Here is a 279,015-nt window from a genome sequence, read left to right as displayed (position 1 = left end):
CGGGGCGCCTGGACGAGGCAGAGGGGCGAATCCTATCCACGGAAAACTTATTGACAGACGCCATGGAAACAATAGCATATGCTAAAAAAAAAATAGAGCAGCTGGAAGAGAAAACAGAGGACCTGGAAAACAGGGGGCGAAGGAATAATTGTGTTCTATTAAATCTGGGCGAAAAAGAAGAGGGAAACATGCCACTGATCCGCTACCTGCAAGACAAACTTCCCGAGTGGCTCCACCTGTCCACCGACAGGCCCATAGAACTCGAGAGAGCTCACCGAGCACTGAGGCCCCCACCAGCAGCCAGACAACCACCGCACCCAATCACCATACGTTTCCTGAGATTCACCGACAAGGAACGAGTCCTACAGGCGGCGAAAACCAACACCATTACAGTGGGAAACGCCAAACTCACCTTACTCCAGGACCTGTCAGCTGGAATACGCCGAAAGCGCCGAGAGTTTGACGAGGTGAAGAAATGCTCCATTGACCGAGGCATCTTTAGGGGATTCAAATACCCAAACGAGCTCAGGATTCTTCACCAAGGAGCCCTGCGACACTTCAAAACTCCCATAGAGGCAAAACGTTTTTTGAAAGACAACCCCGGTCAATGAGAAATGGACCATTGACTAAATGCGATTACTGTTATTACTAAAGGAGGTAAGACAACATATAGCCGATATCCAAAGACCCACCCGCCCTGCTAAATGTCATTATAGCCGTCTAATCTATATTTATGTTCCTTTAGCTGAGAGGGATAGGCCCCATATTATAACCTAGGCCTACTATATGTAGGCTGGGCTATTGATTTTATTTTCTCCCTTTTTTAATGTGGTCTGGACGGGGGCTACGTTGTCATTTACTCAATGCGGGGCGGAGAGGATGAGACATTTCTTTGGTGGGGAGGGGGAGACGTTGTGCGTTGCTAACTGTTCCCGTTTTTTTGTTTTTGTTGGAACACAGAATTGTGACTGAGCGGGGAGGTAATAGATCCAACGGGATATGTCGAGTTGTTTGGGAACTCGGCTGGGGTGTTCAGAGATTGTTATTTTATGTAAACCATTTATTTTCCTTTTATGTGAACGCAGCTGTAACTACTATCCACCTTTACCCAGAGATGACTTGCACTAAAGTTCGATTACTGTTCGATGACGATGACTAGTACCTTAAATCTATTGACATGGAACTGCCATGGTCTAGGCCATGCAATAAAAAGGAAAAAGATACTATGTGCTCTAAAAAAGGAAAAAGCAGACATCGCGCTATTGCAAGAGACACACCTCTGTGATGCTGAACATGCCAAACTCCGCAGAGCTTGGGTGGGACAGGTGTATTTCTCATCTTTCAAATCCAACAGTAGAGGTACAGCAATACTTATCCATAAGAATGTTCCATTCATAATTGACAAAAACATATCTGATCCGGAGGGGAGATTTATTTTGATAACTGGGTCACTGTATGGGCAACCAATTACTATCTTAAACATATACGCCCCTAACACAGATACTCCTGCTTTTATGTCGAAAATTATAACCCTATTCAATGAGCATTGTGTTTCCTTTGGAGTGTTGGCCGGAGATTTTAATTGTACCCTGAACCCAACCCTAGACAAATCATCTCAAGTCCCCACCACAAATCCTAGATCTGCAAAGATGTTGAACTCTCTTACTAAAGAGATGGGACTGATAGATATCTGGAGAGAGACTAATAGCTCATCTATGGACTATACATACTACTCTAATGTCCATAACACCTACTCCCGTATAGATTACATTTTTATCCCAAAGAGTTTCATAAATTCAGCCACGTGTACAATCGGACCCATAGCGCTTTCGGATCACGCCTTTGTCCACCTCCGCTTTGACCTCTGCAAAAACATCCCGAGGTCAAAGAGCTGGAAATTCAACACCTCCATGCTATCAAACGAAGCATTCTATACATTGGTAACTACATGGATAGACAACTACACACAAGACAACAAAGATTCTCCTGTTTCTCCGGCCACAATGTGGGACGCTGCTAAAGCCACACTAAGAGGTCATCTAATTGCATATGCTTCCTCTAAGAAAAAAGCAATGGAAGCACACAGGCTAGATCTGGAGAGGGAGCTGGAACGCTGTGAAAAAGTACATAAACAATCCCCAGACAGCACCTCCTGGAGTCAACTTAAAGCAGCCAAAGCCAAACTGAATTTGGACTATACTCGGGAGATAAAAAAAAAAGTTTTCTTTACTAAACAGAAATACCATGAGTATAGCAATAGGCCTAGTAGATTGCTTGCTTATCAATTTAAAAAAGAGCAGTCAGAGCGTACAATTATGGCTATCCGAACAGCAGAGGATGAGGTCACATATGACCCAAAAAAGATCAATTTAACTTTTCATGATTTTTACTGCAAACTATATACCTCTGAGAGAAAACACACGGAGGCAGAACTCCACTCCTTCCTAGAGGGAATCTCGCTACCTAAACTATCAGAGACCGACCAAGAAGATCTCAACTCCCCCTTCACTCCTGAGGAGATCCTGGAGGCAATTACCTCCATGCCACCTAACAAGTCCCCAGGCCCAGATGGATTCCCCAGAGAGTTCTACAAACCTTTTTGGCCCCAGCTTAGCCCTATTTTCATGCCAATGCTGGAGGATTTTTGCAAAAACGGAGTTCTCCCAGACTCAATGCACACAGCTCGCATTACAGTGTTGCTCAAAAAAGACAAGGACCCCCTATCCTGCTCCTCCTTCCGGCCCATAAGCTTGTTGGATTTCGACTACAAAATAATTACCAAATTGCTCGCCAAAAGACTAAACACTCTTCTTCCCAAAATAATAAAAGCGGACCAAACTGGATTTATTAGAGACAGATACTCTTCTGATAACATTCGCCGTCTTTTTGATATTATTGATCAAGTAAACGCACAGAAGACCCCTGTCCTGCTGGCTTCACTGGATGCTGAGAAGGCGTTCGACAGGATGGAGTGGAGCTTTCTGTTCTCAGTCTTAGAAAAGTTCAATATGGGCCCAAACTTTATTAAATGGATCAAATCACTATACTCTCATCCAAATGCCATGGTGACTACTAACGGACTGAACTCTGACAGATTCCCTTTGGGACGGGGCACAAGACAAGGGTGCTCGCTGTCCCCCCTGCTCTACTTGTTGGGGGCGGAGCCTCTGGCAGAGTTGATAAGGAGCAATCCAAGTATTATGGGTGTTCCTGCAGGCGGCCTGCAGCACAAGATTTCGCTTTACGCGGATGATGTCTTGCTCTACATATCCAACCCTGAGAAATCCCTTCCTCCCATTTTAGACACAATTGCTCAGTATGGCACGTTTTCAGGTTATAAGATTAATTTTAACAAATCCACTGTCTGCCCTCTCAATATTACACTCACCAGTTCTATGAAGACACTATGCCCATTCCAATGGAAGACACAGGGGTTTCAATACCTTGGGATATTCATAACACCAGATCTGAATAGGCTTTTCAAGGAGAATTATCTTCCACTCCTGGATCGAATCAAGAACAACCTCCAAACCTGGATCTCCCTCCCAATTAGCTTAGTAGGAAGAATTAATGTAATCCGTATGAACATCCTCCCTAGACTGAACTATTTATTTCAGATGCTCCCATGCTATCTCCCAGCTTCCTTTTTCAAAACAATTAACCAAAGCATCACCAAATTTATATGGGGCAATAAAAAACCTAGGATCAAACTCTCCACTCTATCGAAACCTGAATCTAAGGGTGGTCTTGCCCTTCCCTCCCTTCAATTGTACTACTGGTCTGCCCAAATCCGCAACATGCTAACATGGATCACAAACAGACAAGAGTCAACGTGGATCCAGATAGAAGCCCAATCCTGTGGTTCATTGCCACTAAGCTCAACTATATTCATTAATAACTTTAGTGAAGTGGGCAACATAGCCAAAACATTTGTGATTTACAGCACCCTACTAGCGTGGAGGGACTGTAAGAAATACCTGGGAATCTCCTCCCAAATATGTTCTCACTCGCCTATAGTAGGCAACCCAGACTTGCCAAAAGCCCTGAGGGATGCCAACTTTAATCTTTGGCATACTCTAGGAATCAGGACCTTTTCAGACCTATTTCATCAGAAGACCACTACACTGAAATCCTTTCAAGAGCTCTGCAGTGAATTCAATGTGCCAAGATCTCATTTTTTAAAATATCTTCAAATTAGACATGTCATCTCCTCATTTACTTCCAAGAGGAGGTTTAGAACTCAGTTGAATGAAGTTGAAACCCTTCTTGTCACAGCACAATCCATTAAAGGCAAAATATCCTATATCTATAGACTCCTTTCTGAGAAAGGAGGATCCTCCTTTACTCCTTTGAAAATAATATGGGAAAAGGACCTTGGTCTGACTATCAGTGATGAGTTATGGGCGGAGGTTTGCGACAGGGTATACTGCTCCTCTACTAATGTAAAAATGAAAGAATCTAATTACAAATTTTTGTACAAATTTTATTACACTCCCTTGAGACTCCATAAAGTGAAAACAGACATTTCTCCTAACTGTAAAAGATGTACCTCTGAAAGTGGAACCTATATACATGTATTTTGGAGCTGTAGAGAGATTGCCAGATTTTGGCAATCTATACATACTGCTGCACAGAAAATACTAGATGTACAGTTTGATATGACCCCGTGTCTCTATCTTCTTAATAATGCCCAGCAGGACTTTGTTCTTGATCCTGACAGAGAAAATTTGCTCATGACCATTACATACTTTGCTAAGAAATGTATTCTTCTATTGTGGGCCTCTAATACTTCTCCTACATTTAAAATGTGGATTGACCAGATTGTTGACTTTCTCCCTCTTGAAAAGCTCACGTATGACCTCCACAAGAGACAGCCCAAGTTTGATAGACTCTGGTCTCCACTACTCAACTATATTTCAAATTGGACAGAGTGAATGGGGGGATCAGGGAGATGAGCAGATGCGTGTTGTGTAAGGTGCTGTAAAATCTAAAAAACTAATTATTGGCTCGTCATCTCAGCTAAGGCTGGAAATAGCTAATAAGAACCTTGATAGTGCTGCTGCAAGTTCTATATTTTAAATTTTGTTATAATTATTATTTGTGTGTATGTGTATGTATGTGTATATATATATGTATGTATGTATGTATGTATGTACGTGTATATATATATATATATATATATATATATATATATATATATATATATATATATATATATATATATATAAAACAATTTTTTATTATTATTATAAAAAAAAAATTTTAAAGTCTGTCACATCTGTGAATGTGGAATGTGTTTGGTTGGTTGATTGAAAACGTAATAAAACTTTAAATTGAAAAAAAAAAGAACAAGAATAGACTGACGAGTTTCAGAAGAAAGGTCTTTGTTTCTGGCCATTTTGAGCCTGTAATCGAACCCACAAATGCTGATGCTCCAGATACTTAACTAGTCTAAAGAAGGACAGTTTTATTGCTTCTTTAATTAGGACAAAAAATTTCAGCTGTGCTAACATAAATGCAAAAGGGTTTTTCTAATGATCAATTAGCCTTTTAAAATTATAAACTTGGATTAGCTAACACAACGTGCCATTGGAACACAGGAGTGATGGATGCTGATAATGGGCCTCTGTACGCCTATGTAGATATTCCATTTTAAAAAATCAGCCGTTTCCAGCTACAACAGTCATTTACAACATTAACAATGCCTACACTGTTATTCTGATCAATTTGATGTTATTTTAATGGACAAAAAATTTGCTTTTTTTTAAACAAGGACATTTCTAAGTGACCCCAAACTTTTGAACGGTCGATGGCGAGTGGGTAATCTGCCTTTACCGTCGATACTATTAGCCAATGTACAATCACTGGAAAATAAAATAGACGAACTACGAGCATGTATATCCTACCAACGGGACGTTAAAAACTGTAATGTCTTATGTTTCACCGAGTCAGTGGCTGAATGACGACATGAATAATATACAGCTGGCGGGTTTCATACTTTTTTGTCATGATAGAACAGGGGTGACGGTCTATGTATATTTGTAAACAACAGCTGGTGCACGTAATCTAAGGAAGTCTTGAGGTTTTTCTCTCCCGAGGTAGAGTATCTCATGATAAGCGTAATACCAAACTATTTACCAAGAGAGTTTTCATCTATATTCTTCATAGCTGTCTATTTACCACCACAAACAGATGTTGGCACTAAGACCACACTCAATGAGCTGTTTACGGCCATAAGCAAACAAGAAGACGCTCATCCAGAGGCGGCGCTCTTAGTGGCCGGGGACTTCAATGCATGGAAACTTAAATCTGTTTTATCTCATTTCTACCAGCATGTTAAATGTGCAACCAGAGGGAAAAAAACTCTAGACCACCTTTACTCCACACACAGAGACGCGTACAAAGCTATTCCTCGCACTCCATTTGGCAAATCTGACCATAATTCTATCCTGCTGATTCCTGCTTACAAGCAAAAACTAAAGCGGGCCGCACAAGTGACTCGGTCAATAAAAAAGTGGTCAGATGAAGCAGATGCTATGCTTAAGGACTGTTTTGCTAGCACAGACTGGAATTTGTTCCGGGATTCTTCTGATGGCATTGAGTAGTACATCACATCAGTCACTGTCTTCATCAGTAAATGCATCTGTGACGTCATCCCCACAGTAACTGTATGTACATACCCCAACCAGAAGCCATGGATTACAGGCAACATCCGCACTGAGCCAAAGGGTAGAGCTGCCGCTTTCAAGTAACAGGACTCTAACCTGGAAGCTTCTTAGAAATCCCGCTTTTCCCTCAGACGAACCATCAAACAGGCAAAGTGTCAATACAGGTCTAAGATTGAATCGTACTACACTGTCTCCGATGCTCGTCGGATGTGGCAGGGCTTGCAAACTATTACAGACTACACAAAGGGAAGCACAGCCATGAGCTGCCCAGTGACATGAGCGTACCAGACGAGCTAAATTACTTCTAAGCTCGCTTCGAGGCAAGTAACACTGAAACATGAATGAGAGAATCAGCTGTTCCAGACAACTGTGTGATCACGCTTTCCATGGCCGATGTGAGTAAGACCTTTAAACAGGTCAACATTCACAAGGCCGCAGGGCCAGACAGATTACCAGGACGTGTACTCCGAGAATGCGCTGACCAACTGGCAAGTGTCTTCACTGACATTTTCAAACTGTCCCTGAATGAGTCTGTAATACCAACATGTTTCAAGCATACATAGTCTCTATGCCCAAGAACATTAAGGTAACCTGCCTAAATGACTACCGACCCGTAGCACGTCTGTAGCCACGAAGTGCTTCGAAAGTCTGGTCATGGCTCACATCAACACCAGTATCCCAGAAACCCTTGACTCGCTCCAATTTGCATACCGTCCCAACAGATCCACAGATGATGCAATCTCTATTGCACTCCACACTGCCCTTTCCAACCTGGACAAAAGGAACACCTATGTGAGAATGCAATTCATTGACTACAGCTCAGCATTCAACACCATAGTTCCCTCAAAGCCCATCACTAAGCTAAGGACCCTGGGACTAAACACCTCCCTCTGCAACTGGATCCTGGACTTCCTGATGGGCTGCCCCCATGTGGTTAGGGTAGGTAACAACACATCTGCCACGCTGATCCTCAGCATGGGGGCCCCTCAGGGGTGCGTGCTCAGTCCCATGCTGTACTCCCTGTTCACTCATGACTGCATGGCCAGGCATGACTCCAACACCATCATTAAGTTTGCCGATGACAACAGTGGTAGGCCTGATCACCGCCAACAATGAGGCAGCCTATAGGGAGGAGGTCAGAGACCTGGCAGTGTGGTGCCAGTACAACAACCTCTCCCTCAACGTGATCAAGACAAAGGACATGATGACTACATGAATAGGAGGACAGAGCACGCCCGCTTTCTCATCGACGGGGCTGTAGTGGAGCAGGTTGAGAGCTTCAAGTGTCCACATCACCAACAAACTATCATGCTCCAAACACACCAAGACAGTTGTGAAGAGGGCACGACAAAGCCTATTCCCCCCAGGAGACTGAAAAGATTTGGCATGGGTCCTCAGATTCTCAAAAAGTTATACAGCTGCAACATCGAGAGCATCCTGACTGGTTGCATCACTGCCTGGTATGGCAACTGCTCGGCCTCCAACCGCAGGGCACAACAGAAGGTAATGCGTACGGCCCAGTACATCACTGTGGCCAAGCTTCCTGCCATCCAGGACGTCTATACCAGGCAGTGTCAGAGGAAGGCCCTAAAAATTGTCAAAAACTCTAGCCACCCTAGTCATAGACTGTTCTCTCTGCTATCGCACGGCAAGCGGTACCGGAGCGCCAAGTCTAGGTCCAAAAGACCTCTTAACAGCTTCTACTCCCAAGCCATAAGACTCCTGAACAGCTAATCAAATGGCTCCCCGGACTATTTGCATTGCCCCCACTCTTTTATGCTGCTGCTATTCTCTGTTTATTATCTATGCATAGTCCGTTTAACTCTACCTACATGTACATATTACCTCAATTACCTTGACTAACCGGTGCCCCCACACATTGACTCTGTACCTGTACCCCCTGTATATAGCCTCGCTATTGTTATTTTACTGCTGCTCTTTAGTTATATGTTACTGTTATTTTTTATTTATCTATTTTTTCCTCAACACTTATTTTTTCTTAAAACTGCATTGTTTAAATTGTAAATCAAGTTTATAAATTGCCTGGCTGGGCTGATGAGACCGTGGATTGCACAGTCAGATGGAACAGAGTAAATAGGTATTTTAACATAATAGATTTAGGTCGGTGGTAACTTGTGGAATAGACACAGGCTGGAATGCGGTTTTAACCAATCAGCATTCAGGATTAGACCCACCCACGATATAATTAGCTCAACAGATATTTGGGGCTTTTAACAATCGTGGTTGCCATGGAAGTACAGCATCACTGAAATGCAATGCCAGCAAACTGAGCAAGAGGGAGAGAAAGATGATAGAAAGAGAGAATACAGAATTTCCTCAAAACGTAGGATTTGTGGACCCGAGGGAGAGTGAAGTAAAGCTATAGAAATAATTACCTAAGGCCCCACACACAACACCCTGACACCCACCCACGCATTGATGCACAATGACAGAGCACAGTTTGTGTATGTGTGTGTGTGAGAAAGAGAGAGAGAGAGAGTTATATAACATCCATTGATTTAGTGTTCTGTGGATAGATAGGACCGCGGGAGGGGCTAGAGTGGAAGTTGAAATCCATTCAGTTCCTGCTGTCAGAATGAATTTGTTGCAGTTCCACCAGAACTTGTTCATACTATGCAGCATATAGTACACTCTTTGGTGTTCTATATAGAGCCTTTTGGTTCATTGGACAATAATTAAATAACCCTTTGCTAAAAAAGGTTCTATATACAGTGCGTACCCAGTGAAGGCATAGAACCTTGAGGGTTCTATCCCTACCCCAGAGTGTAATGTAGATTTTAACAATAGCTAATAAAAACAAACCCAGTCACATCAAACTCTGAAATTACAGTTAACTCCGAGGTCGGAGTGGCAAACAGCAAGCTTCATACAAACTTGTGCTGTTGCAAGCTAAATGCTAGCTAGAAGCAAGAGGAAATAATGTGTTTATTAAAATCATACACTTTTAGATAAAAACTTTTTGTATATATAAAACCTTTTGAGCCATTCAAAATTGAACTGCCATTCTGATTAAAAAAACAACTGCCATTCCAGTATGACGATGCAGGATGGTGGTTGAACTTGCAAATAGCGTACCAATAAGCACATACTTTTGCTTACCTTCAATTTATTAAGGTAAGCAAAGTTGATTATTTAATTCAAATATATGAAGCCAAAGTCTGATAAACTATAGCTAGGCTAGATAGATAAGATTTTATTAGAATTTGAGCACCGTTTGTGAGCTAGCGAGCCCACTTAATGAGACACTTTACAAGCTAGCTAGCTAACTCTTACAAATAAATTTTATTTTTTATTATGAAATATGCCAAATAGAGCTAAAGACCCACCGTGACATTGGCAATTAGCTAATTATTACTTTTATTTCAGTATTTCAGTATGGAGTCAGATTTATATAAATTTGCAAACATTTCTAAAAACCAGTTTTTGCTTTGTCATTATGGGGTATTGTGTGTAGATTGATGAAGAAAAAATTAATTTAATCGATTTTAAAATAAGGCTGTAACGTAACAAAATGTGGAAAAAGTCAAGCGTTCTGAATACTTTCCAAATGTGATGTGTCCGCACGGCATTTTGTCTTCATTTTGGCAGATTAACTCATGCTTACTTCTGGAGATGTTCTTCTTCTTCTCAGGAACAAGCCAGGCAACAACCCATACTCTACTGTTCCACAAAGTCAGACAGAATTGGTACAAAGATTGACGTGGGCCATCAAATCATAATGTATTTGTCACATGAGCTGAATACAACAGGTGTAGACTTCATAAATGGCCCCATACAGGGTTCTATATGGAACCAATTTTGGTTCAGTGAAGAATAAACCTTGGAGTTCTGATAGTCCAAGTCGGTATTAGATAGAACGCTGCGGGCCAGCCTGCATGTGGGAAAAACAACCTGTGGTTACCTAGGTTACCCCATAGTCAATTACAAAACTACATTTAAGAAAAGCACAAAATGTCTAAAGATTACTTCTCAACATTGCCTGCTTCCGAGCGTTCTCACTACCTAGAAAAACTTAATATTATTGTAGGGCTTCCCTCATGCCCCTTTTCATGACGGTGCTAGTAGCCACATGAGCGAGTGAGTGCTCGTACCGACCGGAACATTAAGCCAGCCAAGACACACACAAACAAACAGACTATACAGTTACAAGTAGTGAGCGAAGTTACGACTTTACTAAACAAGTTATATGTCATACCTGTGATGAAATATTTTCCATACAGTAGCTACTTGGACACCAGGTCCCCTCATTTCCCACTCTTCCACACCGAATAGCCTGCCACAGGGCTCTACTCACGGGCTCTTTTTTCCTACGTGGGAGCATTGAGAACCATAGGGTTTTGGACTTGGTTTCATGTACATTGAACAACACAGTAGCTTTTCAGGCATTGTTTTGTTATTTCTGTATAACTAAAAATCGACAACGAAGTTGGCTCTTTTACAATGGGTTCAATGGGAAAGAATGTTTATTTTCCCAAATTTGTGGTCATGGTCAAGGGTAATTCCTTCTTATGACGTGAATATTGACTGAGTTTTGAAGAACTCTATAAAAAGGGTTCTATATATAACTTTTTGTGGTTCCATACATGAAGCAAGCGATATAGAACTCTTTTTGAATCTATAAGTAATGTTTTTTTTCTAAGAGTCTGTACAATACAACACACATACACACACAATCACAAACATACACACACATACACACCCACACATTTTTTCTATCAAAATGACAGACACACTAGGTCTGTTAGAAGCACACGCAATACACACCACACACTTAAGCAAATGCATTCTCCGGCACACACAATAAATATGTTTTGCCATAGTCTGATTGGTGTGAGCACAAAGTGCGTTGATTCATAGGCCAGGCCCGTCTCTATCTCACTCTAACACATTTCCCTTGTGAAATCAGCCCACTGCCAAGCCCACAGGCAAACAGGACCTCTCTCTCTCTCTCTCTTTCTCTCTCTCTCTGTGAGTGTGCATGTGTGTGAGAGAGAAAGGATAGAGAGAAGGAGAGATAGCGATAGAGAGAGAGAGTGTGTGTGAGAGTGACTGAGTGATTGAGCAAGAGAGAGGGAGTGCAAAGGTAGAGAAATGAGAAACTGTGAATTAGTGAGTGGTGTTAGAATAGGTGGTGTGTGTGTGTGTGTGTGTGTGTGTGTGTGTGTGTGTGTGTGTGTGTGTGTGTGTGTGTGTGTGTGTGTGTGTGTGTGTGTGTGTGTGTGTGTGTGTCCGCGTGTGTGCAGGTGTGAGAAAGACTGGGAGATGGCAAGTGGGTGCTTCTGTGTAGGGGGAGATTATGCAAGAAGATAGTGTGAGAAAACTGTGTGTATTGATGCAAGAAATTAGTACAGAGAGCAGTACAGTGTATGAGTATTCTACATCACACACAATCCTCTCGTAGTCTGCAGAGCCCTTCTCTTTGTGCCCAATTAGTTTCCCCTCTCTCTCATACCAGCAAAATGAGAGCAAGAATACAGTTCATTTATTCACAATTCATCTGTCCGTTGCCATGGCAATCCACGGGCTGCCAAAAGATCTACGGGAACTCCTTCCCATTCACGCGATGTGATTGAGATGCTTAATATCAAACATGTTTACAGTCATACGAAAACAAAAGAGAACATTGGGTTACGGATGTAACCTTGGTTCTCTGAGTAGAGTAACGGGTCGCCAAGCTTTCATCTCGTTCCTCCACCTCCTTGGAGTTTGAGTGAAGTAATGGATCGTATGTCATGCCACACCACCTTTAATAGTGACAGGTCACGTGGGTACACTAAGGGTGTGGCACCACCACAGGATGCCACAGAATATTATTACCCAACAGTGTAACACCGAATTTCAACTGTGGTATAGAACCGTATACACAAGCAAGCTGAAAGCTAGAATTTACAACATGAGGCTTCAATTAGGTGCAACAGCACCAAGCATCTCACTGATGGTTGATAAGTACAGTGCCTTGCACAAGTATTCATCCCACTTGGTGTTTTTCCTATTTTGTTGCATTACAACCTGTAATTTAAATGGACTTTTATTTGGATTTCATGTTAACTAGTTAAAAGAAAATCAAAAGAATTCTAAACGGAAAAGTGGTGCATGCATATGTATTCACCCCCTTTGCTATGAAGCCCCTAAATAAGATCTGGTGCAACCAATTACCTTCAGTCACATAATTAGTTAAATAAAGTCCATCTGTGTGCAATCTAAGTGTCACATGTTCTGTCACATGATCTCAGTATATATACACCCATTCCGAAAGGTCCCAAAGTCTGCAACACGAATAAGCAAGGGGCACCACCAAGCAAGCGGCACCATGAAGACCAAGGAGCTCTCCAAACAGGTTAGGAACAAAGGTGTGGAGAAGTACAGATCAGGGTTGGGTTATAAAAAAATATCAGAAACTTCGAACATCCCACGGAGCACCATTAAATCCAATATTAAAAAATAGAAATAATATGGCACCACAACAAACCTGCCAAGAGAGGGCCGCCCACCAAAACTCACAGACCAGGCAAGGAGGGAATTAATCAGAGAGGCAACAAAGAGACCAAAGATAACCCTGAAGGAGCTGCAAAGCTCCACAGCGGAGATTGGAGTATCTGTCCATAGGACCACTTTAAGCCGTACACTCCACAGAGCTGGGCTTTACGGAAGAGTGGCCAGATAAAAAGCCGTTACTTAAAGAAAAAAATAAGCAAACACGTTTGGTGTTCGCCGAAAGACATGTGGGAGACTCCCCAAACATATGAAAGAAGGTACTCTGGTCAGATGAGACTGAAATTGAGAGTTTTGGCCATCAAGGAAAATACTATGTCTGGCGCAAACCCAACACCTCTCATCACCCGAGAACACCATCTCCACAGTGAAGCATGGTGGTGGCAGCATCATGTTGTGGGGATGTTTTTCATCGGCAGGGACTGGGACACTGGTCAGAATTGAAGGAATGATGGATGGCGCTAAATACAGGGAAATTCTTGAGGAAAACCTGTTTCAGTCTTCCAGAGATTTGAGACTGGGACGGAGATTCACCTTCCAGCAGGACAATGAACCTAAGCATACTGCTAAAGCAACACTCGAGTGGTTTAAGGGGAAACATTTAAATGTCTTGGAATGGCCTAGTCAAAGACCAGACCTCAATCCAATTGAGAATCTGTGGTATGACTTAAAGATTGCTGTAAATTAAAATGTGTTCTCAGTCAACTTACCTGGTAAAATAAGGGTTAAAAATAAATAAAAATAATGCCTAAACTTAAACTGAAAGCTAACTGTTGTAGATCCCCACAGTGGACGCGTCACAACACCCATAAAACCCAGCGGTCAAATACAGAAATGGTTCCATTCGTTTTTTCACCATTAATTTTAGCAATAGGGGATTATAGAACCACTTCAAAACAAGGTCTGTGTTTCATCTAGGCTTTCCCTGGCGTGACGTTTTGATAAGTGTAAATCTCTCTTGGACAAGGTGACATATCAATATATTCGGCTCTATTTACTCTCAGATTCGAAAATGCTAATTACCATCAAAGTAGACATCAAGACTACAAATCCCTTCAAGCTCCTTCACATCATCTCTAGCTGACACATTTGCTGTCTGTTAGCTAGCTACTAACTACCTTAATCCAAAATGAAAGATATATTGAACATTTTAATTTACTGTTCCATATTTAACTATTTCTTAACTTATTTATGCATTTGGTCTTGTGTCCAATATTATCCTAGTAGCAGTCAGATACACTGGGGTACAAAACATTAAGAACACCTGCTCTTTCCATGACATAGACTGACCAGGTGAATCCAGGTGAAAGCTATAATCTCTTATTGATGTAACTTGTTAAATCCACTTCAATCAGTGTAGATGAAGGGGAGGAGACAGGTTAAATAAGGATTTTTAAGCCTTGAGACAATTGAGACATTCAGCGGGTGAATGGGCAAGACAAAAGATTTAAGTGCCTTTGAACAGGGTATAGTAGTAGGTGCCAGGTGCACCTGTTTGTGTCAAGAACTGCAACGCTGCTGTTTTTTGTACGCTCAACAGTTCCCGCGTGTATCAAGAATGGTCCACCACCCAAAGGACATCCAGCCAACTTGACACAACTTTGGGAAGCATTGGAGTCAACAAGGCCAGCATATTTATTTGCCAAGAATGCACCTAGTCACCCATCAATCACGTCAAACACCTGAACTCTAACAATGACATTGTTTAAAGAAATCTAAATAGTAAACGATGCATATGCCTTTCATACATAAAACATCTGACTTGAAGTAAAGATTAAAATATGTATTAAACAGTGCCAAACCTGGAACATCGAAGAGCACTATATGAACTATTATTACTATCTGAAAGTTCACAGATTAGGGATTAGACCAGCAAAAAAAAGAAAAAATGTAAAACAGCATGTTGTGATTTTTGGTGGGTGAGTTACAACTGGATGTGTAAGGTAGGTTTAATATAAAATACTAGGTCAACTCCAGCAGAAAGAGAAACAGACTTAAAACTTCTTATGGCTTGGGGGCAGTATTTCGACATCTAGATGAGAAGCGTGCCCAAAGTAAACTGCCTGTTACTCAGGCCCAGAAGCTAAGATATGCATATAATTGGTAGATTTGGATGGAAAACACTCTAAAGTTTCCAAAACTGTTAAAAATAATGTCTGTGAGTATAACAGAACTGATATGGTAGGCGAAAACCTGAAGACAATCCATCCAGGAAGTGGGATTTTTTTTAATGTGGCAGTTTTCAATTGAATGGCTATTGAGTATCTAATGGGTTAGGACCCATACTGCAGTTCCTATGGCTTCCACTAGATGTCAACAGTCTTTAGACATTGTTTCAGGCTTGGTTTCTGAAAAATTAAGAAGAATGAGACCTTTCTGTCAGTGGACTGAGGAAGCATGCAGTGCTGGTTTGCGTGCAATGACCGTGTGCGTGCCCTTCGTTGTTTTTCCTTTCTAATGAATATGGTATTGTCCGGTTGAAATATTATCGATTTTTTTAGACAATTGACAACCTGAGGATTAATTATAAACATCGTTTGACATGTTTCGACAAACTTTACCGGTACTATTAGGATGTATTCGTCTGCATGTTTTGACCGCCTTTGAGCCAGTGGATTACTGATCTAAAGAGGGACTTTATCGAACAAAACAAACATTTATTGTGTAGCTGGGACTCTTGTGACTGCAATCAGATGAAGATCTTCAAAGGTAAGTGATTCATTTTATCGCTATTTCTGACTTTTGGGACTCCTCCACTTGGTTGGAAAATGTTTGTATGCTTTTGTAAGCGGGGCGCTGTCCTCAGATAATCGCATGGTATGCTTTTGCCATAAAGCCTTTTTGAAATCTGACAAAGCGGCTGGATTAACAAGAAGTTCATCTTTAAGCCGATGTATAACACTTGTATTTTTATGAATGTTTATTATGACTATTTCTGTATTTTGAATTTGGCGCTCTGCAATTTCACCGGATGTTGTCGAGGTGGGTCGCTAGCGGAACGACTGCGCCAGAGAGGTTAACAGATTCAAAACAAGGAAACCATGCCTAAACACAGCTATATAACACCCTTCTTGTCAATGGTCCATGTTGCTGCTGTCAATTGTGAGCAGCACATTTACTACTGCATTCAGTATGGACCCCAGGTGAAAAAGGGTATCAAAAACAGCACACCACAACACTTTTAAACATGTTACTGAGTCTAGATGTTATCAAATCAGGAGAAGAACTAGTGAAGAAAGCAGCATAGGCAAAATGGATGAAGGTACGGTTTATTTATTTTATTTCACCTTTATTTAACCAGGTAGGCTAGTTGAGAACAAGTTCTCATTTACAACTGCGACCTGGCCAAGATAAAGCAAAGCAGTGCGACGCAAACAACAACACAGAGTTACACATGGAATAAACAAACATACAGTCAATAATACAATAGAAAAGTCTATATACAGTGTGTGTAAATTCAGTAAGAGTAGGGAGGTAAGGCAATAAATAGGCCATAGTGGCGAAGTAATTACAATATAGCAATTAAACACTGGAGCGATAGATGTGCAGAAGATGAGTGTGCAAGTAGAGATACTGGGGTGCAAAGGAGCAAAATAAATAACATAAATAACAGTATGGGGATGAGGTAGTTGGATGGGCTATTTACAGATGTGCTACGTACAGGTGCAGTGATCTGTAAGCTGCTCTGACAGCTGGTGCTTAAAGTTAGTGAGGGAGACATGAGTCTCCAGCTTCAGTGATTTTTGCAGTTCATTCCAGTCATTGGCAGCAGAGAACTGGAAGGAAAGGCGGCCAAAGGAGGAATTGGCTTTGGGGGTGACCAGTGAAATATACCTAATGGAGCGCGTGCTACGGGTGGGTGCTGCTATGGTGACCAGTGAGCTGAGATAAGGCGGGGCTTTACCTAGCAAAGACTTATAGATGACCTGGAGCCAGTGGGTTTGGCGACGAATATGAAGCGAGGGCCAGCCAACGAGAGCATACAGGTCGCAGTGGTGGGTAGTATATGGAGCTTTGGTGACCAAATGGATGGCACTGTGATAGACTGCATCCAATTTGCTGAGTAGAGTGTTGGAGGATATTTTGTAAATGACATCGCCGAAGTCAAGGATCGGTAGGATAGTCAGTTATACGAGGGTATGTTTGGCAGCATGAGTGAAGGAAGCTTTGTTGCGAAATAGGAAGCCGATTCTAGATTTAATTTTGGATTGGAGATGCTTAATGTGAGTCTGGAGGGAGAGTTTACAGTCTAACCAGACACCTAGGTATTTGGAGTTGTCCACATATTCTAAGTCAGAACCATCCAGAGTAGTGATGCTGGATGGGCGGACAGGTGTGGGCAGCAATTGGTTGGAGAGCATGCATTTAGTTGCATTTAAGAGCAGTTGGAGGCCACGGAAGGAGAGCTGTATAGTATTGAAGCTCGTCTGGAGGTTTGTTAACACAGTGTCCAAAGAAGGGCCAGAAGTATACAGAATCGTGTCGTCTGCGTAGAGGTGGATCAGAGAATCACCAGCAGCAAGAGAGACATCATTCATGTATACAGAGAAAGAGTCGGCCTGAGAATTGAACCCTGTGGCACCCCCATAGAGACTGCCAGAGGTCCGGACAACAGGCCCTCCGATTTGACACACTGAACTCTGTCTGAGAAGTAGTTGGTGAACCAGGCGAGGCAGTCATTTGAGAAACTAAGGCTGTTGAGTCTGCCGATAAGAATGTGGTGATTGACAAAGTTGAAAGCCTTGACCAGGTCAATGAATACAGCTGCACAGTATTGTCTCTTATCGATGGCGGTTATGATATCGTTTAGGACCTTGAGCGTGGCTGAGGTGCACCCATGATCAGCTCGGAAACCAGATTGCATAGCGGAGAAGGTACGGTGGGATTCGAAATGGTCAGTGATCTGTTTGTTAACTTGGCTTTCGAAGACCTTAGAAAGGCAGGGTAGGGTAGATATAGGTCTGTAGCAGTTTGGGTCTAGAGTGTCTCCCCCTTTGAAGAGAGGGATGACCGCGGCAGCTTTCCAATCTTTGGGGACCTCAGAAGATACGAAAGAGAGGTTGAACAGGCTAGTAATGCGGTTGCAACAATTTCGGGTTGTAATTTTAGAAAGAGAGGGTCCAGATTGTCTAGCCCGGCTGATTTGTAGGGGCCCAGATTTTGCAGCTCTTTCAGAACATCAGAGTATCTGGATTTGGGTGAAGGAGAAATGGGGAGGCTTGGGCAAGTTGCTGTGGGGGGTACAGGGCTGTTGACCGGGGTAGGAGTAGCCAGGTGGAAAGCATGGCCAGCCGTAGAAAAATGTTTATTGAAATTCTCGATTATCGTAGATTTATCGGTGGTGACAGTGTTTCCTAGCCTCAGTGCAGTGGGCAGCTGGGAGGAGGTGCTCTTATTCTCCATGGACTTTACAGTGTCCCAAACTTTTTGGAATTTGTGCTACAGGATGCAAATTTCTGTTTGAAAAAGCTAATCTTTGCTTTCCTAACTGACTGTATGTATTGGTTCCTAATTTCCCTGAAAAGTTGCATATTGCGGGGGCTATTCGAAGCTAATGCAGTACGCGATTGCTAATACAGTCAAGTCTGGAGTGAACCAAGGGCTATATCTGTTCTTAGTTCTCCATTTTGTGAATGGGGCATGCTTATTTAAGATGGTGAGGAAAGCACTTTTAAAGAATAACCAGGCATCCTCTACTGACAGAATGAGGTCAATATCCTTCCAGGATACCCGGGCCAGGTCGATTAGAAAGGCCTGCCCGCTGAAGTGTTTCAAGGCACGTTTGACAGCGGTCCCTTTACGGACACAGGCAATGAGGCAGTGATTGCTGAGATCCTGGTTGAAGACAGCAGAGGTGTATTTAGAGGGCAAGTTGGTCAGGATGATATCTATGAGGGTGGTCAACCATGTGCAGGCTTTTGTTCCAGCCCTGCTCTAACCCACTGTAAGGAGTGACGCTGGAGAGGAGAAGCAGGTACGGGGAGTCAAACATTTTAATAGGGAACAAGACAGGAACAGCGTCAGAACACGTACATATGACAATCATTACCGAAGCAGGGAACAGAGCTTGGGAACAGACAGATATAGGGAAGGTAATGACACAAGTAATTGAGTCCACGTCAGTCCAATGATCGCTGACGCGCGTGACGGGGGTAGGCAGGTGTGCGTACTGATGGTAGCTTTGAGTGCGTAATGCTGGTGATCCTGGCACCCTCGAGCGCCAGGTGGAGGAAGAGCAGGTGCGGGCGTGACACCCACCTGATTTTACTAATCAGCTACTGATCAGGACTTTGATTAGCTTAATCAGGCGTGTTAGAGCAGGGATGAAACAAATAACTGCTCAGCCAGTAGCTCTTCAGCAGGATTTTTACCACCCCTGATTTATAGCTTGTGTCTATGCATTTTTTGTGTGTAGGCCTGATTGCATGCTGACTTTGAGGGCCAGTTTCCTAGCCACAGATTAAGCCTTGGCTGCAAAGCTATTTCAATGGAGATTTCCCCATTGAGCATACTTCGTAGACTAGGAATAGGAATCTAGACTAGGAATAGGAATCTGTGAAAAAATTGCATGTGAGTGTGATTGTAAGTGGGACTATGTCCATCTCTGAGTCAGTATGTAGCTCATAGCTAGCTACGTACCGGCCACAGACTTGTGTGGCTTGTGTTGATGTTAACGAAGGTGCCCGTTCCATTGGTGATCTTCATGTGCAGGACTCGCCAAACATGGCTTCCTGCTGGTCTGCCATCTACAGTGAGAGGGAACAGATCTAGGATCAGTTTACTCTGCCTAAATCCTAACCTGAGCCATCAGGGGATAAATCACAACACTGATCTTAGATCAGTGTCTGGGGGGGTAACTTCATCCACATTTAATTATAAATGCTATAACTCAATCAAAATGTAGGTCTTTATCCCAAATAAATGGCATGGAATTGACGCAATCCAATAGTATAACTAACTTTGATTTTGGGGTGAACTGTCACTTTATGGGTTCTATCAACCCGTGATCAATGCAGAAAATATAAGTGTCCATTGAAACACATACTTTGCTTAACAACAACAGCTAAGATAATATCACAGTGTGTCTATATCAGTTAAATATTTACCTTGAGTCCATAAACCAATGTCCAAATGCCCACGTTGTAACAAACATATCAATTGCTAGTATACTGCTTCAAAATATCACCTCCTATCCACATTCATCCTTAGAATCAGTCAGTTATTGCATGTTTATATTACCTGTGTGTATATATATAGTGGTCTCTCTAGCTCCCTACTCTATTACGATCCTATGTTATTTATTCTGACGAAATGTTCACATGCTATATGAAAAAGCAATCATTTATTCTATTTTTCTGTCCGCTTTTGTATATAATCTAGATCATGCATTCGATTGTACAAGGTACTGATTTATAGATTTTCTGATGTGTTTTCTTGCTTGACAAATCCAATTATTCTTGAAACAGAAGCCAGGTGTGTGTGCTGACCATTTACACTGAGGATGGCCTGAGATCTTTTATTCATGCACTATGATTTTTTTGGGGCCCCATGATGTCCAAATAAGCATCTTTATTTTGCATTCAAGCCTCAGTTATAGATGTATTATTTTTCCCCCTCCACCTTCTCCTGTATATATAAACACGCAATAAATGGCTTATGCTTAGAATTAAGCCGTTTTACACACAAAGGTGATATACACACAAAGATATACACACAAAATAACATGAAGATCCACTGACCTAGCATGGCTGATTACACAGACAAAACAAAGCTACCTTAATCCCATAAAGATAACAGACTCATTTCAAGATGTGGAGATGATGATGTATTGATGAGATACTCACAACAGACATAATTGGGATCAATTCTCCAAAGATAGAGGGATCTGTCAAGCCAAAGTGGTGACTGGTGAAGCAGAAGGGTGAAGAGGAGATCATGTATGAATAAATAGGTGTTATATGACACTATAATAATAAACATTGAATATGGCTTTATCGCTGTAACTAGATACAAGGGAGAGGAGGGGAGAACAAATAGACCATATGTGATAGAAACATCTGATATGACTTGCAGAGAAGATACTTTACTGAACTCAGCATAGCTAAGTTACAGCAGGACGAAACTCTGCTTCTACCTCTGTAATACGAATATAAGATAAGATAAAATAGCATTTATTGTATTTTTTTTTTTTTACATACATTAACATTGCATGTTAGAAACTCCATACAGGATATAAAAACACCCGATAATACACAACAAAAAAACGTAGGGAAATGGGGAATGTACATGGGACTATACAAATTATTTCAAATCATTATAGCAGTAACGTATCTTCCAATCTGTACATTATACAGGCCTTCTTTTTGGATTCTAACTGCCATTTTGTGGCTTTTTCTACACTGATTTCTCACTTATGACTGACTGCATTCTTGACAGGGGCATCATGTGAGTCATGTGACTAGTATCATGTGACTCACCATTGTTCAGTACTTTGGGGAGGATGGAGAAAGGCAGAAAGCAGAGGAATCCACTCCAGCACACACACAGTAAGTAAACAAACATTCATTGCTTCTTCTATTAGAAAAAATGGGAATTGTAATTTCAGTTTACTTCCTTGATTGACCTAATTGAAATGCAATGACCCCCAACCCTGATACACAGTAACTCAACTGGCATTAGAGTAGTCCATGGCATGGACTAATTCTGGAATTGTATAGAGAAGAGGTACAAATGTATTCGACAGGGACTCCAATGGTAGAGCATAGCTTGCTACGCCAGGATAGTGAGTTTGATTCCCGGGACCACCCATACTTAATGTATGCATGCATGACTTTAAGTTGCTTTGGATAAAAACACCTGCTAAATTGCATATATTATATTATACAGTATATTACTATATATTTCAACATACATCGCACCAGATGTTAACTAAAAAGGTCGTTTTCATCTGCAACACTGTCCAATAACGTTCTCTTTCATCATTTGCTCATATTCCCTCTTTACTGTTTTGCAGCGTGCCTGGGGAGTTTCAGAAGAAACAGTGATGAATCAATAGGATTGACAAAACTGTGTGTGTAGTAGACTAAGATTAAGCTGAACCTTGTGAAAATGAATAATTAACATGGTGACACACGCCGACATGTTGACAATCTGAACACATAACCGCACTATTGTTTTAAAGATACGGATTTGGAGTTGAGTGCTTGACAATAGCGAAATTGCTGGGATCTGGCTTCTGTTTGGTTAAGATTTAGATTTAAAAATAAATAAAAGACAGAAAATATGTGAATTTCCCTGGAGTGTGTGCCGCCGTCCTTATCATAAATACACACACAATTCATACGTTGCGAGATATACAGTGCCTTGCATAAGTATTTAGAGCCCTTGCATTTCTTCACATTTTATTGTGTTACAAAGTGGGATTAAAATGGATTTAATTTCAATCTTAATTCAAATAGTCTTGCCACCTGGAAACACTTATTTCTGGACATGAAGTGCAGCACCATCACGCAGTGAAACGCCTGCCATAAAAAAGTACAAACAACAACAAATACAAATCAATGTTTTAACGTAATGTTATTTGCTTTGGTAGTTACAGGAGTTTTTGGGGCTTAGCACATTTCGTTTGGGATAGCAAAATCAAATAAAGTCTATTTATTGTTATCATTACTAATAATCAAAGTCCAAAGATAGAGGCCACTCAACTGTATTATCAGAATTAGAGCTAGGGTCTGCTAAACTACTGTATGACCTCTAGTGACCTTTGAATGACCCCAGACCGACCCATCATGGTGCAATTGTTCCAGGACCTCACCAGCTCCGCTGCGCTCAGCTCCTGCCAGCTGATGAAGTTGTGAAAGGGAACCCCCGTTTTTGTGTGTGTGTGTAAGAGAGGTGTAGAAAAAGAAAGAGAGAGGTGTGGGGTGGGATATCGACACAGGTACACACATACTGTACTGTTATTCAGTCCTGGTGATCAACAAGGGCCTGTGTAAGTGCAGGCTTTCCCCCCCCAGCCAAGCAGTAGCACACATGATTCTACTACTCAACTAACCGTAGTCTGGGTATTGCCTGTGCTGGAACAAAAGACTGCAATCATAAACCGGCCTTCGCAGGGTGAGACTGCCCACCCCTGCTGTACAGGTCATGAAAAGTGTACATCTACTGTACTCCCTACATTGTACATTGTTCTCAGCCTACCTGTCCCATGTGGTGAAGGTGCCTCTCTAGGTGGAGATGCACAGGGCCTCCATCTGACACATATGTAAACCTGAATCAACAACAACCAGGGAGAGACAGAGAGAGAACATACACATTATTTACATCAGTAAGTGTGCATTTGTGTGTTTATGGCAGAAGTGACACAGAGAAATAGGGATTCCCAGCACAAAATCAACCCCTGGCCCACCAACCTCAACAAAAAACCTGTACACCCTGCAGCTCTCCAGGGCCCGAATTGGCTACCCTGCCCTAGCCCAACCTCCACAGCAACACACACACATAAACACCCCAAGGGTTTGGAAGCCACAGTCAGCTACATTGCGGTGCCCCTGGAGCAGTTTTAGGGGCCAAGGTCAAGGGTAAACATGAGTACAACAAGGATACAACGTCTAGAATCCCACCAGATTTGTTTCTGTCAGAAATGATGAACTGGTTGCTTTTATATCCAATGCAGTGATCCTGCCTATAGGCATACCTATCTGGTTCCTTGTCAACACTGAAAACAGTATAGAACCTAGGGTTGTTTTAGGACCAGGGCCATAAATAGGATTAGGAAAATCGTCCCATCAGCAGTGCTTGACTTCACACCGGAACTGAGTTGCGAAACCCCACATTTTCTACTGCTTGAGTTCCTAAATATAAAATGGTACCGGCACCCAATATGAGAACTGGCACCTATTTCAGTCCACTGCCCATCAGCAGTGTGTGAGAGACTGAAACACTAACTGACATTTGTATGTCTAATGGTCAGTATTGAAGAGAAAAGATGAGGCCTAGTTCTCTTTACGGGCCCTTTATCACAGTTGCACAACTCCAATCCATGTTTCTTCCTCACTCTTATACCGGACTTACACTGTAAAGCCTACCCAAACCAAACTGTCCTGGCTCAGATGTTTTATTTTTTACGTTGTTGTTTCTAGTACGGTTCCAGCAACTATGGTGGATCTGTAACCTGGCCAGCCCAGTAGAGCTCGACTTGTCTCCGTTTGGCCCAGTAGTGTAAAAAGGGTGTAGTTGATCATTTAATGTCAAGATCTCAAACACCTCTATAACTCAGTCTCTGATTCGCCTATTAGCCAAGAACAAAAAACAGAGACAGTGCAGCCCTAGAGGACTGGAACTATATCAATCAGTGCATTCAGAAAGTATCCAGACCCCTTGACTTTTTCCACATTTTGTTACATAACAGCCTTATTCTAAAATGTATTAAATTGGATTAATACACACAATACCCCCATTTTTTGGTTGTCCTTCTGGAACATTTCCCCATCCCCACAGAGGAACTCTGGAGCTCTGTCAGAGTGACTATCGGGTTCTTGGTCACCTCTCTGACCAAGGCCCTTCTCCCTCGATTGCTCAGTTTGGCCGGGCGGCCAGCTCTAGGAAGAGTCTTGGTGGTTCCAAACTTCTTCAATTTAAGAATGATGGAGGCCACTGTGTTCTTGGGGACCTTCAATGCTGCAGACATTTTTTGGGGAGCCGAGCTCATTAGTACACCCTTGTGGTTGAATATATATCTATTATATATCTTATGATACAACAATTAATAATGTTGAACAAATACCATCAAGGGATATGTAACAATTTACAATAACGAACATAATGAAATATCTGTGAAAACCAATCCAGCAATATTTTAGATTTAAATACATTAAAAATATATATTGTTGGTACATGTGTGTCAACTTACTTTCTGATTTTTTTGTACACTCACATTGCAATCATAGACTGAAATACTGAATTCTGGTGTGTGGAATAGAGAGGAGGTGGGTGCTGTGTGGGTGGAAGCCTGTCACTTGTTTTCAACATGTAGTCAGTCTTGGAAGGTGGACTCGAAGAGGGAAACTGCAAAGTCCAGGCGCTGCTGCCCTCTTTGTTCTGAGTGTTTGCAGTGCTACTGTTTTTAGCTCATCTGTGCAGCTCACATTATGTGCCCAGTATGATAGTTTTCTTGCTCCTTCTTAGCAGATAATGACAACATGACAATAACAGTAGCTGATGTAATGAAAAGTTGGAGGGTGGTTGGTAATGGAGGCCATCAGGTGGATCCACGTCTGGGTGTTGGGCAGAACCCCTAGATCCTGGAGAACAGGTAATGGAGGACATCAGGTGGATCCACGTCTGGGTGTTAGGCAGAACCCCTAGATCCTGGAGAACAGGAGCAGAGTAAAGGGAACCGGGTAGGAGACAGACGTAAACAAGAAAACACACAGGTTAAAGGATTATCAGGTATGTAAAAATACAGTTATTGAATGATTTAATTTAAATGTTTGATTAGACATGCAATAATGTTAATGGAAGACAGAAAAGAAAGGATACCTGTCTCATGTTTTATGTCAGTGGGGTTGGTAAGGGATGGTCCTTGGAAAAGAGAGAGATGAGTTGTGAGAGAAAATCCAGGGTGGTGTCATGACGACTGGAGTCCTACACCTTAACAGTACCTACCGGGACGTGACGGTTACGTAACGCGACCCAGTGGTTAGCCTTGAGATTGACTATTTGGAGGCAACCACTGGGCTGCTGACAGCATGGTGATGCCGCCCACCATGAGGCAGCAAATACAAATAGTAGTCATCTGAGATTTTATATTCACCTTAACGGATGGTGACCCCAGCGAGGAGCGAAAGAGCATCAAGCTTTCCCAGGTATCGCCTTCCTTTCATCCTTCTTACAAGCCAAGTAATTCGCCCGGATGTCAAAGGACTTGGTCCCCTTGATTCTCCTCCGGTGGCTCTCCTTTTTCTCAAGCTCCTTGTCCATGTTCAGTCTCACCTTGATTGATAAAATAAATAAATGCAATTATATTTTATATTATTACAAATACATCTCTTATATATCTCTTGGAAGGCCAGAAAATAAATAAACAGCAGACAATCATTTTGACCTGGTCAAAAACCTCCACATCCTTCTCAGTCCATGCCTGAAGGTGGTCCTCGAAGGCGTTCTTATCTGGTTTGACAACTTCCACCACATCAGGTGGAGTATCAGTGATCTCAAAGTACGTTATACAAAAATAGCAACAGAAAAACACTAAGTCAATCACACATTTTTTTATACTACAGTATAGGCAATCATTTTATGTATAATTGCATTGTTTACCTCAGTAAACAGCTGCGGCTCCCGTCCGTACAGCAGGCGATAGAGTGAGTACTCTGGAGGCCTGGACGATGCTGTTGTGTGCAAAGAGAATGATCTTCAGGTTGTCCTCCCACCATTCCTGGAACCCGTCAAGGGACCTGCCCATAGCAGTCTTGAGGGTGTGGTTGGTCCTTTCATCCAAACCTGGAGGGGGTAGGAGAGGGATATCTATTGACAATGGAAGATATTGACATGTCTGATTATGTTCCAAGAAAAAAAAAAAAAAAGAAAAAAAAAAAAAACTCAAACAAACTATTGGTGGCAGAATATAACCTATTACATCCGTACCTTGTTCCAGAGTTCACAACCTCGGTCACTCAAGATGACCTCAGGAGAACCATGGGTGTTGAAGATGTCCATCATCGCCTTGGAGGTGGCCTCGCCAGTCTGGTCCTTGATGGGTATCATACAAAAGAAAATACATTTTTGGTTCCAAGCACCCTTTTCATATGGGTTACAGAAGGGAATTTAGAGTTAAGCCCGTTATCTTCCTTTACAGACCTTAATGGGTATTGCCTCCACCCACTTGGTAAAATAATCGGCCGCCATCAGGCTAGACAGGTATTCACCTTCAAGCACAATGTGACAAATTGAAACATTGTTTTCTCTCTGATATGACATTCATTGAAATCCTAATAATTTCAGATATAATCGAATGTGATCGATAAACAAACTGTTATTTCACTTGCCCAGCCGTCCATATCCTTGACAATCCCATGCCAAAAGAAGTGTATGTTGATTTTGGCAATCAGAAGTGTATGTTGATTTTGGCAAGCATGCGCTTCACTCCGAAATGGCCAACATGCATCTCGGCATGGTCAGCATGGTCTCCTTCTCCTCAGTGAAAATCACCCTCCTGTGTGGCTGACAATCCTTCCCCCGTAGGTACATGTGATTGCCTGACAACTTTGAAGACAAGAGTTGTTGAAATACTCAAGTCTAAGTCATTTTGCACGACTGACTTTCTATGTTTCTCTCCCTCCCTCTCTCTTTGTCTGTGTGTCTGTCTAGCAAAGGTACCTAGTTAATAAGGGCAGTGGAGGCGCTACCAGGAGACAGGCCAGTACATCAGGAGACGTGGAGGAGGCCGTAGGAGGGCAACAACCCAGCAGCAGGACCGCTACCTCCGCCTTTGTGCAAGGAGGAGCACTGCCAGAGCCCTGCAAAATGACCTCCAGCAGGCCACAAATGTGCATGTGTCTGCTCAAACGGTCAGAAACAGACTCCATGAGGGTGGTATGAGGGCCCGACGTCCACAGGTGGGGGTTGTGCTTACAGCCCAACACCGTGCAGGACGATTGGCATTTGCCAGAGAACACCAAGATTGGCAAATTCGCCACTGGCGCCCTGTGCTCTTCACAGATGAAAGCAGGTTCACACTGAGCACACGAGCACATGTGACAGACGTGACAGAGTCTGGAGACGCCGTGGAGAACGTTCTGCTGCCTGCAACATCCTCCAGCATGACCGGTTTGGCGGTGGGTCAGTCATGGTGTGGGGTGGCATTTCTTTGGGGGGCCACACAGCCCTCCATGTGCTCGCCAGAGGTAGCCTGACTGCCATTAGGTACCGAGATGAGATCCTCAGACCCCTTGTGAGACCATATGCTGGTGCGGTTGGCCCTGGGTTCCTCCTAATGCAAGACAATGCTAGACCTCATGTGGCTGGAGTGTGTCAGCAGTTCCTGCAAGAGGAAGGCATTGATGCTATGGACTGGCCCGCCCGTTCCCCAGACCTGAATCCAATTGAGCACATCTGGGACATCATGTCTCGCTCCATCCACCAACGCCACGTTGCACCACAGACTGTCCAGGAGTTGGCGGATGCTTTAGTCCAGGTCTGGGAGGAGATCCCTCAGGAGACCATCCACCACCTCATCAGGAGCATGCCCAGGCGTTGTAGGGAGGTCATACAGGCACGTGGAGTCCACACACACTACTGAGCCTCATTTTGACTTGTTTTAAGGACATTACATCAAAGTTGGATCAGCCTGTAGTGTGGTTTTCCACTTTAATTTTGAGTGTGACTCCAAATCCAGACCTCCATGGGTTGATAAATTTGATTTCCATTGATCATTTTTGTGTGATTTTGTTGTCAGCACATTCAACTATGTAAAGAAAAAAGTATTTAATAAAAATATTTAATTCATTCAGATCTAGGATGTGTTATTTTAGTGTTCCCTTTATTTATTTGAGCAGTGTAGTTGATTAGATTAGAATCTCGTTGTGTTTTCCTTTCTTTGACTTTTCCCTGCGCCATATGTGTACCGATTCGGCTAAATGTAATGCTATTAATAAGCTTGAAATGTTTTCCTATTATTTTGCATTGGTTAACCATTGTGATGAATGATATTTAGTATCTTCTGCTTTTCATGAATAAACAGGCATCGGTATAAACAGCAACAAAAAGTATTGATGCTCCGCATAGACCCTTTGATTTTTCATTTGTTTTCTATGAATGACGACTGTAGTGTAAGAATGAGAGAAGGTGACTGGCTGGCATGCAAAGCCCAGTATGATGACTGAATCACAATATATTACATTGTCTGGATGGCAGACCATCTGTGGGCTATCACAAGGTTCAAACATACCGTATCTGTGGCAATCTCTAAGAAGAGATGTTCTCATGGAAGTCCTTAAGTCACTGACGCCAGGGGAGGTGTGAAGACAGATGAAGACAGATGTGAACAAAATGAATGTTACTGTGTGAATTAAATAGTCATATTAGAATTTTTCAAGAGTTCACAAAGAGCTATGAGTTTGTATATATTTTATTGTGCTGTAAATGCTATGGATTTATTGTTACACAATGTTATTTTGTTTATCAGGCAGCCGATAGTTCAAAGAGGGAGCGACACAAGGATCATTTACAGTTGAAGTCAGAAGCTTACATACACTTAGGTTGGAGACATTAAAACGTGTTTTTCAACCACTCCACAAACCACTGTCAAACTATAGTTTTGGCAAGTCGGTTAGGACATCTACTTTGTGCATGACACAAGAAATTTTCCCAACATATGTTTACAGACAGATTATTTCACTTATAACTCACTATCACAATTCCAGTGGGTCAGAAGTTTACATACACTAAATTGACTGTGCCGTTAAAAAAACTAGGAAAATTCCAGAAAATGATGTCATGGCTTTAGAAGCTTCTGATAGGCTAATTGACATCATTTGAGTCAATTGGAGGTGTACCTGTGGATGTATTTCAAGGCCTACCTTCAAACTCAGTGCCTCTTTGCTTGACATCATGGGAAAATCAAAAGAAATCAGCCAAGACCTCAGAAAATTTTTTGGCTTCAGGACAACAAAGTCAAGGTGTCAAGGTATTGGAGTGGCCATCATAAAGCCCTGACCTCAATCCTATAGAACATTTGTGGGCAGAACTGATAGTCTGTGGGAGCAAGGAGGCCTACAAACCTGACTCAGTTACACCAGCTTTGTCAGTATAAATGGGCCAAAATTCACCCAACTTATTGTGGGAAGGTTGTGGAAGGCTACCCGAAACGTTTGACCCAAGTTAAACAATGTAAAGGCAATGCTACCAAATACTAATTGAGTGTATGTAAACTTCTGACCCACTGGGAATGTGATGAAAGAAATAATAGCTGAAATAAATCAATCATTCTCTCTACTATTATTCTGTGATTGGTGGTCCCGTGTGGCTCAGTTGGTAGAGCATGGCGCTTGCAACGCCAGGGTTGTGGGTTCAATTCCCACGGGGGGACCAGGATGAATATGTATGAACTTTCCAATTTGTAAGTCGCTCTGGATAAGAGCGTCTGCTAAATGACTTAAATGTAAATTGGAGAAAACTGTGGCTGTGATTGGAGAAAACTGAGGATGGATCAACAACATTGTAATGACGACATAATGACTTAAACGACAGAGTCAAAAGAAAAATACAAATATACAGAATAAAGTATGACTGAAAAGAAAAAAAACAGCAAAGGAACACACTTTTTGGCCTAAATGCAAAGCCTTATGTTCGGGGCAAATCCAACACATCACTGAGTTAACTGCCTTCTTATTTTCCAGCATGGTGGTGGCTGCATCATGGTATGGGTATGCTTGACGTTGGCAAATCTCTTTTTCAGGATAAAAAGAAATGGGATGGTGCTAAGCACAGGTAAAATCCTAGAGGAAAACCTGCTTCAGTCTGCTTTACAGCAGTCACTGGGAGAAGAATTCACCGTTAAGCAGGAAAATAACCTACAACACAAATCTACACTGGAGTTGCCTACCAAGAAGACAGGGAATGTTCCTGAGTGGCCAAGTTACAGTTTTGAATTAAATCTGATTGAAAATCTATGGCAAGACTAACATTTTTGTCTAGCCATGAGTCCCAACATCTTGACAGAGCTTTAAGAATTATAAAAATAATAATTGGCTAATATTGCACAATCCAGATGTGTAAAGCTTAGAGACTTACCCAAGAAGGCTCACAGCTGTAGTCACTGCCAAATGTGTTTCTAACATACACCGAGTGTACAAATTATTAAGGACACCTTCCTAATATTGAGTTGTCCCACACCCCGACGAATTGAACAATGTAAATTCGTTGGGGCATGGACTCTACAAGGTGTCGAAAGCGTTCCACAGGGATGCTGGCCAATGTTGACTCAAATGCTTCCAACAGTTGTGTCAAGTTAGCTGGATGTCCTTTGGGTGGTGGACCATTCTTGGTACACACGGGAAACTGTTGAGTGTGAAAACCCAGCAGTGGTGCAGTTCTTGACACAAACCAGTGTGCCTGGCACCTACTACCATACCCCGTTCAACGGAAATGTAATATTTTGTCTTGCCCATTCACCCTCTGAATAGCACACATGCTTAAAAAAACTTTAACCGGTCTCCTCCACTTCATCTACACTGACTGACGTGGATTTAACAACTGACATCAATAAGGGATCACATCTTTCACCTGGATTCACCTGGTCAGTCTGTCATGGAAAGAGCTGGTGTCCTTAATTTATTGTATACTCAATGTATATATTGACTGAATACTTTTCCAAGGACTATATTTTTGTTAATTAATTTCTATCAATCTTAAAAAATATATATTCTTCCACTTGACATTTTAGTATTTAGTGTAGATTGTTGACAAAAAATTACAATTAAAAACCTTTTAATCCCACATTATTACATCCTAAAGGTATGGCTTTAAACCTCCATTGTATCACAATCTTCATGCTTCCAACTCAACATTAGCAGACATTTCAAAGGAGTTCAATATTCTTGCCTAAAGCATTCTGTAAAAACTGTTCATTCTCACCAAAGATGGAGATACTACATTGTTGAAGCGATTGAGTCGATTGTCTACAGATGCATTTGACCGTTTTCCTTATAGGCCTACACGTCAGCAAATTAGTATGACGGTCCTTGCTTACACTGTGAGGTTCTGAGCCACTGTGCTTAAAACCATACAAAGTGAGGAAATGTAAAAAAACTGATTCACAGATCTACTCAAGTAATGCTAGAGAGACAGCTGTGTTCAGATGTGAATAGAGAGTACACAGCAGAAGTGGGGAATGAACCAGGATATGAGGAGTTGTAGGGTCTCTTAGGTTTAACTGTTACTTTGACAATTGTTTAGACTTAGAAACCAGATAATTGTAAGGTATTTCATAGTAAATGGATGAACTAATCAGATCCAAAAACGGAGGACCCAATGGCCCGTCACAGCTTAATTTGCCAACGTTGAGTATGAAGTGAATAAAAGCATAATTTCAAAGCACAGCAGCACTCCCATCTATATATACACACAGCATTGACATATTTGATAACATAAATACATCGAGTAAGTGATCAGACTGACCAAAGTGCTAAGACACATTTGAATTGTGGCTCAAGTCCAAAAGAGTCCCTACTCCGAGTACACGTACATTCCCAAAAGGCCACCTTTGAAACGGCAACTAGCACACAAGGCTCAAACCTGGGAATATTGGTAAAACTGGGAAAAGTTGTTAGACTATTTAGGGGGAATCAGATTCCTTATTACAAATACATGATTGACAGTCTCAGGTAGAGACAACTGTATTTTACTGGTAAGATTATTTTGTAGTGATTCTGAGGAACCAGGGCATGGACTCACTGGACTTGGGACTTACTAGCCCAAAAACATTCAATGTGCGTGCGCACACACACACACACGACAGGCTACATTGAAAAAGAGGTCATATGGCAATGGGATACATACAAACTACTAACAAAATGTGTGAATCTGGCAATTTTTAGGCTTTACAGCACAGGGGGCCGAGTGTCTGCGGGTTTTCGCTCCTCCCTTGTACTTGATTGATGAATTAACATCACTAATTAGTTAGGAACTCCCCACACCTGGTTGTCTAGGGCTTTATTGAAAGGAAAAACCAAAAACCTGCAGACACTAGGCCCTCCGTGGAATGAGTTTGACACCCCTGCTTTACAGTGTTTGTTTACATTTAGTTTGTGTACAAACATTGGCGTAATACAAGCGTATATTTTGGGTTCTGATGGGGTATGACAGTTGAACTAAACTCATGAGGCATTTATAAGTTCTATTCTTCAAGAATCAAATGGGTACATATCATTAATTTATAAATTCAAAAATGGATGCAGCAACTGCTGATTGCCCCTACCAATTTGAAGGGAAATCCCACAATCCTCCTTGTTATCGACAATAAGGATCCTAACAACTATCCAGACATTAACAGGAAGATAAGACTGTGCGTAGTTTGCGTACATATTTTACATAAAAAAAATTATCCTATCTTGAAACCTTAAATTTCATATATTTACATTCCAACACCTTCCAAAAAGCCAATCCCAACAGTTCCTATGCTTCCCTACCCTAATCCACAGCCATATTTTGTCTCCTCTCCCCACCCCATCCCCCCAATAAACAGAGTGACGCCTCCACCCTTGGAGGTCTCATCTGATCTCTAGGGCCTTGCCCTCCAGGACCATCTTGATCTCTTTGGCATCCAGCGTCTCGTATTGCAGCAGGGCGGTTGCCAGGTTCTTGTGCTCCTTGGCGTGAGACTTGAGGAGCGCCCTGGCGCGCTCGTACGAATCCTGAGGACCACACAAACCACCAGAAAAGTCAGGAAATTATTTTTACACAGCCAGTGGCATTGTCTCACGTCAGCTGTCTGCACTGCCTGTCTGATAGTTCGCAAACACTCATGGGACAGCAAAAAATAAATTTGACCACAATATGCTGCCCTAACATTCGAAAATGTTACCAAGGTGACATCGTCCACTGAACCCCCTTTCATCCTCAAAGGAGTCAGAGTTAAAAAACTATAAACCTGTATCTAATATTTAAGCGATAAGGCAAAAAGGAAATTTTGTGTCCAAAAAATGATGCAGAAAAATTAATCCATGCATTTGTTACTTCTAGGTTAGACTACTGCAATGCTCTACTTTCCGGCTACCCGGATAAAGCACTAAATAAACTTCAGTTAGTGCTAAATACGACTGCTAGAATCCTGACTAGAACCAAGAAATTTGATCATATTACTCCAGTGCTAGCTTCCCTACACTGGCTTCCTGTTAAGGCAAGGGCTGATTTCAAGGTTTTACTGTTAACCTATAAAGCGTTACATGGGCTTGCTCCTACCTATCTTTCCGAGTTGGTCCTGCCGTACATACCTATACGTACACTACGGTCACAAGACGCAGGCCTCCTAATTGTCCCTAGAATTTCTAAGCAAACAGCGGGAGGCAGGGCTTTCTCCTATAGATCTCCATTTTTATGGAACAGTCTGCCTACCCATGTGAGAGACGCAGACTCGGTCTCAACCTTTAAGTCTTTACTGAAGACTTATCTCTTCAGTAGGTTATATGATTGAGTGTAGTCTGGCCCAGGAGTGTGAAGGTGAACGGAAAGGCTCTGGAGCAACGAACCGCCCTTGCTGTCTCTGCCTGGCCGGTTCCCCTCTCTCCACTGGAATTCTCTGCCTCTAACCCTATTACAGGGTCTGAGTCACTGGCTTACTGGTGCTCTTTCATGCCGTCCCTAGGAGGGGTGCGTCACTTGAGTGGGTTGAGTTACTGACGTGATCTTCCTGTCTGGGTTGGCGCCCCCCCTTGGTTTGTGCTGTGGTGGAGATCTTTGTGGGCTATACTCGGCCTTGTCTCAGGATTGTAAGTTGGTGGTTGAAGATATCCCTCTAGTGGTGCGGGGGCTGTGCTTTGGCAAAGTGGGTGGGGTTATATCCTTCCTGTTTGGCCCTGTCCGGGGCTATCTTCGGATGGGGCCACAGTGTCTCCTGACCGCTCCTGTCTCAGCCTCCAGTATTTATGCTGCAGTAGTTTATGTGTCGGGGGGCTAGGGTCAGTTGGTTATACCTGGAGTACTTCTCCTGTCTTATCCAGTGTCCTGTGTGAATTTAAGTATGCTCTCTCTAATTCTCTCGTTCTCTCTTTCTTTCTCTCTCTCTGAGAACCTGAGCCCTAGGACCATACGTCAGGACTACCGGGCATGATGACTCCTTGCTGTCCCCAGTCCGCCTGGCCTTGCTGCTATTCCAGTTTCAACTGTTCTGCCTGCGGTTACGGAACCCCTACCTGTCCCAGACCTGCTGTTTTCAACTCTTAAAGATCGGCTATGAAAAGCCAACTGACATTTATTCCTGATTATTATTTGACCATGCTTGTCATTTATGAACATTTTGAAAATCTTGGCTCTCTCTAATTTTCTCCTTCTCTCTTTCTTTCTCTCGGAGGACCTGAGCCCTAGGACCATACGTCAGGACTACCGGGCATGATGACTCCTTGCTGTCCCCAGTCCACCTGGCCTTGCTGCTATTCCAGTTTCAACTGTTCTGCCTGCGGTTATGGAACCGCCACCTGTCCCAGACCTGTTGTTTTTCAACTCTTAATGATCGGCTATGAAAAGCCAACTGAAAATTATTCATGATTATTATTTGACCATGCTTGTCACTTATGAACATCTTGGCATAGTTCTGTTATAATCTCCACCCGGCACAGCCAGAAGAGGACTGGCCACCCCTCATAGCCTGGTTCCTCTCTAGGTTTCTTCCTAGGTTTTGGCCTTTCTAGGGAGTTTTTCCTAGCCACCGTGCTTCTACACCTGCATTGCTAGCTGTTTGGGGTTTTAGGCTGGGTTTCTGTACAGCACTTCGAGATATTAGCTGATGTACGAAGGGCTATATAAAATAAACTTGATTGATTGATTGAAAAGAGGCCGTGCTATGTGATTAATAGTCACAGGTAAATGGCGTTGTTCAGCCCGACACGAAACGAAGTGCCAGTCAACCCATTTACTTGCGACTGTATTCATCACATAGCGCGATCTTGCATGCCTTGTTGGTTTTATAAAACAGTTAACATATTAAACTAACAATGAATTACATATTTTAATTAATTTTTATAAGAAAAATTCATACAATTCCATTCTTCCACCAATTTCATTCTACCACCAGTCTGGTCAAAAATCGGTTGGTTCTTTTGGGCATGTTGCCACAGATGCGACCAGTCGTTAATTCTGTTGTTATGCAAAAGGTTCAACAATTTAAAGGCAATGCTACCAAATACTAATTGAGTGTATGTAAACTTCTGACCCACTGGGAATGTGATGAAAGAAATAAAAGCTTAAATAAAATCACTCTACTATTACTCTGATATTTCACATTCTTAAAATAAAGTGGTGATCCTAACTGACCTAAGACAGGATTAAATGTCAGGAATTGTGAAAAACTGAGTTTAAATGTATTTGGCTAAGGTGTATGTAAACTTCCGACTTCAAATGTATGTTAGGTTAGCTGTGATTAGTGCGCCTAGTTCTTCAGCACAGCTGACTGCTCTAGCTGCAACGTTATTGCGCTGGCCAAATGTTACAAAGTACTAGCGAGGCACAGTGCCAGCTGTCAGAGTCCGATACATGCTGATTTATGAGAAAAGACCCATAACTTGATCAACAACCTGTCAAACTGGCTACCGTAAAGGCCATTCAAACAAGCTAGCACTAGGAGGCTAGCTGGAGCACGTTTGCTCATCTGATCGAGCATGGTTTGCTGTAATAGCCAGTGCGTCATAGCCACGGAGAGCAGAATGATTTTCAGAACTAGGAACTAGTGTTAAGCGGATAAGCAACATCTACATTTTTAGAGATGAGTTCCAGTATAGATGGCTCATGGCAACTGCGTGTCCTGTTAGAATGATGCCATCTGACAGAAGATAGGGTTGAATGAATTTCTGTAAAGGGCTTCAAATCAAATCAAATGTTATTTGTCACATGCGCCGAATACAACAAGTGTAGACCTTACCGTGAAATGCTTACTTACAAGCCCTTTACACACAATGCAGTTAAGAAAAATAAGAGTTAAGAACATTTTTGCTAAATAAACTACAGTAAAAAAAAGTTACACAATAAAATTACAATAACGAGGCTATATACAGGGGGTACCAGTACCGAGTCAATGTGCGGGGGTACAGGTTAGTCGAGGTAATTGAGGTATGTACATGTAGGTAGGGGTAAAGTGACTATGCATAGGTAATAAACAGTGAGTAGCAGCATCGTAAAAAGAGAGCGGGGGGGGGGGGTCAATGAAAATAGTCAGGGTAGCCATTTGATTAACTGTTCAGCAGTCTTATGGCTTGGAAGCTGTTAAGGAGCCTTTTGGACCTAGACTTGACGCTCCAGTAGCACTTGCTGTGGGGTAGCAGAGAAAACAGTTTATGACTACGGTGGCTGGAGTCTTTGACAATATTTAGGGCCTTCCTCTGACACCGCCTGGTATAGGGGTCCTGGACAGTAGGAAGCTTGGCCCCAGTGATGTACTGGGCCGTACGCACTACCCTCTGTAGCGCCTTGCGGTCAGATGCCGAGCAGTTGCCATACCAGGCGGTGATGCAACCACAAGCCAAAGAGCACCAAGTCAGGGCCTTAGAAGGACGATGTATGTGGAAACTTACCTTTAAAAGTATCCTGACTTCATGTTCGATGGCAGCCTGTGTCTCCGGGCTCTGTTTGGTTTGGTCAGCATAGGTCATGACACCCAGCTACAACACAGGTGAGAGTGTGAGTGAGTGAGTGAGTGAGAAAGATATACTGTCACAATATATACAGTGCATTCGGAAAGTATTCAGACCCCTTGACTTTTTCCACATTTTGTTACGTTACAGCCTTATTCTAAAATTAATCAAATAGTTCCCCCCCCCCCCATCAACCTACACACAATACCCCATAACGACAAAGCAAGAACAGGTTTTTAGAAATGTTTGCAAAAAATATATATATATATAAAAAACGCAAATATCACATTTACATAAGTATTCAGACCCTTTACTCAGTACTTTGTTGAAGCACCTTTTGCAGCGATTACAGCCTCAAGTCTTCTTGGGTATGATGCAGCAAGCTTGGCACATCTGTATTGTCTTGTCTGTGTGCTCTCCCCCGATTGCTCGGTTTGGCCAGGAGGCCAGCTCTAGGAAGCGTCTTGGTGGTTCCAAACGTATTCCATTTAAGAATGATGGAGGCCACTGTGTTCTTGGGGACCTTCAATGCTGCAGACATGTTTTATGTACCCTTCCCCAGATCTGTGCCTCGACACAATTCTGTCTCGGAGCTCTACGGATAATTCCTTCAACCTCATGGCTTGGTTTTTGTTCTGACATGAACTGTCAACTAGGGGACCTTATACAGACTGGTGTGTGCCTTTCCAAATCATGTCAAATCAATAGAATTTACCACAGGTGGACTCCAATGAAGTTGTACAAACATCTCAAGGATGATCATTGGAAACGGGATGCACCTGATCTCAATTTTGAGTCTCATAGCAAATGGTCTGAATACTTATGGAAATAAGGTATTTCGTTTTTTAAATTTTTTTATATACATTTGCAAACATTTCTAAAAACCTGTTTTCACTTTGTCATTATGGGGTATTGTGTGTAGATTGATAAAGAAATATTTTGGTAATCCATTTTAGAATAAGGCTGTAATGTAACAAAATGTGTAAAAGGGGAAGGGGTCTGAATACTTTCCGAATGCACTGTATGTAGTGCTGCAACATAGGGTGGTTACCATTTATGCCAATGAAGCTCATTGAATTGAGAAACAGAGATAGATCTTTGTGAAGGTTCCACACTAGGTAGTAGGTCTTGATGGGCCTTTGCTCATGCAGTATAAGACATTAATTAATTTCCTCTTTCCCGAACAAACATAACTTACCCTCTCACACATTCCAAATCTGGTCACCATCATTCTTGCAATTTTGGTGGCAGCATCAAAGTCACTTGATGCCCCTAAAAAAACAAGATGAACATGTATTTCATATATTTTGTTGAGTCTTGGAAGACTATTAACAGGCTAAAAGATACCAATGGCTCAGTGAGTCAGAGCATGGTGCTGGCAACAGTAAGGACCTGGGTTCGATTCCTGCATGGGTCACATATACTGAAGATATGCGTCACTGTCAATGTTCCACAATTCTGTAAGTCACTTTGGATAAAAGTGTCAGCTATATGACCATATCATCAATCACTAAAACGTGAATATTATTTATTTTACATTTGGATGCCAGGATTACCCCAACACGGGATGCACCATCCCGTTTTCTGGAAAATTCTTATTGTTCTACAGTACTGTGCTAGGTGTAACTCTGTACTCTAATTGCCCTCCTACGCCAACTCTACATCCCCCTGCATACCAGTGGTGATGAACTCATTGCCAAATATGATCTCCTCTGCCACACGGCCTCCCATGCTGACGTCCATCTGGGCCAGCAGCTGAGCTCGCGTCTCGCTCCAGCGGTCATCCTCCGGGAGCATAGACACCTAGGATGGACAGTGGGGGAAGAGGAGTGAGGCCTGGCAACAAACGGAACCAACCACTTCACATTTGACGATTCTAAAAACATAAAAAAACAATCATTTCATTTGCAAGACAAAACCCAGGGGGAATTAAGCATTATGCATTATTATACTGGCATGCTCAGCAGAACAGATTCCTGAAAAAAAGGTGGTTTTATTTTGTGTCATAGCCTTCATATAAGAAACCAGTATAACATTATTTTTTTTAAATATATTCTAATTAGTCTAACCATGTTGTGTTCCCTACCCATCTAGTTTCCTATATATTTAAAATTCCCTATTTCCAGTCCTACTTACATGACCCAGGGAAGAACCTCTGGGCATGATGGTGGCCTTATTGATGGGCATGGCGTCCTTGGTGTAGTACGCCACGATAGCGTGGCCAGACTCATGGTACGCTGTGATCTCCTTGTTCTTCTTGTCTATTTCCACACTCCTCCTCTCTGGGCCTGTGGGAAGGAAGAGATGGATAGAGATAATCACTTGATTTCCTGCTCGAAGCCATTCGGTCCCTGAATGCCAAATAAACCCATAGGTAGGTCCGAGAGGATTGTATAGGTGTATGTAGTCCCATCTCGTTCACTCAACTATTGGAAGTCTGGGCACAATTCAGGTTTGGATTTATATTTTGAATGGGAGTGGTCAGAGTCGCTGGCATTCAGCGCTCACATTTGATTGGCTCTAAGTAGAAATGCTGTTTCCAATTAGGAGCGGCATTTCCTTCTGTTTACTTTTAGTTTTTTTTTCTTCTTTTGTCTGTGTTTCGCTTTTAATAGCCTATGCGGAATTCATTTTGTATCTTACAGGGTTGTTTCGACATAGAAAAGTATTGGACGGTGTTTTTTCGGGCGCCTATGTCCAAACAGTAAAAAAATATATAATAATAGTAATAATAAATGGGATGAAAAAACGTTTTCAGTGTAAACTTAGGACGACTAAAAGAGATATAAAGTATGTAGATCATGGACACATATACAGTGCATTCGGAAAATATTCAGACCCCTTGACTTCTTCCACATTTTGTTACGTTGCAGCCTTATTCTAAAATACTAAGTACTTTGTTGAAGCACCTTTGGCAGCGGTAACAGCCGAGTCTTCTTGGGTATAACGCTACAAGCTCGGCACACCTGTACTTGGGGAGTTTCTACCATTCTTCTGGTTTGTCAGGTTGGATGGGGAGCGTCGCTGCACACCTATTTTCAGGTCTCTCCAGAGATGTTCAATCAGGTTCAAGTCCGGGCCCTGGCTGGGCCACTCAAGGACATTCAGAGACTTGTCCCGAAGCCACTCCTGCGTCATCTTGGCTGTGTACTTAGGGTCGTTGTCCTGTTGGAAGGTGAACCTTTGCCCCAGCCTGAGGTCCTGAGCGCTCTGATGCAGGTTTTCATCAAGGATCTCTCTGTACTTTGCTCCGTTCATCTTTCCCTTGATCCTGACTAGTCTCCCAGTCCCTGCCGCTGAAAAACATCCCCACAGCATGATGCTGCCACCACCACGCTTTACCGTAGGGATGGTGCAGGGTTTCCTCCAGACGTGACGCTTCAGGCCAAAGAGTTCAATCTTGGTTTCATCAGACCAGAGAAACTTGTCAAAATGTGGAAAAAGTAAAAGGGTCTGAATACTTTCCAAATGCACTGTATATATTTCTAAATAAGATAATCTTTGAGAACTAACAATCACCAAAATAAAAGCTAGTCAGTCAGTAGCTACGTTTCCATCCAACTGGCGACAGATTTTCATGCGAGATTCTCAAATCTGCAAATGCGCATTTTCCCACCTGTGATGTGTTTCCACCAAACAGACTTTTAGCTTAAGTTTTCATGCATCGAATAAAAATCTAATGTTCAATGTGTTTCCATCACATTTTCAATTCTACCGATAGTTTTGTCACAGAAACTGTTGCGTTGAATAACAAAATGTGCCTATTCTGGTCTTGGCATGTGTGCTTTAACCAACAGCTCACAGATACAGTGCAGGTAGGCTAGTCTACATGATGAGATTATTATGGATAAGAGTGAGAATATTTTTATTTGTCAAATGGCAGTCAAGCATCGATCATCATGTAACTAGAATCAGACCCTCGATATTTATTGGAAAGGAGCATCAAGATCCCAGTGCACTTCCACCACCCTGTAAAGTTCATCATAAATTATTTAATCTGTAGCCTAATAAATTGCATGGTTTCCCGAGTCGGAGGACCACACAGCATATCGTCGCATGACTCCAAGTTTACGTCGATATGATGATTATTATATCAATATTTGCGCATAAAGGCATTTCCATCGCCATTTCTCGCATATTTTACAGACACAAAAAGATCCCACCATGTCGAACGAACGAATGATCTGTTCCATTTGTAAAATTGTACCGAAACTTCTTGTTTCCATCACAGTGGTTGTGAGTTTTGTGATACAGTATGACTTTACATAAAAACTGTGGATGGAAACATGGTTGGTCAAAGAGAATCAAAAGTTCAAAAAATGATGCATTCAGGAGTATTTTTGTCATGGCATGGGGCCCCCATTGATTTTGTTATGTTTGAGTCACGACAAAATGTTTAAGCCATGACAAAATGTGTAGAATTGCAGGAAATTAGCATTAAAACTGCACATTTTCGCTCAGCCCCATGACTCCGTTTTCTCTCAGACCCAAATTAGATTTAAAACTGCACATTTTCTCTCAGCCCCATGGCAAGATGTGTACAACTGCAAGGGGTAGGTACATAAAGGAAGGGTAAAGTGACTAGGCACCAGAATAGATAACAAGAGCAAGAATAAATTACAGAGGAGCAGCAGCATATGATGAGCGTGAAAGTGTGTGTGTGTGTCTATATGTGTCGATATGCATGTGGTTTGTGTTAGCACCTGAAACCCTACCTCTTCAAAGAGTATCTTAAATAATCCTCATCCTCACCTCAACCCACCCCCCCCAAAATAAAGTGCCTGAATTTAAAATGGATTAAATATAGATTTTTGGTCCCTGGCCTAAACAAAATATCCTAGAATGTCAAAGTAGAATTATGTTTCTTGAAATGTTTACAAATTCATTACAAGTTTTTTCCAACAATTGTTTACAGACAGAATATTTCACTTAATCACAATTCCAGTGGGTCAGAAGTTTACATACACTAAGTTGACTGTGCCTTTAAACATTTTGGAAAATTCCAGAAAATGATGTCATAGCTTCAGAAGCTTCTGATAGGCTAATTGACATCATTTGAGTCAATTGGAAGTGTACCTGTGGATGTATTTCAAGGCCTACCTTCAAACTCAGTGCCTCTTTGCTTGACGTTATGGGAAAATCAAAAGAAATCAGCAAAGACCTCCCAAATTCTTTTGGACCTCCACAAGTCTGGTTCATCCTTGGGAGCAATTTCCAAATGCCTGAAGGTACCACGTTCATCTGTACAAACAATAGTACGCAAGTATAAACACCATGGGACCACGCAGCCGTCATACCGTTTAGGAAGGAGACGCGTTCTGTTTCTTAGAGAGGAACGTACTTTGGTGCGAAAAGTGCAAATCAATCCCAGAACAGCAGCAAAGGACCTTGTGAAGATGCTGGAGGAAACCGGTACAAAAGTATCTATATCCACAGTAAAACAAGTCCTATATCGACATAACCTGAAAGGCCGCTCAGAAAGGAAGAAGCCACTGCTCCAAAACCGCCATAAAAAAAAGCCAGACTACGGTTTGCAACTGCACATAGGGACAAAGATCGTACTTTTTGGAGAAATGTCCTCTGGTCTGATGAAACAAAAATGTAACTGTTTGGCCATAATGACCATCGTTATGTTTGGAGGAAAAGGGGGGAGGCTTGGAAGCTGAAGAACACCATCCCAACCGTGAAGCACAGGGGTGGAAGCATCATGTTGTGGGGGTGTTTTGCTGCAGCAGGGATTGGTGCACTTCACAAAATAGATGGCATTATGAGGCAGGAAAATTATGTGGATATATTGAAGCAACATCTCAAGACATCAGTCAGGAAGTTAAAGCTTGGTCGCAAATGGGTCTTCCTAATGGACAATGACCCCAAGCATACTTCCAAAGATGTGGCAAAATGGCTTAAGGACAACAAAGTCAAGGTATTGGAGTGGCCATCACAAAGCCCTGACCTCAATCCTATAGAAAATTTGTGGACAGAACTGAAAAAGTGTCTGCGTTGCCAAGGGCTAAAATAGAAGTCAGTTCTATTTCTGACGCAGATCGCGCTGCAAGTCCTGCATTTCCCATCTCCTCATTAGTTTATAGAAGCAGGTACCTACGTGCCATCTCCTCATTGGTTATACCCACGTGGGTGACTGAAAGACGAACGAGGTCGGTGGCGGTAATGCACCTAATTTATGAAATTTGGCAATCGCAATATAAAGTCAAGAGAAGAAAAAGCCTAGAAGGAGGAGAGATGACTAGAAACGATTCGGTTGACCGTTTTATGTGTGGATTAATTGTCGGAGTAGAGGACCTTGTGCATTTCAGGTAAAATAACAACTCAATGTTTATATCCCAGGACAAATTAGCTAGCAACAGCAAGCTAGCTAAAGAGGACAAATTAGCTAGCAAGTGCAAGCTAGCTAAATTGCCATAAAGGTTTAATGCTTTTCGACCTGTCCCCAAAGCAATGTAATTGGTTCAGAGTTTGTTTTGATATTTTAACCTGCGTGTCGTGATGGCGTTTGGTGTGGGGGGACAAAATACATTTATGCACGATGGCGCATGCGTGCAGCCGGTTTGGGTTCCGTGTAAGGTGTAGGCAATATGGTGCCAATTCCACTTGGCCTATCAAAGAGTAAGACAGGCTACCACCATATTGATTACACTTATCTAATCCTCTCAGATCTAAACAAGTGCAAAGGGGTAAGGGCAGATTTGTGATTAAGGGGGTATATTTCTATTTTCTCCCTATTCCTACAGCAGTGCTCACCCATGAGGATCTTGTCCTTGGCGAACTCCAGCTCTTTGAGGGTCACCATGTTTTTGCCATCCACCGCCGCCTTCAGAGCTGCCTGGTTCACCAGGTTCTCCAGGTCGGCCCCGGAGAAGCCCACTGTGCCCCTGGCGATGATCCCAGCCTCGATGTCTGCATGAGGAAGCCATGTCGTTAGCAGGAACAGTGACAGCTAAGCTAGGTCAACTATAGTGTGACTTACTAGCATGTTACCACTGCAGATTCTCATATAGCAATCTATTAGCATGTAGCCATAGTCTATTTAGCATGTTGCCAGTGCAGATTCTTATATAACCATTGTCTTTTAGTTGGTAGCCTTTATCATGTAGCCATAGTCTATTTGCATGTATCCATTAGCATGTCACCGTAGTCTATTTAAAAATATAGCCATTAGCAAGTAGCCATAGTCTATTTTTTATTTAACCTTTATTTAACCTTTATTTAACTAGGCAAGCCAGTTAAGAACAAATTCTTATTTACAATGACGGCCTACCCCGGCCAAACCCTAACGACGCTGGGCCAATTGTGAGCCGCTCTATGGGACTCCCAATCACGGCCGGCTGTGATTCAGCCTGGAATCAAACCAGGGTCTGTAGTGACGCCTCTAGCACTGAGATGCAGTGCCTTAGACCGCTGCGCCACTCGGGAGCCCATAACAACAATATAATCTATTAGCAAGTTACCACTACAGATTCTCATATAGCCATAGTCTATTTGCATTTACAGTATCTATTAGCATTTAGCCAAGCAGATTAACTTGTGTGAAGCAGGTGCTCATTAGCAATAGACTCAAGCTGTGGCCAACACAGATCACACATATATATATTTGCACCCAAGTGGCGCAGCGGTCTATGGCACTGCATCTCAGTGCAAGAGGCGTTACTACAGTCCCTGGTTTGATTCCAGGCTGTATCACAGCTGGTCGTGATTGGGAGTCCAATAGGGCGGCGCACAATTGGCCCAGCACCGTCCGGGTTTGGCCGGTGTAGGCCGTCATTGTAAATAAGAATTTGTTCTTAACTGATTTGCCTAGTTAAATAAAGGTTAAATAAAACAATTAAAAATGAAAATGGATGTTGCTCATGTACCAGGGTCTACTTTGATCTTCCTTAAATACCAGTTGAGGATTTCTGTGCGTCCTTTCACGTCTGGTTTGGAGACAGTGACCTGCATGTCAAAACGTCCCGGCCTAATCAGAGCGCTAGGGAGGGAAGAGGGCGACAGTTAGGAGGGAGAGCTTCACTTAGTCTAGGTTTGTTTTAACATGGCAAGCCATTCTGTACTTATGTAAACTAATACAACACAGGCACTGTGATTGTGTAACATTATGAGATGAACAAAGCTTAACATACTTATCCAAAGCCTCAGGGAAGTTTGTCGCCCCGATGATGATGACCCCTTCATTTGGTTTGAACCTGTGGGCGACAAACTTGACAAGGTTAAGGGAAGTCAGGTTTCTCACAGAAAGTAACAGCGGTGCTACACCACGGTAGTGTTCAGTATGGCACAACAGTGCAATACATTTTGCAACGAAGAATCTGTGTTCTTATTGGACAAATTCAGGTAGAAGATCTATATTTCACTCCGTTTTAAAGATATATAATGTATATACACACACACACACACACTACCATTCAAAAGTTTGGGGTCACTTATAAATTTCCTTGTTTTTGAAAGAAAAGCAATTTTTTTGTCCATTAAAATAACATCAAATTGATCAGAAATACAGTGTAGACATTGACTATTGTAGCTGGAAATGGCTGATTTTTTATGGAATTTGTGGGTACTATTTAATGAAGCTGCCAGTTGAGGACTTGTGAGGAGTCTGTTTCTCCAACTAGACTTTCTAATGTACTTGTCCTCTTGCTCAGTTGTGCACCGGGGCCTCCCACTCCTCTTTCTATTCTGGTTAGAGCCAGTTTGCGCTGTTCTGTAGAGGGAGTAGTACACAGCGTTGTACGAGATCTTCAGTTTCTTCGCAATTTCTCGCATGGAATAGCCTTCATTTCGCAAAACAAGAATAGACTTACAGAAGAGTTACAGAAGAAAGTTATTTGTTTCTGGCCATTTTTAGCCTGTAATCGAACCCACAAATAGTGATGCTCCAAATACTCAACTAGTCTAACGAAGGCTAGTGTTATTGCTTCTTTAAAATCAGGACAACAGTTTTCAGCTGTGCCAACATAATTGCAAAAGGGTTTTAATGATCAATTAGCCTTTTAAAATGATAAACACAACGTGCCATTGGAACACAGAACTGATGGTTGCTGATAATGGGCCTCTTCACGCCTAAGTAGATATTCCATAAAAATACATTTTTAAGAAATCAGCCGTTTCCAGCTACAATAGTCATTTACAACATTAGCAATGTCTACACTGTATTTCTGATCAATTTGATGTTATTTTAATGTACAATTTTTTTTGCTTTTCTTTCAAAAACAAAGACATTTCTAAGTGACCCCAGACTTTGAATGGTAGTGTATACTGTCATTGAACACAACCCAGAAGAACACATTGAAAACATACCCGTCCATCTCAGCCAGTAGCTGGTTGATGGTCTGTCTGGAGTAAGGGTGCATGGGAGACTCGATTCTCTTCCCTCCGACACTGTCCAACTCGTCAATGAAGATCACGCATGGGGCGTTGGCTTTAGCTTCCCCTGCAGACAAGTAATGTATAGAGAGATTGGGTTGTCTAGGGCAGAGTCTCAAACGTATGGTTGATCAATTATGACACAATATCATCTAGCTTGTAAACACTGTCGCAATCAGGTTTGGGTAAAAACATGTTTTTTTAACTGGGAAAAGTACATTATTAGGTTCGTGGTTGGAAGCCAGGAATAGGGTGAGACTTGAAGATGAGATGGGACTCACTGAAGAGGTTCCTAATGCGACTGGCTCCAACCCCCACAAACATCTCATCAAATTCCGAACCGGTGGCGTAATAGAAGGGGACGTCGGCCTCTCCAGCTACGGCTCTGGCCAACAGAGTCTTCCCAGTGCCAGGGGGGCCAACCAGCAAGACCCCTACAGAGAGAGAGAGTGCACAAGCTATAAACAACTGTAAATTATTAATATTGTATTACTGTATAAAAGACTGAAATCCAATGTGGAAGTAAACAATAAGATATGTAACTAGCTGTGAGAAAGTGACTAGCCATCAGAATAAATAAGAGTAGAATAAATATCAGAGTAGCAGCAGCATATGATGAGAGTGTGTGTGTGTATGTATGTACAGTACCAGTCAAAAGTTTGGACACAACTACTCATTCAAGGGTTGTTCTTTATTTTTTACTATTTTCTACATTGTAGAACAATAGTGAAGACATCAGAACTATGAATTAACACACAGAAGGAAATAAAACGAATATTCAAAACTCCTTGCACACAGAACACCCAGCTGGTGATGGTGATATAACTGAGTAGAACAATCCTTCTACACCAGATGGACAACATTACCTACATCCTTCATTCCTGTACATTTCAAAGCAATAAAATGCCAACAAATCTTTATGCAACACTTTTGAAACATCATGTAGTAACATGTAGTAACCAAAATATATTTTAGATTCTTCAAAGTAGCCACCCTTTGCCTTGATGACAGCTTTGCACACTCTTGGCATTCTCTCAACCAGCTTCACCAGGAATGCTTTTCCAACAATCTTGAAGGAGTTCCCACATATGTTCAGCACTTGTTGGCTGCTTTTCCTTCACTCTGCAGTCCAACTCATCCCACACCATCTCAATTGGGTTGAGGACGGGTGATTGGAGGTCAGGTCATCTGATGCAGCACTCCATCACTCTCCTTCTTGGTCAAATAGCCCTTACACAGCCTGGAGGTGTGGTGGGTCATTGTCCTGTTGAAAAACAAATGATAGTCCCACTAAGCACAATCCAGATGGGATGGTGTATCGCTGGAGAATGTTGTGGTAGCCATGCTGGTTAAGTGTGACTTGAATTCTAAATAAATCATTGAGTGTCACCAGCAAAGCACCCACACACCATCACACCTCCTCCTCCATGCTTCACGGTGGGAACCACATATGCAGAGATCATCCGTTCACATACTCTGCATCTCACAAAGACACAGTGGTTGGAACCAAAAATCTCAAATTTGGACCTAAAGGACAGATTTCCACCATCTAACATCCATTGCTCATGTTTCTTGTCCAAGCAAGTCTCTTCTTCTTATTGGTGTCCTTTAGTAGTGGTTTCTTTGCAGCAATTCAACCATGAAGGCCTGATTCAAGCAGTCTCCTCTGAACAGTTGATGAGATGTGTCTGTTACTTGAACTCTGTGAAGCATTTATTTGGGCTGGTAACTCTAATGAACCTATTCTCTGCAGCGGAGGTAACTCTGGGTCTTCCTTTCCTGTGGCGGTCCTCATGAGAGCCAGTTTCATCATAGCGCTTTATGGTTTTTGTGACTGCACTTAAAGAAACTTTCAAAGTTCTTGTCTTAAACTAATGATGGACTGTCGTTTCTCTTTGCTTATTTGAGCTGTTCTTGCCATAATATGGACTTTTACCAAATAGGGCTATCTTCTGTATACCGCACCTACCTTGTCACAACTCAAATGATTGGCTCAAACACATCAAGGAAGGAAATTCCATGAATTAACTTTTAAAAAGGCACACCTTTTAATTGAAATTCATTCCAGGTGACTACCTGGTGAAGCTGGTTGAGAATGCAAAGAGTGTGCAAAGCTGTCATCAAGGCAACGGGTGGCTACTTTGAAGAATCTCAAATATATTTTGATTTGTTTAACACTGTTGTGGTTACTACATAATTCCATGTGTTATTTCATAGTTTTGATGGTCTAAAATCTGTGCTCATTCTCATACTAGATCACTTTCTCAGCCTAGACAAGTTGACGCCTCATCCCTAGCAAGAAATGTATGTGCTTCTGTCTAACTATTAATAATAGTTAAAATAGTTGTTTTTAATCTAATATCTTGAAACATGTACACATTTAAGAGGGGTTTAAAATGTGTAATGATAAACAAGAGAAGTGCATTGCGTTCTGTTGGCTACTCTTTAATGTCAGCATGGATGAGAGAAATGATAAGTTGTCTTTTTGGTTTTCCAGAGTCCTTTTCACCTGTCCCCTATCACTGTGGTGTTTGCTACTGGCTGGCCTTTGTTCGCTCATTGGCTGGTTCAGATTTACCTACAATGAAAGAGGTGAGTGTCCTATACTGTAGTATGTCATCCGTGCCCTGTGAATCAGTCATATATAAAAATATAGAAAATCTAACTCTGTATATACCTCAGCACTTTCAATGCTTTCAATGGGGATTCTCCATTAAACATGCTTTTTAGTCAAGGTTACTACATGATTCCATATGTGTTATTTCATAGTTTTGATGTCTTCACTATTATTCTACAATGTAGAAAAGAGTACAAAAATAAAGAAAAACCCTTGAATGAGTAGGCGTGTCAAAGCTTTTGACTGGTACTGTATGTGTCGTATGCGTGTGGTTTATGTGTAAGCTCTTCATTTTCATCTTCCATCAGAGGAAGATTGTGTGCCTGGCTAGCTGCCTAAACAACTTCTTGAATTCAGCATTGTTCAGTCAGTCTAAACCTGGGTCTTGTTCATTAGGACACAGAAAAATTATTTTTCAAAATGTTTTGCAACGGAAAACAAATGTGAGCGTTTCTTATTGGACAAATCCAGGTAGTCCTTTCTGTAAACGTTTTTCTTGTTTGGTGCCTAAAGAACACAATCCTGACCAACTAAAGACCATAACATGTATGCAAGGATGACTGACTAAGTTGCTTTGGATAAAAGAGTCTGCTAAATGGAATATATTATTATTATAAAACAGCTCAGTGGTCTGCTGCACCTTTCGGCAGTCTCCCTCCGAGGACGGTGAACTTCTCTGGGCTCCGGAGGAACTCCACCACCTCCTGCAGCTCGTTCTTGGCCTCCTCCACCCCCTTGACGTGCTCAAATGTCACGTTCTTCATCTGGACAGGGTCCACCGAGTCCAGGCCTGATGTGGTTCGGAATCGCACTGTCCAGAATGGTTAGATTAAGGTTCGAAATCACACTGCTCGGATGCAAACACATTCTCAGCTATGGTTCGTTTTTTTTCTTTTCTGTCAACAAATCACTGTTTTTTAAAAGCATTCGGTAAAGTAAATCGATGGAAACAATTAGTATCAATATCACAACATCAAGTTCTCGATTACTCATCATCAGAGTTTACACACAAAAAGAATGCTCAGCATTCTGGGAGGCTGTTCAATTGCCATTTAAATACATTATATAGGCTACCCATTTATTTATGAAGAATGGATCTTTAAACAGACAATATACAGCTTCATAAATCATCATGTCACTCTCATGGACTGCATATGAAGTTGACAGTGGTTACACTTCTCCAGGCCCATCCCTCTGCAGTGAGGAGTGCAATTGGGCTGAAACGCAAACTCCAGATTGTGGCTTTAAAGTAAAATTCCACCCCAACACTTTTGGTATTTGTTTCATTAGTCCATTGTTGGCCCAAAATGTTTTGCTTATCAGCAATCAAGTTTCAAGATATGTAACTTTCAAAATAAATCATCCCTGTATGGGGTTATTTCTGTATACCAAAAGTTTTTGGGTGGAGTTTTCCTTTAAAAATTACACACCAAGCTGCATGCCAGAGTGAGGGTCTTCGAGCTTGATTAGAGAGATGCATATGGATAAAATGAAAAAGGAGCCTTTACCCGATAGGAAGGGGGTCTTGGAGAGGCCGTAGAGTCCCACCAGCAGCAGGACCAGCAGTATAAACCTCGTCCTCCTCAGAGAATCTGCAGAGAAGGGGAGAGAATGTGTGTTTCAATCCGCTTTCAAGAAAAATGTAAGTCGGACAACACTCATCTCTTGCTGCAGTGAGCATTTAATTATCAATGCAGGCCTTCGAGGCCTGCGGGCTGAAACGTTGGTAATTTAATGCTCACTGCAAGGAGAGTAGACTTTAATTTTCTGAATCCGCTAACAGCCAACATCATGGGAGGCAATGCAGACCTAGTTCATATTTAGAAGGAAAGAAACCAGAGACAATGTTGTGAAACAAAGGAGATACTACCTGAGCTTGTCCACTAAGAACGGCGTTTTGGTGTTCCATCTCAAAATGTTTAGCCATGTTGCGTCTCACTGTGCATGGCCTTGGTCTTATTGTGTAGTGTGGTGTTCTGTAGTGTTGTGTGTGTGTGTGTGTGTGTGTGTGTGTGTGTGTACACTTGCCTTGTTTGCGCTGTGTCAGCGCTTGGGATTTTAGGAAGCCCTCGGCAAACCCGGTCTTAAAAGAATCTTGCTGCCCATCTGGAATGTTCTTGCTCTTCAGGAGCTTGTCCAAGGTTTCCACCTCCATCCCCTTATCACGTGTCAGGAGGCCCTCCATGAGACAACAGAGTCATAGATATTTACAATGCATCCAGGCTGCGAAACTGGAAGGTACCATCATTCCTTGTCTAATGAGGAAATGCTTGTTTTTGTTTTCTGTTGTAAAACATTTTAACACATTTTGGTATGGTGTGACATAATGAACATGACCCAAGTACTCTTTCCATAGACTGTCAGAGTACAGACAAACCGGGGTCTCACCTTCATAAAAGATGGGGTAAAGCCATCTGGTTCCATGGGACGCTCAAAGCCTGCCTGCAGTCGCTTGTTTTTCCTTAGAGTTTTAAAGCCTCGGCTTTGGACCCACACTGGAAACAAGGGCACACATATGTTTAACATATAGAAAATCAAACTACACATTTATAAGATGTTTGGTAAATTTAAATGCACTTCAGGCGTTCACTCATATGGGAGAGTGATTGTCAAAACAATATAACAGACAAACACCCTGCCCTCCAACATTTCATTGCATGAACTCTTCCTCTAAAATATTCCAATAGCAAGGAGTAGAATAGGCTCGCTCCCATGCAAGTTTCTATCTGTTCTCACAAGCTTGCCACTGTTGACATTGAATTGCATTTACAGGAGTACTAAGCTGTGACTTTTGCTCAGTATTTATTAGTCAGTTAATTGCAATACAATAGAATAGACTATTGAGGTGACAGACTTTTTGCACTGTTTAGCTATAGCTGTGTTCATCAATCTAGAAAGCAGGGAATATTTTGAATAATGTTGTAGTGTTCCCCCCCTGAAAGCTATGAACTTTGGCTTTCACCCGGAATTGTTTATTTATGTCTGAGGAAGAAAAAAAAACTTTTCAAACCATATGATCTAGTACATAATAAAAGTATAATCAATCAAATACAAATATGACAACCTGGTCTCAGAGCGTTTTGAATGGTATGTATTAATTTGTGGATGTCCATCACCCATTATGTATTTTTTATTTTACCTTTATTTAATTAGGCAAGTCAGTTAAGAACAAATTCTTATTTTCAATGACGGCCTAGGAACAGTGGGTTAACTGCCTTGTTCAGGGGCAGAATGACATATTTTTACCTTGTCAGCTCGGAGATTTGATCTGGCAACCTTTCGGTTACTAGTCCAACGCTCTGACAACTAGGCTACCTGCCCCCCCAATAAAGAATTCATAAGATATGACATGGTATGACATGTTACGAATTACAATTCGTATTACACAGTATGTTACGAATTTGCAAAACGTACAATATGTTACAAATTTGAAAAATGTACAATATGTTACAAATTTGCAAAACATATGGTATCTTATGAATTCTAGCTAGCTGGCTAATGTTAGCTAGTCTAGGGGTTAGGGTTAAGGTTAAGTTTAGGAGTTAGGTTAAAGGGGTTACAGTTAGGGGAAGGGTTAGCTAGAAGGGTTAAGGTTAGGGTTAGCTAACATGCTAAGTAGTTTCAAAGTAGCTAAGTAGTTGCAAAAAAGTAGTAAGTAGTTGAAAAGTATCTAATTAGCCAAAATGCTAAAGTTGTCCGTGATGAGATTCAAACTATCATGACATAAGTAAGATATCATGACATAAGTGATAGTCAAAATGTGTGAAATTTGTGAAAGTCTAAATCAACATTTTGGCCATTTAGACAGCGTGTGTCCACCTTATCGACAAGGGGAGATATGCTCTGAAAATTGTACTTTTTTCTTGGTTCTACTGATGTGCTTGTCTGTCTCCGACGTAAAAAAAAAAAATATTCCACACAAAATTACTTATTTACTTTTCAGTTTAAGGGAGTGTGTAGGTCGCATTCTTTATCATACAGCTATGAATGTTATATATTTAGAACCGCCTGCTGATAGGAATCAGGAGAGTTTGAACCGGAAGAGCAGCTTTTCTAAGGACCGCCCCCTTGACGTGATGTGGCAAAGAGGAGACAAAACGTGATGTAATGACGCAGTTGACCAGTGGATGAAGCCAGAGACATGTTTATTAAACAGAAGCCTAGAATGGCTAGTCTTTTTTGTTCTGACTTACAAAATGTTGGGAAATTAATAAAATATGTAATTTAAGCATATTATCAGTAAGCAAGTAACTGCATCGGGCACTTTAAGCTTAAATAGATTATAGAATAGAATGCATTTCTGTTACCTGGCCAGTAGTGGAGCTCTGTGAAAACAGTTTGAAGAGGGGAGGGGATCTGTCTGCAGAAAACAGGGGAGTCAATGCCAATTTTGCCACCAAAGAACCCTAGAAAGACAGTATAAGGAGAGTTGGATGTGCATATTCAACCCAAATGGTCTTCTTCAGTTCAGAACAATCCTCCTCTTAGGATTTAGTTACATTTATAACCACATATTCGTGATTCTTTGTCTTAAAATAAACGTGTTCTCACATAAACGATACACAATTAATTCCATAAAATACATAAAATCGGTGCTATGCAAAACCATGCATTTTTGGTATTTTGTATTTTATTAGGATCCCCAATTATGGGGGGCCCAAACAGTAAACAAAACACACAACAACAAAAAAACAATATACAAAACACTACATAATACAATACGAAATACATTAGAATTTATATATACACACATACACTGAACAAAAATATAAACTCAGCATGCAACAATGTCAAAGATTTTACTGAGTTTCAGTTCATATGAGAAAATCAATACATTTAAATAAATTCATTAGGCCCTAATCTATGCATTTCACATGACTGGGAATACAGATATGCAGCTGTTGGTCACAGATACCTAAAAAAACGTAGGGGTGTGGATCCGAAAACTAGTCAGTATCTGGTGTGGCCACTATTTGCCTAATACAGTGTGACATCTCCTAAGCATAGAGTTGATCTGGCTGTTGATTGTGGCCTGTAGAATGTTGTCCCACTCCTCTTCAATGGCTGTGTGAATTTGCTGGATATTGGTGTGAACTGGAACACACTGTCTTACACATCAATCCAGAGCATCCCAAACTTGCTCAATGGATAACATGTCTGGTCACTATGTAGGCCATGGAAGAACTGGGACATTTTTGCTTGATTACCAACAACGACGAGATGGCCTACAGGGAGGAGGTGAGGGCCCTCAAAGTGTGGTGTCAGGAAAATAACCTCACACTCAACTTCAACAAAACAAAGGAGATGATCGTGTATTTCAGGAAACAGCAGAGGGAGCAACCCCTTATCCACTTCGACGGAAGAGTAGTGGAGAAAGTGGAAAGTTTTAAGTTCCTCGGCATACACATCACGGACAAACTGGAATGGTCCACCCACACAGACAGTGTGGTGAAGAAGGTGCAACAGCGCCTCTTCAACCTCAGGAGGCTGAAAGAATTTGGCTTGTCACCGAAAACACTCAAACTTTTAAAGATGCACAATCGAGAGCATCCTGTCGGGCTGTATCCCCGCCTGGTACGGAAACTGCTCTGCCCAAAACCGTAAGGCTCTCCAGAGGTTAGTGAGGTCTGCACAACGCATCACCCTGGGCAAACTACCTGCCCTCCAGGACACCTACACCACACGATGTCACAGGAAGGCCAAAAAGATCATCAAGGACAACAACCACCCGAGCCACTGCCTGTTCACCCCACTATCATCCAGAAGGCGAGGTCAGTACAGGTGCATCAAAGCTGGGACCGAGAGACTGAAAAACAGCTTCTATCTCAAGGCCATCAGACTGTTAAACAGCCATCACTAACAATGAGTGGCTGCTGCCAACATACTGACTCAAATCTCTAGCCACTAACAATAACAAATTGGATGTAATAAATGTATCACTAGTCACTTAAACAATGCCACTTTATATAATGCCTACATTACTCATCTCATATGTATATACTATACTCTATACCATCTACTGCATCTTGCCTATGCCGCACGGCCATCACTCATCCATATATTTATATGTACAGTTGAAGTCGGAAGTTTACATACACCTTAGCCAAATACATTTAAACTCAGTTTTTCACAATTCCTGACATTTAATCCAAGTAAAAATTCCCTGTCTTAGGTCAGTTAGGATCACCACTTTATTTTAAGAATGTGAAATATCAGAGTAATAGTAGAGTGATTTTATTTCAGCTTTTATTTATTTCATCACATTCCCAGTGGGTCAGAAGTTTACATACACTCAATTAGTATTTGGTAGCATTGCCTTTAAATTGTTTAACTTGGGTCAAATATTTTGGGTATCCTTCCACAAGCTTCCCACAATAAGTTGGGTGAATTTTGGCCCATTCCTCCTGACAGAGCTGGTGTAACTGAGTCAGGTTTGTCGGCCTCCTTGCTCGCACACACTTTTTCAGTTCTGCCCACAAATTATCTATAGGATTGAGGTCAGGGCTTTGTGATGGCCACTCCAACACCTTGACTTTGTTGTCCTTAAGCAATTTTGCTACAACTTTGGAAGTAGGCTTGCGGTCATTGTCCATTTGGAAGACCCATTTGCGACCAAGCTTTAATTTCCTGACTGATGTCTTGAGATGTTGCTTCAATATATCCACATAATTTTCCTGCCTCATGATGCCATCTATTATGTGAAGTGCACTAGTCCCTCCTGCAGCAAAGCATCCCCACAACATGATGCTGCCACCCCCGTGCTTCACGGTTGCGATGGTGTTCTTCGGCTTGCAAGCTTCCCCCATTTTTTCTCCAAACCTAACGATGGTTATTCGTTACAAACAGTTCTATTTTTGTGTCATCAGACCAGAGGACATTTCTCAGAAAAGTACGATCTTTGTCCCCATGTGCAGCTGCAAACCGTAGTCTGGCTTTTTTATGGCGGTTTTGTAGCAGTGGTTTCTTCCTTGCTGAGCGGCCTTTCAGGTTATGTCAATATAGGACTCGTTTTACTGTGGATATAGATACTTTTGTACCTGTTTCCTCCAGCATCTTCACAAGGTCCTTTGCTGTTGTTCTGGGATTGATTTGCACTTTTCGCACCACTTTTCGCTATTTGATACTATATATCAAATAGCCTATCAGAAGCTTCTAAAGCCATGACATAATTTTATCGAATTTTCCAAGGTGTTTAAAGGCACAGTCAACTTAGTGTATGTAAACTTCTGACCCACTGGAATTGTGATACAGTGAATTACAAGTGAAATAATCTGTCTGCAAACAATTGTTGGAAACATTACTTGTGTCATGCACAAAGTAGATGCCTAACCGACTTGCCAAAACTATAGTTTGTTAACAAGAAATTTGTGGAATGGTTGAAAAACTAGTTTCAATGACTCCAACCTAACTGTATGTAAACTTCTGACATCAACTGTACATATTCTTATTCATTCCTTTACACTTGTGTGTATAAGGTAGTTGTTAGATTACTTGTTAGATATTACTGCACGGTCAGAACTAGAAGCACAAGAATTTCGCTACACTCGCATTAACATCTGCTAACCATATGTATGTGACCAATACAATTTGATTTGATTTGAATGATGGCGGATGAATGGCACGACAATGAGCCTCAGGATCTTGTCATGGTATCGCTGTGCATTCAAATTGCCATAGATAAAATGCAATTGTGTTCGTTGTCCGTAGCTTATGCCTGCCCATACAATAACCCCACCGCCACCATGGGTTCACAACGTTGACATCAGCAAAACACTCGCCCGCGCAACGCCATCTGGCCGTTAATGTTGAAACAGGGATTCATTTATGAAGAGCACACTTCTCCAGCGTGCCAGTGAGCATGCAGATGAGCTTCCCTGAAACAGTTTCTGACAGTTTGGGCAGAAATTCTTCGGTTGTGCAAACCCACAGTTTCATCAGCTGTCCGTGTGTCCGTTCTCAGACGATTCCGCAGGTGAAAAAGCTGGATGTGGAGGTCCTGGACTGGCGTGGATACACATTGTCTGCGGTTGTGAAGCCGGGTGGACGTACTGGAGGCGGCTTATGGTATGGAAATTAACATTCAATTATCTGGCAACAGCTCTGGTCAGCATGCCAATTGCACGCAACCCTCAAAACTTGCGACATCTGTGGCATTGTGTTTTGCGACAAAACTGTACATTTTAGAGTGGCCTTTTATTGTCCCCAGCACAAGGTGCACATGTGTAATGATCATGCTGTTTAATCAGCTTCTTGATATGCCAAATGTGTCAGGTGGATTGATTATCTTGGCTAAGGAGAAATGCTCACTAACAGGGATGTAAACAAATGTGACCGACCGGCTCGATTCGGTCTTATGTAGCAACATTTTTTTTTTTTTTTTACACTGGATAAAAGTATAGACTTTGAGCTAGAAAATGGTATATCATATACACTACAGTTGAGGAACTTGTAACCTTACTTGAAAAAATGGCCATTGAATGTTTTGGTAAACCTACTGGAAAGCTCTTCTTTGTCTCCACCCGTTCAGCATCATTCACACCCTCTTAAGCCTTAGCCCCACCCATCTCTTTAAGGACTCACATGTGAGGCCATGTACTAAACAACCAAAGATTTCAAGACTAAAGGCTGGTTTATACTATGTCTAATCGACAGTTGTCGCAGTGACATCCTAAACATTCTATTGTCATCCGACATCAAACTTGTCGTTGTCGTTATGAAAAAGTATAAACACAAAAACTACAGGCTGCATGACATCAGCTTTCTGGTGGTCCAAAATAGCATACACCAATAAACCCACCCGTTTAAAAATGAAAAGCAACTTTATAAACAATGTTTTGGTTCGCTTTTAGCTTATTAGCTAGCTAATGTTAAGTTAGCTAGTTAGCCAGTTCAAATAATGACCATATACTTTAACTGACAATGTCAGGGGCACAACTTTCACTGGGGGGACATGTCCCCCCCACATTCTGAAATTGCATTTTTGTTCCCACCAGTTTTATAATTGGAATGTGATACAAAACGAGGCAATGGTGTGCTTTAGGACCATGCAAACACCTCCGAGCGGCTGGGTAGGCTGTTTGGAGTGTTTATCCGACAGAATAAAACATTTCAATAGTTATAATAATTATGTCCCCCCACTTCTAAAACCAAAGTTGCGCCCCTGCCTACACATACTGACCAGCTCATGTTACAGACAGAAAGAAGCATGCTACATGGCAGACCAATCCAAACTCATCTCTCGGCATGTCCAGCCCAGCCATTACCTCAGCCAATCATGGCTAGTGGGAAGGTTCCTGTCTTATTCCGTGGCTTAACCAACTAGGCTCGTAATTTAACTATTTTATTTGTATTTACAGATGGCATACAAGTTTGTTATTAAGGCACATGAAAGTTTACATGTTCCAGAAGGCATCTGCCAAAAATCCCCGCAATAATAATAATAAAAAAAGTTTACGTTCAAATGGCTGTCCTGTGAGGTAGTGACGCGCGACATACGCCTAGTTTCCTGAAACTAGTCACAAATTTGTGCACAAAATTTGAGAGAAATAAGCGTTTTGTGCATATGAATAAATTCTGGGATCTTATTTCAATTTATGAAACAATTTATGAAACATACACATTTGCGTTTATATTTTTGTTCAGTATAAAAATGTGCCCCTTCACAGTCCCCATCATGCCGTAAGGTGTTCTTTTATCCATTTCTTTATCTGTTTTTTTTTGCTAGCTTGAGTTACCTGGGGTGGCAGAGAGTTCCATGTAGTCATGGGCATGGCTCTATTTAATACTGTGCGTTTCCCAGCCTCTGTTCTGGACCTGGGGACTGTGAAGAGACCTCTTTTTGCATGTCTTGTGCGGAACTGATGAGTGTCCGAACTGTGTGCCAACTGCTTGAACAGGCAGTTTGCTACCTTTAACCCATCAACACCACGCACAAAGACCAATAGTGTCAGGATAGTGAGCCAGGAGAGATTGACATGCATATCACTAACATTCAACCTCTGTGTACATCTAAGTGCAATACGTGCTGCTCTGTTCTGGACCAACTGCAATTTTCCTGTTCTTCTTTGCCGCACATGACCACACAACTGGGCAGTAGTCCAGGTGCAACAAAACTATGGCCTGTAGGACTTGCTTGGTTGATTTAAGTGACAAGAAAGCAGAGCAATGCATTATCATGGAGAGACCTATTCCCATTTTAGCACAACCATTGAGTCTATATGTTTTGACCATGACAGCTTGCTATCTAGGGTTACACCCAGCAGTTTAGTCTCCTCAACTAACTCAATCACCACATTATTCAGTAATAGATCAAGATGAGGTTTAGGGTTGAATGAGTTTTTGTCCCAAAAATTACATTTTTAGTTTTTGACATTATTTAGTGCCAGCCTATTGCTAGTTACCCATTCTAAAATTGACTGGATCTCTATGTTAAGGGTGTCAGTTATTTATTTTACTGTCGTAGCTGACGTGTATACAGTTGAGTCGTCAGCATACATAGACACACAGGCTTTATTCAAGGTCAGTGGATGGTCATTAGTAAAAACAGAAAACAATAATGGCTCAAGCCGGCTGCCCTGCGGTACACCACACTCAACTGAATTTGCATGAGAGAGGCCTCCATGAAAGAAAACCCTCTGTGTCCTATTAGATAAAACTCTCAATCCATGATAAGGCAGAGGGTGTAAATCCATAACGTAAATCCAGAACCCCTATGTTTTTTCTGCAATAAGTTATGATCAATTATATCAAAAGCTGCATTAAAATCTAACAGTACAGCTCCCACAACCTTCTTCTTATCAATTTCTTTCAGCCAATCATCAGTCATTTGTGTCAGTGATGAGCATGTGGAGTGCCCTTCCCTATAAGCATTCTGAAAGTCAGTTAATTTGTTTTCTGTAAAATAACATTGTATTTGGTCAAACTTTTTCCAAAAGTTGTCTAAGCATCGGTAACAGGCTGATTGATCAGCTGTTTGAACCATTAAAAAGGGTGCTTTGCTATTTTTGGGCAGCGGAATGACCTTTAGGCCTGAGAGCACACACTGTCTTCTAGGCTTAAATTGAAGATGTGACAACCAGGAGTCGCAATGTATTCCGCTACCAACTTCAGCAATTTACCATCCAGATTGTCGGTACCAGGTAGATTGTTCTTATTTATAGATAGCAACAACTTTTTTACCTCTTCCACACCAATTTTGCCTCATCACAAGATGTATTCTATGCTCCAATCACAAGCAGGCAATGACACACACACCCTTTGATATGGGCCCCAACAAGGCTATTTAAATTCAGCTAAATCGGGTTATAGTAGATTTACTACTAGATTTACTACTAGATTTACTGTTTGCAAAATTATTCATCCCCCTTGGCGTTTTTCCTATTTTGTTGCATTACAACCTGTAATTTAAATTGATTTTTATGTGGATTTCATGTATTGGACATACACAAAATAGTCCAAATTGGTGAAGTGAAATGAAAAAAATAACTTGTTTAAAAAAATGTAAAAAACAGAAAAGTGGTGCATGCATATGCATTCACCCCCTTTGCTATGAAGCCCCTAAATAAGATCTGGTGCAACCAATTACCTTCAGAAGTCACATAATTAGTTAAATAAAGTCCATCTGTGTGCAATCTAAGTGTCACATGATCTGTAACATGATCTCAGTATATATACACACACCTGTTCTGAAAGGCCCCAGAGTCTGCAACACCACTAATCAAGGGGCACCACCAAGCAAGCGGCACCATGAAGACCAAGGAGCTATCCAAACAGGTCAGGGACAAAGTTGTGGAAAAGTACAGATCAGGGTTGGGTTATAAAAAAATATCTGAAACTTTGAACATCCCACGGAGCACCATTAAATCCATTATAAAAAAAATGGAAAGAATATGGCACCACAACAAACCTGCCAAGAAAGGGCCGGGCAAGGAAGGCATTAATCAGAGAGGCAACAAAGAGACCAAAGATAACCCTGAAGGGGCTGCAAAGCTCCACAGGGAGATTGGAGTATCTGTTTATAGGACCACTTTAAGCTGTATACTCCACAGAGCTGGGCTTTACGGAAGAGTTGCCAGAAAAACAGCCATTGCTTAAAGAAAAAAAATAAGCAAACACGTTTGGTGTTCGCCAAAAGGCATTTGGGAGACTCCCGAAACATATGGAAGAAGGTACTCTGGTCAGATGAGACTAAAGTTGAGCTTTTTGGCCATCAAGGAAAACGCTATGTCTGGCGCAAACCCAACACCTCTCATCAACCTGAAAACACCATCCCCACAGTGAAGCATGGCGCTGGCAGCAACATGCTGTGAGGATGTTTTTCCATCGGCAGGGACTGGGAAACTGGTCAGAATTGAAGGAACGATGGATGGCGCTAAATACAGGGAAATTCTTGAGGGAAACCTGTTTCAGTATTCCAGAGATTTGAGACTGGGACGGAGGTTCACCTTCCAGCAGGACAATGACCCTAACCATGCTGCTAAAGAAACACTTGAGTGGTTTAAGGGGAAACATTTAAATGTCTTCGAATGACCTAGTCAAAGCCCAGACCTTAATCCAACTGTGAATCTGTGGTATGACTTAAAGATTGCTGTACACCAGCGGAACCCATCCAACTTGAAGGAACTGGAGCAGTTTGCCTTGAAGAATGGGCAAAAATCCCAATGGCTAGATGTGCCAAGCTTATAGAGACATACCCCAAGAGACTTGCAGCTGTAATTGCTGCAAAAGGTTGCTCTACAAAGTATTGACTTTGGGGGTGAATAGTTATGCACGCTCAAGTTCTGTTTTTTTGTATTTTTTCTTGTTTGTTTCACAATAAAATATATTTTGCATCTTCAAAGTGGTAGGCACAAATCAAATGATACAAACCCCCAAAATAACATTTTAATTCCAGGTTGCAAGGCAACAAAATAGGAAAAATGCCAAGGGTGGTGAATACTTTCGCAAGCCACTGTATTACAGGGTAATTAGGGATGTAATGATTCACCGATACGCATCGGTCCCCAATTCGAATGTTTAAGATACAAAGTCCATCGGTCCGCGGACCCCAAACCGATCCAAATGTAGCATGCATCGGACATAAAATCGATTCAAATTGGAGGTTAACTCAAATGTTTTTCTCATATTACATTCCCGTTTGTGGCCCGCCTGTTAGCTTGCACGATTCTTGCTATTCTCCTGCGATCTCTCATCAACAAGTTTTTTTTCGCCCACTAGACTGCTGCTGACTGGATGTTTTTTGTTTGTCGCTCCATTCTCGGTAAAACCTACACACTGTCATGCGTGAAAATCCCAGGCCGGCCATTTCTGTGATACTGGAACCGGCGTGCCTGGCACCGACGATCCTACCACGCTCAGTCTCTTGGGTCACTCAATTTGCCCATTCTAACGTTCGCAATCAAACAGTAACTCAATGCCTCTATGCATGTCTGCCTGCTTTATATAGCAAGCCACAGCCACGTGACTCATTATCTGTACGAGCTAACCACTTTCGTGAACGGAGTGTTGTATCTAATAAACTGGCCTCTGAGTGTATATTCATGTCATAGCTAATTTGTCAACGATAAATATTGATACATTACTAGCTGAAACACTTAAATCCCCAAAAATAAGTTAATTAGTGGGTGATGGGGATTTCAGAACCAAACAGGCTACATTGTCCCCCATAATCTGATAGTGTTAGTGGGGTGGTAGATGCCTAATCTCCCTTATGGCTCAGCTCAGGTGCCTACATATTACATACACCGTAGACATACAGTACATAATTTACACACACACACACACACACAGGTCCAGCTCAGAGGCCCAGCTCATGAGGTCAATCAGCTGCAGATTTTAAATTAGAATGGGAAATGAATGTGTTTATGCAACAAATGTTAGTGCATCCTATCAAACTGAAAATGCATCGATTCGTTCTCTAAAACATATCATTCCTGTATCGTATTGGAGCCCATGCATCTAGATACCTATTGAATCGTCTTGAAAGGAAAATATGCACATCCCTACGGGTAACATTAAGATCAGCATTCGTCTAAGATTATCTTAGTGCTAAACATGACCTTTATGTTTTTGTAATAATCACCAACCAGCAGTAGAGTTCCAATAATCTTCCTTATCAATAGGCATGTCCTTAGCCTCACCATGCTTGTTGTGAAAGAATGACTGTGAGGACAAGTGGGACGTCCTCCAGGCCTTTTGGCTGGGGCTGGATGAGGACGACACACCCTGTTGACTCAGACGTGGTAACACACCGCTCACTAGCTCGTCCAGCTGCCGCACGCCCAGGTCAGACAGGCCCAGGTCCCTCAGGCTCCACGTGGGCTACACATACGAGCACAAACAGGGATGGACACACACAGACACTTTAAATGCTTTATTTGAATCCACAAATCATATTACACATCAAAACGATTCAAACATTTCAAAGGTTACAGATAAATGGACACTTGTGGATACAGAAAGCACCTTCACCATATAAACTAAGCTGCCCATGACCGCTGACACAGAGCAGTTTTTGCAAGCTGCTTTGCCTTGGTTCTTGGCAGGCCTATAATCTGTAGGTCACGTGTGTGTTTACCTCGTTACTATGCAAGTCCTGTTCTGAGGCATGCTGTTTGTGCGGAGGTTTAGCAGTGGCACTGCTGCTGCTTCCCACTGAGCTCTTCAGGGAGTGGAGGGCGTTGATCAGGTGACTCAGGGGGACCGTGACCTGCCAGGAAACACAAAACAGGATGACATCAGTTCAAAGACACTAATTCCCGTTTAGTATAAAACTACAAAATGGGCAAGACCAATTTAAACCTTTGTCCACACAACACGAACACTGTCATGAACAAAGTGAGGCTGTTCCAAAAGTATTGTATCTTACTACATAAAAAGGAAAGGAAGTAAAGAAAAAAGGAAGGATGGAAGTAAAAAAGGATGGAGAAGGAAGGATATATAGCTTACATATAGGTTGAATAAGCAGAAAGCATATATGAGTGAAGATACATTCAGGGTGTTTTTTTATTATTATGGAGTAAAATTGGCCAGTATATGCTATACTATAGTAAATACTATGAGCAGAACAAATTATGCCAACCGCCATCATAGCCCACAGAAGAAAAATAAGAACAAAGTAGAATTTTGCAAAAGCAGAACCCTTAAGTCAAATGAACCTTGGTTGACCGGAAGCGGTTGCACATTTAAATACAGCTGCAAAGATTTGATTAACTTACTGGCAGCAACATTAAGACTTTAGGTTTTGCCTTCAAAATAAAAGTCTGCGTTAAAACGCTATGTGTATGATACGAAATAGATTATGTTTGCCGCTTTGCATGGTGCATAATGTTCAAATTGTTACAAAATGATAACTACTAAAGAGACTGACTACTTTATAGAAGATAAATAATATTATAAAAAGGTGGAGCACAATGAGAAATGGCTGTTTTTAATATGTCATTGTATGTTATGTATATGACTGGTGCTATGCTTAAATGTGTGTCTTGGTTCTTACAGATCCTATTACGGCTTTAATTCATTTCCAGTTTGTTTGAGTTGTATTCCTGGATGATAATATGGCCTAGTCACTAGTGTCTTAAAGCCTCATGCGTTTTATCCTAGCTCTTTGAAACCATAACTCTATGTGCTGTGCCCAGCAGTTGTCTTACCATCTTTTGCTAATAAATACAAATAACTTGGTCATTCAGAGTTTGTGACTATTTACCCATGCAACAGGACATATGCAGTTCACTGTCTAAGGAATACATATTGGTTATATGTATATACAAAAGGTTTACTACACCTCTCAGCAAAAGTGAGAGGTGTTGCTGGATTTTTACTCCCTCGCCTCCATAGTCCCCAATGCAATACACTGTATTGGACTCTACTACCGGTCTCAACTAAAGTGGGGTGAGTTTGAACAAAAAGCGAAGTAAGTCATAGGAAGTGTCGCTGGTCTTTTACTGTGATCAAACAGCTTAAAATGGGCTGACAGGTCCCTATGCGGTTCAAATATAGCAGTGTGTCATAGGACGAATATATTGTCATACCATAATACTTTAGTATTTAAAAGACATATCTTAGAATCTTCCATCTGTTGGACACTTTGGAAAAAATACAACACACAATATGTTTATTCAAAAAGTCAAGAGAGATGCAAGTAAAGTTGGTCCAAGAAAGCAAACTTTCTTGATAACAAATATCACAATGAAATTCATTATTCAATCAAATTGATCATCAACAGTTACACAGAAGTTTCAAATTAGGTTTCAAGTTTTATTGTCACATGCACAAGTACAGTGGGTGGACTAAAAGGCCAGCAACACAGTATTATTCAATACACTATGAAATTGCACCTTATATACATTCTATAGATCCTACTGAGTATTCCCTACAACACTTTTACTGCTGCACATAGAATAACATTTGCTCTATTCGCCAATATGTATTTCATACAGTGATTTCCATTGGGGGTATTTATTTGACCTTGGAACATGTTTTAAACCCCACATTTATGCAATATGAATCATTGTTAATGTTTAGACAATTATTATTCATATATCATGAACAAATACAGTTGTAATACAGGTTATTGACACTAGTGTACTATTACGCGGGGGACCTTTATTTAGAAAAATTTCGAAATTCTGTGACCGGAAAGTACTTTTTTCATTATTTTGTATTATTGTTGCTGACGAGACGCTGATAAAGATTTGTTACTTATTATTCTCAGACGGGGAAGCTACAAACAACGACATAGAAACCATCGCGTGGTGAAAATAAGGTTTTCCCCCAAGGTAATGCATGAATACCGTGTATTTTTATTCAACTAGACGTCAACTAGTAATAAGGCTAACATGTGTCTCTAGCTAGTTAGCTAGCTAGCTAGAATAATTGATTACCCAACCCAGTTTGCGTCATTGCCGTGTATGCTTTTCTTTGTTTAGCCTAAAATTGTCGGCACTGTTGTGGCTAGTTAGTAACGTTATGAACGAACTTGCTGGGTAATGTGGGTTAAAATGTAGTTATTAGACTAACGTCTTGGTAGCTAGCTAATATCAGTACCGCTAGATAGCTAACTGAAGAGAAACGTGCGTTATAAGAACCTGTCTTCTGCCATAATCCTTTTCTCATCATGCTGTTGTTGCTTGTGGAAAAATTGTCATTGTGTGGGGTGGGATTACACAAAGTGGACAAATACCAACACGTGTGCCATGCAAACGCATTTGAAGCCATTTAAAAACGGTTAAATTGTCATAACTAAGATCAAAATTGTTTATTAGCGTCACTGCAGTCCTAGCCCATTACATGTAACTGGTGTCTTTTACATTGATCTCGACACATTTATTTTCGTTGGGTGGTTGCAGTAAGTAGGCTTTTCTTTTCGCTAAGGGTTTTTATTGAAGCCAATTTGGCCCATGTCTCATCAGGGTAACGTGGTTCTGGTCTGGAAACGTTATAATACAATAACAAATTGCCATTGCATGCCACTAAATTCAGCATAATTTGAAATGCCTGACTAGCTCCCCTCGATAAAAAGGAGTAATTCTGTCTGGCGGTGGAACACAAAATGGGCCTAAACAAAATTACACATTTAGGCTAACATTTTCCTGCTCACATGATCGATTCTTGACCATTTTGTTTCTCTTAATTATACAACGGTTGAATTTAGGTTTTCAAAGCAATGGAGGGAGCCATGAAGAATATTTGTTTTAAGTAACCATGTGAATGTATTTTACGCCCCTGAAGATCACAGGTCCATCTGAAAAGAGCCAGGTTGAGAGAATGGAAGGAAAGGCGATTAAAATGGAGGTGGAAGGAAAGGTGATTAAAATGGAGGTGGAAGAAGTGCAGGTGGATGCGGCTGGCAGCGAAGAGAAGTCAGATGAAGCTTTGTCTAATGGTAGCCACACAACCCCTAAGAGAAGCAGGGGTAGGCCCCGCAAAAACCGACTCGTCTCTGAATCAGATCAAGCCTTATCCAACGGTAGCTCCACAACACCTGAGATGGAACAGGGTAGGCCCAAAAGATTAGTCACTGAGAAGGGAAGAGGTAGGCCCAGTGGAGCCTTGTCTAATAGTAGCACCACAACACCTAAAAAAAGTCAGCAAAAAGGATCAATCTCCAAGTTAGGTGCTAGCCGCATAACACCTGAGAGGGGAAGGGCCAAAGGATCAGTGTTCACAAAACCCAAGATGCTGAAGGTTATAGGCAAGCCGTCGCAAGGCCAACCCCGTAAAGTGGTTGACTCCATTCCTAAGAAGTGTGGCCGGCCCATTAAAGTAAAAAGGGGTAGGCCAAAGAAGATCCTAACACCCGAGGAGGAAGAGGAGAGAAAGAAACTGGAAAGTCAACCAAGAGTGTTGAAGCCACTTGGAAGGCCACGCATCTATCCCCGCAATGACCCACCAGTCAGTGAGCCTAGAAGAAGAGGCCGCCCATGCAAGACTAAGAACAAAAGGGGTGATCACTTGCGGAAACCCCCCAATCCCAACCCCCCCAATCCCAACCCCCCCAATCCCAAACCCCCCATCTATGATGGTGCCCCACGGAAAAGAGGCCGCCCCCCTGGTGCAGCAAACAAAAAGAAGATCGAGGCAGAGCAAGAGGCCAACAGTGAACCTCCAGTCAAACGGTCCTGCAACTTCAACGAAAAAAGCGAGAAAGGATTTCCTCCAGTCGAAGAGGACAGTGATATGGAAACGGGGGACTGGGGAAAGTGAAACCAGAAAGGGGAATGGAGGAAAGTGAAAGCGGATGAATATACAGAAGATACCAAGAAGCGAGTTACCTCCAGTGACCGCAGTAGCTTTCTCGGGGCCATAAGCGGGATGTCTGGCGACAGCCCGACCAGAGCAAGTACTCCCCACTTCATAGCTGCCCTGTTTTTTGGGGGGGGTTCCAGTATAATTGCTGATATGAGACCATCTGATAATGCAGTTTTATATGGGGTGATCTCAGTTATGAAAATAGATAATGCACTCTTTCACTTGTCTGATTGCATTCTTCACCTTTATGGGGTTAAAATGGTTAGCCTTATTGTTGACCTGGACCATGCAACTTCCAATTCTTTCTCTGCATTGTTGGGAAGGGCCCATAAGTAAGCCTTTCACTGTTAGTCTACGCCTGTTGTTTACGAAGCGTGTGACAAATGCATTTGATTTGAACCCAACATCTCTCAAATTTCTACATTAAAATGTACAGTTTCACTACTTGAGGGTTTTGTTCACCAATAGAATCCTTGTAGTTTGCTTATCAACGTTACTCCTCAGATCTTTATGATTTAGACTTATGTTGTTTTTTTGTTGACTGTCAGTCCTGATCACTAGGCCTACTTTGACATAACCAGTGGAGTAACATTTCAAACAGGACAGCTTGTGAGATTTTTTAGATTTGTCAATGTTTTCAATAATTCTTTTTGGTGACATTTTAATGTGTTCATTGTCATAAAATCTGGTTGTTTACAAACATTTTATAGTTGTGGAATGCTTGGTTTCACAGACCCTGGACTAATGTTATACATGTTTGTAGGCTACATGTATTGTGCTATATCATGAAGTCTTGACCATTGAAATTCCAGGATACATAAAGGAATGCATTTATACACCTGTCAATTTAAACTCTGCCACTGACCGACTGCATTATACAGTGGCAAGAAAGTATGTGAACCCTTTGGAATTACCTGGATTTCTGCATAAATTGGTCATAATGTGATCTGATCTTCATCCAAGTCATAATAGACTGCTTAAAACGAATAGAAAACAATATTTTTCATGTCTTTATTTTCACACACCATGTAAACATTCAGTGCAGGGTGGAAAAAGTATATGAACCCTTGGATTTAATAACTGGTTGACTCTCCTTTGGCAGCAATAACCTCGACCAAACGTTTTCTGTAGTTGCGGATCAGACCTGCACAACGGTCAGGAGGAATTTTGGACCATTCTTTACAAAACTGTTTCAGTTCAGCAATATTCTTGGGTGTGAACCGCTCGAGGTCATGGCACAGCATCTCAAATAGGGTTGAGGTCAGGATGTATTTTCTGTTTAAACAATTCTGTTGATTTACTTGTTTTGGGTCGTTGTCCTGTTGCATTACCAAACTTCTGTTGAGCTTCAATTGGCGGACAGACAGCCTTACATTCTCCGTCAAAATGTCTTAAACTTGGGAATACATTTTCCTGTCAATGATAGCAAGCTGTCCAGGCCCTGAGGCAGCAAAGCAGCTCCAACCCATACTTTACAGTTGGGATGAGGTTTGATGGTGTGCTGTGCCTTTTTTTCTCCACAGTGTTATGTTCCTTCCAAACAACTCAACTTTAGTTTAATCTGTTCACTGAATATTTAGCCGGTAGCCCTGTGGAACATCCAAGTGCTCTTTTGCTAACTTCAGACCTGTTGCAATGTTTTTTTTGGACAGCAGTGGCTTCTTCCACGGTATCCACCCATGAACACCATTTTAGTTTAGTGTTTCACAGATTGTAGACTCGGCAGAGTTGTTAGCATGTTCCAGCGATTTCTGTAAGTATTTAGCTGACACTAGGATTCTTCTTAACCTCTGAGTATTCTGCACTGTGCTCTCGCAGTCATCTTTGCAGGACTGCCACTCCTAGGGAGAGTAGTAACAGTGCTGAACTTCATTTATAGACAATTTGTCTTACCTTGGACTGATGAACATCAAGGCTTTTAGAGATACTTTTGTAACCCATTACAGCTTTATGCAAGTCAACAATTCTTCATCTTAAATCTTTTGAGAGCTCTTTTGTTCAAGCCATGGTTCACATCAGTCAATTCTTCTTGTGAATAGCAAAACTCCAATTGTGAGTTTCTTTTTTTTTTTTTTTTTTTTTAATAGGGCAGGGCAGCGCTAACCATCTCCAATCTCGTCTCATTAATTGGCCTCCAGTTTAGCTGACGCCTGACTCCAATTAGCTTTTGAAGTCTTTAGCCTAGTGGTTCACATACTTTTTCCAACCTACACTGAATATTTAAATGCATTTTTCTTGTCTATATTAAATACAATATTTTGTGTGTTAGTTTAAGCACACAGTGTTAGTCTTGAAGAAATTAAGAATAGATCAAATTTTATGACCAATTTATGCAGAAATCCAGGTAATTCCAAATGGTTCACATACTTTCTTACCACTGTATAGCCTAGAGGATATCTATTGAGATATTGTATCTTTCCCATATTGTACATCAATCCACTGTACATTTTACATTTTTATTCATCCATTTTACTATGTTTTTGCTTATAGCTGTATTCATTTACTTTAGTTCGCTCCTCAATTCATGCACCTTGGTTGGAGCGAGAGAGTTCCCTTCATATTGCAATAATGCTGTACCAAAAGTGACATTTGGGTAGTGCGATCTGCCATGTTCTGAATCAGGCTAATTCTTGGCACGAGTTTTAATCAAGTGGGCCTAATTTTAGTAGAACAATGCATTTGTTTTTAATTTGGTCTTTTCTCATACAGCTTTGTAGCTTGGGACCATCTTTCAAATCCTAAATGACACATGTCAGCAGTTCTGGTAGGTCCGTGATTGTCTAGGTTGAGGGGAATTTCTGATTAATCCAGAACAGGTCTGTGAAACCACTGAAGGTAACATGAATTTGAGTTGTGTTTTCAGAGTGTGTAAATTGTAAGTTTACTGCAATAAAATGTCAAACTTCATTACAAGTGGTTTTTAAAATGTCAATAAAGCTTAATTTCTTATTTAGTATCTCTGGCTTTCGAGTGTATTGAATTACATGTTAAATTGTGAGCCAAGTCAGCGTCCATGGAGCTGTTTAATTTGACCTTTTAACTAGGCAAGTCAGTTAAGAACAAATTCTTATTTACAATGACGGCCTACCCCGGCCAAACCGGGGACAATTATGCGCAGCCCTATGTAGGGGTAAATGCATTGCTCAAGGGCACACCGGCAGGAGACGTACCTGTGATTTCATGCTGTTCACAGCGTGGTAGCCACGGGACCAAAACAGTGGAAAAGTTGAGCCTCCCACTTTAACGCTCTTAGTTGTGGAAATTAACCCACTTTCTGCATCTACGTCATATTGCTGAGTCTACCCGGTTAGTCTCAAATTACCACTGTTAACAATACCTTTTAGATGGTCATTAAAAGACTTCCCAAACAGGTCTGTTGTAGACCCACTTACTCTGCTAACCTTGTCAAAATAAGTCCCCCACAAGTTATTCCTTTTGTCCACATATGGTGCGTGACGTGCTAGACTTTGTGTAAGCAGAGGAAGTGGGTCTAAAAAAAGACCCTGGTTTGGAAACACATATGTTCCTTCAGATACGATCTCAAATTCACCATTTTTAAATGACCCACCGGCACAGTAAGTTTCATAAAATTTTTATTTCACTTCTGGCTTCCCACAGGCTTTTTGTGCAACCCAATACAATAGGCCAAAGACCAACAGTCCCTGTGTACCAGTTCGTATATAAAACATTCTCCATTCATACTGCACAGGTGACGATTTCCTTCTTAACCCGATTTAATGTCGAGAAAGTGAAAATTAAAACACGGGGGGGGGGGGGGGTTATGCATACATTCTTTATGAAACCACCATGCTAGAGAGTGGCTAATACCTAGGAATGCTAGTCCCAGATGTAGCACAATCACTTTCAGCCGTCTGTTTACCCGTCAATGTCGAGTGCAACATTAGGATTAGCCACTAGCGTGATGGTGAAAAAAAAATGGGTTTCATAAAGAAAGTATGCGTTTTTCGCCCCGCCTTCTCACCATTAAATCAAGCTGAGGAAATTGATGCCTTTGGAGCCTTTATGTACGAACGGGTCCACGGGGGATAAAAGTATTGCTGGCTGCCAGGGTTTCCGTTATAACAATGTGCTGGACATTTGACCAGCTGCATTTTAAATTTACCGGACCCATATGCATTGGGTGTGTAACCTGATTAGGACATTGTTGGGTTCTGAGAATATGAAATGTTACTTATTCATGTCACGGATGGAGTGATAAGGTTGAGGGTCTACAACAGAAGTTAAGGGTTATAGGAGGAAGGTATATAGTGGGTGCAACTAAGCTTGGAATGTGTTGAGTGCAGGGAAGTGATTACATGTGGCAGGCATTGATAAGGAGAGAGGGTAATGTATAACATTTACATTATCTCAGGATATGTTATTGTTAGTCATCAGGGATCCTCTGGGAGGAGAAGAGACACCGTCTGGTATCAATAACCATGAAAGCCTTGAGTTGGGGAGGAGTGAGCACTTTGGGGTAGAGGTCAGGTCAGATGAAGTGAGGAACCGATATCACTAAGGTTCTGTCTAGCAACAGGGATGCTTTGGCTGTTCAGATGTGGAGGAAGAGACTCAGCGTAGGAGACAGGGTTATATATCAGTGCTTGTGTGAAATCGTTGTCTAAATTACAGCTGTAACGACCCTTTGGGAAGAATTAAACTAGTGTCCGCGAGTTATTTACTCTGAAAAATAAGAACATAACGTCCACCCACGGTGCTCATAATGACAAATCACATTTAGTTTATGGTAATTAATCTTAACCGAACATGCAAGTCTAGGATGCTTTAATGCGTGTCCTTACTGTGCACTGTGAAGATGTTAGAATGAGGCCTTGTCTAGACTTGACAGTTCATGCAGCTTTAATATTCTAATCATGGAATTCCGAAGGCGTCATGCATCTACACCTACATTTAAATGTGTCTACCCTGTAAACACTGTCCGGATTGGCTTTTCCTGTGCTATATTCAAATGCCAGTATGCATTCTACAGTGGAATAGATAACATATTATAAACATAACTGATGGCAGTAGCTTACTGCTTTAATGCTAGCTAGATACAGTAATGTCAAAAGGGCTTGCAAAAGTTTAGCATAACTAGCCCCCCCCCCCCCCAAAGAAACCTAATATTAGCTAGCTGGTCCAGCAAACATTCCTCACATGCTAGGAATGCATTTCCTCCAATGTTATAATGAAAAGGAGTTTTGCACACTGTGTGCACTTTTGGTAGCCTGATTACTTCCAGTGAGGAGAGATCGGCACATATTGCATCCCTGACCACCTCCTGAAGTGGTCAGCCAGATCTGAACACAATCAGACCATATAGCGACTTTTGTGCATCTAGACCAGTCTTTTCAATGCAATCTTCGATTCTGATAGCAGAAGTCGCATGTAAGTATCAAGTGTAGACAACCTAACTGTCCAAATTTACTTTTCCTAAGCCAACAAGACGAGTAACGAACAGCAAAATCACTAGCCTATGCATAGGTGGCGGTGCATGTGTTAAGTTTGGGGAAGCAAATTTTCACCATAAAAATTCACTTTTATAATGAAGCATTTAATGCATCATTGCATTTGCAGACTTATGCAAAATAGCTTACTATTTTAATGTGATGAGTAGATTGGACCGTCATAATTTAGGCAATGCTTAAATTGTAAATCAGGTGATGCTGAAACAAAAAGTAGGCCTAGAGGCACTTAGAGAAGTTGCACACATGGGTGTTTATTTTATTATTGGGTCCGGGAAGAATTTGGCCTTTTAGAATTTTATGAAATGTGTTCATAGTCATTATGACTGGAGACTAATACCTCACAAATGACACTGAAACTGAGAATCTGAAATCAATACAAACGACCATCACCAGCCTAGGTGTGTGGAGACACACAATATGAGGAAGAAATTGTGCTAGAAAAGCTTTCACTCACCCAATGATGCGCAGCTTGTTTTACTTGTATTAATTATTTATTTTTCACCCAACAGGTTTATTTGGATGTTGATCTAATATTTCGGTAGCCTACAGTCAGATTTGAGTATTCTCTTAAGGAGCCATTTGCTTTCCAACCTGTGTTTTCCCGCAATTGTATTTGAAATATTGCGAAAAGCTTGTTCTGGCTGCATGCTGCTCACTGACAGATTTGCAGAGCTTTCCCGGGCTATATGCCTTGTGAATTGGGATACATAAACACAATCCACAGTGAGGCTATTTTTTTGTACTTTACCCCCTTTTCAGGATATCCAATTAGTAGTTACAATCTTATCCCATCGCTGCAACTCCCCTACAGACTTGGGAGAGGGGAAGGTCGAGAGCCATGCGTCCTCCGAAATATGACCCTACCAGCTGCACTGCTTAACCCGAAATTCAGCCGCACCAGGAACAAGGAAATCCCGGCAGTGCTGGGCCAATTGTGCACTTCGTTTCATGGGTCTCCCGGTCACGGCCAGGTGTGACACAACCTGGGATTGAACCTTGGTCTGTAGTGAAGCCTCAAGCACTGCACCACTCGGGAGGCCTACTGGCTATTTTTTTTAAAGAAGCCATTGGTCCTCTGTGGCTAAATTATAGGCATACTCCTGGTGGAGTATTCTGAATTATTTCATTTATTTCTGAACAGGAGTAGTAATTCTATAACTTTGGAAAATGTATTTAAATTAAATCAGGGGTGCTGCAGCTCCTCCAGCGTCCTTCCCGCGGCTATGATTATACAAGGAAATAAATGATGTACAACGCTGGAGAGATGAGTTGCAGGCTCAACTCTAGCAGAGAGATCATAGAACATAAATGTCATACTAGTTCTGCGCGCTTCTCTCTCTCACCACAGCAACGCGTTGGTCTCAAACAAGCTATATGTTGCGTAAACCATAAACCCGGGCCGGTCCAAAACGAATTGTTAGAATATCAGGCGCGTGCTGAAAATCTAGGTTCACATTACATTTTTTCAGAGGGCAGGAAAATGTATGAGAAGGCAACTCGAATGAGCTCTGATTGTTTTAAATGTAAAAATTCTAATAAAAGCAATGACTTTTCTTCTCTCATGTAGAGGTACCAGATCCGGCCAAATAGTTTCCGGAACGAAACAGTCCTGTTCCGGCTGGATCTGCCTCAAATTAACCACTGCATTTAGCCAGGCTAATAACATAACTCATTCACTGTTTACAAAAAAAGACCTATCAATGAATGACTGAGCGCGTATAGCCCTGGGCTATAACATATACGTTTATTCTTTCTTTGCACAGGAAAAACACATTACAAGCAATTCTACTACACTTTATATGACTGGTAGACATTAGCAGAATCTTTTTTTTAATATGACAATTTACAGGGTAGCCTAATCTACAGACACACAGATCATATAATAGGCCTACGAGAAATGGAGGAAAATATTGTCCAAAAACAAACTTAAGTGGCACTGACCTAACAATGATAGAGTGAACATGCGCAGTGCACACTCACGGGGCTATGGCAGATGCTCTTCGCTGGTGCCAATAAGATAGGCCTACTGTTCGCTCAATTAAGTTGAGAATTTTGATAGCTAAAAAACAGATTCATATTTTCAAATGGTCTTCACTTTACAGCAATATCCTTGTTTGGAAAGCAACTGGCTTTCCCACAATTTTTTTTTTTTTTTATTTATTTTTTTTATAAATATTGCGATATGCCTGGCTGGCTGGGCCTCTACTTTTCACGGAGTCGCAACTCAACAATTATCTATTTGGTATTTGCTGCGCGCGCTGCATTTCCTTCAGGACTGTAGGCAATGTGATTTAAAACAATCCACAACTTACTTTTGTTTAAGGCTAGGGGAAGCTAATGATCCCCTGTGCCCAAATCATGCTTTAGTAGCCTATTGTATTTATTTATGTATAGACAGGAGTACTGTAGGCTAAATCAGTTTGGCAATTTACTTAGGGAAAGCTTCCCCTAGCCTTATGGACGCGGCGCCTATGTCAATCAGTCAGCTTGTCGAGAAAGAAATAGCCCAGACAGACTCTGGGACAGCTGTGAGAGGATAGATCCCAAATTCATACAACCAGTAGGCCAAGGTACATAATTTTTAAGCAAAGAATCTGACGTAACAGCTCAGAACGTTTAAGCTTAAAATGTTGATCAACTATTTCTTAACATTATTAGCGCAGCAACGCACACAAGGCAGTATGGTACATGCAAGTGTGCATTTGGCTACAGGACAATGAACGTTGAAAACCAATAGAACATGAGCGAAATAGCCTAGTGGTTTCAATGGCATATGGGAATCTTTATAAAATAATTGCCTTCCCGGATATGGTCGGATTTTGCCTAAGCTACTTTGAAGCAAGGTAAAACATGCCTCATATGTAGTAAAACGTTCAGGTTTCAAACAATTAAGTAGCTATATGTTTTCAAAATGCACACTGCCTCCAGCTCATTGCAAAGTGGTGCATCGTGCTGATGAAGCCTGCCTTCCGTTGCCTATGCATTTGAATAGAGAATAGGATGTGCCCTTCAATTACCAGTTAATAAAAATAGCTATTTTTAAATCATGGCCAAAACTGTTTTTAAAACACAATTGCATTTACACTTTACAAAAATGAATGCAACAATTTCAAAGATTTTACTAAGTTAAAGTTTATAAGGAAATCAGTTAATTGAAATAAATTCATTAGGCCCTAATCTATGGATTTCACATGACTGGGTATACAGATATGCAGCTGTTGGTCACAGAAAATAAATGCATGGGTGTGGATAAGAAAACCAGTCAGTATCTGGTGTGACCATTTGCCTCGCATAGAGTTGATCAGGCTGTCGATTGTGGAATGTTGTCCCACTCTTCAATTGCTGTGCGAAGTTGCTGGATATTGGCGGGAACTGGAACACGCTGTCGTACATGTCGATCCAGAGCACCCCACACTTGCTTAATGGGTGACATGTCTGGTGAGTATGCAGGTCATGGAAGAACTGGGACATTTTCAGCTTCCTGGAATTGTGTAAAATTCCTTGCGACATGGGGCCATGCATTATGCTGAAACATGAGGTGATGGCAGCAGATGAATGGCACGACAATGGGCCTCAGGATCTCATAACGGTATCTCTGTGCCTTCAAATTCCCATTGATAAAATGCAAGTGTGTTCATTGTCTGTAGTTTATGCCATAACCCCACCATGGGGCATCATGGTGACATCAGCAAACCTCTGCCCACACGACGCCATACACGCTGTCTGCCATCTGCCCGGTACAGTTGAAACACGGATTCATCCATGAAGAGCACACTCCTCTAGCGTGCCAGTGGCCATCGAAGGTGAGCATTTGCCCACTAAAGTCAGTTATAACGCCAAACTGCAGTCAGGTCAAGACCCTGGTGAGGATGACGAGCATGTATTTGTGCTTCCCTGAGACGGCTTTTGACAGTTTGTGCAGACATTCTTCGGTTGCGCAAACGCACAGTTACATCAGCTGTCCAGGTGGCTGGTCTAAGACGATCCAACAGGTGAAGAAGCCGGATTTGGAGGTCCTGGGCTGACGTTGTTACACGTGGTCTGAGGTTGTGAGGTCGGGTGGATGTACTGCCAAATTCTCTAAAACAACATTGGAGGTGGCTTCTGGTAGAGAAATTAACATTCAGTTCTCTAGTTACAGCTCTGGTGGACATTTCTGCTGTCAGCATGCCAATTGCACACTCCCTCAAAACTTTACAGAGATCTGTGGCATTGTTTCTACAATGAATTTCTCCCATTCTTTTCTGCAGATCCTCAAGCTGTCAGGTTGGATGGGGAGCATTGCTTCACAGCTATTTTCAGGTCTCTCCAGAGATGTTAGATTGGGTTCAAGTCTGAGCTCTGGCTGGGCCACTCAAGGACATTCAGAGACTTGTCCCGAAGCCACTACTGCGTTGTCTTGGCTGTGTGCTTAGGGTCATTGTCCTGTTGGAAGGTGAACAATACCCCAGCCCGATGTCCTGAGCGCTATGGAGCAGGTTTTCATCAAGGATCTCTTTGTACTTTGCTCCATTCATCTTTCCCTCGATCCTGACTAGTCTCCCAGTCCGTCACTGAAAAACAGCCCCACAGCATGACGCTGTCACCACCATGCTTCACCGTAGAGATGGTGCCATGTTAACTCCAGATGTGATGCTTGGCATTCAGGCCAAAGAGTTCATTCTTGGTTTGATCAGACAAGAGCATTTTGTTTCTCATGGTCAGTCCTTTAGGTGCTTTTTTGGCAAAACCAAGCGGGCTGTCATGTGCCTTTTACTGAGGAGTGGCTTCCGTCTGGCCACTACCATAAAGGCCTGATTGGTGGAGTGCTGCAAAGATGATTGTCCTACTAGAAGGTTCTCCCATCTCCACAGAGGACTCTGGAGCTCTGTCAGTGACCATCGGGTTCTTGGGTCATCTCCCTGACCAAGGCCCTTCTTCCCCGATTGCCCAGTTTGGCTGGGGGGCCCAGCTCTAGGAAAAGTCTGTGGTTCAAAACTTCTTCCATTTAAGAATGATGGAGGCCACTGTTCAATGCTGCTCTACAGATAATTCCTTCGACCTCATGGCTTGGTTTTTGCTCTGACATGCACGGTCAACTGGGAGACCTTATACAGACAGGAGTGTGCCTTTCCAAATCATGTCCAATCAATTGAATTTACCACAGTTCGACTCAAGTTGTAGAAACATCTCAAGGATGATCAATGGCAAGAGCTCAATTTCAAGTCTCATAGCAAAGGCTCTGAATAATTATATATATATATATATATATATATATTTTTTTTTTTTAATAAAATTTACAAAGCTTTCTAAACCTGTTTTTGCTTTGTCATTATGGGGTATTGATGAGGATTCTTTTTTTTAAATCCATTTTAGTATAAGGCTGTAATGTAACAAAATGTGGAAAAAGTAATGGGGTCTGAATACTTTCCAAATGCACTGTAACTGAGGGATGTCTCCTTTCATATCTGGAAAAGGACAAATTAGTAAAGGAGAAACTGATGCTGCAGCATTGCTCATCTTCTTAGATGAATCCAGTCAACATGGGTGTCTTGATAGAGATCAGCTGGTGAACCTACAGTAAAACAAATAAAAAGCACACCTGATGTTAGACTATCACTTCTTTTTGAGAATGTTTTCAGAATTACACATATTAATTTTCAACGTCTGCTACCTCAGTTTGTATGATGGCAATTTGCATATACTCCAGAATGTTATGAAGAGTGATCATATGATTAATTATCCTTCTTTGCCATGCAAATTAACTGAATTCCCCAAAAACATTTCTACTGCATTCCAGCCCTGCCATAAAAGGACCAGCTGACATGTCAGTGATTCTCTCGTTAACACAGGTGTGAGTGTTGACGAGGACAAGGCTGGAGATCACTCTGTCATGCTGATTGAGTATGAATAACAGACTGGAAGCTTCAAAAGGAAGGTTGTGCTTGGAATCATCATCTTCCTCTGTCAACCATGGTTACCTGGAAGGAAACACGTGCCGTCATTGCGAACTTCAAGGGGAGCGGTTCAATTGTTGTGAAGAAGGCATCAGGGCGCCCAAGAAAGTCCAGCAAGCGCCAGGACCGTCTCCTAAAGTTGATTCAGCTGCGGGATCAGGGCACCACCAGTACAGAGCTTGCTCAAGAATGGCAGCAGGCAGGTGAGTGCATCTGCACGCACAGTGAGGCGAAGACTTTTGGAGGATGGCCTGGTGTCAAGAAGGGCAGCAAAGAAGACCCTTCTCTCCAGGAAAAACATCAGGGACAGACAGACACTCTGCAAAAGGTACAGGGATTGGACTGCTGAGGACTGGGGTAAAGTAATTCTCTGATGAATCCCCTTTCTGATTGTTTAGGGCATCTGGAAAAAAGCGTGTCCGGAGAAGACAAGGTGAGCGCTACCATCAGTCCTGTGTCATGCCAACAGTAAAGCATCCTGAGACCATTCATGTGTGGGGTTGCTTCTCAGCCAAGGGAGTGGGCTCACTCACAATTTTGCCTTAGAACACAGACATGAATAAAGAATGGTACCAACACATCCTCCCGAGAGCAACTTCTCCCAACCATCCAGGAACAGTTTGGTGACGAACAATGCATTTTCCAGCATGATGGAGCACCTTGCCATAAGGCAAAAGTGATAACTAAGTGGCTTGGGGAACAAAACATCGCTATTTTGGGTCCATGGCCAAGAAACTCCCCAGACCTTAATCCCATTGAGAACTTGTGGTCAATCCTCAAGAGGCGGGTGGACAAACAAAACCCCACAAATTCGGACAAACTCCAAGCATTGATTATGCAAGAATGGGCTGCCATCAGTCAGGATTTGGCCCAGAAGTTAATTGACAGCATGCAGAGGTCTTGAAAAAGAAGGGTCAACACTGCAAATATTGACTCTTTGCATCAACTTCATGTCATTGTCAATAAAAGCCTTTGACACTTATGAAATGCTTGTAATTATACTTCAGTATTCCATAGTAACATCTGACAAAAATATCTAAAGACACTGAAGCAGCAAACTTTGTGGCAATTCATATTTGTGTCACTCAACTTTTGGCCACGACTGTATATGGTAGTCATATTGTACAATTTGTGTCTCAACTTTTTCATGGTCATGGCTAGAAGGGATCCAGCTTTTGTAAAATGAATGTCAAATTTAACTTTTCATAGTAGGTTAGGAGAATTAACATTACAGGTTAGGAGAATTATGTTAAGGTTAGGAAAAGGGTAAGCTAAAATGCCATAAAAATATATATGTTTTGAAGTTAATTTGCTGGATCCCTTCTAGCCATGACCCATTTTCAAAGGCCTAGATTACATGGTTGCATTCAAGACAAGGTCGTTTTTATTTATCCGTTGACAGCCTATGCTACCGTCGTATTAAAAAAAGATTCTGCTAATGTTTCCCGTCAAAGTGTAGTGGAATTGCATGAAATGTTTTTCAAAAGACATTTTTCCCGTGCAATGGAAAGAAACTCCTGATATAGCCTATAGGCATACGCGCTCATTAATAGCCTAAATAATGACTATCCAATCTACTCATCACATTAGGAATAGTAGGCTTACATTAGACTGCAAATGCAATGATAAATGCATGCAATCAATCCTTTGTCACAAAGGTGAATTTTTATGGGGGGGGTCCCAAAAACTTAACTCACGCGCTGCCTATGTAAGAGACAGACTACAAGCTATCTAGCTAGCTAACTGACTTAGTCTTGTTGTGAAAACCTTGTTAGCAGCGGAACTCAAAATCGGACTTACCAGTTGGTTCAGGTCTTGACGGGCAAAAAGGTTTCTTCGCTTTTCAAACAATTCTTGAGTCTTATCTCGTTGTCTTTTCCCGTTGTCTTTTCTGCCTTGTTAGAGCAACCAAATACAGCACATAAATTGACTGTGGTGATTTATCAACTAGTTTTAGGAACCGTTATCACGCAGCATGGGGTAGCCTCTCAGCTGTGGTCGAAATAATTGATTATGTGGTGGTCTTACAACATGGCCGCAAGGAGGCGTCATATGTCAACTTCTGACTTTGTGGCTGTAGAATCTAGTGGAAACCGTTTATCGTCTGCACAAGGGCTTAGAAACCACCTCCTTTGCCAAATCCTGATTCGTCCAAATAATGGAAGAAAACCACAAACTACTACTGCTCATAATTACACAATTATACGTCGTGAGCGTTGACAGATTCTCGCCGTTTCATCTGTCCTGAGAGATTAATAGCAGCACCAAAATAAGACCCTCGTGATGCTATTCTGCAGACCACTGACCTCAATGTAACAAGCTATCCACCTGGTATTACGATAATAGCATAAACTTGCTACATTTTCAAGAGTTGCTTCTGTTTCTGGTCAGCAGAAGTATGCAACTCTTGGCTTGTATAGCCAACTTTGACTTCTAGCTGTGCTAGCTAGATTGTTGCTATTACCCAGGAAGAGGCAGTGCCTGGCTGGCTGAGTTTCTAGCATTTCTGCTTTGCTGCAGCGGCAGACACATTAGCATAGGCTAGCTAACGTTTGCCGGTGAAAGTATATTTTAAAACCCTGGTGAAATTGACAACATATCCCTTACAAACTGCTCAATAACTATCTCATGTGAAGGACTGACAGATTTGACAGAGATAAGGTTAGCTTTGCACAACTATGGCTAGCTAACTGGTAAACATTCAACACTCAATGTCAATGGCTAACGTTAGCTAGTTACTCTATCACATTAACGCTAGCTACTTTCTTACCTGTGGTTGGACTGTTGTTGACAAGGAAAACATTGCCAATGTCGCTCTTAGACAGACCAACAAATATGTTTCAACGTTCCTTTCCGAATTGTCCTTGTTTCTCTGTCTGTGTTCCTTTAGCTAATGTTACTGAAAATCCTGTTCAATGTGCGAACCACCCATTTAGCTTGTGAAGTTCGCAAGAGGAAAGCTGCTCATTTTAAAGGTCAACCGGATATTTTTATTTTTGACAACCGGAGTAAGTTCGCTGGCTAAAGGCTTAAATAAACAACCCTTAAGGGATAGTTCACCCAAATTACAAAATTACATTTTGCATTGTTTTCCTTACCCTGTAAAGCAGCTTATCATAAAGTGTGGGTCATGACCAATGACGTATACCAGACTGTAAAAAATATAAACCCTGGATTGCTGATGCTATGTATTGGCATTTGAGAGGCAGTCCTCCATACGAATGAATGAGATTCTAAAGTATTTCAATTAAATAACATTATATAGTATCTCCTCCGTGTCAAGAAAAGCAGATGAGCTAATTATAATACACAAAGTAAGCAAAACAATCAAGTCATTCCAACATTGCCTAAAATGATGAATAAGATACTGATGAGATAGACCTATATAAGCAATAGCCTATAAAAATGTAGATGTACAAACTATGGCATGAGGGAATGATGAGCGGATAAGAGGCAATCCGTAATTTCTATTAAGACATTAATGAGCAAGCAAAGATGGATGTAGTCCATATAACTATTTGTTCAGCACTTTTGAAATGTACAGCAACAGAATTCAGAATATGGGTCGTTCTTACAGTATTCTCCATGTACACCAAGTCAGAACCGTAGGATAAATAAAGGGGGCATATAAGCAGACAAAGAAAGCTCTTGCAATTTTCAAATATTCAATGACATTACTCTAAAACAGGCTATAGGCTACATGTGCACCACAAAGTCAGAACAGTAGAGTAAGTTCTGAGGGGGAAAGGGACCAAATTATTAGGGTAAGGCACATGGGCTACTAACATCTTACTTCACAACATACACTTAGTATGACTTTCTTAGCTACAGCATACAGTACCAGTCAACAGTTTGGACACTGCTACTGTACTCATTCAAGGGTTTTTCTTTATTTTTACTATTTTCTACATTGTAGAATAATAGTGAAGACATCAAAACTATGAAATCATGTAGTAACCAAAAAAGTGTTAAACAAATCAAAATATATTTTATATTACAGATTCTTCAAAGTAGCCACCCTTTGCCTTGATGACAGCTTTCCACGCTCTTGGCATTCTCTCAATCAGCTTCACCTGAAATGCTTTTCCAACAGTCTTGAAGGAGTTCCAGCATATGCTGAGCACTTGTTGACTGCTTTTCCTTCACTCTGTGGTCCAACTCATCCCAAACCATCTCAATTGGGTAGAGGTAGGGTGATTGTGGGGGCCAGGTCATCTGATGCAGCACTCCATCACTCTCCTTCTAAGCGCAAACCAGATGGGATGGCGTATCGCTTGCTGAATGCTGCGGTAGCCATGCTGGTTAAGTGTGCCTTGAATTCTAAATAAATCACTGACAGTGTCACGAGCAAAGCACCCCCACACCATCACACCTCCTCCTCCATGCTTCACGGTGGGAACCACACACGCAGAGATCATCCATCCACCTACTCTGCGACTCACAAAGTCATGGCGGTTGGAACCAAAAATCTCAAATTTGGACTCATCAGACCAAAGGACAGATTTCCACCGGTCTATACAATCTCCTCTGAACAGTTGATGTTGAAATGTGTCTGTTACTTGAACTCAGTGAAGCATTTATTTGGGCTGCAATTTCTGAGGCTGGTAACTCCAATGAACGTATCCTCTGCAGCAGAGGTAACTCTGGGTCTTCCTTTCCTGTGGTGGTTGATGGTTTATACGACTACATTTGAAGAAACTTTTAAAGTTCTTGAAATTTTCCAGATGGACTGTTGTTTCTTTTTGCTTATTTGAACTGTTCTTGCCATAATGTGGACTTGGTCTTTTACCAAATAGGGCTATCTTCTGTATACCACCCCTACCTTGTCACAACACAACTGGTTAGTTAATTAACAAGGCACACCTGTTCATTGAAATGCATACCAGGTGACAACCTCATGAAGTTGGTTGAGACAATGCCAAGAGTGTGCAAAGCTGTCATCAAGGCAAAGGGTGCCTACTTTGAAGAATCTAAAACATAAAATATATTTTGATTTGTAAAAAAAAAAAAATTGGTTACTACATGATTCCATGTGTCATTTCATAGTTTTGATGTCTTCACTATTATGCTACAATGTAGAATATAGTAAAAATAAAGAACCCTTGAATGAGTAGGTGTGTCCAAACTTTTGATGGTACTGTATTTACATATGACTGATTCACTGGGGGCTCCCGAGTGGCGCAGCGGTCTAAGGCACTGCATCTCAGTGCTTGAGGCGTGGCTACGGACACCCTGGTTCGATTCCAAGCTGTATCACAACTGGCTGTGATTGGGAGTCCCATAGGGCGGTGCACAATTGGCCCAGGTTTGGCCGGTGTAGGCCATCATTGTAAATAAGAATTTGTTTTTAATTGACTTGCCTAGTTAAATAAAGGTTAAATAAAAATAAAACAAATTCACAGGGCACAGATGACATACAGTATAGGACACTCACCTCCTCTTTTGTTGTAGGTAAATCTGAACGAGCCAATGAGCGAACTAAGGCCAGCCAGTAGGGAACACCACAGTGATAGGGACTCTGGAAAACTAAAAAGACAACTCATCCGTGCTGACATTAAAGAGTAGCCAAAAGAACGCAATGCACTTCTCTTGTTTATCATTACACATTTTAAACCCCTCCTGTTAAATGTGTACGTGTTTTAAGATATTAGATTTAAAAATATATATTTGAACTATTATTAATAGTAAGACACAAGCACATATATTTCTTGCTAGGGATGAGGCGTCCTCTTGTCTAGCCTGAGAAGACGATCTAATCGTAAAATGAACACAAAATGTAGACCATGGTGGTCTCACTTGGTCTTATTGGGGGCATGACACTAGCCATGATAAAAAGGTTGCAGGTTGGCATTTATTGGAATGACACATGTACTGGAGGCAACTCTGCAGGATAGTCTAGCTGGCACAGCCACAAAGTCATAAAATCTGATTTTAAACCTGACCCTAACCTTAACCACACTGCTAACCTTATGCCTAACCCTAACCTTGAATTAAGACCAAAAAACACATTTTTGTTTTCATTAATTTTTTACAATATATTGCCAATTTTGCTTTTGCAGCAGGCCCATCTAGTGGAAATCGCTCAGATCTGTCTTCAGGACAAGAATCATCCCAATAAACGCCTGACCCTGAATCTACTCTAAAACTTTTCTAATCTATTTTTATCTCACTGAAAGACAAACACGCCCCCTTTGAACGCCTTAGAGCAGGCATAGTCGTGGTAATATCTTACTTGTACAGACTACCAAATACAGCACAATCCCAAATAGTTTCCGAGGCTTCAAATTCCACAAACCGAAATGGCACTATTTCGCTCGACCAATAGGTGGCAGTATAAGATAGATGTTGACCTGCTGCATCTACATGTGCAGTTGCGTAAACCGTTACTCCACTCTCAACCACTCTCAACGAGGCTAGCTATGGAGGCGGGATGCACGGGCTGAGAGAAGGAACAGTTTAGCCCAGAATTTACGGCATGCGTTTTGGGCCGCACCAAAGTCAGTATTTATCACCATCTTTGGCCGAATCGAACTAACTTGCAATTAACATTTTAAAAATCATTGGCTCTCCATATAACTTTTAGATCTTATTATGATGAGAAATCAGGTCTGCGCCAAAGCTAGAAAATCTGACTTGTAGCTGATTGGCAGCTTTTCAGGCAATTGAGTAATAGATGCAATTCCTATATTAAGAAAGATAAATCAAGCTACTTTCTAAAGCACAGTTCAGACACATAAGATGAGACGTGACGTCTTAAGGCGTTTTAGAACAAAGTTGGTTTGATCTGAATGGTCTAGTCTTAGAAGGTCTCATGTTGTCGCTCTGATTTTTAGCACAAATTTCTTTACATCGCTGTTAGTGAGCATTTCTCCTTTGCCAAGATATTCCATCCGCCTGGCAGGTGTGGCATATAAAGAAGCTGATTAAACAGTATGATCATTACAGAGGTGCACCTTGTGCTGGGGACAATAAAAGGCCACTCCAAAATGTGCAGTTTTGTCACCCAACACAATGTCAGATGTGTCAAGTTGAGGGAGCGTGCCATTGGAATGCTGACTGCAGGAAGTCCACCAGAGCTGTTGACAGAGAATTGAGTATTCATTTCTCTACCATAAGCCACCACTAATGTTGTTTTAGAGAATTTGGCAGTATGTCCAACCAACCTCACACAGCAGACCACGTGTATGGCATCATGTGGGCGAGCGGTTTGCTGATGTCAACATTGTGAACAGAGTGTCCCGGGGTGGCGGTGGGGTTATTGTATGGGTAGGCATAAGCTACGGACAACGAACACGATATCATTTTATCGATGGCAATTTGAATGTACAGAGATACTGTGGCGAGATCCTGAGGCCCATTTTCGTGCCATTCATCCGCTGACGTCACCTCATGTTTCAGCATGATAATGCACGGCCCCATGTTGCAAGGATCTGTACACAATTCCTGTAAGCTGAAAATGTCCCATTATCAGTCATGGGGTAGCTTCCCAGTCATGGGGTAGCTTCCCATTTCTGTAGTTTCCCATGCTTCGCAGTATGTTGGAAACACCCGCTTTAGCTACAGAAAGTCAACATACGAGAATACCCCTAGAGTCTGCGAGAGCGGGGGCGGAAGATGACTCATCGGCTGACAACATGGTAACGACTGGACCGGAAACGACTACGAGTAATGAGAGCACAGCACAAGAGAATACCACAGCAACTGTCACAAGTTCCGCTGCAACAGCGGGCCACAAACAGATGCAGGTATGTGTCTGTGGTTGGAGGAAAGTTACATCACACCATGGGTTGAGGATCCACCAGAGGAAGAAGGGGTGTTTGGGTAAAGAGAGACAGAGGCCTCGCATTGATCACTTTCTGCGAAAGCGATCAAATCAGTCGAATGAAGCACAGCAACTGGACGCAAACCATAGTTTGCAGTGCATCAGTACCACTGTCATGGAGGACGTAACCTCAAGCACCGAAGTAACAACTGAGGTGGAACCAACAACAGGAGTGGAACTCACCCAGCCTCCCAGACCTGCAGTCGAGAGGAGACTACCAGGGCACAGAGCGTATGTGAAGTGGCCTGGCGCCAGTGACAAGAAGTTGTGGGAAGCAGTGAATACTGACCTTACCTTGACCCTCGAGAAACTTCGAGGCACAGTGGAGAAGAAGTTGGAGAGGATGGGGGACATCATCTATGAGTACGGGGCAGAAAGCTTTGGAGTGCAAGAGGCAAAAGGCGGGAGAAAGGTTCCAACCCCACCAGTTTCCAGGAGGCAACAAGAAATCAAGCGCCTCGTTCAAGAAAGGAGACAGCTTAAGAAACAGTGGAAGAAGGCCTCGGAAGTGGAAAAGGAGGGCATAGAGGCACTTCAGGCTGACATTAAAACCCGGTTGGCATCCCTCCGTAGAGCAGAGAACCTACGGAAACGCAGAAGGAAGAAAGAACAAACTAGAACTCGATTCTATAAAGATCCCTTCAAGTTCCTTAAAAGTCTCTTCACGAAGGAAAAAAGTGGAGCTCTAAAAACAACAAAGAAAGACCTAGAGGAGAACCTGATAACAACAAACTTTGACTCAAAGCGACATGAACATCTGGCCATCCCATCTGATATCCCACCCATTGAACCCCCGGAACATCATATTGAGACCAGCCCTCCGACATGGAAAGAGGTGGAAAACACAGTTCGACGGGCAAGAACAGCATCAGCCTCTGGGCCAAATGGAGTCCCGTACAAAGTGTATAAGAACGCACCAGACGTCCTGAGGTTCCTCTGGAGGCTTATGAGAACAGCTTGGCAAAAGAAGATAATACCCAAAGTGTGGCGTAGGGCAGGCGGGGTCCTGATCCCTAAGGAGAAGGATGCAGTGAACATCAGCCAATTCCGCCCAATCTCCTTACTGAATGTCGAGGGTAAAATCTTCTTTAGGGTCATTGCCCAGAGGATGGCCGAGTACCTGCAAAGGAATGCGTACGTTGATACATCTGTACAGAAGGCAGGAATATCAGGGTTCTCTGGCTGCTTGGAACATTCCAGCATGATCTGGCACCAGATCCAAATGGCCAAGGTGGAGAAAAGGGACCTCCATGTAGTCTTCCTCGACCTCGCCAATGCATTTGGCTCTGTGCCCCATGAACTCCTGTGGTCTGCCTTCAGATTTTTCCACATACCGGACACCATCACAACCCTGGTGAAGTCGTACTTCCAGGATCTGCAGTTCTACTTCACCACCTCAGAGTTCACCACCTCATGGCAGTGCCTGAATGTAGGTATAATGGCGGGATGTACCATTTCTCCGTTGGCATTCATAATGGCAATGGAGGTTATCATCAGATCCTCAAAATGGGTTGCTGGTGGACAGCGAGTCGACTCTGGTTTCCGCCTCCCTCCACTCAGAGCCTACATGGACGACATTACAACATTGACCACCACTGTCCCATGCACCAGGAGACTGCTCAGAAAACTCGAGGAGAACATCAGCTGGGCCTGTATGAAGATTAAACCATCCAAGTCACGCAGCGATTGTCTCGATTGTGAAGGGAGTACTCTCTGACCTGAAATTCTTCATCGGAGATGACCAAATCCCAACAGTGTCTGAGCAGCCGGTAAAAAGCCTTGGAAGGCGGTATGATGCAAGCCTGAAGGACAAAGACCAGGTGCAACAGCTGCGCAAAGACATCAGTAGTAGCCTACAGTCCATCGACAACACCCAGCTACCTGGAAAGTTAAAGGCCTGGTGTCTGCAGTTTGGTCTCCTACCCCGGGTGTTGTGGCCCCTAGCAGTGTATGAGGTTCCAATCTCAACAGTGGAGAAGATGGAAAGAGGAGTCACAGGCTACTTAAAGAAGTGGCTCGGAGTTCCACGATGCCTTGCCACCATAGGCCTCTATGGAGATGGTGTCCTCAAGCTGCCCCTCACCAGTCTAACAGAGGAATTCAAGTGTGCAAAAACCAGGCTCCAGATGACACTGAATGAATCTCGAGACCCAGTGGTGATCAACAACGCGCCGACCTTGGCAACTGGGCGCAAATGGAGGCCAGGAAAAGCAGTCCAGGAGGCAACAGCAGCCCTCAGACATGCTGACATTGTGGGTCATGTTTAGCAAGGGAGAGGAGGCCTTGGGCTAACTAGCCGTGCTGCTTGGAGTAAGGCCACTGCACCAGAGCGGCGGAAGATGGTAGTGCAGGACGTACGCCATCAGGTGGAGGCTGCAATGTGGGCCAAGGCAGTCTCTCTTGCCAAACAGGGACAGTGGACTCAATGGGACAGTGTGGAGAAGAGGAAGATCAGCTGGAAGGATCTGTGGGCTATGGAAGCGAGGCGGTTGAGCTTTTCCATCAGAGCAACATTTGACGTCCTTCCAACACCAGTTAATCTTCACCAATGGTATGGGGAAGATCCGGACTGTGCCCTCTGTTCCATGCCAGCCAACCTCAGGCACATTCTCACAGGGTGTAAAACAAGCCTCACCCAAGGACGCTACACTTGGCGTCACAACCAAGTCCTTAAAAACCTTGCGTCCGCCCTGGAGGACAAGCGAGCTGCCACCAACTCCCTACCACCCCCAGCAGCATCACACCCCTTACGGACGACCTTTGTCCGTGAAGGGGCTAAACCACCGAAGAGCGGCTCTACACCATTAGAGCGAGACCAGCTGCGCTTGGCCCGCGACTGGAAAATGCTAGCTGACATTGGCCGGCAACTTGTGTTTCCTCCGGAGATCGCAACCACCACCCTAAGACCTGACATGGTGCTCTGGTCCCGTTCGCTCAAGAAGGTCTTCATCATTGAGCTCACAGTACCCTGGGAGGACTTAGTAGATGAGGCTTATGAGCGAAAACATCTGCGCTATGCCTATCTAGCTGCCAAAGCACGGCATCATGGCTGGAACACAGAAGTCCGACCAGTGGAGGTGGGCTGCAGAGATTTTGTGGCAACATCTACAACCAGACTGCTTAGAGACCTGGGAATTATTAAGGGCCAGAGCCAGCGTTCGGCAATCAAAGCTGTATCAGAGGCGTCAGAAGGCAGCAGTCAATGGCTCTGGATGAAGAGGAAAGACCCCAGCTGGGCCCCGAAGTGAGAGGGCCAGGTATGCGGTCAACAATGCTTGACTCAGGGAGGAGGACGCCCCTGCCATGCATAGTCCCATGGGATGTTGGCTATCAACAACAAGGCAACTCCTATGACTAAGTGGGAATGGGACGCAAGCGTAGGATTGATCACCCTGCCGCTGGCCGCCTTTGGGGAGGGTGTATAGTGTGAAAGGCCGAAACACCCTAGGAACCAAAGGTACACTACTGACGATGCGCTCCCCAAATTTCACCAGGCTCACTGTTCATGAACTCTTGGAAGTGCTTGCACAAAGGATAGTAACATCTCATCCTGTGTTCTTGGAATCCACCAACTTCGCACAGCCATTGAAGAGGAGTGGGAAAACATTCCACAATCAAAAGCCTGATCAACTCTATGCGAAGGAGGCATGTCGCTCTGCATGAGGCAAATGGTGGTCACACCAGATACTGACTGGTTTCTGATGCACGCCCCTACTTTTTTTTTTAAAGGTATCTGTGACCAACAGATGCATATCTGTATTCCCACTCATGTGAAATCCATAGGGCCTAATACATTTATTTCAATTTAGGCTGGGTTTCGGTACAACACTTTGTGACATCGGCTAATGTAAAAAGGGCTTTATAAATACATTTGATTGATTGATTGATCAGGGTGACAGTCACAGTAAGCATATGCATACAATGCATTAAGCAACAGTACATTCATCTTCAATATTTTTTATCAAAAAATTAACGAACAATCAACAGTTTTATAACAACAACAAAAAACTCATCCTCTGGCTTTAAAACAGAATTCCAAACTCTCGCGGTACAGTAGCTCAACGTCTGGTAGTTGCATGAAAGAAACAGAAGAAAAAAAACGCAGCTGAATGTAAACAGTCTAACCTATAGCAGAGCGCTTTCGACACACCTACAGCTTTCCTTTCGACACACTCACTAGCCCATACTCCGGTCGCCATATTGCGATGCAGCTATCCCCTTATTGTGCAATAACGCAATTCGCCCTTGCACTCCTAAACGATGCAATTTTTTGAAACTTTGAAAAAGGGTAACATCTACAAAACGCAGTCCACTCTGTTTGTTACAGATTCTAGGTTTGGAAACAGAAAACTGTATGGAGATCAAATGCTTCATAGATAAGAAAATGTCGGCCAAAATCTCACTCCATCTTCTCCACTGCAGTCCACTGGGCTTCCTCTCATCACCATATTTGGTAGTGAGTGGAAACGCCAACCGGATGCTTCACATTTATACATCTGTTGAAATATCTGTCTCATTGTCAATTTGTGCAGACAGCTTGGAATCTAGACCATAAGCAACACGCATGGATATGCATTGCCAAACAATGCTACTGCCACCTTCTGGTTTGGAGTGTTTTAACAAGGCTGAGTGGCTGACGACTTCCAAGGTCTTTGTGGTGTGAACACAAAAGAGAAAAAACTTTTCAGAGGTGCTAAGTGCTGTCGGCAGGCAAACGTTTGACAATCTTAACGGTGTGTCTGAGCTTTAAATGACTAAATACAACAGAGTGAGCAGTCTAACGGTGCTCATTCAGACATAGGCTAAACAAGCTAACATTACTGCTAAATAGGCTACTCAGTTGTAGCACGTAGCCCACAATTCATTTCCTGATTTAATGTATAGGCTAGTATAGTTATTAATGGGTAATTAGCCTACAATCTGCGGGTAAACTCCGCATCACTTGCACTGCGGCATCAAACCGGGTCGGAGCTCGTCTTCGTTGGTGTGCTCCATGACTTTGTCACAACCAGGAGGACAGGCGCAGATTTAACATTCAGTCACCTCTGTGACAACAAAGTTACATGACAGCAATAATGCCAATTTTTAAATGGTATTAAATCAACAGGCTTTCATAATGTGTCATTGAAATCAATAGGCCTATTCAATACCCTCGCATTTCAACTAGGTATTAAATGGGTAGGCTACATGCTTTATCTAATAGGATTGTTAGATATTGTTTCCGCTTTAGGCTATTCAGTTGTTGCAAACATTCTCAACATTAAATGTTAATATATGAGTGAATGTAAAAACAGAACCAAGTCGATAGAAGGTGAATTGACCCTATGCATGTTTGGATGGATTAAGCCCTCTGCTGTCTGCATATAGCCCTATGCCGACAGTCCGATACCGACCTCTCAAATTCGGTCAAACAAAACATATAATCCCAAAAGCTGCTAGGGAGTTGTAGGCCTAGTGTCTTTTCTACAAGGCTCATAATGCTCTTCATGGGGGATTTCATATGTGAGATGTAGTGCTGAGAGAAAGAGGAGAAAGGGATAACTGGGCCCAAAATCTGTATTCTCCAGCAGATGGCGTTTTGTCTTTTTTTTTAGCTCACAAAGCGATGGGTTTTGTATGGAGGTCAATGAGAGAGTCTATTTGGTCAACAAAATATTGAATGTCTTATTTGATCGTATAGAAGTGTCGTAATGCTTAGGTTGTTACGACTGTACTTATATAGGACACGTGACGTACCGGCAACTTTGAGAAAAAACACTTAATATCTGAGTTGGGCCTGTTGTTCACACGCGTATCTGCCCTCTCATTGGCTAGAATGGTCCCACCTGCTCTTGCCTCCTTCCGACTGCCCTCCATTTTTAAAGAAACGTATATTCATTGTTAGAGCTGCCACTTGAGTATCTCTGTTCAATATAACGGATAATCTGTGGCTGACTGGAACAACTCACTTTTGCTTACCTTAAAAAAAAACATATATTTTTGAATCACACGCACAAGGACAAAATGTTACAATGTAGAATATAGAATGCAACAAAAGCTGCGTGCCATCGATGGAACACTGGATAGGCTACTTTGTATCACTAGACCGGATTGTACATCACCCTTCATCACTTTTGGGTTTAGGTTCATGAGCGAATATCGCACTGAAATTCAATTGGTCAACAACTAATCGATGCAGTATTTGAACCAATCACATTTAACAACGAGCCCCAGAGCGCGTATAATTTTGGGGACAGTTATAAAATCGAGGCCAGAAATCTCACAATACCAGGCGGAGAGCCCCTATCTCACCACACGGAAAGCCACAACGCTTTGCCTCATTGAAAAGAAAGAAAGAAAGAAAGAAAGGAAATGCAGAGGGATGTAAGATGGCAGAGCTACAAATGTTGCTAGAGGAAGAAATTCCAGCCGGTAAACGAGCGCTCGTGGAAAGCTACCAAAATCTGTCGAGGGTTGCAGAATACTGTGAAAACAATTATGTACAGGTAAGGAAACTACATCGCTGATAAAATGTTGAATTATATGCGGAATTCGTCGGATTAGTAATGTTATAGAACTGTGAAACCGGGGACAGGAAATGTGGCTCTGAGACCAATGACCGCTAAACATGGATATTTAACTCTTATTTAAACAGGCTTTGGCAATGCAAAAAAAAAAAAGCCTACCTCATCATTATATGCTGAAACTGTGGTTACAGCCGCGGACTCTATTCTCCTATAACAGCCGTGTTCGGATGGTTGCCTACTCTTATGACCATTCTAAACCAGCTATTTGATAAGCATTTACAAAGCTGCTGAAGACTATTCAAAGGGTGTGTCGTTCTCTTTGATAGGTAGGCTAGAACTGTAGCCTAGGCGATGCTATTACAATTGTAACCAGGGCAAACATTTTTTTTTATCGCTTTCCAAACCTAGGATATCGAATAGGTCAAATGGTTTGAATCGTTTCTTCATTATAGGCTCCTTATAGGCTTACTGTCTATTGGCATCGTTGGTCACCGAATGGTGTTACTAGGGCAATAATGGTCGCTCTACTGCAGTTTCCATCAATGTACTATATGCCTTTGAGAGCAGCACGGTAGATCCAGCAAAGCAGTTCCCATCATTCTGTATCATGCATGTAATAAATGCGTGACTGGTCTTTCTGTTTTTTTTTTTTTACCGACAGTGTGCCTAGCTTAACATTAGTTAGAAATTGGTAGGTATAGCGGTATAGCAGTGTATTGCCCCTGGATAGGTTTCTGTGAAAGCGACGTGTGTGTGGATAAACTACCATTTATCAAATGTATTGCCCGACTTGGTTGAGGCTGCCTGAATTGTTATTACCCGAAAGAGGGGACTGGATTGTCGTAGGCTACCTGTCATTCCAGATTGATATATAAAGCGTAGTCCTGTGCATTTGTTTCATCCTCCGTCTTTCACATAATTCGAATAGTTGAATTGCGCCCCAGTAGTGGTCTAATGAAACGGTGGGAGCTGTTGTCACTGTACAAATATGATAAAAATATGAAATATTTGATGTATTTCCTATTCGACAAAACTGTATGAATAAGGCTTGACATGACTTGTAAATATAGTATAATCAAATTATAAAACGACTAACTATACGATTTCATCTTCCTTATAAATGTAAAATACCAATTTGTATGTTTAGTGTTAGAGAAAATGTGCATGTTTTCTAAAGGTCTCTATTGATCAAAACGTCTGTCCCATCGACGTGAACGTCTCACAGCTCTAGCTTGGCTTTCTGAATTCGTTAGGAAATCGCCTTTCATATCATATTAACCGTGTCTGTCTAGGACACAGGAAGTGTTTTTTGTTTAAAATCTATGAATTATTTTAGATTAGTGGCTATAAATCGACCTCTGTATGGGGTACCGTGATGAAACCACGCTCTCCTGCTGCACTATGATGTAAAGATTACAGGCATGTGTGATGTCAGTGGCTGTGATGTAGGGTTCAGCCAGGAGTGGATCGACAGTCGGAAAAGCAAATTAAATCCTGGAAGGGACATACCAGCTTCAAGTGGTTTCAGATTTCACATCCTACATTACACTGGCTCAGGAAATGTATTGTTTCCGCCTGACCTAGGGGTATAGCTCAAGGCAAGCTATTTTTATCGACTGTGTCCAAAGATCGATTTATAAGCGAAAATGTCAGTCGGAACAGGTACCAGAACCATGCAGGTCTTTACATCTAAGAGGATTTACTACTAGCCAGGCAACGGCTCCACATCTCTATCCCTCCAATCATCTCTAACTCCTCTTCCTCCCTGCCTTTTGCTGCTGAGCCCTGATTCTCCACATCACTTCCTTCTCTTCCATTGACTTACATTAACAGAGGGAGAGGAGAGGAGCAACAAATAGGATACAATTGTGGTCAGGAACATAATCTTTCTCTCTCCCTCTCGCACTGTCTCTCTTTCTTCCTCTCTCTTTTTCTCAACCATACACATATACTCTTCCTAATAAAGGGTTTCCATAATAAATTGTGTGATAGAGTTACACACACTCTCTCTCTCCTCCAATCAACTTTCTTGCCTAACAGACTAACTACAGAGTTAGCCAATGCTAGCTGATTAGTTACGAGGCAGGGACAGTTTTCAAATGAAATGCATCGGTAGAAACAGGACAAAACACGCAACTTGCTAGCTGGCTATGTAAACAAATATCGAACTCATCATATGAGCTCCAATGCACAGGCATCTACTACCCTAACAGGACAGCTAAGCTGTCTAATAATAGGAATACTAGGCAATGTACACTGCTTTCGGAAAGTATTCAGACCCCTTGACATTTTACACATTTTGTTACGTTACAGCCTTATTCTAAAATTGATCAAATTGTTTCCCCCCCTCATTAATATACACACAATATCCCATACTTAACTAGTTGTCTGTATGGCTAGCTATTTAACTGGTTGTCTGTATGGCTAGCTATTTAACTGGTTGTCTGTATGGCTAGCTGGTGAAAGTGACAGTTGAGGTTGATGCTTCAGCGCAGCCCAAATTTACCGCTACACACAACTTTTCTTCCCTGACAGACTAACTAGTTAGCTAGCTAGTTATAGCAAGCCATTTCCATATGAATTACATTGGTACAAACAAGACAAAACAACCAACTAGTTATCTGACTATATACAGCTAAACACTGCAACTATTTCCAAGAGACAGAGAGCAATTATTCGAGCTCCACCGCTGATGTGCTTGCCTGTACCAACCAAGTTATCATGACATGACAGGATTTACTAATCTGAGAGCTATTCCCCAACTTTCACAGCATCAAACATAGACAACACCAAACATATATCTGCTGTTTACTTATGTCACTCACCTCGACATCATCACTTTTCAAAGTGCAAAGACGTGTCCGAATCCATATCACCGACCGATATAGATACAGCCTCTTTCACAGTGAAAAGTTGTGTCCGCTTCGGCGGCGTCATTTTGAGTAATGAAGTCAAAAAAACGTTGAAATGTCAAATGACAGCATACCCAACAGCCACGAGAGTACGACAACAAGTTGTTAGCAAGTTCATTTTGCGATATTGACACAGATATTATTTTTAGAAAAACATGGCCGTTCGCGGCCGCTATAGTAATTTAAAGAAAGGCCGTAGACGGCCACTATGGGTCCTAAAGAGTTTTAATTAAAGTATAATTTTGTTAAAAGTTCTAATGTTACTGTCCCCACCACAACAAAAAAATACTTAACGGTATATTTCACTGCTATTCTATTTCACTATATATGTCCGTTAATATGTTATTAACATATCATATGTGTCATAAAAATTTTGAATTTTCTCACTACACGTAAATATGAGTGCCCCAGTAGAAATGGGTCTGCTACATTTCCTGGTTGTAAGCAAAGCACATTATCCAAAATTCATAGCGATTTCAGGACATAGTACTGCCCGGTGGAGGTGTATCCAGTTATGGGAGAAATATCAAAGTGTTTGTAGCCAGCACTTTCAGACAGAGGATTTTGAAAAGGAACTGAATTCTCAACTGATGGGGTTGCCATGTCGTCGAACATTGAAAGGTGATGCTGTTCCATCGATTTTCCCTTTCACTTCAAAGAGGAAGGCATCCGATCAGCCAACATCAGAGCAGCAGAAAAGAAGTCAAGCTGAGGTAACGTAGCTAACGTTACCTAGCTAACTAGCTAGAAAACTACATTTATTTTCAGTGCCTTCAGAAAGTATTCACACCCCTTGGTTTTGTTGTGTTACAGCCTAAATTTAAAATGGAATAAATGTAGATATGTTTTCACTGGCCTACACACAGTACTCTAAAATGTCAAAGTGGATTTATGTTTTTTTTTTATATCATTTTTACAAAATAATAAGAAATTAAAAGCTGAAATCTCGTAAGTTAATAAGTATTCAACCGCTTTGTTATGGCAAGCAAGTTCAGGAGTACAAACAAATCACATAAGTTGCATGGACTCTGTGTGCAATAATAGGGTTTAACATGATTTTTGAATGACTACCTGTAAGGTCTCTCATGCTGATTAGTGAAATTCCAACACAGATTCAACCACAAAGACCACAGAGGTTTTCCAATGCCTCTCAAAGTAGGGCAACTATTGGTAGATGGATACAAATAAAAAAGAAGACATTGAATAGGAAGGAAACTGCTCAAAGATTTCACCATGAGGCCAATGGTGTCACGTCTGCTCCCGCTCCACCTCCCTGGTGCTCGAGGACGCCAGGCTGCCCATCATTACGCACACCTGTCACCATCATTACGTGCATCAGCGCAATATTGGACTCCCCTGGACTCCTTCACTTTGTTGATTACTCCTTCTATATCCGTCTGTTCCTCAGTTTGTTCCCCGTGTCGGCATATTGTCGTTATGTTTCCCCTGTTCAGACGCTGTCCTTGTTTGTTTCTTGTCAGTTATTTATTAAATGTTCACTCCCTGTACTTGCTTCTCGTCTCCCAGCATCTGTCCTAACAGAATGCTGTCACCACAATTTGAAGCATCATGGAGTTTTTTGTTTTGTTGATGACTTCGGGTGCCACTGCCGAAGGAATCAGGGGTGCCTCAGCTGGCTCGTCGGGCTTCCACGCCTTAGCTGGTTCGAAAGGTTTCCTTGTCTCGGTTGGCTCAGCAGGCTCCCACCCCACGTCATGCCTCAGCCAACACATCAGGCTTCGGCTCGTTGGGCTCCCATGCCTCAACCGCCTCGTCCGACTCCCATGTCTCGGCCGGCCCATCAGACTCGCCCGGGTGGGACGCCGGTTGGCGCCCCTGGGGGGGGGGGGTACTGTCACTCTGCTCTCACCCGCGCCAGGCTGCCCATCATTACGCACACTTGTCACCATATCAGTGCAATATTGACTCATTGACTCTCCTTGCCTTTGTTGATTGCCCCTTCTATATCTGTCTGTTCCTCAGTTTGTTCCCCGTGTCGGCATATTGTCGTTATGTTTCCCCTGTTCAGAAGCTGTCCTTGTTTGTTTCTTGTCAGTTATTTATTAAATGTTCACTCCCTGTACTTGCTTCTCGTCTCCCAGCATCTGTCCTTACAAATGGTGAGTTTAAAACGGTTACAGAGTTTAATGGCTGTGATAGGAGAAAACTGAGGTTGGATCAACAACATTGTAGTTACTCCACAGTACTAACCTAAATGACAGAGTGAAAAGAAGGAATCCTGTACAGAATACAAACATTCTAAAACATCCATCCTGTTTGCAACAAGGCACAAAAGTAATACTGCAAGAAATGTGGCAAAGCAATTAACTTTTTGTCCTGAATACAAAGTGTTATGTTTGGAGCAAATCCAATACAACACATTACTGAGTACCACATTTCAAGCATAGTGGTGGCTGCATCATGTTATGGGTAAAGAATAATATACATATTTTGCACAATCCAGGTGTGGAAAACTGTTCAAGAATTTACCCAGAAAGACTCACAGCTGTAATTGCTGCCAAAGGTGATTCTAACATGTATTTACTCAGGGGGTGTGAATACTTATGTAATCAAAATATACAACCTTTTTTTTTTGATTATATATTTTTTACACAGTAGAATTTTTCTTCCACTTTGACATCGCAGAGTATTTTGTGTAGATTGTTGACAAAAAAATTACAATTAAATCCATTTTAATTCCAATTTGTAACACAACAATATGAATACTTTCTGAAGGCACTGTATCTAAACCACAATCTAGCTCGCTAGCTTTCATAATACGCTGGCTAGACACCGTTAGTTGGCTATCTAACTACCGCAGAGGCTAATGTGACTTTGTTCTATTTAGAGTCCGATCCCATCAACATCTGCATAGGCATCAAGCTCAGCACCAGGAAATAATGTAAGTCACCTTGAAAAATCTTACTCAAATCTACTAAATATTTCAATGACTCTATGCATTAGCAAATATATTGGAGCTAGGGATTAGCATGGTCTGTATCTTGTTGTCATAGTTGGTGTGTTTACAAGTAGGTTACAACTTCTACTGTAGTTTTCTCTGTATTATGGAGGCTTAGTTGATTACTCATGCAAGGCTTGAAGTCTAAATTGGAGGAAATTAGGCATTAGTAAGGAGGGGATGGTGTGGGTGACTGACTGGGTTGGGTACTGTATGTGAAGGTTAGTATGCATGATCTATTGACATGAGGGGGGTGGCTGAGTGGATATAGTACCTTGTTTGAGCATGTGTTGATGGGGGGGGGGGGAGTAGTACAATGTTGGCTTATCACTCACTACTGTGTGTCCTACAGACTAATCCTGTTAATAACGAGGACTTTGACACTAGCTTTAGTAGTACAGCGCCTGTAGACCCATTGGATGAAAGCTTTCAGCCTGGAATAAGCTTAAGCTCAACATCATCTGACTTAGAAACAATCGAGCACAGCCAAAGGTATTTATGAAAGTACACTACCCTCTTGAGAAAACAAAATACACTAAACTGTCTACAAGACAAGTGCTCCTCAAACTTTTCACACCCTTGTAGTCAATTCTCTGGCATGGGGGAGAGGGGCTGTTAGTATACTTTTCTAGCCTATTTACTCGCTTGTTGGAAGTGCTTGTCTACTTAACAGCACAACTAGAGGTTGAAGCAGTGGGTGGTGAAGAAAGTGTATGAGAGGCTTGTCCACCTGGCTGTGGAGTGCAGAAAGGGCCAGAAAGTTGTCTACAAGGATTCACAGCTCCCCAAACCCAAAATCCCTGCCAACATCGCCACCTCGCCAAAGCCTGCTAAACCAGCTGCCATTAACCAACACAAGAAGAGGTTCACCAGCTGAAGAACATTCTGAAACCTGCCTGGAACATTCAACCAACACAACATCCATATTCAGTTTGACTGATATAGTAGTATAATATAAAATGCCTATTATGCTCAGCTGCACTGTGGTATAGATGTTGCTAGCCGTTGTACATATAGTGTTTTTATATGATCTTTTTTTTTACAAGTGACTAAATGATTCCAGCTGCATCAGAAAGCAATAAAGTGTTGACCTCAACTCCTGACTCAATTCATTGTGATATTCGTGAAATGTATTTGGATAAACTTGCTTCAGTCTTACTGCTAAAACAAATTACGTAGGGAGTTGGTATATCATTTAAGCTGAAATTTGTTGGCAAGTGAACATGCTTCAATATAACAGTAGATTAGTCTGTCAAAATAGCAAATAAGGAGAAATCAGGAGCAGCCATTGAAGCTAATTATTTAGCAATCTTGGATAGACAGCCCTTACGAAATAAGATTGCAGTCAGAGTGCAGTATAACTGCAGTACACAACAGTATAATTGCAGTTAGAGTGCAGTATAACTGCAGTATGCTGCAATTACTGCATCCAAAATAACACCGTTTTTTTTACTGCAGTAATTTAACACGGTAACTGCAGTTAGAGTGCAGAATAATCCAAAATACCACAATCGACTGCAGTTACTGCAGTTTCAAAGCTGCAATCTTTTTTTGAAAGGGAGTGCATAGTAACATAGCTTCTGTGAACCTGTAAACTAGTACCACCCCGTTTTGAAAAGCATGCCTTTGAGGGTGGGAACAAGGAAGTAGGTCTCCCGTTAGGCTGTAGTCTTCACAAAGCCAGGGATAATGAGTCAACCTAGATATCCTGCAATGTCCTGGCAGATGGGAACATTGTTGAGACAAGTCCAATGGTTCTATTGAACAAGGACAACCATATCTATTCGCTGCTAGTGTGATCGTGCAATCTGCAAAACACAAAGCCCACAATAATTGTTACAAAACATGATTCCATTCATTTTTAGATCAGACAGCAGGCTCAATCAACCAATGACATCATTTGTCATTCCTACCATCTGGTGCCTTTTTTGGTCCTCAGGAAATATCACCTCATATTTAGTGAAAATTTGGATTGCAAAAGACTTTATATATAAAGTTGACCATAAACACACAAATCAAATCAAATTTTATTGGTCGCATACACATATTTAGCAGATGTTATTGCAGGTGGAGCAAAATGCTTGCGTTCCTTGCCCCAACAGTGCAGTAATATCTAACAATTCAGAACAATACACACAGATCTAAAAGTAAAATAATTATATAAATATTAGGACGTATTTTGAGATACGTCCTAATATTTATATAATTATTTTACTTTTAGATCTGTGTGTATTGTTCTGAATTGTATTTTATGCTTTTTGTTTTTAGTGGTTGCAGATGTTTTTGCCATGTCACCGGGTGCTATTCATCAACTTCTATGAGAAATATAAGCCATTAAATAACAAAATATAAAACATCTTTCTTCATTATTTTATAATCCTACTTAAAATCTTTAATCAAAAATCTTTTTTTTAATGATGATTGTATTTATTGTTATTGTATTTAATATTTTCTGTGTCCTTGATTTCACTTTCTACCCTGTTTGTTTGTAGTACCCTTTTTAAACACAGCCCCTTCCCTCAATGACATCACATTCAGGAAGTGTCAATTTTTTGGGTGGGAAAACAACAGCGCAAAGCGACATAAATATAAACACTCAGTTTTACCCAGATGTATCTCTCCAGAGATCACCAAAGAAAATTCCTGATTGGATATTTTTTTCTCCTCAGTTTTCTCAGACATTGATATTAAAAAAAATTAAAAAATACAACAATTATTAGAAGGCTTTGTTGGTTCCCCACTGATATACAGTCAATTCCAAAATGACTGGCACCATTGACAAAGATGATTTTTTTAAAAACGGTATAAAGTTAATACAAATACAGAGCGACAGGAAACTGCCAAAATAATGGAAACACCAACATAAAGTAGGGCGTTGGTCCACCACGAGCCAGAACAGTGGCTGAAACTATATTGGAGGGATGCAACTTCATTCTTCCACAATAAATTATATCATTTGGTGTCTTGTTGATGGTGGTGGAAAAGGCTGTCTCAAGCACCACTCCAGAATATCCCATTATTGTTCAATTGGGTTGAGACCTGGTGACTGACATGTTGACCACACACATTCATGTTATTCAATCATTGCATCCACACTGCCTGCGTGCTTCAATGAGCGTAAAACTTGGTTCTATTTGTGATGCTTGACACGCTGCAAGTCCCGCCTCTCCCATCTCCTCATTGGTTTTTAGGAGCATATACCCACGTGGGTGATTGATGAACTGAGGTTCACACTCCAGTCCAGTTGGTGGTGGTAATGCGCCTTAAAGTTGGTTTCCAACCGCCATATAACGTCCAAAGAAGAAGAAGCCTGAGGAGAGATTACTAGAATCAAACTCTGTTTAACTTTTATCTGTGTATTAATTGTCGGAGTAGAGGACCTTGTTCATTTCGGGTAAAATAACACCCCAATGTTTATATCCCAGGACAAATTAGCTAGCAACAGCAAGCTACTGTAGCTAGCTAAATTGCCATGAATGTTTAATGCTTTTCGACCTGTCCCCAAATTAATTCAGTTGGTTCAGTTTGTTATGATATTTCAACCGACGTGTCCTGATCACATCTGGTGGGGATGGACAAAATCAACATGCGAGCGATGGTGCACGTGGACGCACCCAGACGCATGTGCATGCGCCCGGTGTAGTCAGCATGTGAGACGGCCATGGCACATCGTTTTCATGCTTATCAAACTATTCAGTGATTACTCGTACCCTGTGGGGTCGTAGCCATGGTAGGCAAAATAATGGCCTGCCCAGCTAATACTTGACCTAAGCATGATGGGATGTTAATTGCTTAATTAAGTCAGGAACCACACCTGCCGTGTGGAGCACCTGCTTTCAATATACTTTGTATCCCTAATTTACTCAAGTGTTTCCATTATATTGGCAGTTACCTGTATATTGTATGCTCTAACGTTATTTTATACTAATACAATTGCTCACAATTGCAATTGCTCAGAGAAAGATTCTTGTTTAACAAGAAAAAGTCAATCTCAAAAAGATAGGGGGCAACATTTGTTTATCAATGGGTTTCAAGTCCAGAGACTGAGATGGACATTGCAAAATGTTGATTTTGTGGTCAATTAACCATTTCTTTGTGGATTTTTGATGTGTGCTTGGGGTTATTGAAGATCCACTTGAATCCAAGTTTCAGCCTCCTGGCAGAGGCAGCCAGGTTTTGATCTAAAATGTCCTGGTACTGGGTAAAGTTCATGATGCCGTTGACCTTAACAAGGGCCCCAGGACCAGTGGAAGTGTATCATATTAATGAACAAACAAACAACAAAAAAGTGTGGGCCAGATTATGCACTCAGGAGTGCCATTTTTGTTGAGGCTATGACACCGACGCTAACGGAATAGCAATTTGGAGATCTAATGGTCACCCATTGTGGGCACCAGTTATGCCATATTGTAGAATCCAGATAAATCCAACTGTGCCGTTGGATAGCTCGTCATCAGTGACATCATTGAGGAGCACTACAGGTCATGTTGCCTGCTATAACACTTTTATAACCATATCATAAAAGAACACAGTGTCCATTGATAAATGCCATAATCCGTAATGACAGGCAAACTAGCATAATAGCTTTCCCTATAGACTTCCAGTTGTTGCGCTAATGCTAGTTGGCAACTTCCTTCAAACTGCACGCAGAGACAAAGAAAATCCTTGGCAAAATCACAAACTATCCCATTAAGGAAGGAAACACACAAGCAACAGTATTTGTCACAGCTGAGCCCCCACTTTAAATCCCCCTTTCTCATGATATCCTACTGACTGGATGTTTCTCTCATGAGTCGTGAGTGTTTGGACTTGATGTTTTAAGGCCCTACAAGTCTTTTTCAAGTAGTAGCAGCAGGCCTGTCTGACAAGTATCGTTAGATGATGGGGTACTAGTTCAAACGTACCAGGTCTGTATAATGTGGGTCTCCCATCATAAGGTAGGCTACCAAATACCAAGAAAAAAGACTGGTTAGTCTTGGTAAAGGAGTTAAAAATGAAGAGATATTGTCACGATCGTCATAATAAGCGGACCAAGGCGCAGCGGGATATGAAGACATCTTCTTTTATTAAAGATGACGAAACACGAAACGAACACTTTTACAAAAAAAACAACACAACAAACGACCGTGAAGCTACAAACGTAAGTGCATACACAAGCTACAAACGTTCAACATAGACAATTACCCACAAACACCTAAAGCCTATGGCTGCCTTAAATATGGCTCCCAATCAGAGACAACAATAAACAGCTGTCTCTGATTGAGAACCAAATCAGGCAACCATAGACTTTCCTAAACACTGAACACAACCCCATACATACTAAAAAACCCTTAAACAATACACACACCCTAAACTAGACAAAACACACAAACATCCCCCATGTCACACCCTGACCTAACTAAACTAAATAAAGAAAATCAATATAACAGAGGCCAGGGTGTGACAGTACCCCCCCCCCCAAAGGTGCGGACTCCGGCCGCAAAACCTGACACAGAAGGGGAGGGTCCGGGTGGGCCTTCCTATGGTGGCGGCTCGGGTGCGGGACGTGGACCCCCCTCCACCATAGTCACTAACCGCTTTGGTGGCGCCTTTGGAACGGCGAGTCCCGGACTGAATACCATCCCAGAGGGCGCCACTGGACGGAGGGGCAGCTCCGGACTGAGGGGCAGCTCCGGACTGAGGGGCAGCTCCGGACTGAGGGGCAGCTCCGGACTGACTGACGGCTCTGGCGGATCCTGACTGACTGACGGCTCTGGCGGATCCTGGCTGACTGACGGCTCTGGCGGATCCTGGCTGACTGACGGCTCTGGCGGATCCTGGCTGACTGACGGCTCTGGCGGATCCTGGCTGACTGACGGCTCTGGCGGATCCTGGCTGACTGACGGCTCTGGCGGATCCTGGCTGACTGACGGCTCTGGCGGATCCTGGCTGACTGGCTGGTCATGGCTGGCTGACGGCTCTGGCTGGTCATGGCTGGCTGACGGCTCTGGCTGGTCATGGCTGGCTGACGGCTCTGGCTGGTCATGGCTGGCTGACGGCTCTGATGGCGCTGGGCAGACGGACGGTTCAGGCGCCGCTGGGCAGACGGGCAGTTCAGGCGCCGCTGGGCAGACGGGCAGTTCAGGCGCCGCTGGGCAGACGGCAGACTCTGGCCGGCTGAGACGCACTGTAGGCCTGGTGCGTGGTGCCGGAACTGGAGGTACCAGGCTAAGGACACGCACCTTCAGGCTAGTGCGGGGAGCAGGAACAGGGCACACTGAGTTCTCGAGGCGCACTATAGGACTGGTGCGTGGTACCGGGACTGGTGGTACCGGGCTGAGGGCACGCACCTCAGGGCGAGTGCGGGGAGAAGGATCAGTGCGTACAGGGCTCTGGAGACGCACATGAGGCTTGGTGCGTGGTGCCGGAACTGGTGGTACCGGGCTGGGGACACGCACCTGAAGGCTAGTGCGGGGAGAAGGAACAGGGCATACTGGACCCTGGAGACGCACATTAGGCCTAGTGCGTGGTGCCGGCACTGGTGGTACCGGGCTGGGGACACGCATCTCAGGGCTAGTGCGGGGAGCAGCAACAGGACACACAGGACTCTGGAGGCGCACAGGAGGCTTGGTGCGTGGTGTAGGCACTGGTGGTAATGGGCTGGAGACACGCACCTCAAGGCTAGTGCGGGGAGCAGGAACAGTGCGTACAGGGCTCTGGAGACGCACATTAGACCTAGTGCGTGGTGCCGGAACTGGTGGTACCGGGCTGGGGACACGCATCTCAGGATGAGTGCAAGAAGCAGGAACAGGACACACCGGGTTGTGAAGGTGTACTGGAGACCTGGTGTGTATAGCCGGCATCAAATCTTCCGGAACTTTAACACAAGTTTCAGGCTGAGTACGAGGAACTGACACAGGTGGCATCGGACAGCTAACACGCTCCTCAGGGAGAATGCCATGCATACTCTGCCAAATCAACAGCTCTCTCTCTTCACTCTCCTCCAATTTCGTCAACAACTCCTCGAATGTCTCATAATCTCCCCTTCGTTCACTCTCCTCCAATCTGTCCAATAACTCCTCGACATTCTCAGACTCACCCCTCAACTTCGCCGACTGCTCCAAGTGCCCCCCCCAAGAATGTTTTTGGGCTGTCTCTCGGGCTTCCTACCGTGTCGCCTCCATCTCTGCCTTGGGGCGGTGATATTCCCCTGGCTGTGCCCAGGGTCCTCTTCCGTCTAGGATTTCCTCCCATGTCCAGAAATCCTGCGATCGCTGCTGTTGCTTTTTATTCCGCCGCTTGGTCCTTTGTTGGTGGGTAATTCTGTCACGATCGTCATAATAAGCGGACCAAGGCGCAGCGGGATATGAAGACATCTTCTTTTATTAAAGATGACGAAACACGAAACGAACACTTTTACAAAAAAAAAACAACAACAAACGACCGTGAAGCTACAAACGTAAGTGCATACACAAGCTACAAACGTTCAACATAGACAATTACCCACAAACACCTAAAGCCTATGGCTGCCTTAAATATGGCTCCCAATCAGAGACAACAATAAACAGCTGTCTCTGATTGAGAACCAAATCAGGCAACCATAGACTTTCCTAAACACCTACACTGAACACAACCCCATACATACTAAAAACCCCTTAAACAATACACACACCCTAAACTAGACAAAACACACAAACATCCCCCATGTCACACCCTGACCTAACTAAACTAAATAAAGAAAATCAATATAACAGAGGCCAGGGTGTGACAGATATAGGGGTTGGAGATTAGAAGAGTTGTACCAGGTTAGTATCATGTGTGTCTTCCATCAAAAGGTACCACCTACCATTAGTGATGGGGGGGGAAAAATCACTAGTTACATATCTCAATATTATTGTGGACGATATTATACTGATTCCTTAACTCCAAGTATCAATTTGTATATATATATTTTTTGTGTTTTTGCCTGCTAGCGTTAGTTTCTGAACAGGTCGCCTGCTAACACATGAAATTAGTGGAACATTTGATAAGAAATGAACACCACAGAACAGTGAGTATTGTACATACCAATTGGGTGATTAAACTGTCAATCAACTATGCATAGAATCCCTGATACAACTATTAGTTGTTTACACAGGATATGAAGAGGAGAGGAAAGGGGGTCAAAGAGATGTTGAGTGAGATGTTTTTTTTCCTGTCAATTTCCCCTGTGCTATGGATTCAGACCAATAAGTGTTGTGTTTCAATCGACTATGTCCCCCGGAGGAGATTTTTATATTAGAATTACTATTAACTTCAGTAGGGACTCTAGGGAGTGTTTTGTTGTGGTTTTACCTTCTTGAATACAATTACATACCATGAGGTTGTGTCCCTACTGTACATGCCAAGGGCTGCTCCACACGTATCCAATGTTATAGAGAATGTCCTCTTTGACCCCTGGGTTACTAGGCCAATCTCCAATAGCAGTTTGCAATAACTTCCTTCTGGCTCAGCAGCAACAGGGGTTCCAGACTGCTCTCCATTTGGGCGAGCAGTACTCCATCATAAAAACTGTTGTACTGTAGGCTGAGTAAGATCAGTGTTCAATTTGGACTGCTCTACCTATTTTGTGCCCTGGGTGTATTGGTTAATGGAAATATCTAACGTATAAAAAAATCTTGGATCTACCAAATCCAGTTTGAGAATTTAGGTAACCCCACCACGGCCACCAAATGTACATATAATGACTGAGTGCTTCTGTTATGTTGTATATGGTTTCTAAACACTCAAGCTTTGTTGGAAATAGTATTTATACACTCGAAATGCATTCAACAGCCTAAATAGAACTTGATCCCAAATGTTGCAAAAATAAAATTGGGACTGTGTAGCTTATTTTTAGGATGTTGGTCTATGTTTAAAAGGTGTGAACACAACCTAATCCTTCTCTCTCCGCCACTAAGATGTACCACTTGTCCTCAATTACCCTGAATTAAATGTGTGCCCCTTTGCTTTGTAGACAAACAAAGACACCAATGCAGATGAGACAGACATTCTCCCAAATTCATTCACTCAACCCATTAATTGCGCCGACCAAGTTGCTTTCAATGATAACAAGGCTTTAGCCATGGTTCGATTTCTAACCAGTTTATAATGTAAGAGTACTTTAAGTCACACGTTCATACTGTACTTTTATTCAGATGAATGGAGGAATGTGGACATACAGTATATGGAGATGTCGATCACTGATACAAGGTGCTTTCTAGATGTGTGTGTGTGTGTGTGTGAGGACATGCATGCGTGTGTACGTGTGCGTGCGTGTGTGTTGCCGTTGTGTATGTACAATTCGGTGCCAAGTTTGTGCTGCGATTACATTGTAAGACATAGGCTTTTTAAGTGTCTGTGTTTGTGCGGGTACAGTATGTGTTGTCAGAATCTCTTTGTCTGCACTGTGTGGACTTGCTTCGATGCATTGCGTACACTCAGGGCATTTTCTATTTACACAAATCCACTGTAACAGGGTCTGTTGTATCGAACCCAATCTTTCAAATACCTTGAGCGTTTGCTCTAGTCTGCCTAGAGTGCCAGATGGGAGGGGTATGCAGTTTAGGGACTATTTTATTGGTACATTAAGCCAGGCAAGCTTAATCAAGCACCGATAAAGTATTTGAAATGAATTAAAATAGTATTTGAACCCAGGTCTGCGGTGTGTGTGGTGTGTAGTCTTCATGCACTTCATAGGCCTATACTTACAACGGAACTGTGTGTAGAGCAATGGCTGTAGGCTCAGACAGATGGCTCTTGCAGCAGGGAGGGACCCGCTTCTTAACCGATGTCCCAGCATTCCCGGAGGCTAGCGTCCCAATGTGCACCTGTCTATTCGGAAGTGGCGGTGTGAATTCCACTCTACCCAGCCAGCATTGCTTTGCACCTTATCAGAAATGTCAAGTAACATATGGAGAAAAACCCTGTCCTCGTGTAGGCAGAGGTATTTTTAGAGCACCACCTAAGTGCTTTTATCATTATTTTCCTATGTTGTCCCCTGGGCGAATTCGTGTTCTGTATTTGTTTTGCACAAGTTTATTTGACTCTGCCTGTGTCCCCCTACATTGTATGTCTTCTATTTCTCCTCCTTTTGTATATCTCTGTCCTTCCACCTTTCCCGTTATATATATATTTTTGTTATTTAAAATGTAACCTTTATTTAACTAGGCAAGTCAGTTAAGAAAAATATATTATTTAAAATGACGGCCTACACCGGCCAATCGTGCGCCGCCCCTATGGGACTCCGAAACACGGCAGGTTGTGATACAGCCTGGATTCAAACCTTAGACTGCTGTGCCACTCGGGAGTCCAATCCCCAAAATCTTGCTTTCTCACTTTTTAATTAAATTCAATAAAGCAACAAATACTAGCTATATGCCAAAGCAGAAGAGTTGATGATCTACAACAGTTTTCTGTTTTCCAAACCTCTACTCAAGTACCCCTTGCCAGTTTCATTTATTTTATGTATTCCAGTGCTAGCACACCTGAGCGGGTACCCAAGGAAAGGTTTGCAAAACATTGTTGTGGATCAGGCTCCTCTGCTTTGGCAATATGAGAAATTCCACTGTAACGGAATTGCGCTGAGAATCAGATTTCTCTTTTAAAATGTACGACAAACAAAAACTATTGATTTCAAAGTTTAACAAACCATACAACTCGATGCACATGGACTACTTATCACTATTTACACTTAACATTTGACAAAAACACATTTACTGGAAGATCTGTGCAGATGCAAAGTTTCCAAACAGAATTTCGGTAAAATCGCCCTTTGTTTTTTTGTGACCACGTTTCCCAAAAACTTTGCTAAATATCTGCTCTCAATTAAAGATTCAAAGATGTCTGCAGAAGGAATGGGGTGGCAGCTAAGACGACACCTTGCCTTTGAAAAAAAATATTTTGATTATTGAACTAAAGAAAGTGACGTGGATTTACACCCGGTAACATAATTGCGGTAACGGAATTTCATCATGGGTCCCTGATCTGTACGACATAAATGCATAAATATGGATATGAATGTCATTCTCTTCATGGTGATGTATCCTAAATAGGTACACAAAGGTAGAAATATGCAATATCCTCCTTTGAATATTTGGGTATTATTCTACACACGGGCTATTATTTTTATGACCTCCACCACCAAACAAGACCAGATTTGGTGGGTCTGGACCAACCAAATCTGAACCAATCATATTTGTCTAAGTTTCACAAGTTTTAACTACTTATCAACGTCCATGGACGTCCGGTGTTTGTCGGGGCTCAGTGGGTGAGGATGCTAGTTACGGTCAATACAAAGAGAGGGCTCATGGGTAGGTGTCAGTAAGAGCCGAGAGAGGTGACATTAATTGGAGAGAGGGAGAGAAGGGTTATCCAGACTTTTCACACTCTTGCTTTGACCACCAGATGACAGAAAGAGAAAGAAAAGAGTTATCAGCTAAACAGCATGCCAGTGGAAGGGAGGACCGTAGCAGGTGACCCAATTGTGGTTTGTAACTACTATAATTTCCCATTGTAGCCAATTCCGTTTCAGAAATTCTGTTTGAAACCAATTTGGTAACAGAATTTTGAGTTTGAATCACTTAATAATTCATAAACAAAATTGATATCAGTAAAAACACTATAAATAATTGATAGGTCTACCTTTACTTGTTACTTCTATGCACTTTCACTATCCTTCCTCGTCATGAGGGAGAGACATTTGAAAATATCTTAAAGATATGTGGGGTTTTGGTAACGGAATTTCAAGGTATAATACAATGTTTCTTAAACTTACAGAAGGCAGAAGAAATTCTCCTTAACTTAATAAAGTGTTGATATTAGTTGTCAGGGATCTTTACTTTAACAGTATTATGTTTTGATGTATTTATAATACCTTGGAAGACTTTTCTGGTTGATGTTTAAGACCCCTTTTCCATCTGTTTAACAAGAAAACTAACATCGCTTATTCCAAAAAAAATTAGGATGGAAAATGGTTGAAAAATGTATAGCTTAGTTTTCATTTGACACTCAATTTGACATGGTCCTATGAGCTTTACATGTTGGTGCTCATGGGTCCTTTTACATGGAAATGACCATATACAAAAAAGCTTTGTTGAATTGAATCTACAAAATGTACAGTGTAATGTTCAATGTATACAATTGTCTTTCCCCCTGCTCCAACCTATGTATGTGTCTTTCGGGGGGTTTGGGATGAAGTGGAAGTCAAATTTCCATTGGATCTTGTGTAGTCATCTTCATCTTCCTCATCTTCTAGGCCCAGGACAAGAGGAAAGCTCTGGAGGAGACTAAAGCCTACACCACCCAGTCTCTGGCGAGCGTTGCCTACCAGATCAATGCCTTAGCCAACAACGTGCTGCAGCTGCTGGACATCCAGGCCTCGCAGCTGCGCCGGATGGAGTCCTCCATCAACCACATCTCTCAGGTCAGGAGAGATAAACATTAGAGCTGGGCGTTATGGAAATAAATCCATATCGCAACAAATATTCTGAATTTATGCTTAAAGGGACCAACTCAAAACCTACGTACGTCTACGTATGGGTTGTTTAAGTTGCATCTCTTTATATTCCCAGTATTACTTCATCAAATCTCTAGTAATCGATTCTACACACATACAATTCATCATATTTTTGTATCTTCACAGAATCCATATAGAACGTTATAAATTCTTAGGGACTCACTTCAACGAAATCCACTGGCTCAGCAATCTCTGATAAATAGAACAATGTTTATACCATTAATATGCACCACAGTTTTTTTATTATCCTTTACTAGTTTGACGGTTGTAGCCATCAATTGTCCCATTAACATCACCCATATTAGCAAACGTATTTCATTTCAAACGTCACATTTCTCTAGTATAGACTACTTATCGAAATGAACGATATCAGCAAAATGCCTGCGATAAGTGATCGGTATGGTCAGTGTTGATGATTTCCTTTAATTTCCTTTAACTTTAATACACATACACACATACATGGGCTCAGACACACATCTCATGTGCACACACACACACACGGAAGCACATGCACACAAGCATTTCGCTACTCCCGCAATAACATCTGCCAAACACGTGTATGTGACAAATAAAATTTGATTTGACATGACACACACACACACACACACGCATGTGAGCATGCACATACACAAGCACACAGATGGAAGCACACGACACACACACACACCTCTATCAACCACGCCTCACCTGTCCAGACACACACACTTATATACACAGATACACAATCACACAAAAACCTCCACTCTCAGCCCTGGCACTCACACCATTGTGCACACGACCAAAGATACACAACAGCACTCTCTGAATACGCCACACACACTCACAGTAAGTAGAGCGTTCCTTGGGGCCATGAGTCAAGGTGGTTTTATAGGCCTCTTGTTCATTCACCAGCATACAAAATATCTGCTCCATAACCATCTAGCTCAGTGTTTCCCAAACTCAGGCCTGGGGCCCCAAAGGAGTGCACGTTTTGGTTTTTGCCCTAGCGCTACCACAGTTGATTAAAATAATCAAAGCTTGAGGATTAGTTGATTATTTGAATTAGCTGTGTAGTGCTAGGGAAAAAACCAAAATGTGCACCCTTTGGGGTCCCCAGGCCCGAGTTTGGGAAACATTGAGATTCTAGCTAGTAGTGCTTATTCTCTTCATATAGTCCATTAGGATTGGGCTGGAGTACAAATCTCTTAATACCTGGTGCGTGTGAAACGCCCCGGTTTTAATCACCCCTATCCTTCCTGCATGCTGTGTAATTGAGTTGAGAAGTCATAAAAGCCTGTCATAAAAGAGATGGCTATTGATCCTTGGGTAGGTTCTGTGTTTCATCCGTCCTAGTAATGGTACTGTATGGATAAGCACTGAGGTTAAATCTTCTTTGTGTAGAAATGATGAATAAGATAACTCTCTGGTCTTGGAGCTATTGTGTATCATTGCTTTTGTTTCATATTGAAGATATTTCCCAGATCCTGGTTGAAGTGATGTAGTATCCTGTCACGTTCCTGACCTGTTTTCTGTTAGTTTTTGTATGTGTTAGTTGGTCAGGACGTGAGTTTGGGTGGGCAGTCTATGTTTTCTGTTTCTATGTTGGTTTAAAGGGTGACCTGATATGGCTCTCAATTAGAGGCAGGTGGTTTTCATTTCCTCTGATTGAGAGTCATATTAAGGTAGGTGTTTTCACACTGTTTGTTGTGGGTGGTTGTCTCCTGTGTCTGTGTTATGTTACGCCACATGGGACTGTTTCGGTTTTGTTTGTTCGTTTGTTCGGTTTATGTAGTCTGTTCCTGTTTTCATGCGTTCTTCGTTATACGTAAGTTCTTATGTTCAGGTGCGTCTACGTCGTTTGTTGTTTTGTAGTTAATCAAGTATAGTTCGTTTTGTGTCTTGTTTAAATAAATATTATGTCATCACACAACGCTGCATTTTGGTTCAATCCCTGCTCCTCCTCTTCGGATGAAGAGGAGGAGGAAAGCCGTTACATATCCACCTTTAGTAGTCACCGATTATCTGTATATACAGTATCTGATATATTGTTTTTTTGAGGTGGAATGAAAAACAGACCTTTTTACACAAATTGTGCTCCAAACGATGAACAGATACTCTAAATTATGATATATTTAAACAAAATATTAAAATGTACATTATTTAAGAACATTTTATTTGTGTTTTACAGGATATCCACCAAAAAGCAACAAGATCCTCTATAAATATGCCTTTAAATACAAAACTTGTTTAGTTTGCATTCTTAGGTACAACTTAAAGATGTGTCTATCTATAACAGTGGATAAGGAGTATGCAAAAGTTTTTTGTATGTGTAATATTTGTGTTGTGGAGAAATGACCAGGCAGGAGACGGGAGTACAGTTAGTTTTCGTTTAGTCAAAACCTCTCGTGCTCTACAGTTTCCCGGGCACACTAGTGCGCATGTGCATTTCCTATTAGGTGTAGTAACGTAACACTGTCGTAATACATCACCGCTTAGTAACAGCATAGTAACTAATATAAACAGATGTAGATCCCAGATACTACAGTATGCAAAAAAATAAGCATTGAAATGCAGTAACATGCCTTTCGTAATGTCAAACCTAGGTGTCAGCGTCAGCATTTGTCTTGAGTAGATTTACTACAGTGTTTATAACATTCGAAGGTCATTAAACAAACACTTTATGGCAACCTGGCAATGAGAGTACGTTATGACAAGCACAAGCTAGCTGTTCATTATGACAATGTTTTCTTACAGAAACCATATATACATTACACTGTTATTCAATGCAATATGTATTGGCTAATAATTTCAACTGTAATTGGCATGCGCTGATGACTAAACACGTTTATGCGGGCAAATGCTTGCCGCACAGGTTTTAGTCTCATGTCCTAATTCAGATAGCTAGCTAACATTAGCTACTTATCTCATCATGAGTGCAGGCACATGACCTGAATTATAGATCTGCGCTAACTGTCTTGCTTTTTGCAGATTGCATATTTCAGAAAATAAACAAAATAAGCCCACTATCTAACATAATTGGCCCAAACAGTAACAGTTTTCTTTTTGTATCAAGGACGAGTGTTCACTTTAGTACCAGTCCAGTGTTAGCATATAAGTAGCACAGATTGCTAGCTAAGCTAACAATCTTGCTCTCTAGATAGCTGAGCTAACTACCTTGCTGGCTAGGTAGCCAGCTAACGTTAACTAAGTGAGATGTGATGAGGACAAGGCTGCTTGCTTGGTGAAGTGTACTTTTGATGATATACTTATTCAAATATGTCGGCTGAGGCAAGCTACTACTCTCTCTCACGTTGTGACCTAGGGCTGAATGATGTTCAATGAGCAGCTGGTAGAGCTCCATCTTCATGAAACCATTGAAAATATAAATAAATTACCTCAAATGAGCAGACGTTCTTTGTTTCTTCTACGTATACAGTGCATTCGGAAAGTATTCAGAACCCTTGACTTTTTTCACATTTTGTTACATTACAGCCTTATTCTAAAATGTATTATTATTTTTGTCTCATCATTCTACACACAATACCCCATAATGTTGAAGCGAAAACAGGTTTTTAGAAATTTTAGCAAATGTATATACAGTGGGGAGAAGAAGTATTTGATACACTGCCGATTTTGCAGGTTTTCCTACTTACAAAGCATGTAGAGTCTTTTTTATCATAGGTACATTTCAACTGTGAGAGACGGAATCTAAAACAAAAATCCAGAAAATCACATTGTATGATTTTTAAGTAATTAATTTGCATTTTATTGCATGACATAAGTATTTGATACATCAGAGAAGCAGAACTTAATATTTGGTACAGAAACCTTTGTTTGCAATTACAGAGATCATACGTTTCCTGTAGTTCTTGACCAGGTTTGCACACACTGCAGCAGGGATTTTGGCCCACTCCTCCATACAGACCTTCTCCAGATCCTTCAGGTTTCGGGGCTGTCGCTGGGCAATACGGACTTTCAGCTCCCTCCAAAGATTTTCTATTGGGTTCAGGTCTGGAGACTGGCTAGGCCACTCCAGGACCAACTAAACGGTCTGCGTTGGGGCAGCGTTGCCCATCTCTCAACTGTCATTCCAGGAATCCTTCTGTTAACAGTTGAGCATCAGATGACTTGAGACTGGTTTTTACTCATGAACATATGAAAAGTTCATATCTAACTATTTGTAACTGAATTATCTAATGTACAATGACAATTCAGTTAAATACTGTCTACATTAGGGCTATTATAAAAACAAATTAAGTCACCATTTGTTTTTTTTGTGTTTTTTTGTCATGGTTTAGTTAGGCCACCTGCTTTAACAACAGTACATGATCATGAAGGACAATGTTTTCAATCAAAAGGAGAAATTATTATTATCTCTTGAAATGAACCTTTTTCTCTTGGAGAAAGAAATATCTTGAAAAAATGGTCAATGCTGATGTACATTTCAAAGACATTCCAAGTTTCACATGCTATTGTTGGGTAAAAAAAAAGGTATTTTCTCTACTGTTGGGAAAATGTTCTGTCAGAATTACGTGAGACTTGCACATAAAGATAGGAGGAGTTGTGGCGTTAACCACCGATGGTTTCGATGACCACCCGTACGTAAAAGGTATGCACGCATGACTGTTAGTCGCTTTGTATAAAAGTGTCTGCTAAATGGCATATGTTATACTATTAGTATTATTGTTATTGATTCAGCAGATCTTATCTGTTTGTGGTAGGCAATCATATGAAGATCCAATCTACAGAGAATGTGGTGCACCTCTTTGACTTCGACCTGAACAGTAACAGAGGAACCAACACATTTCTAACCACATAGCTAAACCTTTCATTCTCTCTTTCTTCTTTTCTTTCCTGCCCTCTCATTATCATTTTGTTTGTGATTTTTTGTTGTTGCTCTCTTTCTGTATGAACTGTTTGAGAGCCCCTTATCTCTGATTCAGACAGGAAATGGGCATGAAGGGTTTGGTGCTGGTTCCAAGCTGAAACTGGGCGTGACCATGTTGTTTCCTCTCCAAAAAGAAGTTACAACCTTGTTTTCTATTTTTATCACACAGCACATAAAATGTGTAGCATTGAACGCAGAGAGGTTTGTGTGGCTGCAGCTCAGGGACTTCTTTAAGGTCGTTCCAGAGGGTCAAATGAACTACCTGTCTATTAAATATTCCCTTTCTCTCATTTGTTCTCCATCTCTAGCTCCTACAACAATGGAATCCCTAAAGAGTAGTTAACCCAGTTGGATGAACAGTGGCTGAAGTGTGACCTCATTGCTTAGGCACACACACACACACACACACACACACACACACACACACACACACACACACACACACACACACACACACACACACACACACACACACACACACACACACACACACACACAGTCTTGTACAGCTAACCTTGTGGGGACACACAGTTCAGTCCCATTCAAAATCCTATTTTCCCTAAACCTAACCTAACCTAACACTAATTCTAACCTTAACCCTAAACCCCCTAGAAATAGCATTTGACCTTGTAACAAAATGTCTGGTCCCTACAAGAGTAGTTAAACACCCACCCACACACACACACACACACACACACACACACACACACACACACACACACCATCCAACCCCCCCTTCCCTCTCACACACACACATCATCTCTCTCTTACTGACTGAAGTGTGACCTAAATGCCCAGAGACATACACATCCCACCCACCCTCATTCCTTCATCTATCGCTCATAAGAATCAACCCTCTGAGGCTCTAGCAGGAGACAGGCAACCTGCTGCGAGATCATATCATTTATGACTGTAATTTAAAAGGATTATGGGAGTCACTCGCAGTTTCAACTGACCCAGATGGGAGTCGTCTTTTGAATGGTCTCCAATGTAAAGGCAGTGTTCTTTGGTCGTGTTCATTAGGGCACACAGTAGGAAAACGTTTTGCAACAAAACACAACACGTCCAGTGGAGTTATTGGACATGTCCAGGCTGCCCCTCCCTGTTTCAACCCTTAAGGGTTGTTGTCGTCCATCAATATGAATAGTTTATACGCTTTCTTAATGCTGCCGTAAAAATGACTTAATGGAGGTGTTAAACAGTCATAGTAAAATGTAATGATCTAAGACTGTAGTAAAATACTATGACAGACACGCCAAACATATGACAGTGTAAAGCCACTGTAATTACATTTAGCAGAGCACTCCTTCCTCTTCCTTGCTTCTAATCCTCTCTCTCTCTCTCGCTCTCTCTCTCTCTCTCTCTCTCTCTCTCTCTCTCTCTCTCTCCATCCCTCCATTCAGACAGTGGACATCCACAAGGAGAAGGTGGCACGGCGAGAGATCGGCATCCTGACCACCAACAAGAACACGTCGCGCACACACAAGATCATCGCTCCAGGCAACATGGAGCGGCCAGTCCGGTACATCAGGAAGCCCATAGACTACACGCTGCTGGACGATGTGGGCCACGGTGTCAAAGTGAGTCCCCTATATTTCAAAGAAAAAGGCACGGTGTCAAAGTAAGAGCCCCCCCCCTTCTTAAAGTAAAAGCAACAGACTGGAGTCACGTCAGCCTCAGTGCCTCATACTGACATTTTCAGAAAAAAACACTACTCTATATGTAATACTGCATTGAGGTCTCCAGTATCCATGCTGGTTTCGGCTTACACCCTTCATAGCAATTGATCAACTGGAGTCAATAATTAGTTCGTCATCATTCCCTCAGGTGTGTACTAGTCCTTGTATGAATCCATTTTCCTGGGAGGCAAACACACAATTAGCACCAGATTCACGCCTGGAACAGTCATGTAAGTGGTCTGTCGAGCCATTTTATTACCGTTTAATTACCTCCACTTAATTAAATCATGCTAATCAATAAACTGCCCTTTTAGTTAATGAAGTGCAGTAGGGCCTGTAAAGATTTAACATAACACTGTAGCTGTCAGTGTAGTGGGCGAAGCCGTCAGTGGTTACAAACTTGGCTCCTCTACCCTCTGTCTGTGTCCAAGAACACTAGGAGGTTACTGGCTGGGAAGTCTGACGCCATCATATCCCCTGTGAATTGTGGGAAAATAATCTTTCAGCTATCTTCCGGTTCCGTCTTCATTTTTTATTCTCCCTCCCTTGGATCTCTCTCCCTCTCCCTCTCCCTCTCCCTCTCCCTCTCCCTCTCCCTCTCTCTCTCTCTCTCTCTCTCTCTCTCTCTCTCTCTCCCCCTCTCCCTCTCCCTCTCCCTCTCCCTCTCCCTCTCCCTCTCCCCCTCCCCCTCTCCCTCTCCCTCTCCCTCTCCCTCTCCCTCTCCCTCTCTCTCTCTCTCTCTCTCGTCCTTTATTTGCCATGGTGTGCTATGCATGACTGAATCACTAAATTACTCTTGCTGTGACTGTGTCTTATGTTAGATAATGAGTTTGTTTGTTGATATTCTTCTAACATCCGCTGCAAAGCAATTCTAACCAAAAGAGGCCCTATTCACACATTTGTCTTAGTCTCATGATACAAATGGATTTGAGAATTTGCAGCAATAGAAAATTAGCGAATGGATACATGCATATCGTATGTAATATGTCTGTCCACTATATTGGCGTTTCCTATAGTGACCAAATTTACAATATGACTTCTCGGTCTACACTTTGGTACTGTAGCGTTAACGTATTCCAGCTACTCAAGAACACAAAGAGGTCAACATCATTTTAGTCATGACCCCCGATGACATCATATGGGGCATTTTTCTTCTGACCTTTTCTTCTAATCTTTTTGACTACAAAACGCACAAAAGTTTCACAATTTTCACGTATGTAGGAACTAGTATGTCGCCAAAGATAATCGATGTTAAAAAGTGGTGAAGTGCACCTTTAAGATAGGTTTCCTGTGTCTGGTACAGAAAGCTGTCAGATTCATGCTTCTCAGGACTCAGTAGTGCAATGTACTGAATCTGGTGCACCTCCATTTTGATTCCTCGGGTTTCACTGTGTCTGCTTCATGGTTGTCAGACAGTCAGACAGAGAGGGAGCCCTCTCAGATTTCCCCTTTCTCCACCGAAACATACGTGTGTTATAATAATTCAGAGCCATTGATATCAGCCCAGTGCCACGTGTGTGTGTGTGTGTGTGTGTGTGTGTGTGTGTGTGTGTGTGTGTGTGTGTGTGTGTGTGTGTGTGTGTGTGTGTGTGTGTGTGTGTGTGTGTGTGTGTGTGTGTGTGTGTGTGTGTGTGTGTGTGTGTGTGTGTGTGTGTGTGTGTGTGTGTGTGTGTTTAAGCAGACTTGTGTAGTATTAGCGCCATGCGTTTTTGTGTGTGTGTTATGTATGGGATTGGGATTTGTGTGTGTGTGGGGGGCTCATGTACTGTATGTATACGTGTGCATGTGCGTGTGAACAGCTCATTAGCCCAGCTCATTCTCACATCCTATTTCCCCTTCGTTGGGGCAGGAGAAGTCCCCGAGGGCTCGCCTTGGACAATGAACACCAAATCACTCTCCTCGCCTCCCGGTTACCGTGGTATCCTCCCAATAGTCATTACTGACAGACAGTTGCCCCTGGAGACGGAGGCGTGTGTCTTCCCCCTACAGACACATCCATAGTGACAGCCAAGGGAGCTTCGCAAACAATTACGGAATCAGGAGACATTTTAGAGAGACAGGGTAGTTGACTGTCATCAGTTACTGTGAACGCAAGTCACGTGTTAGACCACACTGACTGACTGATTACAACAGCTAGCGTCCAGTAGAACCCAAATCAGGCATTTGACAGACTGAACTGTGAGCTATCTCAATTAGGGTGCAGCTGTCGTTGATAAGGTGCAATATTAGGTGTTGGATAAATAGGATAGGAAGGTCAGAAGTCACAGTTCACTATTCAGGCTAATTCAGGAACGTAATCGTTGAGAACTCAGTGTTTTATCCCTGCTACCTCTATCTCTTTTTAAATTATATTTTCACTGTACTCCTAACTAGAATAGTTACAAAATAATACTCTCTAATCCAGTGGATTAGAGGGGACACCACTTGGGGAAATGATATGTTCCCTACTTAACGCTGTGTGTTCACATTCATTCTGTTTTATGTCCCGCAGGCTGTCCCAACACATAATAATGACATGAAACAAGTGTTAGTCATCTTTCTTGTCTTAAGCAATAAGCACAAGAGTTCTTACTATGTCTCCTCCAGTGAGCCCAAGTGTTACTCCTTAGGTCTTACTCCCCTGCTACTCTTAACCAGTGAGCACAGCTGTTATTACTGTAGTTCTCACTCTGTCTCTTCTCTTAACCAATAAGCACACGTGTTAGTTAATCCCTTTGTTCTTATTCACCTGCTACTCTTAACCAATGAGCATGTTGTTTTTTTGTCTCTCTTCTCTTCTTACTGCCTGCACTCAGTGGCTTAAAGCCAAGGTAAGAGCTGTGTTTCTCCCCCTACCTACGATGCTTTGGCCCTCTAAGCCCCCATTATTCTGGGCCGCCTCATTTCGTAACATCAGTATATGATGTAGGTATATGAAAACTTTATGAGAGAATGTAGTCCTTATATAAGGTCCTCGTTATGTCTCCAAATGATCTAAATCACCTCTCAATTAAACAATACAGATACCATCACAATACCATCACACAACACTAAAAGTGAAAGCAAAACGTTAACTATAAACTGCACCGTACTGTAATAGGATACTCGCACAATGTAACATACAGTAATTGCCTTTGTAAAGGGTTGAACATCAGTAGGCCACCTATGACTGAGTATCCATGTTTTTCTTGTCTATAGCAACATGGCAACAACCAGCCAGCGAGGGGAGGAGGAGGGGGGACATTATCGAGGACCAATCCACCGACACAGAAACCCCCGAGCCCACCCATGGCTGGTCGTGGAACTCTTGGGTATGGTTATCCCAAAAATGTGTGTATGAGTGTGTGTGTGCCTGTGTGCGCTTGTGTTGTGCTGATGTGCACTGAAGTTATCGGTGTGTTTGTGCACGTGTGTGTTTTCTTAACGTGCGAAATGTTATTGGTGTGTGTTGTGTTGACATGCGCCTAATGTTCTCGATGTGTGTGTCCTCTCCAGGCGAAACACCCCCTATAAGACCCTGGAGCCAGTCAAGCCTCCAACGGTACCTAACGACTATATGACCAGCCCAGCACGACTAGGCAGCCAGCACAGCCCTGCACGCACGGCCTCCCTCAACCAGAGACCCAGAACACACAGGTAACACAGTGGGCCACTGGTGTGTGTGTGCCTGTTAGTGTGTTTTACACCTTTCAAACCAAGACGTGGTGAAGCCAACGTTTAGCAGACTTTTCTTTATATCTGAAAGGTATTGGCAGCAACAAAGCCTGCATGGTTGACCAATGAGCCCAGTTCATCTTGTCATCCAATCAAACCATGTTTTAATGACAACATTCGTGCTGACAACAAAGGGGACCGCTGGTCTCTACACACGGTGGGCGGATTTACTCGCAGTTCAATAGCCGTTTACCGCAGCTCGTCTGTAAGAGCCTTCATGTGATTAAAAACCAAGCATTGCCTCCCCTCCACTCAATGAAGGCTGGATTTCTTTTGTCCCTCAGAAGTGTTCCTTTTTTTGTCCTCTTTTTGTTCGTCAAGTAGCCAAGCTTATTAATAAATGGTCGTGAGATTACTTTGAAATAAGTCTTATTCAACAAAGCTTTATTAAAATATCAAGTTTGTGAGCAGCAAAACAGTGAGCGGACATCCCCGTTTTATCTGTAGGCCTACATTATTTTATCTAGCTCCCGTTTTTTTCCTTTAACAATTGCTTGCTTTTTATTTCATATGATTAAAAACCAAGCCTTCCTCAAGCTACCCTTACACTAGGCCAGGAAGTGGCCACTGGTGGCCCCCAGACCCAATTTTTATTTTGGGGGGTTTGACTCAACTTCGGGGTCTCAACTTACTGTACTCCAGTCAATGTTGCCTAAATATTATATGCCCACGGTAGGGGAATTACGGTGCCTGGAACTGTATTGAAACAGCCTATTTAAAACAAGTTGTTTTGTTTTTATTAGAATTTGATTGGAATTATTCACTGTCTTTTTTAGGCCTTATCAAAGTAAATGTAATCTTGCCTATTAACAACATTTGGGATACCCATGGCTTAGCCCGGGGCGTCACTGCAATCCCTGGTTCGAATCCAGGCTGCATCACATCTGGCCGTGATTGGGAGTCCCATAGTGCGGCGCACAATTGGCCCAGCGTCGTCCGGGTTTGGCCGGGGTAGGCCGTCATTGTAAATAAGAATTTGTTCTTAACTGACTTGCCTAGTTAAATAAAGGTTAAATAAAAAAATAAAGCCCCTATATCAGTGTGGATGCTATGTATACAGTTGAAGTCGGAAGTTTACATACACTTAGGTTGGAGTCATTAAAACTCGTTTTTCAACCTCTCCACAAATGTATTGTTAACAAACTATAGTTTTGGCAAGTCAGTTAGGACATCTACTTTGTGCATGACACAAGTACTTTTTCCAACAATTGTTTACAGACAGATTATTTCACTTATAATTCACTGTATCACAATTCCAGTGGGTCAGAAGTTTACATTCACTAAGTTGACTGTGCCTTTAAACAGCTTGGAAAATTCCATAAAATTATGTCATGGCTTTAGAAGCTTCTGATAGGCTAATTGACATCATTTGAGTCAATTGGAGGTGTACCTGTGGATGTATTTCAAGGCCTACCTTCAAACGCAGTGCCTCTTTGCTTGACATCATGGGAAAATCAAAAGAAATCAGCCAAGACCTCAGAAAAATTGTAGTCTGGTTCAAGTCTGGTTCATCCTTGGGAGCAATTTCCAAATGCCTGAAGGTACCACGTTCATCTGTACAAACAATAGTACGCAAGTATAAACACCATGGGACCACACAGCCGTCATACTGCTCAGGAAGGAGACGCGTTCTGTCTCCTAGAGAGGAATGTACTTTGGTGCGAAAAGTGCAAATCAATCCCAGAACAGCAAAGGACCTTGTGAAGATGCTGGAGGAAACCGGTACAAAAGTATCTATGTCCACAGTAAAAATGAGTCCTATATCGACATAACCTGAAAGGCCACTCAGCAAGGAAGGAGCCACTACGGTTTGCAACTGCACATGGGGACAAAGATCATACTTTTTGGAGAAATGTCCTCTGGTCTGATGAAACAAAAATAGAACTGTTTGGCCATAATGACCATCGTTATGTTTGGAGGAAAAGGGGGGAGGCTTGCAAGCCGAAGAACACCATCCCAGCCGTGAAGCACGGGGGTGGCAGCATCAGTTTGTGGGGGTGCTTTGCTGCAGGAGGGGCTGGTGCACTTCACAAAATACCCGAAATCTTTGACCCAAGTTAAACAATTTAAAGACAATGCTACCAAATACTAATTGAGTGTATGTAAACTTCTGACCCACTGGGAATGTGATGAAAGAAATAAAAGCTGAAATAAATCATTCTCTCTACTATTATTCTGACATTTCACATTCTTAAAATTAAGTGGTGCTCCTAACTGACCTAAGACAGGGAATTTTGACAGAAAACTGATTTTACATGTATTTGGCGAAGGTGTATGTACACTTCCAACTTCAACTGTATATTTACATATTCAAGCCATGAAATTACTTAGAATAATGTGGACTGCTAACATTTTCAACATATTTAGCAAAGATAGGATATCCCCAAATTTTGTTATTTTGTTTTTGTCGGCTATTTATCAAACTAGGTTATAACAGACTAACATTAGATTTGGAGTTGATGACAACCCAATACATAAAAAAAATGTAAATACACAACTTGAAGAAGCCACATATTTAGTGACAGAGCATGTTCTGATTGGCCAGTGAAGAGTCAAGCCTCGACATACCTACAACAAAGGTATTCATCAAAACCCAGCCTATTGGCTCCTCCGTTAGCTCTTGCGCTCATAATTCCTGCAGGGAAAATAGCAAAAAAAAATCTGAGACACCCCCGGACCTTTAGAGCTACCACCAGTCTAAGACTTACCATTGTGTTAGGTTTGTTAAAATAGAGCCCATTATGCTCTTCAGCTGAATTGTGATAGGAGCTCATGCTAACAATATAATTACAGATTGTCTGACACTCTCTCTTCTTTTGTCATCCTTCTCTTTCATTCGCTCTCTCTCTCTCTATGACTCTTCTTTACCAATTTCTCTCTCTCTCTCTCTCTCTCTCTCTCTCTCTCTCTCTCTCTCTCTCTCTCTCTCTCTCTCTCTCTCTCTCTCTCTCTCTCTCTCTCCAGTGGCAGCAGTGGGGGTAGTGGCGGGCGAGAGAACAGCGGTGGCAGCAGCATAAGTGTTCCTCTGGCCGTGCCCACTCCCTCCCCTCCCAGCCTGGGACCAGGTGAGCCCAGCGATACATCTCATTTAGCTTAGCTTTGCACTTAACTAGCCATTATTTTATTGTAGATTCTTTGCTAGCTTAGTATGTAGGTGTCCATTCTATTGAATTAGCTTCTCTTTTAGCCTAGTTTAACATTCAGCCTTCCATTCTGTTTGTTTCTCTGTTAGCATGGTTTAGTTCAGCATTTAGCTGTCGGTTCTGTCTAATTAGCTTCTCTGTTAACCTATTGGTAGTGTAGCATTTTAGCCTTTTCATTCTGTTAGCTTAGCAGTAGCCTTTCTGTCTAGCTTATCTGTTAGCTTAGCATTTAGCCTTCCATTTTGTATAGGATCTCTGGTACCCTAGCTTAGAATTTAGACTTCCATTTTGGTACCTTTTCTTCTCTGTTAGCTTAGCATTTAACTTTCAATTCTGTTATCTTAGCTTCTCATTTTGTTTAGCATAGCATTTAGCTGTCCTTTCTGCCTGACCAGTCTTATTCCTTTAGTATAGCATCTCCTACCTCTATCAGGCCTTTCCTGTCTTCAACTTAGCATGTGTCTGTTTATTGTGTCAGCTAATCTTTTCATATTCATACGCTTAGCTGCCTATTTGTTCTGTCATTTTGGCATCTCTTTTGGCATACAATGGTGTTTGTCTAGCCTCATAGTATGCATCCATTTTCCGTTTTCCATACAATTCAGCTGTCCATTTAGATCTAGATTCATATGCGTATTTTGATGATATTTTGGCAGCACAGTATATCTTCTCATGGAACTCTTTTTTTGTTTCTGGTTGGTTGTTGTGCCCAGGCACACCAGCCACAGCTGAGTAGCTTCCATCCAACCACACACTAAATAAGTGCGATTAAGACAGGGCCAACTTCAGTGAATTCACTAACTCTCTCACTCTCCTTTCCTTACCTTCTTTCTCCGTACCTCTCTCCCCACCTCAACAACCACAGCAGCAGTCCCCCAGGGACCAGGCCTGGGTCCCATCCCCATGTCCCAGTTTGGCACCATCTCAAGGCAGGTCTCCCGCCACAACTCCACCGCCACCTCAGCCTCCATGGTGTCGGCCACAGGTACCTACCGCCGGGCGCCCTCCGGCAGCTCCCATTTCTCCATGTCCCAGCAGCCCCACCTCAACGGGGGACCCGCCTACCCCCAGAACTCAGGTAAGACCACGGGAAGAAATTTTCTTGGATTATGGTTGAAGTAATGTTATGTCTGACCAAAGAAGAAAGTTAATAGACCGTAGTTGGATTATGGTTGAATGTTTGTAAGCAACATCAATAGACCGTCGACTCAGTGTGTCCTGGATAGGAGTCAGTTTGAGGTAGCTCACTTTAATTAGCCTACAATCTCACTCAGATTGTCAACAGTGTAACTAGGTTGAATATAAAATATCCTCTGAAATCCTCTTTGATTGATTTGATCTTAACCAATACTACCCATTGGTTAATGCTTCTGGTATTTTTGCAAATGACATAAGTGATCACTGTGCTATTGCCTGTGTGAGAGATGGTAAAATTCCTAAGAAATCTCCACGTGTCATTACGAAAAGAAACTGGAAGCGGTTTGATATTAAAGGTTTTTTACATGCTGTATCTAGCATTGAATGGAATAGAATGGAATTAATCCCTGATGTTGAACTAGCCTTTTCTTACTTCCACAACGCATTCCAGGATGTATGCAATAGGCCCCTTTAAAAAAAATCAGGATGAAGGGCAGAGAGAACCCTTGGTTTACTAGGGAACTTACAAAAATCATAAGGGAACGAAATGCTATGTGGGCTAAAGCAAGAGGGACTGGTTCGGCAGATGATTGGAAGGCTTTTAAACATCTTGGGTGTGGCTATGATCCGCTATGATCCGTAAATCTCTTCAGGTCATTGACCAGGTCCTGCCGTGTAGTTCTGGGCTGATCCCTCACCTTCCTCATGATCAGTGATGCCCCACGAGGTGAGATCTTGCATGGAGCCCCAGACCGAGGGTGATTGACCGTCATCTTGAACTTCTTCCATTTTCTAATAATTGCGCCAACAGTTGTTGCCTTCTCACCAAGCTGCTTGCCTATTGTCCTGTAGCCCATCCCAGCCTTGTGCAGGTCTACAATTTTATCCCTGATGTCCTTACACAGCTCTCTGGTCTTGGCCATTGTGGAGAGGTTGGAGTCTGTTTGATTGAGTGTGTGGACAGGTGTCTTTTATACAGGTAACGAGTTCAAACAGGTGCAGTTAATACAGGTAATGAGTGGAGAACAGGAGGGCTTCTTAAAGAAAAATGAACAGGTCTGTGAGAGCCGGAATTCTTACTGGTTGGTAGGTGATCAAATACGGCGCTGTGATCTCTATAGCGCAGTTGGCTGGTCGTCATTGACCTTGCGTAGGCTTAAACACTGGTATACACTGATTTATAAGGCCATATTGGGTAAAATGCCATTTTATCTCTGTTCTTTTTTAGTCAGGTCAGTAAATAAATATCAATTACGGTCCTATTCTGATTTGCTTCTAACAGTACCAAAAATTAGAACAGGACATGGTAGAAATAGTTTTAGTTACTTAGCTCCGTGGTCCTGGAATTCTGTCATGAACATTTTAAAATGTGATGATCTAGTTTCGTTGGTGGAGTTTAAACACTTGATCGATGTATATATCATAGAAGAGTGTAATTGTTTTTAGGCCAGCTGTTTTTAGTCAAGACGTTTGTGTTTTTAATGTACAATGTTTTTGTTGTACTGTATATGTGTGTTTATAGTTTTGTTTAATGTTGTGTTAGTGTATGTAAGTTGTTCTGTCTGAAACGTTGTTCCCTCTGCTGCTATTGGACCAGGTCTCTCTTGGAAAAGAGATGTTATCTCAATGAGAAAAAACCTGTATAAATAAAGATAAAATAAAAAATAGAAAATTGCAGGTAAAAGAGAGAGGAAATTCGGGGCAGTGGAAGACAAATCCACACACACTCACATTAGCAGTCAGACAAAGGGAAATCCAGGACACACATATACACACGCCGACATTAGCTGTCAGACAAGAGGAGATTTAGGACGAACGTCGCAAACATAAAACCAAGGCATACTGTCAGTATCGCTGTTAGCGCTCACACATAACATTGACCCATACGAGGTAGACTAGTCTGGAGAGGGGAGACAGTGACTGATCTATGTGTCTGAAGGCAGCTCTATGGCGGCGAAATAAATCAGACGTGACTAGTTGTGAGACAACCATTTCATTACTGCTGATTTATGCCCCGGGAGTCAGAGAGGAAAACCACCCTCGTGATGACGTGTCACCCTCTATGACAGTGGTTTTCAACCAGTGTGCCGCAAAACTTTCCCAAATCTTGATAACACTCGCTTATAAATGTTACCTGTGGAATGAACGTGGGATTTTGACTTGGGGGCACCAGTGCCGCTAGAAAGAAAATCAATCAGATAATACATTGATTGAATGGCACGCATGGTTACAAATCTGTATCGTTGTTTCAAGTCCGGTGCGCTGCAGCTGTTTTTACGTTTGGATCATTTGAGGGGCGGGTATCATGAGCAAAGAAATTAGTATAATTTTACTTTGCCTGTGAGAACCATTAACACAGGCAAGTCTGAGGCTTAGCAGTACCACAGCCTCTGCCATAGAAACAAACGGAGCTTGGCTTTGTGTCTGTGGATGCACCTTTACAATGCAGGAAACCGCTCGTTTCTAGACCTTTCCGTTCAAAGTAAGACCTATTTTACCAGAGCTACATGTTTTCCTTTCTATCTGAGATTTGTGGGATGCTCTTAAAGGGGTACACACAAATCAACCATCATGAGTGGGCCTAAGGAACTATGAAAATAGTTGATTTGCAGTATGGATCAGATGAGATGAAGGTCATTAACACTTAACAAATGATTAGGAAAAGTTTAGGTGTGCCACATCATTTTTTAGCCCATCAAGGTGTGCCACTGATCAAACATTTTTGGGAACCACTGCTTTATGACATCCTGCCTTTGGGCGGGAACAATCATTACAACACTGTACCGGGGTTAGGGTGACGTTCATTCAATGAAGGGCATAATCATTGTCTTACGTCAGATATGAGTTATGCAACCTGTCGGAAGACAAAGGAGTGCCATAAAAAAAAAATATTTTTCAACTGAAGAACAGAAATGCACAGTGTAGCTGTTTGCATTTTATTGCACAGTAAACTAGAAGTTGGTATTGTTACACAATACACAATACATTTTTGACACTTATTTTGTTCATTATTGTGTTCATTTCAATTAATCCCAACGAAACCGAGGACATTTGGTAAATAATAATTGGTCAAACTAAATTGTTACAACACAAATAAACACGGTCTATAGTATACTGTGAAATATCATGCTGAATGTTGTTTGTTTACATAGGCAGTAGGCAAAACTGGTTGAAATATCATCAAAATAACCTCATTTCAACCAGTTTGTGGTTGTAATAACGTCATTTCAACCAGTTTGTGGTTGTAAAAACGTAATTTCAACCAGTTTGTGGTTGTAAAAACGTAATTTCAACCAGCTTTGCCTGAAGGGTAAAGTTGAGAGAATAAAATACTCTAAGTGGGTATGCACGCTTACTGCTTTTTTTTGCTCTCTGACAAGCATATTTTTCCTGTGTTTCTCCTTCCATCTCCCTATCTCCCTATCTCTCTCTCTTTCTCTCTCTCTGGTATGTCCATCTGTCTGCCTGTCTGTGTTGCTGCTTTTAGTGTCTGTGGCTCCTCCTCCCCCTCCTATGGTCCAGCTGACTCCTCAGATTCCTCTGACGGGCTTTGTGGCCAGAGTACAGGAGACCAGTAAGTAACACACACGCACACACACACACACACACACACACGTTATGTTCTTCTATCCCCGTTGGGACCTAAAATGTATTTCCATTTAAAATCCTATTTTCCCTAAACCTAACCCTTACCATACCCCTAACCCAAATCCGAAAACTAAACCTAACCATCATTTTAACCCTAACCCTAATTGTAACCTGAAACCTAACCCCTGAGCTTAAAATAGCCTTTGTCCTCATGGGGACGTGGGAAATGTCTCCACGAGAGAGAATTTTCCTTGTTTTTCTATCCTTGTGGGGACATTTGGCGATTTTAGTTCCCCAAAAGGATAGAAGGAACCAACACACACACAGGTAACAGCACCTCTCCCTCAGCCTTACATTTCACACGGTCACCTATTAGTGCTCTTTTTGGCTGGGTCTGTCACGCCTTTTTCGTACGCTGGCTTCTGCCTTTAGACACACCCCTCCAATGTTTTGTCTGTTGCCATGGTCACTGAGTGACAGTGGTGAGAGTTATATGGTTCTACCTTTGTCCACTGAAAACACGTGACTTAACGTTTGGAAAACCGCATAGTGTCAGCCAAGTCAAACACAGTTTTAATCAGACAGAGCACGTCTCAGGGATCTTCCCAATCCCTACTGTACACAGCAGCTGTGTCCTTGTCCAGGTGACTTTAGTTGTTAATCCAGCTTTCAAATGACACTCTGATACTTCCTTTCCTTATTTTGCATTTGCATTTCACCTCGAGAAACCCTACTAGCCATATCTGAACTACTGTGTCTGTTTTATACATACAGTGCATTCGGAAAGTATTCAGAACCGTTGACTTTTTCCACATTTTGTTACGTTACAGCCTTATTCTAACATGGATTAAATAACAATTCTCATCAATCTACACACAATACCCCATAATAACGAAAACAGGTTTTTAGACATTTTTGCAAATGTATTAAAAATAAAAAAACAGAAACACCTTATTTGCATACGTATTCAGACCCTTTACTATGAGACTCGAAATTGAGCTCAGGTACATCCTGTTTCCATTGATCATCCTTGAGATGTTCCTACAACTTGATTGGAGTCCACCTGTGGTAAATTCATGATTGGACATGATTTGGAAAGGCACACACCTGTCTATATAAGGTCCTGCAGTTGACAGTGCATGTCAGAGCAAAAACAAGCCTTGAGGTTGAAGTAATTGTCTGTAGAGCTCAGATACAGGATTGTATCAAGGCACAGATCTGGGGAAGTGTACCAAAAAATGTCTGCCGCATTGAAGGTCCCCAAGAACACAGTGGCCTCCATCATTCTTGGATGAACTGAGTGCATGGTATAATAAGAGAAGACACTATGTCTGTCATGCTATCTGCTGGCCAGTATAGGTCATCACACATCTGAAAGATCAGGCTCATGCATGGCATAGAATATAATTGAATAGAATAGACAAGAATATTGGTATAATAGAATACAATTGCAGTAGAATAGAATACAGGTAGAATATAATGGAATTTAATAGAATAGTAGAATAGAATAGAATATATACCTTGAGTTGAACCCACTTTTGCCCTCAGAATAGCCTCAATTCGTCGGGTCATGGACTCTACAAGGTGTCGAAAGCGTTCCACAGGAATGCTGGCCCATGTTGACTCCAGTGCTGGTGGTGGACCATACTTGATACACTGGAAACTGTTGAGAGTAAAAAAAACAGCAGCGTTGCAGTTCTTGACTGTGCCTGGCACCTACTACCATACCCCGTTCAAAGACACTTAAATCTTTTGTCTTGCCCATTCACCCTCTGAATGGCACACATACACAATCCATTTCTCAATTGTCTCAAGGCTTAAAAATCCTTCTTTAACCTGTCTCCTCCCCTTCATCTACACTGATGTAAGTGGTATTTAACAGTTGACATCAATAAGGGATCATAGCTTTCACCTGGATTCACTTGGTCAGTCTATGTCATGGAAAGAGCAGGTGTTCCTAATGTTTTGTATACTCCCTGTATATGAATGAATGTTTTGTTTGTATGGTGTTAAGGCACAACACACGGGTAGGAGCAGATTTAAGTTATTTGTTCAGTTTGGAGTGGCGGAGCTAAGACCATTTCAGAAATGTTAATGAGCTTTTATTGTTTAAAGAAATCATGAAAGAGATTGGTGTGTTTTTTTCACTATTTCATCATGGCATGGGGTTGTGACAGACATTTGTTTCAAATCTATCACTTGATGGTTTCATTTCAGAGAGACAAATGAGGTTGTTTTTAAAAAAAAATGCTATATATCTCCCTCACCGTCAGAGAAATAAGTAGTACTGCTAGGTTTTACACAGTCAAATGTAACAAATAACTTAATTTTTAATAAAGAAATCTACAAATTATACATTTGTGACATCAATATAATTATTTGTAAATAATTATAATTCAATACAGCAATATGAGATCTGTATGTAAAACATTTACATTTGACATTTTAGTTATTTAGCAGATGCTGTTATCCAGTGACTTACAGTAAGTGTGTTCATCTTAAAATAGCTAGGTGAGACAACCACATATCACAGTAAAATATACAGGATACGAACATTACATTCCAGCTAACAATGGATATATAGCGTTTAGCAAAAAAACATAGAAACTCAATTAATAAAAAATCTGAGAACAGTAATATTTTACACATACATTAAGGTACCCATAAGAAATAATTTCTGATGAAAAAACACAAATATGAAAAATTTGTGAATATAGCATTTTGGAAATAAACGTAAACAGTTGTTCCTGTTTACGCTACAGTATATATATTTAGGAGTTTTTCCTGGTCAGGTCACATGCTCAGGTGAAACCCCAGGCCATAATATATTGAAATTATAATGGCATCTTTTTATAGGGACTAACTCCGCCATGGTACGTTGGACAAAGCCTATGGGGAAATTAATGGTGTTTTTGATAAGGTTTTTGGATGTACGCCGAAGATAAGGTATGTGTGATAAACACAGGCTTAGGAGATCTCATAGGTTTTGTTCTATGAGATTATCTTTATCAGCTAATGTCACTTTTTGTGAATTTGTAAGCATTTATGTAGTTAAACAAAGCACAAAGCATAAAGGTAATGTTAACTGACTGGTATTATCTCATAGAACAAAACGTATAAGATCTGCTATCTGCTGTGTTAACCTCCGACCTTATTTTCAGCGTTTATCCCAAACCCCTATTCCTTCCCCATAGGAATGGCTGAACGAATCAGAGGTAACTCATTTCCGTTTTTTAGCACCACAAGCTAGCGAGCGCTATTGATATCACACAAATAAATATAATTACTATAACAGACATCCCTATGAAATTGTGCTTCCATAATGTCAGATGTATTTTCCTCTCCCCTCCTGTTCAGTAACAGACAGCCCGGACCCCCTTCCACCGCCCCCTCCCGAGGACGTTGTCATGTTTGAGGAGGCCTCGCCCCCTCCCCCGCCCCCACCAGTGGACTACCAGGGGGATGAGGAGGCGGCCGTGGTGCACTACAATGACCCTTATGCTGACGAAGACCCCGACTGGGCCCCCAAGTCCTACGTAGAGAAGGGTGAGTTTGACTAGTACCCCCGGAACTTTAGTGACGTCATACACTGATACCAGTTTGAGCATGATTTACGTGCCGTTATAAGCTTGTTTTAAATGGTGCACAACAAATGTCTGTGGAGACAAAGTATCAATCTTATCCGAATCCAAAGGACCAATTAAGTAGTATAGGACAGTTACAGTACAGATACTACTAAGGGACACCCACAAATTGTCAATCTTGGGTGTAGGCCTACTATACTATACAAAATTATAGTGCTGTATCTCTTTAAGTAATTATTTCACGTACAGCCCTATTCCCACCAGCTGTTCTCCCTCACTCTGTTCTGTCTATGGTCAGGTCGTTATTGTAAAAGAGAATCTGTTCTCAATAATTTACCCGGTTAAATAAATCAATCAAATGTTTTTTTACAGTGGTGGCCATTTATGACTACTCCAAGGACAAGGAGGACGAGCTGTCCTTCATGGAGGGCTCCATCATCTACATCATCAAGAAGAACGACGACGGCTGGTACGAGGGAGTCTGCAACGCCGTCACTGGCCTCTTCCCCGGCAACTACGTAGAGTCCATCATGCACTATACAGACTAAGGGCGGCCATTTTGACAGTGCAAAAACGGCAGGATGTTACAAAAAAAACGTGCTGAGTTTAGTATTTGAAATGATAAGGTAGCTTTTAGTAAGATGTTGGCATTTGTTTTGCACGGTCAAATTGTCCTGAAAGCCCCCCATCTCTTATCCACACAGAAAAACGTCAATCTTACTTTTACAGAAAAAAATAAGAAAGAATAAATAAACAAACAAACAAACAAACGTAAAGAAGTGCATTGCGACATGAGTGACCGAATGTTTGTTTTTGTCAGTGTCCAAATTGCAATGTTACAAAACAAGCTAAATATTCAATTTACTATGCTACATGTTGGAGGGAGGGGTGGGTTGGAAAGGTGGGCCAAGGGATAGGGAATACGAGTTTTGAATGCAAAAAGATATGAACGTTAATTTGTTTATTTCTGGTGAAGTTATTTAGTTTTGTTTACAGTACCAGTCAAATGTTTGGACACACCTACTCATTCAAGGTTTTTACTATTTTCTACATTGTAGAATAATAGTGAAGACATCAAAACTATGAAATAACACATATTGAATCATGCAGTAACCAAAAAAAAAAGTTCCAGGTGAAGCTGGTTGAGAGAATGCCAAGAGTGTGCAAAGCTGTCATCAAGACAAAGGGTGGCTAATTTGAAGAATCTCAAATATAAAATATGTTTGATTTGTTCAACACTTTTTTAGTTGCTACATCATTCATATACATATGTGTTATTTCATAGTTTTGATGTCTTCGCTATTATTCTACAATGTAGAAAATAGTAAAATAAAGAAAAAACCTTGAATGAGGTGTGTCCAAAATTTTGACTTGTACTGTATATGCATTCGGAAAGTATTCAGACCCCTTGACTTTTTCCACATTTTTTTTATTACAGCCATTTTTTAAATTTGATTAATAGATTTTTTTCCTCATCAATCTACACACAATACTCCATAATGACAAAGCAAAAACAGGTTTTTATACATTTTTGCTCATTTAAAAAAAAAAAAACTTAAATATCACATTTACGTAAGTATTCAGACCCATTACTCAAGACTTTGTTGATGTACCTTTGGCAGCGATTACAGCCTCGATTCTTCTTGGGTATATGACGCTACAAGCTTGGCACAACTGTATTTGGGGAGTTCTCCCATTCTTTGCAGATCCTCTCAAGCTCTGTCAGGTTGGATGGGGAGTGCATCGCAGTGCAAGAGGCGTCACTACAGTTCCGAGTTCGATCCCGGGCCGTGTCTTTATAAAATGGCGCCGGAGCAGAAGGCAGACGTTTTACGTGCCCCCAAACGATTGTGTTTTTTGTTCGTTTATCTGCGCTGTTTGTGACTTAGTTTTTTTTACTATTTTTGTACATAATGTTGCCGCTACCGTCTCTTATAACCGAAAATAACTTCTAGACATCAGGACTGCGATTACTCACCACGGACTAGCAGACTCCTTTTTCTTCTTTCACGACTCTGACAAGCCCGAGGCGGAGGATATACGGCTCCCTCGAGAACAGGCCCCGACCCCAGTGATCTGCGTAAAGAGGAGGCGGAGAAAGAGAGGCCGGAGGGAGGGCTGCCTTCTGAGGAGTAGGAGGCGATTGAATAAACCCCCACTCCCCTCAATTCTGCTTGCAAACATGCAATCTTCGGACAGTAAAATTGACGAGTTATTGGGAAGATTAAACTACCAACCAGACTTTAAAAACTGTAACATCTTATGCTTCAAGGAGTCGTGGCTGAACGACGACAATATCAACATACAGCTGGCTGGTTATACGATGTACCGGCAGGATAGAACAGCGGCGTGTGGTAAGACAAGGGGCGCCGGTCTATGTATCTTACAGCTGGTGCACAAAATCTAAGGATGTCTCGAGCCATTGCTTGCCTGAGGTAGAGTTTCTCATGATAAGCTGCAGACCACATTACCTACCGAGAGAGTTTTCATATATATTCTTTGTAGCTGTTTACATACCACCACAGTCAGAGACTGGCGCCAAGATAGCATTGAATGAGCTGTATTCCGCCATAAGCAAACAAGAAAACGCTCACCCAGAGGCGGCGCTCCTAGTAGCCGGGGACTTTAATGCAGGGAAACTTAAATCAGTTTTACCTAATTTCTATCAACATGTTAAATGTGCAACCAGAGGGAAAAGAACTCTGGACCACCTATACTCCAAACACAGAGATGCATACAAAGCTCTCCCTCGCCCTTAATTCTATCCTCCTGATTCCTCCTTTCAAGCAAAAATTTAAGCAGGAAGTACCAGTGACTAGATCAATAAAAAAAGTGGTCAGATGAAGCAGATGCTAAGCTACAGGACTGTTTTGCTAGCACAGACTGGAATATGTTCCAGGATTCCTCCAATGGTATTGTACACCACATCTGTCATTGGCTTCATCAATAAGTGCATCGATGACGTCGTCCCCACAGTGACCGTACATACATACCCCAACCAGAAACCATGGATTACAGGCAGCATCCGCACTGAGCTAAAGGCTAGAGCTACAGCTTTCAAGGTGCGGGACTCTAACCCGGAAGCTTATAAGAAATCCCGTTATACTCTCAGACGAACCATCAAACAGGCAAAGCATCAGTACAGGACTAAGATTGAGTCATACTACACCGGCTCTGACACTCGTCGGATGTGTCAGGGCCTGCAAACCATTACAGACTACAAAGGGAAGCACATCCGAGATCTGCCCAGAGACACTAGCCTACCGGACGAGCTTAACTACTTCTATACTCACATGCATGAGAGCACCAGCTGTACTGGAAGACTATGTGATCACACTCTCTGCAGCCGATGTGAGTAAGACCTTTAGACAGGTCAACATTCACAAGGCCGCAGGGCCAGAAGGATTACCAGAACGTGTACTGCGAGCATGCACTGACCAACTGGCAAGTGTCTTCACTAACATTTTCAACCTCTCCCTGTCCAAGTCTGTAATACCAACATGTTTTAAGCAGACCAACATAGTGCCTGTGCCCAAGAACACTAAGGTAACCTGCCTAAATGACTACCGACCCATCACTCACGTCTGTAGCCATGAAGTGCTTTGAAAGGCTGGTCATGGCTCACATCAACACCATCATCCCAGAAGCCCTAGACCCACTCCAATTTGTATACCACCCAAACAAATCCACAGATGATGCCGTCTCTATTGCATTCCACACTGCCCATTCCCACCTGGACAAAAGGAACACCTATGTAAGAATGCTATTCATTGCCTACAGCTCAGCATTCAACACCATAGTGCCCTCAAAGGTAGGCCTGATCACCGACAACAAAGAGACAGCCTATAGGGATGAGATCAGAGACCTGGCCGTGTGGTGCCAGGACAACAACCTCTCCCTCAACGTGATCAAGACAAAGGAGATGATTGTGGACCTTTAGAAAAAGAGGACTGAGCACGCCCCCATTCTCATCGACGTGGCTGCAGTGGAGCAGGTTGAGAGCTCCAAGTTCCTTGGTGTCCACGTCACCAACAAACTAACATGGTCCAAGCACACCATGACAGTTGTGAAGCGGGTACGACAAAACCTATTCCCCCTCAGGAGACTGAAAAGATTTGGCATGGGTCCTCAGATCCTCAAAAGGTTCTACAGCTGCACCATGGAGAGCATCCTGACTGGTTGCATCACTGCCTGGTATGGCAACTGCTCGGCCTCCGACCGCAAGGCACTACAGAGAGTTCATCACTGGGGCCAAGCTTCCTGCCATCCAGGACCTCTATACCAGGCGGTGTCAGAGTAAGGCCCTGAAAATTGTCAAAGACTCCAGCCACCCTAGTCATAGTCTGTTCTCTCTGCTACCACGCGGCAACCGGTACCGGAGCGCCAAGTCTAGGTCAAAGAGGCTTCTAAACAGCTTCTGCCCCCAAGCCATAAGACTCCTAAACATCTAGTCAAATGGCTACCCAGACTATTCACATTGCCCCCCTCCCCTCTCCACACCACTGCCACTCTCTGTTGTCATCTATGCATAGTCACTTTAATTAAAAGTCAAAGGGTCTGAATACTTTCCAAATGCACTGTATATGTATATATATACTGTAATGTGAGAAGCTGCCAGTTTGTGTGTCAGTAGTGTTTTACCTGTGATTTTCCATCTACGTCTTTTGAGTGGTCAATGGCATGCAAGATGTGCCAGGTAGGGATGATGTTATTCGCTCTTATTTAGTCATTTTCCGGGTTTTCTTAGATTTTTCACTTTTAGTGCCATTTCTACCCTCAGTTTAGCCAATTGTCACTTGATATTACGTTTTTTTTTAATGTAAAAAAATGTATTATATCTTACTTATTTTATGCTGTCGGGCTACTGTAGCAAAACGTGAAGAAACGGATTATTGTACATTCTACTCCATCGTGGCTCCATTGTGTTGGAATGTCTGCACTGATTAGTACTCAATGGCTTTTTATATGACATCAATCACATGGCTTTGATTGCAACACACGTTTGATTGCGTTCTGGCTATCCAAACGTTGCATTATCGTTGTTAGTTATATCAACCTGGCTTTGACAGTGGCCTCTGGTTAGGTGCTTATCTTTGGTACTTGATAACCGTTATCACCTACCATCATCAACACAACCTCAAAACAAGGACGCAAGACTGTCAAAAAAAAGTGATTTGTAACAGTGGTAAACGTTCAACCTTGAACGGAACCTTGCTCTATCATTTCTATCACAATGAATGTAGGCAATTCAGCAGTGCATTGTGGACTCAAATGTACTACATTGATTGTATTTTAAAAGATGCAGACACGTTTGTGCCACGCATTTATGATGAACTAATATTCCACACACATTTTCAGTGCTTATTAATGCCTACACGACTTTATTGTAAACATGACATGATGACGTTATAACTAAATACTTCCATGCAAATATGTAGGTTGCTTGTAGTCGGATGGCCTTACCTCTTACATCCTGTCATTTGAGGTTTATTTTTCATGAGCCATTGTGATGTGATGTTACGAATAGGTTACGGTTATGACAATAGGTTGCGACCACATGGAGTAGGCGTTATGACGCACAGACAAAGTTGAATTCAAGCTGGCCACGTGCGGCCTCCCGTGTGGCGGAGTGGTCTAAGGCACTGGGTTCGGAGTCCAGAGTCTGTCACAGCCAGCCACGACAGGGAGACCCATGTGGCGGCGCACTACTGGCCCAGCGTCGTCCAGGTTAGGGGAGAGTTTGGCCGGCAGGGATGTCCTTGTCCCATCGCGCACTTGTAACTCCTGTTGGGGGCCGGGCGCAGTACACGGTCACCAGGTGCACGGTGTTTCCTCTGACACATTGGTGTGGCTGGCTTCCGGGTTGAGTGGACATTGTGTCAAGAAGCAGGTCGGGTTTTTTCGGAGGACACGCAGCTCTCGACCTAGAGAAAGAAAATGAGAGGGAGAGAGAGAGAGAGAGAAAGGGATAAAGAGAGAAAGAGAGGGAAAGTGTGTGAGAGAGAAAGGACGAAAAATAACTAGAGCGAGAGAGGGAGAGACAGTGGAGGAGAGAGAAAGAAGGAAAGAAAGTAAGAGAGAAAGAGAGAGAGAGAGACCTGTCGTCCCCTGGTTCCAAATATAGTATACTCTGTTTTTTTGTTATTGTGGCTTATTTTTATTCATTAAAGACGCAGACATGACAAAATCCGTTTTTGTTCGGAGCATTGCTTTGTACCGACGTTGGTTTGGCTTTTTGTCTCGGATGAGACACGACTGTAATTGCCAATTGGATACCATGAAATTGGGGAGAAAAAAATTAAATAAAGAAGCTTGCCACGTGCCCTTGTGTGGAAGACCATGTAATGCCAACATGTTCAACACAAACAGTATTCAACCTCAATGTATGCATACATATAAAAACATGACATTTTTTACTGGGTATAATCATTTGCCACTACATCCAGTTATTGACTGTACTTTTAACTCCATCATTTTTGGTCATTTTTGTGAGAGAGAAAAAACGACTTTTCCTACCGAAGCATTTTTAGCATTTTTTGTTGTTTTGAAATACTTTGTCTGAGACTGCTGTACATGGTTAAGTAGCGGTGTGTATCTTTATTTATTCATATTTTCCTAGAAAAATATAATGAGACAACCACTCACATGCAGCAGAACATTGCATGTATGTTTACCACTAAAACTTAAAACATTTCAGGGCACCAGGGCTCAAGTCATCTTGATATTATGTCTGTTTTCTTATATGAAATGTGGAAAAAATGATGATCTGTAACTTAAATGTTCATGCGAACAGAATCTGATTTGTCTTCTTTCCTCTTGGTTTGTATATATAATGTGTTCATTGAAATGTATGTACAGTCCTTTTGTAATAAACAGCTCGCCGAAACAACAAATGAAGCTTGTCTTTGGTGGGGGATTTCTCCTTGGGACAGTTAAAGAACAGCATTGGAAATCCAATGACTTTCTATGGCTTTTTGCCAAACAAATTAACACCCAATAATACTGCCCATAAAGCCACACACACACACATCAGTGGAGGCTCCTCAAAGGACTGGTAGGACCATGCTCAGTGAATTTCATAAAAATAGTGAAACATTAAAAAAGGTATCCTTTTTAGATAAAACTATACAAAATATACAATATTCACGTCACCAAATAATTGATTAAAACACACAATGTTTTGCAATGAAGGTCTACAGTAGCCTCAGCAGCACTCTGTAGGGTAGCACCATGGTGTAGCCGGAGGACAGCTAGCTTCTGTCCTCTGGGTACATTGACTTCAATACAAAACCTAGGAGGCTCATGGTTCTCACCGCCTTCCATAGACTTACAGCAGGGCTGCCCAACCCTCTTCCTGGAGATCTACCATCCTGTGGGTTTTCAGTCCAACGCTAATTTAACACACCTGATTCTACTTATTAGCTGCTCAGCAAGACTATAGCTAGCTGAATCAGATATGCTAAATTAGGGTTGGACTGAAAACCTACAGGACAGTAGATCTCCAGGAAGAGGGTTGACTTACACAGTAATTATGACAACTTCCGGAGAACGTCCTCCAAACTATCAGAGCTCTTGCAGAATGAACTGACTTGTTGTCCAGCCAATCAAGGATCATAGAATGAATCTACTACTGAAATCATAAGCTACAGCTAGCTAGCACTGCAGTGCATAAAGTGTGGTGAGTAGTTGACTCAAATAGAGAGAGACATAGTTGAATGGTTTTGAACAAATTAATTTATTCCAAAAGGAGGAGCAAGAGAGAACGCTAGCTATATTTGGTTGTATTTTTATTTATTTTTACGTTTGCTTTCACTTAGCTAGCTAGTTGAACATACTCAAACACCTGGCTCAAACAGAGAAGGATGCTATGTTAGCTAGCTGGCTATGGGCATCCAACACTGGAACTCTTCCAAGTCAAGGTAAGCTTTTGGTTTTATTAATTTATTGCCTCCGGTGCCTGCCGGTGTAACTGCGAAAGTGCTTTCGGGCTGTACACTGTACTGCATGATTGTAGCGGGTTTACTAAAGCCTTAGTTCTAGTAGTTCTAGTTGACTATGATGTGACAATGATGTAGGCTATGTGTAGCAGTTCGCAGTCATGATAGGAAGGTTTGGCATGGAACGTTTTTTTTGCCTGGTCACAGACAGCTGATATGATGTGCACTGAAGTCTACAAGTGAAGGGAAAAGGTGACAGGAGGAGAGCGCGTAGATGGTTGCGAGAAATAATTATATATACAACGAGCAAAGTGATCATGCTGTTTTTATGTGACTACTATGAAAGTGAACGGATTGCGTGTGATCAGGGGTGTTTTCATTCCACCGATTCTGTTGAACAGAAGCAAACGGACGAAATGGGGATAAAAATACCTGGATTTGTCCAATAGAAACTCTCGTTTGCAACTGTTAGACTGATGATTATACCCTAGATTAGCTAGATGCAGCCAAGAGTGTGAAAGGCAATATTGATTACTAAAAATTCTCTCAACCTGTGCACCTACATTGTAAACTTTCATTCATAGGCTAGGTTGTAGCAACCTCATGGGTACAGGGAAAATTTGAGTATCATGTAGTAATCTAAACCTATCAATGTTACATTTAGCTAGGTGAATGGAATATGAATGACAACCATCAGTCATCCAATATGCTGTAATAGAAATAAGGCCATGCTCATAATTCTTAAACGGCACCGACCGCCACTGACACACACACACACACACAAACAGACACACACACACAACTTAACCACTTTATTGCAAGTACTAACCATAGCAACTCTACATCAATTTTTCATTGAAGTAAGATCAATGACCAACGATAAGGTTCATTGTCAACTATCAGATAGTAAAAGGAGTTTTAACGATATACATACTGTATATTAAGCACTATGCCAAAGGCATGTTTATCTGCCAGTCAACATGTAATAATACTATAGGGATTGATCTATCTTAGCCCAGTTTATCTCCATTTTTGAAAAGGGAGTGGCTACATGACCTATGACGAAAAAGCTTAATACCAACATAATGCACATCTTTGTTTGGTTACAAAGATTGAATCTCCAGTGGCATAGTGGTTGTTTAGACAGTTTTGGAGGTGGAACTGTACGGAAGTCCAGAGATCACAACTTATTTATTTGATGATCACTACAATACAAAAGTTGTTTTCAAATCAAAAGTTTATTTGTCACGTGCGCCGAATACAACAGACCTTACAGTGAAATGCTTACTTACAGGCTCTAACCAATAACGCAAAAAATGTATTAGGTGAACAATTGGTAAGTAAAGAAATTAAAAACAACAGTAGAAAGACAGTGAAAAACAGTAGCGAGGCTATAAAAGTAGCGAGGCTACATACAGACACCTTTTAGTCAGGCTGTTTGAGGTAGTATGTACATGTAGATATGGTTAAAGTGACTATGCATATATGATGAACAGAGAGTAGCAGTAGCGTAAAGAGGGGTTGGCGTGTGGTGGGTGGCGGGACACAATGCAGATAGCCTGGTTAGCAAATGTGCGGGAGCACTGGTTGGTCGGGCCAATTGAGGTAGTATGTACATATGTACATGAGTGTATAGTTAAAGTGACTATGCATATATGATAAACAGAGAGTAGCAGCAGCGTAAAAGAGGGGTTGAGGGGGGGGGGGGGCACAATGCAAATAGTCTGGGTAGTCATTTAGTTACCTGTTCAGGAGTCTTATTGCTTGGGGGTAAAAACTGTTGAGAAGCCTTCTTGTGCTAGACTTAGCACTCCGGTACCGCTTGCCATGCGGTAGTAGAGAGAACAGTCTATGACTGGGGTGGCTGGGGTATTTTGACAATGTTTAGGGCCTTCCTCTGACACCGCCTGGTGTAGAGGTCCTGGATGGCAGGCAACTTAGACCCAGTGATGTGCTGGGCCATAAACCCTACCCTCTGTAGTGGACCATTCTAGTTTGTGGGTGATGTGGACACCAAGGAACTTGAAGCTCTCAACCTGCTCCACTACAGCCCGTCGATGAGAATGGGGGCGTGCTCGGTCCTCCTTTTCCTGTAGTCCACGATCATCTCCTTAGTCTTGGTTACGTTGAGGGATAGGTTGTTATTCTGGCACCACCAGGCCAGGTCTCTGACCTCCTCCCTATAGGCTGTCTCGTCGTTGTCGGTGATCAGGCCTACCACTGTTGTGTAGTCTGCAAACTTAATGATGGTGTTGGAGTCGTGCCTGGCCATGCAGTCGTGGGTGAACAGGGAGTACAGGAGGGGACTGAGCACGCACGGTAGGCTTGTGTCACTGGGCAGCTCACGGCTGTGCTTCCCTTTGTAGTCTGTAATAGTTTGCAAGCCCTGCCACGTAAGACGAGCGTCGGAGCCGGAGTAGTATGATTCAATCTTAGCCATGTATTGACGCTTTGCCTGTTTGATGGTTTGTAGCAGGGCATAGCAGGATTTCTTGTAAGCTTCCAGGTTAGAGTCCTGCACCTTGAAAGCGGCAGCTCTACCCTTTAGCTCAGTGTGAATGTTGCCTGTAATCCATGGCTTCTGGTTGGGGTATGTACGTACAGTCACTGTGGGGACGACGTCCTCGATGCACTTATTGATAAAGCCAGTGACTGATGTGGTGTACTCCTCAATGCCATCCCGGAACATGTTCCAGTCTGTGATAGCAAAACAGTCCTGTAGTTTAGCATCTGCTTCATCTAACTACTTTTTTATAGACCGAGTCACTGGTGCTTCCTGCTTTAATTTTTGCTTGTAAGCAGGAATCAGGAGTATAGAGTTGTGGTCGGATTTACCAAATGGAGGGCGAGGGAGAGCTTTGTACGCGTCTCTTTGTGTGGAGTACAGGTGATAGGAGTGGATGTATTGATGATAGATTGACAGTATGGCTGAGATGACAGAGCCCATGGTGGGTTAGTGTATTTGTTTTTGTTGATTGCTGCACTAAGGGATGGTACATTTCATGCTAACATCATGCTTTCATTTGTGTGGAGCTCATTATCAGTTTATAAATTAGAATGTTAAGCCTTTGTGGGGCATTTAAGCCCTGAACCATTCCTGACAGGCAGCACCGTCTCCCAGTCTGTGTCACCCCCATGACCATAGCCACTCGCATGCAAGCAACAACACAGCTAATTTGGCTAGTGTTGTGAGCGAGCGAGCTAGTTTGTTAGGTAATATTGTTAGCTATCTAGCTCGCTAGGTTGTTTTCTATTCTGGTTGTTAGCTTGCATAACAGATATGCATCTGCCTATAAAGAAATTTGTCCTATGAAACAGCCTATAAGGCAGCATCCTGACTTATCAGCATCTGAGGCAGAAACTGAATCTGATCAGCCTTTCAGGAATGGAGCTCACCCACTGTAAATTGTAATATTATCCTCAAAACATGAAGTGTCCCTTATAATTATACACATATCAGGTAAGCATGCTAACAACCAGCACAGATAACAAGCTAGTTTGCTAGTTAGATAAGAAGACTACCTAGCTAACTAGCCATGTTACAAGACTAGCCAAGTTAGCTGCGTTGTTCCTTGCATGCAATTGGCTGTGGTCTTGGGGGCGACACGCAGCCTGGTAGACATAGCTGCCTATCAGGTATCGTTCAGGGCTTAAACGCCCCACGAGCACATCGCAATCAATGCAGCCACAGGACTCCTTGATGAGATGGTTATTGTGCATCTGAACAATTGAATGGATAATGCAAGTGTGGAAAGCCGTTTTAACATATATTTAACACATACACATATTTTAACTTAGAAGCATTTCGCTACACCCGCAATATCATCTTCTAATTGCAGTTGAAGTCTGAAGTTTACATACACTTACGTTGGAGTCATTAAAACTAGTTTTTCAACCACTCCAAAAATGTATTGTTAACAAACTATAGTTTTGGCAAGTCGGTTAGTGTCACACCCTGACCGTAGAGAGCTTTTTATGTCTCTATTTTGGTTTGGTCAGGGTGTGATTTGGGTGGGCATTCTATGTTAATTTTCTATGTTTTGTATTTCTTTGTGTTTGGCCGGGTGTGGTTCTCAATCAGAGGCAGCTGTCTATCGTTGTCTCTGATTGAGAATCATACTTAGGCAGCTTTTTCCCACCTGTGTTTTGTGGGTAGTTGTTTTCTGTTTAGTGTTTTGCACCTGACAGGACTGTTTCGGTTTCGGTTTCGGTTATTCACTTTGTTATTTTTGTTTAGTGTTCAGTTTAAATATAAAGTCATGAACACTTACCACGCTGCGCTTTGGTCCGATTCCTCTTCATCCGACGACGACACCCGTTACAGTTAGGACATCTACTTTGTGCATGACACAAGTAATGTTTCCAACAATTGTTTACAGACATTTTTTCACTTATAATTCACTTAATCACAATTCCAGTGGGTCAGAAGTTTACATTCACTAAGTTGACTGTGCCTTTAAACAGCTTGGAAAATTCCAGAAAATTATGTCATGGCTTTAGATGCTTCTGATAGGCTAAGTGACATCATTTGAGTCAATTGGAGGTGTACCTGTGGATGTATTTCAAGGCCTACCTTCAAACTCAGTGCCTCTGCTTGACATCAGGGTAAAATCCAAAGAAATCAGCCAAGACCTCAGAAAAATAATTTGTAGACCTCCACAAGTCTGGTTCATCCTTGGGAGCAATTTCCAAACACCTCAAGGTACCACGTTCATCTGTACAAACAATAGTACGCGAGTATAAACACCATGGGACCACACAGCCGTCATACCGCTCAGGAAGGAGACGCGTTCTGTCTCAGAGATGAACGTACTTTTGTGCGAAAAGTGTAAATCAATCCCAGAACAACAGCTGTCGTGGCAATTTCCTGTATTACCAAATGAGGAGAGTTTCAAACCACACACCAGTCAGAGTTATACTTAAATTTCATCTTTAATAAGATGAGCTTTACCATAGCCCTGTGACTTTCAACAATTCACTATCTATAATGAATTGATGAGAGTCCCAACATAATGGCAACTGAGATCTTTTATAGCGAATGCAATCTGGCTAAGGGATACTCCTTTCTCAAGTAAATGGCCCTTTGTGAAGAGTTCCTAAGATCTGTGGTTCGTCATGTAAGTTGAGAGGGGTGTATCTTTGCTATAAAAGATCTCAGTTGCCATTATGTTGGGACTCTCAACAATTCATTATAGTGAATTGTTGAAAGTCACAGGGCTATGGTAAAGCTCATATTATTAAAGATGAAGTTTAAGTATAACTCTGACTGGTGTGTGCTATCATGAGGCAGGAAAATTATGTGGATATGTTGAAGCAACATCTCAAGACATCAGTCAGGAAGTTAAAGCTTGGTCGCAAATGGGTCTTCCAAATGGACAATGACCCCAAGCATACTTCCAAAGCTGTGGCAAAATGGCTTAAGGACAACAAGTCAAGGTATTGGAGTGGCCATCACATCACAAAGCCCTGACCTTAATCCTATAGAAAATTTGTGAAAAGAAATAGTAAAAATAGTAAAAATACATAAAAACCCCTCGAATGAGTATATGTTCTAAAACTTTTGACCTGTAGTATATATATCGATAATGACATTTTTGGTATTAAAAGTTTAATATCAATAAATAATGATTTTATATACAAACTTCAAATTATTGATATTGAAACCTGCATATATTAGCATATATTTAGCATTATTAAGACAAACCAGCTTCTGGTGCTTTGCATGTCAATGATGAGGGTGGCAAGAGAACGCCAAGAAACTTCACATTTTGTTGCCTTAAAATAAAATGTATGATATATATTTGTTTATGTATACAAGCTACTCCACATTTCTAAATGATACAACATTTTCCTAAGTAATAATTTTGATTTCGTACTGTATGTCTTCACAACCCATAGTTAATATGATTTGATACTTTATTGTCCCAGAGGGGAAATTTGACTTGGACAATAGAGAATGCTGCTGCTTCCATATAAATACATGGAATCGATTGAGAATAATACCCCATCATATACCCCCCTCCCCACCAACACAAGATTAATAAATCAATGTCAGGCAGCAGGTAGCCTAGCGTTTAAGAGTATTGGGCCAGTAAGCGCAAAGTCGCTGGTTTGAATCCTAGAGCCGACTAGGTGAAAAATCTGTCAATGTACCCTTGCACAAGACACTTAACCCTGATTCCTCCTGTAAGTAACTCTGGATAAAAGTGTCTACAGTCGTGGCCAAAAGTTTTGAGAATGACACAAATAGTTTTGAGTTTACCTGCTTAATGTTCTTTCCGTGTACCACCATGGGGATGTAGTCTCCAATGGACTTAGAGTCCAGGATCATCTTCTCAGTTTTTTTCACATTCAGTTGTAGGTGATGTTCATCACACCATCTGATGAATCCTTCAATCGCCGCCCTGTAGCCGTTGGTGTCAGAGCCTTTGTTTAAGAGTCCGAGGACAGCGGTTTTGTCCGAGAACTTAACTACGTAGTTGTTGCGGTGCTTGCAGAGCAGATGCAGTAGTTTGTGTACAGCGTGAAGAGGATAGGCGACCTTGAGGTGACCTTGAGGATAAGGCGCCTCTTCTTGAACTGCACTGTTGGTTAAGGGCTTGTAAGTAAGCATTTCACGGTAAGGTTGTTGTATTCGGCACATGTGACAAATACAGTTTGATTTGATTTATGGAAGCACTGTTGGCAGCCATTACAGATGTGAATCATTTTGAATAAGATTAGGATTGTGGTGGCAGAATCATGTTATGGGTATGCTTGTTGCTGGAAGGGGCTGGGGAGTTTGTTAGGATCAAAATAAATATGAAAAGAGCAAAGGACAAGTAAAAAGTTAGAGGAAAACCCGCCAAAGTCTTTTGAATACCTAACCCTGCGATAGTTATATATTTTTTGCGGAACAATTGCACAAATTCTAATGCTAAAGATACACCAGAATGGCTTTCTAAGAGGTGTTGAGTGTTCCTAAATAGTCTAGTAGTCTCAGTCCTGACCTAAATCTGCTTGAAAATATACTGTCCATCAATGATCCATCAATGATTCCCAACCAAATATACTGAGTTTGAGTCATTTTGACAAAAACCCTAAGAGTTGTGCAAGGTTAGTAGAATCTTATTAAAAATGATTCACAGCTGTAATGGCTGCCAAAGGTGCTTTCACACTGGGGTGTGAAGACATTGGCAATCAATACATTTTCATTTAACATTTTCTATAAATGTTTTTTCACTTTGAACAAGAGAAGTAAGTTGTAATCCTTTTTATATTTAATTTTAATATGAAGACAGTGCAATATGTAGACTTTCAGTAGCGACTGCATTGTTGGTTAAGGGCTTGTAAGTAAGCATTTCACTGTAAGGGTACACCTGTTGTATTCGGCACGTGACAAATAAAATTTGATTTGATGTAGGAGCTTACAAATGCAATCCCACCCCCAAGAAGGTAATTATCATGGATTGTTTTGTATAAAAAAATCTAATTATCGATATCAAACATTTGAATGATTGATAGTTGTATTTTTTTAAATAAAAAATTATAATTATTGATATAAACATTTTAATTATTGATAAATTGTTGTAATTATTCATATAAAAAATTATATGAATATGTTCAAAGGGCTTTCCTAAATGCGTGGTACTTTGGGTTATCTTGTGATCTCGACAAAACAACTTCTGTTATCCCCCCCCCCCCCCCCCCCCCCAGATAGCATATGAACACGCCATAAGCAAGAGAAGCATAATAATTCATGTCCAACTGTGTAAAATAGCAGGAAATGTGTTTTTAAATGTAAAAAACTGAGTTAGAGCTGTCAAATCCACAAGTGGCTGCCGGCATTAAACCTAAAGAGGACATTACCATTGGCTGCACGGAGTAGCATTAACAGAAATCCTATGCAGCCTTGTTTTCAAACACTGGAATGTGAGATGTAATCTACACCTCGATTAGGATGATAGAAATTATTTAGGTCAATGATTTTTCAATTTGAGCATAATTATTTCTATATAGCCTAGATTTTCTCATTCTGAACTTTAACCCGAGTGGGGGGGGGGGGATGTGGCTTCGTGACAATGACCGCAAGAGCAGCTGCTCACCGATTTGATGGCTCCAATGCAGTTCCACCTCTGACACTGCCAAGACATCCGTATGTGGGTGTCTGCCTTTCCCGGTTAACGCTTGATCTGATTGAATCTAGCCTCTAGGTCTTATTAATTCTGATATATTCAATACAGAAATAACCCAAGAACATGCATTATCAGTTAAATATATATATATTATTTAACTAGGCAAGTCAGTTAAGAACAAATTCTTCTTTACAATGACAGCCTACCAGGGAACAGTGGGTTAACTGCCTTGTTCAGAACGACAGATTGTTTTGCCTTGTCAGCTCAGGGATTTGATCCAGCAACCTTTTGGTTCCTGGCCCAACGCTCTAACCACTAGGATACTGTACCTGCCGCCTCAGTCAATGGTTTGGAAATGTCTTCACTACATTCCATTGTCCAATAATGTATTTTCAGATCAGTTACTTCAAGGAAGGAAGGGTGCGTTTTATTGGAGCAGGGCCCGTCACCTCCAGAGGGTTGTATTTCAGCAAGCATTGTCCATGTAGACTGGGCCTGCCTGTCTGTAGGTAGGTTGAGAATGTCATATGGTTGTCTTGGTTGTGCATTGAGGGGGTGGAGCTCCTTCCCTAGACCCCAGAACCCCAACCAGAAGGGGGCGGGAGAATAAAGTCTGGGGGAGGTTCAGGGAGGTCCTCCTGAGGGGTGTGTCCATTTGCTGAGGAAAGGAAAACAATATTTATTATTTAGATTATGTTTTGGGGTTGACCATATTATATTCCATTTGTGTGTGGTTTTTGATTAACTATCCTTGTGGGTACCAGAAATCCTCAAAAGGATAGTAAAACAACAAAATTCAGACAGGTGGAAAATTGCTATTTTAGGTTTAGGGATTAGAATTCGGGTTAGGATTAAGGTTAGGGGCTATGGTAAGGTTAAGGTTTAGGGAAAATAGGATTTTGAAAGGGAATACATGTTTGGTCCCCATAAGGATGTGCGTACAGTTGATGTCGGAGGTTTACATACACTTATGTTGGAGTCATTAAAACTCATTTTTCAACCACTTCACAAATTTCTACAAACAAACTATAGTTTTGGCAAGTCAGTTAGCACATCCAGTGGGTCAGAAGTTTACATACACTAAGTTTACTGTGCCTTTAAACAGCTTGGAAAATTCCAGAAAATTATGTCATGGCTTTAGAAGCTTCTGATAGGCTAATTGACACCATTTGAGTCAATTGGAGGTGTACCTGTGGATGTATTTCAAGGCCTACCTTCAAACTCAGTGCCTCTTTGCTTGACATCATGGGAAATCAAAAGAAATCAGCCAAGACCTCAGAAAAATTGTAGACCTCCACAAGTCTGGTTCATCCTTGGGAGCAATTTCCAAATGCCTGAAGGTACCACGTTCATCTGTACAAACAATAGTACAAATGAATAGCAAGTATAAACACCATGGGACCACACAGCCGTCATACCGGTCAAGAAGGAGACGCGTTCTGTCTCATAGAGATGAACGTACTTTGGTGCGAAAAGTGCAAACCAATCCCAGAACAACAGCAAAGGACCTTGTGAAGACGCTGGAGGAAACGGGTACAAAAGTATCTATATCCACAGTAAAACGAGTCCTATATCGACATAACCTGAAAGGCCGCTCAGCAAGGAAGAAGCTACTGCTCCAAAACCGCCATAAAAAAAGCCAGACTAGAGTTTGCAACTGCACATGGGGACAAAGATCGTACTTTTTGGAGAAATGTCCTCTGGTCATAATGACCATCGTTATGTTTGGAGGAAAACGGGTGCAAGCTGAAGAACACCATCCCAACCGTGAAGCACGGGGGTGGCAGCATCATGTTGTGGGTGTGCTTTGCTGCAGGAGGGACTGGTGCACTTCACAAAATAGATGGAATCATGAGGCAGGAAAATTATGCGGATATATTGAAGCAACATCAGTCAGGGAGTTAAAGCTTGGTCGCAAATGGGTCTTCCAAATGGACAATGACTCCAAGCATACTTCCAAAGTTGTGGCAAAATGGCTTAATGACAAAAAAATCAAGGTATTGAAGTGGCCATCACAAAGCCCTGACCTCAATTCCATAGAAAATTTGTGGGCAGAACTGAAAAAGCATGTGTGAGCAAGGAGGCCTCCAAACCTGACTCAGTTACACCAGCTCTGTCAGGAGGAATGGGCCAAAATTCACCCAACTTATGTGGGAAGCTTGTGGAAGGCCACCCGAAAAGTTTGACCCAGGTTAAATAATTTAAAGGCAATGCTACCAAATACTATTTGAATGTATGTAAACTTTTGACCCACTGGGAATGTGATGAAAGAAATAAAAGCTGAAATAAATCATACTCTCTACTATTATTCTGACATTTCACATTCTTAAAATAAAGTGGTGATCCTAACTGACCTAAGACAGAGAATTTTTACTAGGATTAAATGTCAGGAATTGTGAAAAATTCAGTTTAAATGTATTTGCCTAAGGTGTATGTAAACCTCCGACTTCAACTGTATGTGTGTAATTGTGTCACCTCTGTGCACAGTAGGTGTGGAAGGGCTGGAGGCAGGCAGACTAGTCAGGTGCAGAGTGGAGCTGATCGTTGATGCTCTCCTCACTGCCATCTGGTAGTTCTTGTACAGGGTGGACCCATACTAAACAAAGATAGATACAATAGGTACACACAACATACAGTGCAGTGAAAAAGTATTTGCCCCCTTTTGAATTTTCTCTACTTTTGCATATTTTTGATACTGAATGTTATCAGATATTCAACCAAAACCTAATATTAGATAAATGGAACCTGAGAAACCTACATGCCAAGTAAAGATCTTATGTTGTGTTCCCTACAGGTTATAGAGAAGAGCATAAGCTCTGAACTCATTGTCATTGTCCCCATGGGGAAATTTTGTTGTAGTACACGTTTAAAGTAGTGTTTAAATACAGTAGACAACAAGTTGACAATACAACATTCATTACAGTTACATACCAATAAAAAGACACTAGCCTACTGGCCTTACTGGGTTGATAGGAACACTAGCCTGAGCTGTTTAGGAGGGATATCACACCTGGCACAAATTATTGTCTAGTTCTGTTCAGACCTTAGTTCTACCTCTGCTACAGATCCAGATCCAGCACCAGACCCAGCCCCCATACCAGAACACCGGAAGAGGCGCGGAGGTGGGATCAAAGATCTAACCTTCATCTGGAGTGAGCAGATCACTGGGAAGTGCTTGCGTCTCAAGTTGTCCTCCTCCCCTCTACAGAGCCAGATCCGGACCCAGTTCCCGGTTCCTGCCCCCCCCCCCCCCCCACAGTTTTCAACCTCAGCACGACTTCCAGTCCCGGTCCCAGCCCCAACACAGGCAACAACTCTGGACACAGCACCGACTAACCACAACTGCCCCCTCCATCCAGCAACTGCCAGCCCAGATCCCACCCCTTCCCCAACACAAAGAAGCAGACATGTTGTGGACTGACTGACCAACGGACTGATTCTCTCTATTTTTTAAATGAATGATTATTGAATTTTAACTTGTGACATTTTACCTGTGAAGAAATTTACAAAACATCTAATACAAAAATGACCCAGTCCTACCTACCTACAGATTGTGGAAATCTGCTCTTTTAGCATGTCAAAGATGATAAAACAAAAACACTATAGTAAATACTACAGCAATCTCCGCAAGAACACAACAGTAAATACTACAGTATACTACAATCTGCAAAAATACTACATTAATTGCTATAGTATTATAATTACTATAGTATTATACTACCGTTTTCTTTTAACATAGTATTTATGCTATAGTTAACTGCAAATACTACAGTATTCACTGTGAATACTATAGTATTTATACCATAGTATACTATAGTATTTTCTCATGTGGGAGTTGCTAGGACCATGCTGGAAAGAATAATGTGAAGGGAATATAACTAATAACTGAGCCAGCACAGTACAGCTCAGGTTGGCAAGATAGTGGGAAAAGATTATTAATAAAGCCTGACCTTGGCTATTCTGATGGAGTTGACCCAGAGGGAGAGAGTGAGCTCATCATCACAACACAGGAATCTGATGTACTGGGACTCCTTCTGGATCTGAGGATGCTGAAGGGAAAAGAACAGAACAAATGGTATTGATGTTAATCTCTGCTCTTAGAGCAACATCTGCTGTGCGTGCAATGTCTGTCGCAAAATACTGTATTGATGCTTGATTCACTGCTCCATTCTTTGTTCAAGTAGTCCAGTATTTTTGTTGCTGTTGTAGTTCATCAAAGAGACAACAGGGGGCAGCCAATGCTCACATGAGTCAAGCCATTAGAGGAGCGCTATTTGTATTGCACTACCGTGTTTCAAGTTTGATTAGTCGTACGTATAGGATACACATGGTGTACACTGTCCAACGAAATGCTTACATCCATGTGGGTCCATGTGGGTTGCACTACCATGTTCTCAAACCCTCTCACATTAAGAACCTTTCTCATTCATGTTAAGAATGCCTGGACATTCTCATACACACAATAAATGGTGAGTAAAAAATAAAGGCCCTAATTTGAACCACCCTTTGTTGCCTGTTTGAAATCAAATTTGAAGATAAACTATTTTTTTTACTAACTTTTTGGCTTTACACTTAGAAACAAAGGAGCTATCTAGAACCTAGAATGGTTCTTTGGCTGTCCCCATAGGAGAACCCTTTGAATAATCTTTTTTGGTTCCCGGTAGAACCCTTTAGGCTTCCATGTAGGCCCCTTTCCACAGAGAGTTCTACGTGGACCAAAAGGGGTTCTCCCTGGAACCAAAAAGGGTTCTTTCTATGGGGACAGCTGAAGAATTCTTTTGGAACCCTTTTTTCTAAGAGTTTAGGGACACTGGTGAGGAAGAATTATTTTCTCCAAAATGGACAGAAAAAAATTATGGTCATATGTTGTTATGAACCATACAGTTTAAATATATGCTAAAATTCAAGGTAAACAGCAACTTAAGTTAACTTCTATAATGTACCTTTAAAAACAGATAATTGTCAGACATGGTTCTGCAAGTAACTGACATAAATATTAAGCAACCAATATTGAAAAGCCAACAAAGTACCTGTCAAACATGGGAAAACCATACTGTCCATATACTTATGAATTAACATAAATATAAAATATTTCCAACGTGGTTTCAGGGCAATTCGTATTATTCTGTACATGAATCTGTGACACTCAATTTAGTATGATATATTAAGTTACTTTAGGTCACATTATGAATGTAATAGCGGTCGTACAATATCAAACGAATTATAGAATCATGTCTCACCCGGCAATACAATTACATAATTACTTGTCACTTTTATTTATTATCCGTATATTTTTAAACTGCATTGTTGGTTAGGGGCTCTTAAGTAAGCATTTCATTGTAAGGTCTACACCTGTTGTATTCAGCGCTTGTGACTAATACAATTTGATTTGATTAGAATAGCATACGTATTGGATAATGTAACTTATCATACATCTTGAATCAGCAGGTATAGTATTATACCCCTTTCTCTGAGACCAGGTTGCTTTTTGCACTGTAACAACAGAGGAGAAATACGGGGAGCATTTACATTGGCGGTTAGGGGAACTAACGATAAAGGTTAGGTTCATTTATGGAAAAAGGTTAGGGGAACTAAAACGACAAAGCTTAGGTGAATTTACGTAGCAGGTTCGGCAAAGGAGACTGGTAAGGGGAGGACGGCTCAGAATAATGGTTGGCATGGAGTGAATGGAATGGTACCAAACACAAGGAAACTGTGTTTTATACTATTCCATTAATTCCGTTCGAGCCATTACTATAAGCCGTCCCCCGATTTAAAGTGCCACCGGCCACCACTGGTGAATGGGGTTAAGTTTAGAATAAAACGAAGTGGGGATTTTTTTGTGTGGACGTCTATGAGAGAGTGTCATATTTGGTCCACAACATTTATTGCTAATTTGCTACGTGAGGCTTATTTGATCCAATAGAACTTTCGTAATGTTTAGGTTTTTACAAATGAAAAGATAAGTGGACGCTCGTGACAACTTTGAGAAAAAATATTTTATATCGGAGTTGTGTCTGTTGTTCACACACGTATCTGCCCTCTCATTAGCTAGAATGTGCCCAGCTGATCTCCCCTCCTCCCGCCCGCCTCCCTCCTTTGTGGACATTCATCTCCTAGCAACCAATTCCACGAGCAGCAGCACGTAAGAAAATAGGTCCTCCTTAAATTGCAATTTTTGTAAAAACAAATTATTATTTTATTACGTTGCTGTCTTCTGCCCATCTAGAAGAATTGGAAGATACTTCTCTTTTGTGGAAATAGTTTGGAGCAATTTATCGACTTGGTTCTTGCTAGACTCCCCTGCTGAATCATCAGGCAACACAAGGAAGGAATCGGATAGGAGGACCATAAACCCAACAAGGGCAACAACAAGAATTAGGACATAGATAAGCAAACACAAAACCAACAGAGGGAGAAAGAGAAAGGATTTCTGAGGGATTTCTGGAGGATAGTTCAGGCCTTGACAGTGAAACAAGCATTCAGACGAACAAACAAGCAAAATAGCACTTTGAAAGGAGGTAGAAACATTGAGAGAGTATCTTAATTTATGTGTAATGTGTTGTTTAATTGAAAAACACATTCAATATCTTTATTTGTATCATTAATAAAACGTGCATTGTTTTAAAAGTGCATTTATCTATAGGTGCATTTTTTAAATAAGCACTTTCATCAAGTAAGCACTTCACATCATTCTAGAGCGGAGTGGATTGTTAAAACAGGTCACTATGGAGATGAAGATGGATGCATTCTCTAAGCATTGTTTCAGAGACCTTGCCATCACGTATCCTGAAAATGTGACAAGTGAGTCAGGAAAAAAGAAATTCAAAAAGAAATTGCTAAGAGAAGAGAAACCCCAGAGACTCTGAGGGCAGACTTCATCCTAAAAGTAAACAAGGAAATAAAAGAAGACCTTCTGTTCTACACAGATGATCCTAATGCTTGGCACACAGCTCTCCATAAGGGCTTAAAATGTCAGAAAACAGAACAATGAGGCAACTGTACATTGATTCCACCCTCAAATGTAACATTCATATTCATAACAACGACACTGTGATGGATCAAGGTTCGGAGGCCAGTCTGGATCAATTTGTTTACTACTTCGACCAAATAAAACCTCTTCTTGCTGAACTTACAACCGCTCCACTGTCACTACCTACAACAGCCTCCACTCCCTCTGTGCCCCAGTATGTAGTCCCCAGTGTCCCTCTCCCTCCCTCGCATGCAGCAGACACAGCCCTGAGCATGCCTCTCTCACACGTGACACCTGCATCATATAGAGGAGGAGATCAGCTTGGTGCGTCAGCATAGGGGTGAGATCCAGGAGCTGCAGTGTGCAATGAAAAATGTTGAGGACAACCAGGCTCTCAGGATGGACGTGCGCAGTCTTAGAGAGGAACTGTCCAGCACAGACAACACCAGCCACATGCACAACCTCCAGAGGGAGTTACAGTACATGAGCTAAGGCAGGAATTTCTCAGACACCACCATCCATCTACAAAGAGTCACACAAAAACGCAGGACCAGGCCAACAGCTGAATCAGAACCCACCTACCAACCCAACCAACAAATGCACCAACCCAGCTGACCTTCTCCATGCCCATCTCACGGCCTGTAATTACTCCCATCACTCCTGCCATCCTCCATAGACTTGACGAAAAACCAGACATTATATTAATGATGGACTCAAATGGAAAGTTTATATAGAGAATCAACTTTTCCCAAATAAAAAGGTGTCAAAGTTATGGTGCCCCACAACAGAGAGAGCTACTGGGTGAAATAACACAGTGTGCCATCACAGCAGCAAGACTTGTAACCTGTTGCCCCAAGAAAAGGGCAACCAGTGAAGAACAAACACCATTGTAAATACTACCCATATTTATGTTTATTTATTTTCCCTTTTGTACTTTAACCATTTGCACATCGTTACAACGCTGTATATATACATAATACGACATTTGTAATGTCTTTTGGAACTTCTGTGAGTGTAATGTTTACTGTTAATTTTTATTGTTTATTTCACTTTGTATATTATCTACTTCACTTGCTTTGGCAATGTTAACGTATGTTTCCCATGCCAATAAAGCCCCTTGCATTGAAATTGAGTTGAATTGAGAGCTATGGAGCTCATGACTGTGGCCCAGCTTGCTCACCAAGCCACATCATCATTCACACCTGGGGACCAATGACCTGCGTGCCCAACAGGAGAGGGTGGCCACATCACTAAGGGGACTGATAGATAGGGCCTCCACCATCTTACCCCTTGCAAAGATAGTCATATCTACCCTGCTCCAGAGGAGAGACTTCCAATAATGCCACCATCCAGAGGGTAAATGCCAGCCTTTCTCGGGACTGTGTGCTATGGCCCACTATTCCACCCTCAGCCTGCACTGTCTTTATGACAATGTGGCCAGTCCACCTCACCCACCAACTCCCTGAGACAAATAAGACACTCCTTTAGACCTGAGCCTTAAAGAGATAGAAGAACAGCCAGCAACACTGACCCCCACAGGAACTGCATGCAGATAGACTGAGCTATGCCCAAGCCGCAAACAGTCAGAGGCCCCATGCACAGTTTGGAGCATCGGTGGTCACACTGCCCTCCACACCACCCTCTTCAATTCCCACTACAACCTCCTTCTCATACTGCCAGACCAGGTCCGCCTCAGCACAGCTCTACCAGATCAGGCCCGCCTCAGCAAAGCTCTACCAGACCCGGCCCATCACAGCACAGCACAGCTCTACCAGACCAGGCCCACCTCAACTGCCCAGCTCTACACAGCACCGACCACTACCCTAGGGTGTGGCAAAACACTGTTGAGGGTAGTGCACCACATGATGCAGTCCACACCATGTATCATTCACATCATCAGCCCTCATGTGCTGAGAGTTTTGAGCTTTGCCAGTCACACTGCCCTCCACACCACCCTCAATTCCCCCTACAACCTCCCCCCAAGCTAGTTTTGGTTACCTTCCCTACTCTCATCCCCAGGACATGCCTGGGACACTTCTTCCCCCCATGGCAGCCCCAACCCTGCAACAGGAGCCACACCAATGCCTCCTGTGCACACCCATAATGGAGCATTGGCGGGAGCTTCATCAGGGTGGACTGAGCTCTGCCAATACTGCTCTCCCAGTTCCCACTCCAGCCCCTGCATCCAGTGACTTGAGGGATGTCTGCTCAGTCTACTCTGCTCTCATGTGGTTGGCCAGGGACCTTGGCAAAGTCTCAGCTCACTCAACAAATAGCTGCAGATGACCCTATGCCTGTCAGCTCTTATGGGAATGAGCTGAATAACCCCCAGACTTTAAATCTAGTAGGGGGCTTGGGCTAATGCACCTAAATGTGCGAAGTATGATTTAAAAAATTGACACAATTGACATTTGGGAACAGGACTCTTGTCCTGACATTCTGGTTCTCTCGGAAACATGGTTAAATGGTTCTGTATCTGATAAAGACATTGAAGTAAATTATTATCATGTATTTAGGTGTGACAGATTACAGAAAGGGGAGGAGTGGCCATATATGTCAAATCTAATTTCATGGAGTGCCAATCTTTAGATATTTCTGTTCCCAATAAATTTGAGCTCCTGGTTGTAGATGTGTCCATAAACTAGAATACACATTTATTTGTTAATGGGATTTACCGCCCCCCCTGCTGCCATGGCGGACGTTACTGGTGGTATAGCCGAGTGTTTAACACATTTCTTGTCCTCGGAGTTGGTCATTTGAGGGGATTTGAGTCTGGATTTGCTATCCCCGGCCACAGATCAATTTAAGAGTATATGCATTGATTTGAATCTGACTCAATTGATCTCAAAATGCACACGGCTAAATGGGAGAAACCCTGTTAACTCATTGACTGATTTAATTCTCACTAATAACCCCCATAAATATTTGTCTAGTGGAGTACTTGCATATGATCTCAGTGATCATTGTCCCATAGTATAGTACAGAAACATACTAATCCTTGTTTAATTAAGATGACCAAGTTTAAAAAGTTCTCCTCAAGTGTTTTTACGTTACATGTTCTATTCTGATTTAGCTACTCCCCTGTATTACTGACCCTGAGTTGGCTCTAGAACATTTCTTCCCTGCCCAAGCAAGTTCTGTCTGACTCTGGCATTATGACTGAGAAGAATGGAATAAGTGATGCTTTTAATCATTTTCTCTCAGCAGGCTTTTAATCTGAGAGAAACTGTGGTTTAATTGACCTCAGTCAGTCAATCGACTGTTTTTCCCTCTGCCAGCCCCTAGCTGACTCAATGGTTAACCCTTCAACTTCTAGTGAATCTTTGTTTTCATTTCAACAATTTACTACCAGTGATGTGCTAGATGCCTTGATTAAGATTGATGTAAAAAAAATAATAATCTAGGTCTGATATGCTTGATCCATATCTGCTGCAGCTCTCTGCCTCAACATAGAGAATAAACAGCTCTCTATGGTCAAGGCGTGACGCCTTGACCATAGAGAGCTGTTTATTCTCTATGTTGGTTGGGGCGTGATAGTGACTAGGGTGGGTCATCTAGGTGATTAATGGTTTATGTTGGCCTGGTATGCTTCCCAATCAGAGACAGCTGTTTATCGTTGTCTCTGATTGGGGATCATATTTAGGCAGCCATTTCCCCTTTGTGTTTTGTGGGATCTTGTCTACAGATAGTTGCCTGTGTGCACACCAGTAGCTTCACGTTTCGTTTGTGCTTTTGTTGTTTTTGTTCGGTGTTCAATTTGAATAAAGAAAATGTACGCTTACCACGCTGCACCTTGGTCCAATCCTTACGACGAACGTGACAGCCCCCCTGATTGCTGAATCATTAACCTATTTTTTTAACATGACGATTATCTGGTACTATCCCCAAGGTTTGGAAGGCGGGCAATGTACTCCACCTTCATAAAGGTGTGGACCCTTGTGACCTAAATAATTATCGCCCTATTTCTAAACTTTCTTGCCCAGGTAAAATGTTAACAATCCTTGATTAATTCTCAGCTAAGATCGTTCTTATCTTTGAAATGTATTCTAAATGTACAGTACCAGTCAAAAGTTTGGACACACCTACTCATTCAATACTTTTTCTTTAGTTTGACTATTTTCTACATTGTCGAATAATAGTGAAAACATCAAAACTATGAAATAACACATATGGAATCACGTAGTAACCAAAAAAGTGTTAAACAAAAAATATATTTTAGATTCAGTAGCCACCTTTTGCCTTGATGATAGCTTTGCACACTCTTGGCATTCTCTCTACCAACTTCACCTGGAATGCTTTTCCAACAGTCTTTAAGGAGTTCCCACACATGCTGAGTACTTGTTGGCTGTTTTTCCTTCACTCTGCAGTCCAACTCATCCCAAACCATCTCAATTGGGTTGAGGTCGGGTGATTGTGGAGGCCAGGTCATCTGATGCAGCACTCCATCACTCTCCTTCTTGGTCACCCAGTTCTTTGTGTGTGGGTGTGTGTGTGTGTTACCCCGTCTGTTACCTCAGCGAGTCGATTGGAGAAGAGCAGAAGACAAATGTCCACTGTGACAAACTGATAACATCTGTTAATCTTTCCTCCAAGATGGATGGCCTACCTTGAGGATGAAGCAGAAATCAGTTGGTGCTTTGTATTTCTGTTTGTAATCAGTGGTGGTGTAGATATTGACTTTGTCAAGTTGAATGAAGCACGCCAGGTCCCTGGATGTCTGCCAAGGAAGAAAAACATGAGAAAACCTGAAAGTAGACTTTAGGTTATATCGTTGCTGTCTGATGAAAACATCTTATCTCTAAAATAGAGACTTTTCAGGAAATTGTGAAAATTACCATATTTTCCCATTAACGAACATACAATTATGAAATTCAGAAACTATTTTGCATACATTTTCTTGGTCCTGAAGTCATGAAATGTTCAGAGTACATTGAGGGTTGTTACTGCTTTCAAGAAGAAAAAAAATATGAAAATTGGTAACAAATGGAGTTCCTAGATTTTCATCAGACAGCGACGATATTGATCATATCATTGGAGATCCAGTGAGTAAGGATTTCATAGATTACTGTTTTAGTCTGAAAAGTCCCAACTTGAATGACTGTGTGCACTGTGGACTTCCTGAGCCAATTGTTTTTAAGCGTTTTGCAGACACAACATATACAGTGCATTCGGAAACTATTCAGACCCCTTGACTTTTTCCACATTTTGTTACGTTGTTACAGCCTTGTTCTAAAATGGATTACATTGTTTTTTCCCCATCATCAATCTACACACAATGACAAAGCAAAAACTGTTTATACATTTTTGAAAATGTATATATATAAAAAAAACTGATAACACGTTTACATAAGTATTCAGACCCTTTACTCAGTACTTTGTTGAAGGACCTTTTGCAGCGATTACAGCCTCGAGTCTTCTTGGGTATGATACTACAAGCTTGGCACACCTGTATTTGGGTAGTTTCTCCCATTCTTCTCTGCAGATTCTCTCAAGCTCTGTCAGGTTGGATGGGGAGCGTCGCTGCACAGCTATTTTCAGGTCTCTTCAGAGATGTTCGATCGGGTTCAAGTCCGGGCTCTGGCTGGGCCACTCAAGGACATTCAGATACTTTTCGGGGGCGGCCCGTCAGGAATTCCAGGACCCAATTGCACAGGGCGGGGTTGAGACCCAGGGCATCGAGCTTGATGATGGTCTTGGAGGGTACTATGGTGTTGTATGCTGAGCTATAGTCAATGAACAGCATTCTTATATAGGTATTCCTCTTGTCCAGATGGGATAGGGCAGTGTGCAGTGTGATGGCGATTGCATCGTCTGTGAACCTATTGGGGCGGTAAGCTAATTGAAGTGGGTCTAGGAGGACAGGTAAGGTGGAGGTGATATGATCCTTGACCGGTCTCTCAAAGCATTTCACAATGACAGAAGTGAGTGCTACGGGGCGATAGTCATTTAGTTCAGTTACCTTTGCCTTCTTGGGTACAGGAACAATTGTGGCCATCTTGAAGCATGTGGGGACAACAGACTGGGATAGGGAGAGATTGAATATGTCCGTAAACACACCAGCCAGCTGGTCTGCACATGCTCTGAGGGCGCAGCTAGGGATGCTGTCTGGGCCGGCAACCTTGCGAGGGTTAGCACGTTTAAATGTCTTACTCACGTAGGCCACGAAGAAGGAGTGAGCACAGTCCTTGGTAGCGGGCCGCGTCGGTGGCATTGTATTATCCTCAAAGCGGGCAAAGAAGGTGTTTAGTTTGTCTGGAAGCAAGACGTTGGTGTCCGTGACGTGGCTGGTTTTCCTTTTGTAGTCCATGGTTGTCTGTAGACCCTGCCACATACATCTCGTGTCTGAGCCGTTGAATTGCGACTCCACTTTGTCTCCACACTGAAATGTATCTTGTTTGATTGCCTTGCGGCGGGAATAACTACACTGTTTGTACCATAAATGCCTGATTGGAGGAGTGCTGCAGAGTTACTTAGCTCAATTCATCTTTGCCTCGATCCTGACTAGTCTCTCAGTCCCTGCCACTGAAAAACATTCCCACATCATGATGCTGCCACCACAATGCTTTACCATAGGGATGGTGCCAGGTTTCCTCTAGACGTGACGCTTTGCATTCAGGCCAAACAGTTCAATCTTGGTTTCATCAGACCAGAGAATCTTGTTTCTCATGGTCTAAAAGTACTTTAAGTGCCTTTTGGCAAACTCCAAGCTGGCTGTCATGTGCCTTTTACTGAGGAGTGGCTTCCGTCTGGCCACTCTACAATAAATGCCTGATTGGTGGAGTGCTGCAGAGATGGTTGTCCTTCTGGAAGGTTCTCCCATCTCCACATAGGAACTCTGGAGCTCTGTCAGAGTGACCATCGGGTTCTTGTTCACATCCCCAGGATGCACCTAAGCTCAATTTTGAGTCTCATAGCAAAGGGTCTGAATACTTATGTAAATAAGGTATTTCTGTTTTTTATTTTTAATATATTTGTAGAAGTTTTTGCCATTGTATTGTGTGTAGATTGATGAGGATTTTAGAAAATGTAATCAATTTTAGAATAAGGCTGTAATGTAACAAAATGTGGAAAGAGTCAAGGGGTCTGAATACTATACGTTTTTATATTAGTTCATAAACTGCCTATACAATATACTGTATGTGCAAGACTATGTATTGACAAGATGTTTACTCAACTTGCTGTGACGAAGGACATGCAGCCGAAACGCATCTGGGTTCATAATCTTTGTTTCCATTGAACATGCCATACAAATAAATGCATTTTAATAAATTATATTTAGAGTGCCTTGGTACTCCTTTCACTTCCTGTACCTTTGTCTTTCCTTTAGGCACATAATATATCCCAGATGCCCTGAGCAGGAAGTAGCGACGTTTCCACGATTTCTTCCCGTCCTCTCTCAGATACAGCAGCCCTTCCAGGTCTGGGACGATGAGAGAAGGCCCATCAAAATTTTCCTGGATTCAGAAATAAAAAATACGGTTTTTGGAAGTGTTTAAGGGTTTAGATAAGCCTGATTTTCTCAAGAGGAAGGAGAACACCAACACAATATTGGTACAGTAAATATGTGTACTGTATAGGCTACAGAGAAGACTACAGGTGTGTTTGTGATAACTCACCTTTAGCAGAAGTTCCTTATGCCTTTCTTTTATCTCATTAATACATTTTTGGTCTTTCTTCCATAGGTAGAATATCTTGAAGTTGACGTGAAAAGACAATGTCAGTACAAGGATATAATTAATGGAACTTAAACAAAGAGCTTGGTTGCTAGTTTATCTCAACTTAAACCACTCTTTTGTTTGGTAAAAAGTTGGCAGAAGTAGAGACAGATCATTGACTTAAATTAGAAAGCACAGTTAACTGCACTATTTTGTGTGAACTCTGGGTCATGTTCATATGGGCACGCAACGGAAAACGTTTTAAAGAGCTTGCAACACAAAACAAAAAAAACTATTTGGGGGGGGGAGTCCAGGTAATATCTCCCTGATTCAGTCTATTTTCTTCCGTTTGGTGCTTAATGTTTGGTGCCCAGTTGTCTACTGTACTCACCTGGGGCTCCTTGAAGAAGAGATATTTGTTGGGTCTCAGAAGGAAAATGATTTGGTTTTTACTGTCTCGTGTCCATGCAGAAAGAGGCTCCACTAGATATTCATGGTCTTCAAACCCCCTTTCTGCATTGAGAACAAAAGAGGAGCCTCATTTCTTTATGAAAATGATATACATCAGTCATACAATGTCATATCTTAAATCATACCCAAAGTACACTAAATTACAAAAAATTTGTGGACACCTGCTCGTTCTTCCACACCGATAGACAAACCATTTCGGTATGGGCCTTGCTTTTTTCACAGGGGCATTGCCATGCTGAAACAGAAAAGGGTTTTCCACAAACGGTTGCCACGAAGTTGGAAGCACAAATCAAATCAACCTTTTTATATCAGCAGATGTTACAAAGTGCTTATACAGAAACCCAGCCTAAAACCCCAAACAGCAAGGAATGCAGATGTAGAAGCACAGTGGTTGTCACGTCCTGACCATAGTTCTTATGTGTTTTGCTTGTTTTAGTGTTGGTCAGGACGTGAGCTGGGTGGGCATTCTGTTGTGTGTCTAGTTTGTCTGTTTCTGTGTTCGGCCTAATATGGTTCTCAATCAGAGGCAGCTGTCAATCGTTGTCCCTGATTGAGAATCATATATAGGTGGCTTGTTTTGTGTTGGGGATTTGTGGGTGGTTGTTTCCTGTCTTTGTGTTTTGTCTGCACCAGAAAGGACTGTATCGGTTTGCCACATTTGTTATTTTGTTTTGTAAGTGTTCACGTTTATTTGTCGTAATTAAACATGTTGAGCACTGGCTACGCTGCGTGTTGGTCCGATCCCTGCTACATTCTCTCTTCTCGTGAAGAGAGGGAAGGCTGCCGTTACAGTGGTTAGGAAAAACTCCCTAGAAAGGCAGGAACCTAGGAAGAAACCTAGAGAGGAACCATTCTGAGGGCTGGCCAGTCTTCTTCGCCTAGAATTTCATTGCATGCTGTAGCATTAAGATTTCCCTTCACTGGAACTAAGGGGCCTAGCCCGAACCATAAAAAACACCCCCAGACCATTATTCCTCCTCCACCAAACTTTACAGTTGGCACTATGCATTTGGACAGGTAGCGTTCTCCTGGCATCCGCCAAACCCAGATTCGTCCGTCAGACTGCCAGATGGTGAAGCGTGATTTCCACTGCTCCAGAGTCCAGTGGTGGCGAGCTTTATACCACTCCAGCCGACGCTTGGCATTGCGTATGGTGATCTTAGGCTGTGTGTGGCTGCCCGGCCATGGAAACCCATTTCATGAAGCTGCTGACGAATAGTTATTGTGCTGACGTTGCTTCCAGAGGCAGTTTGGAACCCGGTCGTGAGTGTTGTAACCGAGGACAGATGATTTTTACACACTACGCACTTCAGCACTTCGGCGGTCCCATTTTGTGAGACGTTGTTGCGCCTAGATATTTCCACTTCACAATATCAGCAGATCTAGCAGGACAGATATTTGACAAACTGACTTGTTGGAAAGGCGGCATCCTATGACGGTGCCACGTTGAAAGTCACCGAGCTCTTCAGTAAGGCCATTCTACTGCCAATGTTTGTCTATGGAGATTGCATGGCTATGTACTCGATTTATACAACTGTCGGCAACGGGTGTGGCTGAAATAGCCGAATCCACTCATTTGAAGGGGTGTCCACATACTCTTGTATATATAGTGTACCTTGACTGCGCTTGATTGAGCTTGCTTGGTGCAATGGAACCAATGGAAGAACCCAAAAAGTGAAAACCTGACCCAACTGGCACTTCAGCCGGGCTCAATCAAATGCTCAAAGTGTTTGACAGAAAACAAATACCACCTGAAACAAGGTCTGGTGTGTATGATTCTCACCAGTCTGCAGCTCGGGGTTGGTCTCACACAGGCTCCAGTCCGTGCTGTAGTCACAGTGGGTCTTCTCAAACAGATTATCCATCACGTCCCTGACCGTCTGTCTCTCGTCCACCATCAGTGTCTTGGAGCTGCCATCACTCATCATTACCTTCACTACCAACTACCAGGAGGTACATACAAATAGCCATTGAAATATATGTACTTATTGAGTACACTCAATATGACTGCTGGCCCACCCATCACAGAATGTTGACTTAAATGGGGATTGCCATTCTAGTAATAAACAATGATTACGAGAAACATTGGCATATAGCATTTTTCTCCAACTCAAAGTGCTTTGCATGATATAGGGGTAGCTCAAATCCTCACAATGTGAAGCGGTTATAGCCAGTTTAGTGAAATCAACCCAATATACCTTCTTAACTTTGGCCTCTTTTAGCTTCTCCAGAGCCAGCTTGATTTTGTCCGTTTTGGCTTGTGCTTCGGCTTCTCCCTGGAAAAATGTTAGTATACTGTTTGAGCAGCAGGAATGTGAAAAAGTGCTACACCCACATGAAAAAGTACTACAGTTTACTATAGAAAACTACAGTCCTTACAGTAGAATTATATAGTAAACTGTAGTGTACTGTAGAATACCATACTACACACTGTAGTATCCCTCGATCATATGTAGTACTTACTATAGAATGATGTAGTATACTGAAAAATACTATAGTAAATACTACAGTATTAACCAAAAGAACACTGTAGTAAATACTACAGTAATGTCAGCAAAAACACTAGTCCGCCAAAAAAAAGGTTTTTACTATAGTAAATACTACTGTATCTTATTTGCATATGCTCCGCTCATTCGCAATTCGTGCCACCCATAACTGAGAAACCTACATGCAGAGTATAGAACATATATTGTGTTCCGTACAGTTTATAGAAAAGAGCAGAGGTTCTGAACTATCCGTTCATAGAACTATCCGTTCAGACCTCAGTCATACCTAGCTACAGGTTATGGAAAATTTGCTCTTTTAGCATTTCTCCAGTAGGTTTCCTGAAGGAGAAAGCCTCCACTTCTATGTCAAAGATAATAAAACAAATACACCATAGTAAATACTACACTGATGTCCGCAATAACACTACAGTAAATACTTCAGTGTACTACAATCTGCAAAAACCCTACATTCATTACTTTAGTATATACTGCTATTTTACAGTATTTTAATACACCTTAGTATAAAAATACTGTAAAACTGTAGTACATACTAAAGTAATGAATGTATGGTTTTTGCAGATTGTATTATAATCTATATTTATTGTAGTGTTTTTAGGGACTGTAGTACACCACAGTCCCTAAAAATACTATGTATTCACTGTAGTGTTTTTGTACAAAAAATCTACAGTGAATACTATAGTCATTATACCATAGTATTTTTTTTATGTGGCAGTTTACTGTATATTGGCAGTAATTAGCTACAAAAACAGAAAGGTAAGATGCCTTGATATGCAAATCAATAGAACTGCAGAACTCAAGGGCCTGATATTGTGCACCCCTGCATTTGAAACAGAACTAGTTCTGTAATCTTGGTTGAGACCTGAAGACTTGCATTAGCTCCCCTGGCTAACGCCTAGGGTTACACAGTCCCAGTTACCGGTGGAAGTGGTTTGGGGGGTTCAGGAGGTAGAGAGGATGAGGAGGACGCCAGCGATGACATTTGGGACAAGGAGATAGGTGCTCGGACATTTTGTTGTTGGGTGGAATAGCCAGACTTGTGCTGCTGTGTGTGGACATGTCCCGTCTTGGTTGCGTTCAGTCTCTCCTCTGTCTCCGCCAAATCTGACCCCAGATCAGCCATCAGAGCGTCCAGGTCATGATCCTCTAGCTCATTTAGAGATTCTGCCAGAGAGGAAGATGGGAAATGAGGGGTTTGTCTTATCAACTAGTGATAAGACGTGATAACATAATCACTTCCCTTCTTATGAATACTTTTACCATTCTCACTCATGTACTTGTGAAATATGCTTAATAAGGTTGCTATTGGCAAGCAGGACTTAAAATATTTGTCATATGCATCAACTCTAATTGTAAACCAGGTAGTTTGGGTCCTCGATGCTAATTGGCTGAAACAGTATTTCAGCCATATGTATATGTAAGGGACAAATGCAGACGTTCTGTACATTACACTCTTAGAAAAAAGGGTTCCAAAAGGGATCTTCTGCAGTCCCCATAGGAAAACCCTTTTGGGTTCCAGTTAGAACCCTCTGTGGAAAGGGTTCTACATGGACCCAAAAAGGGTTCTTCAAAGTTTTCTCCTAAGTAGACAGCTGAAGAACCCGTTTAGGTGCTAGATAGCACCTTTTTTTTCTAAGATTGTATCTTGGAAATAATGGACGACGAAGCATCATGAGGCGGCGCTGAGTCCCTTTGCGTAGTTCCTTTTCCAAGGTAAAGTACAGAACGAAGGCGTTCATCCGCAAATACCACAGTTGCCAAGAAAACAATACTAAAGTACACATTTACTGGTAGAAATGAAACATTTTCATTGATATTAAATATTAAACAACAGCAAAGTAGCTGCATTTGCATAAGCTGTTTTCTATTGACATTCATTTGGATACGTCCATAAGCAGCTGATGATGCCAGTTTTTTGCCTGGCATAGCTAGAAAAGTGGTTTGAGCCGAGGAATGCTGATTGGCTGATATCAGACCGTATACCACGGGTATGACAAAACATACATTTTTACTGCTATAATTAAGTTTGGAAACAATTTACAATAGCAATAAGGCACCTCGGGAACTTGTGGTACATGGCCAAAATACCACGGCTAATGGCTGAATGCTGATTGGCTTGCATCGTGCCTAAGAACAGCCCATAGCCGTGAAATATTAGCCATGTACCACACTCCCTCAGGCCTTATTGCTTAAATACAGTTGAAGTCGGAAGTTTACATACACCTTAGCCAAATACATTTAAACTCAGTTTTTCACAAATCCTGACATTTAATCCGAGAAAAAATTCCCTGTCTTAGGTCAGTTAGGATCAGCACTTTATTTTAAGAATGTGAAATGTCAGAATAATAGTAGAGAGAAGGATTTTTTTCAGCTTTTTCACATTCCCAGTGGGACAGAAGTTTACATACACTCAATTAGTATTAGGTAGCATTGCCTTTACATTGTTTAACTTGGGTCAAACGTTTTGGGTAGCCTTCCACAAGCTTCCCACAATATGTTGGGTGAATTTTGGCCCATTCCTCCTGACAGAGCTGCTGTAACTGAGTCAGGTTTGTAGGTCTCCTTGCTCGCACACGCTTTTTCAGTTCTGCCCACACATTTTCTATGGGATTGAGGTCAGGGCTTTGTGATGGCCACTCCAATACCTTGACTTTGTTGTCCTGAAGCCATTTTGCCACAACTTTGGAAGTATGCTTGATGTCATTGTCCATTTGGAAGACCCATTTGCGATCAAGCTTTAACTTCCTGACTGATGTCTTGAGATGTTGCTTCAATATATCCACATAATTTTCCTGCCTCATGATGCCATCTATTTTGTGAAGTGCACCAGTCCCTCCTGCAGCAAAGCACCCCCACAACATGATGCTGCCACCCCTGTGCTTCACGGTTGGGATGGTGTTCTTCGGCTTGCAAGCCTCCCCCTTTTTGCTCCAAACATAACAATGGTCATTATGGCCAAACAGGTCTATTTTTGTTTCATCAGACCAGAGGACATTTCTCCAAAAAGTAAGATCTTTGTCCCCATGTGCAGTTGTAAACCGTAGTCTGGCTTTTTATGGCGGTTTTGGAGCAGTGGCTTCTTCCTTGCTGATCGGCCTTTCAGGTTATGTCGATATAGGACTCGTTTTACTGTGGATATAGATACTTTTGTACCTGTTTCCTCCAGCATCTTCACAAGGTCCTTTACTGTTGTTCTGGGATTGATTTGCACTTTTCGCACCAAAGTACGTTCATCTCTATGAGACAGAACGCGTCTCCTTCCTGAGCGGTATGACGGCTGCGTGGTCCCATGGTGTTTATACTTGCGTACTATTGTTTGTACAGATGAACGTGGTACCTTCAGGCATTTGGAAATTGCTCCCATGGATGAACCAGACTTGTGGAGGTCCCCAAAAAAGGTCTTGGCTGATTCCTTTTGATTTTCCCATAACGTCAAGCAAAGAGGCACTGAGTTTGAAGGTAGGCCTTGAAATACATCCACAGGTACACCTCCAATTGACTCAAATGATGTCAATTAGCCTATCAGAAGCTTCTTAAGCCATGACATAATTTTTGGGAATTTTCCAAGCTGTTTAAAGGCACAGTCAACTTAGTGTGTGTAAACTTCTGACCCACTGGAATTGTGAATTATAAGTGGAATAATCTGTCTGTAAACAATTGTTGGAAAAATTACTTGTGTCATGCACGAAGTAGATGTCTTAACCGACTTGCCAAAACTATAGTTTGTTAACAATTTTTTTGTGGAGTGGTTGAAAAACTAGTTTTAATGACTCCAACCTAAATGTATGTAAACTTCCGACTTCAACTGTATACCACAGGTACGATGTAAAAATGCTTGTTTACTGTACTATTTATGTTGGTAACCAGTTTATAATAGCAATAAGGGACCTCTGGGTTTGTGGTATATGGCCAATATACCACACCGCCTTGGGTCTTATTGTGTCAAGATAAAATGTCCACTGTTTGCTGATGTCGTGTTGCATTATGTTTCTCACCGTTCAAATCTGTGAACCCAATAGAGAAGTTGTTTTCTCTCTGTGAGCTGGATGACATTTCTGAGGGCTCCATTTTGTACCCAAGACTCTGTCAAAAAAATGGTTTCAGATGAAGAGTTGGCATACAGAGATTTTAGTTCAGAACATGAAAGAAATTGTATGTTTTACATAACACTAATACAGATAGAGAACACTACAACAATATTTGCAACATTTTTACATGAATTCTAAGAAAACCCTCTTCAAGGACCATCTCAGAAGCCACATTTCTAAGCTGTGCAGAACAGTCAAAATTCAAACCTTATACTTCGAATGCCCCCCAAAAAAACTGCACTATGGTGATGATGTGATATCATAGGAAAGTGATTATTTCATCTGATATGTCATATTTTCATAAACGTCACCAGCAGGCAATTCCAGGCGAATCATACACAGTGGATTCGGAAAGTATTCAGACCACTTCACTTTCTCCACATTTTGTGACATTACAGCCTTATTCTAAAATTGATTACATAACATTTTTCCTCATCACTCTACACACAATACCCCATAATGACAAAGCAAAAACAGTTTGTAATTTGTTTGCAAATGTATGAGAAAAAAAACTGAAATATCTGAAGTATAAAAATACTGTAAAACTGTAGTACATACTAAAGTAACGAATGTATGGTTTTTGCAGATTGTATTATACTTTATATTTACTGTAGTGTTTTTAGGGACTGTAGTACACTACTAAAAATACTAAGTATTCACTGTAGTGTTTTTGTGCAAAAAATCTACAGTGAATACTATAGTCATTATACCATAGTATTTTTTTATGTGGCAGTTTACTGTATATTGGCAGTAATTAGCTACAAAAACAGAAAGGTAAGATGCCTTGATATGCAAATCAATAGAACTGCAGAACTCAAGGGCCTGATATTGTGCACCCCTGCATTTGAAACAGAACTAGTTCTGTAATCTTGGTTGAGACCTGAAGACTTGCATTAGCTCCCCTGGTGTTCGATTGGGTTCAAGTCCGGGCTCTGGCTGGGCCACTCAAGGACATTCAGAGACTTGTCCCGAAGCCACTCCTGCGTTGTCTTGGCTGTGTGCTTAGGGTTGTTGTCCTGTTGGAAGTTGATCCTTCACCCCAGTCTGAGGCCCTGAGAACTCTGGAGCAGGTTTTCATCAAGGATCTCTCTGTACTTTGCTCCATTTATCTTAGCCTCAATCCTGACTAGTCTCCCAGTCCCTGCCGCTGAAAAACATCCCCACAGCATGATGCTGACACCACAATGCTTCCCCGTAGGGATGGTGCCAGGTTTCCTCCAGTCCAATCTTGGTTTCATCAGACCAGAGAATCTTGTTTCTCATGGTCTAAAAGTCCTTTAGGTGCCTTTTGGCAAACTCCAGGCATGCTGTCATGTGCCTTTTACTGAGGAGTGGCTTCCGTCTGGCCACTCTACCATAAAGCCCTGATTGGTGGAGTGCTGCAGAGATGGTTGTCCTTCTGGAAGGTTCGCCCATCACAACAGAGGAACTCTGGAGCTCTGTCAGAGTGACCATCGGGTTCTTGGTCACCTCCCTGACCAAGGCCCTTCTCCCCCGATTGCTCAGTTTGGCCGGGTGGCCAGCTCTAGGAAGTGTTTTGGTGGTTCCAAACTTCTTCCATTTAAGAGTGATCGAGGCCACTGTGGTCTTGGGGACCTTCAATGCTGCAGAAATGTTTTGGTACCCTTCCCCAGATCTGTGCCTCGACACAATCCTGTCTCTGAGCTCTACGGACAATTCCTTTAACCTCATGGCTTGGTTTTTGCTCTGACATGCACTGTCAACTATGGGACCTTATATAGACAGTTGTGTGCCTTTCCAAATCATGTCCAATCAATTGAATTTACCACAGGTTGACTCCAATCAAATTGTAGAAACATCTCCAGAATAATCAATGGAAACAGGATGCACCTGAGCTCAATTTTGAGTCTCACAACAAAGAGTTTGAATACTTATGTAAATAAAGTATTTCTGTTCTTTATTTTTTATACAAAAGTGTTTAAAAACCTGTTCTCACTGTCATTATGGTGTATTGTGTGTAGATTGATGAGGACAATGTTTTATTTAATAACTTTTAGAATAAGTCTGTAACGTAACAAATGTGGTAAAAGTCAAGGGGTCTGAAGACTTTCCAAATGCACTCTATCATAAACAGTCTATAGAACTGGGTGACCTGCTGACCTGCATAAGATCTCCCCTGGCACATAACTGAACCCTGATGAATATAGAGAGAAACATATGTTTCCATGTTCGAAGCTCAATGAGACATTTAGCCCTTCGAGTCATGGGGTAGGAAACCCTGGATGGATTCTGAGGTCTGTTGGTCTCCATGCTCCCAGAAAGTAATCCAAATTATATATCAATCCAATCATGGTCAAATTTGAAAACATTTGATCCTCTTAAGTTCAGGATGAATGATTATTCTAATCAAAATGGTTATCTTCCTAATTTGCATAAGACTGTAGACAGTGACACAATATTTGTGGCTCTCCAAAAGGATGGCTGCCAATATGAAGTTGAATTGGCATAAATACCCATTCCTTAGAGTTCGATTTAAATGTAAAGCCATTTGGTCTAATTACTACTCCTGTTCTTAGAGCTACATTCATTAAAGGGGATGTTCTGTATTTTATGGTTCCTCACCCTGAAAGAAGTCTATGGGCCAGGAGAAACTGTAATCCATAGTTCGGTTTTCTTTACATCCACTACAAACTACAGCTAACATGATCTACTGCTAGCAGCTAAAAAACAATGGAAGTGATATGGCAGCATCAAACCAGATATTGAGTTGTTTGATTTGCTCGGTTGCCCCTATCACTTCCATTGATTGTTAGCTAGCGGTGTCTCAAGTTAGCTGTAGTTTGTAGTGGCTGTTTAATGACAACCCAGCCATCGATTACAGTTTGTCTGGTCCCATTGACTGCTTACAGGGTGAGGAACCATCTAATATTAAGTTGTAAAATACTGAACTTCCCCTTTAAGAGGAGTTTACTGCTGAGTACAATGTACAATGCACATAGGTATTAGCCAGGATTCTATTAATGGCATCTAATGTTTCATCTGGCAAGCCACATACTGTACATACTAGTGTCATGGAGGGCAAAAGTGCTTGAGGATACCTTGGTGCCATGACCTTAAAATCAGTGGCTTGTGTCCATTTCTCAACCCAGATAATGTTTCTCGTCATTCATTTTACTTGATTTTATTTATTTGACAGGGATAATGCACATTAATCAACACCTTCTGTAAATGTTCCAGATTTAGCCCAAAGGTTAATTTCCATCTGTAGGCTCTGGGTTACACCTCTACACTGCTGGGTCTCAACAAAAACTACTTTTACACAGCTGCTGACGTATGTCTGGTTTATCCATTTCTTGTGAAAACACTTCTGATGAATCAGGGGAAGTGTAGTTTATAAGAGTGGTCCCAGTGAGAACTCACCTGTGTTAGGAGGTCCATCTCTCCCAGCAGGTCAGTGAACATGGAGTCTATATCATCCATCTGTTACAGATAACAAGCAGACATATTTTAGACAAACGTCTGCACACTAGAAGGCCATCAATGAGCCCTATATACCTATATATACCTAAACATGACATCATTGATGTTGACATCAACACTAAGGACCATTATTGTGGCAGACAGAGAATAGGTCTACACAACCAGTGTCACTTAAACTTGTAAAAACATGATTAAAGGGATAGTTCAGCCAAATTATAAATGTCCATATGTGTTTCCTAACTTTGAAAGCAGTCTATGGACAAAGAGAGGCAGTAATCCATCCTTGGCTTTTGTTATACTAGCCAATGCCAACAACCGCTAATTTGAGCTATTTCTAACCAAAAACCAATGTGCCCCAGTTAGCATGTTTTAAATGTCATGCCCATAGTACCACGGGAAGTCTGCAATGTGACAATGTGTTATGTGACAGCTAAAATTGCTTCCATTTTGCTTGGACTGTGAGAGACAAACCCGTTTCCATTAGAGGCCATCAAAGTAGAGCTGCATTGACACAGAGGGCTGAACAATAAACGATCCCATAAGCAAAGTCTGCTGCTCTTTGAGCGAGGCCTGTTCAGGTTAGCTAATGATTGAGTCAACGTTAAGTGGAAAAAGCACCTGTACATGTGTAGCAGGCAGCTCTGGCCAAATGGATCATCTCTCCAAGTATGCAGTTTAGATACGAGCACCGTCTCACCAAATTTGAGAGGCCTTCTACGACTATTACTCATGTTTTTTTGTATCTTTATTTTTTGCACTGACTATTTTGCACCAGCTCTATGCACACTCTGTAGACTCTACCCACACACTCATGCATACAGTACTACACACACACACACACACACACACACACACACACACACACACACACACACACACACACACACACACACACACACACACACACACACACACACACACACACACACACACACACACACACACACACACACACACACACACACACACATATTGGTACTCCTTGTATACAGTGGGGCAAAAAAGTATTTAGTCAGCCACCAATTGTGCAAGTTCTCCCACTTAAAAAGATGAGAGAGGCCTGTAATTTTCATCATAGGTACACTTCAACTATGACAGACAAAATGAGAAAAAAAATCCAGAAAATCACATTGTAGGATTTTTAATGAATTTATTTGCAAATTATGGTGGAAAATAAGTATTTGGTCACCTACAAACAAGCAAGATGTCTGGCTCTCACAGACCTGTAACTTCTTGCCCCACTGTATGTTGAATGTTCTTGTGGTCAAATGGTCCCTCTGTTTTATAATTGTTTTATAAATGTTTTATAATTGAGTACATAAGCAATTACTGGTTGCTACTGTAGAAAGACGTGTTCACTTTAAAGGGGCAATCTTATTCATTTAAATGTCCAGAGTGGATGTACCAATCCCAGATTGCCCCTTTAACCAACGATGGCTGTTGAAGTATTTCCTAACTGGCCAATGGGCTGTATTTGTGAGTATTGTACAATACTGTATAACTTTTTAATCACATTGCATCATAACATGAAAGTAATACAATGCCCAATATGAGAAAGTTGAATGTAACAATCACATAATTGTCTTTGGTAGTACTATGAAGAAGCATTAAAGCTCCAATCTAGACAGTAAGATAACATAACATACAATGACACTACAAGTAATGCTAAGCATCTATTCACAGATATATTCAGGGAGCAAAGTCATGTCATAAAAGTCAAAAGACACAAATGTCAAAGATAAACAGCATCCTGTCAAAAATCACCAGAGAGCTTACCTTTCTAGTCTAATGATCTCCTGGATTCCTCTTCGGTAATAGATTGGATATAAGATATTGTATCTTTAAGTACATGTGCACCTTGCACATGTGGGGTTGAATTGGAAATGGTATGACTACTGAGACTGAATGACAGGGGCTCTATTTCCTGTTCTGTGTGAAAGTTGACCTTCTTACTGTCACATGACTCAGGAAGAGGCTTGGTTTGTGTCTAACAATGAGGTGGCTTCCTCTTCTCGTCTCCTTAATCTGCACTGGTCTGAGGACGCAGGATAGGTGCCAACAAAATGGTTGACGCTTACTGTGAATTTGCTTGCGCCTGTCCAGATTTGATGGAGGATTTAATATTCAGTCTGAAAATCAAAGGTGTTGTTTAATTTTACTATAGGTTGTCTTAAAGTGGCAATCAGCAGTTCAAACAATAACAAAGGGCTGGAGAAATGTAACCACTCTCAAATTCATGAGCTATGGATGCAAGGACTGACCATCCATGATATCAAAATTATAGTTTTACCCAAGTTTTGAGGCTATACAAGTTTAGTTTATATTTAATTTGTTTACAATCATGGTTTAAAACAATGTTATATTTGGGGTTCTGATGGGGTAGGAAGGTTGAATTAAGCTCATGAGGCATTTTTTAGTTACATTCTTCAAGAATCAATGGGTACATATCATTAACTGAAGTAAAACATTTGATGTACAGTGAGGTATTCAGAAGTTATTCATACCCCTTGACTTATTCCACATGTTGTTATGTTACAGCCTGAATTCAAAATGGATTAAATTGATTTGTTTTCTCAACCATATATATACTCCATAATAACAAAGTGAAAACATGTTTTTTTTAATATTAGCAAATTTATTGAAAATGAAATACAGAAATATAATTTACATACAGTGCATTCAGAAAGTATTCACACCCCTTGACTTGTTCCAGAGACTCTTAGAGACTTACCCAGAAATACTCACTGCTGTAATCGCTGCCAAAGGTGATTCTAACAGGGGTGTGAATACTTAAGTAAATTAGATATTTATGTATTGAATTTTTTATACATTTGCAAAAATTTCAAAAAATATGTTTTTACTTTGTCACTATGGGGTATTGTATGTAGATAGTTGAGAGATAAATATATTTAATACATTTTTAATTCAGGCTGTAACACAACAAAATGTGGAATAAGTCAATGGGTATGAGGACTTTCTGAAGGCACTGCATGTGTTTACATCTGTGGGTGGGGTGGGGCTAAGGCTTCAGAAGGTGTGAACGATGTTGAATAGGCGTAAACAAAGAGCTCTCTAGGAAGTGTGAAAATCGCATCAAAATCTTTCAAAGGGCATTTTCTCCTACTTTCCCATGTTTCCTCCAGTTACAGTGTATGAAAGTCTGTACTTTCATAAAATGTAAAATTAGCAAGTAACTTACATTTGATAAAAGCCTCAATAAAGAAATCTGGACACATATGAAATATTTGATTTCAAATCTAAAATGCTGGAGTATAGAAATCAAATAAAAATAGCACACAAAAAACAATAACGAGGCTATACAAGGAGTACCGATACCAAATCAAAGTGCAGGTGTACGGGGTAGTGGTGTACGAGGTAATATGTAAATCTAGGCAGGGGTAAAAATGACTAGGCAATCAGGATAGATAATAAACAGACTATCAGCAGCGTATGTGAAAGTGTGTCTATGTGTGAGTGTGTGTGTGCGTGTGTGACGTTAATATGCATATATATGTGTGTGTGTGTTTTGTGTATGTGAGCGTATGTAGTGTGTGAGTGTATGTGTGTGTGTATGTGTGTGTTGGTGTGTCAGTGTAATATGTTTGAGTGTGTGGGTACAGTCCAGTGATTGTGCATAGAGCCAGTGCAAGAATTTCAGTGCAAATAAAGGGGGTCATGCAAATAGTCTGGGTAGCCATTTGATTAACTGTTCAGCAGTCTTATGGCTTGGGGGTAGAAGCTGTTCAGAGACTTTGGGTCCCAGACTTGGCACTCCAGTACTGCTTGCCATGCGGTAGCAGAGAGAACAGTCTATGACTTGGGTGGCTGGAGTCTTTGACAATTTTTAGGGCCTTGTATAGAGGTCCTGGATGGCAGGGAGCCATCCATGTAGGCTGTCTCATCGTCGTCGGTGATCAGGCCTACCACCGTCGTGGTGGTGTTGGAGTTGTGCACGGCCACGCAGCCGTGGGTGAAAAGTGAGTACAGGAGGGGACTAAGCATGCACCCCTGAGGGTCCCCCGTGTTGAGAGTCAGCGTGGTGGATGTGTTGTTGCCTACCATCTCCACCTGGAGACAGTAGATAGCCTAGTGGTTAAGAGTGCTGGGCCAGTAACCGAAAGATCCCTGCTTCAAATCCCAGAGCCAGCAAGGTGAAATAATCTGACGTTTTTCCCTAACCCCTAACAACAATTTTTCCCTGGGTGCCGATGACATGGACGTTGATTAAGGCAGCCTCACGCACCTCTTTAATTCAGAGGGGTTGGGTTAAATGCGGAAGACAAATTTTGGTTGAATGCATTTAGTTGTGCAACTGACTAGGTATCCCCCTTTCTCGACAGGAAATCCAGGGAGGTGTTTCCCAGTAATCCCAGGGTCCTTAGTTTAGTGATGAGCTTGGAAGGCTGGTGTTGAATGCTGAGCTGTAGTCAATGAATAGCATTCTCACATAGGTGTTCCTTTTGTCCCGGTGGGAAATGGCAGTGTTGAGTGCAATAGAGATTGCAGTGGATCTATTCGGGCGGTATGCAAATTGGAGTGGATCTAGGTTTCTGGGATAATGGTGTTGAAGTGAGCCATGACCAGCTTTTCAAAGCACTTCATGGCTACAGACGTGAGTCCTATGGGTCAGTAGTCATTTAGGCAGGTTACCTTAGTGTTATTGGGCACAGGGACTATGGTGGTCTGCTTGAAACATGTTGGTATAACAGACTCAGTCAAGGACAGGTTGAAAATGTCAGTGAAGACACTTGCCAGTTGGTCCGCGCATGCTCGTAGTACACATCCTGGTAATCCGTCTGACCCTGCGGCCTTGTGGATGTTGACCTGTTTAAAGGTCTTACTCACATCGGCTACGGAGAGCGTGATCACACAGTTGTCCGGAACAGCTGGTGCTCTCATGCATGTTTCAGTGTTACTTGCCTCGAAGCGAGCATAGAAGTAATTTAGCTCATCTGGTAGGTTCGTGTCACTAGGCAGCTCTCAGCTTTGCTTCCCTTTGTAGTCTGTAATGGTTTGCAAGCCCTGCTACATCCGACAATGTCGTACTACACTATTATTGAACACAGAATGAGTCCATGCAACTTATGAGATTTGTTAAGCACATTTGTAACTTCTGAACTTATTTAGGTTTGCCATAACAAAGGGGTTGAATACTTATTTTAAATTCAGGCTGTAACACAACAGAATGTGGGGAAAGTAAAGGGGTGTGAAGGCACTTTCTGAAGGCACTGTATGTTTCGCGTTAGCCACCATATTCTAATGTGAGTATCCTCTGCATGCCTTATACAATGGCTGCTTTGCGTGATGTATTGTTGTCTCTACCTTCTTGCCCTTTGTGCTGTTTTCTGTGCCCAATAATGTTTGTACCATGTTTTGTGCTGCTACCATTTTGTGCTGCTGCCATGTTGTGTTACAACCATGTTGTTGTCATGTTGTGTTGCTACCATGCTGTGTTGTCATGTGTTGCTGCCATGCTATGTTGTTGTCTTAGGTCTCTCTTTATGCCGTGTTATGGTGTCTCTCTTGTAGTGATGTGTGTTTTTGTCATATATTTCTATTTTCCCGCAGGAGGCCTTTCGCCTTCTGGTAGGCCGTCATTGCAAATAATAATTTGTTCTTAACTGACTTGCCTAGTTAAATAAAGGTTAAATAAAATAAAAAATATGTATACTGTATATATAATGAAAATTTTCAGGAGACCCTAGGCTACCAGAATAGGGTTGTACACTGTTGTGTGGAGATCCACATGTGTTAGACATCCACAAAAAATCTTATTATTTTAACATGGACACAGCATGTAAGTAATATAAACATATTGTTTACCCCAAATGAGCTGTAATAAAATGTATATTTGTTTTTTTACAGTGATTCCAATAAAATGCATTTGTAATACCAGACGTGCAATGCTGCTGCTGTAGTCTCTTTGCATTAGCACATGTTCAGCATGACACTTAGAGACATGTGGGGCTAAGTCCAGTAGATAGTAGGCTTACTATAACCACTAATTAGAGTTCTAAGAATAGCAATTTTGCCACCAGCCAAAGTGCCAGTCTTTACTTCCGTAATACATGCTTTGTAAGCATTATGACACCAAACCTCATGCTTATCAAGGTCATTAAACTCTGCTTTAACAAGACTGTAGGCTACATATTTTAATTGTGGTTGAAAGTTTGTTATATATTTAAGCAACAATGTTCCTGGGTACAGCCCTTAGCCGTGGTATTTTGGCCATACACCAGAAACCCCAGAGGTGCCTTATTGCTATTATAAACTGGTTACCAACATAAATAGAACAGTAAACAAGTGTTTTTCCATCACACTTGTGGTATATTGTCTGATATACACACTGAAATGTTTCCACCAATCAGGATCCAGGACCCAAACTATCCGGTTTATAATTAAGCAATAAGGCACGAGGGGGTGTGGTATATGGCCAATATACCACGGCTAAGAGCTACTTTTAATAAATTAGCAAAAATGTCTAAAAACCTGTTTTTGCTTTGTCATTATGGGGTATTGTGTGTATATTGATGAGGGGGAAAAAACAACATTTTAATCCATTATATAATAAGGCTGTAACGTAACACAATGTGGAAAAAGTGAAGGGGTCGAACACTTTCAGAATGCACTGTATGTTTTCAATAAACATTGGAGACGAAATATAGTTTACATGTTGTCACCAATCTAAGCCAACCTGTCAGTTTTGCTCCATAGTTGTGCACGAGTTGGTATTGTTGCTAAACGACAACCCCATCTATAGAGATCAGTTCTTTCGGGAGCCCAGATAATCTATTTATAAATCCCATCATTGGATGGTTCGGTAGTTCGGTTTCCCAAGGGACTCCATACACACTTTTTTTTTAAAAGACAAAGCCTCTCTTGTTCATTGTCAGAACACAAAATAACTACAGCCCACAGTCCCTCTGTGTATTCAGCTTGACCCAGCACTGACCAGAAGAGTCTCCTTCTCTGATACGCAATATCAATACATATTCAGTATATTTTCATTATATTCAATATTCAATCACTTATTTTATTTAATGCCAGAGTTAAGTGTCTAAAAACTTACAAATTAGCAATCGGTTTGGTTTAACTATAAATTATATTGTTGGGACTTCATTAGTCTGATATTAGGCTCCTGGTGAAATTCTAGTCTGTAAAAACAATTCAAGGATGATTTTAAGACTTGTCATAAGCATGTATGAGCCCCTTAAATGGATAGACCAGCCAAATTGCAAATGTACATTTTGTTTTGCTTATTGAAAGCAGTCTATGGACAAGGAGAAAACTGCAATCCACCCTTTGGATTTGCTTACCTTGTCACTGCCAAGAATATTTGTATTTTCTAACCAAAATCAATGTTCTCCAAAGTTCAAACAAATTAAGTAGCGACACAATCCCCTCCAGAGACTTTGAAATGATTTGGGCATGAAATACAAGTCTGGCAGAAAATATTATGTCGACAGTTATGCATGCTTATCTCCACCAGGGGTTAGTGTTGTTCTATGTGATGAAGTAGTAGGTATTCTCTCCAGACCATGGTTAGTCAGCACTGTTCGACAATACCCGTCAAATAACAACAGAAAATAAGATTGAGTTTTATATGAATATTTATTGCAAGCATACAATAGTGGTACAAGTTCACTTAACAAACAAGTCATAACCGTCTGATGGAGCAGGGTTTGCGAAGAGCAGTGAGACGTTGGGCCAATATGTGTAGTGTCATGCAGAAGCCACTGTAGCATTCATACAGCATAATCGTGTTCCTATTTACCTAGATCTTATTCACCAGGATACCAAATGGAGGAAAACAGACAAACAGGTAGGAAATAAACCCAACTTGTCTAATAAGAAATGTTTCTTTCCATTGCGAAAGTTTTCCATTGCAATAATGAATACTGACAACATTCAACAACAAGAGTTACTAGTTACTGGTGGAGTAGATCAAATCACCACCACTAAAATGTTACAAAGGCCATATAAAGGAAGAGGGAATCGGTAATAATGCTAAAGTGGCAAACGCTTTTCATGCAATGCAATGATGCAGACACACACACGCTGTACACACCCACACACACATGCAATAATGCACACACACTGTACACACCCACGCACTTTGCACACATGCAATAATGCACACACACACACACACACACCTACCTGTGTGGAATCTATGGTGACACTATTTTGACAATCAATGTCATAGCATTTGATTTTAGGTGAACAACTATAAGGTGTTATCAAGCAATTACATGGATTTGGAAGGCAAGCAAAAGTAAAATATGCTGTATAATCCATCTGACTTTTCTTGGCTTTTGGTCCATAAGAGTGATTATACATAAACCTTCAAATAAAAAGTTTGATATATTGATGTTTGGGAAAAGTACAAGACAAAACTTGTTAATGATTCACCTAAAATTAACATATGTAAATTAATGTCAACATTGTATAAGAGGGGGGAACCTTTGGGATTACAATACTGCTTCAATATTTTTTCCATATCATATTTTCATATTAATGCACATAGAAACATTCTTGAAAGCTTTATGTTTTAAGTTGTATTTTAACTTTGAACTTGAACATTGAATTATAATAGGCAACATCAAGTATTACATCTTCATTACCAAATGTTTTGGATGTAAGTTGACGAATGGACATAAAGACACTTTTGGAAGTGCTTTGCCACATGCTACAGCAGTTTTTTTGAGAAATGAATACATCAAAGATAAACTTCTGTTTTATTTTACAGACATAAAGCATGTTTGACTAAATGGAGACCAGGTGAGATATTTTTCCTTCAGGGCATGTATCATCATGTTGCTACCTATGTACTAAATGTTAACTATGTACGGTTCACCTTTGTACCTATTTCTCCTGCTCAACACTCAAAATGCATATCCTTTGTATAATCTATAAGGCCCAAAATTAAGGCATAATTATCTGTGCACTGTGCTTAATATGGAAATTACATGATGTACTTCCCAATGACCAACATTCTGAACTCATACTCCAACCATTACTTGACAAAAATGGCACAGATGCAGGATACAGGCCAAAGAGAACTCTTAGGACACAATTGAATGTATTGAAGAATGTGAAAAAAAACGTGCACAAATGCAAACTGAGAAAATCTACAAGCAAATAGTACCGACAACACATTCCTCTACATTTCAGAAAAGTGACTTTAAGTTGCATAATTGCACAACTAACAAAACAACAAATACTTTGTTTGGAATGCTTTAAGAGACGGTAGTGTCATGTTTTTCTTCACAATATGATTTTGACATAACCACAAGGCAAATTGTGCATTGTTTCTCCCCCCACATTTCCCCTATCTTTAAAACCCAGTTTGCAGGGCTTTTGTGCTGTGAATACAAAACATATAAAGTCCATTATGTCAAATATCATGCACTTTTCTCTGACCCATTGTCTTCAAAATCCCACGGACAAACATCAACCTTTTTGGCAGTGCTCATGGGTTGTTTATAATTAGAACTCAAAGAGTTTTCTTTCGCTGGAGAAGTTTTTGTCTGTGCCATGTTGGTTGGCACGTTCTCTACCTCCCACGGGCATGCCTCCGCTCTCTTGTTCTCTGACGCCTCCGGGTCTCTTGTCGAGCTTTTCCGTCTCCCAGACGAGGGCGCGGTGACCGAACCGCCCTCCGAGGATTGGCTGACACGTCGTCTTTCCGAGGGCTTGCTGGAGGAGCTCCTCCTCTCCTTGCTCTTTGACCTGTGCTGCTTCTCTTCCTCCCTGTCCCTCCCTCCTTTATCTCTCTCACCCCTCTCTCCCCTCTCTTTGTAGGAGCATGAGCCTTTTCGTTTCCGCTTGGAGTGAGGCGTGGGGCTGGAGCAGTTCTTCTCCTGGCTGGGGGAGGGCGGGGCAGGGGCTTCATTGTAGTCCCAGGGACAGATGTCCACCATCAGGGTTGGCGGCTGCAGCAGACTCCCTGTGGATTTGGAGTAGTCTGAGTGGAGGATCTTGGGCTTCCCATCGGTGGGTGTAACACTCTTCTTACTTCTGATCCTCTCTGGGGAGATGGAGTCTGAATCACCTCCCAACACCGGCTGCTCCTCAAAGGCCCAGGGGCACACCTCTGGTTTGAGAGGGAGCGGAGATCTGGGAGACCTGGTCTTCCTTGTTTCTTTGGCCTCGTCTGGTTCACTCCCCTTACCTTTGGAGCGACGTCGGCCTGCAGGTGATTGCCCTGCGGCTCCCTGTTGCTTCTGTTGGGAGCGACTGCCCTTGGTGCTAACCGCACCACCACCACCCCCTCTGTGGACCGTGGTGGTCTCTCCCAGAGCAATGGACACATGCTTCTGTGACCTTCCTTCCGAGGGGGTTGGGGGGTCCTCTACATCCCAAGAGCACACCTCGGAGAGGTCATACAGGTTTCTCCCTGGCTCTGTATTGATGGACGGCTGGCTGCCACTCACCTGCTGCTTCATGATGCCCATCTTGCCTATGGGCGTCTTGGAGTACTCCACCGACTGGCTGATGATCATCTTGGGATAACACTCCTTCTCTTCCGCCTCGTCCACCTCAGACAGCATCCTCCCATCGCAGCCCTTGAGTCCCTTCTTGCTTGCTTCCTCCACGCAATGTGTCTTGCTGGTGAGCCCAGGCATCTTCTCTTTGGCACTGGTTATGACACTCAGTGACTTCTGCATGATGGACGTCCTCAGGTGGATGGGCTTTTTATCCACTGTAAAGTTGTGCGCGCTGGCCGACTTGCAGACCAAGGGCACTGACTCCGTGGACTCGGAAGGTTCAACCCTTGGGACATGCTCTGGTGACTTCTTCACCTGTCTCCTCATGAGGGATCCAAGCAAGGAACCCTCACCGGCAGCCATTTTGTCCCCACACGAGCTCTCTCCGCCAGCAGTTTCCTCCCCTTGGTCACAGACGTGGTCGTAGCTGTGCGATTTCTTCAGGCCCAGGACCTTGTTTTTCAGAGAGTCTTCCCTGGACTTGTGACCAGAGTGGGATGGGTCAAAGGGGTTCCGTCGAAGGGTGCTCCGGTTGCTCCCATGCTCACTACAGTCACGATCCTCACGACTGCCATGGCTGCCGTGCCGGTGCATAGTCTCTGGGATCTCAGTGATGCGCCTCATGAGGGAGCGGCCCAGGCCCTTCTTGGAGCTGCGCTTCTTCTGGAGATGGGGGTTGTTAGCCAACATCTTCTTGCGCTTGTAGACCTCCAGTTGGACGTAGAGCTTCTTTAGCTCATCCTAAAATAGCAACACAGAGAGGTGTTGAGAGAGAGAAAAGTGGATGAGAAGGAAAATGATTTCTCTAAGTGTTTGTGCTACAGACATTTTCTGACATCAGACACAATCTAACCATGGTCCATTTTCTTGACAGACCAGAACTTTGCTGCAAGGTAGTGACTTCCCACAGTGTTGGGGCCAATCCTGTTTTTAATCTACATGCTCTCTCTAAACCAAATACCTATGTATACATAAAAACAAAAGGGACACAACATCTCTACCATATCAAACTTTGGCATCTTGTCACGTTCCTGACCTGTTTTCTGTTAGTTTTGTATGTGTTAGTTGGTCAGGACGTGAGTTTGGGTGGGCAGTCTATGTTTTCTGTTTCTATGTTGGTTTAAGTGGTGACCTAATATGGCTCTCAATTAGAGGCAGGTGTTTTCCATTTCCTCTGATTGAGAGTCATATTAAGGTAGGTGTTTTCACACTGTTTGTTGTGGGTGGTTGTCTCCTGTGTCAGTGTTTGTATGTTACGCCACACGGGACTGTTCTCGGTTTGTTTGTACGTTCGGTCTTTTGTGTAGTCATTTTCCTGTTCGTGAGTTCTGCGTTGTATGTAAGTTCGCATGTCCAGGTTTGTCTACTCCGTTTTGTTGTTTTGTTAGTTTATAGTGAAGTTCGTGTTTTCGTCTTTTCTGTAAATAAATAATGTCAACTTCAGAAGCTGCGTTTTGGTTCAATCCATGCTCCTCCTCTTCGGATGAAGAGGAGGAGGAACACCGTTACAGAACCACCCACCGATCCAGAACCAAGCGGCGTGAATTTGAGCAGTGGCCTGCTACACAGGAATCATGGACTTGGGAGGAAGTATTGGAGGGAAAAGGACACTGGGCGCACATTGGGGAATATCGCCGCGCTCGTGAGGAGATGGAAGCAGCGCGAGCCCAGGAGCGGTGGTATGAGGAGGCAGCAAAGAGACGTGGCTGGAAACCGGAGAATGAAGCTCAAAACCGGATTTATGAAGGTACGCGGCTAGCACGGAAGCCCGTGAAGAAACCCCAAAAATTTCTTGGGGGGGGGCTAAGAGGTAGTGGGCCAAGGGCAGGTAGGAGACCTGCGCCCACTTCCCAGGCTAACCGTGGAGAGCGGGAGTACGGGCAGACGCCGTGTTACGCAGTAGAGCGCACGGTGTCTCCTGTACGGGTGCATAGCCCGGTGCGGGTTATTCCACCTCCCCGCACTGGTAGGGCTAGATTGGGCATTGAGCCAGGTGCCATGAGGCCGGCTCAACGCGTCTGGTCTCCAGTGCGTCTCCTCGGGCCGGCATACATGGCACCAGCCTTACGCATGGTGTCCCCGGTTCGCCTACATAGCCCGGTGCGGGTTATTCCACCTCCCCGCACTGGTAGGGCGACGGGGAGCATTCAACCAGGTAAGGTTGGGCAGGCTCAATGCTCAAGGGAGCCAGTACGCTTGCACGGTCCGGTATTTCCGGCGCTACCTCCCCGCCCCAGCCCAGTACCACCAGTGCCTACTCCACGCACCAGGCTTCCAGTGCGTTTCCAGAGCCCTGTTCCTTCTCCACGCACTCTCCCTATGGTGCGTGTCTCCAGCCCAGTGCCTCCAGTTCCGGCACCACGCACTAAGCCTCCTGTGCGTCTCCAGAGCCCTGTACGCACTGTTCCTTCTCCCCGTACTCGTCCTGATGTGCGTGCACTCAGCCCGGTGCCACCAGTGCCGGCACCACACACCAGGCCTATAGTGCGCTTCGAGAGGTCAGTGTGCCCTGTCCCTGCTCCCCGCACTAGGCTTGAAGTGCGTGTCTCCAGTCCGGTGCCTCCAGTTTCGGCACCACGCACCAGGCCTACAGTGCGTCTCAGCCGGCCAGAGTCTGCCGTCTGCCCAACGGCACCTGAACTGTCCGTCTGCCAAGCGCCGCATGAACTGCCCGTCTGTATTGAGCCTTCAAAGCCGCCCGTCTGCCATGAGCCTGCAAAGCCGCCCGTCTGCCATGAGCCTACAGAGCCTTCCGCCAGACAGGAGCCGCTAGAGCCTTCCGCCAGACAGGAGCCGCTAGAGCCTTCCGCCAGACAGGAGCAGCCAAAGCCTTCCGCCAGACAGGATCAGTCTGAGCCATCCGTCTCCGCAGCGCCATCTGAGCCATCCGTCTCCGCAGCGCCATCTGAGCCATCCGTCTCCCCAGCGCCGTCTGAGCCATCCGTCTCCTCAGCGCCATCTGAGCCATCCGTCTCCTCAGCGCCATCTGAGCCATCCGTCTCCTCAGCGCCATCTGAGCCATCCGTCTCCCCAGCGCCGTCTGAGCCATCCGTCTCCCCAGCGCCGTCTGAGCCATCCGTCTGTCCCGAGCCATTAGAGCCGCCCGTCTGTCCCGAGCCGTCAGAGCCGTTAGTCAGTCAGGAGCCGCTAGAGCCATTCGTCAGTCAGGATCTGCCAGAGCCGCCAACCAGACAGGATCTGCCAGAGCCGCCAACTAGACAGGATCTGCCAGAGCCGCCAACTAGACAGGATCTGCCAGAGCCGCCAACCAGACAGGATCTGCCAGAGCCGCCAACCAGACAGGATCTGACAGAGCCGTCAGCCAGCCATGAGCGTCCAGAGCCGTCAGCCAGCCATGAGCGTCCAGAGCCGTCAGCCAGCCATGAGCGTCCAGAGCCGTCAGCCAGCCATGAGCGTCCAGAGCCGTCAGCTAGCCATGAGCGTCCAGAGCCGTCAGCCAGCCATGAGCGTCCAGAGCCGTCAGCCAGCCATGAGCGTCCAGAGCCGTCAGCTAGCCATGAGCGTCCAGAGCCGTCAGCCAGTCATGAGCGGTCCCTCAGCCCAGAGCTGCCATTGATCCAGAACTGTCCCTCAGTCCAGAGCTGTCTCTCTGTCCGGAGCTGCCCTTCAGTCCGGAGTTGCCCCTCTATCCTGAGCTACCTCTCTATCCTGACCTACCTCTCTGTCCTGTGCTATATCTATGTCCTGAACTACCTTATCCCGGTGATGCCCCTTGTATCGATGTTAACCAGGAAATTAAGTGGGTGGAATAGGAGGGTGGTCAGTCGTAGGGGGAAACATAAGCTGGGATTGACTATGGTGGGGTGGGGACCTCGCCCAGAGCCTGAGCCACCACCGTGGTCAGATGCCCACCCAGACCCTCCCCTAAACTTTGTGCTGGTGCGCCCGGAGTTCGCACCTTAAGGGGGGGGGTTATGTCACGTTCCTGACCTGTTTTCTGTTAGTTTTGTATGTGTTAGTTGGTCAGGACGTGAGTTTGGGTGGGCAGTCTATGTTTTCTGTTTCTATGTTGGTTTAAGTGGTGACCTAATATGGCTCTCAATTAGAGGCAGGTGTTTTCCATTTCCTCTGATTGAGAGTCATATTAAGGTAGGTGTTTTCACACTGTTTGTTGTGGGTGGTTGTCTCCTGTGTCAGTGTTTGTATGTTACGCCACACGGGACTGTTCTCGGTTTGTTTGTACGTTCGGTCTTTTGTGTAGTCATTTTCCTGTTCGTGAGTTCTGCGTTGTATGTAAGTTCGCATGTCCAGGTTTGTCTACTCCGTTTTGTTGTTTTGTTAGTTTATAGTGAAGTTCGTGTTTTCGTCTTTTCTGTAAATAAATAATGTCAACTTCAGAAGCTGCGTTTTGGTTCAATCCATGCTCCTCCTCTTCGGATGAAGAGGAGGAGGAACACCGTTACACATCTGCTCTAATGAAATGCGCTATGCAAATTAAACTTGATCATTAATTACTAAAATGTGGTGCCGTCAGTGATACGCCTTCATTGATTGGGCATGTTCCCAAACAAAATTATATTTTCCTTATTTTCCTTTGTTAAGACACAGCAAATGGGTGCTTAATCTAACCAGTCTCTTCTCTGTAAAATAAGCTGAATGGCGCCAGAGGAGATGTCTGCCGTTTCACAGGCTCCTACCCAATTGTGATATTGTGTGTGTTTTTTTGCGTTATTTGTAATTTTTTTTGTACCTAATGTTTCTGCCACCGTCTCTTATGACGGAAAAGATCTTCTGGATATCACGACAGCAATTACACACATCGTACTGGACAAAGATTGTTTCTTTAACGAGTCAGACGTGAAGGATTTACTTCAGACCCAAATCCTTGTCATTCGCATGAAGAAGAGACAGAGATATCGGGGACGTAGGTCGAGGTGCCTTGTAAGATTCCAACAGCGAGTGGGTAATCCGCCTCTACCATCAGTCCTATTAGCCAAAGTGCAATCATTGGATAATAAAATGGATGAGCTCTGATCAAGAGTGTCCTACCAAGAGACATTAATTCTTAAGGACAGGGGGTGCTGTTTTCACTTTTGGGGAAAATCGTATCCAATTTAAACGGCCTCGTACTCAATTCTTGCTCGTACAATATGCATATTATTATTAATATTGGATAGAAAACACTCTCTGGTTTCTAAAACCGTTCTAATTATTTCTCTAAGTGAAACAGAACTCTTTTTACAGCCCATTTCCTATCCGGAAGTGAGATTTCCAAAAGCGAGGTCTCTCTTCAAGAGCTTGTCTATAAAAGGGCATGTCACTTATGACTGTAGAAACACGTCATACACCTTCCCCTGGGTGTCATGCGGAAGTGAGAGCAGAAATGACTTGATTATCTCGTTCTGGGATTGAATACAACCTCTTGGAGTGAGAGGTCCGCCATTATTATTTTTTTGGAAGGCGCGAAGTTGGACCTGGAATCGCCTCCTGGAAAACCGTCGTTATAGGTGAATATGATCTCCGGCTTCGATTTTATTTGATACATGTCACAATATCATCCTAAAGTATGTTTTTTCAATATAGTTTAATTATATTATTGAAATTTATTCGGGACTTTAGACGTGATGCGTTGGAGGAATTTGTTCAAGAAGGAGAGGTTAGCGCCGCACGGCCAGTGTGCTTGCTAATTCAAGAGGGAAATAGTTCGTTCTGGATCCAAACAAAGACGGTTCTGAACAAAGGACCCCTTGTACAACATTCTGATGGAAGATCAACAAAGATAAGGACCCAATTTGGGATGCTATTTCATATATCTGTCGAACTGTGCTATCGCTACCGTTTGCCTTGAATCAATGCTGTTGTGTGATAGCTATTGTAGTAAGCTAATATAACGATATATTGTGTTTTCGCTGTAAAACACTTCAAAAATCGGAAATATTGGCTGTATTCACAAGATCTTTGTCTTTCATTTGCTATCCACCATATATTTCTCTGAAATGTTTTATGATGAGTAATTAGGTAGTTGACGTTGGTGTCTGTATTTACTCTGGCTACTCCCGTGCTATTTCTGACTGTAGCTATGATGGTAGCAGTAATGTAAAACTGATTTATAGCTCAAATATGCACATTTTTCGAACAAAACATAGATTTATTGTATAACATGTTATAGGACTGTCATCTGAGGGAGTTGTTTCTAGGTTAGTTAGGTTGGTTCTAGGTTAGTTAGGTTGGCTTTGTGCATGCTACCTGCATGCTACCGGTGCTGTGAAAAATGTCTGTCTGTCTTTTGTATTTGGTGGTGAGCTAACATAAATATACGTGGTGTTTTCGCTGTAAAACATTTTAAAAATCGGAAATATTGGCTATATTCACAAGATCTTTGTCTTTCATTTGCTATCCACCATATATTTTTCTGAAATGTTTTATGATGTGTAATTAGGTAGTTGACGTTGGTGTCTGTATTTACTCTGGCTACTCCCGTGCTATTTCTGACTGTAGCTATGATGGTAGCAGTAATGTAAAACTGATTTATAGCTCAAATATGCACATTTTTCGAACAAAACATAGATTTATTGTATAACATGTTATAAGACTGTCATCTGATTAAGTTGTTTCTTGGTTTCTTTGGTTTGTTCTAGGTTAGTTTGGTTGATTTTGATTTTGCTACCTGTGCTGTGAAAAATGTCTGTGCTTTTTTCTATTTGTTGGTGAGCTAACATAAATATATATTGTGTTTTCCCTGTAAAACATTTAAAAAATCGGACATGTTGGCTGGATTCACGAGATGTGTATCTTTCATTAGCTGTATTGGACTTGTTAATGTGTGAAAGTTAAATATTTCTAAAAAAATATTTTTTGAATTTCGCGCTCTGCCTTTTCAGTGGAATGTGGGAGGAGTTCCGCTAGCGGAACGGGGGGGCGAGACAGGTTAAAAACGGTAATATCTTATGTTTCACAAAGTCGTGGCTGAACAACGACATGGACAACATACAGCTGGCTGGGTTAACGCTGCATCGGCAAGATAGAACAGCTGCCTCCGGTAAGACAAGGGGTGGCGGTCTGTGTCTATTTGTAAATAACAGCTGGTGTACAAAATCTAATATAAAGGAAGTCTCTAGTTATGCACGGCTGAGGTAAAGTATCTCATGAGAAGCTGTAGAACACACAATTTACCAAGAGAGTTTTCATCTATATTTTTTGTAGCTGTCTATTTACCACCACAAACACCGCTGGCACTAAGACCGCACTCAACGAGCTGAATAAGGCCATAAGCAAACAAGACAATTCTCATCCAGAGGCGACGCTCGTAGTGGCCGGGGACTTTAGGGAAACTTAAATCCGTTTTACCTCATTTCTACCAGCATGTTACATGTGCAACAAGAGGGGAAAAAACTCTAGACCACCTTTACTCCATACACAGAGAAGCGTACAAAGCTCTCCCTCGAGCCTCCATTTGGCAAATCTGGCCATAACTTTATCCTCCTGATTCCTGCTGACAAGCAAAAACTAAAGCAGGTAGTACCAGTGACTTGCTCAATACGGAAGTGGTCAGATGACGCAGATGCTAAGCTACAGGACTGTTTTGCTAGCACAGACTGGAATATGTTCCGAGATTCTTCCGATGGCATTGAGGAGTACACCACATCCATCACTGGTTTCATCAATAAGTGCATCGATGACGTCGTCCCCACAGTGATCGTACGTACATACCCCAACCAGAATCCATGTGAGTAAGACCTTTAAACAGGTCAACATTCTCAAGGCTGCAGGGCCAGACGGATTACCAGGACGTGTACTCAGAGCATGCGCGGACCAATTAGCAAGTGTCTTCACTGACATTTTCAACCTGTCCCTGACTAAGTCTGTTATACCAACATGTTTCAAGCAGACCACCATAGTCCCTGTGCCCAAGAACACCAAGGTAACCTGACTAAATGACTACCGACCCGTAGCACTCACGTCTGTAGCCATGAAGTGCTTTGAAAGGCTGGTCATGGCTCACATCAACACCATTATCCCAGAAACCCTAGACCCACTCCAATTTGCATACCGCCCCAACAGATCCACAGATGACGCAATCTCTATTGCAATCCACACTGCCCTTTCCAACCTTGACAAAAGGAACACCTATGTGAGAATGCTATTTATTGACTACAGCTCAGCGTTCAACACCATAATGCCCTCAAAGCTAAGGACCCTGGGACTAAACACCTCCCTCTGCAACTGGATCCTGGACTACCGCACGGGCCACCCCCAGGTGGTAAGGGTAGGTAACAACACATCTGCCACGCTGATCCTCAACACGGGGGCTCCTCAGGGGTGCGTGCTCAGTCCCCTTCTGTACTCCCTGTTCACCCATGACTGTATGGCCAAGCACGACTCCAACACCATCATTAAGTTTGCCGAAGACACAACAGTGTCACCGACAACGATGAAACAGCCTATTGGGAGGAGGACAGAAACCAGGCAGTGTGGTGCCAGGATAACAACCTCTCCCTCAACGTGATCAAGACAAAGGAGATGATCGTGGACTAAAGGAAAAGGAGGGCGAGCACGCCCCCATTCTCCTTGAATGGCTGTAGTGGAGCGGGTTGAGAGCTTCAAGTGTCCACATCACCAATGAACTATCATGGTCCAAACACACCAAGACAGTCGTGAAGAGGGGACGACAATGCCTATTCCCCCTCAGGAGACCGAAAAGATTTGGCATGGGTCCTTAGATCCTCAAAAAGTTCTACAGCTGCACCATCGTGAGCATCCTGAATGGTTGCATCACTGCCTGGATAGTGCATACGGCCCAGTAAATCACTGGGGCCAAGCTTCCTGCCATCCAGGACCTTTATACCAGGCGCTGTCAGAGGGAGGCCCTAAAAATTGCCAAAGACTCCAGCCACCCTAGTCATAGACTGTTCTCTCTGCTACCGATTGGCAAGCGGTAACGGAGCGCCAAGTCTAGGTCCAAAAGGCTTCTTAACCTGTTTGGGCTGCAGGGGCAGTATTGAGTAGCCAGATAAAAGGTGCCCATTTCAAACGGCCTCGTACTCAATTCTTGCTCGTACAATATGCATATTATTATTAATATTGGATAGAAAACACTCTCTAGTTTCTAAAACCGTTTGAATTATATCTGTGAGTAAAACAGAACTCATTTGGCACAAACTTCCCGACCAGGAAGTGGAAAATCTGAAATCGATGCTCTCTTCTAGGTCCTGCCTATAAATGGGCATGATATGTATTAGTATACATGCACGTCATACACCTTCCCCTGGATGTCAAGAGGCAGTGAGAGAAGAAATGGAGTGTTTATCTTGGTCTGAGATGGAATAAATCCTCTTGGAATGACGTGTCACCCATTTCCTGTTTTCTGGAAAGCGCGAGGTTGGACCTGGAATTGCCTTCTGAAAAGCTTTCGTTATAGGCGACTACTATCTCCGGCTTTGATTTTATTTGATACATGTGACAATATCATCGTAAAGTATGTTTTTTCAATATAGTTTTATTAGACTATTGAAATTTATTCGGGACGTTAGGCGTGTTGCGTTGTGTGCCTTTGTTCAGGAAGGAGAGCTTGTACAACATTCTGATGGAAGATCAGCAAAAGTAGGACCCATTTTATGATGCTATTTCACATATCTGTCTAACTGTGTACTATTAGTTTTGCGCCCAGGTTTTGGGCACTCGCTCGCCATAACGTAAGCCTTATGTCGTAATGAAGTTATTTTTAGAATTCTAACATGGCGATTGCATTAAGAACTAGTGTATCTATCATTTCCTATACAACATGTATTTTTTAGTTATGTTTATGAATAGCTATTTGGTCAGAATATGTGTGTCAGAAAAAGTGTCAGAAAAATATCCGGACGTTGTGGGAAAAAGTAGCTACGTTAGCACAATGTATAACCACGGATTTCAGCTCTAAATATGCACATTTTCGAACAAAACATAAGTGTATGTATAACCTGATGTTATAGGACTGTCATCTGATGAAGCATATCAAGGTTAGTCAAAAATTATATATCTTTTGCTGGTTTGTTACGATCGCTAACTTTTGCTGCTGGGAAATGGCTTGTGTTTCTGGCTATTGTGGTAAGCTAATATAACGCTATATTGTGTTTTCGCTGTAAAACACTTAAGAAATCGGAAATATTGTCTGGAATCACAAGATGCCTGTCTTTCATTTGCTGTACACTATGTATTTTTCAGAAATGTTTTATGATGAGTATTTAGGTATTTGACGTTGGTGTCTGTAATTATTCTGTCTGCTTTCGGTGCAATTTCTGATTGTAGCTGCAATGTAAACTATGATTTATACTTGAAATATGCACATTTTTCGAACAAAACATAGATTTATTGAATAACATGTTATAAGACTGTCATCTGATGAAGTTGTTTGTTGGTTAGTTCTTGGTTAGTTAGGTTGGCTTTGTGCATGCTACCTGTGCTGTGAAAAATGTCTGTCCTTTTTTGTATTTGGTGGTGAGCTAACATAAATATACGTGCTGTTTTCGCTGTAAAACATTTTAAAAATCGGACATGTTGGCTGGATTCACAAGATGTGTACCTTTCATTTGCTGTATTGGACTTGTTAATGTGTGAAAGTTAAATATTTCTAAAAAATATATTTTGAATTTCGCTCCCTGCACTTGAAGTGGCTGTTGTCATATTGTGGCCGGCCTCGGGCTTGCAGCCAGAAGAAGTTAACAGCTTCTATCCCTTAGCCGTAAGACTCCTGAACAGCTAATCAAATGGCTACCAGGACTACATTAATTTATGCTGCAACTACTCTCTGTTTATTATCTATGCATAGTCACTTTACCTCTACCTACATGTACATATTACCTCAATTACCTCGACTAACCTGTGCCCCCACACAGTGACTCTGTACCAGTACCCCTTGTATATAGCCTCCCTACTGTTATTTTATTGTTGCTCTTTAATGATTTATTTTTCTATTTTCTTATTTTTCACTTCAGTTTATTTTAGTAAATACGTTCTTAACACTTTTTGGTCATAAAACTGCATTGTTGGTTAAGGGCTTGTAAGTACGCATTTCACTGTACACCTGTGATGTGTAGACCTTATAGTGCATGTGACAAATAACATTTGATTTGATTTGTTTACAGAACAAAAAAGACAGAGCGGGACCCTGCTCACCCGTATGTCCTCAGGGTCCAGGCTGTGCTCACTCCAGGCTGAGGTGATGCTGCTGTTGAGGTAGGACCCAGACCGGACCATGTCCAGCTCCTCCTCATAGGCTTCAGTGGCAATGTCATCCCTCACCTGAGTCCCTGTGGACAGAAACTAACGAGAGGGGGAAAACCTACTTAGGGTGACATTATTTAAAATGTTATAGTGCATTTGTTCACGGCGTGCTTGTATTTTCAGGAGGAAAATGTCACCAACAGACAAGATTGACATCATCCCATTGTTCCTAATTGTCTTCTAATTGGCATCTAATTAAATCTTGCGAAATGAACGGTTTATTCCCCACTCATCGAGTGTTTAAATGTTCTCCATAAGACTTAAAAATACCCAGATGTGCACTTAAATTACAATACGATAATTATTATTGCAGTAAGAAGCTGTTAAATGTAATGCTTATGTATTCAGGGGAAAGGGTGAGGAGAGAGAGCAGGGTTACCTTTGGAACAAGCAGAAGCCCCAAAGTCACAGTCACGGTGAGGTGTGTGTGAGCGAAGACCAGCATGAGCATCCAGTCAGGGTGCCACAGAGGGGCCAGAGTGAACCTGCAAATAGATAGCAACAGATTTTTTTCAGGACACTTTTATTTAAGTGTAACAGAGTGCATTCTATTCTGCCCTGAGCAGGGTTGGAACTCACAACCCTAGTCAAAGAACCTATATGATTTGTGATTTTTTCCCCAATAGAATCCTATAGGATTCTCACAATCCTATTTTGTGTCACCTCTATCAGAATCCTATCAACTATCAGAGTCCTATTGGTCTACTCTTTTCCTTTGTAAATCAAAAGTAATCCTAATGGATCCTAGAGGATTCTCGCAATCCTATAAAATGTTATGTCATTATCAGAAATCTATTGGGCTATTTTTCCCCCTATTGGAAATCAATCCTATAGTTTTTTGATACATCATGTAGGTTTTTGCCACCCCAATCCATTTCATGAAGCTCCCGACAAACAGTTATTGTGGTGACGTGCTTCAGAACTCAGCGGTCCCATTCTGCTTGTTTTCTACCACTTCGCGGCTGGAAAGATGGCATCCTATGACAGTGCCACGTTGAAAGTCACTGAGCTCTTCAGTAAGGCCATTCTACTGTCAATGTTTGTCTATGGAGATTGCATGGCTGTGTGCTCGATTTTATACACCTGTCAGCAACGGGTGTGGCTAAAGTAGCCAAATCCACTCATTTGAAGGGGTGTCCACAAACTTTTGTATTCAAAAGGTAGGTACTGGGTAGAGGGGACATTGTCAGTGGTTTCCCACTATAGGGTCACCATGTCAAGTGACAAGGGTGCAGTGGAGGCTGCTGAGGGGAGGGCGGCTCATAATGATGGCTGGAATGGAGTCAATGGAGTGGTATCAGCCACATGGAAACAACGTGTTTCCATGCCCCTCTTCGACGGGGGTTCGAGCCTTGGCTCGGCCGACTGTCTTCCCTAAACCACTTTCTGTACCCCTCTCTATATCTGTCTCCCTATCTGTACTTACATCTGTCCCTAAAAAATAAATAAATAGTATATCCAATCTCCTAAAAAAAGAACACATTTTTACCCTAGTCAAAAAAATCCTACAGCACTCCAATAAACAAATCCTATTAGAATCTAAAAGAATAAAACAAACCTATTGTCACGGCTTTCTTCCTGGGATGAAGGAGAGGACCAAACTGCAGCGCGGTTAGTGTTCAACATGTTTAATAAGACGATAAATGGTGAACATCAACAAATAACAAAAATAACAAACGTGAAAGCCGAGACAGTCCTATCTGGTGCAGAACACAAACACAGAGACAGGAAACAACCACCCACAATCCCCAACACAAAACAAGCCACCTATATATGATTCTCAATCAGGGACAACGATTGACAGCTGCCTCTGATTGAGAACCATATTAAGCTGAACACAGAAACAGACGAACTAGACACACAACATAGAATTCCCACCCAGCTCACGTCCTGACCAACACTAAATAAGCAAAACACATAAGAACTCTGGTCAGGACGTTACACCTATTGGATAGGTTCCATAATCTGATACAATTTTATTTTGTATTCTAACATGATTTTTTATTTATTGGAATCACTTTCTGAACGAAAACAAGCCGTGGACTGAAGCACACCGTTACTGCAGAGATAAGTACATTAACTTGGCCACCATAGACAACACGGAGGACATGGACAGACTGACTAAAACTGTGGACAGTGGCTATACTGAAGCAGGCTGGAGAAGGGCACAGTGTTAAGAAAGTGGTAGTGGTCAGATAACTCTTGCAGTGAAGGATATTTCAAATAGGGAAGGAGGAATGTGTGTTTATGAGACATTATGAGACAAATATGTGAAGAGCCCACCGGCTACCACAACTGGGCTCCAGGAAACATGGAGGACTGTGGGAGAACCGGAGCGGGGAGAACCGGGGCAGTAAAATGAGATGGATGTCACCAGTGGGTTAGTCTGCCTGAGACCCAGGAGCTCAACTTTGTCTGCAGCACCTCTGACAAGCAGTAGAATCTGGACCCAGCTCGAGCACAGTGGCATTCCCAGACACAGATTAAGCCTAGTCCTGAACAAAAAATCAGAAAAGAGAAAAGTGTTACAGAATCCCCCTGCCGAGGGCACTGTGGGACTAATTTACAGCGTGTGTGTTGTTGTTTATGTCTGGCTGGCACTGCATAGTCTAGCCTCACACGAGATATCGATTACCTCCAGCTTGCGGCTTCAGCCAATCAGACTGTCCCAATGCACCCCACACTCTGCCCATGCACTGATCATGCATCCTGTGATTGATTGGTCAGATGCTCCTAGCCAGCCCAGCACTGGAAAATCGGGTCTGTTGCATGCTCCCTCAAGTATATAAGTATTTACTGTGTTTTACCAGTCTCAGAACGTGGGTGGACATGTGTGCATGGGATGCGTAAACAAAGTTATCGCTGTTGTTATCCTTGTAGTACGTGCTACAGTAGCAGTATTCTATGTAGTTCTCATTCCTGTTATTATTATGTTACTACTGATATTGTTTACTACTTCCTATTTCCTATACTGTACATTTAAATACAGTCCTTGCTCTTGTGTGCTGCTGTGCAATAGCCTACTATTTGTATAATATACAGTCCTTGCCATTATTCTTACTGTGCTATTGCCATGCTAGTCATTAATCTGGTGTTACTGTGGAATACATGGTTATTAGGTCATTATTAGGTACAGTCCTTGTTGTTTTATCCCATATTCCATTCTATCGTACTCTGCATATACACTATATATACAAACGTATCTGGACACCCCTTCAAATGAGTGGATTTGGTTATTTCAGCCACACCCGTTGCTGACAAGTGTTTAAAATCGAGCACACAGCCATGCAATCTTCATAGACAAACATGGGCATTAGAATGACCCGTACTGAAGAGCTCAGTGACATTCAACGTGGCACTGTCATAGGATGCCACTTTTCAGTTCATCACATTTCTGTCCTGCTAGAACTGCCTCGGTCAACTGTAAGTGCTGTTATTCTGAATTGGAAACGTCTAGGAGCAACAACTGCTCAGCTGCGGAGTGGTAAGCCACACAAGCTCACAGAACGGGGCCGCTGAGCGCTGAAGCGCGTAGCAGTCGTCTGTCCTCGGTTGCAACACTCACTACCGAGTTATAAACTGCCTCTGGAAGCAACGTCAGCACAAGAACTGTTCATCGGGAGCTTCATGAAATGTGTTTCCATGGCCGAGCAGCCGCACACAAGCCTAAGTACACCATGTGCAATGCCAAGCGTCAGCTGGAGTGGTGTAAAGCTCGCCGCCATTGGACTCTGGAGCAGTGGAAACGCGTTCTCTGGAGTGATGAATCACGCTTCACCATCTGGCAGTCCGATGGACAAATCTGGGTTTGGTGGATGCCAGGAGAACGCTACCTGCCCCAATGCATAGTGGCAACTGTAAAGTTTGGTGGAAAAGGAATAATGGTCTGCGGCTGTCCTTTCATGGTTCGGGCTAGGCCCCTTAGTTCCATTGAAGGGAAATCTTAACGCTACAGCATAAAGTTACATTCTAGACAATTCTGTGGATTAAGGTTAGAGTTAGGGCTAAGGTAAGGATTAAGTTTAAGGTTAGGATAAGGGCTAAGCGTCAAACTTTAAACGAGGCAAGTGAATTTACAAGAGTTGACCTCTTTCATATCCTTGACTAATTCAACGGGGATCATGGCGCCGAGGGACGGCGGTCAAGGTGCCACAAAAGTCTCTGTCCCTCCGTCCCTCCATCCCTCTATCAACTGCTCCTCGGATAGTAAGATTCAGCCTCATTAATCATGTTAGTCAAATCAAATCGTATTTGTCATGTGCGCCGAGTACAACAGGTGTAGACCTTACCGTGAAATGCTTACTTACAAGCCCTTAACCAACAATGCAGTTCAAGAAATAGAGTTCAGCAGTCTTAGTCATTCCAACGGGTGTTTTTGGCATGGGTTGAAAAGCAACATCACGACTCCCTCCATCCCTCCTCCTCTCCTCCCTCCATCCCCTCCTCCTCTCCTCCCTTAGTCTGCCAGCCCTTATCGCTGGTCTCCAGCAACCTGGCTGCTCTCTCCGATCCCTCAGAGACGGCGACGAGTTTCTTTTTGGGTTCGGTTCATCAAAGACATTCATGAGGGTGCTGTTTAGAATTTTACATTTAGGGGACAGATTTAAAGTATTCGATTTTTTTTCCCACTCCCGTCACAGTTGTAATATTCAATGTAGGCATATTCAATCACAGCTGGTTTGTTATTGGGTGAGGCATGCCAACATGTTGTTATGAAACCTCTTCAGATACAACCTCGGGGTTAGATTGATGGGTATGCCATAACCTTGCTGGTTTGTTCCGGCAGAGATAAGCATGACAATAGACTTATTTATGCTCATACTGTACGTACGCCAACATCCGTTACTTTCAATGGGATTTATAAAAGGTATTCATTGGGACCCAGCTGTTCGTGATGATCTTAAATATTACAGACAAGTTCTACATGCAGCTTTGTGATGAATGTTTTAGGTGCCACTTTACATATATTGTTTGCCGAGTGATAACTTGTACATTGAGGCAATGGCTACTACGAACAAGCACAGTTGTCAGCACACACACGACCCCTCCTCGCACGCACGCACGCACGCACGCACGCACGCACGCACGCACACACACACACACACACACACACACACACACACACACACACACACACACACACACACACACACACACACAAACCCTCTTTCCCCCCACCCCCCTTCCCCACACACACTTGTAGTTCTCCTGGTGGTCATATGAGGAGGTGGCTCGTCAAGCCAGTGCCACCAACCAGTGTCAGCTCCTCCAGCAGATTCAGGTAGAGGAACAGGGCATAAGGAGTTTATTTTAAGCCTTGGCAGATTTATGCACTGTCTGCCTGGTGCAGGCATATTTTATTCACCTCTGTTCAAGTGGCTTATCCAAGCTGTCCTGCTGACTATTCATTTGCTTGATGAGAGGGAGCGCTCTATTCTGCCTTTTAACTGGGGATGTTCTGCTCCTGTTATTCTCCTGCTTAGAGGCCTATATCTCTTCCTGATTATGATTATAACCTATAGGGTCACACATTTGTAAGGGCATACACAGTATAGACTCTCTCTCTCTCTCTCTCTCTTATTACTTACTTAATGGTGTGGAATATTGCCGATATGAGGAGTTCATTGTATATGGCAACAGTCATGTAGCGTGGTTCATGGAAGGCTGACGGTACGGTCCGGACAGCATAGCAGAGGTACACTCCCCACAGAAGAAACAGGAACTCAGCTAGATTAGGAGAGGTTAACAATACAGGTGGGTTAGACCATTGTCCTTAACTCTAACACACAAATAGCAGAGATACACAACATACAATGACTGCAAATTCAATGGAAGATTCTGGAAGATCTGCATTATTTACGACAACCATTGTTTGCTTTGGTTTGCACAAAATGGCATACATGTAACTTGTTATTTAGCAATACAATTCAAGGGTCTCCTCATGTAGGGCTGGCACAATTATCATATGATTGTGTAACTGACAATTATGGACAATAAACCATGAACAAAAAAAATAATTGTCATAATACATATAATTTAAGAGATGGAGGGATTCAACTTTATATTCAAGTAGATATAGTTTACTCAATAGCAGTTTTTCATTTTGACATGAAGTGGGTAAAATGTGTAATAATTTTATGAGCCAAACGGCACGGTCACAAGGAGAAACCCCCTTGTTTTTGAGACAGGGGTGTCATCAACGCTGTGTAACACATTTTCAAAGATGCATTATGATACATTACAAGCTGAAAAAAAAAGAAGACCATTATGACCATAGCCGTGGTCATAATTTGCATGACAATCAATCGTTATCAAAAATTCCATAATCGTCACAGCCCTATCCTCATGTCCCATTCAAAGAATACAAAAAAAGATCCTAGTCCGTTTTGAAAAGGCCACAATTCAGCGGGAAAGAATTGGCAAAATTCAAGGACCTCAGCCTGTCAAGTGTTGATGGCTGCACATCATGTAGTCACTAGCCACTGACAGTTACTAATTTTGCAGTGCCCGTGAGAGTTCCCCTTTCTGCCAACAGTGATTACCCACTGCTTGACTGCCAGCCCACTGCCTCGTTGACAGATCTCCTGCTGGATAGAGATCCTCTCTATTATCCAAAGGTCGCTGGTGGTTAGCAAACTGAAAGGAAGTCTGAGTCTCTCATCTTGGTTTATTCTACATTCTAAGAACTGTCCTCAGAACTGGCATTATCCTAAGTTCTCTGAACTGGTCTCAGAACTGTAAGACAGTCCAAGTCTCTCGTCTCTCCTTTATTCTATGTTTTTAGAACTGTTCTCTTCTTCCTAGGTTTTGGCCTTTCTAGGGAGTTTTTCCTAGCCACCGTGCTTCTACACCTGCATTGCTTGCTGTTTGGGGTTTTAGGCTGGGTTTCTGTACAGCACTTCGAGATATTAGCTGATGTACGAAGGGCTATATAAAATAAACTTGATTTGATTTGATTTGATTCTCAGAACTGCTCAAAACTGTTTCAAACATTTTCCGTTGCATGCCCAAATGAATATGACCCACTTTTCAGAACTGTTTCAGGACTGATTCATTCTTATTCGGGAGCCCATAACGGTGATGCTAATTTATATTCCATTTCCAAGAACTGTTATCAGAACTGTAAAGCAGTCCGAGTCTCTCATCTTTCCTTTGTTCTACATTCTCAGAACTGCTCTCTATTGTCTGCCCATAAAAACAGCCCTAATTTACATTCATTCAATAATTAACACCAAAGACAACAGGGATCATGTCGGATTGCGGATTTTCATCTGTAAATAGTGATTAGAGTGTATTATTATTAATATTTTGTGAATCATGATGACTAATTATAAGCTATTTAATATGTAATCAGTATGCATGGTGAGCTGTTTGTAAATGCTGGTGGGAGGAATAAGTAATTTCTTATTAGATCAACAGTTTTTTTCCATTAACTGATAAATCATTTTTATCATTATTGTAGAACCACAAAACAATACAAATAATAATTGTATGTTCTCTTTTTTAATTATTTTCCTGTACAGCACCTTAAACCTGATAGCACCTTAGAAGGGTGGATATCGCCCACGCGTTTCCACAAGCTGTCAGAACAATCAGCGGGGCGGCTGACCCCCTACCCCCGACCGCAGACCGATCTCTCCTCTTCACCATTTCTATTTACAGGCACTCTAGCTGTCTCTGCCTCCCCTGCGAAGCTGCACAATGTTCTTACGTCGTATCTCAAACCCGTTGGTGAAAACACTCTCCGCATCGCTGTCCCTATCTCTCTCAAGGTCCTCTGACAGAGCAGAGCACACCGCTTCTCAGGGATTCATCCTCTTTAAAAAGGATTAGATGATAGGTCCTGTGTCTCAGCTGCCTGTCACATTCCCCTCTAGAAGGGGCTTGGCAATTCTCCTATTTGAACTTGTTATTCGGAGACTGGAGGAGTCCATTTGTGTTCCCACCTACAGTTTGGCTTTAGGAATGATGAAACAAACAACAACATCAGCATCAGCCCCAGTGGCGATGATAATAGGAGTAGGGCCTAGTATCAAATAAAATAAAATTTTACTGGTCAGGTACACATATTTTGAAGATGTTAGTGCGGGTGTAGCGAAATGCCTATGTTCCTAGCTCCAACAGTGTAGTAATTCCTAACAATACAAAACCATACATGCAAACCCCCCCCCCCCAAAATAATAAATAAATATTTAGAAATATAGAAATATTAGAACGAGCAATACCAGAGTCCGGAATATAAATGTATACTGAACAAAAATATAAACGCAACATGCAACAATTTCGAAGATTTTACAGTCTTATAGTTCATATAAGGAAATCAGTCAGGCCCTAATTAGGCCCTAATCTATGAATTTCACATGACTGGGCAGGGGTGCAACCATAGGCCCACCAACTTGGCAGCCAGGTCCACCCACTGGGGAGTCAGGCCCAGCCAATAAGAATGAGTTTTTCCCCACAAAAGGGCTTTATTACAGACAGAAATACCCCTCAGCAAACCCCCCACACCCCCTCAGACAATCCCACAGGTGAAGAAGTCGGATGTACATGGTCTGCGATTGTGAGGCCGGTTGAATGTACTGCCAAATTCTCTAAAACAATGTTAGAGGCAGTTTATGATAGAGAAATTAACATTCAATTCTCTGGCAACAGCTCTGGTGAACATTCCTGCAGTCAGCAAACTTGAGACATCTGTGGCATTGTGTTGTGTGATAAAACTGCACATTTTAAAATGGCCTTTAATTGCGCCCAGCACAAGGTGCACCTGTGTTATTATCATGCTGTTTAATCAGATTATTGATATGCCACACCTGTCAGGTGGATGGATTATCTGGTCATGAAACATGGGACCAACACATGGGACCAATACATGTTGCGTTTATAATTTTGTTCAGTGTATGTACAGTGCCATTCTTAAATGGAAGCAGTTTGGACCACCAAGACTCTTCCTAGAGCTGGTCGCCTGGCCAAACTGAGCATTCATGGGAGAAGGGTCTTGGTCAGGGACCCGATGGTCACTCTGACAGAGCTCTAGAGTTCCTCTGTGGAGATGGGAGAACCTTCCAGAAGGTCAATCATCTCTGCAGCTCTCCACCAATCAGGCCTTTATGGTAGAGTGGCCAGACGGAAGCCACTCCTCAGTAAAAGGCACATGACAACCCACTTGGAGTTTGCCAAAAGGAACCTAAAGACTCTCAGACCATGAGAAACAAGATTCTCTGGTCTGATGAAACCAAGATTGAACTATTTGGCCTGAATGAAAAGTGTCATGTCTGGAGGAAACCTGGCACCATCCCTATGATGAAGCATGATGGTGGCAGCATCATGCTGTGAGAATGTTTTCAGGGACTGGGAGACTAGTCAGGATTGAGGCAAAGATGAAGGGAGCAAAGCACAGAAAGATCCTTGATAAAAACTTGCTCCAGAGCACTCAGGACCTCAGACTGGGGGGAAGGTGAAGGGTAGAGTACGGGGTGGTAGCCGGCTAGTAACAGTGACTAATGTTCAGGGCAGGGTACTGGGTACTGTTATAAAACCAAGATAATGAAAACGACAATTGGCGTAACCCGCTACAAACATAAACGGAACGTCACAATGACATAATTCCAACCAGTTTTTAGCTTTAATGATGTCATTTCAACTAGATTGCCCACTGGGTATTGACTAGGGGTCCACACTTCCGTCACGACTCACCGACTGCCATCATGTAGTCCCAGCGGTCCAGCAGGCACATGCTGAACTGCAGCCCATCGGGGGTGAGGCCCATGTTGATAAGGGCCAACGTCCGGTCAGGTGTCTGACACACGGCCGAGGTCCAGGCCACCAGGAACCACAGCACCACCAGCAGGATGACCCCCAGCAGACGCAGCACCCGCCAGCTGGTCATGTATGGGGTCCTTTGGGCCGTACGGGACAGGAACACCTTCAGCACCCTGGAGGAGGGAAGAGAGAGAAGGTTTGTTGTTGTTCCCAAATCCCAACAGGCAAAATTTGGCATCTAATAGCATCATTTTATGGGTTTATGTTTTTCTCGTTTAGAAAAACATATAACTAGATTATAACCAACAGGTTTCTGTTATAAACAGGTAAAGATATCATTTTCATTATTGCTTTTCATCACTATCATCATGTATTTTACAAATGATGTAACTGACACAACTAACACTACTTTAACTGCAAATACTGTACTACCACCACTACCATCCCAACATTACTCCTTCCACCACTGCAAATTCTAGCGTTTTTGTTATTACTTGTTCTATACTACCTGTACTGCTGCAAGCCCTTGCAAGCACTAGTGTCTCACTGAGACGTGTGGGCTAGATTAGCATAGATATATAACAAGGAGATCTTTTGACCTTTGGGTTCTCTGAGGGAACAACCATGATTGATCCTGTCTCAGATTTGATATCTGTGTGTGGATTCCCCTAGAGGGTCTGACACTGAGGTCATGGTTCGAGCTTTCTACACCAGGAGGAATTTAATTGGTAATTCTGTCAGGTGAAGTAGCAGGCTGCCCTTTGGCCCCTCTTTTCTGCACTCCTCTCAAATCTATACTGACTGAAGTGGGCCCCCCCCCCCCCACCCCACCCCACACACACACACACCTATTTCTTACACACACATGGTCAGATTGAGTTGTTTCTCTACTGTCTCAGTGAAATGTAAAAAGGCCAACATGAGGGCCAACTCATTTCCAGAAGAGGAGAGTGGAGAAAACTCTATGCTACGGTAAGTAGTTCTGTGTGATTGAGAATGTAAAGTGCTACCTTTGCCTCTAAGTCCTCTCGCTTCGACTACTAAGAAGCAAAATAGAACGACTGCAAACCAGGACCAATTCTGAGAGTAACCTGGATATGAGAGAGCGCTCCACAGGGCAGACTCATCAAGGAGCATCATTGGGAAAATTGGGGGGAGAAAGGACTCAATGTCCTGGGCTGAATACTGCAGAAGTTATCCAATTTGGCCATATGGCATTGGTTTCTCTGCGTGATACATCTGGGGTGTATTCACTAAGAACGGGAGAAACGGAGAGGGACCTACCTGATTATGCAGTTATGCATAATCAGTTACCTGATTATGCAAAACGTTTGCTACGGTGCAAAACATGTTGTTCCTGTGTGTACTTACGAATACACCCCTGTGAAAGACTTCTAATAAAAAATAGAAGGAATTAACACATACCTATAAAGCTTCAGGATCACTGTTCCGTAGGCTGTGGCAAAGCCCAGGAGACGCACCCATCTCAGGAGGATACAGCGGAACATGCTGGGGTTGAAGTACAGTATCATCACCTAAAGACAAGTGGAGATGCACATTACTTTGACTATATTTTACATGATGTATTTTTTATTTAAAAAAAGAGTGGGGCAGTCCCACTCCTTTAGTATTTTCCCTCTTTATAAAACAGGGTCGAGAAAAAGCAAGGAGAGTGTGCTATAGCGGATTGGATTCAAACCCATGCCTACAGTGGTACATACAGTTGAAGTCGGAAGTTTACATACACTTAGGTTGGAGTCATTAAAACTCGTTTTTCAACCACTCCACAAATGTATTGTTAGCAAACTATAGTTTTGGCAAGTCGGTTAGGACATCTACTTTGTGCATGACACAAGTCATTTTTCCAACAATTGTTTACAGACAGATTATTTCACTTATAAATCACTGTATCACAATTCCAGTGGGTCAGAAGTTTACATACACTTAGTTGACTGTGCCTTTAAACAGCTTGGAATGTTCCAGAAAATGACGTCATGGCTTTAGAAGCTTCCGATAGGCTTATTGACATCATTTGAGTCAATTGGAGGTGTACCTGTGGATGTATTTCAAGGCCTACCTTCAAACTCAGTGCCTCTTTGCTTGACATCATGGGAAAATCAAAAGAAATCAGCCAAGACCTCCTTAAAATTTGCAGACCTCCACAAGTCTGGTTTATACTTGGGAGCAATTTCCAAATGCCTGAATGTACCACATTCATCTGTACAAACAATAGTACGCAAGTATAAACACCATGGGATCACGCAGCCGTCATACCGCTCAAGAAGGAGACGTGTTCTGTCTCATAGAGATTAACATACTTTGGTGCGAAAAGTGCAAATCAATCCCAGAACAACAGCAAAGGACCTTGTGAAGATGCTGGAGGAAACAGGTACAAAAGTATCTATATCCACAGTAAAATGAGTGCTATATCGACATAACCTGAAAGGCCGCTCAGCAAGGAAGAAGCCACTGCTCCAAAACCGCCATAAAAAAGCCAGACTTCGGTTTGCAACTGCACATGGGGACAAAGATCGTACTTTTTGGAGAAATGCCCTCTGGTCTAATGGAACAAAAAGACCACCATCCCAACCGTGAAGCACGGGGGTGGCAGCATCATGTTGTGGGGGTGCTTTGCTGCAGGAGGTACTGGTGCACTTCACAAAATAGATGGCATCATGAGGCAGGAAAATTATGTGGATGTATTGAAGCAACATCTCAAGATATTAGTCAGGAAGTTAAAGCTTGGTCGCAAATGGGTCTTCCAAATGGACAATGACCCCAAGCATACTTCCAAAGTTGTGCCAAATGGCTTAATGATAACAAAGTCAAGGTATTGAAGTGGCCATCACAAAACCCTGATCTCAATCCTATAGAACATTTATGGGCAGAACTGAAAAAGCGTGTGCGAGCAAGGAGGCCTACAAACCTGACTCAGTTACACCAGCTCGGTCAGGAGGAATGGGCCAAATTTCACCCAACTTATTGTGGGAAGCTTGTGGAAGACTACCCGAAACATTTGACCCAAGTTAAACAATTTAAAGGCAATGCTACCAAATACTAATTGAGTGTATGTAAACTTGTGACCCACTGGGAATTTGATGAAAGAAATAAAAGCTGAAATAAATCATTCTCTCTACTATTATTCTGACATTTCACATTCTTAAAATAATGTGGTGATCCTAACTGACCTAAAACAGGGAATTTTAACTAGGATTAAATGTCAGGAATTGTGAAAAACGGAGTTTAAATGTATTTGGCTAAGGTGTACGTAAACTTCCGACTTCAACTGTAACTATTATGTCAACCACACAACCAGTATGTCAGCCAATTTAGTAACGTCCTTCTCACGAGCTAGTCTACATATTTGAGAATGTCCAAGTTGAGCTTTTGTCCCAGCTTCACAGACTGAACTGCTTTGCTGGCTTTCAGCAAAATAACAAAAAGCACCAGGTTTTAGACTCTTCCACGATACTCACAACCTATCCCTGCAAATAAGTGTGATAGCCACCCCAATCCCATTTCCTTCCTTGTTTACATATTGTATGTACTCTACAAATCAGACCTGCGTTCAAATAGTATTATTTTTTTTAATTCTAAAGGTGCGCTCGATTGAACTTGCATGACACAATGGAACCAATGGAATAGTCCCAAAAAGTGAAAACCCCAGCCATCTCTGCCCTCCAGGTCGGCTAAATCAAAACACTCAAAGCATTTGAGATGCAACAAATACCATTTCTAATCCAGGTTTAGTACAACCTTCACATTTCCACAGCTATACACTATAGCTCCCAGAGATACCGTTTTATCTTGTCTCTATGGTATATTCCACAATTCGAGGTATGCAGTGTGGCTGTTTGAGAGATGGCAGGTATCCTCTATAATTAAGCAGAGCGACAGCACCTGTCCCCTGCGGCGAGATGGCAGAACATCGGCAACCAGCTTGCTTAACTCGCAAACAGGGGAAATGTTCTCGTGGATATGGGATGAAACAATGGCACAGTACCACACACAACCCGTGAAGCACATATCACACTTCCATGATATGAGAGGAGGCCTCATTTAGATGCCGAATTCACTGGAAGAAAATGTTGGTAAAACTTTACCTGAAAGGTACCTAGGTAAGGACTTCATAACACATTCATAACCCATACATACCACATTCATAAGCACTACATAAGGACACTTTCATGATGATATGGCAAGCTTTAGCTGCACTTTTCTTGAAGGGTACCTGCATAAGGACTTCATAACACATTATTAACCATCCATAGGCCATTCATAAGCAGTACATCTAGGCACTTCATAGATGCTTATGTCAACAAGTTGCCTGAATTATTAATCCCTTACCCAAAGTTTTGCCTGTATCAAGCACTGTCAACAGAACATTTATGCAAAGCTTTGATTTACTCACGCATCTCTCATCTCGGTGATAGCGAAATAGGTACACCTACAGTCTATGGATTTAAATACATGTGCGTAATGTAGGAAAGATCCACAATTACTCCCGGTATACCCTAATTGCATCCACTTTTCATGGCCAGAAGCAATGCTCATCTCCCCTCATGATCACCTCTTTTTTTTTCTTTTTTCTGTCCATCATTGTCTCTTTCTGTCTGTATATAATCAACACAAGACTGGCAGCACTGGAGATCTTTCGTAAGTGTATGTTCCTCCAGGAATAAAAAAGCAAGTGAGTGAGTATACCCTAATTGTCCAAGATGCATTTATATCCTATACATTAAGAAGAAATACTAGCAATATCTTTTCAGCATGGGCTCTCGCTCATCATGCATCATGACTGTAAATGTGATCGAGGGCATCAAGGAATTGCTGCAGTCAGCTGACATGTATCCCTGGCTGTAAGCTGGCTTTTAAAGTTCCAAAGCTTTCCATTTGCATGCGAGTCATGAAAAATGTATATAAAGCCACGCCCATATTACCCGGTAGAGGGCTGAGAGTGGTGACGCTATTGGTAAAGTAAATGACTGCAGTCACTTATGAGACACATTAACTGGTTGGTACACAGGCAAGAGACAGACTCCTGTATATCATACATGTATTGCCAAGTTGGTTTCCTTCAAAGTTACTTATATTTTCTTAATGTACAGTAGTATCTGAGGCTAGAAACAGGAATGGTATGAGTTTGATTGAGGAGCGAAATGTAACAGTGTACAGAGCACACACACACACACACACACGGACACACACACACACACACAACACACATACAGCACGCCCAACAGCAACATCACACCAACACTCCAATGACAACAATGGGATTCATATTGTATACCCCTCCCAAACATAGCCACCAGTTACATACTCATTAACTGCATTTGATCATCTTCTTCATAAACTCACTGTACTGATAACCTCCGGCTAGTATTAGTTGTAACCAGGCTTCTGTAGTAACCAAGCCCTGTCCATGTAGAACAGCAAGTCCCACATTCCTCCATGACAAGTCAAAATACATCACGTCCCAAACAAGACGTACAACTAGGCCAAATATACGCAAGCACGCACGTGCAATAGCACACACACGCAATACCCAGCAGAGTATAACTCGCACGGGACCCTCAAACGAGCGAAAGAGAAGGGACCTACATGTTTGTTTCCAGCATCAACCTGCTAAGGTGGCTTCCTCTTCTTTCCCCTCTCCATACCCCCAACTCCTCCCAATAAATTAACCAGCAGATGTATTTTTAATACAAGTTGCGCTAGAACTTGACGGACTCTTTAAAAATTGAGCGCCACGGCAGAGCAGCAGCAGGAGGAGAGCACATCACTGTGGAAGAGAGAGAGAGGGGGTGAGAGAGAGAGTGAGAGAAAGAATAGAGAGAGATAACCAGGGTTGCATGAGCACATTGGAGTGAGGAGTTCCTGGGTCCTGTGGCAGAATGGATGGAAAGGGGAAAGTATATTTTGGGGGGATGGAGTCACTCCACTTTGGTCCAGGAATAGTCTGAGGTGCAGAAACTTTGAGGACTGGAGCGGTGCACCCCTGGTTTAAAAGTATATCACAACGATAATGATGACAACCAAACCATAGTAGTATTGTTGATAAGCTTAGGTTAATCTCCCCATTTGTGTGGAATGCACCAAAATAATGTTCAGTAAAAAAAAACATAGTGAGGTGAGGTCTCCCTCTGCATAACGTGGTTACTACGTAATATTGTTACAATATAACGTTGTTACCATGTTGTCACTATGTGACATTGTTCCTACGTTACGTTGTTACTACATCACGTTATTATAAAGTTGCGTTATTACTAAGTTGCATTATTACTAGGTTACGTTATTACTAAGTTACGTTATTACTAAGTTATATAAATACTACATTGCTACAGTGACATTGCTCCAACTCTAACCTGAGAGGAAAAACCCAATCTCTGAAGCTTACTTTAGCCAACAACACCGAACCTCATCCTTGTCAACAGACTTTTAATAGTTCCCTCCTGTGTGGTTTACTTCTCTGGCTTTGTTTTCCCTTTTTCTTTTATAATTTTCCAAATGTGTTCTCTAGACAGCTGTGTTTTGCTGTTGGCAGCCATTGAAGGTATTTGAAGTGAGTGAATTTGAAATCCCCGTCGCTCCATAAAAACGCCATGCAACGTTGACTGTAAGCTCCCCCGTCTGTTAAAACTCTGTGTGGCGCGCCAGGTTGGACTGTACGACACACTTTAAAGCATTACTCACACACACCAGCTGTGTTGTCGTCCAGGATGTCTGTGGCTTGTTTTTTTTGTGCCATTTAGAAATATAGCTGTGATATATCAATTTAGAGGGACTGTGGACAATGGACAGGCATGCAGATGGACAGAGACACACAAATGCACACACACACACACACACACACAAAGTCACGAACACAAACACAAAAACACACGTCTAAACTGGAGACTTACGGTAGAGTAGAGAAGCAAGGCTCCAAACAAGATGGCTTCCAGGAGGATAAGACCAGATGCTCGGATCCTCTACAAAAAAAGAGAGCGAGAAAGAGAGAGACTCAACAGTAGAGAACAATAGAGAGCACTCCGCCATGCAATCTCCACAGACAAACATTGGCAGTAGAATGGCCCGTACCGAAGAGCTCATTGACTTTCAACGTGGAACCGTCATAGGATGCCACCTTTCCAACAAGTCAAATTTCTGCCTTGCTAAAGCTGCCCCGGTCAACTGTAAGTGCTGTTATTGTGAATTGGAAACGTCTAGGAACAACAACTTCTCAACCACGAAGTGGTAGGCCACACAAGCTCAGAGAACGGGACCGCTGAGTGCTGAAGCGCGTAGACATTCTAGACGATTCTGTACTTCCAACTTTGTGGCAACTCAGAGACAATGCCCCCATGCACAAAGCGAGGTCCATACAGAAATGGTTTGCAAAGATCAGTGTGGAAGAACTTTACTGGCCTGCAAAGAGCCTTGAGCTCAACCCAATCTAACACCTTTGGGATGAATTGGAACGGACGAGTGTGAACCAGGCATAATCGCCCAACATCAGTGCCCAACCTATCTAATGCTTGTGTGGCTCAATGGAAGCAAGTCCCCGTAGCAATGTTCCAACATCTAGAGGAAAGCTTTCCCAGAAGAGTGGAGGCTGTTATAGCAGCAGGGGGGGACCAACTCCAACATAATGCCCATTATTTTTCGAATGAGATGTTTGACGAGCAGGTGTCCACATACATTTGGCCATGTAGTGTAACATCCATTTTTATTTATTTTATTTTACCATTATTTTACCAGGTAAGTTGACTGAGAACACGTTCTCATTTACAGCAACAATCTGGGGAATAGTTACAGGGGAGAGGAGGGAGATGAATGAGCCAAATGTAAGCCATAGAGTTACTAGGATGATCTACAAAATCATATTATATGAGAGAAATTGTCATCCATTCACTCATTCTGAATCTACTCGGCTGAAAATAAATAAAGAATTTGACTCAATGGCACAACACAATGGATATGAATTGTCAAGATAGTCCCTTCGTTGAACTGCTCTGCTACCAATCATGTCAGTGAAAATGAGCGAGGGCCACGGGACAACTCTGGGCTTAATTTAATTACTCATTATATCCTAGAAGGCAATGTATTTTATGCAAATATGTAAATTCACACACCTCAAGGGACATCTCATCTGAACTGCATTTCTGAAAGATTCTTATATGGAACAACCCAAGCTTCGAATCGTGGGATATACGTAGCTGGATATACAAAACAAACGGCCTGGGATGTGTGGACTCATCTTGACATTAGACTGCTTATGAGATCGGAAAACATCTGTGTAATGTCTCTCTAAGAGACAACCATATTGGAATATCATATACAGGTTTGTTTAACCCTGTCCTATAGTGTGTCAATAACCATCACTGCTGTGGAATACGTACTGCAAAAGGTGCCCTTCTTAGGATGAGACATAAAATAGAGTTCTTGACTCTGTGGTCGCTAAAAATCCCATGACACTTAATGCTTGATTATGGCTGTTAACCCCAGAGTTCTGGCTATACTCACTCTGGGCCCTTACACTATCATGGCCATCTATAATCATTGGATCCTCAGTTTCAAATTGGCCCAATCACTCATCACCTCTCCACAGTGAAAATGGATTCCGTGTGATGAACATTCTGGCACAAAATGGCTACCATGCATCACCCGGTGGATGCTACTACAAATTGGTGTTGGCTGGAATAATGAGTTACTCCAGATCAAGGTAAAGTGCTTTGAGACCAGATGAAAAGCACTATGTCAATGAAATCCATTACTACAACAGAAGACCGTCAAATGTTCCCAAGAACTCTAAGGCTGTCACAATGACTACCACCCTGTAGCACTCACATCTGTAATCATGAAGGGCTTTGAAAGGCTGGTCATGGCACAACAACTCCATCATCCCAGACACCCTAGACACAATCCAATTTGAATACCGCCCCAACAGATCTTCAGATGATGCAATCTCAACTGCACTCCACCTTGCCCTCTCCCACCTGGATGAGAGGGATACCTATGTAAGAATGCTGTTCATCAACTACAGCTCAGCGTTCAACACCATAGTGTCCTCCAAGCTCGTCACCAAGCTTAGGACCCTGGGACTGAACACCTCCCTCTGTAACTGGATCCTGGACATCGTGATGGGCTGACCCCAGGTGGTGAGAGTAGGTAACAACACTAGTTTGAAGATGGCGCCGGAAGGGATGGCTGCCGTTTTATGGGCTCTTAACCAACCGTGCTATTTTTTAGTTTTTTCACATTGCTTGTAACTTATGTTGTACATAATGTTGCTGCTAGTCTCTTATGACCAAAAACAGCTTCTGGACATCAGAACAGCAATTACTTACCTTGAACTGAACGAATAATTTTTCTTTGATGAGTCGGACGAGAGGGATTTACTCCAGACACCCGAACAGGCCCTCATCCCCGTCATTCGCAGGAGAAAGTGACAGAGGTATCGAGGAAGGAGATCAGGGTGCCTTGTGAGGATCCGGTGAGACGAGTGGCTAATCTTCCTTTGCAATCAGCACTATTGGCCAACATACAATCACTGGATAATAAAGTGGACGAACTACAAGCACGTATATCTGACCAACGGGACATTAAAAACTGTAATATCTTACGTCTCACCGAGTCGTGGCTGAACGACGACATGAATAACATATCGCTGGCGGGTTATACACTATATCGGCAGGATAGAACAGCAGCCTCTGGTAAGACAAGGGGTGGCGGTCTATGTATATTTGTAAACAACAGCAGGTGCACGATATCTAAGGAAGTCTCGAGGTTTGGCTCGCCTGAAGTAGAGTATCTCATGATAAGCTGTAGACCACACTATCTACCTAGAGAGTTTTCATCGATATTCTTTGTAGCTGTCTATTAATCACCACAAACCGATGCTGGCACTAAGACCGCACTCAATAAGCTGAATACTGTCATAAGCAAACAGGAAAATGCTCAATCAGAGGCGGCGCTCCTAGTGGCCGGGGACTTGAATGCAGGGAAACTTAAATCCGTTTACCTAATTTCTACCAGCATGTTAAATGTGCAACCAGAGGGAAAAAAACTCTAGACCACCTTTACTCCACACACAGAGACGCACACAAAGCTCTCCCTCGCCCACCATTTGGTAAATCTGACAATAATTCTATCCTCCTGATTCCTGCTGACAAGCAAAAATTAAAGCAGGAAGCACCACTGACTCGGTCAATACAAAAGTGGTCAGATGAAACAGATGCTAAGCTAAAGGACTGTTTTGCTAGCACAGACTGGAATATGTTCTGGGATTCTTCCGATGGCATTGAGGAGTACACCATATCAGTCACTGGCTTCATCAATAAGTGCATCGATGACGTCGTCCCCACAGTGACTGTACGTACATACCCCAACCAGAAGCCATGGATTACAGGTAACATCCGCACTGAGCTAAGGGTAGAGTTGCCACTTTCACGGAGCAGGACTCCAACCCGGAAGCTTATAAGAAATCCCGCTATTGTCAAGACTTCCTCCGAAGTTGGTCCCTCTCCTTGTTCAGGCGGCGTTTGGCGGTCGAAGTCACCAACTTTCTAGCCATCGCTGATCCTCTTTTCATTTTCCTTTGGTTTTGTCTTGTCTTGCATCACACCTAGTTCCAATCCCATTCATTACATGTTGTGTATTTAACCCTCTGTTCCCCCTCATGTCCTTGTCGGTGATTGTTGGTTTGTAAGCTATGTGCAAGTTATGTTCTGGTGTGCGAAGGGTTTTGTAGCCACTTGTATTATTTTGTATATTTTGGTTTTCGGAGTTTTTGAGCACTTATTAAACTGCTCCGTTTATAACATGTTCGATCTCCTGCGCATGACTTCCCTGCCACCAGCACGCACCCCCTTACAGCTATGCTCTCAGAAGAACCATCAAACAGGCAAATACCAATACAGGACTAAGATTGAATCGTACTACACCGGCTCCAACGCTCGTCTAATGTGGCAGGGCTTGCAAACAATTACAGACCATAAAGGGAAGCAAAGCCGAAAGCTTCCCAGTGACGTGAGCTAAATTACTTCTATGCTCGCTTTGAGGCAAGTGACACTGAAACATGCATGAGAGCATCAGCTGTTCTGGACGACTGTGTGATCACACTCTCCGCAGTCGATGTGAGTAAGACCTTTAAACAGGTTCACATTCACAAGGCCACAGGGCCAGACGGATTACCAGGATGTGTACTCCGAGCTCGCGCTGACCAACTGGCAAGTGTCTTCACTGACATTTTCAACCTCTCCCTGTCTGAGTCTGTAAAACCAACCTGTTTCAAGCAGACCACAATAGCCCCTGTGCCGAAGAACACTAAGGTAACCTGCCTAAATGACTACCGACCCGTAGCACTCACGTCTGTTGCCATGAAGTGCTTTGAAAGGCAGGTCATGGATCACATCAACACCATTATCCCAGACACCCTAGACCCACTCCAATGCGCATACCGCCCCAACAAATCCACAGATGATGGAATCTCTATTGCACTCCACACTGCCCTTTCACACCTGAACAAAGGGAACACTTATGTGAGAATGCTATTAATTGACTACAGCTCAGCGTTCAACACCATAGACCCTGGGACTAAACACCTCCCTCTGCAACTGGATCCTGGACTTCCTGACGGGCAGCCCCCAGGTGGTAAGGGTAAGTAACAACACATAAGCCACGCTGATCCTCAACAAGGGGGCCCCTCAGAGGTGCGTGCTCAGTGCTGTCCTGTACTCCCTGTTCACTCATGACTGCACGGTCAGCCATGACTCCAACACCATCATTAAGTTTGCAGATGACAACAGTGGTAGGCTTGATCACCGACAACAACGAGACAGCTTATAGCGAGGAGGTCAGAGACCTGGCCGTGTGGTGCCAGGACAACAACCTCTCCCTCAATATGATCAAGACAAACGAGATGATTGTGGACTACAGTAAAAGGAGGACCAAGCACGCCCCCATTCTCATCGACGGGGCTGTAGTGGAGCAGGTTGAGAGCTTCAAGTTCCTTGGTGTCCACATCACCAACAAACTAACATGGTCCAAGCACACCAAGACAGTCGTGAAGAGGCCACGACAAAATCTATTCCCCCTTAAGAGACTGAAAAGATTTGGCATGGGTCCTCCGATTCTCAAAAGGTTCTACAGCTGCACCATCGAGAGCATCCTGACGGGTTGCATCACTGCCTGGTATGGCAACTGCTCGGCCTCCGACCACAAGGCATTACAGAGGGTAGTGCGTACACTCCAGTACATCACTGGGGCCAAGCTTCCTGTCATCCAGGACCTCTATACCAGGCGGTGTCAGAGGAAGGCCCTAAGAATTGTCAAAGACTCCAGCCACCCTAGTCATAGCATGTTCTCTCTGCTACCGCACGGCAAGCTGTACCGGATCGCCAAGTCTAGGTCCAAGAGGCTTCTAAACAGCTTCTACCCCCAAGCCATAAGACTCCTGAACATCTAATTAAATGGCTACCCAGACTATTTGCATTGCCCCCCCCCCCCCCCCCCCCCCCCCGCCCCCCTTTACACTGCTGCTACTCTGTTATTATCTATGCATAGTCACTTTAATAACTCTACCTACATGTACATATTCAAATAAATTACCTTGACTAACTGGTGCCCCCGCACATTGGCTCTGTTCCGGTACCCTCTGTATATAGCCTCGCTATTGTTATTTTATTGCTGCTCTTTAATTATTTGTTACTTTTATTTTTTTATTTTTTTTTGTGTATTTTTCTTAAAACTGCATTATTTGATCAAGGCTTGTAAGTAAGCGTTTCACTGCAAGGTGTACAACACTTGTTGTAATCGGCACATGTGACAAATAAAATGTGATTTGATTTGACCTCCGCCACACTGACCCTCAACACAGGGGCCCCCCAGGGGTGTGTGCTTAGCCCCCTCCTGTACTCCCTGTTTACCAACGACTGTGTGGCCACGCACGACTCCAACTCTATCATCAAGTTTGCTGATGACACAACTGTGGTAGTCATTTGGTAGTCAAACAAACGGTAAATTAGGAGTTCTGGCACAACACTTGAGTTGCTTCCTAATTCCCTACATAGTACACTACTTTTGACCACAGCCATATGGGCCTTGGTCAAAAGTAGTACACTATATATGGAAAAGGGTGCCATTTGGGTAACAGCTGTGTTCCTCAATGCAGGTCCTGGAGGGTATGAATCAGTAGATATTTTGGTCTCTCTTTCTTACCATTCAAAAATGGCAATCCAGTAACAGTTTACTGAAATCCAACAGGATTCCGTGTGATGAACATTCTGGCACAAAATGGCTACCATGCATCACCCAGGTGGATGCTACTACAAATTGTATGTATCCTTAAACTTAAAATGTCTTGAAATCATCTCATAATGATCTTAACTAATTCAATAAAAGTCATTTTCAGTACGTTGTAGCATAGAAAACCATTATAAGGGCTCATACATGCTTATAACAAATATTAAAACATTTAAATAAAGTTATACCAGAAATCACACGTGTATGAAATAGAAACACCAACCTATACCAGTAATACCTTTGGTGAAAAACATAATACCAGTCTTACGTTTTCTGGATGGAGTTCCCCTATAATGACCTGCTTGACCCCTAACCCATGCTTCCTCCCAATGAGCCCTTACCTTGTTCCTGCGGAAGTGGTAGACCAGCACCATGGCCACTAAGTCCAGCAGCATGCAAAGGCCCTGGAAGGAGGCTACAGAAAGCCGGAGGGCCCCGTCTTCCTGAGCCAGGCAGGGCGTGTCGTCCCGGCAGTAGGGGCAGCCCTCACGGCACGGCAGGCACTTACTGGACACCTCCGAGGGGTCCTCGCTGTGAGCGTGACCACTGCTCTCTTTCCCTGGAAAGGGCAGATAGACAGAACATCAAGGAGATACAGTAGAGGATGATGTGTTGTGGAAGCATTGTGGAGGCAATAACATTGTGTATTTGAGTTACGTTAAAAAAAAGTGTGTTCCCAATGTCGTGTGTGTGTGTGTGTGTGTGTGTGTGTGTGTGTGTGTGTGTGTGTGTGTGTGTGTGTGTGTGTGTGTGTGTGTGTGTGTGTGTGTGTGTGTGTGTGTGTGTGTGTGTGTGTGGCTGAAGAGATAGCCTTAGCAAAAGGAGGTCAACTTCAGTGGAAGACTAATCAAAGAGTGGGTTTTGTAATCATGCTCTCTCTTCAAGACCATGTATAACCTTCTGTTGGTGTTTCAATGGGTAAGAGCATCACTGAGTCATAACTGCTGTGGCCCTCTATAGGTTCTCTGGTTAGGGTTATATCACTAAAGAGAACAGGGGCAGTGGGTTGTGAATCTTCTCACAATTTGTTGTTCTGATTCATGTGTGAAGAAAGACCAGGGTTGTGTTGAGTGGGGGACACTGAAGAAAAACCTGTTGGGTAACACTTTACTTAAAGCCTACCCTGCAGGTACTATTAGTTATAACTTGTTATAAGCATGTATGTAAAGTCTTATAATAAAGCTTAAAATACTGTATGCTATGTCTTTAGTAGTGATTACAAGACATTATAAGGGGGGTCATACATGACAAGTCTTACAATGCATTATAATGGCATAATAATGCATTATGGCCTACATGCAAGGCATTAAGTTAAGTGTTACAAAAAACTGTGTTCCTATTGGGCGTTCATGTAATACCGCGTGTTTCATCCTACTGACCACAACCCAGGCCACCAAACCATAACAAGCTAAAAACGGTGTGTTCCCTGTCTTAGACAACAGCCAATCATGTGGAGTGGACAACCCACAAAACACCCAGACACAGTAAAACAGTGCTTCGATTTAGTGAAGTAAAGTGCTGCAGTACTTATACACACACACACACACACACATGCAATACATCCCCCAAGGCATACTGTCTGCTAAGAACACAGTTGACAAGCGCAAGCTGAGATGACAATGTAGTCCCCAATTAAAGATATGCACACTGTGGATCGACAATAAAAAACCTAACCGAGACAAAGAACTGATAGAGAATTCAGCTGAAATAATCCCTCACTAAAAAGAGCCTAATTGCTAACAGAGACAACAAAAGAGCCTCATCAGTCATACTGTTATCCTCTTTAAAGTGCGCTCTAAAACAGGTTCGGAAAAACCTGGATTCTGATTCAGTGAAATGAGGTTCCAAGCCATTGACAAGGCCCTGTTATCCAAACTGTTTGAAGTAGACTAATGACTCACTGAATGAGTGTCAGTTTTCAAAATATCAATACGCCAAACTCCGAGCCCTGTCCAAAACAAAAAACATGGGGGACAATTTCTCTTGCCTCATATCCATAACCAGTAGTAATCACAAACTTCAATGAAGGTTATATTAAAATGAAGACTAATCTAACATTCCCGCACCCAACAACATTGTCGCCGAGGTGGACTTGCTAGCTAGCTACAGGATTTGAGTCATCTCAACTGTTTTCTAATAAAACAGCTCAGTTAGCCTATGTTCGAGATGACGATAGCTAGCTTTCTAGCTAGACGCAGCTACACTCATGAGCTGATGGCTACATGAGCCAGCCGGTTAGCTATGATTACACATGGGCAGTAACAACCCGTGACTTCATTTTCAGAAAAATTTGTTTGTCATAGATACTTTATCCACTGACCACCAAATTTAGGAGGATAACTGACTGAAATGTAGCTGAAAAACAAGCGGTAAAACAAGAAACGTAGGAGTATTTGAACGTTGGAGTATTTGATAGCACATGTCATGACTGCATCACGTTTCGTAAATAAGGACCTAGTATGCATTTCCCTTATCATAAGATCCTGCATAAACAAATTAATGCTAGCTAGCCTAGTTTCCCCTCATTGGTCCTGCATTTAGAATGTATCTCATTTCGGTTTGTTAGGATGTTGTCGGTTTAGTTTTCTGTAACTTCATAGCAATATGCTGCTGCTTGGCCATTGATCCAGCATGCTTGCTAGCTAAGTGAGCCAACTAATCATGAATGCATGATCAGCCCAAAGAAGCACTACACAAATTGCAGACAATTGCCCTGCTACTGTGGCTAGCTAGCCATGTAGCCAGTTGAAGTCGGAAGTTTACATACACCTTAGCCAAATACATTTAAACTCAGTTTTTCACAATTCCTGATATTTAATCAGAGTAAAAATTCCCTCTTAGGTCAGTTAGGATCACCACTTTATTTTAAGAATGTGAAATGTCAGAATAATAGTAGAGAGAATTATTTATTTAAGCTTTTATTTTTTTCATCACATCCCCAGTGGGTCAGAAGTCAATACACTCTACACACAATACACAATACACTCAATTCGTATTTGGTAGCATTGCCTTTAAATTGTTTAACTTGGGTCAAACGTTTCAGGTAGCCTTCCACAGGTAGAAGGTACAACACTGTTGGTTCCAGGTAGAACCCTAGAGGGACAGCCAATGAACCCTTTTGGAATCTTAGAGTTCTGTCTGAGAGTTGCTGAACATATTTATGCATAGACACCCTCTTATGAGTAAAATTAAGAAAAAACATTGACTACTCAAATAAATATTAAAGGAAATCTTTTCACTTTTTGTCAGCATCTAAATTCATGGGGTTTGCCATGCCTTGGAAGATGAGACCCTCTCCCCGCCAGTTTTTACTTCATGCTTTATTGTCTTGATAGTTGCTGGGAAACAACAATACCTGAAAACGGGTTGTGAAGAATAACAGTGGCAGGTCATTTCAGAAGTGGAAATGAGTATCTCTCCTACAATCCAATCTAAGCCGGAGAGATGCATTTGAAATATTTCTTTAATGACGTGTTTGTGGGCTTTTGAAGATGACTTTTACCCCTCGATGCTACTTTCAAGTCTCCCATTGCATTCCAATAAGGCTGTCACATCCTCAGGGGTGCTGTCTAGGAGATTTTATGAAAAGGACTGTATACATACTAGTACTTTACTCCATATGCCCTGGTGCTAACCTAAGTCTGTGCTTGCAAAGTCATCCAAGGTATTTGTACAGAGGAATCAAAAAATTAAATATTTCTTCCATCGTTCCATCCATCACCATTCCATCCATTCTTTCATCCCTCCAACCAACCTAGCAGACTAGTATCCTACAAACTACAAGTGAACAAAATCGACAACAAAAAATACATGGATATTATAATCACTTATTAAACCTACATGAAAAAAATGATCATGATGCCAAACCGATATCAATGAAAACGAATGCACAGGTTCCCCTTGATTTCCATGTTGGTCCGTCACACACATCTGCTGCTAATGCTAAAATAAAGTGATTGAAATCAGAGTGGAGGGAACAGATGCCACATGTTGCTGGGTAGGGAAACCTACTTGTGAAACCATTGAGTGCCACTCTGCTAGGGTGGTAGAAGCCTCTCCGGCATTGGCACTTGTACTTGTCCAGCACGAATCCATGGCCGACAATGGGAGTGCACTAGGGAGAGATAAAAGAGGGAAAAAGAGAGCGAGAGAGAAAGAAAGAGTGTTTATATGAAAGCCAGGTGAACAGGATGGAGGGAAGAATGAAGGGAATGTGACTCAGCCTTCTGTTCGTGTTTCCTGAAACTCACAAAAAAACATGTTTTGTGTATTTCTAAAATGATATGAAATGCCCTGTGGCGCTGTTACGGGAAATTCTGCCAAAAACTGAAATATTTGGGTTGGTTATATAAGGTTGGAAAATGTCTATACGACAGAACAGTCCCTAGCTCTTCCTTTTTTTTTCTCCTATTCTGGTCTGTGCTCTTTGAAAAGGCACTCTCATTTCCTATTCAAATCCTCAACTCAATTCAAATTAAACTCACTGACAGGCCTTTACTAACAGCCTTGGAATCCAGTTATTGAAACAGAACCTAGTTCACCTTTCTCAGCTATACGTTAACGTTTACACTGTGTAGTCATATAAATCACAGACAAATGCTACAGCGGATGTAGACATTAATCATGACAACACAGACCGGGTATTAGGTCAAACTTAAAGCATCCTGACAAAATGCCTCTACAACACTGTCACACACAACACTGATGTAGAATTCCATACAGTTCAATCAACTTTCCATAAAGACAACTGGCAGAATGGTTGTATTAGAACATTGTTAAAGCCACATTCTGTCAGATGTATTTATCATCAGAGGGGGCCCACTACCAAAAACAATGTAAACCATATTACAGGATGCCATTGTCCCATGCAGATTTTAGCTCTTGATTTCTGCATTGCACATAACATCATTATTCTGACACTGGGAGCGATTTGTATTAATGAACTCGTCTCAACCCTGTTATTAAATGAAGCGTATTTTCTTCTGACGAGCAGATCCCGAGCAAACGCCCCAATAATGATCCTGAGAACAGCGTCAGGGGAAATAACACACCCTTGCCAAGTTGCAGGAATCTAATTAATATCTAAATTAAGAATTAAAACCTGTTTGCGGAATTCAAATTCGCTGCATAATTCCAGCTTGGAGACTGAGTGATGGCTGGCTATGAGCTCATGGACCATCTGGAAGGAAACACTTTCCTTAAAAATGCGCCGTTTTGAGCTCCATCCGAAATAGATTTGCAATGACATGAATGGTCATGAATAGTGGATTATACTGTGTGTGTGTGTGATGGCATTATGTAGGGTTTGAGACATTGTATTTCAGTGGTGATGTAGAGAAACTGGGGTATGCCTTGAAGGAAGGGCAGTCAAACCTACTTGTTACTTTGAAGCATAAACTGTAGTGGTTTAAATCAATTGTCTTTGAGCCTAGAGAACTAGCTCCCCTTCACCACTAATCATATTCTACTGGGAGGAGAAGGTTTTGTAATGTCTGATTTGAAGTGTGAAAGCCTGGCGAAAACAAACAGATAAAACCTTGCTGTTAAGCTCTACTGTGTTTAGGGGGAAATATAATGAATGTTTTATCACCAATGTTTTGAGGAAGCAGTGTGAGATATCCCTTGGCAAGTTGATCAACACTTTGTTTCTTACATTCCAGTGGTGTGTCCAGAACATTTTGAATGGGGTGGCCATGTTGGGGCACATAACATTTGAAAGTGCCACCCAGAGTGAGAATTATCCTGTGAAATTCGGGGGGTCTAAAATATTTTAAGGGGACCTCCTAATTTATGGGCTTTATAGTAAAGGCATAATTTAACTGTGAAAATGTATTACCTTTTAATGTGTCATGAACACAACAAGTCATGACGTTTTTATCTGATTGTCAAACAAATCACTTAAAAAACAAGGTTAAATAGGTTACCTGCGCACGTTCGTCTACTCCAAAATTCATCTACATCCGAACAGAGCAATGTGTACCCGCCATTTGAATGGAAAGGGACATTACCAACACCATGTGTAATGACAGTCAGCCTACAAAGTGGTGTGTATTGATTGATGCCAAGGGAAACCAGGCTTCCCCCAAAAAATTTAACAATACAAAAATAAACCAACGTATACTATTATTTCTCATTCGTGTCTATCCGTGTTTCATAATTTTACTTGAATTCGGAAGAGGCTAAATCTATTTAACCAAAGAAAGAGTCCGAGCGAGGCCCCCCCAGAAAGTCTGAGATCTGATAGGTCGTTGCTGAATATATTGATCCTTTTGACCAAGATGCACACTGATAGCAAGACTCATAAATCTCACCGGAGAAAGCATCCGAGCAAACAAATCAGCTCCCCTCTGTCTTAGTATATGTAGCCCATGTATCTGATCCTGTCTGGCCGAAATAGTATGACATGTTCTTTCTGGGGGGGGGGGGGGGGCAACTGTGGTGGCCAATCAGCTTTCAGGGTGGGTCATGGCCAATGTTCCGTCGAATTTGTTTAAGCTTTTTGAAACTTATTGCACGCGTTTACTGTGAACACTGATGCTGTAACATCTTTAAATTAGTTTTAACAGTAGTCAAGTAGGCTACTGTGGCCATTTGATCACAATGTAGGACCTATCATCAAAACAATGGAAAATGCCTCCCATAACATTTTAACAAGGAAATAGCTGTTCTATCGTTCAGCCTACAGTAGCAGCCAATGTGTGGTGTTCAATGTACTGTAGGCCTACATTGCGTGAGACTTGAAAAAAACATGCAGGGTTTGACATTAACCTGTTTATCCGCTTGTCCTTCAGACAAGGAGGTGACTGAAAATGTTGTGTTGTTTGATGCAAGAAACCACTTTACAAAATGAAATGCATCCTTATTCCCACACCATTATTACATGGAATTAGACGAATTATGCTACCCTCTGCCTATTGGCTACTTAGCTTATTCAAGCTTGTCTCAAAATGCAACACTGCCGCTTTAAGAAAAAACTTTTAAAAAGCTTGTTACCTGTGAAATGCGAATGTTTTGTGCTCTTATAAGAAGCAATCACTCCCCCATTGCTGACTACAAATGATCTATAACTAGGCTAATAACTCACTAACTAGCAAAGGATATGAACAAATATACAAATGTGCACACGTCGCTACATGTAGCTCTCGCTTTGATCTCAAAACAAGCACATCTACTCATGACTGCTCATGCTGTAAAAACAGTCCAGTTCAAAGTGAATGGCACAGATCCATATATGGCAATGGTCTATTTGCATATGGGCCTACTGCAGCTCTGATTGGTTATTGCGCACCGATCTGTGTCGAGTACAGGCCCGAGTCGTGCCTGTCAGCACAATAGAATCCTACTCTGATGCGTTCTGCCTACAATCAAATCTCTTGCATAGTTAGTTTTGCATACCAAGTCTTGCATAGTTTGATTTGTTCGGTATGTTGCATTGAAAGTGGCTAATATTGTATTGATTCGATCACAATTGCCACAGTAAAGGGATACGTTGAGACTGTCAACTAACGGGGAAAACTCCAGAAAGTTGAGTGAAGTTCAATCTCATGCTTCTCTGCAGGGGCTGATATTTATTTTGCAAGGCCTGGGCCACCCCCTGAACACGCCATTGTTACATTCTCTGAAAAATACTGTACATTTACTGGGATAATAGTTTACAACTGTATTCGTTGCATATTGGTGTCAGAAATGGGATCCAGAAAATGAGGAACCGTTGATTTGAAAAGGGCACTGATTTGAATAACTGGGCCTGAATTTATTGATCATCTTCCAGGTGTATTGAAAACTAAGCGAAACTAGTTACTATTGGAGCAGGCGGCAAAGAACTGGTCTTCCAAGAGGTTCCGAGAGTCAGACTGCATGAACTTCCAACATCTGCAGAGAGCGCACTAGCATGTTAATATCATCTACCGCCCAGCAGGGGAGTGTGGGTAAATAAACCCTCCAGCTTTATTATGGATTTATTTTGTGCTTACGTTAGCTCTGAAGGAGAAACTCATTAAGATAACACCCACCAAGGGCCATGGAGCGCATGGAAGTATGCATATTGTGTGGGATTATCGAAGTCAATGGAAGAATGTATATCAACTTGAAATAACAGCTTGTGTTGATATGTGCTCAGTGACATGACATCTGTCACTGTATCTCATGTTCAGGGTGCATCTAGAGCACAAATTCATCTCTTTAGCCACCTGCAGTGTATATAAACGATACACACGTGACAAGGGTTGATGTGGTTCTTGGTTGTGCCATGTGTGTCATACAGTAGATTGATATGTGAGTTTGAAAGTGCGCCTCAAGGCTCATAAAGAAAAAACCTACTCAAAAACTATATTTTGGTACTTTTTTCATTAGTCCACTGTTGATACAGCCCCAAAATGTTTTGTCTGTCAGCAGTCAAGTCTTTTTGCATCATCATGATGATGTGCCAAGTGACACTTTGCTTTCTTGAAAACTTGACAGCTGACAGTGGACTAATTTAAAAAATACCAACATATAGTTTTTGAGTAGAGTTTTCCTTTAACAGTGAGTAACAGTACCTCTCCATACATCACTAATCAGGGAAGTCTTTTATACTGACTTGGCTCCAGGCTGGAATTAAATGTGCATTTAATCTCTCATTGTTCTTCTGGAGTTATGAAAATGTGCGAATTAGTCTTTAGATATGTCACAGTTTATTATATCACCTTCATCTTGTAAAGGGAGAGTGTAATAATATGGGATTGTGCCCATGCTATTTTGGTAACATGTTATTTCACATATTACCACGTACATGTGACAGGGCTAGCAGACGCTATTGTGAAACAGTCAAGAAAAGCGCAACCCATTAAATCTTAATTCAACCATGAGAATACTTCAAGGGAGAACAGAAAAGTTAACATTATTCTTGGTGTATGCACCTCGTGGTCAAAATGGTTTGAATCAGACTAGGATCTTACAACGACTTTAAAGAACTTGAGTCTACATTCCTGAGGCGTGCTGTCAACCAAATGCTCTAATCAAACAATATGCAAATTAGAGGGGGATTCCCTTTAGTGTTACGCCAATTGGAATTTCCCGTGGAATAATGTGTAGCCAGGTCTTTATTCTGACCTGGTACATTTTGGTGTACATTCCCATGCCTTATAATGCCAAAAAGACTCATCTGTCTGCTCTCTGTTTCCACTCTCTAAGGAGCTGACTTGAAGTGTCAGGTTTCAGACCCCATATTTGCACAGGAAGTGACGTGTCACATTTTCTAGCCTATCCTAGCAAAAATAGATGATCTTCCTCTAAGTGAGTGAGCCCAGCTTGCGAGACAGCAAATGAACGATGACAGTCTAGCGAGTCCAGCCACTCATCTCGCTGTGACATTCTCAACCCGATTTAGAGGTCTCAACATGAAAAAATACTACATTTCATAAAATTGAAAGAAGACCACTTTATCTTGGACACAGATGGATGAAATCACTGTGTGCTTAAAGCTGAAGTTATAATGAGTCTGCACACATTTGAATGGTACCTCTGTTGACAGTTTTAAAATAGTGCCAATATTGTACTGTCACTAAGTACGATCATATTTATTTGACAGTTATAAGAAATATGAAATCTTATAGTAAGTCATTTATAATTTGATTGTTCATATATTTAGAAAACATTTCAGTAATTTCAAGACCTATTGCCCCACTATTTCGAATTTTCATAATATTTGTACTATGTACTTGAGCTTGTGTCTTAAAAAATGAGTATTGTTGCATTGCAATAGATTGTGCAAACACTCCCTGGGGGAAAGGAAAGGCAGGGTGAGAAGTGAGTCAGAGTTGCAGCATGTAACATAGACATGAATAGGGTGAAAGTCGCATGTTGCAATCATTTCAACTTCAGCTATAGCAGGGTTTCCAAACTCAGACACCCACATTTTGTTTTTTTCCCCTAGCATTACACAGCTGATTCAAATAAATCAACTAATCATCCAGCTTTGATCATTTGAATCAGCTGTGTACTGTAGTGTTAGGGCGAAAACCAAAACATGTACCGCTTGAGGTCTCGACCACCGAGTTTGGGAAGCGCTGAGCTATAGGTTTAGAACATTTTAGAGTGCAGGATTCAATATTCGTATCTTTCGTCAAGAGATCATGCATCAGTTGACTGGGACACGCCCTCAGAATGCATCGGAACCATACTGCCACATTATCTTTGTATTGAATCCTAATTGGACAAAACTAATATGTGGTAATGATGTGGTAGTGATGTACATTACCCGAGGTTCAGTACAAGACTAAAATGACAGTTCGAAATGGACAACCTCGTGGTGCCTTTAGTTACCCCAAAGCGAGATGAGGAGGACCAAGTAAGACATTCTTTGGAGGTCAAGCTCCAAGATAATGAAAATAAAATCCCCACCTCGCAGAGGGAGCTTCTCTGAAAGGTTTTGTGTTTCTTGAGATCAAATTTAATAGGTTGTTTTGTGTGGTTTGTGGGCGTCCTGAGAAAGAATCGCTAGTCTCTCTGTCCAATGTTAGTTCTCTCTGAATGCAACTTTGGGCAAGAAAGCGGAAAACAGGACGCTAGGGGAGAGAGAACACGCTGTTCCTCCAAAAATCTGAAAATATCCCTGAGATCATTAAACCGTGAAAGCATTACAATCACTCTTTCCCCAGGGGTCTGCAGACTGCAGCCTCACACTGAAATATGTCTGAGAAGAAAGGCCTTGGTCTCTAGACTGTCTGGAAACTGTCTATCGATGTATGAGAACGGGAGAATTTAGCCACTATTAGATGGTCACCTACTGCAAACCACTACAGTGTGCGGTAAATATGACTCGATGTTGGTTGTCTGGGAACAGATAAGAAGGTGGTGAACTGAAAACTCCCTGAAGGGAGTACATAGCCATTCTTCCTCATAACCTGTGCTTAATTAAATGGCTAATTAAGGGTCTCATTTGGTGGTGTTTTAACTATACATGCAATGATAAACTCCTCAACCACTGAGAGAACTGTACGTCTGGAAAAGAGTCCTTTCCCATTACATGCAAATCACTTCAAACGGAAGAGGATATAATAGAATGGCAATGGAAGAGGTTATAAAGCGGACACAGAGAGGAAAACAGACGTTGACATTTGTGTTTTATAAGGAAGACGGGCCTCTGTTATCCACCATGGGCACCGGTGGGTGGTCACTGAGCCCCACAGTCAGGTCTAGGAGGCCCAAGACAATTAGGATAAGCTGGTGTTCTGTTGACAGCCTCTTTAATATTGCTGTGGCAGCCGCGGAGCTGCAGACACTAGATTAGGAGTAAATGATGTTTCCGTGAGGCTGAATCCCTCTTATCCTGCCAGCATGTCTGTTGTCAGGGGAGTACAGCCAAAGAATAGGAAAGTGGAGAGAGGCAATATGTATCTAAGGCTCAACAATTACAGACCTTCCCCTAAAATTCAGGCATCAGGTATTTTTTATTCTTACTCACTAACTACAATATGGCATAATAGGCATACTGGCATAATAGGATTGTAGAAGAATTGAATGCAATTTGCCGGAAGTTAAAATTTCCAATTGCAAAGTGAATTGGCAAAATAGGCTATAATGAAATGTGAGTGAAGACTGCTGTTGTAAAAAGTTTTTTCCATTAATTAAACTGTAATAAGCTTGGACCTTTGTAGGTAATATCAAGTATTTTATACACTGTAAAATTTGTTCAGTTGTTCCTACTGGCAACAGATCGTTCTTCAGCCTGCACAGTGGTAACACTCATGCAGATCAATAGTGGCTTCTCATCTAAGGGTAAATAACTGGGAGTTGCACGCATTTCTCTGCCAATTTATCATCACCCAAAAGCCCATTGTCAGAGGAGCACACCGGCTAAATGTCAACGGACCAATTATAACACCATTATCCCAGTCCTGCCAGAAAGCAGTTCTTAATCCACCGATTTCATTCTGTTTAACACCGTAAAACATCAGTAACACAAAGTCACTCAAAGTCGTTTATGCTCCCTTTAGTTTTTACTCGTTTTTAGCGTCCACACTGCTCGCTTTACGTGTGTGTTGCAAAATAAATGTACACATACATGTTATTCCATCATTTCATCCAAACTGCTTGGGCAGATGCAACTAGCATCTGCGTAGCCAAACGCTAAAATAAAACATGGTTCTATTTTTGACACTTGATGTTCTGCAAGTCCTGCCTCTCCCATCTCCTCATTGGTTTTTAGGAGCATATACCCACGTGGGTGATTGAAAGATGCGCTGAGGTCCACACTCCAGTCCAGTTGGTTGAAGGAGGAGAGATTACTAGAAACTAACTAGGTTTACTCTTTTATCTGTGGATTAATTGTCGGAGTAGAGGAGCTTGTGCATTTCAGGTAAAATAACAACCCAATGTTAATATCCCAGGACAAATTAGCTAGCAACAGCAAGCTAGCTAGCTAAATGGCCATGAATGTTTCATGCGTTTCGACCTGTCCCTAAATTAATATAAGTGGTTCAGAGTTCGTTTTGATATTTCATTCAGCCAAGACGGGTTGTGCCGGCTCAGCGCTCCTGGCCTCCAGTGCGTCTCTTCAGTCCAGGATATCCTGCGCCGGCTCTGCACACTGTGTCTCCGGTGCGTCTCCACAGCCCAGTACGTCCTGTGCCAGCGCCCCGCAGTTGCCGGGCTAGGGTGAGCATCCAGCCTGGAAGGGTGGTGCCAGCTCTACGCTCCAGACCTCCAGTGCGCCTCCTCGGCCCAGTATATCCTGCGCCGGCACTACGCACAGTGTCTACGGTGGGCTTTCACAGCCCAGTGCGTCCTGTGCCAACGCCCCGCAGTTACCGGGCTAGGGTGAGCATCCAGCCAGGACGGGTTGTGCCAGCTCTGTGCTCTAGACCTCAAGTGTGTCTCCACGTCCCAGTATATCCTGTGCCAGCTCCAGTGTTGATCCGCAGTCCGGAGCCTCTGGCGACGGTCCCCAGTCCGGAGCCTCCGGCGAGGGTCCCCAGTCCGGGGCCTGCGACGAGGGTCCCCAGTCCGGGGCCTGCAGCGAGGGTCCCCAGTTCGGGGCCTACAACCAGAGGTGCCACCAAAGTGGGGGGAGCCAGAGGCGGAGCGGGGGCTATGCCCCGAACCGGCGCCGCCGCCAAGGGTAGATGCCCACCCGGACCCTCCCCTATAGGTTCAGGTTTGCGGCCGGGAGTCCGCACCTTTGGGGGGGTACTGTCACGCCCTGACCTTAGAGAGACGTTTTATTTCTCTATTTAGTTAGGTCAGGGTGTGATGTGGGGTGGGCATTCTATGTTTTGTATTTCTGTGTGTTTGGCCGAGTGTGGTTCCCAATCAGAGGCAGCTGTCTATCGTTGTCTCTGATTGGGAATCATACTTAGGTAGCCTTTTTTCCCACCTATGTTGTGGGATCTTGTTCTTGTATTGTTGCTGTTGAGCCCTACAAGGCTGTACGTTTCGTTGGTTTTCTCTTTCTTGTTTTTGCTGGTTATCATTCAAGAATATGATTAACCTACCCCACGCTGCATCTTGGTCCACTTCTTCAGACGAGCGTTACATGAGCCTATTAATTCCCGCCATCTCCTTGAGCAGACTTGCCTTATTCGCTAATCGAGACATTCCATCCTGTCAGCAGCCATCTTGTCACATCCTGCTCGGGTCCCTTAAGGTGTGTTCAAGACGTCTGAGAATGTGTAGTATGAGGATAAGTGGAATTAATAAACAACAAAGCTATGAAGCTTTGATGAGGCAAGTCTGTTAATTCACTCAATTCACTCTCCAAGTCTGTTAGGGTAGCTCCATGTGTTTCATAAGGGTTCTTATAGCCACGGCTACAGCTATCATCGAGCTATTAAATTCTGTCACAGTCAACCGGAAATGCAATTTGGCATTTCATAATGAGCATCTGTGAATGTACCATCTTCATTACGGTTGATGAACAGGCAGCTTGAGACTTCAGTGGCTTCAGCCAGAATAGGCTACGGAGGCCTTTTTGTTGGTTTACTTTAACAGGGAAAAATACAAATTCCCTCATTCCCAAATAATGGTTTGCCATACCAAAGCAGCCACCTTTTTTTGTTTGAAACTCCCTCTGGAAAGATGAGATACGAGGAGACTCTGACAGAACTCTATTTTTGTCTCTTTGCTTTTTCCTCCACTTGCCAGTTGTTTTTTCTATCTGTTGGAGATAAAATGGGGATGGATGTGCCTGCCTGCCTGGAACTATGCTACTCTGTTGGAGCCAGCACACACATCCAGAGACTGTTCCGCTTTAGAACTGCATTTACTGGACCCCGTTCTGCTGTGGTGATAAATAAAACACAACCCGTGTGGCCCTCAGACTCAGAGGCCCCAACAGTATAGAGTACAGCCGTTGTGCTTTATGTAATCGAAAATGACCTCAACTTGAATTCAGAGTGATAGCATTGTGCATTAAGATGATTTTGACAGAAAGATTTGAAGTAATCCTTATGACAACTTCGATAGAATATCGCAACATTGAGCCTATGGTTTGTGAATATTCACAGCAAGGCAGCCGATTCTTATTTGATTCTCCAGCACATAATAGGATGACTCGTAGAATCTGACATTTCAATTTGAAAGAAGTCAAGATGATGAGTCACCAAAGTGAAAAGTCCAACAAAAAAAACACAGACAGGGTCAGTGATGCACTTCTTTTGATTGTGGTGGAACCGAAGCTGTTCTCATGTCAATGACATGACAAAACATGAGTATTTTAGTGATGGTACATTGCAGGCATGCACGTCAGCGAGAAAGGTTTGGTTTATTTATTTGCCACACTATTTTTTGTCAATATCCACTACTCTCCTCTCATCCTGAGCGAGGGATGATAAGGGAAGTGGAAGAGGCAGCGAGGTAGAAACATATATATTTACGTTGCGCCTTCTCCTGTTGCGCTGAGACAAGGTTGAGGCTGCATAGCAAACCATTTTTTTTTTTTTGCAGGGCAGATACAGACGTGTCTTAGTGATACATTTTTCAGATGTGAGGGAAAAGCCTGAACATTAAAGTGTATGTGTCACTGCCACACTATTGGGTTTAAGCCTAAATTAACTGATGCCAGCCCACATAACACATTTCAGTATGTAGGCATAGCCCTCTACATTGTGCGAGTATTGTTCTGTATGTTTTGCCCATGCAACAGATTTTCCATTTGCTCTGTATATTGCTGAATATAAAGTACTGTATACTGATTATAAAGTACTGTATGTAGTGTATACATGTACTTACAGAGATAGTGTGTGTTTGGAGTGTTAACTGGAAGATGCCCAAAGAAAAATCCACTCAAAAACGATCTTTTTTAACATTTTTATCATTAGTCCACTGTTGATACAGTCCGAAAACATTTTTCATGTCAGCAGTCAAGTTTTCAAGATATTGGACTTACAAGACAAAACGTGTCATTTGCCACATCACCATGATGATGCAAAATAGAAGGTAGAGAGAAACAAAGCGAATGAGGTATTAACGGGTAAGGAAGTGACTTGAAGATTCCGTCTCTGGGCTTCTCTGAAGTATTAAGTGCCTCCATGAAGATGAAGATGAAGAGAGCGAGCGAGCGAGCGAGAGAGAGAGAGAGGGAACTGCAGATGAATAGAGGAAGGGAGGAACGGAGGAGAGTCGAAGGCGGACTACCCTCCTTAGCTGTCACAGCAGCTCATGCTCATAAGCAAAGCGACCCCTTTGAATTTGTTTATCTCTATCGCCAGGTTTCAGAGGATTTGCAGGGAAAACACACACACACCTAATACAGCCTCAAAACATTCTTAACTCCCACTAATTACATATGCTACAGTCCTTTTGTAACATACTTCCCTACAACAGAGGATCCATAATGCATGAGGGCTTGTGTTGTTTTTTTTTTTAACACAGGCACTTCCTATGCATGCTCCCTGTTTCGTGGCAAATGAGAAAAGGGCAACAGCAGCTCCTCTGCATGAAGTAGTAGATGTGTGGATGGAACCACAAGTAAAAGTTCATACACAAAATGTCCAGATGATAGCGAGTCAAGTTGTGGCACACATAGATACTGACCCTATGTGGAACTTTTTGCATACCATGTAATGTAATGACATCGTTTTCTGGTTCTGAACTGCTTGTCTGGTTGAGAAGGCGTCATACAACCAGAATAACCAACTGGTCTCTGTTCCAACCAGATAACCACGTAAAATAGTTGCCACAAAGTTGTACATTGTGTGCAGGGATTATTTTGGTTATTTGTCGGCCCATGACAGCTCCCCTGCGTCAGGATAGAGCAGCAAATCGCTCTTTTAAGGGAGATATCTTGGGTAGCGCCTGAGGAGGTCTTTGTAGTCTTTGGGGACTTGATGAGCCCTGCATACGATTTCTACAGCTATTCAACGAACATGTTGGTCTGATAATAATATCCCATTGGGCAAAACTGGTTGCAACATTGTCAGGCTGTGAAGGGAAGTTTTGTTAACGTTTTTTATGACTTCTTTCCCATGATGTCTTGATCTTGCCATGATAAATATGTCTTTACCTGGTTGATACAGAGACCAATTGGCTGAAATCTGGTTCTATTATGTCTTCTCAACCAAAAAGGCAGTTTGCAACCAGATAACCATGTTGCAAATGTTGGATAATAGAGATAATAGGGGGGAATTGGGCCAATGGGTCATGAATAGGTAGAAGCACTTTGAGATACTGAATGGGGGTAAGTAGAGAAGATGATACAACAAGTAAGAGAAGAGGACAGGGAGCTTCGAAAACAAATACAATTAAACCAGCTCAGGTTTTGGCCTTGACATAGGCTTACTAATATCACCTACGTGATCGTGTTTCTCCTTAATTATTATCCAGCCAGAGCACAAAACCCCAAGATCAACAGCTAACCCTTTCGTAGGGTGCCCCGCCTAAACAATGCTAAGTGAAACACTAATGTGATTAAAATCATTTACAAGTACCTGACTGACAGATGTCTACGGTTCCATATTGATCCCTACTGTAATAACTGTTTCCCTCTTTCAAAAGAGCTCATAGGAGATCGCCAGGCATGATTAAGACTTGACTCGCTGTGAGATTACAATCACCTGGAGCTCCGTAACCATGGATTCCAGTCTACTGGAGCCAAGTGCTGGGGTGACTAATCAATTTACTTCAAAGAGAAGGACACAGAGCATTCAGAATAGCTATGGGTATTTTTCAGTGCTCCACAAAGTGAAAGTCTGTGCTTGAGAAATGGTTTGCGGGTGCCAATTTACTCTGATGCATGCACGCATAACTGTAAGTCGCTTTGGATAAAATCGTCTGCTAAATGGCATATATTATTTTAATTTTATATTATATTACTCCTTAATATTTCTAGGATGGCCCAACCTCTTTCCCTCTTGGGTGCATATTGGACCTGACCTCAACTATCCCCAAAATGCTGTGCTGCAGGATGACACCCGCTCATGTACAGCACAAAAACGTTGTTAGGGCCTTTTAAAATCAGTTTGAAAAAATTGGCCTAACTCGGCTTCCTCGGTTTTGTTTTTCCAGGTTTCAGATTTTCCTTATTTATTTATTCCCCCCCCCCCCCCCCCATTTTCCCCACACATTAACAGGACAACAACAAAAATATTTTTTGTGTGTGTTCACAGCAATGCTTAAACCACACCAAGGGACCACTTTTGAGGTCTGGGAAAAATATAAGTGTAGTTACCCTTTAATTCAGTGCACATGCCTGTGTTTCTGCAGTAAGCGCACAGGTGATGGAGTTTGCAAATGAAATGCTGACTTGTGGTGCCACTGGACAGAGAAAACTGAGTAAGTTAACCTTTATTTATTGTACATTTAAATGAGTCTGTAGCAGTTAAGTGTTGAGTTAGATTACATAGCTACCTCAATCGTTATTGCAAATAATTTTGGCGACTTCATAGCAATTGTTAGCTAGCTAGCTAGATACAGCCACGTGTCATAGGTCAAGTCATGAGATTTGTAAACTAAAGAGGAACATAATAGTATGAATAAAATGGAGTTTCCCCATCTCCCCATTTAGAGTATTTCTGGTGCAGAACAGAAATGCCCTTATCCAGATGGTGTGACAAATGCATTTCCTTACAGACCTGCTAACTTTCTTTGTTGTTACTTTTAAAGGTTGAAATCAACATTCAATACCTCCATCAGGCAGAGAGGCAAGAACCATTTGTCCACCACCTCAGGAACAAGCTACACTATTCACAGCCCTGTGTAATGTTCAATGTTATTGCATTGCAGGACTTTTTGAAACTTTATATATTTACATTGTTTAAAAAATGTAAACCTAAAAGAAAATGTATGGTTTAACCTTGTCTTTATTCTTTATTTGTTTTAGCTGTTAAGTGATAATTCCCTTAGCCTTTATGTAAAAAATAAAATGTACATTTATGATGTAGCCACTTGACTTTATGGCTGTGCTATCTATTGGAAAACATTCCCCCTGGCCTCAAGGGAGAAGAAAACTACCGGTCCTACCTTCCAGCTAGCTAATTAGCAAAGACATAGCTAGCTAGCTAATGGCCTCACAGAGAAGAAGAAGAAAGACTACACCCTTAAAATCTGTGGTTGATGTGTCGCGCTTGTGGGGAAAACTATCCCAATAAGAGTTACAAACACAATCTCTTTATTACCAAGACGTCGGACCTATAGGGGAAGGTGTTGTGGGAGATGATTGGTTGGTAGATTAAGCCAATGAGTAAGGCGCCAGGAGATTCTCCCGGCACTCTGTATTGGCTAACGAAGGCCATGTTTGATGTGTTGGTCCACCAGATCTTCCGCGCATTTGGGAGGTCCCTGCCCCATTGAAGTTGACATTATAAATGGTTAAGGTTAAGGTTAGGATTAGGTAAGAGTTATGGTTAAGGTTAGGGTAGGAGTTAAGGTTAGGATTTAGTGGAGGGACGCAGTGGTGTAAAGTACTCAAGCAAAAATACTTTAAAGTACTACCTAAGTAGTTTTTTGGGATATCTGTACTTTACTTCACTATTTACATTTTTGACTAGTTTTACTTCACTACATTCCGAAAGAAAATTACGTACTTTTTACTCCATACATTTTCCCAGACACCCAAAAGTACTCGTTACATTTTGAAAGCAGGAGAGGAAAATGGTCCAATTCACACACTTATCAAGAGAACATACCTGGTCATCCTACTGCCTCTAATCTGGTGGACTCACTAAACACAAATGCTAAGTTTGTAAATTATGTCTGTGTTGGACTGTCTCCCTGGCTATCAGTAAATCATTTAAAAAAAGAAAAATCGGGCCATCTGGTATGCTTAATAAGGAATTTGAAATTATTAAAACTTTTACTTTTGATATTTAAGTATATTTTAGCAATTACATTTACTTTTCATACTTAAGTATATGCAAAACCAAATACTTTTAGACTTTTACTCAAGTAGTATTTTACAGGGTGACTTTCACTTTTACTTGAGTCATTTTCTATTAAGGTACCTTTACTTTTACTCAAGTATGACAATTGGGCACTTTTTCCACCACTGGAGGGACATCCCAAGGTTTATGGGATAGCACTATCCGAACGAGATTAGGTGTAATGAGACTAACATCACTTCACTTTAGAGCATGTGCCATCCTTCAGCACGTCACCCTTCATTAAGCACATGTTTATATCATATTTGACACAATTGACACTGGTGATTTATAAAGCATGAAATACAGTTATTGATGCTTTGTAATACATTTACAGTGCATTCGGAAAGTATTCAGACCCCTTGACTTTTTCCACATTTTGTTACGTTACAGTCGTATTCTAAAATGTATGAAATAGTTTTTTCCCCTCATCTATCTACACACAATACCCCATAATGACAAAGCAAAAACAGTTTTTTGGACATTTTTGCAAAAAATAAATAAAGACTGAAATATCACATTTACATAAGTATTCAGACCCTTTACTCAGTACTTTGCTGAAGCACATCAACCAAAGATTCTCCTGTTTCTATAAAGAATTGTACACCTCAGATTGTAAATTCACACCAAGCCAGATTGAGTCCTTTTTAAAAGATATAAGAAGTCCTCTTTTCTCAACTGAGGAAGCCCAAATCTCTCTCCATGGGACGGTATTCCTCCTGAGGTCTATTTATCATTTTGGAACCAATTAGGTATACTGTTACTTGAAATGATTAACACAGACATTCACAAAGGTACATTTGGAAGGGATGTAAATACAGTACAAATTTCGCTTTTATTAAAAAAGGGAAGGCTGCCACTCAGAGGGCGATAGTGAGTGTACTATCTTGATAAACACAGATATTAAACTATTTTTTAAATTCTGTCGTTCCTTCTCGAAACTTACTTACCCAAATTGGTACATCTAGACCAAAGCGTGTTTGTTTAAAAATGCTTATCCTCAGATAACCTCTGCCGTCTGTTACATATCTTATATGCTTCATCAGAAATGTATGTAGTTCTGTCCTTGAACAGTTCTTGTCTATTAACGTACTGTATTATGTCATGTTTCACGTTTTGTGTGGATCCCAGGAAGAGTAGCTGCTGCATTTGCAACAGCTAATGGGGATCCTAATAAAATACCAGTTCTATCTCTCGACGCAGAAAGAGCTTCTGATAGACTAGAATAGTTATATCGGTTTTGGAACATATGGGACTTGGCTCCAATTTAATTAATATGATTAAGATACTACATGCCAATCCCTCAGCCATAGTAATAACTTCTAGTTATTCTGTTCCGTTCAGGATAATTAGAAGTAGCAGGCAAGGTGATCGCATCTCACCTCTGCTATTTTCTTGTCTATAGAGCCCCTGGCCCAGGCAATTTGACAATATCTCTCAATTCTACGGATCACGTCAGCTCATTGTAAGCTGACGATGTCTTTCTTTATCTAGACGATGTATCTGAATCCCTCCCAAAAGCCTTGAAGATCATAGACAAATTCAGCTACATTTCAAGTTATAAAATGAACCTAACCAAATCTGCCCTACTGCCTCTCAGGACCCCAATGGAGGACTTCATCATCTCTACTTATGGTAGGAATGAATTAAGACTATATACATATATGGACGAGTGAGGTCAGAGCGGAATGGACTAAAATACAGTAGAATAGTATAGAATACAGTATATGAGATGAGTAATGCCAGATATGTAAACATTATTAATAGTGTTCCATTCCTTAAAGTGGCCAGTGATTTATAGTCTATGCCTATAGGCATCAGCCTCTAATGTGCTAGTGATAGCTGTTTAACAGTCTGATGGCCTTGAGATAGAAGCTGTTTTTCAGTCTCGGTCCCAGCTTTGATGCACCTGTACTGACCTTGCCTTGAGGATGATAGCGGGGTGAACAGGCAGTGGCTCGGGTGGTTGATGTCCTTGATGATCTTTTTGGCCTTCCAGTAACATTGGGTGCTGTAGGTGTCCTGGAGTGCAGGTAGTTTGCTCCCGGTAATGAGTTGTGCAGACCACACCACCCTCTGGAGCCTTGCGGTTGCAGGCGGTGCAATTGCCGTACCAGGCGGTGATACAGCCCGACAGGATGCTTTCAATTGTGCATCTGTAAAAGTTTGTGAGTGTTTTAGGTGACAAGCCAAATTTCTTCAGCCTACTGAGGTTTAAGAGGTTCTGTTGCACCTTCTTCACCACACTGTCTGTGTGGGTGGTCCATTTCAGCTTGTCAGTGATGTGTATGCCAAGGAACTTGAAGCTTTCCACCTTCTCCACTGCGGTCCCGTCGATGTAGATAGGGGGTGCATCCTCTGCTGTTTCCTGAAGTCCGCGATCATCTCCTTTGTTTTGTTGACGTTGAGTGAGAGGTTGCTTTCCAGGTACCACACTCACAGAGCCCTCACCTCCTCCCTGGAGGCTGTCTCGTCATTGTTAGTAATCAAGCCTACTACTGTTGTGTCGTCTGCAAACTTGATGATTGAGTTGGAGCCGTGCTTGGCCACGCAGTCATGGGTGAACAGGGAGTACAGGAGGGGGCTGAGCACGCATCCATCGCATCCACCGATGTCACACTTCCGCATCTGCAGTGAAAGGTGGCAGAGATACAGCGGTGTTGTTCATACCATGAGACATCCTGAAAGTCTTCTCACAAAAACGTCTGTAGCGTCCGAACGGTTTAGCTTCTACGGCCCCGACAAGCGTCACAGGACTCGTCTGAAGTCGATACTGCAGATCTGCCAACTTCTGTCTGTAGCGTCCAAACAGTTTGGGCTATACACTAATATGACCCCTCTATGGAAAGGTTGCTTTGGTTGTTGTCTAGGATGAACACAAGCCTCACAAGACTTGTCGGAAGGTACCCCAGTACAAGTTTAAAAAATACATGGAAGTATATATGGAAGTACTATAGTTTAGTGCCTAAAATAAATAGGTGTAAAAATAAGTGTATAAAACAACAACAATTCCTGATCTTTCTTATACCTCTTAGATATGAGACAGACACCCCTCCCCCCGTTAGACTCTAGAAGGTTAAAAGTGGAACAATAGAACATATCCTGACAGGTTAGTGGTATACATGGAATCTTGGAATGTTCCTTCAGTGGAACTCCCATAAGAGGGGAGAAGCCTAGGAGGGGGAGCACACAGACAAAGAGCATGGTCAATAATTCAGTGTTCTTGCTGCAATCCATTACACTGCATTTATAATACATCATATAGCCAGGGCAATGCCACGCAAGTCTGAACAGCAAGCCCGACCCCACTATTGAATTGAGCTGCAACACACCACACACACACACACACACACACACACACACACACACACACACACATTCTTGTTGGGGACCAAACAATTAATTCCGATTCAAAATCCTATTTTCCCTAAACCCTCATCCTAAACCTGACGCTTAACCTAACCTTAACTCTAACACTAACCTTAACCCCAGAACACCCGAACCCCTAAAACTAATCCTAACCCTAACTTGTAACCCTAATTCTTATATTTTTGTCTTATTTCTTTACATTCTGTTTATTGAAAATGTTCCAATATAAACATCCATAGACATACAACAAGAACAACTAGCTCCTATAATCCCTCTCCCCGAGTCCCTAGTATCCTAACTGCACGTAGGGGATCCCTTCCTCCCATCCCTTCCCTAGATCCCTCCCTTCCCTATTCCCCCAGTACTAGCTCGACAGATAGTCCTACATACAAAAATTGCAGTGAGAAAAAATGCATAAACAAACAAAATAGATTTATATAAAACACAGTGATCAGATCGTATTTACACATGAATAAGGTTTTAGATACATCATTTATTACTTAACACAAACCAACCTAGCTAATTTAAAGATACAAATATATATATTATTCAATAGAAAAGGATTTTAAAGCCCCACATCCAAAGTCAACCCTAATTTCAAGGAACATCATTCGTCAACGCGCCATCGTTGAGGTACCTGGCCAGTGCAGGGGAAATGTCACCATATGCACAGCTATGAGCCACAATAGGATCCTCCACCTCCATGCCACCCTTGGACCATACAACACTGCCCATCTCTTTAATGTCCCGAACACCTTTACATGACAGTCTTTTTAAGTCAGAGGTCCAGGTGATCCTGAGCAGCAAATGTACCGTATGTTCTAATTTGGGACAACGTGAGTTTCTAATCGGGCCGCTCAGGTCCGCAACTGGTTCCATCACCATCCCAGGTTTACAATTCTTCATTTCTCAACCCCATTGAAAAGTTGTTTTCAGCTTGGCGGTGGAAGGTGTACGATCGCAAACCCCATGAACGTAATGCCCTTCTCCAGGAAATGGAGAAGGCCTGTGGTGACATTTCAGCAGAGTCCTGTCAGGGGTGGATGCGTCATGCCTGAAGATATTTCTCCTGCTGTCTGGCCAAGGAGAATATCGCCTTCATTGTTGATAAAGATCTGTGGCTGGACAAAAACAACATGCATGACTGATATTGTTTTCCCAATGGAGTATTTGTGTCTTGACGTATGATTTAGATTTGACTGTATTTTGACAGTTTCTTTATCTAGTCCGTTCAATTGATCTAACATACAGTAAAGTAGTACAATTAGGCCTATTTTTGTTCCAAAGCATATGCAAAATATATTTACTGTATGTTTGCATTTTTACTGTATGTGTGCTTACAGTATGTTGTTTGACATGAATTGAGAAATATATATATGTATATATATATGTTGAAATATAAATATACTTACAAAAACTTACATTTTTGCATTTGTGTTCCTTTCTTGTTTGAGTACACACGAACAATACACAGTATAACAACAAAATATTAGTCTTTACACTGAAATAGGTGCTGATAGTAGTGTTTTGAATACGTCACAGTGTGATCTCGGTTCTCACTTAGGTAGATTAATTTGATGTGTGTGTGTGTCTCATTTGTATGCAGAATTTCCTTTTTAGCAGGGAGTACATGATTTTGACTGCTGTGTTTCATTTTGCAAGATGTCTGTGGGGTTTGGGGAAATTGGCTAACTGTTTGTTTAGAGTTTTGAGTACCTGAGATGTTGTTTCAGCAAACGTGTGCTAACAATTAAGAAAAACTGTAATTTGTCAGAAAAAGTATTTAGGCAAAGGCATGGGTAGAGTTTGGAACAGATATTCACCTTTTGGCAAAATATTAATTTTGATATAATTAACACGTCCAATTAGTAACATTTGTGACTTCATGCCACCTATCTAGTTCTTCCCCAGCCTTTTTAAGTAATGGCACATAATTTACTTTACAGGTGTTAGTCATTTCTGTGGGAATTTGCTGTCCTAAATAAGTAATTATCTGAGACCTCCAGGAAAAGGGTTATGCTTTTTGTCAGATTGATCTTGTAGCCTGAAAAGGAACTGAATTAATTCAACGTTTCTACTAGTGCTTGGAATGATTGCTCTGGTTTGGATAAGTAGATGTTGCCCGCGTAGAGAGAAATAGTGTGTTCCCGTTCACCTACCCGAATACCATGGATAGCTGCCTGAGACCTAATAGCTTCCGTTAAGGGTTCAATAGCCAGGGCAAAAAGGAGTGGTGAAAGGGGGCATTTCTGCCTGATCCCACGAGAAAGCTTAAACTGAGAGGAAATATTGTTGTTAGTCAGAATATGGGCAAAGGACGGTTATATTGTAGTCTGATACATATTTCGGACCTATATTCATACACTTTAAAACGTCCAGAAGAAATCTCCAGATCAAATGATTTTTCCACATCCAAGGCAGCCATCAGGCTCCTGTATACCCTCCACACAATACATAATATTGAATAATCTCCTAATATTATCTGATGATGATCAGTTTCGTACAAACGCCTGTCTGATAAACATTAACCAGGCCTGGTAAGACCCCATCGAGTCTATGGGTTATGAGTTTAACAATAATTTTATAGCCTGTATTAAGTAGGGATATGGGCCTATAGGAGTTGCACTGGTCGGGGAATACAGTAATGAGGGCTTGATCATATTACACAGTGGGTCAATTAACTTGGGAAGGAAAGCCTTGTAAAATTAAATGGAAAATCCATCCAGCCCAGGTTGCTTCTCATCTGCAATGCAAAAAATGGCCTCCTGAATTTCATCAGATATAATTACCTTTTCAAGATGATCTCTGTCCTCATTAGGCAAGGACTTTAATTTTACTCTATGCAGAGACCCCTGCATCATTTCTGACGAACCTCCTTTAGACATTTATTTATTTAACTAGGCAAGTCAGTTAAGAAGGCAAAAGGCCTCATGCGGGGACGGGGGCTGGGATTAAAAACAATATATATATATATATATATATATATATACATATATATATTCCTCACGCAAAGCATCCACAACTGTCAGTAAGTGTCCATGATTGAGTCTTTGAATGAAGAGATGGAGATGAAACAATCCAGTTTGAGTGTTTTTTGCAGCTCGTTCCAGTCGCTAGCTGCAGCGAACTGAAAAGAGGAGCGACCCAGGGATGTGTGTGCTTTGGGGACCTTAAACAGAATGTGACTGGCAGAACGGGTTTTGTATGTGGAGGATGAGGGCTGCAGTAGATATCTCAGAATAGGGGGGAGTGAGGCCTAAGAGGGTTTTATAAATAAGCATCAACCAGTGGGTCTTGCGACGTGTATACAGAGATTACCAGTTTACAGAGTAGAGTGCAGTGATGTGTAGAGAGTGCAGTGATGTGTCCTATAAGGAGCATTGGTGGCAAATCTGATGGCCGAATGGTAAAGTACATTTAGCCGCTCGACAGCACCCTTACCTGCCGATCTATAAATTACTTCTCTGTAATCTAGCATGGGTAGGATGGTCATCTGAATCAGGTTTAGTTTGGCAGCTGTGGTGAAAGAGGAGCGATTAAGTCATCTAGCCATACCCCCAAGTACTTGTATGAGGTGACTACATCAAGCTCTAAACCCTCAGAGGTAGTAATCACACCAGTGGGGAAAGGGGCATTCTTCTTACCAAACCACATCTCCTTTGTTTTGGAGGTGTTCAGAACAAGGTTAAGGGCAGAGAAAGCTTGTTGGACACTAAGAAAGCTTTGTTGTAGAGTGTTTAACACAAAATCCAGGGATGGGCCAGCTGAGTATAAGACTGTATCATCTGCATATACATGGATGAGAGAGCCTCCAACTGATTGAACTATGTTGTTGATGTAAATTGAGAAAAATGTGGGGCCTAGCATTGAGCCTTGGGGTACTCCCTTGGTGCCAGGCAATGGCTGAGACAGCAGATGTTCTGACTTTATACACTGCACTCTTTGAGAGAGGTAGTTAGCAAACCAGGCCAAAGACCCATCAGAGAAACCAATACTCCTTAGCCGGCCCACAAGAATGGAATGGTCTACTGTATCAAAAGCTTTGGCTAAGTCAATAAAAATTGCAGCCAGATCACGGTCAACCAGAGGCTGAACCTGTTTAGAATTCTCATTTTCTTTATGGGCACGTATTTGTAAACGATACCACTGAAAATATTAAAAAAGAAGGTCCAAGCATCTTCGACAGAGGGATCAAGCTGATTCTATATCAATTTACAGAGGCCAGATCATGAAGGAAGGGTTGCTCATGAAAGTTTTTAGCAAGCGTCTATGACAAGTCAGGACAAGTCGTTTCACTGAGCAGCCATTGCGAACACAGGCTGTAAAACAGTGATCACTAAGGTCACTACAGAAAACACCAGACTGATACCTATCAGGATTATTTGCAAGGATAACATCGAGGAGAGTAACCTTTTCTGGGTGTTTAGAGTCATACCTTGTGGGATTGGTAATAATCTGAGAAAGATTTAGGGAGTCCCATTGTTTCAGGACCTGGTCAGGTGGTTTAAGCATGTCCCAGTTTATGTCACCTAGCAGGACAAATTCAGACTTAGTGTAAGGGGCCAGGAGAGAGCTTAGGGCATTTAGGGTAAAGGCCGGAGCTAATGGTGGCCGATAACGGCCAGCAACAGTCAACAAAGAGTTATTTGAAAGTTTAATGCGTAAAACCAACAAATCAAATTGTTAGGGGACAGACTTGGTGGAGACAAACGAGCACGGAAGCTGTTCCTTGGTAAAGATTGCCACTCCACCGCCTTTGGAAGATCTGTCTAGCCGAAAAAGGTTATAACCAGAAAGGTTAACATCAGTGTTCAAAACACTCTTTCTTAAACATCTCAGTAATGACCAACACATCTGGATTGGAGCAGTAAATCCACACTTTCAATGGATCAATTTTAGGTAATAAGCTTCTAGTGTTACCGTGCAGAAAACCCCGGCTTTTACGAGAGCAGAAATCAGTGAAGCAGACATCAGAGCACAAATCAGAATTGGGGCTAGCAACAGTAGATGGGCCAGGGTGTACATGCACATTTCCAGATAAAATCACCAGTAATACAAGCAGGGCACGGCAGAAGACAGGGAGAGCTCTGCAATGTTTATTTATAACATTTTAATGTGCATTAGATGGCAACAAGATCATATTGTACAACAATTTCATCAGGTAACATGAATACAAAGCTGGTGAGAAGTGGTTAGAATAGGATGGGAGGCCAAGAGTCTGTGTAACCAAAAGAGAGTCAGAGTCCCGTGTGTGGGAAAAAAGACTGTCCCACAGTTGGGTAAACAAGCAAGTTCATAGTCAACAAAGCACGCAGGAGTCATGAGGCAAATAGCATAAAGCACAAGCAAAAAATATAGCAACTTGGGGCTAGCCGTTGTAAGTTCAGAATCACTCGCCTCAACAGTGCATGTGTGCTGGAGGTGAGTGAAAGCTCGGGAGAGAGTGGGGAGTGTGTCGGGGGTACATATACCTGACAGGGGAGACAGGCCAGGGCAGACAGTGAACAGATTGCCAGGTGGAATCCAAGCAGCAGTGCAGCAGGCAACGGGAGTAGGTGTCACACCCACTTGGGAGAAGCTTTTTCGGGAGGCAGATTCCTTGTAGAAAATCCCAGCTAGCTAGCTAATGTAGCTAGCAAGTCTCTATCTGTCTTTTCCACGTGGAAAATGAGGTCGTTAGCTAGCTATATCAGTATCGGTGAATGGTCCTTTACAACATCCAAACAAAGTTGTCCTGTGGCTGTTGTATTTTGGGGATTCTGAGGATGATATCTTCTGCACAGGTGAAGGGGGCTTCAAATGCCTCTGCATTTGGGTGGGGAGGGGCTGTGAAACTCTCCTTCCATTGTTAGGCTCAAGAGTTTTTACACCTCTCACTTCACACTTCAGTGCTAATTTCAGTCAGATTCTTTCCTAGCAGCTTGGTAGCCTTATATATTAAGCTTATATATGTTTTTATGTAATTGTCAATTGGAATGAAGGTTTTGATGTTGAGGTTAGTATCCTGTATAAGTCCTTGCAAAAAAATTATAGTTTATCTACATTCATCCAACTCTATTTCTATATTTTTGCAGAAGAACTCAGGAGCCCATGCTCTCTGTGTCTATTCACTCTCTCTCTCTCTAACTCTGACATGTATAGGTTCTCATAAAAGCTCTTGAATGCCAAGTTAATATAATCAGTACTCTGGACTACAACGTTACTAGGCAATGTAATTGAACCTATGGCTCTCTTAGCTTCTTCCCTTGTTATTTGCCAGGCAATAATGCTTTATCTCCATGTTCGTAATAGTTCTGTTTAAGTCTAGTGAGCGCATGTTCTGCTTTACACGTCATTAAGGTGTTGTATTCTAGCTGCTTTGAGGTCAGTTTTTGTTTCGTTGCATCCTCAAATGTTGTGCTATGTTTGTTCTCAAGGTCTTTCATTTCTCTTTTCAAGAATTCTACTTTGGCTGTAAATATCTTCCACTCACTGGCTCTATACGAGATTATCTGTCCCCTTAAATATGCTTTTAGGGTCCCCTATACAATTGCAGGGGATGCAGAATTAGTATTAATACTTAAAAATATATACATTTGTGCATTTATAAATGTTACAAAGTTAGTGTCATTGAGGAGTTATGACCCTAACCTCCAGCGGTGAATGGTCCGATAGGGATTCTGGCTAGATATTCACAAATGGGAATCAAGAGGCCTTACCCACCGGTAATAGGAAAAAGTCAATTCTCGAATAGCAGTTATGGCCAGGAGAGTAAAATTAGTATTCCTTGGCCGACTTATTGATAAGTCTACATATATCTATGAGTCCAAATGTTTTCATTTTCCTTTTCAACATTCTAGCTGCCTGTGTGAGGTTAGTCACTTTAGAGGAGGATCTATCATTGGCTGAGTCCAAAACCAAATAAAGTCTCCTCCAATGGTAATCTGTGATGATGGGCAATTTAATTGAAGAAATAGATCTTGATAAAATGTAGGGTCATCATAGTTTGGCCCATAAACATTCACAATGTAAAAGGGCACAGAATCAATACAGCCTTGTATGATCACAAACCTACATGTCACGCCCTGACCGTAGATTGCTTTGTATGTTTCTATTTTTAGTTTGGTCAGTGTGTGATGTGGGTGGGTATTCTATGTCTGGGAATTCTATGTTGTAGGTCTAAGTTTTCTGTTTCTGTGTGGTTGGCCTGGTGGTGCCATATTTAGGTAGCCTGTTTTCCCACTAGTGTTTTGTTTCACCTTTCAGGACTGTTCGTTTGTCGTTTTAGTTGTTTGTCAAGTGTTTTCGTATTTTATAAAAAAAATATGACCACTTAACGCGCTGCACCTTGGTCCTCCTCTCCTTCCACCAACGAAAACCGTTACAGAACCACCCACCAACAACGGACCAAGTAGCATGGTAAAAAGGAGGAATGGACATGGGAGGACATTCTGGACGGGAAGGGATCTTACACATGGGAGGAGATTCTGGCTGGAAGGGATCGCCTTCCATGGGAACAGGTGGAGGCAGCAGGACAAAGGAACCGGCGGTATGAGGGAACACGGTTGGCAAGGAAACCCGAGAGGCAGCCCCAGAATTTTTTTGGGGGTGGCACACGGGGAGATTTGCGGAGTCAGGTAGGAGACCTGAACTAACTCCCCGTGCTTACCGTGGCGAGTGTCGTACTGGTCAGGCACCGTGTACGTGTTCATAGCCCGGTACGTTACATCGCAGCTCCTCGCATCTGCCGGGCGAGAGTGGGCATCGAGCCAGGAAGGAGTGTGCCAGCCCTGCTCTCCAGGTCTCTAGTGCGTCTCCTCGGCCCGGGTTATCCTGCGCCAGCTCTGCACACTGTGTCTCCAGTACGTCTGCAGAGCCCAGTGCGTCCTGTGCCTGCGCCCCGCACGTGCAGGGCCAAAGTCACCATACAGCCAGGACGGGTTGTGCAGGCTCTTTGCTGGAGACCTCAAGTGTGCCTCCACGGCCCAGTGTATCCGGTGCCTCGGCCAAGGACAAGGCCTCCTGCACGTCTCCCCAGCCTGGTGAGTCATGTGCCTGTGCTAAACTCTAACCCTCCTGCATGTCTCCCCAGCCTGGTGAGTCATGTGCCTTCTCCCAGAGCAAAGCCTCCTGTGATAATCCATGGCAAGAAGCCTCCAGTGATGATCCATGGCACGAAGCCTCCTGTGATAATCCATGGCACGAAGCCTCCAGTGATGGTCCATGGCACGAAGCCTCCAGTGATGATCCATGGCAACAAGCCTCCAGTGATGGTCCATGGCAAGAAGCCTCCAGTGATGATCCATGGCACGAAGCCTCCAGTGATGATCCATGGCAAGAAGCCTCCAGTGATGATCCATGGCACGAAGCCTCCAGTGATAATCCATGGCACGAAGCCTCCAGTGATGATCCATGGCACGAAGCCTCCAGTGATGATACATGGCACGAAACCTCCAGTGATGATCCATGGCAAGAAGCCTCCAGTGATGATCCATGGCACGAAGCCTCCAGTGATGATCCATGGCACGAAGCCTCCTGTGATGATCCATGGCACGAGGCCTCCGGTGGTGGTCCATGGCACGAAGCCTCCGGTGAGGATCCATGGCACGAAGCCTCCGGTGAGGATCCATGGCACGAGGCCTCCAACGAAGGACGTCAGTCCGGAGCCTCCAACAACGCCCTCTAGTCCGGAGCTTCCAACGTCTCCCTCTAGTCCGGAGCCTCCAGCGTCGCCCTCTAGTCCGGAGCCTCCAGCGACGCCCTCTAGTCCGGAGCCTCCAGCGACGCCCTCTAGTCCGGAGCCTCCAGCGACAGGCTTCAGTCCGGAGCAGCCAGAGTCTCCCTCCTGTCCGGAGCAGCCGGAGTCTCCCTCCTGTCCGGAGCAGCCGGAGTCTCCCTCCTGTCCGGAGCAGCCGGAGTCTCCCTCCTGTCCGGAGCAGCCGGAGTCTCCCTCCTGTCCGGAGCAGCCGGAGTCTCCCTCCTGTCCGGTGCAGCCAGAGTCTCCCTCCTGCCCACCTGTCCGGGGCCCGCTGCGAGGGTCCCCGGTCCGGGGTCGGCGGTAAGGGTCCCCGCTCCAGAGGCGCCACCTAAGTGGGCTAAGACTAAGGTGGAGCGGGGTCCACGTCCCGCACCAGAGCCGCCACCGCGGTGAAATGCCCACCCAGACCCTCCCCTATTGGTTCAGGTTTTGCGGCCGGAGGGGGGGGTACTGTCACGCCCTGACCGTAGATTGCTTTGTATGTTTCTATTTTTAGTTTGGTCAGGGTGTGATGTGGGTGGGTATTCTATGTCTGGGTATTCTATGTTGTAGGTCTAGGTTTTCTGTTTCTGTGTGGTTGGCCTGGTGTGGTTCCCAATCAGAGGCAGCTGTCTATCGTTGTCTCTGATTGGGAGCCATATTTAGGTAGCCTGTTTTCCCACTTTTGTTTGTGAGTGGTTGTTTCCTGTTTAGTGTTTTGTTTCACCTTTCAGGACTGTTCGTTTGTCGTTTTTGTTGTTTGTCAAGTGTTTCGTATTTTATAAAAAAATATGACCACTTACCACGCTGCACCTTGGTCCTCCTCTCCTTCTCCAGACGACAATCGTTACACTACCCCCCTAATACTTAATCTGTGAGTATTAGGGGCAGACGTTTAGGGGTTAGATTGAAGCAAATTAGAATGAGAGATGTAAATATATTGAGTGCGGAGAAAAATGTAAAACAAATGAAAGGGTACAATAACTGGTATATAAGCATAAATCTCTCCAACCTGTGTGAGCTAGTATCAATTCCCCTCCCCAACCCCCTGTCTACTCTCTCCCCAACAGAGAGAGTAAAACAACCCAACCCTATCGAGGCTATTACAGCTAAGTGGTAACACATTCCCACTGTAACGACTCCCACCGAAGGTGGCTCCCCTTCCTGTTCGGGTGGCGCTCGGCGGTCGTCGTCACCGGCCTACTAGCTGCTACTGACTTTTCCTCCCCCTCCCTTTTTGTTGAGTAGGTGCACCTGTTTGTGGTTAGGGTGATTTGTGGGGCTTTATTACCCAGCAGCCCGGCCTGCTGGGTGTGCGGGATTGTTGTGTGTACACTCTGTACATTCTTGTTGTGTCTGGGTATCGTGTTGGTTGGTATTTTCCGTGGTTCTCACTCGGTTTGGGGTGAAGCATTTGTTTTTTGAGTAGCGTCGTGTTTGCACCCGTGTGGGTAATTAAATTTTGAACGCTACTCTGAACTCTCTGTCTCCTGCGTTTGACTCCTGTTCATCCACTACACCTCGGGCATTACAGAATCCCGCACCTATCTCAAGTATGGAGTCAGCAGGAGCAGCGGCAAACCCACTCCCATCTATGGAGGAACGGGTACTACATCACACTACCGTACTCCATCGCATCGGTTCCGCCATGGATCAAATGATGGAGAGAATGGACCGATGGGAGAGGAGTGGTCTCCTCTCTCCACCTGCAGTCTCTCCAGCTCAGGATTCCTCCTCTCCTCTCTCACCATCCTCCGGCTCCAGCGCGCTCCGTCTTGCGCTCCCGAGGGAGTATGATGGAGCGGCATCGGGATGTCAGGGGTTCTTGTTACAATTAGAACTGTACCTGGCAACCGTGAGACCCACTCCCTCGGGAGCGGAGAGGGTGAGTGTCCTCATCTCCTGCCTAACGGGTCGTGCTCTGGAGTGGGCAAATGCTGTCTGGAATGGCCCAGATTCGGCGAAGGAGCACTACCCCGAATTTTCCCGCCGTTTTTGTGCGGTGTTCGACCATCCACCTGAGGGCCGAGCGGCGGGAGAGCGACTGGTTCATCTCAGGCAGGAGAAGAGGAGCGCCCAGGATTACGCGTTGGAGTTTCGGACCTTGGCCGCGGGGTCTGGGTGGAACGACAGGGCCCTTATAGATCACTACAGATGTAGTCTCCGGGAGGATGTCCGCAGGGAGCTAGCGTGCCGGGATGAAGCTCTCTCCCTGGATGAGCTTATGGATATGTCCATCCGGCTGGACAATCTGCTGGCTTCCCGCGGCCGATCGGAGAGGGTCCTGTGCGTTCCACCACCCAGCACCCCTGCACCCATTCCCATGGAGTTGGGAGGGGCCGTGCCGAGGGGTACCGGAGGAGGAGGCTCCCCCTGCACCAGCTGTGGTCGGAGAGGACACACGGCCGATCGGTGCTGGGGGGGTCCATCTGGGGGTCGAGATGGCAGGCGGAACATTTCTCGGTCACCTCAGGTGAGTAAGCACCAGACTCACCCAGAACCCCCTGTTAGTCATATGTTTGTCTTAATTTTTTTTCTTAATTTTTTTCCCTCTTCCCAGCATAAGGCACTAGTCGATTCAGGTGCAGCTGGGAACTTTATGGATCGCGGACTCGCCATCAAGCTGGGTGTTCCGCTTGTGCCGATAGATTCTCCTTTTCCCGTGCACTCCCTAGATAGCCGGCCATTAGGGTCAGGTTTGGTCCGGGAGGCCACGGTTCCACTGGACATGGTGACGCAGGGGGATCATAAGGAACGTATAAGTTTTTACATTATAGATTCGCCTGCGTTTCCAGTGGTACTGGGGATTCCCTGGCTGGCTAGTCACAATCCTACTATTTCGTGGAAACAGGGGGTTCTCCAGGGGTGGTCAGAGGAGTGTTCTGGAAGGTGTTTGGGAGTTTCCATCGGTGCCACGTCGGTGGAGAGTCCAGACCAGGTGTCCACAGTTCGCATTCCCCCCGAGTATGCCGATTTGGTAATCGCTTTTAGTAAAAAGAAAGCGACTAAATTACCACCTTATCGACCGGGTAGGGATTGTGCGATAGATCTCCAGGTGGACGCTGCGCTTCCCAAGAGTCACGTGTACCCTTTGTCCCAAGAGGAGACGGTGGCTATGGAGACATATGTCACTGAGTCTCTGGGACAGGGGTACATTCGGTCATCCATCTCACCCGTCTCCTCGAGTTTCTTTTTTGTGAAGAAAAAGGAGGGAGGTTTGCGTCCGTGTATTGATTATAGAGGTCTAAATGCCATCACAGTGGGGTTTAGTTACCCACTACCTCTAATTGTTACGGCAATGGAATCATTTCACGGAGCGCAGTTCTTCACAAAACTGGATCTCAGGAGCGCGTACAGTCTGGTGCGTATTCGGAAGGGAGACGAGTGGAAAACCGCATTTAGTACCACATCGGGCCATTATGAGTACTGCGTCATGCCATATGGGTTAAAGAATGCTCCCGCCGTTTTCCAATCCTTTGTAGACGATATTCTCAGGGACCTGCACGGGCAGGGAGTGGTTGTTTATATCGATGACATTCTGATCTACTCAGCCACTCACGCCGCGCATGTGTCTCTAGTACGCAAAGTGCTTGGTAGACTGCTGGAGCATGACCTATATGTTAAGGCTGAGAAGTGTGTGTTCTCCAAACGAGCCGTCTCCTTTCTGGGTTATCGCATTTCCACCTCGGGGGTGGTGATGGAGAATGAACGCATTAAGGCCGTGCGTAATTGGCCGACTCCGACCACGGTAAAAGAGGTGCAGCGGTTTTTGGGTTTTGCCAACTACTACCGGAGGTTTATCCGGGGTTTTGGCCAGATAGCAGCTCCCATTACCTCACTGCTGAAGGGGGGTCCGGTGCGTTTGCAGTGGTCAGCAAAAGCGAACGGAGCTTTCAACAGGTTGAAGGCGCTGTTCACGGATGCGCCCGTGTTGGCGCATCCAGATCCCTCTCTAGCATTCATAGTGGAGGTGGACGCGTCCGAGGCTGGGGTGGGTGCCGTGCTATCACAGCGCTTGGGTACGCCACCAAAACTCCACCCCTGCGCTTTTTTCTCTAAAAAGCTCAGCCCAGCGGAGCGTAACTATGATGTGGGGGACCGGGAGTTGTTAGCGGTGGTCAGTGCTCTGAAGGTGTGGAGACACTGGCTTGAGGGGGCTAAGCACCCTTTTCTCATCTGGACCGACCACCAGAATCTGAAGTATATTCGGGCAGCTAGGAGACTGAACCCACGTCAGGCAAGGTGGGCCATGTACTTCACCCGATTCCAGTTTACTCTATCGTACAGACCGGGCTCCCAAAACATAAAGGCGGATGCACTGTCCCGTTGTTTCAACACGGAGGATCGGCCCACCGAACCTACCCACATCCTTCCCGCCTCAAGGCTTATAGCACCAGTGGTGTGGGAGGTGGACTCGGACATCGAGCGGGCATTAAGGGCGGAACCCGCTCCTCCTCAGTGTCCGGCGGGGCGGAAGTACGTGCCGCTTGGTGTTCGGGACAAATTGATTCGGTGGGCTCACGTCCTACCCTCCTCGGGTCACCCTGGGGTGAGGAGGACAGTGGGGAGCCTTCGGGGGAGGTATTGGTGGCCTACTTTGGCTAAGGACGTTGGGTTTTATGTCTCTTCCTGTTCGGTATGCGCTCAGAGTAAGGCTCCTAGGCACCTTCCTAGAGGGAAGTTACAACCCCTCCCCGTTCCACCAGCGGCCTTGGTCACATCTATCCGTAGATTTCCTGACCGACCTTCCCCCGTCTCAAGGGAATACTACGGTGCTGGTGATTGTGGATCGGTTTTCTAAGTCCTGTCGTCTCCTCCCGTTGCCCGGTATCCCTACAGCCCTACAGACTGCGGAGGCATTATTTACCCACGTCTTCCGGCACTACGGGGTGCCGGAGGACATCGTTTCTGATCGGGGTCCCCAGTTCACGTCCAGAGTATGGAGGGCGTTTATGGAGCGTTTGGGGGTCTCGGTCAGCCTTACCTCCGGTTATCACCCTCAGAGTAATGGGCAGGTGGAGAGAGTGAACCAGGAGGTGGGTAGGTTTCTGCGGTCGTATTGCCAGGACCGGCCAGGGGAGTGGGCGAGATACATCCCTTGGGCCGAAATGGCCCAGAACTCTCTACGCCACTCCTCTACTAACACGTCCCCCTTTCAGTGTGTATTGGGGTACCAGCCGGTCCTGGCACCATGGCATCCGAGCCAGACCGAGGCTCCTGCGGTGGAGGAATGGGTGCAGCGCTCCAAGGAGACATGGAGGGCCGTCCAGGAATCACTTCAACAAGCTAGTGGACGGCAGAAGAGGAGTGCTGACCGCCACCGCAGTGAGGCCCCCGTGTTTGTACCGGGGGACAGGGTCTGGCTCTCGACCCGAAACCTGCCCCTCCGCTTGCCCTGCCGGAAGCTGGGTCCGCAGTGTGTAGGGCCCTTCAAAGTCCTGAGGAGAATAAACGAGGTGTGTTATCGATTACAACTCCCTTCCTATTATCGTATTAACCCCTCGTTTCATGTGTCTCTCCTCAGGCCGGTGGTAGCTGGTCCCCTGCAGGACGGTGAGGTACCGGAGGTCCCTCCTCCCCCTCTCGACATCGAGGGGTCCCCGGCGTACAGGATAAGAGCCATTCTGGACTCAAGACGCCGGGTGAGGGGCCTGCAGTACCTCGTGGACTGGGAGGGGTACGGTCCGGAGGAGAGGTGCTGGGTACCGGTGGGGGACATTCTGGATCCATCGATGTTGAGGGATTTCCATCGCCTCCATCCGGATCGCCCTGCGCCTCGCCCTCCGGGTCGTCCTCGAGGCCGGTGTCGGCGCGCTGCGGGAGCCGCGCGTCAGGGGGGGGGTACTGTAACGACTCCCACCGAAGGTGGCTCCCCTTCCTGTTCGGGTGGCGCTCGGCGGTCGTCGTCACCGGCCTACTAGCTGCTACTGACTTTTCCTCCCCCTCCCTTTTTGTTGAGTAGGTGCACCTGTTTGTGGTTAGGGTGATTTGTGGGGCTTTATTACCCAGCAGCCCGGCCTGCTGGGTGTGCGGGATTGTTGTGTGTACACTCTGTACATTCTTGTTGTGTCTGGGTATCGTGTTGGTTGGTATTTTCCGTGGTTCTCACTCGGTTTGGGGTGAAGCATTTGTTTTTTGAGTAGCGTCGTGTTTGCACCCGTGTGGGTAATTAAATTTTGAACGCTACTCTGAACTCTCTGTCTCCTGCGTTTGACTCCTGTTCATCCACTACACCTCGGGCATTACACCCACTTACCTAACCCTGCTATGCATGGTGTCCCCAAGATAAATTAAATTATACATTTTTCTAATTGTGTATTGCCATCACCTCTGTTGAATAATACACATATATATATATATATACAGTTGAAGTCAGAAGATAATATAAACTAAGGTTGGAGTCATTAAAACTCGTTTTTCAGAGTGCCTGATTTCCAACTGGGTTAACCGCTCACTTGTTGGTCTTGGTGTAGTTGATGCATGATTTAATACATTTTGTTAAGTCGGGCAGATATTGTATTTGAACGATGGCCTTATCCATCTCCATCTTGAACCAGGCAGGCGCTGCCTCATTGTCCGTCTTTGACGGGGAAGTAATTGAGGGTTTAGGAAGGTCTGTCTTTTTAGGAGGAATCTTGTTTTGGAGCTGGTAAGCGATAGCGTTATGTCTACTTGCTTTTTTAGTAGGTTAACAGCATAAATGTGGTCGAAAAATGAAATTCTATATGAATTTCTCAGAGCGCTACGCACAACGCGTCCTCTCAGTGTGCCGCCATTTTCCCCCTGTAACTGTAATTCTTACCCTAGCCCTAATTGTAACCCTAACCCTAAACCTAACCCCTAACGCAGAACCCAAACCAGCTGCGCGCGTGCTCCATCGTGCGCTATCGTGCATAAATGTATTTTGCCCCCCCCCCCCCCCACACCAAAAGCGATCACGACACGCAGGTTAAAATATCAAAACAAACTCTGAACCAATGACATTAATTTGGGGACAGGTCGAAAAGCATTAAACATGTATGGCAATTTAGCTAGTTAGCTTGCACTTGCTAGCTAACGTTAATTTGTCCTATTTAGCTAGCTTGCTGTTGCTAGCTAATTTGTCCTGGGATATAAACATTGAGTTGTTATTTTACCTGAAATGCACAAGGTCTTCTACTCCGACAATCAATCCACACATAAAACGGCCAACCAAATCGTTTCTAGTCATCTCTCCTCCTTCCAGGCTTTTTCATCTTTGAACTTATATGGTGATCGCATCTAAACTTTCATAGTATTACTACACAACCGGCAACAAAGTTCATCTTTCAATCACCCACGTGGGTATAACCAATGAGGAGATGGGTACCTGCTTCTATAAACCAATGAGGAGATGGGAGAGGCAGGACTTTCAGCGCGATCTGCATCAGAAATAGGAATGACTTCTATTTTAGCCCTTGGCATCGCAGACGCTCGTTGGCGCGCGCGAGCAGTGTGGGTGCAATAATTGAATAACATGGATTTCTACATTTATTTTGCGACGCGCGCGCGCGCGACGTGACCGGTCTGGTCAGCATGTAAGCCTAAAAAAGCAATTTTCCTTGTGGGGACTGCCGAAATGACCACACATCCAAATATTCCTTGTTTTACTATCCTTGTGAGGACTTCTGGTCGCTACAAGGATAGTAAAACCAAACCACACACACACACCCCTACTTCACACACACAGCATCAACAACTTGGAAGACGGATGGTTCTGTCGATATAGCCTGCACTCTGAGTGTGATAAAACATGATGTCTCTCCGGTGCCAGTCTTAGTACACTAGTAAAAACCTCCTCATTTCACTTCGAGAGTGTTTTACAATGTATTAAGCCGTGAACAATACACGCCCACAAGCAAAGGCTTATATGCAGCATCCTTCCTGCATATTCAATGCAAATATTGTTACAGAGCTCTGTTAATCTTGCTATTCTTTACATAACAACAAAGATAAACCTACACAAAAATAAACCTGCACTGCTGCTCACAAGAGTGAATTTACTGTCTACATGGAGACAAACAACATTTCAACCATAAACTTGCCTTCATTGATTTCCCCAGTAGCAGTAGAGATATAGGATGTGTATTTGTTATCTTGACAAGTACCCAGAATTTTTATATGCATTACCAATTATATTCAGAGGGACATACAGTACATTGTTGGCAAAGAAGCAATGTACTGCATTCTTACTAAGGTCTTTATGTACTGTATGATTTTTTGTTAGCAAAACATTTGTGGAAGCGCCACTAGATTTAGTACTGGGATTAACAATAACAACCATGTTTTTACCAAGAGGGGTAACTATGGATGGATGGATGGATGGATGGGTGGATGAATGGATGGAAAGTTGAATGGAAGTAGACTCACTTCCATGCTGGTCACGTTACATCGGTGAGTTCCAGCAAACCAGCCACTGCTGGAGCACTGGTCAATGTCCACATCCTGTAGGTTGACATCCACTCGAACCACACCCCTGTAAGAGGAGAGAAAGAGACACAGAGAGAGAGAGGGGGAGAGAGAGAGAGAGAGAGAGAGAGAGGGGGGGTGCATAGAGGTTAGAGAGAGCAGTTAGCTTACACTCAGACGTCTCTTTTAGCGTAAGATAGAGAAAGAAAGGCAAATGTGCAATCCATTGTGACCTCATCTATAACAGGGTCTCTACTTTGGTCCAATGTCTACAGGTGAACTATTGAGGGAAATAAACTATTCAAGGCAAAAACTGGTATGAGCATTGAATGCCAGAGTATTTTGTCCAATTTAACATCAACTGCAACAAAAAAACTGTATCCTGTGTATCTGGTTTATATGTTATGTCAAATAAAAATCTTTATTTAAATGTTCCCTAATGAGAGATATAGCCAAGCTTAAATAGCCCAATTGAATTATGTCGACTCCAGCTCTGAGCATCATGTTTACTGTAACCAAAACATAAATATATTTGAGGCTTACAGTAAATCAATAGACTGATGGTGCGCTTGATGTTGTTTACCTCTGGGAGACAATATTGCGCACACGCTCTCTATCTACTGGCACATGATTAATTAGGCTACTGCATTGGCTTGCATCCAAAGCATCTTCACATATCCACAGTTTGCATTTGGACAACTGGATAGATGGACTGCTGGATGCATATTGAGTCAGCTATAGTTAAATCAGGCTAGCTATTGTTCAGGGCCCGTATACATAAAAAGTCTGAGAGTAGGAGTGCTGATCTAGGATCAGATTAGACTTCTAGACTACAATAAATATGATTATATGGACGGGGAGGGGGCGGGGCTAGCTCCCAGCCTGCCATCAGGTGTTCTCTTTCATGTAGTTTAAGATGATCAAATGGGCCCCAGGTGGGTCGCTCTCTTTATTCAGTCTCTGTCTGTTAGTCTCTTTCGCTTTCCTTTTCTCTCTTTTTCTTAACTTTTTTTTTCAGTCTACCACTAATCCCCCTGATCTCTGTATTTCTGTGTCTGGCAATCTTGCCACTCTTTATTACAAAATCAAACATGATCTCCCAATTCACCCAGTCTGTCTGTCTGCCCCTCTATCTCCATCTCTCTTTCTCCCTCTCTTATAATGCCCAGGCCTCAGGGGTCATTCTCAAGAGGAGCCTGACAACCATTCGCTCCATCTGTCTGGTGGGAACTGGAACAAACACCCATGAAGAAAAAAGGCTGAGGCTCATGCCATCTTTCCCCAGGCGCAGGAATAAGACGCGAAAGAAAGAACATGTAACTGTGATAGAGGAAGTGTGGATAAGCAGAATAATCTGTGTGCATGTGGGAGGGAGTGAGGGAGAGAAGGAAGGTGAGAAAAAATGTGTGTGAGAATGTGAGGATTCATGGGGTAACCACCAAGCAGGAGGGATTTTCTTTTTAAGTCACTCTGCTAGAAACAAAACCATACAGCCATACATAACCAGTGGTGGAAAAAGTACCCAGTTGTCATACTTGAGTAAAATCACAGATACCCTACCATAATAGAAAATGACCAGATAAAAGTGAAAGTCACCCAGTAAATACTACTTGAGTAAAAGTCTAAAAGTATTTGCTTTTAAATATACTTAAGCTAAAATGTACTTAAGTATCCAACGTAAAAGTAAAAGTGTTAATCATTTCAAATTCCTTATATTAAGCAAACCAGGCAGCATTATTTTCTTGTTTTTTAAATGTATGGATAGCCAGGGAGGGGCACACTCAGACATCATTTACAAACATAGCATTTGTGTTTAATGAGTCTGCCAGATCAGTTGCAGTAGGGATGATTTTCTGTGTATGTGAACTGGACAATTTTCCTGTCCTGCTAAGCATTCAAAATGTAAGTATTTTTGGGTGTCAAGGAAATTGGATGGAGTAGAAAGTACATAATTTTATATAGGAATGTATTGGAGTAAAAGTCAAAGTTGTCAAAATATAAATAGTAAAGATACCCCCAAAAATGAATTAAGTAGTACTTAACCATATTTGGTAACACTTAGCAAGCCTAACAATGACCGTATAGCCAGTCTAATCCAAACAAACCAAACAAAATGAGATCTAAATGAACCTGTATCCAGCTGGGAGGAAAGAGAGGAGACGCCTCTGAGGACATGGACCAATACCTCAAGCTCAAAGCCAATGTTCTCATTCTGCATATCCTTCAAAAAAGCACACTGGAATCATTTACATTTTGATTAGGTTTACAAAAAAACATGATCCGTCTTGGTTTCTTTTATCCTTGGGGTGGATAGATTGCTTTGGATGTACATCTAAAGAGTTGGCCCACAAACTCTCAGAAAAAGGAAGAGAGACGAGACAGTGCAGTGGGATTCTCTTTGATCTCGACACGTTGGGGTTGTAGTTGTAAAACCGAATCCACAGGCCTGTTCTTAAAGTCATGCTCCTGCTGCTAATCACTAGACAACTATGCCACATCCATTTGTGGGAATGTCAATTGAGTTTTAATGTGCCCTCAGGACATTCTGAAATTTTGAACAGTAACCAGCTCTTTAAAAACCAGTAGAAGCAGTTACTTTCGCAGCTAATTAAAGGTCATCTCGCCGATGGCTTAATACCAATGTCCTCATAAAATGGCTGTCACGTTTTAATACCAATGTCCTCATAAAATGGCTGTCACGTTGTGTTCGTGGCCATAAGAAGAGGACTGAACTTTAGAAAACAAGTACATTGGACTTGAAATCCGAAAAGTCTTAAAAGCAGCTCCAAGGTCGATAATGCCTCCTCTATGGTTGAGCTCGAGTTGATAGATATGATTTTTGGCTAAGCAGCAACCGCAGGGGTCTTTGTCTGGCTGCTAATGTATCAAATTTGTAGTGGAGACATGTCAACAATGGTCCAATGCCAAATAATACCTTTCTACACATAGGCCTTTGTTTATCCCCTTCCAGATCTGAATTGTCTGGATCGGTGTGAGCAAGCATCATGACAGTTCTTACCTTATTGCAGAGACCTATCAAAACCTTTTTAATCTGTGAAGAGGTTTCAACAAGGGACTAGAGCAAGGGTGGGCAACCCTGGTCATGGAATCCCTGGGAGGCCAGGTAGGTGAAATTTTGCCAATCACTGATATTAATAAATCAGCTTAGTTGGTGCTGTAAATTAGTAGAGTCAGTTGTGGTGCTTGGTTAGAACTAGGCTAAACTTTTGCTGTACCTGCAGCACTCCATACCAGAGCCCCTTGCTTAATGATATGGGCTTGGTAATTGTTTGGGATCGGCTCAGGCAACCGCTTTGAGATCATCTTGCATTTATGCTAAAGAAATGCACAAAACGGACTAACTTACATACAGATGTACTATCTTAATTTGATCACTCTGCTGTCGCAGATCATTTTCCTTCACGACTGGATATGCAAACTTGTAGTGTATTCAACGTTTAAAAAGACTTCTAAAGTTTATAATTTCCACTTAGAAATATCAAACTAACTAAAAATATATCACCCCTATAAAAATGTCCATTAGTTATAATACACATAATAATTCACATGTCCTGTTGCTGAAAGATTATTTTCCTGCTGTGAGAAACGGTTCAAATTAAGATCTGTAGTCCTGCCTAAACAAATCAGGCTCAGTCATAAACTAACATGCTGGAATTATTATGTGGACACAGCAGCATTGAAATTTAAGTGGGAGTGAAGTGGACTTGAAATTCAAAGTGGTTTCAGATTGCCATTGTACTGCATGTCTTTTATAATTTATTCATGACTAAATTTATTTTTGCACACACTTGGACTGGAGCCTTGAAATATGACGTGCTTTGTGTTTCCTAATTAACTAACCTACACTTTCAAACACCTATCGCACAAAAACATACAACAAAGCCAGGTCTTTCGAACCATGCAAGCTATGATAGCAAAGTAAAACTAATTAGGCCTACTGTTTCAGTTGTATGTTTTTTTACAGCAAACACAAAAAGGAAGTGTAGTCTTCCAGTGTGATTACAAAAAAAACATGAGCTGTTTTTGACAGACAGCAGTGTTCATAGACAGAATCTCAAAGACATGTGTTATACTATCAAGCCATCTGTTCCTTCCACTGGGGCTGATTTCTGGATTGCACAAGCATCAGCCAAGCAGGAAAACAACTATAGACTACTCAAACGTCCCACAATGTCTATCCTATCCTCAGTTTAATGTATTGCCCTCTTGCTGTGCATATCACTGGATGGGACAAATCATTTATTCATAGTTATTCACTGAGTAAGTTTTATTTCATATTCACTGGACCTATTCTTTGTAAAGTGGAGGGAATACAGATGGGTTATGTTTGGGTTGGCTTTCTCAATTATAAGCTACTGAAGATTCGACTACCACAGCAGGACCAAATGCTGTTTTCAATAATGGCTAGCTCTGTGCAAACTATCCACAAGCATCAGAATAGAGGATAGGTCTACAGTTACTATCATAATAAGATGCTCTAGGTAAACTTTAAAACGTTGTTGTGGGTGTAACGGATGTGAAATGGCGGCGAGGGGACGGACTCAAGTTATACTGTTACATGGGGAAGCAGCTTTATCCTACTGTTTGTGTTGAAATGATTTATTAGGGCCCCTTTCCATGCACCTGTTTCAAAGCGCGGGCAGCGCGAGGTCAGTTCAGCAACGCTGTCTACTCAGGGCCAGAAAAACTATATTTAGGCCTACCTACCATTTTTTCAATCAATAAACAATAGAGGCGGCACATTTTAACCGAATGTGTTACTTTCAAACAAACAGTCACGAGTGACAGCCTTAGCCTCACCTGAACTCGGGTGCGGAATTTGTCTTCAACCCATAGAACCCAGCAGACAAGGTGAGTAACCAGTGTGGTACGAAATTCCCATGCTCGCATTCCAGGTAAGGTGCAGACCACTTGATTTGACTTTTGTCCAGAATGTAGCTATTTTGAGTGGCTGTGGCGTCTCTGCCTGACGCCCTTCTCTGACTGTGCATTTTCTTTCGGTCCCTGAACTCGTTAAACCACTCAGAATCCGGGCTCCTGCTCTTGAGACTATGGTGAGCAGAGTTGGAAAGGTCCTGGAGGACCACTTCCCTGTCAGTTCTTGTCGCTTGAAGGAAAACGCGAGGACCCGGTGTTGGAGCATCATTATGGAATGTAACCACTGCCTTGTGAATTTTGGGGTCGCCTTCAAGAATACTTCGAACCAGCGCGTGGTACCAGTGAATATCCCTCCGAAGGCTGTACTCTCGCGACCTGTTGGCTTGTAAAATCATGTTCAGGAAATTGGTCGCGTGCGCTATAGTGTCCAGCACGCTATGGAGAGAATAGTGAGAGGCCACATTGGTTCCACCGCGGAGGCTACTCAACTCATACCTCCGAGAACAGTTGACTTGTTCAAGAGCCGAAGAGTCTCCAGTGTGCAGGAAAGCTGTCACCACTCTAGGCAGGTCCTCTTCGATTTTGTGCGCCACCACGGTGCGCTCCGTGGCGGATCCTGGGTAATAAGTTGGATGGTGCAGCGATTCCTTGTTGATATTTTGAGTGCTGTAAATAGAAGGATTCTTTCCTCGTATTTCTGCGTCTTTGTCGTTATCCGACCATTCTACATACCCATAATTGGATCCGAAAACAAATCCCATTTGCAAAAGCATTTGAATAAGGAAAAAACACATACTTTGACTTCTTTTACCGACACAGTGAAGAATCCGTTTGCTCTCTGTTGAAAACCGAAACGAACCCCTTTCGAGCAACGACTAAATGTGTACGCTAATGTTAAACTACTATGCGATTACTTCGTATCATCCCTATTTTATAACATAAGGTGCCATTTAAAGATAGCCTTCTACCAAAACCTCTAGGCTACTTGCTACTTGTCCATGATAAAGAGATGCTCGACTTTACTTGCTTCACCAACCGCCGTTCACGCTTTGCAACCGAGTGTCAGGCAGATGTTTTCACAGTCAACCAATCCTCTTACTGCACAGACATTTTTAGTTGGACGTGACGCCTTCCCAACTCCAAGCAGCTAATTATAAACAGCTATGTTATTGCAGCGGGTAGCTCCGGGAGTCGCTTTTACACAGAGCCATGGGCGAGGTAAAACACAAGCCGCCTATTTCAATCCTCCTAGAGCAGGCAGGAGAATTAGAGTGAAAACAGAGGAAATACTGGAGGCTCGAGCAAATTGCTTTCATAGTCCCATCCCTTCCAATATCGCATAGGGCACCTGAAGTGTCGTAGACACACGCGTGTGGCTGCTATTGCTGCCAATCCTCTTTGTGAAGTGGTATAATATGGGTGGAGCGAGCTGCAGGAGCTGTTCGGTGCTGAAAGTAGCCTGTCAGTATGGGAAAGGACGTTGACCGATTTATGCATGACAAGTAAAGTGAATTGTGCAGGATTTTAATTGGGATTTTGTAGGTGATTAAATAGTGCCTATTATTTTTGTATTTTCCTTGATAACTGTCCAGTCATCTCCCACAGTGATATCTTTATTTCATCATTACTAAAATGCATGTCAGGTGAATGACAAAAGTGGCACCACAGGTTCAAAAGTGGTGTGGCAAAATTTGTATGTGTCTTTTCTGGGGCCTGAATTTTCCTGATCTCATGACCTAGTCAGGTAAAACTCTGGCTCCTATTTGTAGGCAATTATAAAATATGATCATTATAGATAGCTTCCTTTTTCATCTGTGACTACAGGGCTGGTGTTTTTCTTCTCCGGTCATGTGAATTGGAAACACTCCTGGCCTAAGGTGGATGAAACCTTTTCAAACTACCACAAACCTTATTATTCATTCTGGATCTGATATCAAAAGAGCCAGAGACAACAACTTCAATGGACAACATACTGCACTGTGTAGTTTAGTGAACTACTAAAGCAGGATTGAGCATTATGTAAAGACTAGTTACCAATGTCTTTAAATATCTATTTCACTCTATACACACACACACACACACACACACACAATTTTAAGCAGTGGATAGAAAATAAAATAAAAACACAGACAGACAGGTTTAAATGTAGAAAAGTATTTTACTTTGCTGTAATTAAACCTATTATTTACTCATCTGATTACAGTGCTCTTCTGCAATTATTAATTTTGTAAGTTTTATTTAAGGCAGTAGAATTTGAAACGAGGCAGGGTTAAATTTAACACTATACAGAGTAGACTTTGTTACAATGTTTTTTTTTAATGTGTAAGTCATCATTAAACCACTAACTTTGTGTTGTTGTCCTGGTCTCCATCTGGCCCACCAGAGGTTAGTTCCCTGGCGCTCACTGTAGGAACTGATTGCCTGTAAAATCCATGTCTTCAATCATTAAATCAACTACTTTCATCATTTTCATTGAAAATAATATGCCCCTAAAACATGAAGTAGATTTTATTGAATGTTTCAATAAAAAGTCATAATACGTTAGATTTAGCTGCTGGGAGGCAAGAAGACCCCCAGTTCTGCTAAAACCAAAGACAACTACGTGCCATTTTCAAGGGATTGTTAAAGTAGGGCTGTCCCCCCCAAAAAATTATCTTGGCTGACTGAAAGTCGTCTGTTCTTTCGACCAATCGATTGCTCAACATTTTTAAACGTGTACTTTTCCATATATAGACACACCCTATGTGTTTTAATAAAATAAACTACAGTGCCTTCGGAAAGTATTCAGACCCTTTGACTTTTTCCACATTTTGTTACATTACAGCCTTATTCTAAAATATATATTTTTTAAAGAATCCTCAGCAATCTACACACGATACCCCATATTGACAAACATTATTATTATTTTTTTTGCAAATGTATAAAATATTAAAAACAGAAATACCTTATTTACCTAAGTATTCAGACCCTTTGCTATGAGACTTGAAATTGAGCTCAGGTGCATCCTGTTTCCATTGATCAGCCTTCAGATGTTTCTACAACTTGATTGGAGTCCACCTGTGGTAAATTCAATTGATTTAACATGATATGTAAAGGCACACGCCTGTCTATATAAGGTCCCGCAGTTGACAGTGCATGTGGAAGCAAAACCAGGAGGTCAAAATAATTGTCCGTAGAGAGTTGAGACAGGATTGTCTCTTAAATGGAAGACGTTTTGAACCACCAAGACTTTTCCTAGAGTTGACCCCCCGGCCAAACTGAGCAATCAGAGGAGGAGGTTCTTGGTCAGGGAGGTGACCAAGAAACCGATGGTCAGTATGACAGAGCTCTAGAGTTCCTCTGTGGAGAAGGGAGAACCTTCCAGAAGGACAGCCATCTCTGCAGCACTCCACCAATCAGGCCTTTATGGTAGAGTGGCCAGACGGAAGCCACTCGTCAGTAAAAGGAACATGACAGCCCACTTGGAGTTTGCCAAAAGGCACCGAAAGACTCTCAGACCATGAGAAACAAGATTCTCTGGTCTCATAAAACCAAGATTGAACTCTTTGGCTTGAATACCAAGCTTCACGTCTGGAAGAAACCTGGCACCATCCCTACAGTGAAGCATGGTCGTGTCAGCATCATGCTTTGGGGATGTTTTTCAGCGGCAGGGACTGGGAGACTACTCAGGATTGAGGCAAAGATGAACGGATCAGAGTACAGAGAGATCCTTGATGAAAACCTGCTCCAGAGCTCTCAGGACCTCAGACTGGGGGCGAAGGTTCACCTTCCAACATGACAACAACCCTAAGCACACAGCCAAGACAACGCAGGACTGGATTCTGGACAAGTCTCTGAATGTCCTTGAGTGGCCCAGCCAGAGCCTGGACTTAAACCTGATCTAACATCTCTGGAGAGACCTGAAAATAGCTGTGCAGTAACGCTCCCCATCCAACTTGACAGAGCTTGAGAGGATCTGCAGAGAAGAATAGGAGAAACTCCTCAAATACAGGTGTGTCAAGCTTGTAGAATCAAGCTTGTCAAGCTTGTGGAATATACTTATGTATATGTATTATTTCTGTTTTTATTTTTAATAAATTAGCAAACATTTATAAAAACCTGTTTTTGCTTTGTCATCATGGGATATTGTTGTTAGATTGATGAGGGAAAAAACTATTGAATCAATTTTAGAATGAGGCTGTAACCTAACAATATGCAGAAAAAGTCAAGGGGTCTGAATACTTTACCAAGGCACTTCCTAGAGCTGTCCGCATCTTGTCTGATGCTTTAAGCTTACAGTTTGATGCCTCAAGAGGATGCCAGAGATCTAGATAGCCAGAAGAAAAAAAACTTAACCTGACCCAACTATTCTCCTCCTGCTGGCTTTTGCAGATTCTGCCATTACTCTCCGGAAGTTGCTGGTAATAGGCTACACTAGGAGTCAGCAACCTTTCTCATGTGAAATGCCAATTTATCTTACCATTTTTACCGATCTGCGTGCCAGTTATGGTTTTCATATGCACATTTTCGTGAAACAGTTGAAATGTATATATTTAATTTATCTCAAAATCACTGTCATGTGGTAAATCAAAATTCTATCCAAATCTAAATGAAAACCTAAAAAGTAACTTCCATTGCCAACTTTGTAAAAATAGCCTACATAAAGTCAACAAATAAAAACATTCGGAAAGGGGGATACCTAGTCAGTTGTACAGCTGAATGCATTCAACTGAAATGTGTCTTCCGCATTTAACCCAACCCCTCTGAATCAGAGAGGTGCAGGGGGCTGCCATAAACGACATCCACGTCTTCGGCGCACTGGTAACAGTGGGTTAACTGCATTTCTCAGGGGCAGAACAACAGATTTTTACTTTGTCAGCTTGGGGATTCGATTCATCAACCTTTCGGTTACTGGCCCAACGCTCTAACCACTAGGCTACCATTGCAGCCTGCAGGTAGAAAATATCCTGATAAAAATAAATATTCTATAAACCACATTGGCTACACATGGCCTGTCTGCAGGGGTGCAACTTTCACTGGGGACGGGGAGGACATTTGAAATGACATTTTCCCAGTTTTATCATTGGAACTGGATAAACAGGAGGGAACGGTGTGGCTTAGGACCATGTGGACGACCTCTGAGCGGTCGGGTAGGCTGTTTGGAGTGTTTATCAGACTGGATAAAACATACAAAATAATAATAATTATGTCCTCCCCACTTCTAAAACCAAAGTTGCGCCCCTGCCTGTCTGCAACGAACTAGAAACATCTATTTGCACAAGGGATAAGAAGCAGTGCTTCACTTGGGCAGCCGGCACCTCAGATTTTCTACTGCTTGAGCTCCTGTTCCTCTTATAGAATATTAGCTCAAAAGTATTGTGGAGCTCGTGCACCTAAATATAAACAGTACCAGCACCCAAAATGAGTACCAGAACCTATTTCATTCCAAGTCAAGCACGGATAAGAAGCCTATTTTATGACATTTCCACTGGATCAGAGCATGACATTTTTCCCTTTCACTCTGAGTGGTTATTTACATTTAAGTCATTTAGCAGACGCTCTTATCCAGAGCGACTTACAAATTGGAAAGTTCATACATATTCATCCTGGTCCCCCCGTGGGAATTGAACCCTGGTCCCCCCGTGGGAATTGAACCCACAACCCTGGCGTTGCAAGCGCCATGCTCTACCAACTGAGCCACACGGGACCACTGTTATTGAAAGGGAGAGAGCTGGAAAGATTTTTCAAATACACTGAGGAACTATTGTAATTCTCAATGGATGTAAAAACAGACTTTGTTTGCTTGCTGTTTGAGGTGAAGAAACCATTACTTTGAGAAGCTCCATGTCATTAGTGGTCGTGCGTTAAGCCAATCAGAAATACTATCAGATCCCGAAATGGGTACATTTATATGCGTATATTTGGGTAGCCTATAGGCTTACTTCATTGCGTGCGCATCCTTACTCAACATTTACAGGAGCGCTCCAAACAAAAGACAATGACTAAATTGACAGAACTCCTAAATGGAATTAAATAAACCTAAACTTGTTTCTCACAAGTGTAGAATAGGTTGTGCACTCTGCAAACAATGTGTCCACTCCGACAATGAGAACAAGGAGACAGCAATAATAATAGTGAATGCATTAAAATATATTACTGTAACCAAAGTAACAAACATTGTAGATTAGAAAGGATAGGAATTAATGGTACATGTGCTACTGGTGATATATGTAATGGGGAATTGATATATATAAAATGCAAACAATTCACACAATGAATGTGCACAAATTGGCGGTAGAGAGTGCATTCTAGGGAGAAGTGCATTGTGCATCTGGGCGCATGGTCAATCCAACGTCTTCATTGACCGTGCAGCATTTAAGGTAATATGGCCTCAGCAGAAGTCAGGGAAAGAATGGCCTCAGCAGAAGTCAGGGAAAGAATGGCCTCAGCAGAAATAAGGACATTCATACTTCTTGCACTTCGTGGAGCAGTGCAGAGCTGTTGTCAAGGAAGTGAGTTTGTGTTTATAAAGGATGTACCGCCCCCACCTATCGTCAACCAACATGTCAATGTGGAGCTATACAGAGCCGTCTGCATTGTTACAACATTTGGGAGGCGAATGGCAATGTGGTACAGAGCTCGATTTGGCCTCTGCATGCCTCTGGAGGCTCCGCAATTGCATCACACCCTCCATATGGAGCCTCCGACCACATTTTTGAATCAAGCATAAATTGGCTTTTAGTGTAGGCCTCCGCAATGGATTAGTTCACTGAGATCTCGGTCGACCAACAGCCTAACGACCAAACAATCGACCAGTCAACAAATTGGGGTCAGCCCTAAATAAACGTTATAACTATTTGGTTTTCATATCATCACCTACTGAGCATAGTCAGAACTACAGATGTCCAATTATTCCATGCAAAACAGCGCACATTTAGCTCAGCAAACAACATAATTTAGCTTGCTTCATCAGAGGTTAGGCCTTTGGAGAGAGCTTGACATCGGCTAGTCCTCTTCCTGGTGAAGTTGTCAGTCGTACTACTGTCATCACCACTATAGATGGCACGCAAATCAAACAATATTTAGATATTGTCATCTAGTTTATCCCCTGAAAGTTTGCTTGTTAACTAGCCATATTGATAACTGTTATTACTGTAGCTAGCTAGCCAATTTAACATGGTCCATCAATCAATGTAGCCTAAATCATGTCTGTCAGCAGCAATCATAATTAAAAACATTGTTGAAAAGGGGATCATGTTACCTAATTTCGCTAGGTAGGCCTCCGTTGGTTGGAGAAAAAGTACATTAGGTCTACTTACCACTCACCATATGTTTAGCCATCTGTACAAAGTTTCTACCGGTAGCTTACAAAGTAAACATTATCAGCTAACAGTACCACAGCAAATGCACCGTTCTGCTGTTTGACAGGCAGAGCCCAAAAAAGATAAGAAGTTAACCTAAACCACTCATACATGTCAGGTATAGTTTACTTTTATTTTATATCACTGAAATATTCAATTAATGGTGGCCAATATTGAGTGGTATCATGAGGCTCCCCTACGTATCTGAAATTACATGATCAATTGATGTTTACTGATCATGAAAAGCATACAGTTACTTTCAGTATAACTTTGATGATAGAGCTAAATGTGGGCAATTGTTTTGCATGGAATAATCAGAAATGTGTAGGTCGGACTACAACCCAGTCGCTGATAACGGTGTATGTATACCACGCAGAAATACTTTTCAAACATTGTGACCGACTGGGTTGCTTAGACAAGCTTTTCCTATCCTATTGTAGTGGATGAGGAGTAAAGTGCGTATTGTGCAGTGGAGGCTCCTCCTCAGAAGAAGGGTAGGACCATCCTCATAAAAATAAGAATAGTGAAACATTAACATTTGTATAAATCTATGCTAAATATATTCATGTCACCAAATAATTTATTAAAACACACTGTTTTGCAATGAAAGTCTACAAGCATTCTCCTCAACAGCATTCTGTAAGGTAGCACCATGGTGTAGCCGGAGGACAGCTAGTTTCCTTCCTCCTCTGAGTACATTGTCTTCAATACTAAACCCGAGGAGGCTCGTGGTCCTCACCCCTTCCATAGAATTACACAGTAATTATGACAACTTCCGGAGGACTTCCTCCAACATACTAGTGTCACACCCTGATCTGTTTCACCTGTCTTGTGCTTGTCTCCACCCCCCCCCCCCCCTCCCCCCCAGGTGTCTCCTATTTTTCTCCATTATCCCCTGTGTATTTATGCCTGCGTTTTCTGTTTGTCTGCTGCCAGTTTTCTCTTGTTTTGTCAGGTCTTACCATCGTGTTTCCCATGTTCTCTAGTTCCAGTCTTCCTGGTTCCGAACTTTCTGCCTGCCCTAACCTTGAGCCTGTCTGCTGTTCTGTCCCTTTTTGACTCTGCCTTGGACTACGAACCTCTGCCTGCCCTCGTCCTACCCTTTTGCCTGCCCCTTGTTTATAATAAATATTCGGAGAAGCGAACCATCCGCCTACTGTGTCTGTATCTGAGTCATATCCTGAGTCGTGGTAGTACGAACAGGCCATGACTGACCCAGCAGACTCAGACCAGCTCCACAATGCTGTCTCCCTACAAGGAGCCACCATTGGAAGACACGATGAGCTACTTCAGAAACTTATGGAGGGACTCCATACCTTGGAATGCCATGACCATATGTTCAGCTCATTACTGGAGCAAGCCACAACGGAAGACTCCCGGGTGCTCAGTAACCTCACTACTAGCGATGCTTCTCCCCAGCCAACCCCGGCTTCCCGAGAACCTCGCTTTCCTCCTTCGGAGCGCTATGCTGGAGATTCTGGAACCTGCCAGCCGTTTCTCTCCCAGTGCTCCTTCATCATTGAGTTGCAGCCCTCTTTGTTTCCTTCAGATCGATCAAAGATAGCGTATCTTATAACGCTAATGTCTGGAAGGGCGCTCACTTGGGATACGGCGGTGTGGGATCAGAAATCCGCTGTTTGCCTTAGTCTGGAGGATTCTGTGGTGGAGGTAAGGAAGATGTTCGATTCCCTGGTGTCCGGGAGAGAGGCACCTCGGAAGCTACTTCTTCTGCGTTAAGACTCCCACAGTGTGGCAGACGAAGTGGTAGACTTTCACACGCTTGCTGCCGAGAATGCCTGGAACCCGGAGTCCCTGTTCGACACCTTCCTTCATGGACTATCGGAGGAAATCAGAGACGAGCTCAAAGCCCAGGAGTTACCCAGGGACCTCGACTCCCTCATAGCATCGACTATAAGGATCAATAATGGGCGCCTGCGGGAATGCAGGACCACACCACTTCAGGGGCGGCTTTATTCCCTCACTGGCCCGGAGATCAAGACCATGGAGGTATACATTGAGGACTCCCTAGCTGCCGGGTTCATGCGTCCTTCTGCCTCCCCTGCTGGCGTAGGGTTTTTCTTTGTGGAGAAGAAGGACAAAATCCTGCGCCCATGTATCGACTACCAGGGCCTCAATGACATCGCTGTAAAAAATCAGTACCTGCTACCACTCCTCGGCTTTCGAGCTTCTCTAGGGGGTGACTATCTTTTCGAAGTTGGTCCTTCGGAACGCCTACCACCTGGTTCAGATACGGGAAGGAGATGAGTGGAAGACAGCCTTCAACGCGGCTAGCGGACATTACGAGTACCTGGTTATGCCGTTTGGTCTGACCAACGCACCCACAGTGTTCCAGGCCCTGGTCAACGATGTGCTCCGTGACATGTTGAACCGGTTTGTGTTTGTCTATCTCGATGACATTCTTGTCCGACAAGTCTTCCAGCGCCTCCTGGAGAACCAGCTGTTTGTTAAAGCGGAAAAATGTGTGTTCCATCGTTCCACTATCTCCTTTCTAGGATACGTCATCGCTGCAGGGAACATTCAGATGGATCCTGACAGGATGAAAGCGGGGGTGGATTGGCCCCAACCCACATCCAGAGTGCAGCTGCAACGTTTCCTGACATTTGCAAATTTCTACCGCTGCTTTATTCGGGGCTACAGCACCCTGGCCTCCCACCTCTCTGCATTAACTTATCCCAAGGTTCCGTTCATGTGGTCCCCAGCTGCTGACCGGGCATTTCTCAATCTAATCACCATTTCACGCCTCGGACATTGGAGTGGGGGCCGTCCTGTCCCAGCATTCTGTCCAGGACCAAAAGCTGTATCCCTGCGCTTTCCTCTCCCATCGTCTCAATTCCGCTAAGAGAAACTATGACGTGGGAAATCAGGAACTTCTGGCGATCAAGTTGGCGCTGGAGTTGGCGACCATAAGAATTTGGAGTATCTCCGCACCGCCAAAAGCTTCAACTCAAGGCAGGCTCGTTGGTCTCTGTTATTCACTTAACTCAATTTGACCATCTCCTCCTGGGTCCAAGAATGTGAAGCCTGACGTCTTCTCCCCCTGTATCGTTCCGCTGCTACACCATCTGACCATGAGACCATCCTCCCTACCTCCTGTCTAGCAGCTACACTAGTCTGGGGTATTGAGAGCCTGGTCTGGAAGGCGCAGCATTCCGGGTGGGGCCCGACTAACCGGATGTTTGTCCCAGATTTGGTCCTGGTTCTGATTCGGTCCTGGAATGGGCCCATTTCTCTAAACTAACCTGTCATCCCGGCTCCCGTCGGACCCGAGATTTCATCCGCCAACATTTTTGGTGTTCCACCATGGTTCTGGACGTCTCCGCATTCATCGCCACCTGCACTGTGTGCGCACAGAACAAGACCCTGCGGCAAGCTCCAGCTGGCCTCCTTCACTCCCTGTTCCTCATTGCCCCTGGTCCCATATATCCCTGAACTTTGTTACTGGTCTCCCTCTGTAGAAAAGGCCCATGGAGTTGGTGGAATAATCCTTTAATTCATGGCCACTTACTCAGCTGGGCCAGAGCGCTTTAATTAGGTCAGGTGGCAATGACCGACAGATCTCATCCACATAAAAGGAGGAAAACGGCATCGCCTGATCTCGCTGCTTTCTCTTCCTTAACTCCGTCTGCTTGAAGTTCTGTGCGTCCATGAATCCACGTAAGTCCACCGACTCTGTTACCTTTCATCTGAACTATCTGTTGCGATCGGGAGAGTGGGCTATCAGTTATTGTTTATAGTTGTTATCGCGGAGCGCGGCTTGGAGCGCACGCTTCAAACATATTGTGTAATGTGAATTGTAAATGATCATACGGATCCTCATAGGCCAATTATGCAAGCGATATGGTTAATATGTAATTAAATTAATTCCATGTACACATGAAGACCAATTGAAAGGGTGAAATGAGAAATGTCATTGTTTGCTAACTGATCGACTTTGATATCAAACTAAAGGAGATTATAGATTGAATGACCATTCACTGTTTGTCTTTATTTCATGATTTATGCGAAATAGTTAAGAGCCTAAATGACTCACAGGTGATTACTATTGACTTCTTAATTAACTGGATTCATGAATTCCCTAATTATGTTAATAATGAATGATTGTTATGATTTGATCTTTGTGATTATGAATTTGATTGGATACGTGTTAATTTGTTTCCTTTGTTATGCAGCACAGACTACTCAGTAAATATACCACTTTATGGTTAAAGGAATTCCTGCCTCAGTCTCATCCATTCTTCTGTCACCTGACACGTGACCACCTGTTCACCTTCACTGTCAGTTATCCTACCTGTCCAGCTACCCACAAAGATTCAACTAATCTTTCAATGGTCCTTCGAACCGGATGATGACTGAACCAAAGACAGGTGAAATGGAGGAGGAGAGGGAAGAATTGTCTCCACTGGAAGGAAGAGAGGAGGAGAGGGCAGCTGAGGGAAAGGTCTTGGAACAAAGGAAATATCCAGGAGCTAAGCCTAAAGCAACAAAGGCTTCATCCTCAACCACCAGCAGCACTAGAAGAACCAGGCAAGCACCTGGTTATCTTAAGGATTATGTGGTCGAGATTTCAACATCAAAGGGCAAGCCCACTAGAGCTCAAGGTGGTGATGGATCAACTGTACGTTTCAGCCATCAACCATCTCCTCTGAGCCAAGCACCGGAAACTGCGTTGGAGCAGGAAAGTGGTCTACAGGAAGAACCCATGGAGGTGACTCCCACAGCACAGGTCAACCAGCTTCCTGAGGCAGGCTCCGCTCACTCCTTAACTAAAGGGAAATCGTCGAGGCACTCTAGACGGAGTGGGAGTTCGACCAGTGGATACCCCTTTGGAAGTGGCCATGGCAGCCGCCATTCACTAGCCCTCAGCGATTCACAGACCGCTGTCCTACAAGAGAGGATGAAACTATTAGCTTTGGAGGAAATTGAGCGTCAGATTGAGGAGGAACGACAGGCTGATGAACGATGTCACCTATTGGATGTGCAGGCCCGTAGTGCTCTACAGGAACGGGAATTCATTGCCAAGGACCTGGCACAACAGCGACGGCACCGTCAAGCCAGAAGGGAATTGGAGGAGGCACGGATGGTCTCATCCTTTCTGGAGAGGAACGAACAGGGAGTTGACCTGACCACCCCTCCACATGGACCTGACCTGTCTGCCTTTCTTTCCCAATCTGCCCCTCTGGTACAGCATGGCACACAGTCCCCGGAGGCTCCGGGGTCAACAGCCAACACGGAGCACGGGGGACAGGCCGCTCCACCAACGCCCTCTATGCCAGTGACACCAGTTAGCATTCCTCCATGTGGACAAAGCATCACTCCTTCGCCTTTCCGCCAATTACCAACCACGGCAAATCGTTCCTCTCGTCCAGGGCCAGGCCAGTCCTCAAACAGCAGGTGGAAGGGCTCTCACCCAATTCCGTCTGCCACCAATGGAGGGTCTGGGACAGTAGGGGACCGGCCCAATGAGGTCACAGTGGGCTCATCAGAAGTCCCGGGTTTATCCTTCACGCAACCAGAAGAGGGAGCCAATATTATGAAACTTCTAGTAGCCTCAGCCTATGGAATTCCCAGACCCAAACTGCCATACTTTGAGAGCGGAAAGGAGAGTGAATTTGTCCTTTTGGAAATGGCATTGGAGAGCCTACTGGGTATTCACAGTCATCTCTCAGAACGCTACAAATACCAAGTACTAATGGATCATTTGCGGTTTCCTAGTGCATACAGGCTGGCCCAATCTTTTATGCACTCCGCAACACCATACACTGCCGCTCTCCAGGCCCTGAAGGCGAGATATGGGGAACCAACAACAGCTCTCCCTGACCTAGCACAATCCCAAACACTGCCGGATCTGATCGCCGCCATAAACCAGACCTCAGATGGGGTGGCTTCTATACCCACCTCCCTCGCGGCAGAGACACTACTCCTCCAGCATGCACAAGCAGTTAGCTTCCCTGAGGAGCTAAAAGCTCTGAAAGCTGGTAGGGAAGTTGCTAAGGAGAGCCGTCTTCTCTCTCTCGCCCCAGAATATGATCAAATCCTTGGAGTGATCAGAGTCGGAGGGAGGCTGCGCCGAGCAGAAGTTTTGGACCCCGACGCTATCCACCCAATTATCCTTGACTCCAGACACCCTCTTACCAGGCTCCTCATCAAGAGTTATGATGAAACGCTTCTCCACCCAGGGCCAGAGAGGGTCTATGGGGAGATGAGGCGGAAGTACTGGATACTTGGCGGACGAGGAGCCATTCGTAAGCACCAATACGCCTGCGTAGAATGTCAGAGATGGCGGGCTGGAGCCACTGTGCCCAAAATGGCAGATTTACCCCCTGCTCGCTTGCGCCTTCTCAAACCACCCTTCTGGTCAACAGGAGTAGATTGCTTTGGCCCCTTGACGATCAAGCTAGGTCGTCGAGTGGAAAAGCGCTGGGGCATTCTATTCAAGTGTTTGACGACTAGGTGTGTCCACCTGGACCTACTGGAGAGTTTGGATACTGAAGCCTTCCTCATGGCCCTACGGCGGTTTATCTCCCGACGGGGGAAACCCTACGAGATCCTGGCTGACAGAGGCACAAACTTCAAGGCAGGAGAAGCCAGGTTGGAGGAAGCCTTCCAAGCCATGGAACCCAGCCTCCAGGATCAGCTGATGGACCAACAAATCTTATTCAAATTTAACCCTCCAGGAGCTCCTCATTTTGGAGGAACATGGGAGCGAGAGATCAAATCTGTAAAGACGGCCTTACGAGTCGTCCTGGGGGACCAAACTGTCACTGAAACTGTCTTGCGGACCGTCCTGATAGAGGTGGAAGGGATATTGAACTCCAAACCCTTGGGATATCTCTCTGCAGATATCGCTGACCCCGATCCGGTTACACCGAATATGCTCTTGATGGGACGCCGAGATGCGTCA

The 279,015-nt window shown here is 42.7% G+C and overlaps 5 protein-coding genes, 1 long non-coding RNA gene and 1 other non-coding gene across 8 annotated transcripts; 3 read left to right on the top strand and 4 right to left on the bottom strand.

The window, feature by feature from the left end:
• Positions 1-25,433: 25,433 nt before the first annotated feature.
• LOC120055467 lies at positions 25,434-26,639 on the bottom strand. The gene is made up of 4 exons (XR_005477691.1): positions 26,502-26,639; positions 25,996-26,174; positions 25,722-25,763; positions 25,434-25,550 (listed from the first exon to the last, which is right to left on the bottom strand). It is a non-coding gene; the product is annotated as an uncharacterized LOC120055467 (long non-coding RNA).
• Positions 26,640-32,886: 6,247 nt separating this feature from the next.
• Positions 32,887-82,634, bottom strand: LOC120055733 (ATP-dependent zinc metalloprotease YME1L1-like). Of its 2 annotated transcripts, XM_039003668.1 has the most exons (18): positions 82,436-82,634; positions 64,090-64,221; positions 63,653-63,833; positions 53,822-53,920; positions 51,903-52,009; positions 51,543-51,693; positions 51,023-51,106; positions 50,155-50,325; positions 47,179-47,331; positions 46,832-46,964; positions 45,658-45,720; positions 45,394-45,506; positions 44,282-44,437; positions 39,659-39,810; positions 39,199-39,325; positions 38,721-38,794; positions 37,463-37,549; positions 32,887-33,595 (listed from the first exon to the last, which is right to left on the bottom strand). In XM_039003668.1, exons 1-18 carry the CDS (start codon positions 82,466-82,468, stop codon positions 33,452-33,454), a joined length of 2,160 nt encoding a protein of 719 aa, XP_038859596.1. In that variant the 5' UTR covers positions 82,469-82,634; the 3' UTR covers positions 32,887-33,451. The 2 variants fall into 2 exon arrangements, with proteins under 2 accessions (XP_038859596.1, XP_038859597.1); XM_039003669.1 differs by lacking the exon at positions 53,822-53,920.
• Positions 66,159-69,359, top strand: LOC120055735 (serine/arginine repetitive matrix protein 1-like). Its single transcript, XM_039003670.1, has 2 exons — positions 66,159-66,289; positions 67,242-69,359. Exon 2 carries the CDS (start codon positions 67,278-67,280, stop codon positions 68,214-68,216), a length of 939 nt encoding a protein of 312 aa, XP_038859598.1. The 5' UTR covers positions 66,159-66,289; positions 67,242-67,277; the 3' UTR covers positions 68,217-69,359.
• An 11,116-nt stretch (positions 82,635-93,750) lies between the features above and the next one.
• On the top strand, positions 93,751-134,885 carry LOC120055466 (abl interactor 1-like). The gene is made up of 10 exons (XM_039003327.1): positions 93,751-93,972; positions 112,118-112,285; positions 118,649-118,825; positions 122,102-122,214; positions 122,399-122,539; positions 125,582-125,682; positions 126,629-126,838; positions 130,385-130,471; positions 133,843-134,031; positions 134,442-134,885. Exons 1-10 carry the CDS (start codon positions 93,856-93,858, stop codon positions 134,615-134,617), a joined length of 1,479 nt encoding a protein of 492 aa, XP_038859255.1. The 5' UTR covers positions 93,751-93,855; the 3' UTR covers positions 134,618-134,885.
• A 9,427-nt stretch (positions 134,886-144,312) lies between these two features.
• LOC120056240 (amyloid beta A4 precursor protein-binding family B member 1-interacting protein-like) lies at positions 144,313-175,252 on the bottom strand (the record flags this gene model as incomplete). The annotated part of the gene is made up of 12 exons (XM_039004489.1): positions 175,193-175,252; positions 171,719-171,806; positions 168,643-168,887; positions 167,418-167,495; positions 167,003-167,162; positions 165,140-165,261; positions 164,710-164,784; positions 164,404-164,547; positions 161,700-161,810; positions 154,071-154,169; positions 152,606-152,716; positions 144,313-144,330 (listed from the first exon to the last, which is right to left on the bottom strand). Coding segments are annotated over exons 1-12 (1,311 nt in total), but the record flags the coding sequence as incomplete, so codon positions are not given.
• On the top strand, positions 168,008-168,062 carry LOC120056320. Its single transcript, XR_005477770.1, has one exon. It is a non-coding gene; the product is annotated as a U7 small nuclear RNA (small nuclear RNA).
• Positions 175,253-184,741: 9,489 nt separating the features above from the next.
• Positions 184,742-265,514, bottom strand: LOC120056238 (probable G-protein coupled receptor 158). The gene is made up of 13 exons (XM_039004488.1): positions 264,676-265,514; positions 259,816-259,921; positions 224,019-224,125; positions 220,954-220,965; positions 220,353-220,557; positions 213,630-213,698; positions 208,150-208,259; positions 206,659-206,897; positions 202,554-202,692; positions 197,345-197,450; positions 196,858-197,004; positions 185,034-186,483; positions 184,742-184,911 (listed from the first exon to the last, which is right to left on the bottom strand). Exons 1-13 carry the CDS (start codon positions 265,512-265,514, stop codon positions 184,742-184,744), a joined length of 3,699 nt encoding a protein of 1,232 aa, XP_038860416.1.
• Between the last annotated feature and the right edge of the window lie 13,501 nt (positions 265,515-279,015).

This window comes from Salvelinus namaycush, chromosome 11 (genome assembly GCF_016432855.1).
Source record: "Salvelinus namaycush isolate Seneca chromosome 11, SaNama_1.0, whole genome shotgun sequence".
Classification (NCBI taxonomy): Eukaryota; Metazoa; Chordata; class Actinopteri; order Salmoniformes; family Salmonidae; genus Salvelinus; species Salvelinus namaycush.
The sequence above is the reverse complement of the archived record's forward strand: the minus strand, read 5'-3'. Positions and strand labels throughout refer to the sequence as shown.

Bases quoted from the DNA above. Each gene is read 5' to 3' on its own strand.
- LOC120055735 (XM_039003670.1), top strand. From the start codon at position 67,278: ATGGAAGGAAAGGCGATTAAAATGGAGGTGGAAGGAAAGGTGATTAAA.
- LOC120055733 (XM_039003668.1), bottom strand. From the start codon at position 82,468: ATGTTTTCCTTGTCAACAACAGTCCAACCACAG. The intron at 63,834-64,089 runs GTAAACACACAC...TCGTATGTGTAG, and splicing joins AGGACTTGCATAGTAACGAG to CCCACGTGGAGCCTGAGGGA. The intron at 53,921-63,652 runs GTGAGGCTAAGG...CTGTCTTTCTAG, and splicing joins ATTCTTTCACAACAAGCATG to GGTTCTTTGGTGGCAAAATT.
- LOC120055466 (XM_039003327.1), top strand. From the start codon at position 93,856: ATGGCAGAGCTACAAATGTTGCTAGAGGAAGAAATTCCAGCCGGTAAA. The intron at 122,540-125,581 runs GTAACACAGTGG...CTCTCTCTCCAG, and splicing joins CAGAGACCCAGAACACACAG to TGGCAGCAGTGGGGGTAGTG. The intron at 134,032-134,441 runs GTGAGTTTGACT...GTTTTTTTACAG, and splicing joins CAAGTCCTACGTAGAGAAGG to TGGTGGCCATTTATGACTAC.
- LOC120056238 (XM_039004488.1), bottom strand. From the start codon at position 265,514: ATGGGATTTGTTTTCGGATCCAATTATGGGTATGTAGAATGGTCGGAT. The intron at 213,699-220,352 runs GTAAGGGCTCAT...CTTTTTTTGTAG, and splicing joins ACCACTTCCGCAGGAACAAG to AGGATCCGAGCATCTGGTCT. The intron at 202,693-206,658 runs GTGAGTCGTGAC...CTCCTAATCTAG, and splicing joins GGACTACATGATGGCAGTCG to CTGAGTTCCTGTTTCTTCTG.